The sequence below is a fragment of the Capra hircus genome, chromosome 11, assembly GCF_001704415.2.
Source record: "Capra hircus breed San Clemente chromosome 11, ASM170441v1, whole genome shotgun sequence".
Classification (NCBI taxonomy): Eukaryota; Metazoa; Chordata; class Mammalia; order Artiodactyla; family Bovidae; genus Capra; species Capra hircus.
In genome coordinates, this window is record NC_030818.1 from 14,551,983 (window position 1) to 14,783,502 (window position 231,520).

Consider the following 231,520-nt stretch of genomic DNA (forward strand, 5'->3'; position numbering starts at 1 on the left):
CAGAATAGCTCCCTCGCTTCAATCTATTGAAAGTCAGCCCTTGACGTAAGGGTTTGTAAAAAAGGAAGAGATCTTTTTTTTTTAACTTTTTTTTAAGAGGAAAAGAATTATTTTCTAAGAAACTTTTTTTTTAACAAAATTTTTAAAGAAGAAAGAAAATAAACAAAATTCAGATAAATTCTCTGACATTCCAGTGGTTAAGACTCCATGCTTCCACTGCAAGCGGCACAGGTTTGATTTCTGACCAAGGAACTAAGATCCCGAAGGTCATATGGAATGAAAAAACCGCAAAACCCAAAATTCAGAATAGTGTCTTCCTCTGGAGGGAAGAAAAGAGATTGAGATTAGGGAGGGGAATCACAGAACGCTTCAAAGAACAGGTTACATTAGTTTTTCTTAAAATAGAAGCTGTTTATTTTTTCTTTAAATAATACATATGTTATACAGTCTTTTCTCTGTTCCCCAATACCAAAAGGCAGGGATGCTCAAGTCTATTACATAAAATGACATAGTATTTGTATATTAATATAATATACTCACATTCTCGTGTTGTTGAAAGAGGGTGTTTGCTATGACCAGTGCGTTCTCTTGGCAAAACTGTTAGACTTTGTCTTGCTTCATGTTGTACTCCAAGGCCAAACTTGCCTGTTACTCCAGGTATCTCTTGACTTCCTACTCTTGCATGCCAGCCTCATATGATGAAAAGGACACCTTTTTTTTTTTTGGTGTTAGTGCTAGAAGGTCTTGTAGTTCTTCACAGAACCACTCAACTTTAGCTTCTTCAGCATTAGTGGTTGGGGGCATAGACTTGGATTACTGTGATACTGAATGGTTTGTCTTGGAAATGAACCAAGATCATTCTGTCATTATTTAGATTGCAATGAAGTGTTGCATTTTGGACTTTTTTGTTGACTATGATTGCTACTCCATTTCTTCCAAGGGATTCTTGCCCACAATAGTAGATATAATGGTCATTTGAATTAAATTCACCCAATCCTGTCCATTTTGGTTCACTGATTCCTAAAATGTCAGTGTTCACTCTTGCCATCTCCTGTTTGACCACTTCCAATTTACCTTGATTCATGGACCTAACATTCCAGGTTCCTATGCAGGAATTGATGCTTTTGAACTGTGGTGCTGGAGAAGACTCTCGAAAGTCCCTTGGATAGCACGGAGATCAAACCAGTCAATCCTAAAGGAAATCAACCCTGAATATTCACTGCAATGACTGATGTTGAAGGTGAAGCTCCAATACTTTGGCCACCTGATGTGAAGAGCTGACTCATTGGAAAAGACCCTGATGCTAGAAAAGACTGAAGGAAGGAGGAGAAGGGGAGGACAGAGGATGAGATGGTTGGATGGCATCACCAATTCAATGGACATGAGTTTGAGCAAGCTCCAGGAGATGGTGGAGGACAGGGAAGCCTGGCGATCTGCAGTCCATGGGGTTGCAAAGAGTCAGACACGACTGAACTACAGAACAACAACTCACATTCTACCATATACTTGAAATAATCTCTAGGTCACTTACAACACCTAATACAATGTAATTACTATGCAAATAGTGGCAGGCCACGTGGCAAATTCAAATTTTGCTTTCTGGAACTTTCTGGGTTTTCAAATATTTTCTACCTGCTATTGGTTGAATTTGGATGCAGAACAATGGATATATCATATATTACATGATAAATGTATAAATCAATTTTCACACAACAGAATCATACCACAGGTTCAAAAGAGAGACTTCACGAATTGAATTAATCACATGTGAAAGAGAGAGGGCATTTCAGAATGAGGAACTGGCAGAGGCACAGAGGCAGGAAAAGGGGTGGAGAGTAGTAAGAGGGAAACAGGGAGTAGGTCATTTTTGTAATAGCCTATATTTGTAAGAGTGTAGCGGTACACAACCCCACTCCAGTACTCCTGCCTGGAAAATCCCATGGACAGAGGAGCCTGGTGGGCTGCTGTCTATGGGGTCGCTGAGGGTCCTCCACGACTAAGCGACTTCACTTTCACTTTTCACTTTCACGCATTGGAGAAGGAAATGGCAACCCACTCCAGCGTTCTTGCCTGGAGAATCCCAGGGACGGGGGAGCCTAGTGGGCTGCCGTCTATGGGGTCACACAGAGTCAGACACGACTGAAGTGACTTAGCAGCAGCAGCAGCAGTGGTGCACAAAAGTTAGGTAAAGATGTGGCCAGAATGTGGAGTTTCTTGGAAGCATTTGTAAACCTTACACTGTAAAAGATGAAGTCTTTATATCAATCAGGATTCCTTAGTTTGGGGCAACAAGAAACAATTGGGGCTAACCCAAGTAAAAAGAGAAAGAGAAGAGACCAAAAATAAAAGCGTGATAGATGGAGAGAGCAAAAAAGAGATGGGGGAAGAAGAGAGGGAGTGTGAGAAAGAGAAGAGAAAAACAGAGAAACAGTTTCAATAGTTTTGAGATAGGTTATCACGTAAGTGACCAGCCCAGGAACCTGGTAGTTCTGAGTATCTGAATGATATGAACTGATAGAGCAGCTCTTTAGAGCACTTGGTTCTTAACTTACCTCCTATCTCAGTGTGTCTTCATGCAAGATTCCAGTTTCTAGGACAGTATGGGTAACCTGGGGCTTCCCTAGTGTTTTCCCTCTGTGACCTGGGAGGCGAGGTTCTGTGCTTGCAGCTCAGGATAATACTGGCAGCAGAGGTAGTTCTCCAAAGGAAAGGACGTTGAGCAGATTTTGAAAAACAGAAAAAAAAAAAAAGTCCAGTCTGGATTCCTGAGGAAGTATGGAATGACTACCATGCAAAACCTAAAAATTCCCTTATTGAAATTAATTCTTCAGATTAGACATCAAGTTAAATTCAGTACAGTCGCTCAGTCGTGTCTGATTTTTTGAGACCCCATGGACTGCAGTCGGGCCTCCCTGTCCATCACCAACTCCTGGAGCTCACTCAGAATCATGTCCATTGAGTCTGTGATGCCATCCAACCATCTCATCCTCTGTCGTTCCCTTCTCCTCCCGCCTTCCATCTTTCCCAGCACCAGGGTCTTTTCAAATGAGTTAGTTTTTGCACCAGGTGGCCAAAGTATTGGAGTTTCAGCTTCAGCATCAGTCATTCCAATTAACATTCAGGACTGATTTCCTTTAGGATGAACTGGTTGGCTCTCCTTACTGTCCAAAAGACTCTCAAGAGTCTTCAATACCACAGCTCAAAAGCATCAATTCTTCGGCGTTCAGCTTCTTTATAAGTCCAACTCTCATATCCATACATGATTACTGGAAAACCATAGCTCTGACTAGAGGGACCTTTGTTGGCAAAGTAATGTCTCTCTTTTTAATATGCTGTCTGAAAGTGAAAGCGAAATCGCTCAGTTGTGTCCGACTCTTTGCGACCCCATGGACTGTAGCCTACTAGGCTCCTCCGTCCATAGGATTTTCCAGGCAAGAGTACTGGAATGGGTTGCCATTTCCGTCTCCAGGGGATCTTCCCGACCCAGGGATCGAACCCGGGTCTCCCGCATTGTAGGCAGACGTTTTTTACCGTCTGAGCCACCAGGGAAGCCCAATATGCTATGTTGGTCATAAATACGTACCAACTTAATTAAACCTCTCGAATCGATTATTTCATCCCAATGAACTAACATTTTCGTTTTCAGTGACCTGACGTTTTTGAGCGTCCTACAACCTCTATCTTCTTAGATAATATTTATTAGATTGGACCCATTACTTTTGCGGTGAAACTGAGATCAACCATTCCTTGTGGAAGACTGGCAGAAAATGCTGGAAGAAATATAAGAAAACGATGACACCGCAAGTCCTGCAAACTAGCCGAGGGACCCCAAGCTGCAGCGGTCCCTTTCTTGAGTTGACTGTCTAGGTGCCCTGATACCGAGCTACCAGGGTCAGCGAAATCGATTGAGCTACGGGTCCCTAAGGGCTAAGTAGGCCGAACTGCATACTGGAAAACGTAGTTCCGCGAGCGAAGGGACGGAATGGCGAGCGGCGCACACGCGCACAAGGAGCTCAGGGCAACAAAGACGGCGACGTGCGCGCACGCGCCGGAGAAAGAGTCGGGAGGGCTGCGCTTGCGCTCCCGGCCGCCGCTGTGAGCTACCGAGCGGCCAAGAGGACAGAGAGAGGGAGGGGCAGGAGCCACCGACCGCAGGAGGAGAAGGGGTTGTGCTCCTGGACGGGCGAGGAGAAAGGGGCGGGGCCGGCGAGCAGCGCGCGGAGGTGCACAGCTCCAGGGACCGGGGGCGCGCGGAGGTCTGTGGCCCTTGCCGTCCCAGTGGCCGCCGCCGTCGCTTGGCCGCCGTCGGTCTGCGGGAGGCGGGTTATGGCGGCGGCGGCAGTGGGAGCTGTGAATGAATTCTCCGGGTGGACGAGGGAAGAAGAAAGGCTCCGGCGGCCCCAGCAGCCCGGTGCCTCCCAGGCCTCCGCCCCCCTGCCTGGCCCGCTCCCGTCCCGCCCCCAAGCCGGCCCCTTCGCCCCAATCGCCGCATAAGCGGAACCTGTACTACTTCTCCTACCCGCTGTTCGTAGGCTTCGCGCTGCTGCGCCTGGTCGCCTTCCACCTGGGGCTCCTCTTCGTGTGGCTCTGCCAGCGCTTCTCCCGCGCCCTCATGGCCGCCAAGAGGAGCTCCGGGGCCGCGCCGGCCTCGGCGTCGCCCCCGGCACCGGTGCCAGGCGGGGAGGCCGAGCGCGTCCGAGCGTTCCACAAACAGGCCTTCGAGTACATCTCCGTCGCCCTGCGCATCGATGAGGACGAGAAAGGTAAATGGGGAGCTGGGGGAGGGGGCGGCGGCGCCGGGAAGAAAGCGGTGCGGTCGCCGAGGGAGGGCAACACCTGCGTCCCTTTGCTGACGGAGCCAGCGGGCACCCCCGAAACTGACCTGCCCTGCGAGACCGCTTCCTCGGGGTTAGACCCTCATCCTTTATGAGTCTCAGCTGAAAAAGCTCTCCCCTTTCAGGCGCGCTAGCCGCTGACTTTGTTTCGGATACTAGCCGACACCTACATTTCTGTATGACCCGAGTCCCTGTGAGACTCTTAGGCGTGCTTGCTGACAGTGACAGTTGTCCTAGAGTGACCACACACATCCTTTCGAGCGCTGTGAACAGTGAGTGGCTTGCTCTGAGCCAGGTTTCCAAAAGGTTTTGATATCGAAGAAGCTGTTCCTTGTTACAGGGTTTTAGTGAAAGCAGAGTACTGTAGTGTCAGAAAAAGAGAACAAACGGTGACTTAATTTTGAAAGGAACAGCTGCATATAGATTACAGCTGAATTTGCACTATTTTTTAAGTTTCATGACAGTTATTTTTGTCAGTATAATGACTTCTAAGTATTTTCGATAAAATTCTGTTTTAGTATAAAACTTTTGCCCATGGTTGATTTGATCTCATCTAAATGAATATTCCAAGTATTCCATTCAAAGTTTCTAAATTGAAATATTGAGTGAATAGGTTAGTTTATACATACTGTTTTACAGTAAAATGTAAAGATTTCTGTTTCTGGATGAAAGCAAGGGTACCACGTTCTTCAGATTTCTTTTAAACTAACATTATTTTTTTAGTCTTTTTATATGCCAGGCACTATTTTCTTGGCTTTGCATATGTAATCTGTTTAATCATCACAATTACCCCCTGAGGTGAAGATACTGTTGGGCTTCCCTGATAGCTCAGCTGGTAAAGAATCCGCCTGCAATGCGGGAGACCTGGGTTCGATCCCTGGGTTGGGAAGATCCCCTGGAGAAGGGAAAGGCTACCCACTCCAGTATTCTGGCTGGAGAATCCCATGGACTGTATAGTCTACAGGGTCGCAGAGAGAGAGTTGGACATGACTGAGCGACTTTCACTCACTCGATGAAAAATTTTTATGGAAGATGGTAAATGAAATTATAACATTTTGAAAATCCCTCCTTTGATCTCTAACGCCAGTTTGCGGAGATCTTTTCCCTCTAACTACTCATTTGCATTGTTCATTAGTATAAAAAAAAGCAATCTGCCGTTCACTGGTAGTGTCTCCACTACTAACTCCACAAACTGTTCTAGGTTTTCAGTTTGGTTGAAATCTGTTTCCTTTGTGGGGCCTTGGACGCGGAGTAGGATATAAGGAAGGAGGCAGGTATTCATGGGCTTGGAGTAAAAGGACAGAGAGGAGGCTTCAAAAAGTTGAAGAGAGGAGGCACATTTAAGAAAAGAATACTGTGTGGTTTTGGAGGGAAATTTTTTATTAATTACTTTATTTACCACCTTTAAGGAAGATCCAGGATCACCTGAGGAGGATGAAGAAGCATATACTATTATCCCTTTCTAGAGAAGCACTGTTTTATTGTACTATTTTATTATAATAGAGTCCTCTGAAGTTTACTAATCTAGGTTAAAAGTTGAAAAGAGGAATATATTTGAGGGTAGATCATTTGTTGTATTTGAAAAGGGAATGCCAGTACACGCAAGGAAATTTTGTTAACACTGGGTGATGGGAGTTGGGTGGTAGCAAGAGAGATCAACAAAAACTTAGGCTTAAAAAAAAGGTCCTAGATTCTTAAAATTAAAGAGAAATCAGTTCCATGTGAGGGGTAAGTGATGGAAGTGGAATGCAGACCTTGGATTTCATGCTGGTGATTTATCTTTGGGTATCACATATAGGCCTCTATTTTATTAAAGTCCTCTTAAAATATTTACGTATAAATATTTTCAGCAATCTATGTATCACATATTTCACTCTTTTTCAGCAGATAATGTTTCTATTCAACGGTTTTGCTTTATTTATACTTTAGTTTCTAAAGTGGACATCAGAATAGGCAATGATATCTCTCTAGTTTGAGTTCTACAACTGCTGCATTATATTCCAAAGGAAATTGGTTCAAACCGAAGTAAATTAGTTATATTCATTTTCCTTTAAAAATGAAGTAAAACTGAGTTTACATTGTTGTGGTTCTCTTTTATCTCAGATTCTCCCTTGAGTATATTGAAAGTTTTTATGTTTTAACCTTAATTCAGTAGATGCAGGAGTTCATGTTTGAGGTCTGTTTGCCTCTCCAGCATCCTTGAGAATACAGAACTTAATTCCAGGAGAATTTCATTCTCTCTCTTTCCTCCTGCATCAAAATACATATGAACAAATAGAAATGAATTGAATAGATAGTCTTCACAAGTTTCCTAACTCTGTGGTTAGCCCCTGAATCATTAAGGAGCTAGTAATGTCCTGCATTTCCTTTCCCTTGATAATTTGACTTAATTTATAAATATACTGAAAGCTACTTTATTCCAGCAGGTGAAGTGGGCTATTTCAGACTGTCATGATGTTAGGTAATTGACACATTTGGTGCCTTCAAATAATAAAGGCCAAATTAAATCTTATTTTAACAAAGTAATATGTAAATGTTGTTCATGTGGTGACTATTTTGAATTTTATTTTTTTATGGCATACTTAACTGTGATGCTGAACTTTCATAAAGGCCTAGATTATCTAAAACCATGCTATTTTTGAATAGAAAAGAATAGCACAGCAAATTCTATTCACCTAATAAAAGATTATGTGAAGTTTGTTCATTAGAGCATTTATTGAATACCAGTTAATTTGCTCAGCTCTGCATTCTAGATGTTAACTTGAGAGAAAATTACTTTGAGATATGTTAAGATGTTTCTTATGTGATTAATAAATGTGTGAATTCTTAAAAAAATGTGTGTATTCTTTCATATGTATCCTTCATTTTTTCCCAAGGAGTTAAATGATTTGTGGATGTTTTATTTATTGTTGAACATCTGTGGAAAACTGATAACCTATGATATCAGCTGTATATCTGGAGAAATTGGAATTTAAAGACTAGGATGCACAGTAGCAGAATTAGGAACAGAGTTTAGGTGAACAGATTCATAATTTCATACTTTTATTTTATACTAAGCAGGTTCTCTATTGTGTAATTCCAAGGGCCCCTTGGAATACTTGGGGGAGAAAAGGAGGTTGTAATAGTGGTTCTTTGGATTAACCAGAACATGAACTAACATGCTTTGCATGGCTCCTACAGGCAGACAGGTAGACAAGCCTGGAATCTCCTGAGTAATAACCGTGGTACAGATTCTCTAGGTGTGGTTCAGTTACCTCAAATACGTAGGACTTGACAGATAACAAGGGCCCAGTGTGTTGTATGAGAGAGAGAGAGAGTCAGTTTCTCAACATAAGATAGGGCTGCATGCAGCATCTGTCATCAAGGATAGAAATTATCTAAATAAAATCCTTTTCTGTTTAAAATTTCTAGTCAGTTTATATTTAAAAGTTTTTTTTTTAACTACTGTATAATTTTATAATTTCATGTAACCCAACACACACAAAATACTTGCTTATCCACATCTATTTTCAGAAGGTGAAGCTAGAGAGTAGAAATCAGAAGTATCAGATCTGGAGATCTGGTATATTTTCTTTTACTCCTAAAATCTATGAGACATCAGTTTGAAAGGATTGATTTCAGGCAATTTTTTTGAGCCTCATTTCTGCTTTAAATGATTAGAACAAGGAAAGAATTATTCTGATGGCTTGACATTCTGATAATATACTTTTCCCAGAGAATAACATTACTTTTTATTAAATATACAGTAAACATTTCATATTTCTCTGCAAGAATATGGAGTGACATTTGCACTAAAGCCCAAAAGGCAGCCATTCTTAGGAACTTCCTCCCTTGTTCTGTTTTTAGGGTTTTTGTGGGGTTTTTTAATAGTTTATAACCTTCCTAATGTAAAATACAGTTAACCCTGTAAAACTCACCTGGTAACTAGATTCCTAAGATTATTGTACTCATCCTGATGACAGTTGTCAGTAAACAAGTATTAAATTATCAAAGAAGGATCTTTCCTAACCCTTCCTGCCGTTTTTCTGCTAGCTTCTTCTCTGTGCTCTACCCAATAATAGTTGGATTTTTCTCTCTGGCAAAGTATAGATTCTCTGTTTTTCTACTAATTTTCCTCTCTCTTGACCTATATAATAGTAGTGAAGGTATTAATAAGCTGACCTAGCTTTTTTTTTTTTTTGCTCTTGCTTTGTGAATTAACAACTGCTCACGCTCGATACCCTGTAGAATAAAACATCTTTGAGCACACTCAAACTCAGCAGTTTGTTCTGGTAAATAAGGAAAGAAAAATGTCAAAAGCGAGGTTTTCTTGGGACTAATAAATGTTTTACAGCTATATGGGTATAGCATAGACAGATTATGCTTATTCACATCTTTCTGCTCTTTTGCAGATATTTTACGCTGAAGTGGAGATGTTTTGTGCTTAACTGTTGTTGTTCTTAAGTGAGTTTTGCCAGTGCCTTTCAGTGAACTATCACTGGAACACACACCTGTGGCTTAAAAAGTGGGATGTATTACTTACTGTAGCCAAGAGAACACACACCATGGGGAACCATCCCTTATCTCAGGAAAAGGCAACTAGAAAGAATGTACAGAATTTGGGCTTGTACTCAGTGATTTTTTTGAGGAGGAGTTATGGAAGCAAGGTTTAGCTCTGGATTGGATGCTTTCAGGAATTGTGGATAATTCTGTAATTAAGTTTCTTAAATCTGATACAGAAGGGGAGACTAGAGTGAGGATGAAGCTATGGTTGGTTGAGAGGCACTCGTTAGCCCAAAGAGAAGGATGTTTGGTGTTTCATGGCTTGGGCAGTGTTCATGTTTTGTGTGTGTTTATAGACATGATTGAAGCGTAGTCTTGTTTTTATCTTCATTCATCATGATTACAGAGTGGGCCTGTCTGATGTTCTATGAAATTGTTTATATTCAGTATAACACCAAGGCACAGTTGTGATGTCAAATCATTTCCTTGTTACACTAAGGCTTAGTTGATGGTACTAGCTCCTGGATGTCAGGGGCTGCTTTTCATTGTCTCAGTTTTGAGGGTCTAATTTCATCCTTTTTAAACTGCAGTGCCTCTTACCCAAATTGACATTTGAATTCTGACTGTACAGGATCCTGGGCAAGTTACTTCCTACTACACTGAGATAATGTTTGTGAAATACTCCACTCCGTACTTGTGCATAGTAGATCCTCAGAAAATAGGAACTACTGTTATTAATTCTACAGTTCTTTTAAGGTTACAGCCTCTAGAGGTTATGCTTGAACATTGTTAAACCTTGATATCTAGTTCTTATTATCTTCCTTTTAGGAAACAGCAGTCTAAATATGATTTGGGGAAGAAGGAGAATTATCTAAAGAGTGATATAAAAATATATTTGTTAATTGTGACTCTTAGTTCAAAAAAAAACCAATGGAAGTCTCTTCTTGGCCTCACTTAGTATCCTAGCTTTTTATTACAGAAGAGATGAAATGAATTTTTTGTTCTCACGTACGCACTCGTAGATGAATACCGGCCTCTTTAGGCATTTTTGGTGATGCTGGATCTTGACGCTGCGTGGGCTTTTCTCTAAGTGTGGTCCGGGGGCTGCGTGGGCTTTTCTCACCGCGGTGACCTCTCTTGTTGCAGAGCACAGGCTCTAGGGAGCTCGGGCTTCAGTAGTTGGAGTGCGTGGGCTCCGTATTTGTGTCTCCCAGGCTCTAAAGCACAGGCTCAATAGTTGTGGTACAGAGGTTTAGTTGCCCCAAGGCATGTGGGATCTTACGGGATCAAGGATCGAACATGTGTCTCTTGCATTGACAGATAGAATTTTTTTTTTTTCCCCACCACTGAACCACCTGGGAAGCCCAGAATGCAAGCTCTTGATAGAGAATTTGGGAAATACTGATAATGCACAAAAGTTAAAATTATCCACCATCCATCCATAGTAAATACAAAAGATTTTTAAAGAAAATAAGTTGAAATTCTTAAGGTTGAAGAAAATGTCCAAAACTGTAATGATTTCTCTACATGGGGTTGAAAACCTTTCCAGTTAAATGGGGAAAAAAATAAATCATTTCAGAAATAAACCTTGATGTTTGAACATGAAAGCAGATACGGCCTTTTTGCTGAATTAAAACAATAGAAAGGATCCTTTCTGTGATAGTGAACTATGAGAGAATGAACCTGGGAGCTGCAGTCTGATGCTTCATGGCCTCTATAGTTCACTGTGGATTAGCACACATTAAAATCTACTGTAAGGTCTTTAAAGATTCCTGTTACTTTCAAATGTGACACTTGCAGGTTGCTAGCAGAAAATTGTGTAGGAAAATGGATATACTTATTTCCTGGAGTTGTTTGTGGAATGTTGCTTAAGAAGGACTAAATAGATGAGTAAAAACGATGGGCTTTAAGAGCAAAAATACAACTGTGCATACAGCTCTGCAGTAGGATTTATATTTATCAACAGATTTATTAAATATGCCAAAAGTAATTTTTACATATCTCTTTTATTAAAATATTATCCCATGCCCTGTTTCATTTTATTTTTGCCACAGCTTGGAGTTAAGTAAAAGAAGTGTTATCTTGTTTTTAGGTAAGGAAACTAAAGCTCAGAGAAATTGCCTGACTTTCCCAAAGTCAGAGAGCTCTTAAATGATGGAGCAAGGACTTAAATCTCTTATCTTCTAACTCATATAGTTGCAAACTGACATCCTGTCTACCCAAGCTGCTCTTGTTTTGATCTTCTCAGTGGCAGTCTGGGTACTACTAACATGTGAAGAAAAAGATGCAATAGATAATACACAAATTAGTCCAGTATTCTTATCTTTATTTAAAGATGGATATCATCAGTATTTTTGTTGCTTATACAGTAACACACATCAAAAATTAAAATAATGCACAAATATAGAAAGTGAAAATCTTCTGTAATCTTATCCTTAGATGATTACTGATAAGTTTCCTGACTTTGTCTAGTTACATAAACATAAATATTTATTCATTAGGAGAAACTGAATCATGTTGCATAGAAACTCATCTGTAACCTTTTTCACTTAATGTGTGGGAACTCTCCGTTTCAAAATACTTAGCCTTCCTCTTGTATATTTTTCAGTTTTAAGTACACTTCTAATAAGTATACGCGAAGTACACACTTTGTGTGTTGCTTAATGAATTATTAAGGTGAACATAGCAGTTTGAAACCTCACCAGGTCAAAAAATAGAATATTGCTCTGGAAGCCTGCCTTTCTCATCCTCTCTTCTGCTTACCACCTTTCCACACCCTGCACAAAGGTATCTTCAGTTCCTATCTTCTTACGCCATAAATCAGCTTTATAAATGAGATCATACAGTTGGCGTTCTTTTTGTGTATGGCTGCTTTTGCTCAACATTATGCTTGTCAGGGTGCTTCCCTGGTGGCTCAGATGGTTAAGAATCTGCCTGCAGTGCAGGAGACCTGGGTCCGATCCCTGGGTCGGGAAGATATCCTGGAGAAGGGCATGTCAACCCACTCCAATATTCTTGCCTGGAGAATTCTGTGGACAGAAGAGCCTGGTGAGCTACAATCCATGGGGTTGCAAAGAGTCAGACACTACTAAGTGATTTTCACTTCACTTCATGCTTGTCAGATTAATCTTTGAGGTTACTTTTGGCAGTAGTTGTTCATTTTCATTGCTGTATACAAGGGGTCAGCAAACTGCCTATAATGGGTCATTTAGTAATTTTTTGTGTGTGTGGTAAAGCATAGATAACAAAACTTGCCATTTTAGTGATCTAAAGTGTGGGAATCAGTGGCATTAAATACATTCACAGGGGACTCTCTGGCAGTCCAGTGGTTAAGACTCCATGCTTCCACTACAGGACGCATGGTTCGATCCCTGGTCAAGGAACTAAGATCCTGCATGGCACATGGCCAAAAAAAAGAAAAATACATTCGCGGTATTGTGCAACCATTCCTACTATCCATTTCTAGAGCGTTACATCCTCCCAAACCAGAACTCAGTACCCACTGAACAAGAACTCCTCCTCTCCCCTTCTGTACTCTTCCCTCATCCCAGTCCCTGATAGCCTCTGTTCCGCCAGTTCTGGGTACCTCATATAAGTGGAATCATAGAGTATCTGTCCTTTTGTGTCTGACACTTCACTTGGCATTTCAGCGTCTATAAGCAATGCTGAGGCATGTAACAGATTTCATTCCTTTTTTAGTCTGAATAATACTCCATTCTATGTGTATGCCATGTTTTGTTTATCCTGTCATCTGCTACTGGCTATTTGGGTTGTTTCTATCTATTGTTGATAATGCTGCTCTAGGGACTTCCCTGGTGGTCTAGTGGCTGAAATTCCGTGCTTCCAGTGCAGGCGGCGTGGGTTTGATCACTGGTCTGGGAATTAAGATCTTGCATGCTGTAAGGCGTAGCTAAAAATAATAATAATAATATTATAAATATTGGTATACAAGTTTCTGAGCCCCTCTTTCAGTGCGTTTGAGTAGCCACGTAGTAGACTTGTGGGATCATATGCTAATTGTCATGTCTAATTTTTTGAGGGACTGCCAAATTGCTTTCCACAGCAGCCTTGCATTTTTACATTCCTGACACCAGTGCACAAGGGTTTCTAATTTCTCCACATTGGTTAGTTTCAAGGTTTGTTTACTTTGTAAAGTAATGGCCATGATAATTAATGAGAAGTGGTATCACATCATAGTTTTGATTTGCATTTCCATAATGACTTAGGATGTTGAGCATCTTTTCATGTGCTTATTGTCCATTTGCATATCTTCTTGGAAAAAAATGTCTATTAAAGTTCTTAGCCCATTTTTGCGTTCATTTATAAGGATTTATTTATGACTTCACTGGGTCTTTGTTGCTGCACAGGGGCATTTTCTAGTTGCAGCAAGTCAGGAGCTACGCTCTAGTTGTGGGCGGGTGGGCTTCTCCCTGCGGTGGTTTCTCTTGTTGCTGAGCATGGGCTCCAGGTGCTCGGACCTTAGTAGTTGTAGTCCGTGGGCTCAGTTCTTGTGACTCCGGTCTCTGGAACACAGGCATAGTTGTGGTGCATGGGCTTAGCTGTCCCTCAGTGTGTAGGATCTTTCCAGAGCAGGGATTGAACCTGTGTCCCCTGCCTTGGGAGGAGGATTCTTGACCACCGAACCACCGGGGAAGCCCTCATTTGTTTTTTTGTTGTTATTGAACCATTGTTAAAGTGATCTTTCACAACTATTCAACACTCATATATAGGGATGTGATCCAGTAAAGCTTTATATAGAAAAACAGGAAGCTGACTGTATTTGACCCTTGGGCCCCTGCTGTCCGTAGATTATGTAGTTCCTAGATTATGAGCCATACTGTGTATGTAGTTCAGATTATTGGCTAATAGTTTCAGCTACAACTGCAACCATTGATTGGAAGCTTCTGCCATCCCTTTCTTCTCTTGATTTGATGTAGTCTTGTTGGTTGAGTTAGAATGTTATTGGGGCCCATATAGGAGAGAGGGAAATGTATAAGGGAAACCAAGAACTGCTGAAGCATCCTGAAGGCCTTTTGCGTGCTGGAGATCATTGTAAGTTTTGATTTTTCTGCCATGATGTAGTCAAAAGGGGGAATTTCCTGGCGGTCCCTTGGATAGGACTTGGTGCTTTCACTGCTGGGACCCAAGTTCAGTCACTGGCTGGGGAACTAAAATCCTACAAGCTGTGTGACGTATCCAAAATGAAAAATACATATAAAAAATTTAGTCAATAGGGTGGTCATCGAAGGTTATAGGCTATAGGTTCCCCTAACTTAAGGGATTTAAGTGATTTGAATGTTGGTGTCAGTCCATATGCAAGCTAGCCTTTTTCAGTGATGCAAGGGCCCAATCAAAATTTAGGAATCTTTGCCACTAATTCTCCTGGGCATGCCCTAGAATTCATTTTTTGTCAACTTAGTTCCATGAGTCTGGTCACATTCGCCTTCAGAATTGATGATGGGCTTCCCTGGTAGCTCAGCTAGTAACGAATCTGCCTTCTTGGGCTTTTCTGGTGACTTAGATGGTAAAGAATCTGCCTGCAATGCAGGAGACTTGAGTTCGGTCCCTGGGTTGGGACAATCCCCTGGAGAAGGGAAAAGCTACCCACTCCAGTAGTCTTGCCTGGAGAATTCCCTGGACAGAGGAGCCCAGCAGGCTACAGTCAATGGGGTCTGAAAGAGTTGGATACGACTGAGTGAGTTTCACTTCACTTACAGCAGAGAAGTGCCCCAGATGGTAGACTCACCTCTTTGGCCTTTCTCTTTTTCATATTTTGGTAATTTTCAAAATAACCATCCTAATGGGTCTGAAATGATCTCTCCTTCCAAATTTTGGTAATTTTGACTCTTTTGAAAACTCTCTGATCCCTTCAAATGGATGTTTTAAAAATATTTTTCTAGTTTTTCTCTTCTGATCTTATTCTTGTAAGCAAAATTTTAGCTCTCGTATTATTATCCAACTCAAAATAAATGTTCTTATATCTAAATGTTAGAGTATTGCACTTTTAATTATTGAGGTATAATTTACCTACCATAAAGTTTACCTTTTTTTTAGGGATCTGTATAGTTCAGTGAGTTTTGACAAACAGTTGTGTAAACTATCGCTACAGTCAGTATATGGAATGTTTTGTCACCCCAGAAGCCCCCTTGGGTCTCTTTCTAGTTGACCCCTATGCACCCCCTTTGCCACTGGCAGTCAACAGTCTGGTCTGTCCCTATAGTTTTGTCATGTAAACGGCATCATACAGTGTGTAGCCTCTCGTGTCAGGCTCTTTTCACTTAGCATGTTTTTGAGATGCATCTCTGTTCCTACATGCATCAGTATTTTGTTCTTTTTTATTGCTGAGTAGTATTCTGTGTATGGATGTACCCTAATTTATTAACCTGTTCACGAAATGGTGGACATCTGGGTTGTTTCCAGTTTTTAGCTTTTATGAATAAAGTTGGTGAACATTCATGCACAGGTCTTTGATGTTTTAATTTGTTAGGGCAAATATGTAGAAGAAGAGCTAGATCATGTGGTAAGAATATGTTAATGTTGTGAGAATGACCAGACTCTTCCAAAATGGCCGTATGAGTTTATAGTCACCCCTGCAAATATATGAGAAATTCATTATATTTTGTAATTTTTTCCATTCAAAATTAAAATCATGTAGTTTTAATTTGTAGTTCCCTAATAGCTAATGATGTTGAACATTATTTCTTGTGCTCTCTTCTTTGGTAAAGTGTATGTTTTTATCTTTTGCACACTATTTCTTAATGACTTTTTAAAATATCATTGTAAAAGCTCTGTATATATTCTGGTTACAAGACCTTTATTAAACGGGTTGTTTGCAGATATTTTCTCCCTGTCAGTTTGTGGCTTGTCTTTATATTGTCAGTTCCGTCTTTTGAAGGGCAGGAGCTTTTAATTTTTATGAAGTCTGGTTTATCAGTTTTTCTTGTTAAGGTTTGTGATTGGCCTAAAGCCAAGATCACAAAGAATTTTGCCTGTTTCCTTTTATAAATTTTGTATTTTTAGGTTTTACATTTAGTTTTATAACCCATTTTAAGTTAATTTTTGTATGTCATGTGAAGTTATTTTGCTTATAGATACCTGTTTTTCCAGTGTTGTGTTTTTAAAAAGCTCTTCTTTCTCCTTTGAATTACCTTGTCATCTTTGTCAAAGTCAGATCAATAATGTCTGTATGGGTCTATTTCTGTATTTCTGTTCCATTGATTTAGACATCTCTCCTTTCTTCAGTGGTCTGGTACTTTTAGATAAGAGATAATCTATGCATTTTCATTTTCTACTATCATACTGACATCCGAGATTCAAATAAGGCAGTAAATCAACTTCCTATTACCAAAGAATATTAGGTAATTGAGTAATTATTGAGCATGTGAGTTTATTTGTACAGAATCAATCATTTCACTTGCCTCCATGTAATGTGGTAAAATTTCTTAAAAGATTTTGTTCAGATGTTGCCAGTGAGACAGTCATACACTGTTAATAGGAGTATAAATTGGCACAAGCACTTTCAAAAACTGTTTTGTTGATTTCCGGTTAATAGAGAATATGTGATGAACCTATGACTCATCAATTCTACTTCTTAAGCGTATATATATACTGTAGAGAAACGGACATATATATATATAAAGGGACAGGTACAAGACTGAGTGAAATTGCTCAGTCGTGTCCGACTCTGCTATCCCATGGACTGTAGCCCACCAAGCTTCTCCATCCATGGGATTCTCCAGGCAAGAATACTGGAGTGGGTTGCCACTTCCTTCTCCAGGGGTTCTGCCCAACCCAGGGATCGAACCCAGGCCTCCCACATTGCAGGCGGAAGGTTTAACCTCTGAGCCAGACTGTAACATTATTTGAAATATTGGAAAACTGGAAACCCACGTATCTTTTCATAGGAAATAGTTAAACTATAGGGTAGGATACTATACAGAAGTCAAAATGAATGAACTGGATCTCTGTATAGCTACTTAGGTCTCAGAAACAATGTATATGTTTAAAATAAAGTGATACAAATAGGAACAATAGAAAAAAATGTACAAATAGGATAGGCACTCAGTTCTTACTACTGATTCTGGGAAGGAAAGGAGCATGGAAATGGGAAGAGGAGCAACAAAGGCAACTTCTGATGTATCTGTTAAATTGTACTTTATTTTTAAAATTCTAAGGCAAATGTGACATTATTATCAATATTCCCACCACTCAGAATGCAAACGCTATTTTACTGATTTTTGTAATTTGCTTCTTTTTTAAATTATAAAACCAAAAATGTAAACAGATTTCTTTTAACAAGAAACTGGAAAATAAGCATCTACATAGCTTGAATTGACTGAAATGCTTAATAATTTCTTCGTGTGTCATTATCAAGTACTTACCGAGCACTTATTCTGGATCAGACACTGCAAAATATTAATGGTACCATAGTAAGAAAGAAAGTACCCTAAGGGGCCAAATCTGGTTAGTGATTTATTTGAGAGGGCGTGGAGGAAGGTGGTCAGAGGTACACACTGATAAGGGGACAGCATTTCTTAATTTGAAAAAATTTTAATTTATTTATGGCTGTACTGGGTCTTCATTCTTGAGCAGGCTTTCCTCTAGTTGCAGTGAGTGGGGGCCACCCGCTCGTTGCGCCTGGGCTTCAGTATTTGCAGCACTTCGGCTCAGTTGTTGGGGTTGCTGAGCTCTGGAACACAGGGTCAGTAGATGTGGCGCACAGGCTTAGTGGCTCCACAGCATGTGGGATTTTCCTAGGTCAGGGATCAAACCCGTGTCTCCTGAACTGGCAGGTGGATTCCCTACCACTGAGCCAGCAGAGAAGCCCAACAGCATTTCTTAGTTATTGTGTGTGATGTTTATAATAAGACTTCATCTATTCTTTGTTATCAAGAGAGTCATGATATTTTATTGATTTTGACATTTCAAATCATATTGAAGAATAGCATGGGAATTTTTAATTAAATAGGGACATGAGTTGAGAAAAACGAAAAGCAGTTCTTATGGATGATTTCCACCTTTGCTTTACTGTATCTCTGTATTAGCCACTTATGAGGCGTTGCAGATTCTAAGGACCAAGAAATTAATTTTCAAAACCAATGAAATTTGAATATACTTATTGCCACTTTAAAGAAATATTCTACACATATTTTGATCATGCTGAATTTTTAGGTCCTTTCAGAGCTTAATTTTGAATCAAGAATAAATGTTATGTTTCAGAGAAAATAGAAATGTGTTACTAAATGGCCACATGTGCGACCTTTTATGCCAGTTCTCATGGTACTGTCATTTGTTAAATAAAAACTAACTCTTGAAAGGATCACCCAGCAATGAACATGTTACATCATATTTGAATACAATTAGGTTAAACAGTGCTTATTTTTTCTCATTATTATTGAAATCATGTTTAAAACTATTTATCCAAAGTAAAATCTTGAGAAGTCAAGTTTATTTCTCTAACACACTGTTACAGTGGTTTTAAGCATTGATACCATGAGATGATAAACAACAAAAGACTCTCTGCTCTGAAATTGAGAAACATTGAGGTATGTATTCCTCTCTTGCAGAGCCACTTATTCATTAGAATGCTAAAGTACTAAGAAGTCAGAGTAACAGTTTTCAAGCTTACTTGATCACAACCTGCCCCCCCTTTTTTCAACTGTGTATCTCCTAAAAACAGCATGCTTTGGAAAATGTTTAGTGTATTCTTAGGTTAGGCTTCGCTGGTGGCTCAGACAGTAAAGAATCTGTCTGCAGTCCAGGAGACCAAGATCTTCCATGGGTCAGGAAGATCCCCTGGAGAAGGAAATGGCAAATCACTTCAGTATTCTTGCCTGGAGAATCCCGTGGACAGAGGAGGCTGGCAGGCTACATAGTCCATAGGGTCACATAGAGTCAGATCCGGCTAAAGCAACTTAGCGCATGCACACACACACACACACACACACACACACACACACACACATGATTTACACAAATTATTATTTTTATTTTAAAGTAGGACAAAAGGACCAAGCTGTGGAATGGTATAAGAAGGGTATTGAAGAACTAGAAAAAGGAATAGCTGTCGTTGTTACAGGACAAGGTAAGGTTGTGTTTACATTTATTTAGTGGCATCCCAAATTATATTCACATGATTGCCCTGATTTCAGATATGTTTATCTAAATAAAAGTATTTAACAGATTTTCAAATGTTACTGTTACTCTTTCTAGACTTACAGTTGATGCTTTATTACCTGTGCTAAAAATGAAGTTATGACCAAATAGGCTTAAACTTGATTACCTATAGCAGTAAGATAAAAAATGGTATATTACTTGTGTCCTCCTTGGAACCACGATTCATGATATTTTAACCCTATTTGTAGCCCTGGCTTTGAAACCTCATCCTTTCCTCGCTGTCAAGGCAGGGAAGGAGTAGTTAATCCACAGATCCCCCTTCTGCACTGTGGGTAATGCTTGACTGCATGTTAGGATATGAGCTGTAATGTTGTTTTGTTTTGTTTTGTTTTGTTTTGTTTTGTTTTACACATGACCTTTTAAAATCAAAGTAGTTATTTTTCATCTTTTTTGTCACATCAAATTAAAAACCAGAGTCTAATATTATCGTTAAATATATAGACAATTTTTGCACATACTTTGCACAAATTTTGTACTGAAGCATCATTTTATGTGCTTCATACTCACCATCTCTGTTAATTTCACCACAGCCCTACACCCTGAAGCTGCTACTGTTATCCTTATTTTTCAGATTAAAACCCTTAAGTGGGAAGAAGTTAAGTAACTTGCCTGAGGTCTCATAGGCATGAAGAGGTAGAGTCAGGATTTGAACTCAGGCAGTCTGGCTTCAAAACCTGAATTCTTAAATACCGTATGTGAATATGTGTGATATGTGACACTATTAAATGAGTAACGTACTTCGGCTATCACAGCTCTGATAAATTCAAAAGCAGAAATTATAATACATGGGCTAAGAATCTTAGCCTTAGGGATCAATCCACCCAGTAGATATTTTATCTGGCTGACTGATTCTATAATTTTATCAGCTAATCTCCAATAACTACAATGTATCCAATATTTACCATGATTTTTTCTGTCTCCTTTTTATTTTGACTATTTCTCTAGCTGGTCTCCTATATAAACAAGAGCAGGGAGGTTGGGTCTTGGAGACTTTCATGAGTTTATGAGCATCACTTTATAAATTATGTACAAAATATATTTGCTGATTTTTGTTAAATGTATAGAAGAAGAGATCAAAATGAGTTAGTTATGAGAAAAATATTTCATTGAATTCAAGATGCCTTTGATTGTACCACTAAGAGAAAAAAATGTCAATTAAACTATTAACACATTCTCTTCTTAACACATAGAATTTGAATTTTAACCTTATTCAGTTTGCTGTCTTGATCTTATTTAGATATAGCTGTAATAGAAATATTAATATTTATGACCAAATTTTTGTATGCAGAGGCAGTGACAAGCTATGTTGTGACTGCAGTCTGGCTAATAGCGGTAGTAGGTTGGCACTGGTGTTAAAACACTTCCCGACTTCAGAGATTTTTAAATGTAGGGGAAAAAATACGTCTCATAAGCCATGAAATCCATGAAATACCACCCTAGGTCTGATATTATCATAAGGAACTATAACTGATTTTTTTTAAGATATTATTTGAAAATGATATTTTCTTAATTTCTTTACAAAGACCATGACTTCTCTTGAGATGAGCTGTTGTGATAACTTATCTTGAAGCAGTGTTAGTAGGTAAATGTAGATGTTTTAATTATTTTTTTCTGCTTTTTCTTTCAGGTGAACAGTGTGAAAGAGCTAGACGCCTTCAGGCTAAAATGATGACTAATTTAGTGATGGCCAAGGACCGTTTACAACTATTAGGTATCAATTAATGAATTGTATAACTGCAATGAGATACATTTGAAATCTGTGTTTAGTGAAATCCTAAATGTAGTTAGAAATAAATCAGTGATCACACTGGATCAATGGTCACACAAGAACACACTTGAAAATATGTTCTAGTCTTTTCTTTAACTCATGAAAATTTTAAAATACAGAAACGAGCATATTGAACTAATTATCTATCATTCAGCTTTGGTAATTATCAGTTTATCATTGGCCTTGATTCAAGATTGGCAAACTATAGCCTATGGACTCAGTTCAGTACACTGCCTGTTTTTATAAGTTGACACAAAGCTGCTCTCATTTCTTTGTATATTATCTGATTGCTTTTGTGCTTCAGTGACAGAATTGAGGTGTTGATACAGAGATCATGTAGCTTGCAAAGCCTCTTAATATATAACTTTTGAAAATATTTTAATATTTACTCTCTTGCTCTTTACAACAAATGTTTGCAAACCCCAGTTTATATCCCTGCCCACTTTCCCCAGCTTCATATTACTATTTTGAAACTATTTCTTGATATCTTTTTATTTCAATCTCAAAAGATAAAGATGCTTTAAAAATAAAATTCCCAAAGTGAGAAGAATATACCTTCTTATGTTTCCCTTCTTTCCCTTCTTCCCTTATTTCCTGTATATCATTTTTATTTTTCACTTTGCTTTGTACTTGGAACCTTCAAAAAGAAAACTCATTTCCTTATAGGTAATGAAGGTAATGATTCCTCCTTCTGAGGAAGCTGTGTTAAATGGGGTCATGAACATGACCACCAGAGGGAAAAACTGCCAAAATACCATATCACACCTAAAAAAATAAATAGTTCTTTTAATACAAACATAAAACTAATAGCCAAAAAAGGTCAGTTTCTAGATTTAATATATAATGTGCAGTCAGTATCTCATAATTTAATAACTGCTACTATTTTTTTATAATTGTGTGAATCCGGATCTCAAGAAGATCTATGTTATGTCTTTTTTTAATATACATATCTGTTTTTTCTTTTTCTTGTGATTTATTTGTTTATGAACCAAATCTTTGCCACATAGTTTTCCTATAGTCTCTATTTTGTTGCATGTATATCCATGTTATCTTTTCATATATTCTTGTCCTCCCTGTAAATTGATATTTGAATATAGAGCCTTAATTGGATTGAACGTAGATTTTTATTTCTTAATGATAAGACTGCTTGATAGGTGGTTTTGTGTTTATCCATCAGTAGTTCTTTAATGATGTTAGTAGCAGTTGATGACTTGTGCCCAGGGACATTGTAATTGTCATTCTTTCTATGTTTATCAGTTGAAAAAGGACTATAATGAGAAACTTCTCTTTTTCTATTTGATGGTATAGGCTTTAAAAATACGTTACGGTAAATCACCCTTCAAACAAAATGGAACTAAAACCCACCCTTCTTGGGTGGTTGGTTCTACCATAGCTTGAAGTGATACAGGTAGTATAGAAACTTGGCAAACAGGCAGACTTTATTTGTTGCTCTGCAACTTTGATAAGTTACTTAGCATGTCTCAGTCTTTTTTATTTCATTTGTAACATGAGGCTGATAGATAATTATTATCTCAGCATATTTGTGACCAATGTATTGTTGAGTAAGCAAGTACTCAGAAATGCTGATTTTTGTTCATCTCCTTGCCTGTGTGTAATCACCAGCCCTGCTTTTGAGTAATATATATACATTTGTATTTTATTCATTCAGTCATTCATCCGTTCATTCTTACATGGTCTGTTGAGTTTATAAATCCCCGCCCCCCCCCATTGTTGAAAAAGAAGCCCTTACTGTTTTCAGATAGCTAATAAGACAGTGTTCCCCTGGCCCCTCTGGCTGACAGGGTTCACCTTCTTAAGTGAGGGTCACTGTGTTATAGTACAGCAAGGGTTGTTGTAGTAAAATAATTGCCTAGTTGTTCTAATTGGTCCTTGCTATGTGTTTCAGCTGTAACACCTTGTAGTATATATACAGAGTATCAATATATGTGATGGAGATTGTTTGATTATGGAACATTTTATAACTTGTTTTAAATTGAACAATAGCTGGTTTTTAATCTTTTATTGTAAGTTGTGATATGGTAAAACATTAGAAGCAGCTCATCAGTTTGTAGACTTGTCTTTAAATGCAGCTTTGTAATTTCTTATTTGTGTTATTAGAAAAATGGATAAAAAGGATATATGATAGTAATACAATGAAGCTAGGTATTAATAGAATTAATATTTGGATGCTGCTGTTGTCTGTTATCAAAAATACGATTTGTCCATTCATGAAAGACATTAGTTTAAAAAAGAGAGGATGGAATAAAAGACATCATCAACATGTTCCTGTCTTCTGAGAATGCAGAATTTCTGGGAGTTATATACAAAAGACACTAAAGAAGTAGTGTGCAAAAGTGCACAGTAGAGTGTATTTGAGTATCATGTGCTATTTAAAAAATGGAGCCTTTCAGAGGTGGGATGGCTGACAGGCATCCAATTAGGATGAAGAATGATATTGGGAGTTCCCCACACAGGGTTTGAGAGGATATATCTTCTCTGATAGAGGTGGGGAAGAGTTCCTGTGTATAATATATCTTTAATTTAGTCAAAGTGAACCTTAGAGCAAAGGTTAAGTGTAAAATCTGCTATAAATAGAAAGGTAATTCTGGCACTGACTTCTTGGTATACTTGGCAGTTGCTCTTCTAAAAAAATTTAGCTTTATTCAGTGTCCAGTTTAAATCCTTACTCTGTACCAGATACAGCACCAAGGGATATAAACTGAATTTATTTCTTAACTTGGGAAATATTTATTGGGTGGTTACCATATTGTAAGCATTTAGGATATAGACAAGGATCCCTGTGTCAGAGAATTTATATTCTAGCAGGAGGAATAATGACAGTAGGCAATAGACATATAGAATAAACAAGTTATACCATGTGTTGCTGCTGCTGCTGCTGCTAAGTCGCTTTAGTTGTGTCCGGCTCTGTGCGACCCCATAGACGGCAGCCCACCAGGCTCTGCCGTCCCTGGGATTCTCCAGGCAAGAACGCTAGAGTGGGTTGCCATTTCCTCCTCCAATCCATGAAAGTGAAAAGTGAAAGTGAAGTCGCACAGTTGTGTCCGACTCATAGCGACCCCATGGACTGCAGCCTACCAGGCTCCTCTGTCCATGGGATTTTCCAGGCAAGAGTACTGGAGTGGAGTGCCATTGATGGTGATAAATACATGGAGAAAAGAAAGCATAAAATACAGCACAAGGGTTTAGGAGTAGATGAGAGGTGGTCTGAATTTTTAGCTTTAAATAGGATGGTCAGGGTATGCCTCTTTGAGAAGCTGACATCAGTTAGTCTTACAAGTGTCTGGGAGAAGAATGTCTGTGGAGAAGTAAGAGCTGATGCAAAGCCTTAAGAAAACACATCTGACATGTTTGAGTTTCCCTGGTGACTCAGACGGTAAAGAACCCACCTGCAATGCAGGAGACCTGGGTTCAATCTCTGGGTAGGAAAGACCCTCTTGAGAAGGAAATGGAAATGCAACCCACTCCAGTATTATTGCCTGGAGAATCCTCATGGACAGAGGAGCCTAGCTGGCTACAGTCCATGGGGTGGCAAAGAGCTGGACACGACTGAGCACACAGCAAAGAGACCAGTGCGCCAGAGCAAGGAGAATGTAGTAGAGATTGGAGAGCCGATGGGGCATGTGGGGAGGGGAGGGTCTTGACAACAGGCAGGGTTTTAGAGGGCACTCTGAAGATCTGAGCTTTTACCACGCGTGAAGTGGGGTGCAGTTAGAAGGATTTTTAGGAAAGGAATAACATCATCTGACCTCTGTATAAAAAGGATCCCTGGTTGTGATGTTGCAAGAGTATGAGTGAGACAACTATTATGGTAAGCTAGGGGGAAAATGGAGTCTTGGACTAGGGTAATACCAGGAGTAACCATCAGGTGAATTAATATTATATTTGAAGGTTGAGCAAACAGATTTACTGATAGATTGGATAAAATATTCTGTTTAAGGCTCTTGATATAATGGAGGAGGCATAAATAGATAAATCATCACTGCAGGATGGAGATATGTATGTATTTTGTGGAGATGGGAAAACACATGTCTGAGAAGTCTTCCTGGAAGAAGTAAAATCTGAAGTGGGGATTTAAAAAGATACATAAGTTATTAATATTTGGGAGTAAGGATATTCCAGGAGGAACTAACAGCATGAACATAGACTGAGGGACAAGGAAAACCATGGTGCTGATGGAGATGTGAATTTGGGATTGCTCAGGCATGAAAAGTGTAGGCAGATTGTGGCAGACCTCCCTGGTCATATCAAGGAGCTTCAGTGCTGATCTGTGGGCAGCAGGAAGCCGCTAAAGGGTTTTAAATCCACGAGTTATGTGGTAAGATTTCCCTTCTAAGTAGATCACTCAGATGATTGTGTGGGGGTTGCCCATGAGGGGATCAACAAGCAAGATGACTTGTTTTATGTTAAATCATTGGTTAATCTATGACCTTTAGTCATTCTAAAAGGAAGCATTAAACTAAGTTTACTTTCTTAAAAAAAAAAAAAGTGAACTGGAGCAGATCCGCATTAGCTGTGTCCTGCTATTGTATATGTGTATGTTTTCACACATATAAATGTAAACCCTACAAACAAGTTCTGTGGTTTTTCATTCTTAGTTATCAGAACTAAGGATTTGTTTCTGTTTTTTTGGCTATATAATGAATGTTTACGTGACCTTTTTGTTAACATTGAAGAGAATGTTGAAGAGAGTGTTAATTGATAAATAAGATATTTACAAATCAGTTTTTTCTAATTTATGTCTTTTACCAACACAAATGGTTTCTTTCTCAGTATGGTGATTTGATGAGTATTATCTTTGAGAAAAATCAGATGACCTATCTGTTAACTAACAATAATAAAAGGGCTCCAAGGTATATTGTATCAGCCAGTTCTAGGATACAAAAGCTTTGTGCTTTGTGCAGAGAGGGTAGCTGCTATTTAACCTGTCCCAAAGGCATGTGTGTTTGTACCATAAACCAAGCAGGGCGCCTGCTTGTCTGACCTTAGAAATGAAAGTTTAAGAGAGTCAGTATATATGTGTTACGTTTCATTGACTTCTTAGTACTGGAGATAAGAATCAGTAATGAGAGACTTCCCTGGCAGTCCAGTGGCTAAGACTCTGTGCTCCCAATGAGGAGGGCCTGGGTTCAATCCCTGGTCAGGGAACTGGATCCCACATGCCTCAACTAAGAGTTCACATGCTGCAGCTAAGATCATGCAGAGCCAAACAAATAAATAAAAATAAATCATTTTAAAAAAGAATCAGTAATGATAACTTGGAGTATTTCAATAAAATAGACATGGTCAAAATTTAGCCCTCATATAAATGAAGCCCAGGTAGGTCCATTATGTATTACTTTATTTAATCCTTGAAACCCTTGTGAAACTAATGCTGAAGCAAGTTCATACTAGTAAATGAGTGAGTGGTGGAGCACGGTGTTCATCAGTTAGCAATAGGGGGTGACTTGACTAGGGAAAGACTGCAGCAATGATGTAGGGTGGCAAGAAAGTTCAAACTGCTACACTTTGGGGCTTCAGGTCCTAGACATAAAAGACCCAGATCTTGAGAGGATCACATTGTAATTTGAACTGGAGGGGAAGGGTAGGGTTGATATAATCCTTTAAAATCTTTGATTAATTTAAAAATAGATTCTATATGCACATGCCAAAAATTTTGAGAAGTTGGAAAAGCATCCACCCCGTACTATGTCCCAGCCACTCATTTCCGCTCCCCAGAGGCAGCTGGTATTTACCAGTTTCTCTGGGTCTTTTTTAGAGAGAATTTTTATATATACAAACATACATGTGTGTTTAAATAAGTGGTTGGGTACTGTACACACAGTTCTGCAGCTTGCTTATTCCTTTCTGCTTTGTTGCATTTCTTTTTTGCTGATGAGATGTCCTTTTGTTTTTTTTTTAATCTTTCCAGATCCTAGCCAACTCAGAGCCCACGTTCTCTGTAAAGTCTTCTTAATATTCTCTTTCTAACTCTATCCTGTTATCCCTGTACAATGATTTGGATGTATTGGATATCCAGGAAATGTTTACTGGTGATAGTAGTGTTATAGAATTGCCTCAGGTTACCAAACCTGAATAATGCATATTTTGAATATAGTCATTCACTTGTTTATTTTTGTTGCTATTTTAATGTCTGAGTTTTTACTAATTAGTTATGTTGTTAAAGATAATTTTATATAAATGCAAAATCCTTCGCTATATAACTTTTTAACACCTTGAATCATTTTTAATTTTCACATAAACATTTTTTATTATGTTGTTTTCTGTTTGTTTATTTTTTTTCTTTTTTACATCCCCCTCTGTTGCATAGAGAAGCTGCAACCAAGTTTGCAATTTTCCAAGTCACAAACGGACGTCTATAATGACAGTACTAACTTGACATGCCGTAATGGACATCTCCAGTCAGGTGGGTTTAGGTTAACTAACATGTCAAATAGTAAAGCTTGCATGCAAAGTAGAGTCCTGCTTAACCTGATAACGTTGATTTGATTTTACAGTGATAGATTTGATTGGTTTTTGTTCACACAGGGCTGTGTAGAAAATACAGCATCCTTGTTGTTCATGATATGTAAACATGTAACAAATAGGTGTAGCCATTCTCAGCATGTTATATTTTCATATTTTACAACCTCCAAGTTTTGAGATGATAAAATGTGAAGGTTCATTTTCCTAAATTATTAAGATGTTCTTTTGTTTCTATTTTATTTTGAGCTTTGGTGTTTTTTCCTATCGGTACCTGTACCAGGTTTTTATAAAGCAGTGTTTTTTGAGACAGTAATTTTAATTTTTTGATCATATATCAGTTTTCAGTGCATACACATTTCACTTATACAACAAGTGAGTATTTAGTCATAACCCCTGTTGGAAAAATTTGAGGCTGAGTTCACACAGTGAAGAGAAACATTAGAATACTGTTATTCACTATGGGTTAAATTTGTTTCCCATAAGCTTTGAACATCACATAAGCTCCTACAGAAAATTAGATGTTTTTTTGTCTTGTTTTGTTTGGGTGGAAGGAATCTTCATTTCGTAGGTTCCCTGACATCATGTCTAGTTTTATTGGTAACTTTTTCAGAATTAGTTTTGTGTCCAGTGCTTAAATTTTATTGAAGTAAATATTACTTTGTTCAAATTGTAACAGAAAACTCGTAATATAGACCATAAAAAAACTGCTCTCTTTACTCATATGTAATAAAAAAAAGTTTAAAGATTTCTTGTATTTTAAATTTTTATTTAAATCAATTATATATAACTGATTTACATGGTTATATTAGGTCCAGGTGTACAGCATAGTGATTCAGTTATACATATATCCTCTCTTTTTTAGATCCTTTTTCCATATAGGCCATTACAGAATATTGAATAGAGTTCGCTATGCTGTACATTAAGTTCTTATTAGTTATGTACTTTATACATAGCAGCATGTGTATGTCAATCCCAATCTCTATTTGTCCCTCCCCACCCTTACCCCCTGGTGATGATGTTTGTTTTCTACATCTATAACTCAATTTCCATTTTTCCTCCCCTCAAGTTGATGTCTGATTTTTTTCTTGCTCTCTAGCTTCCCATTACAGGTTCTTGCTCTTCTCTGTGCTTTTTAACTAAAAGACCTGCTTTACTATTTCTTTTAATGAAGTTTTGTAGATTGTAAACTCTCAGCGTAGTGTCTGAAAACACCCTCGTCCTTACTTGGCTGGTCACCGGAATATAGAATAGATGAGAATTAACATTGTTTTTTCCTTCAGCATTTTGAGCCCACTCAGTTGCCTGCTGACCTTTGTTATTTTTATGAGAAGTCTGCTATCATCCTCACAGTTCCTTATAAAAATTTTTATCCATTTATAATCTTAGGACTGTATATTTTCTGTTTGTAGAAATTCTTCTCCAGTCTCTCTTTTCCCGTTTGAAATGAGTGATAAATACTTACCACCCTAGACGGATCTTGCTTTTATTCACGCTTTGACTTTTAATTCTTGTCATTCTCTTTTTCTGGATTGATTTCCTGGTTTTTCCTATAGGGTCTTTATCCTTTAGCTCCTTAAACAAATGGTGCAGAACATCGCATTTATTTATTGGAAAAGAACCCTTGTTTATTTTACTGTACTTAAAAAATTTTTTTTATTTTTTTCACCACACCATGTGGCATATGGGATCTTAGTTTCCCAATCAAGGATTAAACCCATGCCCCCTACACTGGAAGCAAGTTCCCTTCTTTGGCGTTTCCTTAAGCTACATTAAGGGATATTATGACAGAGCAACGATGAGGCTTTTGTCTTTAAGCTAGTCTTTTCTCTAGGCCTCTCTAATTTGCTGACTGATTTAACAGTGAACATTGCTATTAATAAACTTTGATGTTTGTTATACAGTATATGAAAATATTTAGAAGCAGTGAGATTTGAACATTTAAAGTGTATAATTTATGTAGAAGAGCAGAGTAGGTAGGTCATGTGACCTTTTAGACTTATTAGAAAATATCTTATACTTGTCCATTTATATGTGCGTGCATGCGTGCCCAGTCATGTCTGACCCTTTGCCACCCTTGGACTGTAGCTTGCTAGGGTCCTTTGACCATAGGATTCTCTAGGCAGAAATACTGAATGAGTAGTCTTCCTGACCCAGGGATCGAACCCACATCTCCTGTGTCTCCTTGCATTGGCAGGTGGAGTCTTTACCACTGAGCCACCTGGTAACATAGACATAGCATGAAATACTTGGCATATTAACCGCATCTTTATACTCTTTAAATTAAAATTGCCTTTTAAAACTCTTCTGGTGGCATGGATTGGATTTTCACACTGTTTTATAGTCTGAAAAGTTTAGAATGATGTGCTATTTGTCCCCCCCGACCCCCATACAGCCTACCCCTAGTGCCTTTACTACATTTTGTTTCTTTAATTTTTGGCAGCTTTTAAATAAAACAAAACAAAAAAGAAAAAAATTTTGGCAGCTCTGTTTTCTTGGTACCTTTTTTGTATCCTCCTCCTGCCCCGACAAATAGTTATTTCTTTTTATGACAAATACGTGTTTCTTAAAAGAAAATTACACACCAGGAAAAGGGAAAGGCTAAACACTCATAATCTTGTCCACACCCAGTAACAATTGTTATGAATACTTTAGTATATATTCTGACTGAAGTCTTATTTTGAGATACTGCTGAAATAAAAATAGTATTATTAGCTTTCAAATTTGTACTGGTCTTTATATTAACTTTTATAATGTTTAGCCACAGTTTTCTGACCATGATGACTTTATTTTTTCCTTGATAGAAAGTGGAGCTGTTCCAAAAAGAAAAGATCCGTTAACACATGCTAGTAATTCACTGCCTCGTTCAAAAACAGTTATGAAAACTGGACCCACAGGTCTTTCAGGCCACCATAGAGCACCTAGTTGCAGTGGTTTATCCATGGTTTCTGGTGTGAGACAAGGACCTGGTTCTGCAGCTGCCGCTCATAAGGTATTTTGAGACAGTAACTTCAGTTGCTATGCTGTTGCAAACAAAATTTTGAACATGACAATGCTTACTTAAATTTATAAGTACTTTGTAATACCTTAAGAGAATTGATAAGTTTCCACAAAGTTGAATGATTTCTTTTCCTTTTTTTGAATTTAGATTTATAAAAATCTAAGTAGGGACTTCCCTGGTGGTCCAGTGGCTAAAACTCTGCACTGCCAAGCCTGGGGACTTAGGTTCAATCCCTGATCAGGGATCTAGATCCTGCATGCTGCAGCTAAAAGAAACTACATGCTGCAGTGAAAACCCAGTACTGCCAAATAGTAAATAAATACAATTTTTTTTAATAAAAAGAATAAAAAATAAAATCTAAGTAGCAGAGGCAACTTGCTACTAAAAAGCAAATCTTTTTTTTTTCTCTATTATCTTTGAAGGAAATCTTGCTAACTAGGTGTTTTTAACAGTAAGTTTCTTTATCCAGTGTGTTTTATGTATTCTTTATCCAGTCTGTTTCTAATTTTATTTTATTTCTTTATTTGGCTATGCCATGAAGTGTGGCTTACCATTATCAGTTCCCAAACCAGGAACTGAACCCAGGCCTTCAGCAGTGAAAGCAGGGAGTTCCAAGCACTAGGCCGCCAGGAAATTCCCTATAGGTCATTTTAAATTCCTTCTTTGTATAATTGTGTAAATGTACATAAATGTTTTGTAACATTAAACATACATACAGTTTTGTTACAATTCTAACAAGGATCAAAATTATGTGAATGTGTTGTCATAGAGCCTTTTTATTTCATAGTAAGTAAATCTCTCTGGATAAAATCTTCTATAAACCCACTTCATGCCAAATGTAGTTCTATAGAGAATGCCATTTTATCTTAGAGTAAGTATACAGTTTGGGGATTTTTATATGTATTTTTTGCTACTTTTATTCTTTTAATTCTGTGAACATTAAAGTTAACTCACATGTGAAAATTGAAACCATTATGTTGTGTTTTCACATCAAAATTTTGTGTCCTTCCAAGAGTACACCAAAAACAAATAGAACAAATAAACCTTCTACCCCTACAACTGCTGCTCGTAAAAAGAAAGACCTGAAGAATTTTAGGAATGTGGACAGCAACCTTGCTAACCTTATAATGAATGAAATTGTGGACAAGTAAGTATTGTCATCTAAAGCATTTTATGGAGTTTAAACATGTTTTATTGGCAAAATATATCATTAGTAAAATGGATAATAAATACCTTGTCTAATTTACATATTTAATTTTTATGATGGTTTTCAATTACTGTAAATGAGAAAGCCATTGCTTTACTAATTTAACTATAGTTTCCCTCTTAGTTAATGTAAAAATGGCTACATTACATAGAGCTTAGACTTAATATTATAATAACTGAAGAATATTTATGTGTGTAGTTAACTGAAATTCTGTTTCTTAGCGGAACAGCTGTTAAATTTGATGATATAGCTGGTCAAGAGCTGGCAAAACAAGCATTGCAAGAAATTGTTATTCTTCCTTCTCTGAGACCTGAGGTAAGGACTTTATATTGTCATTTTCTTATAGTATCATCCATTACTGAATCCATAGTATCAGTAAATAAATGAGCTACACTAGAATGATTAATTCATTTAACAGTAGGTTTGATTTTTTTTTTTTTTAAGGAAAAATCATTAGCAGTTGATGTTGACTGTATTGGAGAGGAGATTGACTATAATGGTAACTAATTCCCAATCCGTTTGTAATTAAGTTTATAGGAAAAATAGGTAACAGGCAATAATTTTATATTAAGGTAAGAGATTTAAAATTAAAAGACAGAAATCATACTGGAGAAAAGAGAAATTAAGATAAAGTTATTTAGAAGAATTATTTTGAAGATACTAAGTGATCAAAGTAAATGAAGAGCTGATAAGTGATGAATAGGAGCCTAACCTTCCATCCCATAATTTTTTAACTCAATGAAGAAGTTAGGTAATCTTGCAATTGATAATAAATATTTAATTTTCCATATTTGGTATTGTTTTCGGTTTTCACAATTCACAGATTTCATATTTGATGCTATTCTGAAAAAATTGCAAAAAATAAACCTGAGGATCCAATCTGGGTCAGCTGTTTCTCTTCCTTCTGAGCTTTCAAGTCTTTGTGGACTCGTTTACAAAACCTAGTGAACATAGATGTTATATGGCACGTTATTGTGAATACACTCTTAAACGAACGTGTAAAGGTTGTGTGGCCCTATTTTTCTGTAGTCTTTGTCATTTTCATACTGTTTGTAACTCGTGAGTACCAACTATACTGACATTTATTATTTGTTGATTGTATTTTCTTTTACCTCTTGCTCATTCTAAGAAGCAGTGTGCAGGAAATCACTGGTTTAATATACTAATTGAATATTCTTAATAATAAAATAATAAAGGTGGAAAGTATTTGTCTTTATAGTAGCCAAATTTGTCCCTTGTACCACCTCAGGCCACACTTTGAGGAAACCTGTGATGGTTTGTATTTTAGGCTAACGTTCCCCCCTGGGGCTATATATAAGCGTAGTAAATGCACCAGACTGAGTATTGACCCAAAAAATGCCTGTTGAAAGGATTCATGCAACCATAGACCTGAACAGGATCTTAGCAGTCATTTAGTCCATTTGTTGCCAAAGAAACTAGTCCTAAGACTTAAATTTCTTTCTCTACATTTTAATTAAGTGGTAGATCAGTCTCAAGTATGGCCTTTATTATAAATGATGTGCTTCTTAGGGTACAAAAATATATCTAAAATTGTAAAGGTAGTAAGGAAATATCTGGACTGTGTTAGAAGTCATTCAGCTTCTGCTCTATGCATAACTTTAAGGAGCACATCTAAAATGGAGAGTAAGGTCAAACAGCATATGAATTTACATTTAGGAATATTTCCATGGTAGGGCCATACTAATTGAAAAAACTGGAATTTTTGAATAACCTAGGCTTGGGCGGGGCAGAAGCCTTAGTAAATATACTAAATTGGAGCTTAAGGAGGAATGGCATCTGAGGTAGAGCCAGATCTCAGGATTTGGACCATTTGTCTATCTCTGCATCTGCCAATTTGAACATTTTTATAATTCCTATTAAGATTCCCGAGAAAGAGAATATGATTACCCTAGCTCATCTTTTCACAGTAGACTGTAAAATGGGTCATGTGTCAGAGCTTATTTCATAAAGCACCTTTATTGTGCAACAGGTCAGCTTTATTCTTAATTCTCCACAGTGGGGAGCTTGCATGGATCACAATGGGGACATTGTTAGGCTAGATTGGAAAGCTGGGTATGACAGGCATCAGGATGAATTCATTCATTTTTTTTACAGTGCTAGAATTTTTATTTCATCTTAAAAACACGGAATCCTAATTTTGTTTTTGTTCAGTCACTCAGTCATGTCGGACTCTTTTCAATGCCATGGACTACAGCACGCCAGGCTTCCCTGTCCTTTACTACCTTCCAGAGTTTGTTCAAACTTATATCCGTTGAGTTGGTGATGCTGTCCAACCATCTCGTCCTCTGTCATCCCCTACTCTCCCTGCCTTCAATCTTTCCCAGCATCAGGGTCTTTTCCAGTGAGTCACTTCTTCACATCTGGTGGCCAAAGTGCTGGAGCTTCAGCATCAGTCCTTCCCATGAATATTTAGGATTGATTTCCTTTAGGATGAACTGGTTTGATCTGCTTGCAGTCCAAGGGACCCTCAAGAGTCTTCTCCAACAAAACAGTTCAAAAACATCAATTTGTTGGTGCTCAGCCTTATTTATGGTCCAGCTCTCACATCCATATACTGGAAAAACCATAGCTTTGACTGTACAGACTACTGTTGGCAAAGTAGTGTCTCTGCTTTTTAATATGCTGTCTAGGTTTGTCATAGCATTTCTTCCAAGGAGCAAGTGTCTTTTAATTTCATGGCTGTAGTCACCATCTACAGTGATTTTGGAGCCCAAGAAAATAAAGTCTGTTACTGTTTCCATTGTTTCCCCATCTATTTGCCATGAAGTGATGGGACCCGATGCCATGATCTTAGTTTTTGAATGTTGAGTTTGAAGCCAGCTTTTTCACTGTCCTCTTCCACCTTCATCAAGAGGCTCTCCAGTTCCTCTTCTCTTTCTGCTGTTAGGGTGGTGTCTTCTGCATATCTGAGGTTATTGATATTTCTCCCAGCAATCTTGATTTTGACTTGTGCTTCACCTAGCCCGGCATTTTGTATGATGTACTCTGCATGTAAGTTAAATAAGCAGGGTAACAGTATACAGCCTTGACATACTCCTTCCCCAATTTTGAACCAGTCCATTGTTCATTCCAGTTCTAACTGTTGCTTCTTGACCTGCATACAGATTTCTCAGGAGGTAGGTTAAGGTGGTTTGGTATTCCCATCTCATTAAGAATCTTCCATAATTTTTTGTGATCCACACAGTCAAAGGTTTTAGCATAGTCACTGAAGCAGAAGTAGATGTTTTTCTGGAATAGCCTAGCTTTTTCTATGATCTAATGGACGCTGGCCATTAGATCTCTGGTTCCTCTGCATTTTCTAAATCCAGCCTATATATCTGGAAGATCTCAGTTCACGTACTGTTGAAACCTAGCTTGAAGGATTTTTGAGCGTTACCTTGCTATCATATGAAGTGAGTGCAATAGTGCAGTACTTTGAGCATTCTTTGGCATTGCCCTTTGGAATTGGAATGAACACTGACCTTTTCCAGTCCTGTGGCCACTGCTGAATTTTCCATATTTGCTGGCCTATTGAATGCAGTACTTTAACAGCATCATCTTTTAGGATTTGAAATAACTCAACTGGAATTCTAACACCTCAACTAACTTTGTTCTTAGTGATGCTTCCTAAGGTCCACTTGACTCACGATGTAACTACATTCAGATAGATATATCTTTCCTTTTCTTCTTTTCCTTTCACTTCTTTTCTCAGCTAGTTGTAAGACCTTCTCAACAACAGTAATTAAGTTACTGAACACTAAAAGTGGCTTGAATGAGATAAATAATATTAAAAACACATTCTTGAGTTAATTTATTCTCAGAATTACTTAAAGCAAATACTTTAACCTTTGTTCATTCAAGATGGTTTTCAGTAGTTAAATGTATAAGCAAACTATGGTATATCCATAATAATGAAATATTATTCAGCACTAAAAAGAAATGAGCTATCAAGCCATGAAAATACATAGAGGAACATTAAGTACATATTGCTAAGTCAAAGAAGACAATCTTAAAAGTCTTATACTGTATGATTTCAACTAGAGTAACTATGGAAACAGTAAAAAGATCAGTGGTTGCCAAGCATTCATGGGTAGGACAGGAAGGTTAAATAGATGGTGGAAAAGGCAGTTTTTACAGTAGTGACACTGTTTCATTACCATGAAACTAATGGTAAATATTTGACACAAATAGTGGACCTTAATGTAAACTATGAACTTATGTTAATAATAATGTATCAGTATTCATCAGCTGTATTAAATGTACCATACCAATGCAAGATGTTAATAATAGGGGAGATGGGGGAGGTGAGGAGTTACATGGAAACTCTGTTCTTTCCATTAAATTTTCTGTAAACCTGAACCCACTCAAATAAAATTTTGTGTCTAAGTTGAATATCAGTTACTTCATATGGTTCAACTTAAAATACATACACTTTCACTGTTGAGTAAAATGTTATCAGTTGAGTGCCGTGCCTGGTGTCCTTGAGTTTGGCAGCTGTGGTTTGATGTCTCTAGAGAAGGAAACCTCTGCCTCCTTTTGTTGTGGAAGAGCAGTACACGCTGCATGCTCTTGGTCAGGGCAGGAGCGTGGTTTCCGTTGTTCCTCACACAGACTTTCCATCAGTCCCCCTGTTTTTGGCCAGCTGCCTCACTAGTGCTTTCTCCCATACCTGATTCCTCCAATTCCAGGCTTTTCCAGGGTTTTTTGTTCATGTCAGCTTGCTCCTGGTATCTAGGTATCCCTTCACAAGCAGGCGCTTGGTTTTAGCTCCCTCAACTCCATTAAATAATTTACCACACTTTATCAATTCACCATCTACAAAAATTTGTGTCCTCTGTTGTTTCCTTTTGTATTTTTTTTGTTTTGTTTTGAAGATTTCTTTTTTTTATTCATTTACTGTTATTTTGGTGAGATTTCTAAAAGTGGAGAAACATTCTTTGTTGAAGATGTCTTGTTTAATCAGCCTGCTTTCAGTTTTTTCAATGTACTTTTAAAATGTTTTTAATTTTTATTTTGGCTGTACTGGGTCTTCACTGCTGCACAAGGGGGCTTTCTGTAGTTGTAGTGAGCGGGGACTACTTTCTAGCTGTGCACGGGCATCGCAGTGTGGTGGCTTCTCTTTTGGGGAGCACGGGCCCTAGGGCACACAGGGTTCAGCGGTTGCAGCTTGCAGGCTCAGTAGTTGTGGTTCACGGGCAGTTGGCTCACAGCCTGTGGTGTCTTCCCAGGCCTGGGTCTGAACCTGCGTCCCCTGCATTGACAGGCGATTCTTAACCACCGGTCCACCAGGGAAGCTCAGTTGCTTTCAATTTGATCAATAAGAATTTGGGTTTATTTCACTTTGTTTTCTTCTGTTTGGGGTAATTATAGTAACTTATTGATTATATGTTCTGTTTAGAGCTCTGGGCAGCTCTCTTTTGGAGGATGCTACTGATAACAAATAATACTCAAAATGTCTGGAAAAAGTGTCTCCAGAATCACAGTTGTGAACTAAAGTATGTATTTTTAAGTTGTTCACAGGGCTTAGGGCTCCTGCCAGAGGATTGTTACTCTTTGGTCCACCTGGAAATGGGAAAACAATGCTGGTAAGAATTCCTTTTAAATTGGCAAGTTCTATTGAGATATTAAGGGTATAATGTGAATAAAAGAAACATTTCATTGTCAGAGTCTGTCGTTTATGATTTGCCTTTTGTTGTTATATACTTTCTCCCTTCCCCTACCTCCCCTCCCCTCCCCCCACACTGCACACCTTGTGGGATCTTAGTTTTCAGATCAGGGATTGAATCCAGGGTCATGGCAGGGAAAGCACTGAGTACTAACCACTGGACCACTGGGGAACTCCCAGGTTTTAAGCTAGTTTTTAATGATGAAGATAGGTGAAAAACCATGTATGTTATCTCCAGTATTAGTTTGATGCTGGGAACAGTATAATTTTCATTGTTTTCCCAAGTTAAATATTAAAATTTTGCCCTAGAAGAGCTTACCTTACTATATTGAGTATCTTCCTAATCTCTGTTTTTGTTTTTGTTTTTTTTTACTATTTTAGCAAGTTTATTTAAATAAAATAATCAGCCTGATAACAGATTTCTCCCTTTCTTTTTTTCTAATTGAGGCATAACTGACATACAGCAGATTGTTTTTTTTCTATATCGTTTTGCCAGAAGTTTTTGCTAGGATCTGAATACCTCTTTTCCTGAATGACTCTGCTACAGGGAAAACTAAATAGAGAAAGAGTAACTTTTTCCTTCAGCTGTTTCTCTTTCTCTAACCAGTTATCTTCTATAGCTGGGAAGAGAATAACACACCCTTTTTTTGTTTTTCCAACCTGTCCCTTTGACATCTCTCTTAGAGAGAAAGAGAGTGAGAAGAAGCACAGCTCCTCCTGCACCTTTTTCTCATTGCTGAGAAGGAAATACATTGATTGCTATTTGTTGGAAATTGTGTCATACCTTATGTTTTTAGGAAATGTTTTATAGAAATTAAGTTGATCACATGTAGTTATCTTTTTAAAGCAATTGAACTAACATATTTACCCTTCTGATTTTTAAAGGCTAAAGCAGTAGCTGCAGAATCTAATGCAACCTTCTTTAACATAAGTGCTGCAAGTTTAACTTCAAAATATGTGAGTGTTCTTTTTCCAGTATTGTCATGCTTTAAGTTACTGTCTAAATGTTACTGTGTTAAGAATAAATAGCAATAACATTACACAGAGATGTTTTTCTATGAGTTTTATATCTATTACTTACATATTCTTTAAATATCTTATTTTTTTACTCTTCAAAGTAGAAAGTTATGTACATTTGTTAGGCTCATTTAAAAGTGAAATTTTTCTGTGAGATTTGTTAGGGTTGTGTATTAAAGTAGCACAGACTAGCTGGCTTGAACAATAGAAATTTGGAGGCTAGAAGTACAAGATCAGTTACTGGCAGATGTCTCAGTTTTGTAAAGTAATTAAAAGTAACTATACAGTGATACTTTTCCTGGTTAAGTTTTGCTTCCTGTGTGAAATTCTACAAGTAAAACTGTTGTAACAGAAGGCTACCTATATTAGCCTACAACAGAGAACACTGTCAGGTAGGGATGCCAACCTAACTTACATACAGAACTGGCCTTAAGAAAGTATCACTTGAGGTTCTATTTCCTTTATAAAGTGTTTTTTTTTTTAATGTATTTGCTTATTTTTGGCTAGGCTGGGTCTTCATTTCCGCATGCAGGCTTTCTCTAGTTGTGGCGAGCAGGGACTACTCTCCTGTTGCGATGCACAGGCTTCTTATTGTGGTGGCTTCTCTTGTTGCGGAGCACAGGCTCAGGAGTTGTGTCCCTCAGGCTTAGTTGTTCCCGCAGCATGTGGAATCTTCCCAGATCAGGGTTTGAACCCAGGTTCCCTGCATTCACAGGTGGACTCAACCACTGGATCACCAGGGAAATCTTGCAGGGTTGATGTCATAAGAGGTCATCTCTCGCCGTTCCTTCTGGCTCTGAGAATACTTGTTTTGCAGATTCTAAATCTGAGGCTTTTCCTTTTTAATTTAATTTTCAATAAAAAGAATAGATGCCACCTAGAGTACAAAGTAGAAATGGCAACCCACTCCAGTATTCTTGCCTGGAAAATACCATGGACGGAGGAGCCCAGTAGGCTACAGTCCATGGGGTCACAAAAGTCCAACACGACTGAGCAACTTCACTTCACTGCAAACCTCATGACCCTTTCAAAGCATAGATGCTTTGGTGCACAGAATGGCTTTAGTATAGTGTTCAAGCCCCTGATAATGTCTTAAGGAGTGTTCATAGACCACCTGGACCACCTAGAAATGCTTTGACATTTATTGACAGTGATATTGTGAGAATGGATTTTCAAGATGTTTTTAGTAGAGCAAGTTTTGTTTAGGAGAGCACGTTCCAACTTCTGTGCTTCTGTAAACACACCCTGCAGCCTACGGCTTACGGAATATTGCTGCATCCCTCTGTCCTCTGGTGTTCCCTCTTCTCAGTAGTTACATCCCAATCTCAAGTCTTAGAAATGCATAGTGAAACAAGACAGAGAGATATTTTGTTTTGTTTTTTAAAGTACTCACCAGATTCTCTTAATAAATAAGCAGTCTATTTACTGGTGTTATAAGGAACAATCAATAACCCCCAAACCCCCTCACCCCTATTCTTTAAACCAAATCTTTGGTTGCTGCAAAGAAGGGAAGTTAAATTCCTAGGTACTAGATTTTCAGTAGTGACATTAAAAAAGCTGGAAGGAGCAATCTTGCGTTTTGTGGGTTTAACAGTGTCCAATGCCTTGTTTTAGGTGGGAGAAGGAGAGAAATTGGTGAGAGCTCTTTTTGCTGTGGCTCGAGAACTTCAACCTTCCATAATTTTTATAGGTAAGAACATGTCTTCCAATAGCTTAGTTGAACATTTGTAAAGTTCCCTTCTTCCAAATGTGAGGGAATGATAGGAAAGATTATTCAGAAGTAAAAAGTTTTTTAAAATTTTTATTGAAGTATAGTTGCAGAAGTAAAAAGTTTTTAAAAAGCACAAGATTAAAGACTGTCCAACAAATTGAGTAGGATACATTATATTAATAACCTAAATAATAAACTAGGTTAATCTCAGATAACTCACGTAGCTTGGCTTTTAATTAAAGTTTCATCCTTGTATTTCCTCTAGATGAAGTTGATAGTCTTTTGTGTGAAAGAAGAGAAGGAGAACATGATGCTAGCAGACGTCTAAAAACTGAATTTCTAATAGAATTTGATGGTGTACGTATTGATTATGATATTTTTATGTGGTAGCATTTTAGTGTATGTATTTTCCAATTGAATGGCCCAAATTAGAAATAGATATCTTTATTGTGTTTTTCTTTGTTATCACTTTAAAAATATTGAAAATAATTTTGACTTATAGGTACAGTCTGCTGGAGATGACCGAGTGCTTGTAATGGGTGCAACTAACAGGCCACAAGAGCTTGATGAAGCTGTTCTCAGGTAGGGAAATTTATGTGGAAATGCGCACATCACAGATGGATTTACTCCTTTATTCATCTCACGTATTACTTGTCTCTTTCGTTCTCAGTGTAAAGACTGAATTCATTGTGTTCCTCTCTATATCCATCCTCTGGCCTCTTGTTAGTAAACAAAACTTTTGAGGACAGGACCAGCATGATATCAGGAAAACTATTTTTAACTTTATGGTTTTAGGCAAATTGCTTATTTCTTCTGGGTTGAATTAAAGTCTTAAAACTCCAAAACTGATTTTTACCCTGCTAACACAGTTCATGTTTGAGCAAATTTGTTCCCTTTCTACTGGGAGGACAGTTTGACTCAACTGTCCAAATTATAAAATTCTTGGATCTCCCATTCTTTTCCTGAGGAATTTGTAACATTGCCTGTTGTTTCTAGGACTGGATGTTGCAGTGTGAAAGTCTGAAGCCAGCCTGCTTTTATTCACATTTATTGGTTAACCCAGTAGGGTTAGTGTCTAATCTCCTTTCTACTACTACTGTTACTTTTGTGACCTTTGTTTTTGTGATGGTTTTTGTTTTCTTTTTTATTGCTTTCCTGTTCTTTGCAGTCCCATTTTTCATCTTCTGTTGTCTTACTTCTTTGAACCTTTCTATCTCATTGAGCTCTTATTTCATAGGAGCCTTTTTTTTTTTCATTAAATTATTTTCTTGGAAAGATATTGGTCACAGTTTTAACTTGCTTTATGGCAAAATCCTCTTGTGCATGTTCTTCATTTTATCTATTTTATGCTTATTGTATTCTTTCCCATCTTTTTTTGGTACTTTCTTTAAAATCAGTCCTATGCCTTTGTCTGTTTTGCCTATTTTATTTGAATAAGGGGAGTTTTCTTGGAGAACCTAATTTTGAAAGGATGTTGTAGAAGAGCTAGAAAAGTAAGATAGCAAGGCAAATATCTTGAATTGTCCTATATACCCTGGACTGGTGGGCAGTCTCACTGACTCACAGCAAAACCCCACCTGGTAAAGAAGTGTACGTGTATGTAAATGAGAGATTGGGTCGATTTAGTCTTCTTCAACTGGAAAAGATTGGCCATTGCAAGACAGCTTGTCCTCTTGCCAGACTGATATCTCCTTACAAAGATGTTGTGTCTCTGAGTTTCTTTGTTCAGTCTCATCTTCCTTGTCATTCCTTTGCTACTGACTAGGGTCACATGATCTGCAGAGCCAGTCTTCACATGCTTGTTTAAATGTGGGGAGGTTAGTTTTATTGCCCCTCAGAGTGTTCTCTGTTTTCTCTGGAAAACTGCTCTGACAGCTGTGTCTGGAATTTGCATTGGCAGGTCCTGTCTGTATTCACCTTTGTCGGTATAATTTTCACTGCCCTAGGCAGGCCTTCTTCATACATTTTAGTTCTATAAGCATTACCTGGTTTGCTAACAATGGAGTTTACATTTCTGTTTCTGTTGTTCGTGTTGGTTTTAGCTGTTTTCAGTTTCAAGGCAATAGCAGGGATTCTTCAACTCCTTATATCAGATATTTTGTTTTAAAGTGTTAACTACTGTTAAAAAAATACAGATACATAAATGGTTAATTTAATTCTGACAATACTAAGGATTTTTGAACATTAACTGGAATTTTCTTAAATTGTATTGGAGTACAGTTGATTTACAGTGTTCTGTTAGATTCAGGTGTACAGCAGAGTGAGCCAGTTATACACATACATATATCCACCCTTTTTTAGATTCTTTTCCCATATAGGTCATTACAGAGTATTGGGTAGTCTTCCCTGTTGGTATATACAGTAGATCCTTATTAGTTATCTCTTCTATATATTTAACTAGAATGTTTTAAAAGAGTGACTTTTTACATTGATGACTACTAAAATGTATTCAAATGCCTTGAGCACTATACTTAAAGCTTTGTTTTTGTTATTTGCTGTTTAAATTCAAAACTGTATTTCTGAGATTGCTTGAATCCTTTTTTTAGGCGTTTTACCAAACGGGTTTATGTGTCTTTGCCAAATGAGGAGGTATGTATCTATGTTTGAACTTTTTAATTTTAGGCAGAAACAAGACCTACCATTTAAGATTACTAAGTCTTCTAGTATATGGTACAGCTGCATTGGAAAGTTTGGCAGTTTCTTAAAAAGATGAACTTACTGTAAGACTCCACGGGCTTCCCAGGTGGCGCAGTGCTAAAGAATCTGCCTGCCAGTACAAGAGACGCAGAAGACGCGGTTCAATCTCTGGGTCGGGAAGATCCCCTGGAGGAGGAAATGGCAACCCACTCCAGTATTCTTGCCTGGAGAATCCCATGGACGGAGGAGCCTGGCAGGCTACAGTCCATAGGGTTGCAAAGAGTCGGACACGACTTAGCAACTGAGCATGCATGTAAGACTCCAAAATTTCATTCATAAGATTCTACTAGAGAAATGAAAACATGTATCTATAAAGACACGTACAAGAATTTTTACAACAGCATTATAAATAATAACCAAGAACTGCAAAAAAATCTAGTCATCAATTGGTGAATAGATAAATGTGCTCATTCCTTTTATTGCTAAATGGTACCATACCATTCCATATATGGTACTTTTACATACCGTAATATGGATGGACCTCAAAAACATTTTTTTAAGTGAGGGATGCCAGATGCAAAAGATTGCCTATTATATGATTCCATTTATATGAAGTGTCTAAAAAAAGGCTATTTCTAGAAACATAAAGTAGATAGTGGTTAGCTAAGGCTTTGGGTGGAAGTCAGAATTAATTGCAAACAGACACAGGTGAGCTTTTTGGAGTGATAGAAATGTTCTAAAATCGGATTATGGTGATGGTTGCCCAACTCTAATCTTATTAAAAGTCACTGAATTATACACTTAAAGTGGGTGAGAGTCCATGTTATATGAACCCATACCTTTAAATTGCGGTTGTCTACCTCAGACCCTTAACATCCTTGGTGGTAGCAGCAGCTATTTACTTAGTGCTTTATTTGGATTAGTTTTAACTCTTTTAGAAACTTTCAAAAAATTGTCGTTTTAATAGATAAGAGTGAGGCGGTAAGAGGTAGAGTGTTTTGTGTAAAATCATAGAGCTCCTAAATGAGAGTTAGGATTTGAACCTAACTCCTGGATATTTTATTAAGCTAACTCTTTGGACTGATATTTCTTTAATATTTCTTTTCAGACACGACTACTTTTATTAAAAAATCTATTATGTAAACAAGGAAGCCCATTGACCCAAAAAGAACTAGCTCAACTTGCTAGGTGAGTGATTTGATTTCATCTATCCTGCAGCTTTTCTTTATTTTTAAGAAGTCTTTTTCTGTTTTGTTTAAAGTAAGCCCATGTCTGAAACAAGTAATTTATCTGAATACTTGTTTTATTCTCTACTTCTTTTATCTTTTCACTTACCTCATTTTCTTATGTATGATACTTAAATTTCAGTTTCTAAATCCTCTGGAAGACATGACCTATTAGCTATTTGTTGATGATGGTACTATATTTTTTTAATAAACTTAAGTTCTATTAAAATAATTTTTCAGATGTAAAACATTGCATATTTGCCCACACCAACAGGTATTTTCACTTAAACTTGTTCTTTTGTATTACACATAATTTTTTTTAAACTTTGACATCTTCAAGTTTTTTTTTAATAAGTGGTGTATTAAGTAGAAACTGAATATAGGAGATGCACTCATGCATTTTTAGTCATTGGAAAAAACTCAAAAAGTAATTTAAAATATTCAACAAGAATGTGAATAGCTAGTATTGTTAGTAAAAACTCTTGAGTTGCCAGATACCTGTGAAAAAAGAACAAATTCATTCTTTGTTATTCCAGTAAAAAATCTGCTAATAATGTTTCTGCAGTTATTTAACAGAGTACATGAAAAGTAAATATTTTTTTCCTGTTCTGTTTTCCTCTTCCTCTTGACTTCCCTAGTTCTTCCCTAATCTTTTGGCTGCCCAGGAGTTCCCACTGTGGCGTCCCATTCAGGTGTACCTCTTTTTGCCCATGTCTTCTACCCCAGACCCTTCCTTCACCCTGTCTGTCCTATAGGGTGTCCTACAGATGAAGAAATCTTCCTTGATTGCCCCTCATTCCATCAAGGCAGTTCTTGGTCTAGATAGAGACTCATTAATCTATAGAGAAGTAATTGCAGTTATGCGTCAGTTGGCCAGCAATGGTTTATAGATGTAACCTTTCCAGGGCACATATTTACAACTTAATGGAGTCTCCTGGAGATGCAGTATACCTTAATCTAAAGGAATGGTTCTACTTCCTGTTGCCATACACAAAGATAAACTCAAAATGGATTAAAGACCTAAATGTAAGACCAGAAACTATAAAACTCTGAGAGGAAACATAGGCAGAACACTTGGCGACATAATAAATTAAAACAAGATCCTCTATGACCCAACTCCTAGAGTAATGGAAATAAAAGCAAAAATAAACAAGTGGGACCTAATTAAATTTAAAAGCTTTTGCACTGCAAGGGAAACTATAAACATGGTGAAAAGAAAAGCCTCAAAATGGGAGAAAATAATAGCAAATGAAACAACTGAAAAAGGATTAGTTTCCAAAATATATAAGAAGCTCATATAACTCAATACCAGAAAAACAAACAACCCAATCAAAAAGTGGGAAAAAGACCCTTAACAGATATTTCTCCAAAGAAGACATACAGATGGCTAACAAACCCATGAAAAAATGCTCAACATTGCTCATTATTAGAGAAATGCAAATCAAAACCATGATGAGACACCAGCTGACACCAGTCCGAATGGCCCTCATCAAAAAGTCTATAAGCAGTAAATGCTGGAGAGGGTGTGGAGAAAAGGGAACCCTCTTGCACTGTTGGTGGGAATGTAAATTGATACAGCCACTGTGGAAGATGGAATGGTGATTCCTTAAAAAGCTAGGCATAAAAGCACCATATGACCCAGCAATCCCACTCCTAGGCATATACCCTGAGGAAACCAAAATTGAGAAAGACACATATACTCCAATGTTCATTTCAGCACTATTTACAATAGCTAGAACATGGAAGCAACCTAGATGTCCATCAACAGATGAATGGATAAAGAATCTGTGGTACATATGTACAATGGAATATTACTCAGCCATGAAAAGGGATGCATTTAGGTCAGTTCTAATGAAGTGGATGAACCTAGAGCCTACTATACAGAGTGAAGTAAATCAGAGAAATATAAATATCACATACTAACACATATATATGGAATCTAGAAGGATGGTACTGATGAGTTTATTTATAAGGCAGCAGTGGAGAAACAGACATAGAGAACAGACTTATGGACATGGGGTCGGGGAGGAAGAAGAGGGTGAGATGTATGGAAAGAGTAACATGGAAGCTTACAGTACTATATGTGGAAATAGATAGCCAATTGGAATTTGCTGTATGACTCAGGGAACTCAAACAGGGGCTCTGTGACAATCTAGAGGGGTGGGATGGGGAGGGAGGTGGGAGGGAGGTTCAAGAGGGAGGGGACATATGTATACCTATGGCCGATTCATGTTGACATTTGGCAGAGAATAAAATTCTGTAAAGCAATTATCTTTCAATTAAATTAATTAAAAAATAAAAAGGGAATGTTTCTAATGGTAAAGACTTGAGGCATTATAAGGAACCAGTAAGTTGCTTTGTTTTTAGTGAGTGGGCCTTCCTGTGCCCTTAAAAATCAAATCACAGAGCTGTCTGCTTGATGACAAAGGCCAACTAGGGTTTTACCCTCTTATTATGTGGCGATTTTAAATCTGGAAAGGTAAAAATAACTTGTTCTTTCTTCCTTCTCATTCTCAGAATGACAGATGGATACTCAGGCAGTGATCTCACAGCTTTGGCTAAGGACGCAGCACTGGGTCCTATCCGAGGTAGGAATTCCAGAGCTTGAAACATTTAGAACTCTTTATTACACCATTCAGAAGTTTAAGAAGTCATTATTGAGAGGTCTTTTTTATTGTTGGAAAGCAGTAAAGCTGAATCAGTGGAAAACTTGATTAAAACTTGATACAGAGTTTTTAGACTTAAAGTTAAGTAACCTTTCTGAGAAAAGCTTTAGGTTCATTGGCCACATATGCTCTGTAGCATAGCTGCTGCTGCTGCTGTTGCTACTGCTTCTGCTGTTTCTTCTTCCTCTTCCTGCTTTTCCATTCTCCTCCTCCCTCCTCTTCTTCCTTCTCCTCATCTTCCTCCTTCCTCCCCCTCCCCACTTTTTTTCCCCACAACACAGGAAATGTGAAACCATTCTTAGCTCACAGACCATATAAAGACAGTCCATGGATCATTGTACCATGAACCTTGTTCTAGACAGCAGATTTTGCAACTTGATAGTAGGTTAGCAGCAAAAAAAAACCCTCCGGAATAACAGAGCTTTTTTAAGCAAGTGAAAAAGAATAATAAAGGGAAAATGTTCTTATTTATTTTATGGTTCTTTTCTGTATTCTAATATCGCTTGAAATTGATGTGTGTAAGGAAACTTATATAAATAGATGTTTTTACTTTTATCATTATATGTTATCTTTTGGAAAATTGCAGCAAAGTATATCATTCATTCCTTTGTTTTGATTCAGGGTAATTTGTTGATTCTGAAATACCGCATCCGTCATTTTTAGGTTATGTTAAACTCCGGGTGATAGTCACTTTAGAGTAGATGTTGTCAGCTACTTTTCCATAGGCAACATGGGAAGTGGATGGGTGATGCTCCCAGGTTTGCACTCAGATTACTGGCTATGATGGCAAAATAGAACATGGAACATGCAACTTCAGAATATATCTATCACAGTCAGACTACTGGTTAAGAACTGCTGCTTTAGAGAGTAATAAATATAACCTTGAGAATATATTTTGAAACTCTGGGTAAAGCATTTTAGTCAAGCTTTCATTTTGCTGGAGGCATAACATCTTGTTCAGATACTGAACTCAGAAACATTAGCTAATGTATAAATCATTTGTATTTTGGGGGATATGTTAGCTATTATTCTGAAAAAAAAAAGTTGCTGGCTTAAAACAACTAATGACTTTTGTAAAAAAGTTGCATTATTTTAAGTTTAGTTTCACATTTATAGATCCTATTGTTCTTGAGCAATATATGAAGAAACCGATGCCTTCCTAAGAAAGAATATTAGTGTAAGCATTTATAAATTGTATATGCTCTTATTATTAATCTATTTTTCTCTTCATATAATAATTTATATTGAACATATACTTTTAGATTTTGAACTTTGTTTATTTAAACTTGGAAGTCTTTTTCTTCCCTAAGTGCTTCATTTTTATATTTTACAGAACTGAAACCAGAACAAGTGAAGAATATGTCTGCCAGTGAGGTAAACTGTTTTATAATTACCTTTCTTTTGTCTGGTCCTGTAGATTGTAAAACATATATTTTGTCTGGATTTTTCCAGTTTGATTAGAAACCAGAAAAAATTACTTTTGCTTCATTTCAAAATACGGAAGACTCAAATGACGATCTCCTTTGGTGTCATTTGGTAATGCACAAAATATATTATACATAATCATCAAATCATTTTCTGTCAAATCATTATATAAATACTAAACAAACTTATAGGCAACTTGAGAATTTTATACATTGTAAAGATGACTTGTAACAGGTTAACCCCTTGATGTTCTATTCTGTTAGTTTTTCAGTAATGTTTGTTTTCTTTCTTATAAAAGCAATACAGTTTCCATTGTAACATAATTTGTTACATCTTAAAAATATGGTAGGTCCCTTTAAGAAATGCTGAAGCATTACTTTTGAAAAAAATTGCCTGCAAAATGTAGAATTAGATATGCAGAATGATCATAACTATGTATTCAGACATTTTAAATCAGATTTAAATTATGTAACTTATCTCTCAGAGCTCAGATAGCACCTGAGACATTACTAACCAAAGAGACTTCATTCTTGGCATAGAATAGAGAACAGAACTCCACTGGAGTTCGAGTATGAACGCCAAAAAAGAAAAAAACCAACAAAAACCCCCAGAAACATGGGCTGGAGGATGGCAAGGGGTTTGCACATTGCAGAGAGTCCTGTCCAAGTATTAATAGTGAAATCTTAATGTAGAGAATGAGTGTACTTGAATTTGAGTACATTTTGGCAGTCCTCTTTCTTCATGCTTCCAAGTAAATTTGAGGTTATTATCTTCAGGCATCTTGTGCATAGTGGTTAACCAGCTACATTACTAAGAAAGCCTTCACACTTCTTGCAGCCACAACTTTTCCATTTCAACAGTCTAGTTTACCTGGAGTATGAATGAAACTTTTTAGGAATAAAGAATTCCACATATCATATACTTGTGTTTAGCTACGATTACCTTTAAAATTCACGTTTAAAGTATAGTTTCATGTTCCTCTTATCTGACTCATTATTTTGATTCCATATATTTCTAATTTTAAAAATATGTATTAGTACTAAGTGTCTTGAGGGCTTTTATACTTATGTATAAATTATTAACAATAGCCCATCTATATATTATTTTTTAAATGTTCTTTTAGCATAAACCTAATATGTGCTTTTCTATCCAAAGAGTAAGCACTGTGCATGAATTCTTTCTTTCCCACACACCACTCTCCCTACCTTGGACTCAGGACAGGTGAACTTGGTATTTCATGTACATACCCTGTCCCCCCTAGATTAAAATTGAAGAAAGGTCTGTTGTGTGACACTTTAGGCCTCTGTCTTTGTCCCGCGAACAGACCATACAGAATGAAGGTGCTAATCAAGCCCATAAGTAATGAACTAAAACCATCAGCTGACAAATAATTTTTAGTAAGAAGTTGTCTACTAATTCCTAATCAACTTCTACAAAATTCACTGAACCCCATGTCTGCAAGTATTCCTCACTCTGTCTCAAGTGCCTCGGCCCTGGCATTTTCTGTGAATAAGGAATGGCTACCCACTCCAGTATTCTTGCCTGGAGAATTCCATAGACAGAGGAGCCTGGCAGGCCCCAGTCCCTAGGGTCGCAAAGAGTCAGACATGACTGAGCAACTAACACTTGTACTTTTGCACTTTCAACCATTCAGAAGGCCACTAAAAAACCTATAAATGGATGCTTGGATACACCTTCATTAGTACCTTATACTGATTTTATGAAAGCAAGTGGGTGGCTACTTAGGGAATAGGAAAAATTCTTAGGAATCTGTTTATAATTATTTCATGAGAAAAGAAACCTGTTTTCTGTTGATAGTGGATTTATTAACCTTTATGTTTTACCCATCCTGAGAATTATACATACAACTAAACTTTAACATTTTTCTTCTTCATTGAACAAACTCAGCTTAAACATAGTTCCTGTTTTACTTGAAGAGTAAATTGAGTCTATTTTTTTTTAGTAACTCTTTTAGAGTCATGATTTTAAAACAAGGCAGTTCTGTGGCAATAGGTGTCTATTGCCATGTAACAAAACTTGCCACAAAATTTAGCAGCTTAAATGGCATGTGTTTATTATCTCACGTTTTCACAGAGAAAGGAATATGGGCACAGTTTAGCTCAATCCTCCACTTCAAACTCTCTGAGGGCTGCAGTCAAGGCATTGGTCTAGGGTTTCTTACAAAGCTGTAATCAGGATGTTGTCTGGGGCTATAGTCATTATAAGGCTCAAACTAGAAAGATCTGCTTCCAGGCTCATGTGTTTTTTTTGTGTTTTGTTTTTTGCCAGATTAATTTCCTCTTGTGTTGTTGGCCGGAAAGCCTCAGTTTTCTCTGTTTATTGGCTGGAAGCCACCTTCTGTTCCTTGTCACATAGGCCTCTCCAACATAGTAGTTTGCTTCATCAAAGCCAGTGAGCCAGGAAGAGAACAGAGAGTGCCAGCAGGATGGAAGTCATAGTCTTGATAACCTAATCATGGAAGTCACATCTTATCACTTTTGCTGTAGTCTGTGCTTAGGTCCAGTCTATACTCAGGGGAAGGGATTACACAAGGGCATATATAACAAGAGATGGAATCATTAGGAGACACAGCAGGAGATACCTGTCACATCTGTAAATCAGTTTAATTTTATGTTTAATGGGTCACACTTGGCCAGCAAAATCTGCTTTTATATTAAGATGAGCCCTCTCAACTCTGCTATAGAACTCTGAAAAACATTGTTGCTTTCTGGGAGCAAGGCACACCTTGAAATTGCATATCCCAAGACTAGAATCAGCAACTTTAAGAACCTGGGTTCATTTTAATGGAGAATAATTTAAAGACTGTGTGTCAAACGCATACTACTTTGTTTTTATTAGTTTGAGTGTTAAGTTAGCCTACTCCAATGACAGCTTAAAAATGCAAATTTTTAAAAATATCATGAATTCATTCTAACAGTACATTTATTTCAGTATTACAGTGTAATATATCTACTTGAATTATATCTTGTATTTTAAAAATATGTAAGCCATTTCATTATTTTAAACTAAAATTTTCTGTTTATTTGGCTGTGTTGGGTCTTCATTGTGGCACATGGGTCTTCCTTGCAACCTGTGAGATCTTCCATCGTGGTGCACAGACTCTCTAGTTGTGGTGTGTGGGCTCAGTAGTTGTGGCACATGGGCTCCAGACTACACGGGCTTTAGTAGTTGCTCTGCAGCATATGGGATCTTAGTTCCCTAACCAGGGATCAAATCTGTGTCCCCTGCATTAAAGGCAGGTTCTTAACCTCGGGACCACCAGAGAAGTCCCTAAATTTTAGATAGTACTAAAACTTAAAACAACTGAATTAGAAAAAAATAACACGATGGTACCTTTTTGTGATCATTCCAGTAATAATGTGTGTCCAGTTACATTATTAAAGTTTTTGCTCCTACTGTATACTTTTATGCAATATATTTTTAACCTAATGGTCTTAATATTAATAATTTGGTAACACCTTTTAGCTATTAGTCCTCGTTTATGAGTTGATGTTTATAAAGCACTGAAAGTCTGGCAATAGTAAATACTGCATTTAAAAAGTGAAAGTGTTAGTCACTTAGTCGTGGTCGACTCTTTGCAACCCCATGGACTGCAGCTCATCAGGCTCCTCTGTCCATGAACTTCTACTGTATAAGTGTCCATTAAATAACTGACCTGAGTCTCCTGCAATGCAGGCAGATTCTTTACCATCTGAGCCACCAGGGAAGCCCTAATTTAAAAATACATAAATAATAATGGCAACCTTTTATAGAGATCAAGGAAATCCATTTTATTTTCTTACTGATTTTCTTAATCTATGCAATGTTGATATTAGCGAGGATATGAAGTAGTTAGATTGGGTTTTATAAGAGTAATAAAAAGAATATACTCAATCTAGATGTCTATCAACAGATGAGGATAAAGAATTTGTATACATATATACAATGGAATATTACTCAGCCATTAAAAAAAACGAATTTGAGTCAGTTCTAGTGAGGTAGAGGAAACTAGAGCCTGTTTTACAGAGTTAAGTAAGTCAGAAAGAGAATAACAAATACCATGTAAAATGCATACATATGAAACCTAGAAAAATGGTACTGATGAACCTATTTGTAGGGCAGTAATAGAGACATAGACATAGAGAACAGACTTGTGTACCACAGCAGGGGAAGGAGAGGATGGGACAAATTGAGAGTAGCATTGAGACATATTCATTACCATATGTAAATAGTAGCCAGTGGGAATGTGCTGTATGATGCAAGGAGCTCGACTTGGTACTAGAGGGCTGGGAGGTGGGAAGGAGGTTCAAGAGGAGGGGACATATGTATACCTATGGCTGATTCATGTTGATGTATGGCAGAAACTAACAACATTGCAAAGCAGTTATCCTCCAATTAAAAATAAATTTTAGGACTTCCCAGGTGGCGCAGTGGATAAGAATCCACCTGCCAGTGCAGAGGACATGGGTTTGATCCCTGGCCCAGGAAGATTCCACATGCTGAGGAGCAACTAAGCCCATGTGTCACAACTACTGAAATCTGCATGCTCTAGAGCCTGCAAGAGTAGCCCTCACTGTCTGTAAATAGAGAAAGCTCTCACGCACCAATGAAGACCCAGCACAGCCATAAATAAATCAAATTTAAAATGTAAATTTAAAAAAATACAGATAAGTATCAGTTGAAATTTTGTCTCCAGTTCTTCTTATTTGGAAGCAAAATATACATGTAAATCTGTGATAATTTTTAATTGACCACTTTGTGCCAGATTCCATTTTGTCTTTTAAAAATGCTTAGGTAAAAATTAGGTATTTATTAACTCATTTTTGTTTTATTCTATATTCTCAAAACCAATTAAAAATCTGAGAAAATAAGACCAAATTAAATATATTACAAACAATAATAATAAAATTTTAGACATAGGCATCCTCCATGTTGTATTAAGAGCAATATTTCCTTCAGAGTCCCGCGTGCATCTTGTAAACTCCTTTTCCCTTTCTGAGAAACATGAATTTAGCCAGAGTATGCTTGTGGTGAGTGAGACTTGAGAATGTAAAATTTCATGAAACTGTGCAGAAAAAAAATTGGAAGGAGATAACCCAAACAGTGGTTGTATATCTGAGTAGTGGGATTGTATTTATTTTTTCTGATTGCAAATATTTTGTCTAGCTTTCTGCAATGATTGTGTTTTGTTTTTATAGTGGGAAAATACTGGGATTTAAAATGTTAATACCTAAGAAGCCAAACACATGAAATGAAAGTATATTATTTGGTAGGATTTCTTAGATAGGAAACGTACCTAATATATACTAATATGTAAAATAAGATGATTGGCATGATTTTCTAAGAATACATCTATATATATTTTAACATTAATAAACAAAGCATTTTTAGCCACCATTGTATATGTGATAATCATTTGTATTGTGTGCTTTTTTTTAAATCTAGATGAGAAATATTCGATTATCTGACTTCACCGAATCCTTAAAAAAGATAAAACGCAGTGTGAGCCCTCAAACGTTAGAAGCATACATACGTTGGAACAAGGACTTTGGAGATACCACTGTGTAAGCCTGCAGAATATTTACTTTTCAAGAGAAAAACATACCATCTTCGATGAATAGTTTTATCAGCTACGGAAAGTCAGCCTAAGTTTACAGGACTTTTCAGAGTCTTACAATTACTTGTGCATCCCAGAAGATGAACCATAAAATAAATTTAAATAAAATATACAATGCAAATGGAATATTTTTGTTTAAGGCCTTCTTGGCTTAATGGTCACGGATATCCCAATGGGCACTGTAAGTCAGAACACAACAAAAACTGAATCTGGTCGTCTTTACCAACATAATCGTAATGTAAATAGTAATTTGTATATTATGTTGCAGATGAAAGTATTCCAGAGACGGTGAATGGTAGAAGACACAGAGCCTTTGGTGGTTTGTCTTCTGACATCTTTTCTTAAAATAGTCATTTTTCCTGTTTTCATTTCCTGCTGTTGTCTTTACTATGAGTGATTGGAATGCCAAACACTCTGTTTCTTTTTTTTTCTTTTTACAAATTGTGTGCCAAATGAAACTTTTTCCTATGTAACAGTAGTAGGAAAAAGAATTTTGAAGGTTTTTTTCTTCTTCATACATCTACAGACATTAAAAATGTTTTCTTTTCACTTTTTATTTTTTCTATTACCTTTCTACCAAACAATTTGGAGAGCAATACAATAGCAACAAAACAAATCTAGTGAAAGGAGAAGGAGAAATTTTGAAGTTTTCAGATGCTCTGTCATACAACATGTAGACCAGTCCTCCTGTGATGGGTAGTATTTTTTTTCTAATATGTTTGTCAGAAATCTATTGTAGACTGTTAACTTATTCCTAATGGAATTTATTTTCTGCTAGAATTAGCCTAATATTTAAGAAAGCCAATTTTAACCACTATGAAAGTGGTTCCTGTGCAAGAGAAGGGAAATACTGGGAGCGAAGGCATTTCTAATTTATTGCTTATTACTTTCTTACTGTTTACAGGATAATTACAAGCCAGTGGCTCTACCATGTTTTATTAATCCCTCCAGTGAAACTTTAAAAAATTACTGAATTTTTATATTGCATACATTTTATAGGTTTCTTGTGCTCACTTTGTTAACTAAAAAGTTTTAGTCTGTTAATCTGCCTTTTGTTCCCCAAAAATGTACAGTAATTTCATTACTTGTTTGTATGTGTGGGTTTTTGTTACAAAAATGTCCTTGTAGGAAGTAGAGACTCATATCAAGGCCTTCTAAATATTGTAATAAAGGCAAATGGATATTTGCCATTAGTTTACTGGTTAAAAGTTTGTTTACAGAAATCGTCTTTGGTGCTTTTATGTAAAATGTCATGGGTGGAAAGAATAATTTTATAGTAGTAACAAATATTTTTTTTTTTTTAGGAAAAATATCTCTGGTTTTGAGAAAATATATTAAAGTTAACTTGTCCCCACTAGATAAGAATTTTATAATGAAGACATACATTCTTCTTAACTTTACTCTTTCTTATCTTTAAGATTTATCTAAATGTAGAAGATGTATGATTATATGCTGTTTGTAGTTATAACTTAAATCATGTCTCCTCTAATCATAGAACTCCCTGGATAATAAAAATGAGGGTTGAGATAAATAGAAAAAAAAAATTTTAAGCCAAAACCATGATATTTTAGGTCATGAGTAGTATCTTTTTAAGGTCTCAAACATTATAGCATCCATTATAAAATACTGATAATGAAAGATGATGAAAATATACACGATAAGTATGATGAACATCCCAAATTAAAACATTTTCAATAAAGCTCATAAAATTTCATTTTTAAATTTTCATTTGGAAAAAGATTATTGATAACTGGTAAGTTGTATTAAAAGTCCATGGGCTTTAAACTTACAACTTTTAAACTACAAACTCCTCTAAAACTGTCATAATACTATATACATTAATTGTAGCTCATTTATTGGGAAAAGTTTGAGATAACAGACTTCACATGTTACATAACAAATTAATATTATCATAAACATTGAGTCAGAATTATACTACTGTATGCACATCCATGTGTGGAAGTTAATTTCCTGATCAAGTCTGAAATTGAACTTAGTACTAGAGAACAATTTTCTTTGACTTACATGACCTAAGTTTTATTTTAAGCTGTGTTTCTCTCATAGAATGGCCATAAAAGTAGAGTAATTATATGGTAGGACGTGTAAGGTTTTGGTTTGATCTTTTTCAATAAAGATAGAAGTTGCTGAGGATTTCTGAAATAATATTAGATTGTGACCTTGTAGATTTTGCATTGAGCTCTGTGTCATAGTATTCAGTAAAAGGTAATGTTTAAACCTTAGTGTGCTCTTCATGTTACTATGGCAGAGTTTTGTAAACTAAATTAAAACTTACTGATGTACTGGACTTTGAGCCAATGGAAAGAAACAGTACTATCTTTCCAGATATCTTAAGGGTAAAAGCTTATTCTAAGACAGTCTGCCAAATGAGGTTATTAGGTTTCTGACTTGCAAATATGCTTCGTGCTTGGAAAGAATTGGAAGAAAAGTTAGAACTCTAATTTAATATACAGCCGTCTTTGTTTATAGTGTACACTTCATTATATTTTGTACAAAAACTAATTCTTTTGGTAGAATGAGCCATTTACAGTTTGTTTTTGGACTTTGAGTCAAAGGATTTACCTTCAAATACTTGTCTCAGTTTTACTCTGGTCTTTTGTACTTTTCTTCAGAAGAAATGAATTAAAAGACTCAGCTGCATAAGTGGGTTTTTATCCTAATGGATTGGAAATAAATTATAAACTTTATTTTGCCTTTAATTTATTTGAAACTTTTTGAGATTTCAGAGGTTGTAGTCTGGTATTGAAGGAGTAGCTTGTATTGAACTGACTCTTGCCAATAACAATTACAAACTCTGAATAAAATATAAAAAGCTGTGATCAGAAGACTAGAGAGCAGTCAAAAATGGGCAAAAACAGCACAAAATCATACTAGAAGAGATCCACATTAACTAGGTTTCACCATGAGAGCAACTTGCAGCATCTGCACTATGCTTGGAAATAAATTCAAGGAGAATGTGACAGTCTTAATGAGCTGAGGAGTCATTTAGTGCTCCTAGAACAGTGTGAAGTTGGGAGGGAAATTTTGAAAAGGAGAGATCTAAGTCCCAAAATCTGCCTGCAAATTCTTTTCAAATGTTTGTTGGTTTCTGAAATTATACCTGTGCAGTGTGACAGTCAGAAGAATCCAGGAAGAAGCAATCGTTGAAATCCAGAGTAGTTGTAGCAGTTGCTGGACGAATAAAGTTTGAAATTCAAATTCCAGTAAGGAGTCTAGTAAACACTCTGGTTTTCCATTGACACCCGAAAAGGGCCATGGCTTAGGAGGAAGGACAGCATCCTAGAATGAGGGCTGTACTTTAGAACTCTGGGCACAGCTGGAAGAAACTCACTGAAACAAAGCTTAAAATCAGGCTTTCACAACATCAGGGTTATCCATTAGTACTTTAACAGCTAGCCAGAATAAAACATTGTTAAAACAGAATCCAGAGCCTTTACAACATATTCATTCACAAAGCCCAGCAAAAATAATAAGCATATAAAGAAAAATTATGTGATCCATAATCAACAGAAAATCTATAGAAGCAGAAACACAGATGACTATTTTGGAATTAACAAAATTATTTAACAGCTTTAAAATACATTAAAAATTTTACAAGGGAAAATGATGGATTAATGGATTAGGATTCTTAGCAGAAAAATAGAAACTGAAAACCAAATAGAAAGTGTGTGATTATAAATTATGGAATGAATGACATTGTCTGAAATTTGAAAAATCACTGGGTGGGCTTAACAGTAACCTGGGTGCATCAGAGATAAAACAGGAAGGCAGTTAATATAATTATCAAAGTGAAGCACAGAGAAATAAAGAAACAGATTTCAGACCTGTGGGACAGAATCAGTCTAATGTACATGTACTTTGAGGTCCAAAAGGAGAGGACAGGGAGAGAATGGGGCAACAGAAATATTTGAAGCAGTAATGCCTGGAATTTCCCAAAATTGTTGGAGGACATCAACTTACAGGTCCAAGAAGTTCAGTGAACTCCAAACAGAATAAATGTGACAAAGATCACATCTGAGTACCTCCTTTGCAAAATACACGCACATGCACAAAACGAAATCAATTAAAATAAATATCAAAAGCAGCCAGCAAAGGGAAATGACATTACACTTGAATAAAGCAAAAATGGTGGGTAATTTTATTTGAAACAGTGGAATCCAGGAAATGGAGTGACATTTTAAAAGTGTAAAAATTATACAATACTATGTAAAAAAAAAAAGGTGAACAATGGACCTACTGTGTAGCATAGGAAACTATATTCAATATCTTACAATAACATATCATCAAAAAAAATCTGAAAGAGAATATATAACTGAAATCACTTGACTATACACCTGAAACATATGTTGTTCAGTCGATTAATGGTGTCTGATTCATTGCGACCCCATGGACTGCAGCACAATAGGCTTCCCTGTACTTCACCATCTCCCAGAGTTTGCTCAAACTCATGTCCATTGAGTTGATGGTGCCATCCAACCATCTTATCAACAACACTGGAACTCAACTATACATCAATTTAAAAAATAAGTGCAAGAATAAAAGTTAACCTAAAATTTTGTTTACTTAGAATGTTCAAAATACATAAAACTCATTCCAGTTGTACAAAAAGTAAGAGAATTTGTTCTTAACAGGCTGACATAGGAAATTCTTTAGCCTGTTTTTAAAAATAGTTATTTTATTTATTTGGCTGCTCCAGGTCCTGGTTGTGGCACTTGGGATCTTTGATCTTCATTGTGGCATGCGATCTAGTTCCCTGACCAGGGGTCAAACCTGGGCCCCGTGAATTGGAGCTCAGCGTTTTAACCACTGGACCACCAGGGGAAGTATCTAAAACATTCTTTGGGCTGATGAAAAGGAATCCTCCAAAGGAATCCACATCTCCAGGAAGGATTTAAGGACTTTGGAAATGATATTGTTGTTCAGTCATGCAGTCTTGTCCCACTGTTTGTCACCCCAGGGACTGCAGCATGCCAGGCTTCCCTGTCCATCACCATCTCCCAGAACTTGCTCAAACTCATGTCCATTGAGTCAGTGATGCCATCCACCCATCTCGACCTCTGTCATCCCCTTCCTCCTGCCTTCAGTCTTTCCAGCATCAGGGTCTTTTCCAATGAGTCATTTCTTCCCAAAGTGGCCAAAGTATTGGAGCTTCAGCTTCAGCGTCAGTCCTGCCCATGAATATTTACAGTTGATTTCCTTTAGGATGGACTGGTTGGATCTCCTCGCAGTCTAAGGGACTCTCAAGAGTCTTCTCCAACACCACAGTTCAAAAGCATCAATGCTTCGGTGCTCAGCCTTCTTTATGGTCCAACTCTCATCCATACGTTGCTACTGGAAAAACCTATTTTTGACTATACAGACCTTTGTTGGCAAAGTGATGTCTCTGCTTTTTAATATGCTTTTTAATATGATGTCATAGCTTTTCTTCCAAGGAGCAAGTGTCTTTTAATTTCATGGCTGCAGTCACCATCTGCAGTGATCTAGGGACCACAGAAAATAGTCTGTCACTGTTTCCATTGTTTCCCCATCTATTTGCCATGAACTGATGGGACCAGATGCCATGATCTTAGTTTTTTGAATGTTGTTTTAAGCCAGCTTTTTTACTCTCCTCTTTCACCTTCAGCAAGAGGCTCTTTAGTTCTTCACTTTCTGCCATAAGGGTGAAGTCATCTGCATAGCTGAGGTTATTGATATTTCTCCTGGAAATCTTGATTCCAGCCTGTGCTTCATCCAGCCTGGCATTTCTTATGATGTACTCTGCATATAAGTTAAATAGGCAGGGTGACGATATACAGCCTTAATGTACTCCTTTCCCAGTTTGGAACCAGCCCGTTGTTCCATGTCCAGTTCTAACTGTTGCTTCTTCACCTGTATGCAGATTTCTCAGGAGGCAGGTAAGGTGGTCTGGTATTCCCATCTCTAAGAATTTTCCAGTTTGTTGTGATCCACACAGTCAAAGGCTTTAGCATGGTCATTGAAACAAGTGGATGTTTTTCTGGAATTTGCATGCTCTTTCTATGATCCAATGGCTGTTAGCAATTTAATCTCTGGCTCCTCTGCCTCTTCTAAATCCAGTTTGAACATCCAGAAGTTCTTGGTTCCTGTACATTGAAGCCTCACTTAGAGAATTTTGAGCATTACTTTGCTAGCATGTGAAATGAGTGAAATTGTGTGGTAGTTTGAACACTCTTTGGCATTGCCTTTCTTTGGGATTGAAATGAAAACTGACCTTTTCCAGTCTTGTGGCCGCTGCTGAGTTTTCCAAATTTGCTGGCATATTGAGTGCAGCACTTTCACAGCATCATCTTTTAGGATTTGAAATAGCTCAGCTAGAATTCTATCACCTCCGCTAGCTTGTTCATAGTGATGCTTCCTAAGGCCCACTTGACTTCACACTTCAGGATGTTTGGTTCTAGGTGAGTGATCACACCACTGTGGTTATCTGGGTCATCTCTCGTATAGTTCTGTGTATTCTTGCCACCTCTTCTTAATATCTTCTGCTTCTGGTAGGCTCATACCATTTCTGTCCTTTATTGTGCCCATCTTTGCATGAAATGTTCCCTTGCTATGTCTAGTATTCTTGAAGAGATCTTCTTTCCCATTCTATTGTTTTTCTCTATTTCTTCACATTGATCACTTAGGAAGGCTTTCTCATCTCTCTATGCTATTCTTTGGAACTCTGCATTCAGATGGATATATCTTTCCTATCCTCCTTTGCCTTTTGCTTCTCTTCTTTTCTCAGCTATTTGTAAGGCCTCCGCAGACAACCATTTTGTGTTTTTGCATTTCTTTTTCTTGGGGATGGTTTTGATCACCGCCTCCTATACAATGGGGTTTCCCTTGTGGCTCAGCTGGTAAAGAGTCTGCCTTCTATGCAGGAGACCTGGGTTTGATCCCTGGGTTGGAAAGATCCTCTGAAGAAGGGAAAGGCTACCCACTCCAGTATTCTGGCCTGGAAAATTTATGGACTCTATCATGTGGTCACAAAGAGTTGGACCCGATTAAGCGACTTTCACTTTCACTCCCGTGGAGTAAGACGACCCTCCATCCATAGTTCACGCACTCTATCAGCTCTAATCCCTTGAATCTGTTTGTCACTTCCACTGTATAATCTTAATGGGTTTGATTTAGGTCATACCTGGAAATGATATAACTGTCAGTAAATACAAAAGGTAATTTTTCTTGTATGTGTCTAAATACCTATCAGTTTTTTTTAAGTTTACAGTATAGTATTTATAATATATGTAGAAGTAAAGTAGATAACAGTAATAGCACAAACGATGGGAGAGAACAGTAGATGGAATTATGTTGAAATAAGTTTATTGTAGATAAAGTTGTACAGTTGTAGTATTAAGGCAGACTGATGATGGTGCATCTCTTCCCAGCAAAGGGAACAAGGGTATGGCACAAAGTCTAGAGGAAACCAAAGACTGGCTGTGAAGAGTCCTCTCCCAGTGGAGTTACACAGGATGTGCTTAATTCCTCCAGCATTGTTATGACATCTGTGAAAAGAATGTGGTCCACTGGAGAAAGGAATGGCAAACCACTTCAGCATTCTTGCCTTGAGAACCCCATGAACAGTATGAAAAGGTAAAATGATAGGATACTGAAAGAGGTACTCCCCAGGTCAGTAGGCGCCCAGTATGCTACTGGAGGTCAGTGGAAAAATAAATCCGGAAAGAGTGAAGGGATGGAGCTAAAGCAAAAACAGTACCCAGCTGTGGATGTGACTGGTGATAGAAGCAAGGTCCGATGCTGTAAAGAGCAATATTGCATAGGAACCTGGAATGTCAGGTCTATGAATCAGGGCAAATTGGAAGTGGCCAGACAGGAGATGGCAAGAGTGAATGTCGACATTCTAGGAATCAGCGAACTAAAATGGACTGGAATGGGTGAATTTAACTCAGATGACCATTATATCTACTACTACGGGCGGGAATCCCTCAGAAGACATGGAGTAGCCATCATGGTCAACAAACAAGTCCGAAATGCAGTACTTGGATGCAATCTCAAAAATGACAGAATGATCTCTGTTCGTTTCCAAGTCAAACCATTCAGTATCACAGTAATCCAAGTCTATGCCCCAACCAGTAACGCTGAAGAAGCTGAAGTTGAACAGTTCTATGAAGACCTACAAGACCTTTTAGAACTAACAACCAAAAAAGATGTCCTTTTCATTATAGGGGACTGGAATGCAAAAGTAGGAAGTCAAGAAACACCTGGGGTAACAGGCAAATTTGGCCTTGGAATGAGGAATGAAGCAGGGCAAAGACTAAGAGTTTTGCCAAGATAAAGCACTTGTCATAGCAAACACCCTCTTCCAACAACAACACAAGAGAAGACTCTACACATAGACATCACCAAGATGGTCAACACCGAAATCAGATTGATTATATTCTTTGCAGCCAAAGATGGAGAAGCTCTATACAGGAAGCAAAAACAAGACCAGGAGCTGACTGTGGCTCAGATCATGAACTCCTTATTGCCAAATTCAGATTTAAATTGAAGAAAGCAGGGAAAACCACTAGACCATTTAGGTATGACCTAAATCAAATCCCTTATGATTATGCAGTGAAAGTGAGAAATAGATTTAAGGGCCTAGATCTGATAGATAGAGTGACTGATGAACTATGGAATGAGGTTCATGACATTGTACAGGAGACAGGGATCAAGACCATCCCCATGGAAAAGAAATGCAAAAAAGCAAAATGGCTGTCTGGGGAAGCCTTACAAATAGCTGTGAAAAGAAGAGAAGCGAAAAGCAAAGGAGAAAAGGAAAGATATAAGCATCTGAACACAGAGTTCCAAAGAATAGCAAGAAGAGATAAGAAAGCCTTCTTCAGCGATCAGTGCAAAGAAATCGAGGAAAACAGAATGGGAAAGACTAGAGATCTCTTCAAGAAAATCAGAGATATCAAGGGAACATTTCATGCAAGGATGGGCTCGATAAAGGACAGAAATGGTATCGACCTAACAGAAGCAGAAGATATTAAGAAGAGATGGCAAGAATACACAGAAGAACTGTACAAAAAGGATCTTTATGACCCAGATAATAACAATGGTGTGATCACTCATCTAGAACCAGACATCTTGGAAAGTGAAGTCAAGTGGGCCTTAGAAAGCATCACTACAAACAAAGCTAGTGGAGGTGATGGAATTCCAGTAGAGCTATTTCAAATCCTGAAAGATGATGCTGTGAAAGTGCTGCACTCAATATGCCAGCAAATTTGGAAAACTCAGCAGTGGCCACAAGACTGGAAAAGGTCAGTTTTTATTCCAATCCTAAAGAAAGGCAATGCCAAAGAATGCTCAAACTACCGCACAATTGCACTCATCTCACACGCTAGTAAAGTAATACTCAAAATTCTCCAGCCAGGCTTCAGCAATATGTGAACCGTGAACTTCGTGATGTTCAAGCAGGTTTTAGAAAAGGCAGAGGAACCAGAGATCAAATTGCCAACATCTGCTGGATCATCAAAAAAGCAAGAGAGTTCCAGAAAAACATCTATTTCTGCTTTATTGACTATGCCAAAGCCTTTGACTGTGTGGATCACAATAAGCTGTGGAAAATTCTTAAAGAGGATGGGAATACCAGACCACCTGACCTGCCTTGAGAAATCTGTATGCAGGCCAGGAATCAACAGTTAGAACTGGACATGGAACAACAGACTGGTTCCAAATTGGAAAAGGAGTCCATCAAGGCGGTATATTGTCACCCTGCTTATTTAACTTCGATGCAGAGTACATCATGAGAAACGCTGGACTGGAAGAAACACAAGCTGGAATCAAGATTTCCAGGAGAAAAATCAATAACCTCAGATACGCAGATGACACCACCCTTATGGCAGAAAGTGAAGAGGAACTCAAAAGCCTCTTGATGAAAGTAAAAGAGGAGAGTGAAAAAGTTGGCTTAAAGCTCAACATTCAGAAAACGAAGATCATGGCATCTGGTCCCATCACTCCATGGGAAATAGATGGGGAAATAGTGGAAACAGTGTCAGACTTTATTTTTGGGGGGCTCCCAAATCACTGCAGATGGTGACTGCAGCCATGAAATTAAAAGACGCTTACTCCTCGGAAGGAAAGCTATGACCAACCTAGACAGCATATTAAAAAGCAGAGACATTACTTTGCCGACTAAGGTCCGTCTAGTCAAGGCTATGGTTTTTCCAGTAGTCATGTATGGATGTGAGAGTTGGACTGTGACAAAGGCTGAGCGCCAAAGAATTGATGCTTTTGAACTGTGGTGTTGGAGAAGACTCTTGAGAGTCCCTTGGATTGCAAGGAGATCAACCCTGGGATTTCTTTGGAAGGAATAATGCTAAAGCTGAAACTCCAGTACTTTGGCCACCTCATGCAAAGAGTTGACTCATTGGAAAAGACTCTGATGCTGGGAGGGATTGGGGGCAGGAGAAGAAGGGGACGGCAGAGGATGAGATGGCTGGATGGCATCACTGACTCAATGGACGTGAGTCTGAGTGAACTCCGGGAGTTGGTGATGGACAGGGAGGCCTTGTGTGCTGCGATTCATGGGATCACAAAGAGTCAGACATGACTGAGCAACTGAACTGAACCGTTAAGCACAGTGAACCATTATCAGTTAGGGAATAGTGGGAACCCTCCCCCAAATCCAAGTTCCCAGATGCCAACTAAAGGCCAAACTGGCAAGGCCTTTCAAAGGATAGCAATCCCAGCCCTGCTATTTTAGTTCTTTTCTGCACCGTGGTTCAGGGCAGGCTTTGCAATGAGGAAAAGCAACATATGTGGGATGTCATAAACCAAGTGGGATGAGGAGGGTGTCTACAATAATGGACACTTAGTCTGAGGAAGTTATTTTATGGGTGGGAGCAATCTGGAATGAGGAATAAATTCTCAAGAATAGAGAGGTGTATATATTGAGGGACGGTGTCAGCACAGATGACAAACTGCTTCCATACAGGAGACTTGATCAAACAAGTCAATGCACATTACCCCTATTGCAACCCTGTTTCTCACTGTTTCAGAGAGAAGTTATGAATACAAAAGAATGAAACTTATATGGTTGGGTTGGAATTGGATTTAAGAATATGAATTCATAATTTAAGACATATAAAAGTAGATGAAGAAATGTAGATGTAAATATGTGTCTGTGTGTGTACACATATTCTCTAGTTCTTTGCATTGAGAAAGCCTTGGAGTAATTACACCCCAAAAGCAATGAGCACACATATCATTCCTGTCTTCTAAATTCTTCACTGTCTTAGTCTGTTCAGCCTGCCATATTTTTAGGTGGCTGCCGTTTTTGTGTTTTCTTTGGTACATGGCATGTGGGATCTTAATGCCCCTGAGCAGGGATCAAACCTGCACCCCCTTCAGAGATAGCATGGAGTCTTAACAACTAGACTGCCAGGAAAGTCCCTTTGTTTCCTTCTTTGTGCTTGCTTTTAGTTTAGTTTGCTCTTCTTTTTCTAGTTTCTTAAAGGAGAAGGTTAGGTTGTTGAGGTTTTTCTTATTTTTTCAATATAGGCATTTACAGCTATAAATTTCCCCCCCAAGGACTGCCTCTGCTGCGTCCAGTAAGTCTCAGTATATTGTTTTAATTTTCATTCATCTCAATGTATTTTCTAAGTTCTCTTGTGATTTCTTCTTTGTCCCATTGACTAAGAATATGCTTCTTTTAATTTCCACCAGATGGAAATTGGATGGTGTATTTTAGACGTGTTAGGTCTACTAGGTATATACAGTTGTTCAAGTCTTCAGTTTCACTGTGATCTTTTGTGTAGTTGTTTCCTAGGATTTTATACCAATTACTCAATTCCCTGTATTAGAGTCTTCTTTTCTCCTTCTTAAAATAGCTTGACAAATTTCTTTTTACTACCTCTAAGCCATGTTACACTCATCAATAAGGAATTAGTTAACTATACTGATACCCAGGTAGCACAGTGACAAAGAGTCCACCTGCCAATGCAGGAGACATGGGTTTGATCTCTGGGTCGCGAATATCCCCTGGAGGAGGAAATGGCAAACCTGCTCCAGTATTCTTGCCGGGAAAATTCCACGGAGAGAGGAGCCTGGTGGGCTAGTCATGGGTTTGCAGGGTCAAACTTGACAGTGACTGTGCACATCCACAGACGTGCACAACACATACACACAATTGATATTCAGGCACATGCCTATGACTGAATTCTCTAAGGCACTAAAACTATAGAAAAATTAAGACATGAGAAAAAGTCACAGTACGTCCTTACATGAAGTAGGCAAACTATAAAGAATACGTACTGTCTGATTTCAGTTTTGTTAAAATTCAAAAGACTGGAAAGAAACTTCAAGAATCAAAAACGATTTGCTCAGTGTAAGTGAAGCAATAATGTTCTAATTTGCCTTCTCCGTGGTAATCTTATCCAAGAGTAGCAAGTACAGGATAGCTGGTAAGGCTTTAAAACTAGGTTGTACAGAATTCCAGCTCCACCCCTGACTAGTTGTTTGACCCTGACACACAATTTTCCAAGCAGGAGCTAACAATGGTACCTGTATCAAAGGGATTCTGGGCTGTGCTTAGCGTTCAGTCTTGTTGGACTCTGTGACCCCATGGACTGTAGCCTGCCAGACTCCTCCATCTATGGGGATTCTCCAGGAAAGAATACTGAGTGGGTTGCCATGTCCTCCTCCAGGGGAATCTTCCCAAACCCGGAATCGAACCCAGGTCTCCCGCATTGCGGCAGATTCTTTACCATCTGAGCCACCAGGGGAGCCCCTTTTCCAGCGAAACTTGCCGACCCAGGAATCGAACAGGGCTCTCCAGTATTTGCAGACGGTTTGTTTACCAACTGAGCTACTCAGTTCAGTTCAGCTCAGTCACTAAGTTGTGTCCGACTCTTTGCGACCCCATGAATTGCAGCAGGCCAGGCCTCCCTGTCCATCACCAACTCCCGGAGTTCACTCAAACTCACCGTCCATCGAGTCAGTGATGCCATCCAGCCACCTCATCCTCTGCCGTCCCCTTTTCCTCCTGCCCCCAATCCCTCCCAGCATCAGGGTCTTTCCCAATGAGTCAACTCTTTGCATGAGGTGGCCAAAGTACTGGAGTTTCAGCTTTAGCATGGGAAGCCAGAAAGCATAATATAAGGATTAAATGAGCTAATACACTTTAAGTCCTTGGTGCCTACTACATAAGTGCTTTAATAAATGTTAGCCATTATCTTCCAACTACAATCCATTCTGCATACTAGAGCCAAAATGTAGCAGGTCACTCCGTTGTAAAAACTGTCCCCTGGCTTCCTGTCTCCCTCGGGGAGAGGCTGGGGGAGGGGGAGGGGGGAGGGGGGAGGGACGGGAGTAGGGGAAGCAAGCTCTTTAACCCTGATTAGAAATTTCTGCTTGATCTGACCCCTATTTACCACTTCGATATTCTCTTCATTTCTTCCCCTCAAGGACAACGCTCCAGACACACTACCTTCTTTCAGATCTTAAAACACACTTACTTGAGTTTTGCACTACTTATTCTGCCTACAAAAATCTTCACAAAAAGACTTGTCATTTGACAGTCAAATTAAATCTTCTTAGAGCTTTCTGTGACTACCTCTTTAAATCAGCGACTGTTACTCCCTGTTGCTGCTGCTGCGGCTGCTAAGTCGCTTAGTCGTGTCCGACTCTGTGCGACCCCATAGACGGCAGCCCACCAGGCTCCCTCGTCCCTGGGATTCTCCAGGCAAGAACACTGGAGTGGGTTGCCATTTCCTTCTCCAATGCATGAAAGTGAAAAGTAAAAGTGAAGTCGCTCAGTCGTGTTCGACTCTTAGCGACTCCATGGACTGAAGCCTACCAGGCTCCTCCGTCCATGGGATTTTCCAGGCAAGAGTACTGGAGTGGGGTGCCATTGCCTTCTCCGCAGTTACTCTCTACTATTACCCATTTTCTAAATGGCACTACTTACCAATATAGTTAAAGAATCTCTTCCTCTCTGTTTTGCCTCTTCTTACTAGTGTCTGGAGAAGGAAATGGAAACTCACTCCAGTAATTCTTGCCTGGAAAATTAGATGGACATACAGTCCATGGGGGTCGCAAGAATTAGACACCATTTAGCTACTGAACCACGACCACAAGAGTAGCCTTTTCATGAGAGAGGTACCTGATATACACGTGTTCCATATTCAATTTTTGCTGAATGAATTATACTTCAGTGTGTTTTATTTTCCTTTTTAAAGTAAAATCAATCCTATGAAATTTAAGTATTATTTTAGGAATTACCACATAATACTGTCAGTCGGCCTGAGCAGCAGCTACTATGGCAAACTAGGTATGTCTCTGGGTAAGTTTCTCTCACTTGAAAAATGGGAATGTTACCTATTTCATAAGGTATTGAAAAAATAAAAAATCACAACGTAGCTCAAACCGCTTCAGGACTCAAAGAAATTCTTCTAGTTACAAACAAACAAATTGCTCCTAAACCTAAAGACCTCAGCTGGCAAATCTGCAACCAGACCTCCGCCAGCTTGGAAGAGTCGCTCTAGCCGCCGCCTTCGCCTCTATGGAACGCAGGGGCAGCCGGGAAGTGGGGCGCCGGACCAGGAGGCCAGTGCACGCACTTCCGCCCCGCGCGTCGCTCGCAACCAATCGGCCTCTAATGTCCACGCCCCTTCCGCTCCAGGGAACTACCAGCTCCCAGAGCGTCTTCCGGTGGGAGCTGTGCCGCTCCTTATCATGGTGAGTTGGCCAGGGGAATGAGGGTTTCTTTTGTGATTCTTATTCTCTCTGGTTCCGAAGCGGGCTAAAAATGCTTCAGCTGCCCAGAGGAGGGGTCGTCAGAATTATGCTCGAGGTCCCCGGAAGGAGCCTCTAGCGTCGGAGAGAGTGCCCTCAGAGCTCTGATGCCCCCTCGCTCCCTCACCCGGTTCCTCTGCCTCTCGGGACCCCGGCATCGCTCCAGACCGACTTTTTTGGCTCTGATGAGGACTCCTCCCTGCCGTAATACCCTTGATATAGAAATAGAAGTCTTTGCTGGTGTCAGTAACCACAACGCCGACAAAAGATCTGAAAACAAGTCCACAGCAGCAACGACCGTATTAGTGATGCTTACAGCAGTGATGATAACGTTGCATTAATGAACAGCATGATTAATAGGCTATTGAATCTGACGCCCCACTCAACAAATTGGTTTTACTGAGTGCAGATAGCCGGATACAGCACAACTTTCAGAAGGCCAAAGATTGGCGAAAGTCAAGGTGTCGGTCGTTCCTCTTATTGCAATTTTTTTGGTGCGTTTGTAGATCCCAGTATACCTTAGGGCTTTAGGAATGTGGTGTTTAAATTTTGTTAGACAAGTTAGTTATTTTATTCTTTCATAAATCAAGTATATAGCTCTCTGAATTTTATCTAAGGGTAAGCAGTGGATTGTGATCTCAATGTCAAAAGAGTTACACACCATTTTATCAGAAAAATTTATGGATTTCTTACTGATAGCCTGTATCGTGTTTCTGTGTCTAAGCATTGTCATTCCGTTTTTTCCTTGAGTGGATATGGTGGAAAAAATGTCTTATTTATCTACTTACATATTTTCTAAATTTCTTGTGAGCTTTCCTTTAAACATGTAGAAAGTAGGTAAAAGTTTGCTCTTGGATGACCAAATAGCCTCTGTGTTCAACATCAGAACATTCACCACTGTGTAGCAGAGTTAAGTTTTTAAAACTTGACCATAACAGTCCCTTGCTTAAAATTCTTCCTTTTTTTTTCTTTAGCCCACAAGCTAAAGACCTGTTTAGTATGGCAAGCAAAGACATCTGTAGTCTATCTTACCTTTGCAGGTTTTTTTCACCCATACATACATATATCCATATTCCAGCTACCAGGAACAGCTTGCGGATTGTGCTCTAAGAATTAGACCTTTGCACTGAATTAATATGTGCTGTTCTATCTGCCAGAATTGTTCTCCATCCCTTCCGTGTCTTTTAGTCTCTTTCCTGAGCCTTTCTGTCATGTTCAAGGTCCTATTAAGTGCCTCCTTTAGGCTCCTGTGAGGCTGCTTTTTACCAGTAACATCTGTAGCCCTTACCAGACTGTGTTACGATTGTGTATTTGCTTGCTTGTCTTTCTCACTTCCTAGGCTATAAGCTCTTTAAGAGCACAACCTATGTATTCACTGTCATATTCCCAGAGTCTTTTGTACAGTGCCTGGCCCAGAGGAAGTTTTCAATAAATATTGTTTCAGAGAATGATGAATAAGTAACCTTGGCAGTAAACTTTTATATTTGAAACATTAGTAATAAGGGAAATACTAGCATTTAAGTTTTATTTTTAAAATTGCCCATTATTTATTTTAATAACATGTACTATGTGCAAAGCATAGTGCTGTCTTAGAGAATGTTGGGAAAATATAGCCCTTGTCATTGGTGAAGTTACTGAAAATGAACTTACCATGCAAGATGACAGTATGAAGGCTAGCCTGTGGTGAATTACAAAGCAAATGGCATTAAAAAAAAAAAAACCCTGCCATTTAAATAACCTTATGTGGCTTCTTGTAGGAAGTGAACCAGTGAACTGAGTACTTTGTCCCTTTATTCTAGTCTCTTAGTCTACTGTTCATTACTCTAGCCTGGGTGAGGAAACAGAGAGGTCAGATAACTTGCTAAGTGCTACAGGGCTATTAGTGCCTGGGTTAGACCAGTCTGACCCTGTCACTCTAGAATTATCAATATGATCATGAGACGAGTACACCAGTACAGTGGAAATTGAGGAGAGCAATTTCCTCAATAGTGGAAATTGAGCAAGAGAGAAAATGGAAAGAAACAGGCTAACTCACTGAACACATTGAGTTCCAGGTTGTAAAATTTGGTGTTTATTTTGATAACAGTGGAGAGCCAATATAATTTTAGAAAGAGTGACATTAAGATTAGGGTATTTGTAGTTGTTCCTTCACTATCAGAATGGCATCAGAAATGGACATCTGCCTTTTGAAAAGTGAAAGTGAAGTCGCTCAGTCGTGTCCAACTCTTTGTGATCCAGTGAACTGTAGCCTACCAGGCTCCTCCCTTTATGGGATTCTCCAGGCAAGAGTACTGGAGTGGGTTGCCATTTCCTTCTCCAGGGGATCTTCCAACTCAGGGATCGAACCCAGGTCTTCTGCATTCCAGGCAGACGCTTTAACCTCTGAGCCACCAGGGAAGCTTGATTGTCTTAACCTGAAACTTAAAGTAACTGAAATAATTTTAAATGAGCTAGAAGTTAGAAGGTATTCAAGGATACCAGTAGTAAGCAGAATTTATCTTTAGGACCAAAATATCCCACTCATAATTCTTTAAGAATAAAGTATGTTTGTTAACATTAACATTTATTAACATCTCGGATAAAAACAGCATATTGTTCCTTTTCAACTGAATTGATTTAGCAGAGCCTTAGGTTATTCACATACACTGATCTTTATTTGGGTATCAAAATTGGTAATACCTTTTTCTTGATGCTTTATTTTTACATTTTAAAGTATATTTTTAACTTTTTATTGTGTAAACTTTCAAACATGCAGAAAAGTAGAGAGAATATCATAAAGTCCCCATATAGCCGTAACTTGGCTTCCACAGTTAGCAACATTTTGCTGTTTTTGTTACACCACATTTCTAGCACTCAGCCTATTTTCTGCCTTCACTGAGTCTCAACACAACTAATGACAGACATGTCAAACTTAAAGAAATGGACTATATCATTTTATAGCTACTGAGATGTTTCTAAATGCTACCTGTAGGCAAATCATACTTCTGCTTGGAATGGATCTGAAACTTTACATTTTTTTATCTGTTAACTCCCATTTCCTCTGCTGTCTGTGAAAAGTCAGTCTTTGAGTCAAATTGGCCAACTTTAATGAGATAGAAATGCCGTGTGGTGTAGTGATTGTGGCCTTTGCCATCTAGGAAAATGTTTTGTTAAAGTTGAAATCCAAATATTTAAGTGCACAGCACTTAGTAGTCAAGTTATTGTGTATGACCCATTGAAAATTGTGAAGGATATTTTTTCTATGGAAACAATTTCTTTACCTTTGTGATAACAAAGATCTTCAGTTTATTTTTCTTGGGTTTTCTTTCTTATACATGAGTTTCTTCAAATGTTCTATTGTTTTATATTTGAAAACTTAGAAGGAGAAGTATAGTAAGGACCCATCTTTGCCTTTTTCCAAATACCATTTATTGAATAAGCCATACTTTCTCCTACTGATGTTGGATACTGCCTTAATTTCAGGCTAATTTCCTATATGTGGTTGAGCTTTCCTTTATGTGAAGGCTTTCTTACACTGTTTCCTGAACTTGAGTGGCAAGCCCCTCTGTGGTCAGCACTGCCATGTTCCTTCTCTGCTAGTACCGTACTGCATACTAGCAGGGACCCTGGGAGCTAGCTAGATGTCACATACTTTGAATGCCTAAGAGAGAAACTCAGAGGTCTGACTGTAATAATAGTTGCCAAACTTTTCATATATAAAGCTTTAATTAGGTAAATGGTATAATTTCTTGGAAATTAGAGCTACTTGGAAACTGCTTTTCCAGTTCAAAATTGCTTAGGCAATCTATTTTAAAGCAGAGGTTTTGGTCCTGAGCTAAAACTCCTAGGTTTGAATTCCTGCTCAGATGTTACTAGCATTGTGTACTTAGTTTACTAAAAATTATTTCTACCACATAGGTTATTGTGAATCTTATATAGATAAATACATGTAAGGTGTCTAGAATAATTGCTTGGCATGTATCAAGCATTCAAGAAATGTTAGTTGTGATTTACTATATCACAGGAAGCTTAGGTACTTAAATGCTGATTTGTATATTTTTTGTTTACTTTAAAGGGGACAATTCATCTCTTTAGAAAACCACAGAGATCTCTTTTTGGCAAGTTATTACAGGAATTTAGACTTGTAGCAGCTGATCGAAGGGTAAGTTATTTTTATTTCTTAATCCTAATTTTATTGTATCAACAATATTATAAAGTTGAAAAAGGTAATTTTTAAGACAAATATAAATCACTCTCAATTCATCACAGTGTTTTCATTTTTTTTGTTGGATAAGTAATTTGCTAATGTAAAATCACAGCACTTTAGTATACAGTTGTTATGCCTGGGAGGAAACTCGACTTTGATTAGTTTTTTTTCTGATTGTAAAGAGTTTTGAAGAAAAATTGTTTGGTGATTGCCTTATGTTGTTAGTTTTTTAACAAATTAAGTGGATGTGGTTTGAACCCATGTTTTCTCATTTTGAATGTAAGGTAGAAAACAAGTTTTCTCATTAAGGTAAACTTTGAGACTATAAATAAACAATCGGTACCCATTTTGGTCACCAATGCAGACTTTCTAGTTATTCTGTTTTCATTGTTCTCATTACTGTCTCATTTATACTGTAAGTTCCATGAGGGTAGTGACTCTGTGTCTCTTGCTCACATTTTTAATAAAAGTATAAAATAAAGTTTTAAATAATGCTAGCTTTATGTAGCATAATAAGCAGAAGTAATAATATTGACCATGTCTTGTGATACTAAAGACTTCTTTTCTTTGTTTTTTACCCTTTTATCTTCTGTTTATAAAACCTTGGGATATAATCGGAAGCCAGTAATCCTAGTATTTGGAAATATTCTCACCTCGAGATGTTAAACTTCAAGAGCCAAGGGTAGAGAACTAACTCACCTACTTATGTATCTAGTCCATTTAGTATGCTGTCTTGAGAACAGATAGTTATGATGTTGATGGAAAACAACTCTATTGCAGAAGTAAGCAGGAAGTTCTTTAAGCATACTTCAGTGCAGCACAGTATCCCTCAGAATAGGTAGTAGGCGCAAAACTGATACAGGAGCACCTGGATTATACAGATAACCTCTATCATAATTTAAATCTGAAGAGATCCACCTGGCTCATTGCTGTTCATTACTTCTCCTGTCTTAGCTCTCAGTGATTTCATATTTCATGTGAAAGATCCTTACCCCTCAGTTCCTCACCACAGATCTTGTCCTGTGTCCGTCTCAACTGCCCACTCCTATGATCATACCATGCTGCTGCTGCTGCTGCTCAGCTGCTAAGTCATGTCTGACACTTTTGTGACCCTGTGAAGCCCACTGTATGTCTATGTCCAAGAGATTTCCCAGGCAAAAATATTGGAGTGGATTGCCATTTCCTTCTCCAGGGAATCTTCCTGACTCAGGGATCGAACCTGCAAGTCCTTCTTGGCAGGCAGATTCTTTACCACTGAGCCACCAAGAAAGCCCGCTCATGCATATGCTTTATCATTCACAATAACTGTCCTCCCATTGTCTCAGTTATAAGCATTTTACTCATCAGTCACTGTCTCTTGTCTTTCCAGTTCCCTTCTCTTACCGGGACCTCCAATTCATTGACTCTGCTGTGTTTTCACTGTTTTTTACGTCTCTTATTGTCAATTGCTTGCCTATCAATTTAGATTCTCTGGTCCATCATTTTCATTTTCTTGCACATGCCTTCAACCCCTCTGTTCCCATCTTCTGTCTATCATACTTTATTGGCAAATCCTCAACTTTATTAAGTCTTACTCTACTCTACCTCATGCAAGCAACTGAGTGTAGCCTTAAACACAAAACTGTACTGACTGGTCTTACCTTGTTTTTTGTTGTTGTTTTAAAATTTTTTTGGCCACACCATGCCACAGGTGGGATCTTAGTTCCCCAACCAGAGATTGAACCTGTGCCCCCTTCAGTGGAAGCACAGTCTTAGCCACTGGTCCACAAGGGAAGCCCCTGGTCTCACTTTAAATTCATGATCAAGTATGCCATTAGCGCTGCCCACACTGTATCTTCCTAGTTTATTCAATTTCCCACGTTCTTAAGTGACAGTTTGATCCCATTTTCTTTCATTTCTATCCTCAAACTCCCCAAACCTTGTTCATCCTCACTCTAACCTGTTGCATCTTGCTTCCTGTTTCTCTGAAGGAAAAGAAGCAATCAGGAGAAAACTTCTGCTTCCTGTCATTAGCACATCTGCCAACACTCGGCCTTCCCTCCCATTTCTTTGAATCAACTGTCTGATCTGCTCCATAAGGCCAGTCCCTCCGTTGTTGCCTTACTCAGAGCCACTGTTCCTAGAACCATTCCGTCTTCTCTTGCATTGTTATTCCTTCTTTAATCTTTCTCCTTCTCACATCATAATTACATGCCATAAATACCACTCTCAGCTGCTGCTTCCTTTCTCTGCTTGCTTTTGAAGCAAAACTGTTTAGAATTGTCTTTACTCTCTTTGTTCAGTTTCTCTTCTCCCTGTTTCTGTTAAGCAAAACCAGTGTAACTCTAGTCCCCACTTATCCCCAGAAACTGCTTTTACAAGTACCTGATAACCTCTGTGTTGCCAAAAGAAATGGTCATCCTCATTTCCCATCTTATTTGGCCTTCAGTGGCATTTGAATTAGTCTTCCTCCTTAAAGCATTTTATTCACTTGGACTCTGAACTGCCACCCTTGGTTTTCTTCCTAGTTACTTCTTGAAAGTGTGAAAGTATTAGTCCCTCAGTCATGTCCGACTCTTCGTGACCCATGGACGGTAGCCTGCCAGGCTCCTCTATCCATGGGATTCTCTAAGCAAGAATACTGGAGTGGGTTGCTGTGCTCTCCTCCAGGGGATCTTCCTGACCCAGGGTTCGAACCCGCGTCTCTTATGTCTGCTGCATTGGCAGGCGGGTTCTTTACCACCAGTGCCCCCTGTGGGGGCCCACTTACGCCTTAGTCTTTATTTTTCAGCCTCCTTTGTTACTCCCCTCCCATCTTTCTGACTTCCGAGTTTGGGGTGCCCAGGACTTAGAGAACTCTGGCCTCTCTTGTTTGCCTCATTCCATCTTGGTGACACTTTCACTACCATATACCGGTGACCCCGTATTTATATCTCACCCTCTACCTTCTTCCCTGCCTCCAATTCCTATATATAATGGCCTTCTCAACATTTTCACCCAAATATCTAATAGCCATCTCAAATTTAGTAAGATCAAACCTGAACTTTGATTTTCTGTCACTTCTTCACTACATGGCTCAGGCCAGAAACCTTGGAGTCACCTTTACGCCTCTCCTTCCTTCACTGCTCACAGCTGTTTTATAAGTAATTGCCAGCTCTGTCCCCATAATACCCAGAATCTGACTCTTCTAACACCCACCTTCCAAGCTACCATCATTCCCCACATGGTTTATTGCAAGCACATTCTAAATGGTCTTCCTACTTTCATCCTTGCCCCTGTGCAGTATATTCTAGGTTGAGAAGCTGAATGAGCTTTTTAAAATGAAAGCTAAGTCACTGTTCCATCTCATCTGGAATACATCCCAGTTCTTTTCCTAGCATACATGACACTACTTAATGTAGCCCCAGACTTCCTCTTACCTCTCCTGTCTAGCTGTCCTCAGCCCCTCTTTTATCTCAAAGTATTTGCACTGTGGTTCCCATTTTCTCTCCGAGATGTCTGGATGCTTAGCATCTTCGCCTCTTTCAGATTTCTGGTCACATGTCACCTTATCAGAGTTCTTTTCTGACCACCCCATCTAGATTAGCAGCTCTTTAATATCTTCCATTACTGTGTTCTTAACTATGCTTAATTTTTTTCTTCCTAGCACTTATCACCACCTGACTTTATATATTTGCTTCTTGTCTGTCACCCCACCTGGATTATAAGGTCCATGTTTCATTCACTGCTGTATCTCCAGTGCCTCAAATAGTATCTGTTACAAAGTAGATACTCAAATTTTGATTAACGGCTTGATTCGACAGTAGAACGGCATGTATTACATGCTTTATCTGCCTCTTCTGACTGTTACTGAATCCCTGTCCTGACTAGGCCCCGTGTCCTGTCATGTCCTCATTAAGCATACAGTCCCTCGTCCTGTTAACCTGTCATATCAGTTCTCAACTTTCTAACATGCCCATGTCACCTGCCCTTCTGGTTTTGCTCCTCCTTGAGGAGGAAGTTCGAGAATGGTGTCTCCCCTAAATTCATGCTGGTAATTGTTGTTCTTCTTTTTGATGATTCAGTAACGTATTCACCATAACAGCTATTCTGAAGATTTTTTCTGTATTTAAGTTTCCAGTTCTACTTTACCATATGCCTTAGTTTTAGGAAATGGCCTTGTTTCTTCCTTAGATTTACAGCCTGTTACCTCTGTGCTCCATCACTGTCACTTCTTTCTTCCTTGTGATTTCTGTCTCTTGAGTTACCTTCTTATCCTTCTCACTTCTGGTGGTCTTCTTCCTTTCTAGACCTACAGCTTTCATCTGTATTCTAAAACCATCCTATCCCATACCTTTCCCATACCTTAATTGACCTTAGCAATTATATATTTAAACTTAACATTTCCAAATAACAACCTTTCCACTATTTCATCTATACTTTGAAACAAGTGTTGGTCTCCCTATGTAGGGATTGGAGCAGAACAAAGTAAAAACCACTTCACTTGATCTCGTCTTCCTTTATTTTTAGAATGCTATTCTTCCTTCCTCTGACTAGATCCTAGCTGTTTCAAGGTGTGTCTCAAATCCTCCCTTGTCTGTGAACTTCTGAACTGTGGTAATCTCTTTTTTTTAGCAGTCCTGTTTCTTACGACTTATTTGGTAAATAACCAAGCATTGTTCTGTTTTTGGTGGGTGGATGGGCGGGGTAACTTTTTTGATGTAATTGCAAGCTTACAGAAAAGTTTTAAGATTGGTATAAGGAATTCCCTTATACCCTTTATTCAGATTCATCAGTTGCTTTATATTTTGCCCCATTTGTTTTATCACTGTCTCCATATACATGTTTATAGAGTCAAAATTATATTCAAATGTCATCATATTTTCTCAACTATTTGAGAATTTATATATCAGAATTTATTTTCTCTTGAATAATTCCCCGTCTCGAATATTTTTAGGTTTATATATTACAATAACTGAGTTGATGAATTTTGGGGGAAGTTTTAGAAACTGTAACCCTTCAGTTTTTTAAAACAGGTTGTCCTTTTTCCTTTGAATATTAGAGTATGAATCATAAAACTTGAGTGGACCCAAAGAAGTTTATCAGTGTTGTACAAATAAGAATGATTTTCCTTTTTACAGTCCTGGAAGATACTGCTCTTTGGTGCAATAAACCTAACATGTACTGGCTTCCTGCTAATGTGGTGCAGTTCCACTAACAGTATAGGTATGTCACTGTTCTTATTTTTATATTTAATTATTAATTTCACTTTTATTGTTCTCATTTTAAATAAAGGTATGTCTTCCTTAACATGGAATATATTATTCTGAAATATAACTGGAAGATTTAAATGGGGGAATCTATTCCAAAAGGACCTTGTTATATTCTGTTTTGGCTGTGTCACTTGGCATGTGGGATATTAATTCCCCAGCCAGGGAGTGGTCCCCTGCTCCCTGCAGTGGCAGTGTGGAGTCTTAACCACTGCCAGGGAAGTTCCTCACAAGTACCTTGTAAACTATACAATTTGGTTCAATTGCTAGGCATTATTTAAAATGAGCTTTTTCCAAAAATTTAAATCTATTTGAAAAACGAAGGTTTCTTTTTATTTTTTAATTGAGATATAGTTGATTTATGTTATTAGTTTCAGGTGTACAACATAGTGAGTCAGTATTTTTATAGATTATACTCCATTCAGAATTACTATAGGGACTTCCCTTGGTGAGGAAGCTATATATTAATACATTTGTTTGTTTTATTTTTTTAGATTTCATATATAAGTGATACCATATAGTATTTGTCTTTCTCTGACTTATTTCCCCAACCAGAATATACTCTAGGGTTTATCCATGTTGCTGCAAACGGCAGAATTCATTCTTTTTTATGGATGAGTAATATTCCTTCCTACATGTGTGTCTGTTGGGGACATTTGGGTTGCTTCCATGTCTTGGCTACTGTAAATAGTGCTGCTGTGAACATTGGGTGCATGTATCTTTTTGTGTGGTATTTTTAGTGTGATAGATTAGTTCTTCAGTTTATGTAGTTTATAAATAAGATTTTGAGGTTTATTGAGTTTTCCTTAAAAAGTAAAACCTCTTAATATCTTTCTTGTGTTTTTAAAAACCTCTTTTATTTTTATGTGCCATTATTTGTTGTATTTACTAACCATGGATTCAGTAACATTTTAATGAGTCTTTCTGTTGTTTTTCAGCTTTAACTGCCTATACTTACCTGACCATTTTTGATCTTTTTAGGTAAGTTTTAAAAACTCTCCTTAATGTTTTGAAGCTTATATATAATTTTTCAATCAACTATACTTCATTTTAAAAAAAAGAAAGAGACGTCCAGAAAACTTCCCTGTTGTTTTACTCCTGGCCTTAATTTGTGGTTACATGGGTGGTTTTTTTTTCTATTTGTTAAAATGTACCTAGGTGCTTTATGCACATTTCTGTATAAATGTCCTATTTTGAATAAAATAGTAAAAATAAAAGAAGAATTTATTTATTGCACTGAATGTATGAAATTTTCTTTAATTAAAGGAAAGTAATCTGTGAAATAAGTAAAATTATCAGCATGGATCATGTATACAAATAAAAACAATTAAGATATGCTGGAAAAAGATATCCCATTTACACAGCAACAGAAAAATACCCAGACATTAGGTCAGTTGCCTACCTAGAGATGAGTCAGCTGAAGGTTCCTGCTAGGGAGCAGGAACATGTAAGAGCATACCAGTTCCCACTGGAACTGTGTAGATGGGAAAAGAAACGATGGGCATTAATAACTGCAAAGCATGTATGTGATTGTGAGATTGAGAGACAACCTTCGGCTCCTGCTTTTGGGGACCTTTCTTATTTCCAGTGTGTGTGTGTGCTTAGTCACTCAGTGGTGTCCGACTGTTTGAGACCCCATGGACTGTAGCCCGCCAGGCTCCTCTGTCCATGGGGATTCTCCAGGCAAGAATACTGGAGTGGGTTACCATTCCCTCCTCCAGAGGATCTTCCCAACCCAGAGATAAAACCCAGGTCTCCCGCATTGTAGGCGGATTCTTTACCATCTGAGCCACCAGGGAAGCCCCATGTTTCCAATAAAGATTGCAAAGTGCTTGGACAATGATGTCTCCAATATCTGTGCTATAGGTGTGTTATAAGGATGTCTTTTCATCAGTCGCAACTAAATCTTCTTGATGGATCTAAAACAAATAGTTGTTACTGGGTTTTACACTGTAGTAAATTGTTTTAGAGTGAATCTCCGCTATACTTGGAAGGCAACCATAACTTTACCTCATCTAGGATATTGTCAAGGTGTCATTAATATTTAGTTTAACTTTTAACATAGATTAAATAAAGTTTATCAAAGTTGAAATGTTTATGCCTAAATCAAGTTAATATTCTGATTATTACTGTGTTATTTTTTGCAGATTCAGTTATGGAAACTATTTAGGGTGGATAACTTACTGAGTAGAGAAAATATGAGTTTAAAGTATTCTGTTTAACTGTCTTAATGGTATTATCATAACTTCTGTTTCTCCCCATGTTAAAACTCACATCTTAGGGTGTTTATTGTGATTAGATTATAAATTATTAGAATAATTTGTTATTAGCCTGTGAACACTGTTAACTTTTAGCAACTTAGGTATTCTGAAAGCTAAATTTCTTTATGTCCTCTAGCTCTTGTTCTAATGCTGAATTTATTTGCCTTTTTACTTAGTTTGATAACTTGTTTAATAAGTTATTGGGTGATGATGAGGAAACCTAGCCCTGCCTATTCATTTGGGTAAGTTCAGTTTGCTTTATTTTCTGCTAACTTATTGCTATTAAAATTAGTAGTTAAACTACTGATGAGCTAGCTTGAATATTTCTAGAAAATAAGTATTGCCTGTTTAGTGTGATAGTGATAAATAGTAAAAGTAGATTTTAAAAAGCATCTTCTAAGAGGATTCTAGATAGGAAACATAGATGATTAAATTTAAATCATATTAAAGTAAAATGTTCACATTAGGTTCTTTGCTATTTTACAAAGCAAATCTTAACATAAAATGTTCATTTTAAGGTCTTTGATACTTTGGTAATTTCTTATTTCAGTTAGAGAAGGTACAAAGGATTTTCGTGTATGTATCTTCTAGATGTTAAAGTAAGTGGGATACGTTTTAACATTGATGCAGTGGTAGAGGTGTATTTTTATCATGAGACTAGATTTGTGACAGCAACACACTGACAAAGATTTTGAGATTTCTGTGTCTATAGTTGAGAAATTGCTGAAAGCTGGAAAATAATCTTTTATATCAGAGGATTTTTTTTTATATTTATTCATTTATTTAGCTGTGCCAAGTCTTAGTTGCAGTATGTGGGATCTAGTTTCCTGACCAGGGATCGAACTCAGGGCACCTCCATTGGGGGTGTGGAGTCTTACCCACTGAACCACCAGGGAAGTCCCCGATTTTTTTATTATATTAGGAAAAGAAATGAATTCCTTTCAGATTCAAGGAAAGAACTAGAAAGAAAAATTTAACCTTGGTGGAGAAACTTCTTGAACCAAACTAAACTTTCTTTTCCATACTATTCATCAGGATTATATTCTTTCGAACAAAATCTGGTTTTATTTACTTAAGTAATAGGACAGAGTGAACATGAAACTTTATGCAAAATGAAAATATTTATGTGTCACTGAAATTTGATAGAGTTGGACTGTTACTATGATAACCATTTGTAGAGAATAGATATCTGTATATGGAAATCTCAACTCTTGAGTCAGGCTTTTGGTGGTGACAGAAGTCCAACTCAAACTAATTTGGCGGGAAAATGATAATGTACTTTTTCAAAGTGCGGGAAGACTGAGGTAAGCTGGCACAGGGACACTCAGGACATTGTCTTTCTCTTACCTCAGTGGCCTGCTTTTCTCTGCATGTCAGGTTTGGTTTCTCAGACCATTTTTCTCCACTCTTCTGGAATGATAACTTCTAGCAAAACTTGGAACCTTCTCACCTTCCTCCTAGAGAGGAAAGGACTCTTCCCCAGCTCTAGTTCCGAAAATCATGAGAAGGAGCTGTTGGTTTTTCCGCCTTGGTATAGATGTTAGTCTTCTTAGTTCAGCTCCTGTGGCCAGGATACAAGGTTTAATAAAGACATGACAGCTCCCATTTTGGTCTCATTGCTTAGAGAATAGAAAATGAGAAAGCAATTAAATATAATTACAGTCAGTCACATGGCTTGAAGTATCATCTGTATCTGATAATTCCAAAATTCAGTTCTGCAGCACTGAGATTTATCTCATGTCAGTGTTCCCTTCATGCCAGCTTCACATGGATGCATAATTGATGTCTTAAATTCAAGCTAAATTTCCTGTTTTGTTTTCTTTCCCCAAAATCTGTTCCTCTGTAGTTTTTCCCATCTTAGTAAATACACAGCCACTTAGTTGCTCAGGCAAAATCCTCGATTATTCTCTCATCACCCACATTTATCCATCAGGAGGTTATGTCAGGATAACTTACAAACACATCCAGAATCTGCCTCCACCCCCATTTCTATCTCCGGTACTACCGTCCTAACCAAGCTGCCTTCGTTTCTTGCCTTCATCAACATCCTGCGTCCTGGTCCTAACTAGTCTGCATACTTCGCTTTTACTGTCGCTTGTAGTCCATTCTCTGTGTAGCAACCAGTGTTTGTTTCTTTAAGCCTAAGTCATGCTATCATTCTACTCCTTAAAACCATCCAGTTGTTTCCTATCACACTGAGAATAAAATCCTGACTCCTTCCCCTTGTTTATAAAGGCTTTGTATGACTTACACCCAGCCTACTTGTTTTCAAGTCACCACTGTCATGCACTCTGTCTTTGTGTCTATAATTTGAATATAACTTAATTCTTGCTTTAGGATCTTTATACAGACTGTTCTCTCTCCTTGAGATGCTCTTCACCTGATTCTTGCAAGATAAGCCCAGTTTTGTTATTCCAGTCTTAACATTACCAAGTGCTAGTATCATTAAGTAGCTGGGCCCAATCTAAAATGAATTCTAAAGTGGATCACCCAGTTAGTCTCTTGTCACATCAGCCTGGACTTCCCTGGTGGCTCAGACAGTAAAGATTCTGCCTGCAATGCAGGACACCCAGGTTCAGTCCCTAGGTTGGGAAGATCCCCTAGCAAAGGGAATGGCAACCCACTCCCAGTCTTCTTGCCTGGAGAATTCCATGGACAGAGGAGCCTGGCAGGCTGCAACCCAGTCCATGGGGCTGCAAACAGTTGGACACGACTGAGCGACTAACATTACACATCATACTACTGTAATTCTCTGTATAGAACTTATCAGTTATTTTTTTGTCTCCCCCTTTAAAATATAGATTTCTTGGTAGCATGGACTGTTATCTTATTCCTTTCTTATATCCTTGTACAGTTTGATGAATTTTAGCAGATAAATATACTTGTATAACTACTATCTGGATCATTATATAAATCATTATGAGTTCCCCCAAAGCCTCCATTAATGACTTAAGGTTGAGTCAGAGTCAAACGCCGACAAAAGTAACCAGTATTCCGATTGCTGTCATTGCAGATTATTGTTGCCAGTTTTCAAATCATATAAATGGGATTGTAATATGTATCATCATATAGCAGTAATTCATTCTTGTTCTTTGCTCTAATATTCCAATATGCCAACATACATTTATATGTTCAACTATTGAAAGAAATTTAGGTAATTTTTAGCTTTTTGTTATTATGAAACTACATATGGTCATTTTGTACTTTTCTTTTGGTATACACGTATGCTCATTTATGTTGGGCATATGTCTTTGAGTGAAATTACTGTCATAGAACTTGCATATATTTGTCATTAGAAGATAGGATAATACCAAGCAGTTTTCCAGAGTGGTTTTGCATTTCTACTGGCAGTATACATTTCTACTGGCAGTATATCTGAGTTCTAGTTGCTTCATGTCCTTACCAACTGTTGGCATTGCCTTTTTTTTAGAAGCCATTCTAGGAAGTGCAGTGGTATCTCATTGTAGGTTTAAGTTATTTTCTTTATGAGTATTTGAACACTTTTTCTTATGTTTATTAGCCATTCAGATTACCTCTTTTCTGAAATCCTTGTTAAAGTGTTTTATCCATTTTTATATTGGGTTGCTTATTTTTTCTTATTGATCCATAGGAGTTCTTTCATTCTCTTAAAGCTATCTTCTGATGCATGGAAAGTTTTTAATTTCAATGATAAAATTCAGTTTATCTGTCTTTTCCTTTACAGTTAGTACTTTCTGTGTACTTGTCAAGAAATCTTGGCCCAAGATCATAAGATACTCTGCCCTGTCATTAGAAGTTTTACAATTTGACCTTTTACATATAGGCTTAATAATCAAACTAGAATTTGGTTTTTGTATATGGTTTGAAGTAGAGGTCAAGGCACATTGGTTTCTATATAGCTATTCAATTTGATAAAATATTAATTGAATCAAGTTTCTTCTTTTTCATTGCTTTTATGTGCTACTTTTTCATTAATCAAGTAACTGTGTATGTGTTGGTCTGTTTCTGGATTCTCCTTTCTCTTCAAGGTGTGTTGGTCTGTCTTTGCATCAGTTCTGTACTGTGTTAATTACTGTAGTTTGAAATCTTGCAGTGGAACACTGTAGTGGAAATCTTCCTACTTTGTTCTTTAGCCCTTTGCTTTCCTTCACCTTTTGCATTCCCATATGCACTTTAGTATCAGCTTATCAGTATCTACAGATAATGTTGCTGTATTTACATACTGTTTTCTTCATACCCTTCTATAACCCACTTTTCTTCATTTACTTCCTTTCATGTCAGTAAATACATTTGTTATATTTTTAGTAATACATAATGGTCTTTTGTTGATTCCAACATTTTTCCTTATCAATAGCAATGTGATGTATGTCCTTAATTATTTTATTATTTCCTGAATTTTGTACCTCCTGGAATTAAACCAGCTGATTTGAGGAGAAAAAAGTAATGTGATGAACATCCTTAATTATTTATTATCTTTTCTGAACATAATTATTTCCTTGAGAAATTTTAGTATATGTACATACTACAACCAAGATAAATAAGACCTCCAGGGATAATAAGACATATTCAATCAACTGCAATTATATGTAGATATGACAGGCAGTATCAGTTCAGTTCAGTCACTCAGTCGTGTCCGACTCTTTGCGACCCCATGAACCGCAGCACGCCAGGCCTCCCTGTCCATCACCAACTCCCGGAGTCCACCCAAACCCATGTCCATCAAGTCGGTGATGGCATCCAGCCATCTCATTCTCTGTCATCCCGTTCTCCTCCTCCCCTCAATCTTTCCCAGCATCAGGGTCTTTTCAAATGAGTCAGCTTTTCACATCAGGTGGCCAAAGTATTGGAGTTTCAGCTTCAACATCAGTCCTTCCAGTGAACACCCAGGACTGATCTCCTTCAGAATGGACTGGTTGGATCTCCTTGCAGCCCAAGGGACTCTCAAGAGTCTTCAACATCACAGTTCAAAAGCATCAGTTCTTTGGTGCTCAGCTTTCTTTATAGTCCAACTCTCACATCCATACTTGACCACTGGAAAAACCATAGCCTTGACTAGACGGACCTTTGTTGACAAAGTAATGTCTCTGCTTTTGAATATGTTATCTAGGTTGGTCATAATTTTCCTTCCAAGGAGTAAGCATCTTTTAATTTCATGGCTGCAATCACCATCTGCAGTGATTTTGGAGCCCCCCAAAATAAAGTCAGCCACTGTTTCCCTTGTTTCCCCATCTATTTGCCATGAAGTGATGGGACCGGATGCCATCGTGACCTTAGTTTTCTGAATGTTGAGCCAACTTTTTCTCTCTCTTCTCTATAGTAGTGGTTAAAGTCATGGACACTAGAGCCAGGGTGTCTGAGTTTGTCAATCTGACCCCTCCACTTGCCAGCTATAGGACTCTAAACAGTTACTCTTCCTCTTGTGCTTCAGGTTCCTTATCTCTTACTTATTTATTTTTTTAAAGAGGGATAGAATAACCCTCATAAGGATTTAGATGAGGTAATGTGTTAAGTACTTTGACTGGTGTCTAACATAAAATGGGTCAATTAAGTGTTAGCTGTTATTATGATAATGAACATTTCTAAAGAATAAAAGCCATAGAGAATATATGTTGTATAAATAGGTACTCTTTCTAAAATCTTAGATATTCACTGTTTATTATCATTCTAGAAACTAGACTTTTTTAAACAGTGTTTGGCTTATAGTAGTTACACTTGTAGTGAGTGAGTGAATGTGTTATAGAGATGCTAGTTTGTGAATTGAAAAAATTATGCTAATTTAATTGATTTTCCAATTTCAGATTTGAAAGATTAGAAGTCCTGGCTGTGTTTGCCTCCACAGTCTTGGCACAGTTGGGAGCTCTCTTTATTTTAAAAGAAAGGTACATTTGTATATGATGTTTCTGTCACTGCAGATTCTACCTATGCTACCTTTGGAAATATGAAAGAATCCAGTGAGACATTCTGGTTTAAAAGGGTATACAAATTAATATGAGCAATGCTGGAGATTTGATAGTATAATTTCTTCATGTTTCAGACTTTTCTCCCTCTTTATACCCTTCTTTTATTACCTTTGATACTACTAAATCCAGTCATAAGTGATGGGAATAAAAGGAAGGGATTCAGTCAGACATGTTTTAATGCTTAGTATAAACCCAAAAGCAGGTTTGTTAGACAAAGATTGGACATTGCACCTTGAGGATAATTTGTGGGTCTGTTTGTCTCATCACTACTAGTAATCAACAGGTCATATTTAAAAGTTTTGTGAATTTATTAGATTAATTATGTATTTAATAAAGTTTTTTAACTTAATTCTTTAATACATTAACATTATTTCTTTCTTTTAGCGCAGAACGCTTTTTGGAGCAGCCCGAGATACACACGTAAGATTCTACTTTTGCCATATAATATACTATTAAGTTTGATTCCCAGTGATTAATTGATATATTATGAAATAGTGATTACTTCGGCCCATACTAGAGTTCAGAGTGTGGTAATATATATTTCACAAGCAAAATCCCCAAATCCCAAGATGCCTTCTTTTCACCCTTAACTGTTCCCAAGCCCCTACGTTTTTATACTGAACAGAACAGCCTCTCTACTGTGATGTCAGGTCCCTCAGTATTTCCAAACCCAGGTGAACATGCTAAACCAGCCTTGTCTTGTCTTCTATAATTTGGATCCCCAAATTTTTTAGTAGCATCTCTAGAAGAGATGGAAATGTTATTAGCTGTAACATAGTTGTTAACTGTGTGGATCTATTCTGATCAGTTTCATTCAGGACAGTTTGACTTAGCCAGCAGACTATAAACCAAATATCTGTAGCATTTCTGAAGATTTATAACAGCAGTTACCTGTAAGAAGACACTGTTAATGCTAAGGGTCTTTTTTGGAGGGGTGGGGATCCCATGTAAGATAGAGCAATCACATGCAGAACATGGGTCATGGAGCTAGAAACCGAGTTCAAATTCTGACTGTAAATATTGAAGCAGACCACTCTGCTCCTTCATCTCCTAGTCTCGCTACATGCTGAAATTACATATTAATATTACCAAGAAAAAAATAACAGTGTTATTCTTTTTAGGGGAAGATTATTAGTTGGTACTTTTGTGGCTCTTTCCTTCAACCTGTTCACAATGCTTTCAATTCGGAATAAACCTTTTGCTTATGTTTCTGAAGGTATGTTTTTGTTTACCACTAATAAAAATCCAATTAATTTTTCAAAGCAACAAGTCTTTTGTTTGTTTCATTGATTCATAAATCAACGAGAAAGTGTATCCTGAGGAAAAGAAAGGACTACCTCCCCCTAAAGTTCTAAAATCTTCAGAAAATTATGAAGCAGAAAATTAAGAAAAAGAATCTAACTTTTTAAGCTTTAAAATAACATATTCCTTAAACACAAGCAGAACTGACAAATTACATGAGATAAAAAATGATATTTACCAGATAACATGAATGAAATTTTAAGTGTATAAACTACCTAAGAACGCATTTTAGAAGCCTCAGCGTACATAGACTAGTTGATGTGCTCATTGCAAATAATTATATTTTGTTAATTAACTTCATTCCCAGGAACTCTCTGGGGCAATAATGGGTGGGCATATATTTGAAAGTAGCCAGATTTTGGTCCTTTTGATACATTCTTTTACTTTCAAGTCTTTAAAAATTCAGATAGAATTTTTCATTTTAGTGGTCTAAATTACTGACATTTTTCACTAATTTCAGTATTTTGGAATCCTACTCCCCAAAACCAGGTTAACCACTGTTGGATGGCTGGAGGAGTTTTACCTCACTTTACACTGAGGTAAAAACAAAAGCGGGCTGTGTACACACACCTACACTTTGAAGAAGAAATAGGGGAAGGTCTTTTTAAGTCTCACTGACTTGAATACCAAGATAACCAGGGGAAGAAAGCTTTCTGAAATACCCATTCAAGCTTAAACAACTTCCTAAGTGTCATGAAGTATGAGTTGTATTTGTATGAATTAGAGTTTAAGAATTACTGCATAAACTAGAAAATTAAATAATGATATTTATGATCATCAGAATTATTTTGAAAAAACTTTATTAAAATACTGTTATGCTCATTCTTGATATTTTAAGAAGGTACAAAGATTTACAAACTGTGTTTCCTTGAAGAGCAAAAAAATACAAGAAGGAAATAGTACTGGTAATCTCATGAGCCAGAGATAACATCTGTTAACATTTCTGTTTTGTTCCTTTTTTTTCTCTGTGCACATATGTATATTTTTTTACATACTTAGAATTGTATCAGTTAAAAATTTTATGTTTGGCTTTTTTAACTTTACGTCTTGAATATTGCCTGTTATTAAATAATGTTTGAAAAATAATTTTTGAATGCTTGGATAACATTTTGTCATGAATATTTTTAAAAATTAGTCTATTGTACATATTCAACTTTTCCTTTCAACTGTAACCACCTTTTTTCTATCAGATTTCTTGTATGCATTTCTAATCTTCTCAGAGAAAAAATTATAAATGGGTTAAAGATACAGTATGTTTTTTAAGTGTTTGATATATATTGCCAAGTTTATTTCCAGAAAAATCATCTAGTTTGTATTTATATTAGCTGGAAATGAAAGTTCGCAGAAATATCAAGATTTACAACATGAGTTGAAATTTGAGTGAAAAATAATATTAAAGCACTTTCTGCCAGGCACTGTGCTCAATACTCTACACAGAACCCATTTAATTCTTCCTATAACCGTATAAGGTAGATCATTTTATTCTCCCCACTTTACAGTGAGGCACTGAGAGATTAAGTCACTTGCCTCAGGCCTCAGTCAAGGGGAGGGTTGAGGTTGAAGCCAAATATTCTGGCATCAGAGTCTGCTTTAACTGCTGTTCTAGGCCACTTTTTATATGGCTTGCCAATCTTTTCTACATCATGGTGCACATAAATGAGAATTTCTGTAGCACCCTGGAGTAAGCGTAAGAGTATGCTTGCACCTGGAGGCTACATGTCCAGGGTCAGTCACTGACTGCCACCTGCATGTAGCCAGATACCTGGGCTCTCTGAAAGCTAAGAGAATTAGTAATTGGTGGACCTGCAACTCATTCTCAACACACTGGTTAGGAAGCTTTGCTTTGCAGTATAATAAGCCTTTAAAACGTCAAATTAATAGTAACGATGACATATGTAAGTTCATTGATTCCATCAGGTCAGCTATGTGCTGTAGATGAAACTACTTTTCATTTAGTATCCTAAAGGCATAAAAAAGAAAAAAGTTCTAGGTATAATGTATCCCTTTGTAGTGTTACATAGTAATCATGAAATTTATTTTTTAAATTTAAGAATCAAGTATTTCAGTATAATTATTTCTGGTAATTTTAATAATTTAAGTATTTTCTTTTTAAAGCTGCTAGTACAAGTTGGCTTCAAGAGCATGTTGCAGATCTTAGTAGAAGGTAAGATGTTTGGGGTTTCATAAAATACATATTGTTAAAGGAATGCACAGGAAACATATCTATTATGGGAACTTAACATTATTCATTGCTGAGGTTACTATATAAATCTCACAGATCAGATTCTTCTTTTCCCTTCACTTTTTCTTATTTTTTAATTGATGATACAAAAAAGAACTTTACAAGTGAGAGATTTGTTCTCAAATCCTCCTTGTTAAACAATTTATGATACTAAAATATAAGTCATCTTTTATATAGTTTTCATTATTATTACATAAGTTTTGCTAATGAGTACTCTTTTTGTTTGTTTTTTCATAGCTTGTGTGGAATTATTCCAGGACTTAGCAGTATCTTCCTTCCCCGAATGAATCCATTTGTTTTGATTGATCTTGCTGGAGCATTTGCTCTTTGTATTACGTATATGCTAATTGAAATTAAGTAAGTATTTTTTATTGCTCTCAAGTAGATTTCCATTCCTGGGGCCTGATTTTTAAGGGCATTAGGATGCATGCAGATTAAGTTTATAGCATGTTTATGACCTGTGCAACTTTGATCAAGTCTTGTCCTCAAGTGTCTTCATCTGAAAAAATTAAGGGGGTTGGATTCAATAAGAAATCTTGACTACAGTCTATAATGCAGATGGAAAAACTATTTAAATTCCCTTCTGCTGGCCAGATGAGTGAAACAGAAGAGGAGAGTAAGAGACACATAAATCACAGCTGCTGCTGCTGCTAAGTTGCTTCAGTCGTGTCCGACTCTGTGTGACCCCATAGACGGCAGCCCACCAGGTTCTGCCGTCCCTGGGATTCTCCAGCCAAGAACACTGGAGTGGGTTGCCATTTCCTTCTCCAGTGCATGAAAGTGAAAAGTGAAAGTGAAGCCACAGCTGCTGTTGCTGAATGAGGAAAGAGGAGTAGATGTGAACCCATTTTTTTTTTTAAAAGCAAGCCTATTAAGAAATAGTCTTTAGCAAGCTTAAGTTTAATGTTATGACATTATTCTTTGACTCCCTACCCTTTTGTCGACTCTCCTAGGACATCACATACCATTGTTTGTATTTTCTACCTTTGTGTGATTCCTTCGCTTTATTTCTAGCCCAGATCTCTATATCTCAGAGCCTATCTTCTGTTCGTGTCCACCTTGACTGAACCTGTTTTCCCCATCCGCTAAACTGCTTTTTTTTTGTATTTCCTGTGAGAGTGAATGCTACTACCATCTATTCCATTGCATTCTACTTTTTTTGTTGTTCGTTTTAATCTTATTTATGTGTGGCTGCACTGGGTCTTTATTGCTTCATAGGCTTTTTTCTGGTTGTGGTGAGTGGGGGCTAGTTGTGGTGCTCAGGCTGCTCACAGCATTCGCATCTCTTGTTGTGGAGCATGGGCTCTAGGGTGCACAGGCTTCAGTAGTTGTGGCACATAGGCTCAGTAGTTGTGGTGCATGGTCTTAGTTCTGTGGCATGTGGGATCTTCCTGAATCAGGGATCAAACCCATGTCTCCTGCGTTGGCAGGCAGATTCTTTACCCCTGAGCCACCAGGGAAGCCCTGCTTTCCACTTTTACTGCTGCTGCTGCTAAGTCACTTCAGTCGTGTCCGACTCTGCAAGCGCATAGACAGCAGCCCACCAGGCTCCTCCATCCATGGGATTTTCCAGTACTCCAGCAAGAGTACTGGAGTGGGGTGCCATTGCCTTCTCCGTCACACATCTTTAGTTACCTGCTATTTTGCTACTGAAGTGATTATTAAAAGTTGCAAATCTAGACATACTATTTTCCTGTTTCAAAATCCTCTCCTTTGTATACTTAACAAAATTAAAAGTTGTTAGTATGGTGAAGCCTCTATCAACCTTACTAGTCATCCATCTGCCTATACGTACCTGTTCATAGCTTCTTCACTGCATTAGGATTTTCATGCCCTTGCACATGCTGCTTTTGCTGTCTACAGTATCTTGCCCCCATCATCTTGGCCATCTTTGAAGGCTCAGCTCAGAAGTCACGTTTTTTATTTAGCCTTTCTGGATTATCCTACCCCTGTAGGCTCACTACTCACTCCTTTGTGCAGCCATGATACTCTGTAGGACTTCTCCTTTGTACTCAAAGTCATTTCTTATATTTTTCACATGGGTGTTTCCTGTCCTTTCAAAGGCAGGAACTGTGTCTTTACTTGTGTTTCTATTCCCAGCTTATAGGAAAAAGTGAAAAAGAGTACATGATTAGTTTGTAACCTTTGGCATTTTTGGTCTCTGTTGTTAATAGAGCTGTGAACTACTGATGAGCTATTGTACTTCAGTCACGGTGTTTACAAATTCTTAAAAATCTCATCTTATGAAATTCCTGGGGAATTTGAAATTTTTTAATACTAATTATTGGAAAGTTTATGTTTACAGCAAGTTGATAGAATCACAGATGAATTCCATTGGTCTTTATCAGAAATTACTAGTTAAAGGTTTTTATTTGTTGCAGTAAATACATATATATGACATAATTACAGTTGACAAGTAGATTAAAAGTACATTGTGGGGAAATATATTTTTTTCTTCATCATCTCTCTTCACACAAATTAACATAATTATTAGTTCTTTTCCCTTAAACTTTGGCAAGAAAGGATTCCAAAAACTTTCTTTTTTCCTTTGAGATGCTCTCATGGCAGTAGTAGCCAGCTGTGGTAAAATAGTCCTGTTGCTTGAGATAATTAAAGTTTGGTGGATTAAATTGTAAGAAGCCTAGTGAAGGATTTAAATTTAACATTTAAACATTTAATCTTAATTTAACATTTAAGATTTAGAATTGTTTTTTCTTTTTAGTAATTATTTTGCTGTAGACACTGCATCAGCCATTGCCATTGCTCTGATGACGTTTGGCACTATGTATCCCATGAGCGTGTACAGTGGGAAAGTATTACTCCAGGTAATGGTCATCTTTCAGTATGCATGCTTAAAATTAGCTATGTTCTTTTACCAGGTTATAAAAATAAACGTGTTCTTCTGCCAGATTATGAAATTTTTAGCTACTGGAGGGTCCTATTGGAAATGAAGCCAAGCAATAACCTCTGAAATTTGTATAGTAAGAACCAGATGAAATTATGTTGGTGTACAAAATAGGCACAAATGAGTCTTCATATATTTACATATAAGACAAAAACATAAATGAGAAACTTTGCCTCTAATAATATTTCAAGTAAAAACAATATTAGTTAAAATCTCTTTAGATACTTATTTTCCCCTAATAAATGTATTTTGGCTATTAATATAATCCAGTTATGATTGTTTTCTTATTTCCTATCCTTGAATTAGTGAGACTTCTAAATTTCAAACTTAAAAACGAGAAATTACTCCTTATTGAAACAATAGGAACACCTGTAGACAGCACCTGACTAGAAAGATGGTTTCCCAGGACTAGATGAATATATAAGCACTGCTTCTCATTGTGTCTCTCCCACACTTCTTTTCTAAAACATATGGGTTGTATCTCCCTCTCCAGAAGCAACAATAACAATAAGGTATTAGTGTACTAGTGCTGTGTCTTATACAAAATTTTACTTTCTTAAAGATTTTTTTGTTGATTTGTTGGTTCTTTAAGGCTTATTTGGTTACAGAAATAGCAGCTTCTTTGCAAGATAAGAAATAAGCGTGGGTGGATTCCTGATGTTGCTTTATTAGTGAGTCAGTTGAAACCTCTCTTTCCTAAACCATGTGAAGGCACATGTGAAACAAAGCCAAGGCTGGTATAAAATGCATGTGTTTTTTTTTCACTGTCAGGACCAGTGTTGCAGAATTTTTTATCTCTCTAGATTCATGTTCTATTTTATTTTTTTTTCCCCTAGACAACACCACCCCATGTTATCGGTCAGTTGGACAAACTTATCAGAGAGGTAAGATGGAATAATAAAATCATTTTAATTTATAATTAGAGAATACAAAGAGTGGGTACAGATAATTTCAGGCTCTTTCTAGAATTTTAGGGAAGTTTTTGTAACATAGTGACAAAAATAGAAAAATTTGACCACTTGCTCAGTCTGGAAGCCAAATTCACTTGAAATAAATGTAGACGGTAATTGTCTAAAGACCACACTATTTGTTATAAAGAGCTGTGAATTATATGATTCTGTACTCAAACCTGGGCTTCCCAGGTGACCCAGTGGTAAAGAATCCAACTGCCAATGCAGGAGACACAGGAGATGCAGGTTTGATCCCTGGGTCGGGAAGCTCCTCTGGAGGAGGAAATGGCAACCCACTCTATTCTTGCTGGGGAAATTCCATTGACAGAGGAGGCTATAGTCCATGGGGTTGCAAAGAGTTGGACAAGACTGAGCACGCACACACACAAACATTCAAACTTAGGATTTTAATTAAGTCAGAGGCACTTTGACATGGTGATTGCTTCACCACATAGTAGGTTTTGATTTTGTATTATTTTAAAATTCCACCTGTTAACTAATTAAGGAATAAGATAATCAAATTATTTGAATGTTGAGAGTAATTAAGACTATTGATTGTCACTATCACAGAGGCCACTTTGATCAGTGTAGCTGACCACTTGTCTCAGCTACTAGGTCTATGCCACTGTACCAATGGGCTATACACTGTCCTTGGAATTTCCTTTTGGCTCAAATCCAGATGATATCCTGTGTTGTACAGAAATGTGTTGAAAGAGAATCCAGAGGAAGAAATCATTGAGAAGACAAAAATTCTGATACCTCAAGTACTGGATATAAACATATACTATACTAATAAGATAAAAAGAACTACACACTGTTGGAACAAGGTGTGGGTGAGGGAAGTAAAGACCTAATTCTAAAGAGACTGGTGCAGATAAGAAACTGGGGGAAAAAAAAAAAAAACAGACCCTGGCTCAGTATGGAACAAGAAGAAATGATATCTTGAGTGAATGGTCTGGCACTTGGCTAATGAGTGTCTTCAGGCAGGGTCTGATCATGTCATTCCTAGGTGTGGAGCAAGTCCATAATTTGACTGAGTTGTGTTGGATATGTCAAATACACAAACGCTATTTCTGTGTTTTTGATTAGGTATCTACCTTGGATGGAGTTTTGGAAGTCCGAAATGAGCATTTTTGGACCCTAGGTTTTGGCTCATTGGTATGCTTTCTATGTATTACCTTAGTTATATTTTAAAACATAGTTTATAATTTTTAGGCTCTTTACCAGCTCCCTCATGGCTCAGCTGGTAAAGAATCTGCCTGCAATGTGGGAGACCTGGGTTTGATCCCTGGGTTGGGAAAATCCCCTAGAGAAGGGAAAGGCTACCCACTCCGGTATTCTGGCCTGGAGAATTCCATGGACTATATATATTACTTTAGTTATAATTTAAAACATAGTTTATAATTTTTAAAACTGAGAAAAGTGTTTCTTTAAAATTTTTATGGATCCTTTGATTCCCATTTCTGTTCAATAAAGTAAAATATGTAGATAGATTCAGTAACCTAATTGAGAGTAATTAAGGGATGTTTTTCTTCATTTTTTTCCTTTCAAACTAAATGATCTTAATACTGGCCTGTTCAAAAGAGAAAAATCCATAGTCAGACATTCCTAAATATGAAAATGTTGCAAAAGTAAAATGTGCTTTTATTTTCTTTTTATAACAGTTCTGATTTTGGAGATTTTTGCTGAATATGTTAATGAGCTATAATAATAGCTGTTTCAGCATAAAATTCTATCTTTTCTAATCCAGTTTCGACCTTATTACCAAAGAGATTTTGTTAAGGCATGATTTTATTCCTATGTCAGGAATGATGAAGAAAATACAGGAAAGTACCCAGAAAAAAAAATTGAAACAACCATAATCCTATCATGTGAAGAAAACTGCTATTGATTTTTTGGTTTAATACTTACATACTTAAACTCTTTAGAAAATGAGGTCATGCTGTTTTATAATTTGTTGTTTTCACTTAATATATCATAAACAGTTCTCCATGTTATTAAATATTATTCTTCTACAGTACCAGTTTTTTAAAAAAAATAGGATTTGACTTTTGTAACATAGATTTTAGAGGCAGATTAGGGTTGGTCCAACAGCTCAGTGATATCACTGCTTTGCAGTCTTTAGTTCAGACTTACACTCTTTTAATGGAAAAATGGCTACTTCATCTCTCCCTTCCCCTTCTCTTCCTCTCTCACTCATTATTTTGGATATCTAAAACTCATTCTCTAGTAAATTCTTCAGAAAAAGGCCCTTGCAAATAATATTCCCTAAATTTTTGCATGTTGAAAACAGTTGTGAACATTATTGAAAATCATTTGGCTGGATATAACATCCTGAGCAGATATTTTATTTTCTTGAGTTTCTTACCTCTGGCATAAGACATTATTGTAATAAACCCTGATAACTCATAGTCTTATTTTTTCCCGTTGATATGTGATTTGATCTTTTTACCTCTATGCCTAAAATATTTTTTCAGTCCAGTAATTTTACTAGAATCTGTCCTGGTGTTGATGGTCAGTTATTTCAGGGATGCAGTATACCTTTCTATAATGTTATTTCAAAAACAGTTCTTTAAAATTTTCAGGAAAGTTTTCTTTAATTAAAGTTCTTAATAGTCTCTTCTCTTGCTTTGATTTTCTTCTTCGGAAATGCCTATTATAAGCATGGTGGAGCTTTACCTTTCTTTCATATTTGTTGTTTTCTTTCAGTTACTTAGTGTCTCAATTTCCTTTGATTTTTAAAACTTCTCTTTTTATCTTTTTTTTTTTCATAATATACCTGTATGTTTATTGCCTTTCTAGCTTAATCTTTGTTTCAGAAATTCGGGGAGTGGGCATGCTTCGCGACTTGCCCTATCTTAGTTCGCTGACCAGAGATTGAACCCAGGCCCACAGCAGTCAGAGGACCAAGTCTTAACCACTAGACAGCTAGGGAAGTCCCTGAAAAAAATTTTTTTTCATGTATTTCTAATTGCCACTCCATTTCTAGGTTTTCTATTTTGGTTTATATTCTACTTAATCAATTCAAAAATTGATTTGAAAAAGAAAGTCAGTTCTCATCAGTTTTGTAGGTAAATCTTTCCAATCTTTTATAATCTATTCTGTATTCTTTTTTCTTATAATAACTATGTGTGGGATTTGGATTCAGTTCTTTTCTTTTGCTCCTTTTTATGTGAAATTCGTTTTCCTGAATTTTAAAATAAAAAATGGTTTAAGGTAGTGTGTCTAAATTCATGGTTCTAGAGTTCCCTCTTCTGATGAGTCTGTGAAGTGAAAGTTTTTTCCCTCTTGGTTCTGTTCCTCTCCCAATTGTATCTGAACCTTCTTTATCCTCTGTTTCTACTCTGCTGCTCAATTTAGATTCTCTTCCCAGCTGTTTCTTCTTAATGTGGGGCTTTGTGCTAGAAGGGAGCTTTTGAGAGCTCACAGGGTCGTACTACTCCAGTTCTTCATATCTTATTGCAGACACAGTGCATTCACCCGGCATTGAAATGTGCGAAACACCTTCCAGTTCCCAGCTGCCTTTCTCAAATTCACTGTCCTAGATTTCCATGAAGAGCTAGTTACTTACTGTGAGGTTTTTAGGTCAATCAGATGCCCTGTTGTATCCTCTACAGATGCTGATACCTTATAGGTCTTACAGTTTGTATTTGGGTTTTTTAGGGTGTTGTGTTATCCCTTTTTTTTTTTTTTTTGGTAGGTGTTGTCCATAGGTTTTTGAATTTGCTGTCTTAGTTTCTGTTTTTATGGGGATATTTGGGGCATTTCAAAAAATGCTACCAATGTTTCTTTCAAGAATCCCAGCATAATTCATAATGACTGCAGAATTTTACAATATATGAATACACCATATTTTATTTAATCAATCCTCTAATATATAAATTTTTTTTTCTTAGCTGTGCTATGCAGCATGCAAGATCAAGGCCATTTTTTAATTGGGGATGGGAGGTTTTGATGTTGAGTTGAATGAGTTCTTTTATGTCTTCATCAGACATATTATTTGCAAATATCTTCTCCCATTCAGTAAGTTGCCTCTGATGGTTTCCTTCACTGCAAAAGCTTTTTAGTTTGATGAGGTCCCATTTGCTTATTTTTGCTTCAATGGCCCTTGCCTGAGGAGACAGATCAAAAAAATATTGCAAAGGCTGATGTCAAGGAGCTTATTACTGCTTGTGTTTTCTTAAGTTTACTCGTGTACATGGTATGAGAAAATGTTCTAGTTTTGTTCTTTTGCATGTAGCTATCCAGTTTTCCCAGCACCACTTGTTGAAGGAACTGTCTCTTCCCCTTTGTATTTTCTGCCTCCTTCATTATAGACTAATTGACCATATGTGTGTGGATTTATTTTTGGGTTCTCTGTTCTGTTCCATTGATCTGTGTGTCTGGTTTGTGCCAGTACGGTGCTATTTTGATTACTATAATAGTATATTATACTACAGATATGTTGGGGGGATGTGTGATTTCCTCGGTTCTGTCTCGCTGCAGCAAAAATTTGAAGCAGTGGACCAGTGTTACAGCTCGGTTACAGCTCAGTTTTATTTGGTAAACAAAGGAAAATACATCCTCGAGGAGGGAGGATGGGCCAACCCAAAAAAAGAGAGGGGCTCAGTTTTGGCTCCTTTTTTATCTTCTTTCTCCTCCCCCTGAACCTGCCCTATGTAAATTGGGCTAGCCAGGAGGGCTGTTTGTTTCACCTGAGGTCCTCACTCTGGTCCTTGGACCTTCCTTTGTTCTAAGTTTGTGGGCTTTTTCCTTTCTTTGTCTTTTAGGCACCACTATTTTGGACTCCTTTTTCCTATTCTAGCTACCTAACATTCCCCCCTCAAGAGATGAGAGGCCCAATTCTTTGGAAATAGAGGCGTCAAGGTCTATGTTACACTTCCTGCTGAGCTGGGACAGTGAGGGGCACTGGGCCTCCCCCTCTTGCTAATCTCAAGCCTCAGAGTCCTTATAGCAGTATCCATCTAAGGGTGAGTGATATTTTCCACGGTCGGGTGTAGTTTCATATATCCTTGTTGAACTGGCACCGCATGTTGTAGCTTATTGACCTGGGCAGAGATAAAATGGGTTAGACAATTGATAATACACGGAGCAATCATAAGCAGCATCAATATGGTGATAACAGGGATTAGTTGGAGCATTAGCCAACTCCAAATTCCCCCTCGCTAGGAGAAGGATCCCCCAAAGAGAGATTGGAGCCACCCCAAGAACTCTCTAGCTCATTCTTTGAGATCCTGTAGGAGATGTTTTTTTGAGGACTGTGTTTTTCTTGAGGACTGTGAGACTTTCTTTAACTTAGCTGGAGGTATTTACCCAGAAATGATATGTCTCATTCAAGGTGGCTCAAGTCCCTCCTTGTTCAGGGATCAGGAGATCTCCTGCCTGTTTTGGAGTACAACCTCTGCCAAGCTATGTTGGCTCTTTAGAGCTATCTTGAGAAATCTTATCCCCAGAAACTAGATTTTGGGGGTGTTCATTAGAATGACACTCATTTGTGGTTCTGAATAGGTATCTGAGCTCCCAGGGGCTCACAGGTATATTGAGTGTCCTCTTCTGTTTTCTTCCATGGCTTGACTCATGAGTAGTGAATCCAGGAGTTGTGTCCAGGTACCTTGACCGCTGTGGGCGTAGAAAGTATTACAGGGTAGGGACCTTTCCATGTGGGCTGGAGTTGTGCCTTTGGGGACCCATCTTTCTAGACTTTAATTACAACTTGAGTCCCTGGAACATTTAGTGGTAACTCTTTAGAATATTTTGGGTCCTGGTTGACACCCCACAAAGCGTATATCTTGTTGGAACTGCCTGATGGCCATGGTATAAGATGAGAGGGTTTGAGTCTCTGGATCTAGGAAGAGGTCACTGACATAAACAAAAGGTCTCCCACATAGCATCTCATAAGGACTAAGACCAGCCTCTTCCTTAGGGGCCATGCGGGTGCGGAGGAGAGCTATCGATAAAGCCTCCTTCCATCCCAGGGAGGTCTTCTGGGTTATCTTTTTTATCGCTGATTTTAAGAATTGGTTGGCTCTTTCTACTTTTCTTTAAGACTGAGGCCTCCAGGCACAATAGAGATAATAAGTAATGCCTAATGTTTTAGAGACCCTTTGGGTGACCTTAGAAATAAATGATGTCCCATTGTCACTTTGTAATGACCTGGGCGGGCCAAATCTCAGAATGATTTCATGGAGCAGTTTTTTTGCCACCTCCTCAACCTTCAATCCAACCTGTTACTGTATCTTATCATGACTAGTAGATATTTATACCCTTGAGAAACTGGCATCTGGGTGAAGTCCATCTGCCAGCCCTTTCCTGGGTAGGTCCCATGCTGTTGGACAGGCTGGGCCAGTTGGAGTCTTCAAGCTCCTTGGGGGTTATTTAATTGGCAAGTGGGACAAGAAGAGACCATTTGCCTTACAGTTGTTTGGAGGCCTATTCCTCTGAAGGACCTTTCTAGTAATCTTTGGAGGGCCTTCTCCCCTAAATGAGTGGTGGCATGTAAGGAGTTAACCAGCTTCCATTGGAGGTTCCCTGGCAAAAAAAGAAGTCCCTCCTTTTGGAACCACCCCATATGATCTTCTTGAAAGCCCTCATTCTTAGCTTAAATAGTCTTACCTTCAGTATATGAAGGAGTTTCTGGCAAATTATGGAACTAGGGTGGCAACCCCTATTAGGTCATTGTTCTGTAACGCTGCTCTCTTAGCTGCCTGACCAGCTGCTTGGTTCCCTCGTGCCACTTCTGTGCTCCCTTTTTGGGGTCCTTTAGAGTGGGAGACTGAAACCTCAGTGGGCAGATGGACTGCCTCCAAGAGCCTAAGGATTTGATCACCATATTTGATTGGGAACCCTAGGATGATCAAGTGGCCTCTTTCTTTCCAAACAGCAGCATGTGCATGTAACACCAGGAAGGCATACTTGGAATCTGTAAATGGCTACTCTTTTTCCTTTTCCCAGCTCTAAGCTCAGGTCAGGTGTATGAGCTCAGCTAATTGGACTGAAGTACCTGGTAGCAAAGGTTTTTCCTCTGTGGTCTCAAAATTGGAGACTACTGCATATCCAGCTCTTCTTTTTCCATCCAAGACAAAGCTGCTTCCATCAGTGTACCAGATTTCCTCAGGATTGGTCAGAGGATCTTCTGACAGTACCTCTCAGGGTTTTGTCCAGTGGTCCAAGGTTTCCAGGCAAAAGTGAAAGGGGAGAGAGTCCTTAGGGGTAGGCAGGAGGGTAGCTGAGTTAAGAATCCCACAAGGGGATGTAGTCAGACCTGGATTTTCCATCAGCACTACTTGATTTCTGAGGATCCTTTGATCAGACATCCATAAATGGCCTCTCCCATTCAGGAGTTATTTCATTTGGTGGCTGGTAAAAATAGTTTTCCCCCAGAAGAGAGTTTTAAAGCATCTTCTATCAGGACTGCAATAGCTGCAAGATTTCGAAGGCAGGAAGGCCAGCCTTGGGCAGTTTGTTCAAGCCTCTTGGATAACCAAGCTATAGGCTGGGGCTCAGGTCCCAGCCTTTCAGTTAACCCTCCCAAGGCTCTTCCTTCCTTTTTGTGTAATCTGAACTCCCAGGTAAGTGACCTTTGTCTCAGTCATCTGTGCCTTAGCCCAGGAGACTTTATATCCCCTGTCTACCAAAAAGTTTAGATCCTGAATTGCATGTTGGGCATTTTTCTCATCTGGAAAGCAGATTAGTAGGTCATCTACATATTGTAATATTTTCCCATTAGGTCCCAGGTCCAGATCTAGGGCATCCCAGCTAAGAGCCTGCCCAGACAGGTAGGGGCTGTCTTTGAACCCCTGAGGTAATACTGTCCAAGTCATCTGTTGGTGTTTTTCTCCTGGAGATTCCCACTCAAAGGTAAAAAGATACTAGGATTCTTTAGGCAGTGGTCTGCAAAAGAATTCATCCTTGAGATCCAAGACTGGAAACCACTTGGCACTGGGCGGGATTTCTCCCCAGATTACATCGGGATTGGGTACTGTGGGATGGAGGGGGACTATAGCTTCATTTATGATCTGGAGATCTTAAACTATTTACCAGGTCCCATCTTTTTTCTTTATAGGGAGGACTGGGGTGTTACATGGCAAATTGGTGGGGACCAATAGCCCACAGGCAAGGAATTTATTTATTTTAGAGGCTGTAGTTCTTCTCGAGCTTTTCTTCTGAGAGGGTATTGTTTCTGGTTTGGAAACCGAGTGGGATCTTGGAGGACAGTGATGACCAGTTCAGCTTGGTGGGCTCATACAGGAGTCCCCTGGTTCCACACCTGGTGGTTAATTTTGTCCTCCCATAGTTTTTGGTCTCTCCCTGTTGGAGGGGGTGTAACAGGTTCCTCAGTAGTAACCAGGAGCTGTAGGGCTTTAGGGGCTGAAAAGCTTCCCATCACAAGGGTGGTCCCATTCAGTGAGTATATCTCTTCCCAATAAGGGGTTAGGACACAGGGACTACCAGAAACTGGTGGGAAGATATTTGTCCACCCCAGCAACAAAGAAGTGCTTGGGTGAATCTTTTTGTAACTGTTTTTCCTGTAGCACCCAGAATGGTACAGGTTTGGGAGTAGAAGGCTACAGAGTAGGAGGTCAGGACAGAGTAGGTAGCCCCTGTGTCAACCAAGAAATTCTTGGACCTACCTGCCAATCCAGTTGCACCCTTGGCTCCAGCCCTGTGATCGTTATCTGTGACAGGCGGGCTGGCTGGAGGGCGCCGCTTCAGTCCTGTTGAACTATCAGTCCTGTTGAGGGAAGGCTTGGCACTTGACCTTGAGGCTCTTGGGTCCCAAGGGCAGTGTGTCACCCAGTGTCCGGATTGGTGGCATTTGTAGCAAGCCATTTTAGGAGACTTGTCAGGATTTGGACACTCTTTGGCCCAGTGTCCCACCTGACTACAGACTAGGCATTTGCCTCATGCCTTGTCCTTTAAGGACTCAGAGTTTGCCATAGGGCTTCCCTGGAGGGCAGCCAGAATCTGGGCATGCCTTGTCTCTGGGCCTTGGCCTCGCTCTCCTGTTGTTCTCTGTTATAAAAGGTATTAGTGGCTAGAGTCTGGTGGCTGGAGTCTGGACCATCCCATCTAAAGAGGCAGCAGGGTCCTGCTGCTGTAGCTGTTGTAACTTTATCCTGATGTCTGATCCACACTGGGACAGGAATTTGTCCTTTAAAATCACCTGTCCCTCTTAAGAGTGTAAGTCCAGATTGGTAAGTGGGGTTCTTGTTGGGCTCCTGAGTTATTGCTGACCCCTGGGCATAGCTGATTACTTTTTTCTGGGCCGCTTTTAGTCCTGCCTTTACACAGATCAGAAAATGATCCTTTTCCCAGATGTGCTCAGGGTCGTTATAATTCCAATTAGGATCTGAAGAGGGAACCACAGTGTCCCCCACTGGGTGTTATCGCTTGACATGTGAAGCCCCATAGCATACCTTCAGGCTTCCTAAAGACCCTAGTGTACTCAGGGTCAGATGAAGTTTGACTAAATATGACCGTGATGTCCTTCCATGTCAAGTCAAAGGCCAAGGTAATGTGATACATTCCAATATATCTATCTATTTGCTGGGTCATCTGTATAGCTTCCCAGGTCTTGTTTGATCTGTCTTAGTTTTAAGAGGGAGAAGGGCTTATGGACCTGCACTGGTCTGAATTCTCCAGTTTCAACTAAGGGACATACTCGAGTTGGCTTTTGTGGAGGGGGTGCTCCCAGATATGGAGGCATATTTGGATAGAAGGAAGGATCACCAGGCAACTTGGGAGCCATGGGAGGTGAGCCTTCACAGGGGGCTTCCTTCTTTTGGTTGTCTGCCTAACACCATTTGCCTGGTAGGTTCACTTTTAGGCCATACAACAAACTCATACTTAACCCAGAGTTCCTTCATATCTCTTGGAAGAAAATTTGGACATAGGGAATCTCTGTCCATTTCCCTTATCTTTTGCAGAATAAGTCTAGCTGCAGGATGGTGTTGTAATTTAAACTGCCATCCTCAGACCAGTGTTCCTTACCCCCAGAGGGTACCATGGCCCTCAGTGGCACAAAAGAATTTTAAGCGACTTCTTAGAGTTTGAGGATTGGAATAGATTCCAGTTATCAAGAATGCATCTCAAGGGTGTCTGTCAGGAAGTGGATTGGTTGTTTTCCATCTGAAAGACAGTGATGACAGAGAGGAAGAGAAAAAAAAAAAACTAATAGGCCTCCTTCTATTTTTATGGGTGGACTTCCTTAGGGGTGAGTCTCTGAAGCCTGTCCTACTCAGTATTGTTGCAACCTGAGAGCTGGGTGTCCCCAGGTCAGGGTGCAGATCCCCTGCAGGCTGAGTCATGACAGCCTCCTGGAGATCAAATTCCTGGGCAGGTTGAGGCAGATTGGCCTCCCAAGAATTGGGTCCCTGGGCATTGGTCAAGGCATGTCAACCTCCTGGGATCTCTGAACTGATGGATCCCCAAGCAGGTTGAGGCATGACAACCTCCCAAGGACCAAATCCCTAGGCAGGTCGAGGTAGGTCAACCGTTGGGCATCCCCAAGGTCTCCAGCGTGACCAGTGCTGGGTAGGATTAAGGGGTTGTAATCTTAACTCATTGCTGGTTTGTCCACTGCAGATGGGAATAGATATCATGATGTAAAGCAATCCAAGCCTGTGCCCTGAGACTGGAAACCTGGTGAAACAGCCATCAGCCTTATCCTCTTATTGCTCTGAGGGAATGTAAGTCACTGATTTCTTCCCTTAGTCCTCCATAAGAGCAGTTTAGGGTATTTCCAATGGTAAACATTTCATTGTCATAGACCCACTTTAGGTAATAACAGAAGTAATGACAAAGGAGTGAGTTACCTTGGTCTGTTAAGGGCATTCAGTTCAGTTCATATCTGAGGTTAGTTCAGTCGTGTCCAACTCTTTGCAACCCCATGAGCTGCAGCACGCCAGGCCTCCCTACGATCACCAACTCCTGGAGTCCATGCAAACCCATGTCCATTGAGTCAGTGATGCCATCGAACCATTTCATTCTTGTCGTCCCCTTCTCCTCCTGCCCTCAATCTTTCCCAGCATCAGGGTCTTTTCAAATGAGTCAGCTCTTCACATCAGGTGGCCAAAGTATTGGAGTTTCAGCTTTAACATCAGTCCTTTCAGTGAACACCCAGGACTGATCTCCTTTAGAATGGACTGGTTGGATCTCCTTGCAGTCCAAGGGAATCTACTCTAAAGAGTCATCTCCAACACCACAGTTCAAAAGCATTAGTTCTTCAGTGCTCAGCTTTCTTCACAGTCCAACTCTCACATCCATACGTGAACACTGGAAAAACCATAGCCTTGACTAGACGGACTTTTGTTGACAAAGTAGTGACTCTGCTTTTGAATATGCTGTCTAGGTTGGTCATGACTTTCCTTCCAAGGAGTAAGCGTCTTTTAATTTCATGGCTGCAGTCACCATCTGCAGTGATTTTGGAGCCCAGAAAAGTAAAGTCAGCCACTGTTTCCACTGTTTCCCCATTTATTTGCTATGAAGTGATGGCACCGGATGCCATGATCTTCGTTTTCTGAATGTTGAGCTTTAAGCCAATTTTTTCACTCTCCTCTTTCACTTTGATCAGGAGGCTCTTTAGTTCTTCTTTGCTTTCTGCCATAAGGGTGGTGTCATCTGCATATCTGAGGTTATTAATATTTCTCCTGGCAATCTTGATTCTAGCTTGTGCTTCCTCCAGCCCAGCCTTTCTCATGATGTGCTCTGCATATAAGTTAAATAAGCAGGGCGACAATATACAGCCTTGATGTACTCTTTTTCCTATTTGGAACCAGTCTGTTGTTACATGTCCAGTTCTAACTGTTGCTTCCTGATCTGCATACAGGTTTCTCAAGAGGCAGGTCAGGTGATCTGGTATTCCCATCTCTTTAAGAATTTTCCACAGTTTATTGTGATCCACACAAAGGCTTTGTCGTAGTCAATAAAGCAGAAATAGATGATTTTCTGGAACTCTCTTGCTTTTTCGATGATCCAGCGGATGTTGGCCATTTGATCTCTGGTTCCTCTGCCTTTTCTAAATCCAGCTTGAACATCTGGACGTTCACGGTTCACGTGTTGCTGAAGCCTGGCTTGGAGAATTTTGAACATTACTTTCCTAGCGTGTGAGATAAGTGCAGTTGTGCGGTAGTTTGAGCATTCTTTGGCATTGCCTTTCTTTGGGATTGGAATGAAAACTGACCTTTTCCAGTCCTGTGGCCACTGCTGAGCTTTCCAAATTTGTTGACATATTGAGTGCAACACTTTCACAGCACCATCTTTCAGGATTTGAAATAGCTCAACTGGAATTCCATCACCTCTACTAGCTTTGTTCATAGTGATGCTTCCTAAGGCCCACTTGACTTCACATTCCAGGATATCTGGCTCTAGATGAGTGATCACACCATCTTGATTATCTGGGTCGTGCAGATCTTTTTTGTACAGTTCTTCTGTGTATTCTTGCCACCTCTTCTTAATATCTTCTGCTTCTGTTAGAAGCAGAAGATATTAATGGTCCATACCATTTCTGTCTGGACCGGAAATGGTCCATACCATTTCTGTCCTTTATCAGAGCATCTTGATATAAAATGTTCCCTTGGTATCTCTAATTTTCTTGAAGAGATCTCTAGTCTTTCCCATTCTGTTATTTTCCTCTAATTCTTTGCATTGATTGCTGAGGAAGGCTCCCTTATCTCTTCTTGATATTCTTTGGAACTCTGCATTCAAATGGGTGTCTTTCCTTTTCTCCTTTGCTTTTTGCTTCTCTTCTTTTCGTAGTTATTTGTAAGGCCTCCTCAGATAGCCATTTTCCTTTTTTGCATTTCTTTTTCTTGGGCATGGTCTTGATTCCTGTCTCCTATACAGTGTCACAAACCTCTGTCCATTGTTCATCAAGAGTATTTTAATATAAGTGGGGTCGAGTTACGTTGCCTATAAGGGTGCAGAGTCCTGGCTGTAGGAGTTAGTAAGTAGTTTAAGAACAAATTGATGAGGCAATAGACTAGATTTTTCGTAAAAGTAGAGTGTAGATTTGGTCTGGGGCTATGTTTGTAACTTAGGACAAGGGTGATAAGGATTTGGGCCAAATGGCCTGCAGGGCTAACTCCGAAAGTGGCAAACATTGTCCCTGGAAGCCCAATTGCCCTTGAAGGGATACCACCAACAGATGGACTTCTAGCAGGCACTGTGTGCCTATCACCTGCCCTAGCAGGTTCACTGAGAGCTGCTGTTGTTGCACATTTTGTAGAAAACATGGAAGATGAAGGCCTGACTATCTAGAGGGATTGGATATTATATAGTATTTCACTCCCAAAGGCCAGCTATTTTCTGGTTGTCCCAGAAGATAGTAGAGGCAACATTGTAGGCGCAGACAGGGCTCAGGAAAAGAGCATGAAACAGGATTAAAGGGGGCAGGGTACAACTTTTGAGAGAATGACGTAGCCCAAGAGCATAACATAAACCGATTAAAATTAAATGGGTCCAAGACAAGTCAAATTTAACTTGATTCTCAATCTGCAAGCTTGATGACACACCCAGAGGCACCAGGACAGTTTCAAGGCACTATCAAAAGACCAAGGAGTGGGTGGTTCTCCAGTTGTTAGAATGATCCTCCCTCTTCACCATAAGAAATCACACACTCTGGACTGTGCATCTCTCTGCATCTGAACAAATCTATCTCTTACCTGTTGCTGTGTCTCTCACTGAATTTTTTGCAATGAAACATCAAGACCCTGAGCTTCATTAGGTCCTGAAACCAGGCACCCTGGGTTTTGGCTGTGCTTAAGTCCCAGTTGTATATGACTGAGTGACTAATATAGCACAGAATCCCTGCCATGTGGGTTTTGAATCCCAATCTTAGGTAAACAGTTTCAAACACGACTTTCAGAAATGGAAAGATGATGACCTGCCCAGTACTTCGTAAGCAGTGGCATAGATAGAGAGAGGTGCTGAAGGACAGGAAGAAAAAGCAGTGCGAAAAACATCCCGAGGAATCCCCTTCATAACCGGCTGGAAAATCTGCTAAATACCTGACCTGTGTTCACAGTTTTCATTGGCCTGATCCTTGGCACAAAAAAGGTTAAGGACAGAAGAATCCCCCACCCACTTAGGCAACAGCTACTAAGGTGCAACAGATAGTAGAGCCTTCGGGACACACTGGGGACTAGCCCCTACCAGAGTCCCTCAGTTGCACCCACTGCCATTCAGGGCATTTTGGGAAACAAGAAATTAGAGATTGTAAAGGAATTTAGATTTTGTTAGCCATGTGTCCTTCCAGCCATCGGAGCAAAGACCCCCTCCCTTAATCGGAGGTCCTCTGAAATCAGACTGAGCTGCATGAGCTTTCTGTCAAGTTTGTCTTTGCTGTCCTGGGTTCCAGCACGCTAGGCTTCTTGTCACTGCCACTGCACTGGGTTTTCTTCATGTTCAGCTTCCATCATGTGAGTTTTCACCAAGTTGGGCTTCTGCTGTGCTTGGCCTCCACCTTGCGGGGGCCGAGCCAAGATTGTTTCAGCCAAGTTAAATCCAAGTCGCAGAGCCAGATATGTTGGAGGAGTGTATAATTTCCTCGATTCTGTCTCACCACAGCAAAAATTTGAAGTGGCGGACCAGTGTTTCAGCTCAGTTACAGCTCAGTTTAAATGGGAGACCAGTGTTACAGCTTGGTTACAGCTCAGTTTTATTTGGCAAGCAAAGGAAAACACATCCTTGAGGTGTGAGGGTGGGCTAACCCAAAAGAAGAGAGGAGCTCAATTTTGGCTCCTCTTATGTTTTTTTCTCCTCCTCCTGAGCCTGCCCTGTATAAATTGGGCTAGCCAGGAGGGCTGTTTGTTTCACCTGAGGTTCTCACTCCTGACCCTGGACCTTCCTTTGTTCTATTTTTGCGGGCTTTTTCCTTTCTTTGTTTTTTGGCCACCGCTATTTTGGACTCCTTTTTCCTATTCTAGCTACCTAACAGTTTGAAGTTAGGGGGCATAATACCTTTGTTCTTTCTCAAGATTGCTTTGGCTATTTGGCATCTTCCGTGGTTCCACATGAAATATGGGATTATTTGTTTTAGTTCTGTGAAAAATGTCATAGCTGAATGTGCTTTGGGTAATGTGGACATTTTAGCAATATTAATTCATCCAGTCCATGAACACAAGCTATCTTTCCATTTATTAGTATCATCTTTAGTTTCTTTGATCAGTTTTGTAGTTTCAGGGTATGTGTCTTTTACCTTCTTGGTTAAATTTACTCCTAGATATCTTACTCTTTTTGATTCAATTCTAAATACGATTTTCTTGATTTTTCTTTTTGATGGTTCATTTTAGTATATAGACATGCAACAGATTTCTCTGTATTTCATATCATGAAACTTTGAATTCATTTATTAGTTCTAATAATTTTTTGTGTACTCTTTAGGATTTTATATATATATTATCATGTCTTCTGCAAACAGTAATGATTTTACTTCTTCTCTTCCATTTTGGATGCCTCTTCTTATTCTCCTCTGATTGCTGTGGCTAGAACTTACAGTACTATGTTAAATACAAGTGGCAAGAGTGGACATCCTCGTCTTGTTCCTGATCCTAAAGGAAAAGCTTTTAGCTTTTCATCATTGAGTATGATGTTAGTTGTGTGTTTGTCATGCATGTGTACATACTCAGTCACTCAGTCATGTCAGACTCTTTACAGCCCTGAGAACTATGGCTCACCAGGCTCCTCTGTTCATGGAATTTCCCAGGCAAAAATATTGGAGTGAGTGGCCGTTTCCTTCTACAGGGGATCTTGTGGACCATATCTCCTGTGTCTCCTGCAGTGGCAGGTGGATTCTTTACCATTGAACCACCTGGGAAGCCCGCATGTTTGTCATAAATGGCCTTTATTGTGTTGGTGTATGTTCCCTCTGTACCAACTCTGTCAAGAGTTTTTATCATGAATGGATGTTGAATTTTATCAAGTGCTTTTTCTGCATCTATTGAGATGATCATATGATACCATTCTTGATATTTTTGTTTGTTTTAATCAAAATATCATTATTGTATCTACTATTTTATTATCTTTTGAAAACAAGATGTATAATGACCATTTTATCAAGTTAGTATACATACTTCTGACCATCATTCTAATGCCTGCGCTCTCTATCCTCCTGGTAACCTAGGCTAGAAACCTTGAGATTGTGTTTTGATAAGTTCATCTCCCTCATTCATTGTTATATCCAGTTGAAAATCGAAGTCTCCCACTTCTAACCCCTGGAATATCATGAAATCTGTAGTCCCACTATATCTGTCCTATCTTGGCCTCTCCATTCCTAACCTAGACTGTTTTAGTCAGTTCCTAAATAATTAGCAGTTATCCATAACTGTAATTTTTCTGAACTCTGATTATCTTACTTCTGTTGGATTGCTGCAACTAAAACTCCTTATTCATGATTTTTAGAACCCCACAGCTAGCCTTTCTTTTTAACTTTACTACCTAAACTTGCTTTCTTCTTTACATTCTTCCTTTCCTTATTTGCTTCCTCTTTTCCTCCTCCTTTTCTTCCTGTCTTTTCTCTTTCATTCTTTTTCTGCCTCCTGAAATACTGTGCTTCTTTTATATAGTAATGTTGCTTATTCTTGCCCAAACATGCCGTGTTTTCACATGCTATTGCCCCAGCTTAGAATGCCTATCTCTACCTTTTGAGATTTCATTTAATCCCCAGCCCTAGATCAGATGCCATCTTCTTTTAACGTCTTCCTCAACTGGAATTAATAGCTACCTTCTCTGCCCTTTCAGTGCATTTTTCCATATACTTCGTTTGTGTTCTGCCTTCTGTTGCTATATACCTGCCATTCTTCTACATGGATTTCTTTCTTTTTTTAATATTTTAATGTTATATTTTATTTAGAGTCATAAATCATTTTATTAACTCTTTACATCAACAATTACTACTAAAGTAGTTTTTAAGGAATATCAATAAAATGTTTCTTTCTAATGGAATTTTCAGTAGTATAATTGTAAGCAGTCTTTTTCTTATGATTTTGTCCCTTTTAGGCTGGATCAGTTCACGTGAGAATTCGACGAGATGCCAATGAACAAATGGTTCTTGCTCATGTGACCAACAGGCTGTACACACTTGTATCTACTCTGACTGTTCAGATTTTCAAGGATGATTGGATCAGGCCTGCCTTACTGTCTGGGCCTGTTGCAGCCAATGTCCTAAACTTTACAGATCATCACGTAATCCCAATGCCTCCTCTGAAGGGTACTGATGATTCAAACCCTGTCACATCAACTCCAACTAAACCTAGTAGTCCACCTCCAGAATTTTCATTTAACACCCCTGGAAAAAATGTGAGCCCAGTTATTCTTCTAAATACGCAAACAAGACCTTATGGTTTAGGTCTTAATCATGGACACGCACCTTATAGCAGCGTGCTTAATCAAGGACTTGGAGTTCCAGGCATTGGAGCAACCCAAGGATTCAGGACTGGTTTTACAAATATCCCAAGTAGATATGGAACTAACAGTAGAATTGGACAACCAAGACCATGATGTACTATAATTTAATTTATTTTTATGAGGAATATTGACTCCTTGAGTTTCAGTTGATTTAGTAATCCACTTTGCATCGACTGTTCAATCATTTACTCTAAATGTTAGAGAGTAGTAGGCTTGTTCACATTTCATGAAACCAATGAAACTATATTTTTGTAAAACATATTTGGGGCAGTGAGAACCTTTTAAATGTTATAGACTTTAAATAGGCTTCCTTTAGAAAGCGTGTTCTCTAAATTTGAATTTTGCCATCTTTGGTTTTGTAGTTGATTGCAGTGTGATATAGCATTACCTTTATAAGAGAACCACTTGATGGAGTAGATTTGTCACATTATTAAAAATATAATGCTTTCTGCAGTGAAATTTATAAACATGCTTCTTGAGTACACATTTTAGGAAAGGGGAAAAATGTCTATTCTAAAAGTAAAAGTCTCTTTTATAGATTTTCCAAACTTAATTGCTACATTTTTCTTTGAGGTCCTCCTGTGGTATGCAAAGTAAAGGCAAACATTTTTATCAGAAATTTTGAAACATATTTTACTATCTGGCACAGTTAAAAATTTTTAATTATCAGTTTTTTAATAGTTTTTCTCATTAAAAAACTTCAATACATTTGTAAGTGACCCATCAATCTCACAATGTCTTATTTTGGTTAAATAAACATCTTATCCTTAAGTGATAAGCAGTGAAGGAATTCCAGTTTTCAGTCTTACATTTAATTAAATACTGACATAATGATAGATTTTTATCCTTTTTGTAACCTTTTTATTGGTTGACTTTAACTTTTCATTTTATTAACAAAATATAACATATATTACCAAAATATGTGGAATTCCATACAATGTAGTACTTTTTGATCCTTTTTTCAAAGTTGCATGAACAATTTGAATTTAAATTATATAATTTTGCCAAAACCTAGTGCACCTTAGGTTTATAGAATGTAGTATTGGTTAGATCTGCAGTAGGCAGTTTCTAACTTATTTTGTTCTGCTTTATTGAAAATAGTGAATTGTTAACATTTATAAGTATGAGAATCATGTAGATTATTTTATTTTTAAATTATTTTCCAAATACAAATGTTAAGGACTTCCCAACATGGCCAGTATTACTTATAAAAAGTATAACAAGCAACAGTCACAAATTACCTATGACTTTTTTTTTCTTGTTTTATCATGCATTTTATACTTAGGTTTTAAAAATGGGTTTTGAGAATGGATTCAGCTTTTCTAGAATCCAGTACTCCTGGAGATTTGTGACATTTCCAGCCATCAGCAACTATCTAGAGAAGTGTTTGTTTTTGTTTTTTAAATTTGCAACTTTCTTCAGTCAACTCATCCTCTTTTAAATATAAGCAACCCTCCCAAATTCCTGTTTCTTTACAGTGGAGTAATAAACATCTACGAAGCCATCTCTGTCAAGTAGAATTGTAGTCACACTGTGAGAATAAGTGACCATGTCCCAAGTAACTTTTGCTTGATGAGGAGTTGATCATTGTCTTTGACATTTGCAGCCCTGTTCAGCCATTTGACCTGCTGAAGAAATAGAGCCCAAGCCACCTTGACTGCTGGGGAAAATGAAACGTAAATGTGATAAGGCAACCTGTTCCTTGACATTTGTCTTTCGTCCTCCAACTATTTCTATACCTATTATTGGTCTACTATTACAGGGTGATTTTTCCTCCATTGATCTCATCTAAATGTGAATTTGGGTCATGTGTGAAATCTGAAGAACTGCCTTGTACTGAATGATGATTAAGAGGTATGTGCTGCCACGCTATGCATGTCTTCTCCGTCTCCAGGGGATTTTTAAAGTGCCCGGGTACTAAACACAGTTCTGTGCAAGGTTAAATGGCTGTTTCCTCAACACTCATTCAGAGGTTACATCTGTTCTGTTGTCCTTCCAAAGGTGCTTTGATACCCGACTACACTACTTGAGAAGTTGCATATGGGTTCTTGAAGGGTTGGCTCTACTTGCCGAAATTTGATAATGCCAACTGCTGCAGTTGGCATTGCTCCAGACATTATTATATAAAGAAGTCTTATTTGCCAACCTTCAGATAGGTTCTGGATATGAAAATAAGAAATTTGGCCAGCATAAGCCTAGATTTAGTAGCCTAACTGCTAAATCTTGCCACGGAGTTACATGAAGCTAGACCAAGAAGCAAGTTTGAGTTAAAAACTTGACCCATGGTTTGTGATTAAGAGCAAGTTCCACGGAGTGTGATTAATTTTGTTTGAGAAATTACTGTTTTATAATGGAGGAAAACATTGGGCTGTAAGACAAGAGATTTGGATTCCAGTCCTGATACTGCCACGTTTGAGTAGTTTTATAACCATGGGTAAGTCATTTAACTCCTCTGAGATTTCTCTCTGTAAAGTTAGGGTGGGAAATGAAGTAGTTGATCTGTAAACTGTCAGCTCTAAAACTGTATTACTAAATCTGCAGAAAATATATCCACTTGTGAAATAGAATATTGTACCCAGAATTTCTTTTTAGTGACTACCTCAACATACAGGCCAAATGTTACCTACGCCAACACCCAAGCCATTAATTTGAGGTGCCATGAGAGCAGAGAGTAAACTACAGGCTGACATTTGGGTTTTGTGTATTTCAGAGTTGCCTTGACTTAAATCTGTTTAGCTTAAACAGATTTTTCTTAGACTTCTTTCTTTGTGAGGAAGGATTATTTTGGGAGGTGTTGGGGAAAAGATTAGGACAGGGTACTCTTACCTTTCACAGGGTACTAAAGAATGGGGTCCATTTTTTCTTCTTTAATCTCTGAAGTCACAGATGGAATAGCATACATGTATCAGCAACTGGTTTAGCTACTCATTCAAGCATCTGATTGAGCTACTCATAAACTGCCAATTTTTTGCTTAACCAAAGATTGCTGATTATGGGGCAGGGGAGCCTGATCTGCTTTTTATACAAGAAAATACTTTTACATTCCAAATTGTTTGAATTAAACTATTTGAATAAAGAACATACGTGGACTTTTCTTTCTGCTTTTAAATAATTTTGGCCTGTTTGTTTCAATAGCTATTTATTGGTAACTTTATCTCATATTCATCAAATGCTTGTCAGGAGTTTAGTATATGCCATGCACTGTACTAACTAAATGTGCATATAGTATATAAATTTTGGTGACCTGCTGTTCTTGAGACTGGAGAGAATACAAGGATAAACAGGAATCCCCTTCAAGTAGCTGGTAGAAGTGACCAGACACCAGACCTATTTATCAGTTCAGTTCAGTCGCTCAGTCAAGTCCGACTCTTTGTGACCCCATGGACTGCAGCACGCCATGTCTCCCTGTCCATCACCAACTCCCAGAGTTTACTCAAACTCGTGTCCATTGAGTCAGTGATGCCATCCGCCCATCTTATCCTCTGTCTTCTCCTGCCTTCAATCTTTTCCAGCATCAGGGTCTTTTCAAATGAGTCAGCTCTTCACATCAGGTGGCCAAAATATTGGAGTTTCAGCTTCAGCATCAATCCTTCCAATGAATATTCAGGACTGATTTCCTTTAGGATGGACTGGTTGGATCTCCTTGCATCCAAGGGTCTCTCAAGACTCTTCTCCAACACCACAGTTCAAAGGCATCAATTCTTCAGCGCTCAGCTTTCTTTATAGTCCAACTCTCACATCCGTACATGACCACTGGAAAAACCATGGCTTTGACTAGACGGACCTTTGTTGGCAAAATAGTATCTCTGCTTTTTAATATGCTGTCTAGGTTTGTCATAACTTTGCAAGGAGTAAGCGTCTTTTAATTTCATGGCTGCAGTCACCATCTGTACTGATTCTGGACCCCCCAAAATAGTCTCTCACTGTTTCCATTGTTTCCCCATCTATTTGCCATGAAATGATGGGACCTGATGCCATGGTCTTAATTTTCTGAATGTTGAGTTTTAAGCCAACTTTTTCACTCTCCTCTTTCATCAAGAGGCTCTTTAGTTCTTCTTTGCTTTCTGCCATAAGTGTGGTGTCATCTGCGTATCTGAGGTTATTGATATTTCTCCTGGCAATCTTGCTTCCAGCTTGTGCTTCATCCAGTCCAACATTTCTCATGATGTACTCTTACTCTGCATATAAGTTAAATAAGCAGGGTGACAAAATACAGCCTTGACGTACTGGAAGCAATACGTTTACTGATTTAGAACCAGTCTGTTGTTCCATGTCCAGTTGTTCTAACTGTTGCTTCTTGACCTGCATACAGATTTCTCAGGAAGCAGGTAAGGTGGTCTGGTATTCCCATCTCTTCAAGAATTTTCCACAGTTGTGAGCCACACAATCAAAAGCTTTGGCATAGTATGCAGAAGTAGACGTTTTTCTGGACCTCTCTTACTTTTTTATGATCCAATGGATGTTGGCAATTTGATCTCTGGTTCCTCTGCCTTTTCTAATTACAGCTTGATTATCTGCAAGTTCATGGTTCACATACTGTTGAAGCCTGGCTTTGAGAAATTTGAGCATTACTTTGCTAGTGTGTGAAATGAGTGCAGTTGTGCTGTAGTTTGAGCATTCTTTGGCATTGCCTTTCTTTGGGGTTGGAATGAAAACTGACCTTTTCCAGTCCTGTGGCCACTGCTGAGATTTCCAAATTTGCTGGCATATTGAGTGCAGCACTTTCACAGCATCATCTTTTAGGAGTTGAAATAGCTCAACTGGAATTCCATTACCTCCACTAGCTTTGTTCATTGTGATGTTTCCTAAGACCCACTTGACTTTGTGTTCCAGGATGTCTGGCTCTAGGTGATCACCCCATCATGATTATCTGGGTTGTGAAGATCTTTTTGTACAGTTCTGTGTATTCTTGCCACGTCTTCTTAATATCTTCTGCTTCTATTAGGTCCATACCATTTCTGTCCTTTATTGTGCCCATCTTTGTATGAAGTGTTCCCTTGGTATCTCTAGTTTTCTTGAGTTATCTAGTCTTTCCCATTCTGTTGTTTTCCTCTGTTTCTTTGCATTGATCACTGAGGAAGGTTTTCTTATCTCTCCTTGCTATTATTCTTTGGGACTCTCCATTCAAATAGGTATATCTTTCCTTTTCTCCTTTGCCTTTAGCTTCTCTTCTTTTCTCAGCTATTTGTAAGACCTCCTCAGATAACCATTTTGCCTTTTTGCACTTCTTTTTCTTGGTCTTGATCACTGCCTCCTGTACCGTGTCACCAACCTCCATCCATAGTTTTTCAGGCACTCAGTCTATCAGATATAATCCCTTGAATCTAGTTGTCACTCCCACTGTATAATCGTAAGGAATTTGATTTAGGTCATACCTGAATGGTCTAGTGGTTTTCCCTACTTTCTTCAATATAAGTCTGAATTTGACAATAAGGAGTTCATGAATTGAGCCACGGTCAGCTCCCGGTCTTGTTTTTGCTGATTGTATAGAGCTTCTCCATCTTTGGCTGCAAAGAATATAATCAGTCTGATTTCTGTGTTGACCATCTGGTGATGTCCATGTGTAGAGTCTTGTGTTGTTGGAAGAGGGTGTTTGCTATGAGCAGTGCGTTCTCTTCACAAAACTCTATTAGCCTTTGCCCTGCTTCATTCCGTACTCCAAGGCCAAATTTGCCTGTTACTCTAGGTGTTTTTTGACTTCCTACTTTTGCATTCCAGTCCCCTATAATGGAACGGACATCTTTTTGGGTGTTAGTTCTAGAATGTCTTGTAGGTCTCCATAGAACTGTTCAGCTTCAGCTTCTTCAGCATTACTGGTCGGAGCATAGACTTGCATTACTGTGATATGGAATGGTTTGCCTTGGGAATGAACAGATCATTCTGTCATTTTTGAGATTGCATCCAAGTACTACATTTCAGACTCTTGACTGTGATGGCTACTCCATTTCTTCTAAGGGATTCTTGCCCACAGTAGTAGATAAAATGGTCATCTGTGTTAAATTCACCTGTTTATACATGTCATCAAGTTAAACTCCCTCCCACTTCCTCCTCTTTGGCCTCATTTTCCTAGCATCCTCCTCTTTTCTGTCTCCTTTTTATTTGAGTGATGAAATTAAGAAAGTTGATTTCCATGGAAGAGGCCAGCTAAGAAGGCGATGATGCCCCACATCATCCTTATATCCGTAAAAGAAGAAAACGTTTAGAAAGGGTGAGTTAGGCAGACACTGTTGAGAAGGATAATTTTTAGATATATAGTGGATTGCTGTTTACTTTCAGACTCTTGAAGTATATGAGCAAAGTTAGCATATTTTTATTAGCCAGGCCTTTATTGCAATCATGCAATTTAAAGAAACAATGCAAACATCTCAGTAACTTACAATGGTAAGCATACATTTCTTATAAGTATGCAGGGCACCTGGGGCAGTTTTTTTGAGCAAAGATTTTTAAATCACCAGGCTGAAAGTAATGGAGTCCCCAGAGCATTCAGAGGCTTAGGGTACCCTTTATTTAAGCAATTACTAGTTGAAAAGCACCTTTAAGAACACTGACATCATCGTCATCAAGTTGCCACCCAACAAGCTGAACCTCTTGCAGAAAAGTTAGTTTGGATAACACATGGCTAAGTTTCCTGACTAATGATGCATCAGGTAAGAGTGCTTTCGTACTGAAGTCAAAAAACACCAGTTGCTTAAGATTCTCAAATCCACTCATGAAGGCAAGCCATCCATCACTGCTTACACAATTTCCTGCCAAATCCAACTGCTGGAAGTTTTCCAGAGGATTCTCTTCAAAAAATACACCTGAATAAAAACAGAAATAAATCTATTAACTGGAAAAATGGTTTGGTTTTGTTTTAAGAGAAATGGCTATATTTGGACCAGTGCTTCACTTAAGAAAGAAATTCTCCGTGTAGTTAGAAAAGTGATTATAAACCTGGTTCATTATATTTACAAATTATATTTTTCCTAAAGTGTAAGGGAATCTGATAAATAGGAATTATAACAAATCAAGATAAATGACTTACATACTTTTTCTCTTTTCCTGACTTTTCCAAGTAATGGAAGATTGTGTAAAAATTGAGATGTGGGAGATAAAATTGAAATATTCAGCACCTGTTTTGAAAACTGGAGTCAGACTTTGGCAACATTAGGTCATTTCCTCTTCTGGAGAAGCATACACTACCTAATGATTGTTTCTTTGGGTGTGAAATGTTCCAAACTAAACTTGAGTAAGTAAACTCCTTCAGTATCTCAAGATAAAGAGTTTTAGGGTTGTTATTTTTAACCCTCTTTAAACTCTTCAGGAATTTCCTTATAGAATGGGGCACTCTAAAGTTCCTCCTCCAGGGACTGCCCTTACGGCACCATCCTTATGGCAGAAAGCAAAGAAGAACTAAAGAGCCTCTTGAAAGTGAAAGAGGAGAGTGAAAAAATTGGCTTAAAACTCAACATTCAGAAAATTAAGACCATGGCATCAGGTCCCATCATTTCATGGCAAATAGATGGGGAAACAATAGAAACAGTGAGAGACTATTTTGGGGGGTCCAAAATCTACAGATGGTGATTGCAGCCATGAAATTAAAAGACGCTTACTCCTTGCAAAGTTATGACAAACCTAGACAGCATATTAAAAAGCAGAGATACTATTTTGCCAACAAAGGTCCGTCTAGTCAAAGCCATGGTTTTTCAGTAGTCATGCATGGATGTGAGAGTTAGGACTATAAAGAAAGCTGAGTGCCGAAGAATTGATGCCTTTGAACTGTGATGTTGGAGAAGACTCTTGAGAGTCCCTTGGACTGCAAGGAGATCCAGCCAGTCTATCTTAAAGGAAATCAGTCCTGAATATTCATTGGAAGGACTGATGCTGAAGCTGAAACTCCAATACTTTGGCCACCTGATGGGAAGAATTGACTCATTTGATAAGACCCTGATGCTGGGAAAGATGGAAGGTGGGAGGAGAAGGAGATGACAGGATGAGATGGTTGGATGGCATCACTGACTCAATGGACATGAGTAAACTCCAGGAGTTGGTAATGGAGAGGGAGACCTGGCATGCTGCATTCCATGGGGTTGCAAAGAGTCGGACAGAACTGAGTGACTGAACTGAACAGGGCTGCCCTGGTGGCTCAGTGGATCAGAATCCACCTGCCAATGCAGGAGACAGGGTTTCAATCCCTGGTCCAGGCAGATCCCACATGGCTGGCAGCAGCTAAGCCCTTACGCCACCATTGTTAAGCCTGTGTTCAAGAGCCTGCCAGCTACAAATACTGAGTCCATGCACCCTATAGTCTGCTCTGCAACAAGAGAAGCCACTGCAAGAAGAAGCATGCTTACTGCAACTAGAGAATAGACCCCGCTCTTCACAATTGGAGAAAAGCCTGTGTAGCAACAAAGACCTCGCACAACCATAAATAAATAAATGTTTAAATTTTCTTTTTTAAAGTACTCCTACAATGGAAAGGTAAATATCCTGGCCATTACCATGAAGTCAAAGGTAACACCCTAAGAAACAGAGGAGTAAAGAACATGTAGGTTTCTGTCTGAAAGACTGCACAGAGCAAAGCCACTCCACCTGCCTGGACTGCACAGTCCTGAGTGTTATAGGAGAGGGGAATATAGCTCTGCTATGTAAGCCAAGGTGTGGCTGGGTCTCCTTAGACCAGCTTAGCCTGTGCCCACCCTCAATCATACATAGGGCCTCATTCCTCCTTTCTTCCTCCTTCCCATAATGAGCCCTTCTTTCTTCCTCATAGGTTTCTCCCTTCTCTTCTTAAACCTCTTTCTCAAGTCCTTTCTGTCTCTGCCTCGTTCCCAGGTTCTTCCCAGCAAAGTATGTGTTCAGTCAAAATACTGGTTGCCATGTCTGCATATAAAGTTCCTTCCCCCACAAAAAAGCAACTTCATTTCTCCTCAATTACCAGAACAGATTGCAGCACCTGAAAGGAACTTTAAGGAAGAAGAATTTCAAGCCCATCCCACCCTCAAAGGGTAAGCTATTTATACAGGCTACTTGCCAGGCTTAAAGAATGGTATCAGTTAGAGAGATTTGGGGATAATAACCAGAATGTGCACAAGCACACGCACCAAGAACAAGCAGTGTAATCCACAAGGGTACACATTTTGTTCACTCGATCTGGTGTTTTTGTCGTCATGAGGAGCAGACTACTGAGAGAAGAGGAATCAGTGACATTTAGCTCTGTAGGCTGTATGTGGCTTGTGGAGAATGCAAGTGGCTTGATCCTAATTCCAGGCAGAATCTCAGATTCTCTGGATAGGATTCTGATCCTTGAAGGGTTCCTACAACTTAAACAAAGCTCTAGTGTGGCAGAGACCACCCTGTAGTCCCCCTGAGCCAGAGCTCTTCCCACTTACTCATTCAACAAAAAGTTTTGAGTGCCTACCATGTACCCTGGATAGTGCTGGGTGCTGCTGCTGCTAAGTCACGTCAGTCGTGTCTGACTCTGCTACCCCATAGAAGGCAGCCCACCAGGCTCCCTCTGTCCCTGGGATTCTCCAGGCAAGAACACTGGGGTGGGTTGCCATTTCCTTCTCCAATGCGTGAAAGTGAAGTTGCTCAGTGCTGGGGATAACATAAAAGGACATATGGGCTCTGTCTCCTTGGGCTTACATGTAGTGTGAAAACATACATAACGAAGTAACTAGATGGAAGATAGGTGCTGTGGTGCGTCCAGGTGCCTTGGGAACACACAAAGGCAATAGATCTTTTAGCCCCACTTCATTTGCAGAAGAGTGGCAACTGGGCTTATATACTCCAGGAGAAAGAAGGATCCTTCTCAGGGAAAATTGAATTGCCTCCAAGGAAAGGCCCTACACAGGAAAAGCTATTTTTCTTTCCTGACCACCCAGGGTAAACCTAAGCCCCTCCGTCAGGTGCAGGGAGCTTCCTACCAACTTGTGCCTCACTCTAAAATGTGAAGAGAAGAGTTCAGGAATACCAGACAGTTGAGAACAGCCTCCAACAAGGAACTAAAGACAGACAAAAAGTCGAACAAAAAGCTCCCAAGAAATGAGGCAACATAGGGAACAGGAAAAACAGACTTCATAAATTTAGTTTTTTTCAGAGACCCCCAAAAGCTACTGTGTCTAACAATAAGATGCTATTTTAAAAAAATTACAAGTAGAAAGCAAAACAGAGCACTTGGAAAATTCTGAGGATCCATGTGGCAGAATGATTTGGCCCAGAACTTAGCACTGAGCTAGAACATAAGTATAGTCAGTGGTGGTGGGTTTTTTTTTTGAGGAAAAAAATTGGATAATGGAGTTCAGATGTGATGCCTGTCTTTTTGAGAACATGCTAGATTGTGAGTTTAGCCTCAAACATATAAATCAAACTATGTCATCTAAAAAAGTAAGTGAGAACAGGTGCAGTAGATCCCTGAGCTCACAATGATTCCTATTCAATAGTCCCAGACTGCTGATCAGGGAGAAACAAAATCTCGGGGGTCAGAATTTAAACATGACAATTAAAGCTTTAAGATGAAGTGTACTCTCTAAGGAAGAGCGGAGAACCTAGGACCAGGTTCTAAGGAAGATCGGGAGCATTTAACATCTGTATGGAGGAACTGCCATGGAAAAGGAGGCTGAGAAGTAACCGAGGCAGCATGGAAGTCAAGAGAACATTTTGAAAAGGAGAGAGTACTCAGTGTCAACTTTTGCATAGGTAAGTCAAACACTTTGGGGAAATATCCATTGAGTCATATGCAAGTGTGTAGCGTCAGCTGGAATAAGAAGGAAGCAGAGGATGGTCAGATAGTGGAGATGTGTTGAGGGTACATAAATTTTTGCCTTGAAGGGAAGGAGGGAGAGGATGATAGTCGTAGGGGGAAGATAGAAGTCAGGAAGAGTTCTGTATAAAATGAGAGAGATTTGAGTACCTTTAAGAATTGATAGGAAAGAGTAAAGTGAAAGTGAAGTCGCTCAGTCGTGTCCAACTCTTTGCAACCCCATGGACTGTAGCCTACCAGGCTCCTCCATCCATGGGATTCTCCAGGCAAGAATACTGGAGTGGGTTGCCTTTTCCTTCTCCAGGGGATCTTCCCGACGCAGGGATCAAACCCAGGTCTCCTGCACTGCAGGCAGACGCTTTAAACTCTGAGCCACCAGGAAAGAGTAAAGAAGGGCATAATTGTTGAAATGATCTTGAACAGGGATGAGGGCAGGGATGGGATCTCAATCAAGGCTAGAGCAAAGAGACTGCCCTTAAAAGGGGATAGACCCACTATAATGTAATAAGAAAAGGGTGGGGGGAGGAAATCACATTCATTGTGAAATAGAGAAAGACATGGATTACGGAGAATAAAGTTTATATTTGTTTATATAGAGAAAGCTGCATACAGAGGCACAGCAAGATTGTCAGGAAATGTTGACAGGTTGTGTTTATTGTTTATTCAGAATTGGATAGATCACTAATTTCACCTACTCACTCATGAATCTATCACTTAATCTGAGAATAGAACATGGATAAAAACTTGGATCTATTATGTGGTATCCTCCTGTTGTACACATCTGTCCCCACTGACCCACGGAAACTGCTCTTCTGATTTAGAGTTTGTCATTCTTTTGTATTTTTAAAAATACAGTTTTGACAAGTACTGTGTAAATACAGTTGCTTAGGATATACCTTTAGGGTCTTCTATATATATAGTATACATACCATAAAATTCAACCTTTTAAAGTATAACTATAATGGGTTTTGGGCTTCCCCACAGGCTCAGCAGTAAAGAATCCACCTGCAACGCAGGAGATGCGGGCAGGAGACTCGGGTTCAGTTCCTGGGTTGTGATGACCCCCTGGAAAAAGGAAATGGCAAGCCATTCCAGTCTTATTGCTTGAAAAATCCCAATCCATGGGATTGGGGTCTCAAAAGAGACATGACTGGGCAACTAAACAGCAACAACATAGTGGGTTTTAGTATATCCACAAAGTGGTACACCATTATCTAATTCCAGGACATCTTCATCACCCCCAAAACTGAACTCCACAGCATTAGCAGTCATTCTCACCCCACCCCCCAACACTGGCAACCATTAATCCACTTTTCGTCACTATGGATTTGCCCATTTTGGACATTTCATGTAAATGTAATCATACTATATATGGTCTTCTGTGACTGGCTTCTTTCACTTAGTGTGGTATTTTCAAGGTTCATCCATGTTACAGTGTGTTCTAACACTTCATTCCTTTTAACAGCTGAATAACACTCTATTTTGTAGATACATCACATTGTGTGTATCCATTTAGCAGTGATGGACACTTGGGTTGTTTCCACTTTGGGATTATAAAATACGCGATGAACATTGTTATGCATGCTTTTGTATGGACACATATTTATGCATGCTTTTGTATGGACACATATTTTCATTTCTCTTGGATTCCTCAGGGTGGAATTGGTAACTCTATGTTTAACCTTTTGAAGAGGTGCCAGAATGTTTTCCTAAGTAAGAAACAGTCCAACCACCAGCATAGGAGGGCTCCACTTTTTCTATGTCCTTGTCAACACTTTTTATTACCTGTCCGTTTTTTATTTAACCATCCTAGTGGATGGTAAGAGGCATTTCACTGTGGCTTTGGTTTTCATTTCCCTGATGGCTAATGATACTGAGCATTTTTTCTGATGTTTATTAGCCATTTATATATCTTCTTTGGAGAAATGCCTATTTAGATTCTTTGTCTTCTCTAAACTCTATCAAGTTGTCTTTTTATCAATGAGTTGTAGGAGTTCTTTATGTATTCTAGATAGTAGTCCTTTATCAGATATGTGATATGAATAAAGCCACTACAAACATTCATGTGCCTAGGTCTCCACATTGGTTAATGAAATTATTTATGTTGCTCTGCTTTTTCTTGATCAATTTTGCTTAATTTTTAATCTCTATTCGTTACTCTTTAAAAAACTGTTTTAAGCTTTACCAATCTTTCTTTAAACTTATTTTTGTCTTCTATTTCATTGATTTATATTCTTATGTTTATTATCTTGAGTTTACTCTTTTCTGGCTTCTTAAATTAGAAGCAATAATTTTCAGCCTTTCTTCTCTTCTAATATAAGTATTTAAGACTACAAGCATTTTACCAAGCCCTGCTCTTGCTGCATGCTATATTTCTATATATAATGCTTTCTTACCATTTTCTCTAAGTATTTTCATTGAAATTTGTCACTATAAACCTGAAGTGTACCTATCTGCCAAATTGTGTGATTTTTCCCAGTGGTCTGAGTGTAGGTACAGAACAAGTGGAAAATTGAGGACAATCCAGGCTTTCAGTTTTGCCAGCAAATACACCCTAACCACTGTATCTAATTTCACACCTCACCTCCACTCTCATTTTCTCCCTGCATCTCATTAAGTAGTCGTTATTTAGAAATTCCATCTCTCATTACACTTTCTTCATTTCACTTTTGCATCTATCACACACACAGGTCATCACTAAATGTCTTTGCCTAAATTGACTTGTCATACTGTGGGCCACAAGGGTTTCAGCTATTTTGACAAGAACGTTTGCAGGATGAAGGATGGAATTTAGACTAGGTGGGAAGAAAAGTCAAAATAAACAGGAGAAATTTATTAGGAAAGTGGTAGTGGGCTCAATGGACTGGATGTCCAAATGAAATGAACTGGTGATGAGTCACTACGTAACTAACATGGAAACTTAGAAGGCTGTTTGAGAATGAATCGTCTGAATTTAATATCTTGTAGAACAGCTTTAGGTGGAGTTATCATAATCTGATAATTCCATCCTCACAGATGGGTGAAGGATAATAGAAGGGAAGGACCAAAGAGGAGGTTCCTGAGTGTTGCCTGAGTAGTTTCACATAAGAAGTGAAGTCTTCTCAGTTGATGACCAAAATTAGAGGGTGAGGAATTCTGTAAGACAGTTGTCAAAGGCTTCAGTGCATAAGAAAAGATGACAGTAAATTCAGAATTCGTAGCAATAAGGACAAGCCATAGTTCAGTTAAATGGCCTAAGCCACATGGAAGTAGGGATCCTTCATGAGGTTGGAGGAGTGGACTGGAAGGACAGTGAAAATCAAGGAGAAATTGACCTTGCCTTTTGGACCCTGAGAGGCATAAAGATCAAGAGAATAAAAGTGATTGATTAAGAGAGCTGTAGGGGAGAGCCAGGTTTCAGTTAGGACCAGGAGGTATCTAAAACCGCTGGTAAAGAGGTACTTTTCTGAAAATACACCTTATGTCTCCAGCACATCTTATCTACCACATATTTCAATAAACACTTCCTATGACATATTTCCTCCCTGCTTCTTCCTATGGAGCCTATATTTCATTAGAGTCCCCATCTCTTATTACTAGCCTGAATTTTATTATCCCATCTCAAGACATATTGTGTCTCATCCATCACATATACCATCACTTAATAGGGATGGGAATCCCAAAGCCAGCTCTAAGCCAGGAGAAGTACTATGGACCAGAGTCAAGAAACTTATGCTAGAGGTTTGAAGAGTTGGTTGGTTCAGATATCATAAAGAGTTTATGAAATCATACAAATGTATTTCAGAATTTGGGTATGATTTTATATGTATAAGAAAATAGCATTTACTATAATGAGTTTTCTAAGAACCCAAGCTAGCCTATATCTCATGGCAAATAGTGGAGGTGCTATAAGTTCTTTTATACAACATAGGTATTTAGTGTGGGATATACACTCAACACCAAGTCTAATGGCCTGAGCCCTGTTCTCTAAGATCTCACAGTTAAGTGGGACAGATAGATATATGAATACATTCTCTAAGTTCAAATGGTAAGTGCTCTAACAAAAATAAATGGCTATCTGTGTGTAATAATGAAAACCACAGGTTTTTAAAACCTGAATTGAATATAAGTACATTGGAAGACTGACATGCATATTAAAGCTGAACATATGAAAAGTGAAAGTCAGTTGCATCCAACACTTTGTGACCCCATGAACTGTAGCCCACCAGGTTCCTCTGTCCATGATACTCTCCAGGCAAGAATACTGGAGTAGGTAGCCATTTTCTTCTCCAGGGGATCTTCCCAACCCAGGGATCAAACCCGGGTCTCCTACATTGTAAGCAGACTCTACCATTTGAACCACCAGCAAAGCCCAAAGCTTAAAATATGCTTTACCTGTAAACCAAACCCACTCCTATGTAGACACCCAGCAGAAATGTGCCCATATGTTCACCAAAAGATGTACACAAGGATGTTCATAGCAGCACTATTTATAGTATTCAAAAGATCAAATTACTCAAATATTAACAGTAGAATGGAAAAAACCAGTTGAAGTATGTTCACACAATAGATTTTACAGCAATGAGAATGAATGAATCTTGCCTACACATAATAATATGGATGAATTTAACACACATGATATTGAACCAAAGAAAACTCAAAAGAATATACAGTGTATGATTCCATTTATGTAAAATTAAAAAGCAGCCAAGACTAATCTATGATGTTAGATAGAAGTCAGGAAGCTGGGAGAAGGGAGCTACAAAACTGAGAATCTTTTGTTTCTTTCTTTTTTTTTTTAATCTTCCACGTCTTGATCTGGGTACTAGTTACATGGGTATATGAACCTTATGAAAATTCATTGTACTATCTACTTAGGATTTGTACACTTTCTGTGCGTATGTTACACATCAATTAAAAAACAAAACTAAAATGAACCCTGATTTTGGCTTCTTCTGCCTTTTAACATGATTCATATTATGGAGGAAATAAATCTATTCTTCTCTCTGCTGTTAATAGAGCCCAGCAGTAGAGGGGAAGAATGTGAAGCCTGTTATTCATAGAGCACATTAGTGTGGCTATGTGAAGGAAGGGCTTCCCTGGTGGCTCAGTGGTAAGGAATCCTCCTGTCAATGCAGGAGACCCGGGTTCAATCCCTGGGTCAGGAAGATCCCCTGGAGAAGAAACTAGCAACCCTCTCCAGTATTCTTGCCTGGGAAATCCCATGGACAGAGGAGCCTGGCAGGCTATAGTCCATGGTGTGGTAAAAGACTGGACGCGACTTAGCGACTGAACAACAGTGTGAAGGAAGGTCCTGAACTGAGTTTGGTATTAGGGGGCTAGAGGTGATTGAGTTACTCTTCATAACAACATAGAAGGATTTTTTTTTTTGGGGGGGATTGTAAGAGATGGTGATGAAATAGGACAGGGCAGTTGACAGGCAACTGGAGCCTGAATTGGCAGAAATGGTCTTGCATCTATTTGAGAAAGGGGAAGAGCCAATATTAAACTTCAGTGCTATTCAGAGCTATCATGTAAGCCCACATTTACAAATACTTAGAAGCATTCAGTGAATCTGCTACATCTGTAATTATACTGGGACCTTCTTGTAGATGTTAAGGATAAGTGGATTCTCCCCATCTGAGTAACTTGGAGAATAGGGAAAGGGGTAAGTTGACACAGATCCAGAGTCACACAAAGACAGAAATGCAGAGCCAGGAGGGACCACAGGAACAGAAGCCCTGGAACTAGCTTATGGATTAGAGCAGTTTTTAAAATCATTTTTAAAATTGAAGTATAGTTAATTTTTCTCTTGTGTTGTTGGAAGAGGGTGTTTGCTCTGACCAGTGCGTTTTCTTGGCAAAACTCTATTAGTCTTTGCCCTGCTTCATTTATTGACTATGCCAAAGCCTTTGACTGTGTGGATCACAATGAACTGTGGAAAATTCTTCAAGAGATGGGAATACCAGACCACCTGACCTGCCTATTGAAAAATCTGTATGCAGGTCAGGAAGCAACAGTTAGAACTGGATATGGAACAACAGACTGGTTCCAAATAGGAAAAGGAGTAGGTCAAGGCTGTATATTGTCACCCTGCTTATTTCACTTATATGCAGAGTACATCATGAGAAACGCTGGACTGGAAGAAACACAAGCTGGAATCAAGATTGCCAGGAGAAATATCAATCACCTCAGATATGCAGATGACACCACCCTTATGGCAGAAAGTGCGGAGGAACTCAAAAGCCTCTTGATGAAAGTGAAAGTGGAGAGTGAAAAAGTTGGCTTAAAGCTCAACATTCAGAAAATGAAGATCATGGCATCTGGTCCCATCACTTCATGGGAAATAGATGGGGAAACAGTGGAAACAGTGGCAGACTTTATTTTTCTGGGCTCCAAAATCACTGCAGATGGTGACTGCAGCCATGAAATTAAAAGATGCTTACTCCTTGGAAGAAAAGTTATGACCAACCTAGATAGCATATTCAAAAGCAGAGACATTACTTTGCCGACTAAGGTCTGTCTAGTCAAGGCTATGGTTTTTCCAGTGGTCATGTATGGATGTGAGAGTTGGACTGTGAAGAAGGCTGAGCACTGAAGAACTGATGCTTTTGAACTGTGGTGTTGGAGAAGACTCTTGAGAGTCCCTTGGACTGCAAGGAGATCCAACCAGTCCATTCTGAAGGAGATCAGCCCTGGGATTTCTTTGGAAGGAATGATGCTAAAGCTGAAGCTCCAGTACTTTGGCCACCTCATGCGAAGACTTGACTCATTGGAAAAGACTCTGATGCTGGGAGGGATTGGGGGCAGGAGGAGAAGGGGACGACAGAGGATGAGATGGCTGGATGGCATCACTGACTCGAAGGGCGTGAGTCTGGGTGAACTCCAGGAGTTGGTGATGAACAGGGAGGCCTGGCGTACTGCAATTCATGGAGTCGCAAAGAGTCGGACACGACTGAGCGACTGAACTGAACTGAACTGATAGTTAATTTATAATATGTTAGTTTCAGGTGTACACCAAAGTGATTTAGTTCTGTATATATATTTTTCCTGTTCAGATTCTTTTCCATTATAGGTTATTGTAAGATATTGAAAGTTCCCTGTGTTGTACAGTAGGTCCTGATGCCCCTCTATTTTATATATAGTAGTGTGCATATGTGAATCCAAAACTTCCAATTTAATTCTCCACCTGCCCCCAATCCTGCTGTTTTCTTTGGTAACCATAAGATTTTTTTTATGTCCAAGAGTCTGTAAATAAGTATTTGCATCATTTTATAGATTCCACTTATAAGTGATGTCATATAATATTTCCTTGTCTGACTTCCTTCACTTCACATGATCATTTCTAGGTCCATCCCTGTTTCTACAAATGGCATTTCATGCTTTTTTATGGCTAATATTCCATTGCATAGATGTACCACTTTTTTTTTTTTTAGTGATTTTAAGAAGATTTTAAAGTATATGTAAATACTATAAAAATGTGTGTGTATGTGTGCATTGGATAACAAGATAAAATATACTTTTAAAATGTGGGTCATAGGCAAAAAAATTTGAAAGACTCTGGACAAGAGGCTTAAAACAACCATCTAGGTTACTCTTAGGGGTGCAGAAGAGAGAGCATAAGGAGACTATTTCACCAAGAGTAGCTAGTGGGAAGCTGCTAGTAGCACAGGAAACTGACCCTAGTGCTCTCTAACAACCTAGAGGGGTGAGATGGAGTAGGAAGGAGGCTCAAGAAGGAAGGGACATATGTATACCTATGGCTGATTTATGTTGATATATGGCAGAAACCAACACAACATTATAAGGCAATTATTGTCCAATTAAAAATAAATAATTTTTCTTAAAAAAGGAGACTATTTCACCAAAAAAGAGATACATCAGCTAGGTCTTAAAGGACTGTAGAGGAGGTGAAGGACTTCCTAGATGGAATGCATGTACAAAGGCATTTTGGAGGACTAGCAAGAGGTTCATGAGGATGCAGCCTCACATAGGTGGGGAGGCATGCAGAAGATGAAGGTGGAGAGGAATGTGGATTGGGGCTCTATTGTGAAGGATCTTATACATCAAAAGTGAGCAGCCTGAAGAAGTTCTGTTTTGAAGGAAGATGACCCTAGCATCTGGTTCCCCTTGGAGCTGCCAGAAAATAATGATCACAGTACCATTTATTGAGCATATACAACGAGTCAGTATTGAACTTCTTACTATTCATTAGCTCAATTATGGATTAGTATAATAACCTCTCATATGGTAGGCATCGTAATTATCCCCATTTGACAGATGAGCAAACTGAGGTTCAGCAGCTTGAAGTTGCTGCAGACCATACATCTATCAAGTGGAAGGGATGGGTAGGTCTGTCTGACTCTAAAACTAATTCACTTAACCACTTCATAATGATGGAGCCTCTAGAGGGGACTGACAGACAGCAGTCTCTTCACCTGGCTAGAGACCAAAGGCAGAGAATGCTTGGCTCTCACTCTTCGGCTAGTGCCTCACATCCAAGCAGACTGCTTTTTATATCTCTAGCTGCATGCGTGTGCACACTTAGTTGTGTCTGACTCTTTGCGATCTCAAGGACTGTAGCCCACCAGGCTCCTCTGTCCATGGGATTTTCCAGGCAAGAATCTGGAGTGGGTTGCCATTTCATACTCCAGGGGGTCTTCCCGATCCAGGGATCAAACCTGAGTGTCCTTTATTGGCAGGCAGATTCTTTGCCACTGAGCCACCTGGGAAGCCCTTATACCTTTGGGAGGTGGAGGAAACGGCTGGAGAGGAGTCACGCCAGCACCTGCACGCTCTCGCTCCTTTCATCAACTCTTCTGTCTCTAGCCCTCTCCCTGCTTTGGTCTGACAACTTTCTTATGTCTCTGCTTCTTTTTTAAAAAAAATTTTTTGGCCTTGCTGCATGGCATGAGGTATCTTATTTCCCTGACCAGGAATGGAACTGGCGGCCCCTGCAGAGGAAGTGCAGAGTCCTAACCACTGGACTGCCAAGGAGGTTCCATGTCTCTGTTTTTAAAACAGGGATAATAGTTATGTTTTATTAGGTATATAATGGTAATTCCACAAATTCTTTTTAAAAACACTTTGAGAATAAATTAGTTCTCATTTTGTCATTTTTTCACTTGCATCTTGGGGTACATCATTACAGGTAAATTCCCAAGAGTCGGCTGTCTTCTGTTATATTTATATCTCTCATTTACATATGGACGCTGTTAGGCACTAGGCTATTAAAGTGAAATGGCAAATTACTCCCTTAGCTTAGTTCTTAACAAACCCACCACAGCATCTCCTCCTCTGGTCTCAGTAGTCAGCCTCAGAAGTGGGCAAGTTAAGCAACTACCTACTTACAGATTTGAAAGATGATAAAGAGTCTCTATGTAAAAATGCCTTCCCTCACCTGTAATTCTAATTCTACACACTTCCCAACAGCCTCCTTGAAAAGACATATCCTTTCCAACTTGCTTTAGTTATGAGGTTACCTGAGAAGGATTATTTATTAGCTAATTAGCCTGTCACAGAAACCCCGCCTGCTTCCAATATCACCCAGAATAGCAGAAGGTCCTGAAAGAATGACACCCAGGATGATATGATTTGATGGTGAAGGGAGCAGGTAGAGGAGATAGAAGTGGAGTTAGAAATTAAAGAGAAGGAGAGGACTTCCCTGGTGGCCCAGGGGTTAAGAATCTGCCTACCAATGCAGAGCACACAGTTCAGTCCCTGATCCAGGAAGATCCCACATGCTGCAGAGCAACTAAGCCTGCAAGCTGCAACTACTGAAGCGTCTGTGCCCTAGACCCTGTGTCCCACAACAAGAGAAGCCACCACGATCAGAAACCCAGGCACTGCACCCAAGAGCAGCCCCAAAGTCCAAGCACAGCAGCAGAGACCCAGTGCAAGCAAAAATAAATAAAAGAATTAAGGGAAGGAAAGACCCAGAATCTCAGCACCACTAAGAATTGCAGACCCTTTGGGCAGCCTAAGGAATTAAAGACATACACATCTCTAAGAGAAATTTTTAAAAGAGGGAGTTAGTCTTTAATGAGTACAGAGTTTCAGCCAGGGAAAATGAAAAAGTTCTAGAGATGGATGGTGATGGTGGTTGCTTAAGAACGTGAATTCCACAAAACTGTAGATTTTAAAATGGTTAAAATGGTAAGTTTTATGATGTGTATCATACAAATACTTTCTAGACAATCTGGGAGGGAGATGAAGGCAGTCAAGGCTGTTTTTACCAATTCTTTGCCTTAGGTAATATAGTAGTCAGCCTTCAAGTTGGCTCCAATGATCCTCACCTCCTAGTGTCCTCTCTTTTGTGTTGTCCCCTCCCACACTGGGATGGGCTGACATGAGTAACCATAGGACACAGCAGAGATGACCCCAGAATGATCTTCCCAGGCTAGGTCATAAAGGATATTGCAACATCTAACTGATTTCTCTTTTGGATCTCTTACTCTGGAGAGAGTGAGCTGCCATGTTCTGAGGACATGCAAGCAGTGTAAGGAGAGGTCCAGGGATGAGAAACTAGTGCCCCATCCAACAGCCAGCACGAACCTGCCAACCCAGTGAGGAGCCACCTTGGAAGCAGGTTTCCAGCAGCCCCAGTCAAATCTGTACTGCAATCCCATGACACAAAGCCAGAACCACCCAGCGAAGCTGCTTCCAAATTCCTGACCCACAGGAATGTGAGGTAATGTTTATAGTTGTTTGTTCTATAGTTTGTGTAAGCCACAGATTTTGGAGTCATCTTACACAGACATGATAATACAGAGAGCGTGGGGACACTTCAACTGCCTGAGGCTGTTGTCTTCAGTCATCTATTTATCTTTTTTTGTTCCTGGGTTATTTTGCAACTTCTTAAATGTATTCCATGACCCCATTTACATTAAAATTGCACTTGGGCTTCCCTGATGGCTCAGATGGTAAAGAATCTGCCTGCAATGCAGGAGACATAAGAGATGCGGGTTCAGTCCTTGGGTTGGAAAGATCCCCTGGAGAAAGCAATGGCTATCCACTCTGGTATTCTCACCTAGAGAATTCCACGGACAGAGAAGACTGGGGTTCCAGCCCATGGGGTCACAAAGAATTGGACACGACTGAACGACTAACATATTCTTTCTTTCTTTTCCTTACTTGTTTTGAATACCCAACAAGTGGCTTAAACATATTTCCCAAGATTGGAGGGGCCTTGCTGAATTTCAGATAGTTAAGGCCAGGAAGAGCAATTCCTAACATAATACACCTTATCAGATAATGTGAATGTTTTTCCTTTAAGCACTTCAGGTGAAATGCTTGAAGACAGGTCAGTTGTCTTCAATCATTTTACTCTTTAACATATGTGAACACTCTTTCAATATGTTTGTATAAAAAAGAGGAGTCAAATAAATAAGCAAATCAGATGCTAGCTAACTAACTAAATAGAACAAGCCAACTGAAGACCTTTGTGAGGGCTAACTTCCTTTCTCTTAGCGCTGTATGTATACCTACCTAGAATTCTAATCTCTGCATCTGTGAGTCTCCAGTTTTTCAGCCCAAGCTTGACGAGCTGTGGGACCTTCTTCAGTTGCTCCAACAGTCTGGCCTGACTGACTCGTACATCACCACACCAGGGCAGCATCAGAACGGTTAGCTGTTCTAAGATGTGCAGCCTGTCAACTTGAAGAACCAGGGAGCAGTTTCAGAAATTGGATCCATCTCAGAATTGATAAAGGATGAGGGGATGTGAGAGAAGAAATGACTATTATCTCTGAAGCCTGCTCAGTGCGCAATAAGAATCTACTTGTTTTTTGGTTAATATTTTTATGGGAAGTGTTCAAAAATAAACAAAAATATATAAAACTATATGTACTAATATGCCAACTTTCAACAAAAACCAAATCATGGATAATCTTGCTTCATTGTCATCAAATTCCTTCCCTTCTATATTATTTTGAAACAAATCTCAGACAGTAGGTACCAGGTTGTTTTATTTTAACATAATCACAGAATTGTTATCACAGCTTAAAAATCTTATCACTAACTTCTTAAGAAAATTTGCCTTGAATGTCACTCTCAGACACTAGCTCCCTGGAAGGAGGCAAGCAAGTGGGAATCTCAGGTGCAATGATATGGGAAAACTAATAACTCAAAAACCATTGGCCCGTATTCTTCAAGAGTAGTTTAAATAAGGGCTACATTGACTTATGTAATGACCTTCATTTCACTGAGGTCCATCTAGTAAGGCATATGTGGATAAAAGAAACTGCTTTTCTGACCTTTTGAGTATTTGGTTTTGGCTAAATTGTCATTCTTACTTAGTTGCCGAAGAGCTTCTTTTCCATCCTTTTCCAGATGATTTTCAGATAAATCAAGAATGCTCAGTTTGGCCAAGTTATGAAGATTCTGAGCTGGAAAAAAGAAATTTCAATCCAAAACAAGACTTTCAGGGAACTGTAAGTGCATTTTAAAATATCCTTAGAAGAATTCTGAGTCCTTGTTTTCTTTGTTGGTAGCATACAAAACATTATTTCACTTGATTAATATAATTATTCCAAAAAAGTCTCTGGAAAGATTTAACCCCCAGTTGCCACAGCTATGATTGATGCACATGTATTTCCTGGTCCTAAGTTCTGACTAAAAACTTAAATTCACCATAAGCCTAATGCAGCCTGGAAGATAGTTTTTATGTTATTTTAGTAAAGTCACTCTGCTTTTCTAGGCTTCACCAGCTTCATATTTAGAATGAGGAAGTTGAAATGGATAAACTCTTGAGGTTGCTTACAATTCTAAATACCCTATCGTGCAGGAGAAACAAAGGAATAAAAACCAGATAAGATGAGCTGTTCTTTGTGTACTCAGTTTAGATAATTTTGTTAATGTCATAGTTGTGATGCTAATAATAAAAACTTAGAAATTAAAAAAAGACAGATGAAAAAACAGAAAACAAATAGCAAAATGGCAGCTGGAAATCTATTCATATAAATAATTATATTAACTGGATTAAACATTCCAATTAAAGACAAAGATGAATAAAACTAGATTTTCTTTTTTAAAGCAAGATCCAACTCCATGCTATCTATAAGGGATGTATTTTAATAACAAAAATACAAATATATTGAGGTTAAAATTTTGGGAAACTATATTACATGTAAACATTAATCATAAATGCCATTGGTAGGCAGTTACAATAAAAGGAGTCCAAAATGGCAGTGACTAAAAGACAAAGAAAGGGGAAAGCCCGTGAAAAAGGAACAAAGGAAAATTTTGAGGACTGGAGTGAGAATCTCAGGTAGAGCAAACACGCCCCCTTCCTGGCTAGCCCTAGTTTGCATATGGCAGGCTCAGAGGGTAGGAGACAAAACCGTAAAAAAGAGGGAGTCAAGCCAGGTGGGGCCTCTCCATTGGGGTCAGCCCGCCTTCACACCTCGAGGGTGTACTATCCTTTGTTTGCTGAATAAAACTCTGAGCTGTAACCCTGGTCCACCGTTTCAAATCTTTGTTGCAGCAAGACAGAACAGACGAAATTACACTCTCCTGACACTATCATTCTAGTGAAGAACTGCTTAATTCTTTTCTTCATTTTCAGATATTTATCATGGTTGTTTAGTTGAAGTTTTTCCTATCAAGACTGATTGGAAATATCCCCTTTAGAAATTAGTCAGTTTTTTAATGAATACATACTCTTGTTATAATATTAGCTATTATTGTTTTTAATCAATCATATGAACCCTTTTCTTAGAGTAAAGCATTTTCTGTGATTTGGTTTCAAATACAAAGTGTGGGACTTCCCTGGTGGCTCAGTGGTAAAGAATCTGCCTGCCCATGCAAGAAACATGGATTCCATCCCTGGTCCAGGTTGAGTCCACATGCCACAGAACTACTAAGCCTGTGCACCACAGCTACTGAGCCTGTGCTAGGGCCTTGGAGCTACAACTACTGAAGCCTGTGTTCCCTGGAGCCTGTGCTCCTCAACAAGAGAAGCACTTATAAATAATTTTTTTAAACCTGCAGAGCTCCTCTTAAAAGGGGTACAGCTGGTATTTTCAGTTTTAAACCTGTCTCTCCCCAGGGCAAGTGAAGAAGTAAAGGAGTGTGCTCATCATTCTTATGCTTCTCATTGTTTGTCTGGCCTTTTTTAATCCCTAGGTATCTCTAACTTTTGGTTTACACTGGCGTATACATAATTTTCTTAGGAAAGTTTACAGATTCTTAGCGGTTGTTTATTCTGTTTTTTAAAGGGCTAGACCATCTTTCCTCCAAAATCCTAAATTGAAAAAAAACATCTAAATTGACCATATCTAGTTTATCCAGAAATATGCAAAAGTTTCTCCATACTTGGTATATATACCCTTTAGGAACTCAAGACTCAGCTCTTATATTGATGCATATTACCTCCATCTTAACAAGGCAATAGGTAAGAATTAGGACAGAGAACATTTAAGAAAATCCCTCTCTCTCTGCTTCTCAATCACTTATTTATCCATTCAATCAAAATTTTATTAAGCAGTTATTATATAACAGAATGTGCCAAGTTTCAATCACTCATTTCTTTTTTTCTTCCTCTTTACCCTCTCTTGGGCTTCCCTGATGGCTCAGCTGATAAAGAATTCACCCGCAGTATGGGAGACCTGGGTTCGATCCCTGGGTTGGGAAGATCCCCTGGAGAAGGGAACAGCTACCCACTCCAGTATTCTGGCCTGGAGAATTCCATGGACTATATAGTTCACGGGGTCTCAAAGAGTCGGACACAACTGAGTGACTTTCACTTTCACTTACCCTGTCTTAAAATGACATCTTCAATTATCTCAAAATTCTCTACTATTATTCATCCATAATAAATTTTCATTCCAATCACAGAGAAGATCATAAAAATAGGTTAGATATTACCTAGAAGTCTTTATTATCTTTTCCAATTTCTCTAAAGACTAAATTTCCATTTGAGAGATTTAGCATGCCCTACTATAAACATATCGCATGTTTTCTTTTACTGTTTTCCTTCAGTTAATGTAGGCAGCAGTTACCTAGGGTTTTCACAGCATTTCCTGACAGGCAGCAGGAGACTAATTGAATTTCTTTAAGGTCACAGGGTTCAGCTGATAGAGTCTTGACTATGTAATCCATTCCTTCCCCTATATCAGACAAGTGGGTCAAACGAAGTAAGCACATCTTTTTCAGATTTGTCAGACCTTCAGCTGCAAACCAATGGAAAAGAAATGCATTAGGACACCAAGTACATAAAGGCCTTCTTGCCTTGTATAAACACAGTCAGTGTCAGAGTCTTAACTGTTCTTATTATTAAACTTATATTAATAAAAATATTAGAGAAAACAAAAATCTGACCTAGTTTTAAAGCATCGTCCTCATTCATCTTAATGTTATCCAGTATGAGCTTCGTAAGATTCTTCAAATTACCTAAACTGTCAGTCAGACCACCTGCCAAAAGAAAAGGGATTGGTGTTCAGCTGTCATTTACTAGATTTCCAGGACCAATCAAAAGAATTTTGTTCTACCATCGGCAAGAAATGTTCATGAAATTGAAACACAAATATATAATTTTTGGTCAGAGATGGAAGCATGTCTTCCCAATATAATGGAATTACACTGGAAAGGTAATTGGGAAATCTCCAAACAGGTGGAAATTAAACAACACACTTCTATACAAGCATCAAATAAGTCTCAAGGAAAATTGGATAATATTTTGAAAAAATATTTAAAAAAACTAAAATATATCAAAATCACAGGTTAACAGTTGCTTAAAGGGAGGTTTAGAGCATTGAATACTTATATTGGAAATAAGGAAAACTTTCCAATCAGAAACCTAAGCTTACTTAAGAAACTAGACAGAGAAGAGCAACATAAACCCAATAGAAGAAGAAGCAATGCAATAATAAAGGGCAGAAATCGATAAAAAATTGCAAACCGATAAACAATAGGGGAAAATCAATGGAAATTAAAAGCTGTATCCATGAAAAGACCAATAAATTTGATAAATTTCTAGCAAGACTGATAAATAAAAAATGAAGAAAAACAAATTACGAATATCAGAAATGAAAAGGAAGATAACAATACAGAAATCACAGATGTTAAAAGAATAGAGAAAAATATGCATAAATTTGACAACACAGATGTGTGTGTTTTAGTCACTCAGTTGTGTTTTAGTCACTCAGTTGTGTCTGAGTCTTGTGACCTCATGGACTGTAGCCCATCAGGCTCTTCCGTCCATAGGATTTTTACAGATAAAACTACACAATTTCTTTTTTTTAATTACTTAATTTAATTGGAGGATAATTTCTTTACAATATTGAGGTGATTATTGTCATACATCAATATGAATCACCCATGGGTGCACATGTGTCTCCCTGTCCTGAACCTGCCTCTTACCTCCTTCCCCACCTCATCCCAGAGCACCGACTTTGAGTACCCTGCTTCATACATCAAACTTGCACTAAAACTACACAATTTCTTGAAAGCCCCAAGCTACTAAAATTTATCCAACATTACATAAATAACCTGAATAGTCCTATGTAACTAAGGACATTGAATTTATAGTTTAAAATTTTCTCAAAAAAGAAAGCTTCAAGCACAGATAATTTAACTTGCAAATTCTACCAAACATTCAAAGAAGAAATAACATCAATTCTACACAATAACTATCAGGAAACAGAAACACAGGCAACACTTTCCAACTCATTTTATGAAGCAGCAAATATGGAAAACTCAGCAGTGGCCACAGGACTGGAAAAGGTCAGTTTTCATTCCAATCCCAAAGAAAGGCAATGCCAAAGAATGCTCAAACTACCACACAATTGCACTCATCTCACATGCTAGTAAAGTAATGCTCAAAATTCTCCAAGCCAGGCTTCAGCAATACATGAACCATGAACTTCCAGATGTTCAAGCTGGTTTTAGAAAAGGCAGAGGAACCCAAGTTCAAATTGCCAACATCCGCTGGATCATGGAAAAAGCAAGAGAGTTCCAGAAAAACATCTATTTCTGCTTTCTTGACTATGCCAAAGCCTTTGACTGTGTGGATCACAATGAACTGTGGAAAATTCTTCAAGAGATGGGAATACCAGACCACCTGACCTGCCTCTTGAGAAATCTGTATGCAGGTCAGGAAGCAACAGTTAGAACTGGACATGGAACAACAGACTGGTTCCAAATAGGAAAAGGAGTATGTCAAGGCTGTATATTGTCACTCTGCTTATTTAACTTATATGCAGAGTACATCATGAGAAACGCTGGACTGGAAGAAACACAAGCTGGAATCAAGATTGCCAGGAGAAATATCAATCACCTCAGATATGCAGATGACGCCACCCTTATGGCAGAAAGTGCAGAGGAACTCAAAAGCCTCTTGATGAAAGTGAAAGAGGAGAGTGAAAAAGTTGGCTTAAAGCTCAACATTCAGAAAATGAAGATCATGGCATCTGGTCCCATCACTTCATGGGAAATAGATGGGGAAACAGTGGAAACAGTGTCAGACTTTATTTTCGGGGGCTCCAAAATCACTGCAGATGGTGATTGCAGCCATGAAATTGAAAGACACTTACTCCTTGGAAGAAAAGTCATGACCAACCTAGATAGCATATTCAAAAGCAGAGACATTACTTTGCCGACTAAGGTCCATCTAGTCAAGTCTATGGTTTTTCCAGTGGTCATGTATGGATGTGAGAGTTGGACTGTGAAGAAGGCTGAGCACTGAAGAATTGATGCTTTTGAACTGTGGTGTTGGAGAAGACTCTTGAGAGTCCCTTGGACTGCAAGGAGATCCAACCAGTCCATTCTGAAGGAGATCAGCCCTGGGATTTCTTTGGAAGGAATGATGCTAAAGCTGAAACTCCAGTACTTTGGCCACCTCATGCAAAAACCTGACTCACTGGAAAAGACTCTGATGCTGGGAGGGATTGGGGGCAGGAGGAGAAGGGGACGACAGAGGATGAGATGGCTGGATGGCATCACTGACTCGATGGACGTGAGTCTGAGTGAACTTCGGGAGATGGTGATGGACAAGGAGGCCTGGCGTGCTGCAATTCATGGAGTCGCAAAGAGTCGGACACGACTGAGCGAATGAAATGAGCTGAACTGAACCATTAACCAATGTGAAACTCAGACAAAGAAAATAAAACAAAAGAAAACTTTGAAGCAGTATCACTCATGAACATAGAAGCCAAAATTCTCAACAAAATATTACCAAGGAGTTCAGTCATGCATAAAAAGAATATTATACTACCACCACGTGAGCTTCATACAGGAATGCAGGATTGTTTTGATATTTGAAAATCAATCCATTCACTATATTAACAGTCTAGAGAAGAAAAATGAAGTGATCATATAAATTGACACAGCAAAAATATTTGTTATGATTTAATAACTATATAATGAGAAAAACTTTCAGCCACCTAGGAATAGAAGGAAATGTCCTCAACCTGACAAAAGGCATCTTAAAAAAAAAAAAGGCAATTAATGAATGTCATACTTAATAGTGAAAGTCTGAATGCTTTCTCCCTAAGATTAGAAACAAGGGAGCATGTTCACTCTCATCTCTTCTGTTCAACACTGTGTACAGTAAGTCATATTGATGCAATAAGGCAAGACAATGAAATAAAAAGTATACAAATTGGAATGGAAGAAATAAAAATATTCTTTTTGGAGGGGACATGAAATAAGTTTATCATAGATACAGAGTACAATATCAACACACACAAAAATCAATTGTGTTTCTGCTGCAGGGTAGGGGGCACTGTGGCAGTGCGAGCATGGGAACTTTGAAGGAGCTCCTCATTATCTTCATTACCTCCAGCATAGTTTGGTCTCAGGTCAAACAACAGGGAGGAAACACAGCCCTGCCCATCAACAGAAAATTGGATTAAAGATTTACTGAGCATGGTCCCGTCTACCATGACAAAACCCAGTTTCCCCCACAGTCAGTCTCTCCCATCAGAAAACTTCCATAAGCCTCTTTTCCTCATCTGTCAGAAAGCAGACAGAATGAAAACCAAAATCACAGAAAACTAATCAAACTGATCCCACGGACCACTACTACTGCTACTGCTAAGTTGCTTCAGTCGTGTCCAACTCTGTGTGACCCCACAGACGGCAGCCCACCAGGCTCCCCCGTACCTGGGATTCTCCAGGCAAAAACACTGGAGTGGGTTGCCATTTTCTTCTCCAATGCATGAAAGTGAAAAGTGAAAGTGAAGTCGCTCAGTCGTGTCCAACCCTCAGCGACCCTATGGACTGCAGCCTTCCAGGCTCCTCCATCCATGGGATTTTCCAGGGAAGAGTACTGGAGTGGATTGCCATTGCCTTCTCCGATTGTCTAACTCAATGAAACTATGAGCCATGCTGTACAGGGCCAACCAATATGGATGGGTCATTGTGGAGAGTTCTGACAAAACATGGTCCACTGGAGAAGGGAATGGCAAGCCACTTCAGTACTCTTACCTTGAGAACCCCATGAACAGCATGAAAAGGCAAAAAGATAGGACACTGAAAGATGAACTCCACAGGTCAGTAGGTACCCAATATGCTACTGGAGGAGTGGAGAAATAACTCCAGAAGAATGAAGAGACAAAGCCAAAGCAAAAACAACGCCTAGTAGTGGATGTGACTGTGATGGAAGTAAAGTCCAATACTGTAAAAAGCAATATTGCATAGGAACCTAGAATGTTAAGTCCATGAATCAGGGTAAATTGGAAGTGTCAAACAGGAGATGGCAAGAGTGAACATCGACATTTTACGAATCAGTGAACTGAAATGGACTGGAATGGGCAAATTTAATTCAGATGACCATTATATCTACAACTGTGGGCAAGAATCCCTTAGAAGAAGTGGAGTAGCCCTCATAGACAACAAGAGTCTAAAATGCAGTTCTTGGGTGCAGTCTCAAAAATGACAGAATGATTTCTGTTCATTTCCAAAGCAAGCCATTCAATATCACAGTGATCCAAGTCTATGTTTCAACCAGTAATGCTGAAGAAGCTGAAGCTGTGGTTCTATGAAGACCTGCAAGACCTTCTAGAACTAACACCCAAAAAGATGTCCTTTTCATTTTAGGGAACTGGAATGCAAAAGTAGGAAGTCAAGAGATACCTGAAATAACAGGCAAATTTGGCCTTGGAGTACAAAATGAAGCCAGGCAAAGGCTAACAGAGTTTTGCAAAGAGAATGCACTGGTCATAGCAATCACCTTCTTCTAACAACACAAGAGAAGACTCTACACATGGACATCACCAGATGGTTAATACCAAAATCAGATTGATTATATTCTTTGCAGCCAAAGATGGAGAAGCTCTATACAGTCAGCAGAAATGAGACTGGGAACTGACTGTGGCTCAGATCATGAACTCCTTATTGCCAAATTCAGACTGAAATTGAAGAAAGTAGGGAAAACCGCTAGACCATTCAGGTATGACCTCAATCAAATCCCTTATGATTATACAATGGAAGTAACAAATAGATTCAAGGGATTATATCTGATAGAGTGCCTGAAGAACTATGGATAGAGGTTCATGGCATTGTACAGGAGGCAGTGATCAAGACCATCCCCAAGAAAAAGAAATTAAAAAAGGCAAAATGGTTGTCTGCGGAGGCCTTATAAATAGCTGAGAAAAGAAGAGAAGCTAAAGGCAAAGTAGAAAAAGGAAAGAGATACCCATTTGAATGGAGAGTTTCAAGGAATAGTAAGGAGAGATAAGACAGCCATCCTTAGTGATCAGTGCAAAGAAACAGAGGAAAACAACTGAATGGGAAAGAGTAGAGATCTCTTTAAGAAAATTAGAGATACCAAGGAGACCATTTCATGCAAAGATGGGCACGATAAAGGACAGAAATGGTATGGACCTAACAGAAGCAGAAGATATTAAGAAGCAGTGGCAACATTACATAGAAGATCTATACAAAAAAAGATCTTCATGACCCAGATAATCACAATGGTGTAATCACTCACCTAGAGCCAGACATCCTGGAATGCAAAGTCAAGTGGGCCTTAGGAAGTATCACTAGGAACAAAGCTAGTAGAGGTGATGAAATTCCAGTGGAGCTATTTCAAATCCTAAAAGATGATGATGTGAAAGTGCTGCACTCAACATGCTAGCAAATTTGGAAAACTCAGCAGTGGCCACAGGACTGGAAAAGGTCAGTTTAAAGGCAATGCCAAAGAATGCTCAAACTACCACACAATTGTCATCATCTCACACGCTTGGCAAAGTAATGCTCAAAATTCACCAAGCCAGGCTTCAGCAGAATGTGAACCGTGAACTTCCAGATGTTCAAGCAGATTTAGAAAAGGCAGAGGAACCAGAGATCAAACCACCAACATCCATTGGATCATCGAAAAAGCAAGAGAGTTCCTGAAAAACATCTACTTCTGTTTTATTAACTATGTCAAAGCCTTTAGCTGTGTGAATCACAACAAACTGAAAAATTCTGAGAAAGATGGGAACACCAGGCCACCTTACCTGCCTCCTGAGAAATCTGTATGCAGATCAAGAAGCAATAGTTGGAACTGGACATGGAACAACAGACTGGTTCCAAACTGGGAAAGGAGTATGTCAAGGCTGTATACTGTCACCCTGTTTATTTAACCTATATGCAGAGTACCTCATGCACAGTGCTGGACTGGATGAAGCACAAGCTGGAATCAAGGTGCCAGGAGAAATAACCTCAGATATGCAGATGACACCAGTCTTATGGCAGAAAGCGAAGAACTAAAGAGCCTCTTAATGAAAGTGAAAGAGGAGAGTGAAAGTGTTGGCTTAAAACTCAACATTCAGAAAACTAAGATCATGGCATTCAGTCCCATCACTTCATGGCAAATGGATGGGGAAACAGTGGAAACAGTGACAGACTGTATTTTTGGGGGGTCCAAAATCACTGCCGATGGTGACTGTAGCCATGAAATTAAAATATGCTTTCTCCTTGGAAGAAAAGCTATGACCAACCTAGACAGCATATTAAAAAGCAGAGACATTACTTTGCCAACAAGGGTCCATCTAGTCAAAGCTATGGTTTTTCCAGTAGTCATGTATGGATTTGAGAGTTGGACTATAAAGAAAGCTGAGTGCTGAAGAATTGATGCTTTTGAACTGTGGTGTTGGATAAGCCTCTTGAAAGTCCCTTGGACTGCAAGGAGATCAAACCAGTCTGTCCTAAAGGAAATTAGTCCTGAATATTCATTGGAAGGACTGATGCTGAGACAGAAGCTTCCATACCTTGGCCACCTGATGTGAAGAACTGACTCATTTGAAAAGACCCTGATGCTGGAAAAGATTGAAAGTAGGAGGAGAAGGGGATGATAGAAGATGAGATGGTTGAATGGCATCACTGACTCAATGGACATGAGTTTGAGCAGGCTCTGGGAGTTGGTGTTGGACAGGGAAGCCTGGGGTACTACAGTCCATGGGGTTACAAATAGTTGAACACGACTGAGTGACTGAACTGAACTGAATTTCTGTAGTAGCAATAAATAATTGGTAACCAGATTTTTTTTTAAATATTAAATATTTATTTATATTTGGCTTCACCTGGTCTTAGTTGCAGCACAAGGGATCTTGATCTTCATTGCAGCCTGCAGACTCCTAGTTGTGGCACTTGGGATCTAGTTCCATGACCTGGAACTAGACCTGGAACTTGGCCCAACTGCATTGGGAGCAAGGAGTCTTAGCCACTGGACCACCAGGGAAATCCCATTAACCAGATTTTTTAAAATACCATGTACAATAGCTCCAAAAGAATGTAAAAGTATAAATCTAATAAAACATATACAGGATCAACATGATGAAAAATTCAAAATAGTGAAAAAAAATTAAGAAAAATCTAAATAAATGGAAAGAGAAACCATGGTCATAGGTTGAAATATTCAACATAAAAATTATGTTAATAGTGAATAGTGAAATCGCTCAGTCTTGTCTGACTCTTTGCGACCCCATGGACTGTCTTCTCCGTCCATGGGATTCTCCAGGCAAGAATACTGGAATGGGTTACCATTTCCTTCTCCAGGGGATCTTCCTGACCCAGGGATCAAACCCAGGTCTCCCACATTGGAGGCAGACGCTTTAACCTCTGAGCCACCAGGGAAGACCCTTCTCTCTAAATTAGTCTATGTGTGTATGTGCCAAGTGACTTCAGTCATATCTGACTCTTCATGAAGCTATGGACTGTAGCCCTCCAAGCTCCTCTGTCCATGGAATTCTCCAGGTAAGAAGGCTAAAGTGGGCTCCATGCCTTCCTCCAGGGGGTCTTCTGGACCCAAGGATCGAACCAGTGTCTCACATCTCCTGCATTGATAGGCATGTTCTTTACTACTTGCCCCACTAATTTGGGAGAACCCCAAATTAGTCTATGCTGCTGCTGCTAAATGCTTCAGTCATGTCAGACTCTGTGTGACCCCAGAGATGGCAGCCCACCAGGCTCTGCCATCCCCAGGATTCTCCAGGCTGGAGTGGCTTGCCTTTTCCTTCTCCAACGCATGAAAGTGAAAAGTGAAAGTAAAGTCGCTCAGTCATGTCCGACTGCCATTGCCTTCTCCGAAATTAGTCTATAGATCAATGTAATTCCAACCAAGATCTCAGGGAGAATTTTTGGCAATATAAATGTGATTCTTCGGAATTCACTGCAAGTCTAGTGGTTAGAACTCTATGTTTTCACTACCGAGGGCTCAGATTCAGTCCCTGGTTGAGGAACTAAGATCCCACAGGCTATGAGCCCTAGCCAAAAAAAAAGTGATTCTAAAATTTATATGGAAGAACAAAGGAACTAGAATATTTTGTAATTTTTTAGAAAAAGGAAAAGTAATTTGGAGAAATAATACTACACAATTTTATGACTTACTATAAAGCAAAAGTTATTAAGACAGTGGAGTATTGACAAGAAATAGGCATGGGTATTGGCAAATGAAAGATCAATGGAAAATAGTATTCAGAATTACACCCATACAACTATAGCCAAATAATTTGGGCAAGGATAAAAAGGTTATTCAAACATGAAAGAATTGTCATTTCAATAAACAGAATAATTGGATATCCATAGGGAAGAAAAATGAACTTTGATCTCAACTTAACACTTTACACAAATATTAACTCAGAGTGCGTCACAGATCTAAACGTAAAACGTAAAATTTCAAAAGAAAATATGGAAAAAATCATGTTGATTTTTTGCAAAGAGTTCTTAGACATGACACTGAAAGAGTGATTCACAAAGAGAAAAAGTGGACGGCAATAAAACTTTTGTCCTATGAAAGACACTGTTAAAGAATGAAAAGACTACAGATTGGGAGAAAATATTTTCAAATCACTTATCTGACAAAAGACTTGTATCCAGAATGTATTAAAAAAACACTTAAAACTCAACACTAAGAAAACAAATTAACCCAATTAAGAATGGGGAAAAACTTGAACAGACATTTCACTAAGTTGGCAAATAAGTACATGAAAAATTTTCAACTTTTATCAGCCAACTCTGATGAGATAACATGATGCATAGAGTTCTAGTTTCTCCATATCCTCACCAGCACTTGGTATTGTTGTTTCCTTTATTATTATTATTATTATAAAATGAAAAAAAAAGAGACAAATAGGAAGAATACTAAGTGCTAGTGAGAATGCAGAACAACTGAAATTCTCATGTATTGCTACTGAGAATGTAAAAGGCACACGGTGGAAGATAGCTGGGAAGTTTCTTCAAAAGTTAAACAAGCACTTGTCACATGGTTCAGCAGTTCCAGCACTAAATATTTATCCCCAAGTGAATTGAAAACTTATTTTTACATAAAAGTTTGCATAATAATGTTTATAGTAGCTTTACTTATCATTACCCAAGCTGAAAATAACCTACATGCCCTTCAGTAGTGACTAGATCCTAGCTGTAAGAAAAAATAAATGCTGATTATAAACTCAAATGTCAGAGAGGGTGAGAGAGATGATGTTATTACAAGAAGTAGAACAGGTGACCTCTGTGTCTTACTGAAGATTATGTGTCTTGTCCAAAGAGCATAGGGTCAGATCATGAAGCTCTAGCCAGCTGTTACCAAGTGCAGTTGTCAAGTCTGTAATTTTCAAGAGCAATGAGACCTGTATTTTCATATGACATCTCCCAACTTCAAAATGGTGACAGCTCCTTCAAGGAAAAGAATCATTGTGAGGGGAGAGGGAAAGGAAGGAGACTTTTCATTATAGATTGTTTTATAATTTGGACCATGTGAATACCTTACTCAAAAAATAAATTTAAGATATTAAGAACAAAATATTGGCCAACAGGAAAAAAACAATTTTTAATAATATGTAGATCAAATTCAGCCTGTAAGTGACCAGTTTGCCAAATTGGCACAAAAGAATTGCCATCAAGAGGAGACGGTAAGCCTGCTAGCACAGAAGGTAGTTTAATAGTCTGAGTAACTATCCAGAACCTGATAGAAGGGATTCTTGCATTGAGTAGCAGGTTGGAAAGCTTATCCCCTACATGGTGACAAGTGAGGCAGAACCAAAAGGGAAATCATTTGCGGATGAAAACCAATCTCAGATTACAGTCCCATAAAGCAAGGCTCCTGTCGACCCATAACTACACAGAACTCAGCAGCCCCTGCTCTGGTTAACAGGAGGGATCTAGACAGATGCGGCTGGTCTACACAGGTGACCCTCACCCTTAGTGTTATTTTGAATTTGGTGAAAACTCCCCTTTACTCCAGAAAGATTTACCCCATATGTATTGTGTCTGTTGTCTCTAATTTCTTCATGTTAGACAAAACCTGTTCCCCAAATTTTCTTTCAGAATGAATGATGCTTGAGGTAGAGGTGGGACTGGGTGTGTGCTGCAATGTCCTAGTTAAGAGTCTAGTGACATGACTGGCCAGCAGCTTCTGCAGGCGATCAATTAATGGGTGGTTTTCCTCCCAGACTTCAAAGAAGGACAGGTGCTACTTGGTAGGAAAGCAGTGAGTGTTGGGTTGAGACAGAGATGCTGACAAGATGGAGGGTTCACAGAAAACAAGCTTAACCTACTGTACACATACACATGCACACACACACCTACATACACACACACTCACACACCACCATACACACTACCACATAGCTATGCAGTCAGACTATAGGGCTTCAGTTCTGGGAATCCACCCTAGGGCCTCCCAACATGACAGCCTTCCCCCAGCAAGGAACTCTCTCCCAAGCCCTCCCACTTCCCTTCTAGGTCCTAACTCCTGGTAGAAACTATTGGAAAATTTCAGGCAAAACAAATGATAGCTAATATTTCTGCAGTAAATAACCAGGTTGGATTATAGATTAAACTGCTGGTGTTCACAATACCTGGCAACCGTTGAATCTGTAGGTCATGAACACCCAAGGTCTGCAGGTTTGTCACAGATGTGATATGCTGCTCATCTTCGAGGGTGAGGGGACTGGCTTCCACTATGAGGGAATGAATTTTCGTACAGGTGCTGAGGACTGAACTGAGGCTTCCAGCCATTCCGACACATCTCTTAATGTGCAACCTGAGGCTTGTAGCTGAACTGAATATTTTCTCCAGATATTTGACATCTTTCTTACTCAACTTGCAGAAATCCCGGAGTGTGACTTCCAAGGTCTTAAACTCCTGCTTCCCGTTGAAGAACAAAGACACAGCCCTGCTGGGAATGTAGGTTCCTGAGAACTCTTGATCCTGGGTCCTGCCTATGTCTTCTGTGGTCTTGTCCCACGAAGCCACAGTCCCCCCATAGAAGTCCAGTTTAACGAAGTCCAGAGCACTTGCACAGTTAGGCAAGTCTTCAAAGAAGTCAAATAAGTAGTCAGGGATATTCTCTGAGTTGATATATAAGCTTTTACCGCGAAAGAAAGCTTCAAATTCATTGCTCAGGCTAGACGTGGATATACTCTCATGGAATAAATTGATTCCACACTCTGTAAAGGAATTGATGTTTATGGCTTTCTGAATTTCTTGCACAGTGGTGCTTTTCATATTTTGCATAGATTCCTGCCTCCAGAGAGGCCTCTTGGTGACGGAAAGTCCCAAGAGACTGCCATGTTCATACACTGATGACAAGTGTCTCAGAACAGTCCGGGTGGCTTCAGCAGATGAGCCGCACGTGTACAGAAGCAAGTTGCTGTACTTGGATGTAATGTCTGAAATGGAAACCATTTTCTGCAGGTGACCATTCCCCTTGGTCACCTCTGCTGGTTCTCCAGATGTCAGTAAACTGCTGAGTCTGCGTCCTGCTGTGTACTCCTGGAATGACTGATGAAAGAATTTATACTTTGGCTTGAACCGTTGCGCTGTGTATTTACAGAGGAGTCCTGTTGTCAGCAGGACATCCTCGTTCACATCGGACAAGTCATCTGGTTCGAAATCAAACCTGCGGGAGAACACACCCTCCAGAGCTAGGTCTCCACAGTGGTCCAAGCTCTGAGTGACTTCACTAGGAGCCAGCCCTTTACGTTTGTGCCTGTTTTTATTTATTAGCAGATCATAGAAGGCACAGAACAGCGTGGTTTGTGTGTGAGAGTGGAACTCACTTTTCCCCATCTGAATTGCACAAGTGATGACCACAAAGAGAGGGGTCTTCATTAGATTCCTCAGGCACCTGGATTTCTGAATTTGGAGCAACAAGCCTTCAGCGAACTCCTTTCTCAGCACCTCCTGAATGAGAGCCTGGGCACTGCTCTCAGTCATATCCCCCACCTCGGCAATCAGTGCCCCAAACTGCCGGATGTGCCTCAGGCTCTCCGTGGTGGTGGTGACGATAACCATATTCTTGAAGCGGTGGTTTTCCTTTATCAAGGCTTCAATTTCTGGGCAGTTCTGGGCCTTGAATTCATTGTAGCCATCAAGGAGAAAAAGAACCCTCTGCCGTAACTTCAGCAGCGTGGCCATGAAAGTCTGCTTACTGATCACATCAGGTATATCCAGGAGTTGGTCAGACAGGGTTTTGAAGAGTCCACCCTGGGCCCTGCTCAGACGAAGAAAGAAGACTAATTTGAACTTGGCGAGAGCCTGGCACTCTCCAGAGGCCCAGAGCATGGCGATTCGCTGCAGCAGAGTGGACTTCCCTTTGCCTGATTCCCCTTCAATGATGCAGGGGCTCTGAAGAGTGTCCAGCAGGCCACTCAGGGTCAGCTGTTCCAGGCGGTGATGGTGTTGGTCCTTCTTCCATAGCACCGGTTCTGTGAAGGTGCTTTTCAAATTAAACATGATGTCAATATCTTCACCCAGGGGATAGAAGTTGAGAAAAGATGGGCTCTCATAGAAGTACTTTAATTCCTGAGCCAAATCATCTAAGTCGTCTTCTGACATCTGATGAAAAAGACCTGTTAGAGAAGAGGTGAGTTAAAAAGGACCCAGTTCTGTGTGTGCCCAGAACTTAGCGTTCAGGAGGAGGAAGGAGGGGGTGGTGCTGAGAATCTGACTTTAATTTCCTTCCCCAGTTCTAGAATGGCAGAAAGGGTTCCAGATATTTACTCCTGCTTTTCTGTGTTGGCCTTTACCCCCATTCCCCTTCTGTTTCTTCATTTCCAACACCAAACTTTGTAGCAGCTGATTGGAAAGGAGAGGAGCCAGTGTTTGGTATAAGGAATGTACATGAGACTAGTGGGGAAATGGCTTAGAATGATGGTCTGGGGTGACACTCAGCAAATCAAGAGTTAACCTTGATTAATATTTCATGAAAAGCAGAATCATGCTTCTTTAGTCAGTCAGGCTCTCTTTAGAGTGGAGCTTGGATCAGAGTAGGTAGTCACGGGGCCACTTGTCCAAAGACGGTCCTCGTCAGATTGAGGAATGTTGAAAACTGCACTGACTTCTCTCTTTTAGGGGTGTGGGCACTTGGCATGACGGATCTTAGTTCCCTGACCAGGGACTGAACCTGTGCCCCCTGCAGTGCAGTGTGGAGTCTTAACCACTGAACTGCCAGGTGAGTCCCTGCTTTGACTACTTAAGTACCTTCATTATCCAATTTGATTCTGAAGTCAGACTATGCTAAATCATTTGTTCCCTGACCTCGGAGTTTCTTATTTGGCTTCACCATCAAGTAATCTAGTGGGAGTGTTTTTCTTTTTCCTGAGAGTGTCTGAGCTTTTCCTGAATGTGACCAAAGCTCACAGCCCAGGAATATGAAAAGGGAGGAGAGCAGAGGCTCTGTCATGAGGATTATGGATCTTCTTCATGGTTTATTCTCTTTGTAGAACATATAAAAGCAAACTGATACTTACTTAGTCCATGCAATTCCTGAAACAGAGGATAGTTCCGCTTTTCAAGGGATTTAAGAAAGAGGTTACAGGCTTCTGAACCCTTCTTCAAAATCATGTGAATGATCCCTCTTGCAGCGTCCTGCTCAAACCTCTCGCCAAGAATGACACTTACTTCTTCGTAATTCATGACATTCCATACAAATAGCTCATCCAAAATTTGCTTTATCACAGTCATTCCCATCCTTTGAATGAGAACTTGACTGTTCTCCTTTATGAAGTTCACTGAGAAAGTGAGGGGAAATATACATATTTATTCATTTGTACAAAATATATATACTAGCATCATGTTGCCAGAGCATTAGGTTCATTCGTCCCCCACCACCACCTCCTTTGGACCTATCTTGAATTATGGGAATACCGAATGCTTGAATTCCAGGCCTTCAAGCAGAGCTCTGTAAAGCCCTTCATTCCTAACATCAGAGTCCTTGGTGAACAAGATGTTTTATTCTCTGATAACAAAGTAAAGTGAGTAATCTTGTCCTCGCTGTACAAGAGTAAGGTCAGAGGAGCAAGATGTTGGGCTTTCAAACAAGGAGACTGGCATACAATCTGCCAGTTGCTACCATCTGTGTAACCTTGAAAAAGTGAAAGTGTTAGTTGCTCAGTCAAGTCTGACTCTTTGTGACCTCATGGACAGTAGCCCTCCAGGCTCCTCTGTTCATGGAATTCTCCAGGCAAGAATACTGGAGTGGGTTGCCATTTCCTTCTCCAGGGAATCTTCCCAACCCAGGGATCAAACCCAGGTTTCCTGCATTGGCAGACAGATTCTTTACCATCTGAGCCAACAGGGAAGCCTTGCCAAGTTGCTAAGCCTCTCTGAGCCTGTTTCAGTGCTGCACTGCCAACCATTGAAAACACTGCCTCTCTGAGGGAAAAGGCCCAAATTCAGAGCACATACCAATGTGCACATTATATTTCCACTGTGGCCAATTTCAAGCTAACAATGTATGTCAGCTGGCGAGCATAAAGCATAAACATCCATCAATCAGGCCTCATAAAACAGTAAGAACCAGCTCCAGTATACCATTGGTTCCTTATCTGTACAATGGAGTTGAGAAGTTACTTATGAAGTTGTAGTGAGAATTCACATGTAGTATTTCATAGAAAGTAATAGCTCAATAAATGTTAGCTACTATTGTTAGCCATTATTCTGTTGCCACCACTCAAAGGAGTAGCACATTTTATCTGAGGTGAAATTTGGTGTTTTCTGAAGAGTATCACTGCCAAACTCTCATCTCCCATGGTGAGGTTCCCTGGAAAAGCTGTCTCATGTCTGACTTGCCAAGATCTAACTCTCCCAGGCAGTCTCTGCCAGCTCTGAGAAATGTCTCTCTGGTGTCGTACTCATAGACGTTTGTCTGCATTACTTTTCTCCCGGGCTAGGCTGCTCCTGCTTTTCAAATCTTTCTTGACAAATCCAAGTGGATATCTGCTCCCAAAGACCCCAGGGCCTCTCTGATCTGAACTGCATCATCAGGTGCTCAGACCTCCAGAGTCCCATCCAAGGTCCCCCTTGTCTCTGTAGCTGATCCCTGCTGCTAACCTCAGCTGGAATGTCACCACGTTTTCTGAGATGGTACACATGTTCTCTATTCGTACTGTCTAGCAGTGGAGCCATTAGTCATATGTGGCTACTGAGCAGTTGAAGTGTGGCTTGTGTGACAGTGTGACTGAATTTTAAATTTGATTTAATTTTTGTTTATTTAAATTCACATCTTAAATAGACACACATGGCTACTTGCTGCTAACTACATTGGACAGCATACTCTAGACATGGTCATCAAGGTGGAAAGAGTTACGTTTTGGTTGCCACTTAGATCTACACAATGTTCGCACAGGTGATGGCAGGGGACCAATATTTTAAAACCATCACTCTTTGTGGCTTATCTGTGGTTCTGCCATTTATCCCAGGACACCATATTTATAACTGAATTCTCCAAATCACAGAAGAATATATGATGGGAATTCCATATATAACTGATTGAAGGAAGGCATAAATTGATTTTTCTATTCAATACCACCCATATATGAAAGCATACTATGTAATCAGGCAGATTTGATTTCTAGTATACTTACTTTTTCTGAATAAAAACTTCCCAGCTTTTTGTATCTAAAAGACAATATTATTTCCAAACGGAGAAATCAAATATGACTCCAATATTATCCTCTTCTTTCTGTAAAATGGCTCCTCATTCTGTAAAACTAACAAGACAGAAGCTCTCAGGAAGCAACCATTGTCACTTTCCCTTTTTTTTTCCACACCAAGAAGAACACAGATTACGTAATGTTTGACATCTGTTTTGTTTATTTACTGAAGTTTTTGAGACCTTTCTGTACCAGTTAAATATTAAACTGCTTCATTTTTTTAAAGATTTTTGATGTGGACCATTTTTGTAGTCTTCACTGAGTTTGTTACAACACTGTTCCTGTTTTATGTTTTGGTTCTCTGGCCAGGAGGCATATGGGGTCTTGGCTCCCTGACCAGGGATTGAGCCCACACTCCCTGCACTGGAAGGCAAGGTCTTAACCACTGGACCACCAGGGGCGTCCCCAAACTGCCTCATTTTAAAAATCAATCTCATTGACGTATACTTCACACACAATAAAATACAAGGAACTTTCACAAATGTACACACCGAAGTTAATTTTACCCCAGTCAAGATTTAGAAAATTCCCATCAGTGCAGAAAGTTCCCTTGTGCCTCTTTATAGTCCCCATCAAAGCAACCACTGATCTGATTTCTTTAACTATAAATTGCTTTTGCGTGTTCTAGCACGTGTGTGTGTGTGTGTGTAGTGGGAATTCCTAATAATGTACTTTCACAGCCTTGAGAAATTTCACAGAAACAGCACCTGGAAAAACAGCATATGTTAAGAAACTGTGTTAATGATTATCTTTCATGTTTTTCTTAGAATAATCGCCTGTTACAAACCCCAAGACCAGACCCAGAAGGGAGTATGACTGGGATCGTGAAAGCATGGACCTTGGACACCGGGTCAGCGTCAGGCATGAACGCCGCCTACACACTTGCTAATTGTTCCCAAGACTAGCTGAGAAGGGGGTGAAGCAAGGAGATCTGGACTATGTCAGTGTAGTGTCGTGAGAAAGATAAGATCAAAGAAAGTCTTGTAGTCTGCAATTAGGAATAAAACCTGGACTCAGAGTGGACTCTGCACCTCAGTCCAGTAGAGGCTGCAGGTCCCTTGACCCATTGCACCAGATTTTGTGTCTGTCTTCCTTCTCATCGCTTGCTGCTGGACCATTAGGGCAACATGTGTGCTCAGTTGTGTCCAACTCTTTGCGACCCTATGGACTGTAGCCCACCGATATCCTCTGTCTGTAGGATTTTCCAGGCAAGAATACTAGAATGGGTGGCCATTTCCTCCTCCAGGGGATCTTCCCAACCCAAGGTTGGAACCCATGTCTCCTGAGTCTCCTGCATGGGCAGGCAGATTCTTTTACCACTGAACCACCTGGGAACCCCCTGCCTGTTCTAGAAGTTCATGTAAATGGACAAATGTAGTGTTACTCTTGTGTCTGGCTCCTTTCACTTACTATGGTGCTGTTAAATTTTGCCTTATTGTTTGCAGGTGTTGATAGTTCAGTCCTTTTTAAATTGCTGAGCTGTATTTCACTGTTGGAAAAGATCCATTTACCCATTAGTTCTGTTGATAGATATTTGGTTTGTTTCCAGTTTTTGGCTGTCATGAATGAAGCTTCTATGAACATTCATGGACAAGTATTTTTATAAACATATGTTTCTACTTCCATAAAATATGGAAAATAAAAAATATGATTAGTACAATGGTTTGCCTTTTATTCTTCTGCATCTTTTGAAGAGCAAAACATTTTTATTTTTATGAAGCCCAACTTACTAATTATTTCTTTTCTGATTCATGCTTTTTGTGTCCTATCAACAAAACCACTCTCATCCTGAGCTACAAAGATTTTCACCTACTTTCTTCTAGAGGTTTTGTAAGTTTAGATTTTATTTGGGTCCTATTCATTTCTTTGTCTGCTTATTTTTGGCTGCACTGGGTCTTCACTGTTGCTCCTAGGCTTTGCCTTGTTTTAGCAAGTGGAGGCTTTTCTCTAGCTGTGATCCATGGGCCTCTTGGAGCAGTGGCCTCTCTTACTGTGGCACATGGGCTCCAGAGCTTGTGGGCTCAGCCGCTGTGGTGCCTGGGCTTTGTTGCTCCACAGCATGTATGATTTTATTTCCTGGACCGGGGATTGAACCTGTGTCCCCTACACTGGCAGACAGACTCTTAACTGCTAGGCCACCAGGGAAATCCCCATTGATCCATTGTGAGATAATTTTCTTGGTTATGATGTGAGATAAGGAGTTGAGTTTCACTTTTTTTCCATAGGTATATACAATGTTTCCATCATGATTGGTTGAGAAGAATATCTTTTACCCATTGAATTTGTGAATCTATTTTTGAGCTCTATTCTGTTCCACTTATTTATGTCTGTCCTTGTGCCAATATCACACTTTCTTGATTACTGTATCCTTATAGTAAGTCTTGAAATCAGGTAGTGTAAATTCTTCAATTTTTTTCTTTTTGAGAATTGTTTGCATTCCCATATTTATTTTATTTTGTTTTATTTTTACCGTGACAAGTTAGGGCAGTTTATTACATAGCAAAAGCAATCAGAACAGAGAAACAGGAAATGATGGCGAACAATAATAGTGATGCACCTTCTAAATCACCTAAGTCCTAGAATCAAACCTCCTGTTTTCCAAGTTGCAGATGCTACAGGGTGTCACAGTTCAACCCTTCTGCCTACACTTAGAGTTCTCTCTCTTCAGAGCCTGGTTTATTTCAGTTCTCTGCTGTTTCCTGTGTAACTTCTAGATCAAGAAAGTGTGAATAAGCTTTATATAAACACTTAAAATTTATTTCCTGGAAGTTCACCAGACCAGACTTGTGAATCCTCCCTAGTCTGCATAGTAGAAAACAAGTTATATAATTTCTATTTCTCAGGGCAGAAAGGGCTATGCAAGACACAGAACACTGGGACTGATGCCTGAAACCTTGGAATCATATTTTATTTATTTTTAAATATTGTAATTTTATTGGAGTATAGTTCATTTTCAATGTTAGTTTCAGGTCTACAGCTAAGTGATTCAGTTATACATATACACATATTCATTCTTTTTTAGATTCTTTTCTCATACAGGTTATCATAGAATATTGAGTAGACTCTCCTGTGCTATGCGGTAGGTCCTTGTTGGTTATCTACCTTACATATAGTAGTGCGTGAATGTTTGGGACTTCCCTGGTTCAGACAGTAAAGAATCGGCCTGAGACCTGGGTTTGATCCCTGGGTTGGGAAGATCACTGGTGTGTATGTTCATCTCAAGCTCCTGATTTGTCCCTCCCTGCTAAGGCAATGGCACCCCACTCTAGTACTCTTGCTTGGAAAATCCTGTGGATGGAGGAGCCTGGTGGGCTACAGTCCATAGGGTCGCTAAAGAGTCGGACACGACTGAGCGAATTCACTTTCACTTTTCACTTTCATGCATTGGAGAAAGAAATGGCAACCCACTCCAGTGTTCTTGCCTGGCGAATCCCAGGGACGGGGGAGCCTGGTGGGCTGCTGTCTATGGGGTCACACAGAGTCGGACATGACTGGACGACTTAGCAGCAGCAGCAGCTATCCCGACATTTCCCTTTTGGTAACCATAAGTTTGTTGTCATTATCTGTAAGTCTGTTTCTGTTTTGTAAATAAGTTCATTTGTATCTCTTTTTAAAAAATTAGATTCCACATATGGGTGGTATCTTATGATATTTGTCTTTCTCTGTCTAACTTATTTCACTTACTCTGATAATCTCTAGATCCACTCATATTGCTTCCAATGACATCATTTCGTTCTTCTTTATGGCTGAATAATATTCTAGGTTTAAGCAAACTAAATGTCCATCAGCAGAGGAATAGATGGAGAAGTTGTATATATATAAAATGGAATATTACTCAGACATAAAAAAGAATGAAATTATGCTATTTGCAGCAACATGGACGGATTTAGAGATTACCTTGTCCCAAGGAAAGGAAGGAAGCTACTGTCATAAGCTACAGTATTGCTGAAATTTGAGGACATGGTGTTAACCGAAATAAATTAGTCATAAAAAATGAATACTATGTGCTTTAACTCACATGAAATGTCTAGAGTAGCCAAAACATTCATAGAAACAGGAAGTAGAATGGTGGTCACTAGGAGATGTTGGGAGGGTGGAAATGGGGCATTCTTGCTTAATGGAGACAATTTCAATTTTTCAATATGCAAAAGTTCTGGAGATTCTACCACAGTGTGAATATACATAACTGCTACTGAACTGTACACTTAAAAGTGGCCAAGATAGGGCAGCTCCCTGACAGTCTAGTGGTCAAGACTCTGCTTCCACTGCAGAGGCATTGGTTCCAGGAACTAAGACCCTGCAATCCATATGGCGTGGCCAAAAAATAAATAAAATAAAACCCAGTGTCTATTTTTTAAAAATGGTTAGGATGGTAGATATCATGTTACATGTATTTTACCACATTAAATTAAAAAAAATTGTCACTGAGTTTCCTTTTTGCCATTACTATCATTAATCCTGTCATATGACTATTATTAAAAATTAAATTATATAAAGGAGGGAGGTATCTGAAATGATTAGTTTAAATGTCAAATATGTGAAGAACACCCAGCTAAGATACAAATTGTCATGCTTGTAGGGCCAAACTTTTCATCACTGGACAAATAAATGAGATTAAAATGGAACTTCTTAGATGACTAATGTGTGGGACACCAAAGACCTGGACCCCAGTGCATCTGTGTGAGCTGCCAAGCATCTGAGGCTTTCAGAGACAAGAGAAGCAAGAAAAGCTGTCAAAGGATGAGAGAGTCTCCTTGAAGACAACTTTTCAAACTGCTGAACTCATTAGCAGGTCATGATATCAACTGAGGGCAGGCAGACAGATTGAAAACCACAATCACAGAAAACTAACCAATCTAATCACATGGACCACAGCCTTGTCTAACTCAATAAAACTATGAGCCATGCCATGTAGGATCACCCAAGAAGGATGGGTCATGGTGGAGAGTTCTGACAAAACACGGTCCACTGGAGAAGGGAATGGCAACCACTTCAGTATTCTTGCCTTAAGAACCCCATGAACAGTATGCAAAGGCAAAAAGATAGGACACAGAAAGATGAATTCACCAGGTTGGTAGGTGCCCAACATGCTACTGGAGATCAGTGGAGAAATAACTCCAGAAAGAATGAAGAGATGGAGCCAAAGCAAAAACAACACCCAGTTGTCGATGTGACTGGTGATGGAAGCAAGGTCCAAACTGTAAAGAGCAATATTGCACAGGAACCTGGAATGTTAGGTCCATGAATCAAGGCAAATTGGAAATGGTCAAACAGGAGATGGCAAGAGTGAACATCGACATTTTAGGAATCAGTGAACTTAAATGGACGGGAATGGGTGAATTTAACTCAGATGACCATTATATTTACTACTGTGGGCAGGAATCCCTTAGAAGAAATGGAGTAGCCATCATGGTCAACAAAAGAGTCCGAAATGCAGTACTGGGATGCAGTCTCAAAAATGAGAGAATGATCTCTGTTCGTTCCCAAGGCAAACCATTCAGTATCATGGTAATCCAGTTGATGCCCTGATCAGTAATGCTGAAGAAGCTGAAGTTGAAGAAGCTGAAGTTGAAAGGTTCTATGAAGACCTACAAGACCTTCTAGAACTAACACCCAAAAAAAGGTGTCCTTTTCATTATAGGGGACTGGAATGCAAAAGTAGGAAGTCAAGAAACACCTGGAGTAACAGGCAAATTTGGCCTTGGTGTACAGAATGAAGCAGGACAAAGGCAAATAGAATACTGCCAAGAGACTGCACTGATCAGAGCAAACACCCTCTTCCAACAGCACAAGAGAAGACTCTACACATGGACATCACCAGATGGTCAACACTGAAATCAGATTGATTATATTCTTTGCAGCCAGAGATGGAGAAGCTCTATACAGTCAGCAGAAATGAGACTGGGAGCTGACTGTGGCTCAGATCATGAACTCCTTATTTTCAAATTCAGACTTAAATTGAAGAAAGTAGGGAAAACCACTAGACCATTCAGGTATGACCTCAACCAAATCACTTATGATTATATGGTGGAAGTGAGAAATAGATTTAAGGGACTACATCTGATAGAGTGCCTGATGAACTATGGATGGAAGTTTGTGACATTGTTCAGGAGACAGGGATCAACCCATAACCAAGAAAAAGAAATGCAAAAAGGCAAAATGGTTGTCTGAGGAGACCTTACAAATAGCTGTGAAAAGCAAAAAGCAAAGGAGAAAAAAAGCAAAGGAGAAAAGGAAAAAAGCAAAGGAGAAAAGGAAAAAAGCAAAGGAGAAAAGGAAAGATATACCTATTTGAATGGAAAGTTCCAAAGAATAGCAAAGAGATAAGAAAGCCTTCCTCAGTGATCAATTCAAAGAAATAGAGGAAAAGAACAGAATGGGAAAGACTAGAGATCTCTTCAAGAAAATTAGAGATACCAAGGGAACATTTCATGCAAAGATGGGCTCAATAAAGGACAGAAATGGTATGAACCTAACAGAAGCAGAAGATATTAAGAAGAGGTGGCAAGAATACACAGAAGAACTATACAAAAAAGGTCTTCATGACCCAGATAATCATGATGGTGGGATCACTCACCTAGAGCCAGACATCTTGGAATGTGAAGTCAAGTGGGCCTTAGGAAGCATCACTAGGAGAAAAGCTAGTGGAGGTGATGGAATTGCAGTTGAACTATTTCAAATCCTTAAAGATGATGCTGTGAAAGTGCTGCACTCAGTATGCCAGCAAATTTGGAAATCTCAGCAGTGGCCACAGGACTGGAAAAGGTCAGTTTTCATTCCAATCCCAAAGAAAGGCACTGCCAAAGAATGCTCAAACTACTGCACAATTGCACTCATCTCACATGCTAGCAAAGAAATGCTCAAAATTCTCCAAGCCAGGCTTTAGCAATATGTGAACCATGAACTTCCAGATGTTCAAGCTGGTTTTAGAAAAGGCAGAGGAACCAGAGATCAAACTGCCACATCCACTGGATCATCGAAAAAGCAAGAGAGTTCCAGAAAAACATCTATTTCTGCTTTATTTACTATGTCTAAGCCTTTGACTGTACGGATCACAACAAACTGTGGAAAATTATTAAAGAGATGGTAATATCAGACCACCTGACCTGCCTCTTGAGAAACCTGTATGCAGGTCAGGAAGCAACAATTAGAACTGAACATGGAACAACAGACTGGTTCCAAATAGGAAAAGGAGTACGTCAAGGCTGTATATTGTCACCCTGCTTATTTAACTTATATGCAGAGTGCATCATGAGAAACGTGGGGCTGGAGGAAGCACAAGCTGGAATCAAGATTGCCAGGAGAAATATCAATCACCTCAGATGTGCAGATGAACCCACCCTTATGGCAGAAAGCAAAGAAGAACTAAAAAAGGCCTCTTGATGAAAGTGAAAGAGGAGAGTGAAAAAGTTGGCTTAAAACTCAACTAAGAAAGTTAGAAAACTAAGATCATGGCATCCGGTCCCATCACTTCATGGCAAATAGATGGGGAAACAGTGGATACAGTAGGAGACTTTATATTCTTGGGCTCCAAAATCACTACAGATGGTGACTGCAGCCATGAAATTAAAAGATGCTTGCTCCTTGAAAATTTATGACCAACCTAGACAGCATATTAAAAAGCAGAGCCATTACTTTGCCAACAAAAGTCCATCTAGTCAAGGCTATGGTTTTTCCAGTAGTCATGTATGGATGTGAGAGTTGGACTGTGAAGAAGGCTGAGCGCCAAAGAACTGCTGCTTTTGAACTATGGTGTTGGAGAAGACTTGAGAGTCCCTTGGACTGCAAGGAGATCCAACCAGTCCATCCTAAAAGAAATTAGTCCTGAATATTCATTGGAAGGACTGATGTTGAACCTGAAACTCCAACACTTTGGCCACCTAATGTGAAGAGCTGACTCATTTGAAAAGCCCCCGATGCTTGGAAAGATTGAAGGTGGGAGGATAAGGGGAAGACAGAGGATGAGATGGTTGGATGGCATCACCGACTCAATGGACATGGGTTTGGGCAGACTCCGGGAGTTGGTGATGGATAGGGAGGCCTGGCATGCTGGGGTTCATGGGGTCACAAAGAGTCGGACACTACTGAGTGACTGTACTGAACTGATATCAACTGAAGTGTATTACGATTAATATAATTTAAAAAGTGAAATAAAATTTAAACTATCAGAATGCTGTAACTATTCCGTATTTTTTCATCAAAGTTTTGTTTCAGTTATTTATATATCCTGGCACTGGGTAGTGATGTCTTACTTATTGTAAACTGAAGTCAATAAGAGTTTGAAGGTCAGTAGGGCTTCCATCAGAGAAGGCAATGGCAACCCACTTCAGTACTCTTGCCTGGAAAATCCCATGGATGGAGGAACCTGGTAGGCTGCAGTCCATGGGGTCGCAAAGAGTCAGACAAGACTGAGCGAATTCACTTTCACTTTTCACTTTCACGCACTGGAGCAGGAAATGGCAATCCATTCCAGTGTTCTTGCCTGGAGAATCCCAGGGATGGCGGAGCCTGGTGGGCTGCCATCTATGGGGTTGCACAGAATCAGACATGACTGAAGCGACTTAGCAGCAGCAGCAGCAGCAGGGCTTTCATGGAGGAATATTTAATTCTGCCTGGAGGGGGTAAGTTTTGAATATTCTTAAATGAAACCAAAGTTACCAGGCTACAAAGGGGAAAGGCTATTTCTAGGCAGAGGAAACTGCACAGGGTAAGAACTATGGGGAAAAGAGCCTGAAAACAAGGACTGGGACAACTCCTGAGTGTGAGCAAGGGCCTACTTTGTATTTTGATGCCTGGATTGAGGTGAATTCCAGCTCTAGCACCAACAGGCTGGGAATCCTCAATCAAGGGATAGTGACTGGTACACAGAAAGGATAACAGCTGCTATAGTTTCTTCCTTCCCTTCCTACACGGGCCTTGATAGGTCAGACTTCCGTTGAATGGGTCAGAGTTTAAGTGAGAACAGAAAAAAGAGGAAGAAGATAGAGGAAGGAGCCAAAAAGTTCTTTATATTCACATATAAACAGAATAAACTAGACCCAAAGTTAGCCATATAGTCACCTTGTCCGCAAAAGTGATTAAAACTTTACGTGGATCATCAGGCAGGAATCTCAGCTGATTTTAAAGATGTTAAAAATTCATATTCAGTTTGGATACTGGAGAGTCTTCCTACCCACAGAGAAGTCTGTGACTAGATTAGAAAACCTAGTCAGACTATTGACCTGTTACTTATTTCTCTCAAGAATGAATGCTGCCTATAGTCCAAAGCTCAGGTCATCCACTCTGTTACCTACTGGCATAAAGAATAAGACTGCGACCAGCTGGCTCCCTTGGGCCCTGACTATGGCTCTGAACCCCCAGCCCTCAACCTGAAGCAAAATGTCCAGAGAATAAGTGAATTACATAGAAGAAGTCCTTTTTCCTATATTTGTGCTTTGGAAAATAATATTTAGACTAATTCTAAAAATAGATATTTTCTTCAGAATGGTTACATGAGTTCCTTAGAGAACTGAGTTTCATCAGGACCCATAAAACTCATGTCTATGGAGCATTCTACAGTCTATGGATAAAATTAGAAAACAGCTGTTAGGACTTCCCTGGTGGTACAGTGAATTGAAAACTGCCTGCTAATACAGGAGACATGGGTTCGATCCCTGATCCAGGAAGATTCCACATGCCGTAGAGCAGCTAAGCCACAACTACTGAGCCTGTGCTCCAGAGCCTGGGAGCCGCAGCTCCGGAGCCAGTGTGCTTCAGCTGCTGAAGCCTGAGAGCCGTAGAGCCTGCGCTCTGCAGCAAGAGCAGCCGTAGCAATGAGAAGCTAGCAGAGCACAGCCGGAGAGTAGCCCCCATGCACCGCAAACAGGGAAAAGCCCAGGCAGCCACGAAGACCCAGCACAGTCATAAACAAATCAAGAAGATTAAACAGAAAAGCAGCTGGGACAGAGATGATCAGTGGGTATTATCTTTCTCCCTTTCGAGTAAAAAGGCTGTAGTCTAGAATGTACTTAGATCTCCATTAGACTCCAGCAATCTCATAGATTATTGTCACTGTTAATGTTACAGGCTTAATTGTGTTCACCCCATTCCCTGAAATCCATATGTTGAAGCTCTAATCTTCCTGGTGTCCTTATAAGAAGAGTAGATTTGGACACACAAAGAGAGACCTGAGATATGCGTGCCCCAAGGAGAGATCATGGGAGGACACAGGGAGAAGGAAGCCATCTGCAAGTTAAGAGAGCAGCCTTAGAAGCCAGACCTGCCAACATTCTGTCTACCTTGGACTTCCGGCCTCCAGGATTGTGAGAAAATAACTTTCTGTTTAAGTCACCCGGTCTGTGGTATTTGGTTATGGCAGCCAGAGCAGGCTAACACAATTAGTATTATGGAAGGTCACTGAACTGTTAAGGGAACAGTGGCAGAAAATGGGGTCCTATCCCATCTTTAGACAATCATTGCATAATCTGCAGCAAGTCACTTGATGTCTCTCTGCATTTTCCACCTCTCTCCTCCAGTGTCGTAAGGATTGACTGAGATAAAGTCTGTAAAGACCCTATCAATAACAGGGGTCCTCTAAGCATCCTTCACTTCTCTGTCTGGATTGCAGCCTTCGCCTAATTCAGGGGAGTTCATGGACTGAGCAGTGCCCCCACGGCTTTTCAGCTCTGAACTTTTGCAACTCTAACAGAAATCTCATGACCCAAAGTATTTTCAAAGTCCTTCCCCTCACTTTGTCTCACAGTAAACACAAACGCACCCCTCTGACTTAACGTTAGTTTAAACCTCAGTTTTGAAAAACTGGATGAAATCCCAGCAGACCAGACTCATGACTCCTAAAGTCTCCCGGCTTGCAAATCCAACCAGTCATGCAACATTGCCCTCTTTAGAGTTAAGGCTTCATACCCACCAAAAACAAATTTTAAATGAATGTAAATCCAAATGTCAATATTTGGTTCCAAAACCCACTTAATACCCCATTCTCTGTCCCCACAGTACCTGGCTGAGCATCCGGTTGCCCTCTTCTTGATGGATCAAAAGACACTTATAAAATAAAAGTTTCTCATCGTGTGGCTAAAAATGAAAATAAAATTTCTTTTTGTTTGCTTTCTGTTTCATCACAAAATCCAGTATTCTTGTAGGTCTGAAGTGTCTCCATTTCCGGCAGGGGATTGTAAGAGAAGGGCAAATACTGACAAGTTCCTCTTTTTCTTCAAAGCATAATAAGGATGGTTTGGACACAGTATGAACTTTCAGTTCAAAAAGAGAAGATGAGCGTAAGTACAAGTGAAATGAGTGTAAAAGATGCAAAGCTGGAAATTCACATCAGGAAAGGAATTACTCATTTTTTCCCTGTTTATTCACAAAATGTGAGTCCTGTTGCTGTTAGTTTATTATTCTACAGCTTAAAATGAAAACAATGTGCTTTGAACATTTAATGTACATTAGTTTTTATTGTTAACCAAGACAGAAAGCAAGAGAAATGAAATGAGCTGATTTAGTTAATTAAAGTTTATTGCTACCACAGCCAAAGTCATCCTTATCATCTATATCTTGGGTCCCAGAGTGCATGTGTGCTAAGTCGCTTCAGTTGTGTCCAACTCTGTGTGACCCCCATGGACTGCAGCCTGCCAGGCTCCTCTGTCCATAGGATTCTCCAGGCAAGAATACTGGAGTGGGTTTCTATGCCCACCTCCACGGGATCTTCCTGACCCAGGGATCGAGCCCGTGTCTCTTATGTCTCCTGCATTGGCAGGTGGCTTCTTTACCACCAGCGCCACCTGAGAAACCCTCGGATTCCAGGGGACTTTAGCAAATGCATACTCTTTGTCACCAGAGTCCTGAGCAAGATTAACACAGAGCAAATGGACCACCACTGTTGATCCACCCCATGATGGTATTCAGGGCATCCTCCTGACTTTGAAGAGCCACTGGCTCCCACTTGTACATACACATTTAGAGCTTGTAACCACAAGCTCCAGGAAGCAGGTTTACCCCAGGCTTCAGGAATGGGGAAACTTCCCCAGCAGTTGTCTTCAGAATGCCGTTCTTGCATACTGTCTCCCCTACCTTGGCGCAATCAGGAACTTTTTATGTTACAAAACTTATTTCAAAAAGAGCTTTCTGACATTAACTTATCTGATATAGAGGGATATTGAAGTTTTACCCTAAATAAATTCAACATTCTTGATTTTCTATGGGATTAACAACAGTGTTTCCCAACGTGTGAGAAGGGTTTCTCTGAAGTGAGACCAGGGGCTGTGCTATCAGCCTGGATTTTTGAACTTTTAATGAAATCCATATGTAAATGTATGTTCACAGAGAACAACTATAAAGATAAGCACCAACAATATTAACAGTACTTATCTCTCAGGGATAATTTTAAATTTCCTTCTTTTATCCATATATTCTGATTTTCTTTAACAGACACCTATTACTTTTATAACAACAAATGATGTAAAACAGAATAGAAAGAGGGAATGTGGAAATGTGATTGTAGTGGGCCATCCAAATATTAATGTATCAAGTCTTAATTCCTGGAATCTGTAAATGTTGTATCTTTGTAGGTATGGTTAAGACTCCTGAGATGGGGGGATAACCCAGGATTATCTGCGTAAGCATTAAATGCAATAAAAAAAAGTGTCCACATAAAAGAGAGGCAGAAGGAGATTCAAAACAGATAGAAAAGGAAAAGACAGTGTGACTATGGAGACAGCGATTGGACCGGCTGTGAGCCAAGGAATGCTGGCAGCCACCTGAAGCTGCTGCTGCTGCTGCTGCTAAGTCGCTTCAGTCGTGTCCGACTCTGTGCGACCCCATAGACAGCACTCCACCAGGCTCCCCCGTCCCTGGGATTCTCCAGGCAAGAACACTGGAGTGGGTTGCCATTGCCTTCTCCAATGCATGAAAGTGAAAAATGAAAGTGAAGTCGCTCAGTCGTGTCTGACTCTTAGTGACCTCATGGACTGCTGCCTTCCAGGCTCCTCCATCCATGGGATTTTCCAGGCAAGAGTACTGGAGTGGGGGGCCATCGCCTTCTCTGACCTGAAGCTAGAGGAGGCAAAAAAATGAATTTTCCTCTAGAGCCTCTGGAAGGAGTGTGGTCCTGCTGACAACTTGGTATCAGCCCAGCGATGCCGATTTGGGACATCTGGCCTCCAGAGTGTGAGAGAGTAAATTTCTGTTGTTTTGAGCCACCTAGCATGTGGTATTTTGTTACAGCAGCTATAGGAGACTCATGCTGTAGTGTATCATGATAAAATGAGCAAAATGAGCAAAACCACCTTCATTCAAGCACATCCTCCATATGGCCTCATCACTTTCCTTTGCAAACAGATTTGCAGTCAGGTGTTTTCAATATATTTAGAATGGATGCTCTGTTGTGCTCACTCAGTAGTGTTCGACTCTTTGTAACTCCAGGGACTGTAGCATGCCAGCCTCCTCTGTCCATGGAATTTTCCAGGCAAGGATACTGGAGTGGGTTGCCATTTCCTATTCCAGGGGATCTTCCCAGCCCAGAGATCAAACCCTCATCTCTTGCGTCTCCTACACTGGCAGGTAAATTATTTGCCATTGTGCCACCTGGGAAGCTCAGTTTTAGAATGGATAATATACTAGAAATTTTGACATCCTGAATAAGTTCCAAGAGCTATGTCCCTTCCCCTTTTACTTTTCTTCCCAGTCTCTTCCCAACCTTTACTCTTCTGGGGAGTGTGGCAAAATGGAAATGCCCAGGGATCTGGAGCTAAGACCTAATTTCAAGTGTGGGTTTCATCTTGCTTCTTAGCAGTAAAATGGTGGCTAGCCAGCTTGCTTCAGGATTTTTTGAACATCATCTGAGCTACTGTACCTGAAAATACCACCTGTGTGCTATTCTGTGACTTTAAACATTTATAGATACTCATGCCTTTTACTCTCAATATAATGGAAAAGGAAAAGAAAAGTCACAATACTTTTCTCCCTGGGGGCCTGCAACTCATAATTCTAATTGTTCTAGAATTTTGCTTGTCTTCTTGCCCAGAAAGTCAGTGTGAGGGGAAGTTACTGGGCCAATTCATGTTTGGTAACTTCCTTGTATGCCTTGAAAAGGAGAATCAAAACTTCTGGACTAACTCCTTTAGGAAGTAGGGGTACATTGTGTCTATTATTCTCTGTTTTATATATATACATAAAATATTTTTAAAAAATCTATAATTCCCCATCCTTACTCCTTACAATTGGCCTAATAATTCAGATACACTAATATAAGACAGGCTTTAGTGAGAGATGGAGAAGGAAATGGCAACCCACTCCAGTGTTCTTGCCTGGAGAATCCCAGGGACGGGGGAGCCTGGTGGGCTGTCGTCTATGGGGTCGCACAGAGTCGGACACGACTGAAGCGACTTAGCAGTTAGTGAGAGAAACTAAATGAGGAAGGACAGATTGTTGATTTTCAAGGCAGCTGAAATCCTCTCCTAAAATTAACATTTGAAATAGCTGGAGATATTTGGCAAGAAGAAAAAAATACCTTAAGGAGGTATGATAGTTGTGTTCAGATGCCCGCAGGCAGGCATGGCATCAGGACGTGGCCTAGGGAAGAGGGAGCAGGTCTCAGATGTTTATAACAAATAAGTGCTGTTAACAAGGAATCAGAATCTTATTCAAAATGCCAAGAAGCCCAAAGATACTTCTTTAGGGTAATGTACTTCTTTAGGGTAATTGGTGATTACCTTTTACTCTCCTTGAATTTTAAAATACCCTTCCCAAATTATGAAATCCATATTCCTAAATCCTTCCCTGGTGGCTCAGCTGGTAAAGAATCTGCCTGCAATGCTGGAGACCTGGGTTTGATCCCTGGGTTGGGAAGATCCCATGGAGGAGGGAAAGGTTACCCACTCCAGTGTTCTGACCTGGAGAATTCCATGGACTGTATATGGGGCCACAAAGAGTCAGACATGACTGAGTGACATTCACTTTCACAAAGCAGAAGCCAGAAACCCTTTTTTCTTTAAAAAAAAAAAAAATATATATATATATATGAAATAGTTTTTTCTTTCTTTGAATATTCTCCCTATTCTATGTATGTATTTATTTATGGCTGTGCTGGGTCTTCGCTGCTGCACGCAGGTCTTCTCTAGTTGCAGTGAGCGGGGCTTCTCACTGCAGCGGCTTCTCTTGATGAACACGGGCTCTAGAACGCAAGCCCAGTAGCTGCGGCACACGGGCTTAGTTGCTCTGTGGCCTGTGGGATTTTCCCAGACCGGGGATTGAACTCATGTCTCCTGCATTGGCAGGCAGACTCCCAAACCCTGGACCACCAGGGAAGTCCTTAAAAATGTATTTATTTATCTTAATTAGAGGATAATTACTGTACAACATTGTGATGGTTTTTGCCATAGATAATAAGAATTGACATTACGGTGTACATATGTCCCCTCCCTCTTGGACCCCCTTCCCACCTCCCTCACCTTCCCACCCCTCTAGGCTGTTATGGAGCAGCGGCTTTGGGTTCCTTGAGTCATACATCAAACTCCCACTGGCTATCTCTTTTACATATGGTAATGTATATGTTTCAATGCTATCCTCTCAACTCATCCCACCCTCACCTTCCCACACTGTCTCCAAATGTCTGCAGAAATCCTTGTTCACAGCGTTCCTTGAAGTCAGCGAGTACATACCTACCCTCAGGGTTCTGCTGATGGGAAGCCAACAAAAGACTACAGTTGGAGCGCCAAGGGGTTACAGTGTCAAAGCCATCCTGGTGAAACAGCATAGAGACATCCCTCTTGTGAACGCAGTGGCACAGTTGCTCCAGCTCTGTCCTGCAGAGCCTGAGTCCAGAGGTAGAGACAGTAGGGTTTCCAGGCGAACCAGCACTGAAATTACCTGTTCTTGCCTACACAGCCTCCCAGGCCTGGTTCTCTGCACCCTCCTAAAGATTCTGTTAGTCATCTGATATCTTCAAGAAATTCCTTTTCTGCTTAAACTCGCTGCAGTGGGTTCTGTTGTATTTGTCATGTAAAGCACTGTCTTGGCAACTACTTGGCATCAGTTCTCTAGGAGGTTAGCATCTGCTTTATGTGGGAAGTTGAGTTAGTTCTGATCTCTATCTAATTTATGATTCTGTGAGTTAGAGTGGTAAGGGTACAGGAAGCAGGACATCTGGGTAAATACACATGATCAGTGTCCCATAAACAATTTGCAATTACTTTTCCACTACAGGTGACTTAAAAATTGAAGCGAGAGTGTACAGAAGACAGTTGGGCCAAGGCTTAATTGATAGCCCACCCTTAGTCATAGAATAATTTCTTTAGGTAAAGCACAGCCCTAACCACTCAGCCCATTTTTACAATGGAAATATTTTGAAACGAGTCTATGATGACTCTACCTTCCTTTGTTTGATTTAGTGATGAATCTCACAGTTAACAAATTCAGGTGTGAACATATGCAAACTTTGTTTCTGTATAAATCAAGCTGCTGCTCTGATACAGCCTCCATTTCAGTTGGTGGTAGACTTCTAATCTATTCATTTTGAGATAAGCTTCTCCAGTTCAATGAACCCTCAATCTATCCAGATCTATAATTTAGTCATATTCCAACTTAAAACTCCTGTTGGTATTTTTTCCTCTCTCTCTCCTTCCTGGGCGTTATTCTAAGTTCTGCCTCCAACAGCAGTAAAGAGGATCAGAGTCCTCTCCTCCACTCATTTCCTCTGATGGGGCATGCTGCTGGTGCGCTCACCTTGAGTATGGTGCTTGGCTTTTGGGTGTTTAAGTTCCATTTCCTGATGTGCATTCTGTCTGGTTGCCTGATGCCAGGAGACTGCTAAAGTGTGGTTCTTTCCTCCTATTGCTCCAAGTCAGCAGTTTACATCTCAGCCTTTGAATGCATGTTTTCCACCCCTGCCTGATACACTGGCTCTCTCGCTGCTTCTCTCATTTCCTCATGGAAGGCTGGGAACTTCAGACTTCCTGAATGCTATAGGAAAGCCTCCAGAAGCTGGATGGGAGGGGCTTTCCCCCTCCCAACCACAGATGCTCTAGATTTCTGGGTCAATGGACTCAGGACCGCTGAGAAAGTTCTTGAGAGGAAAAAATGAGCAGGGTTAACTGGTTAGTGTCTAAAATAATTCATCCATCAGACTTTATTGAGGGTGGTCCTAGATTAGGCTATTTATGTTTGAAAAGTGAACATACTGTTTTCTGTTTTCAAAAAACTGATTCTGCAAAAGCATTTTTGTATGTAATTAATGAGATTATTACCTTTGGTTCAACGAAGAAAATACAGCAAGCACTGAATGAGATATATTTTTTACTGTTTGAAAGTAAACTTTTATCCTTATAAAATATTTTTAAATTAAAAAATAATACATATTAATTTCAGAAAATTTGGAAAACATAGAAAAGCTTAATATAGAAAAATGCAGACCTCACTCACAATAATAATCACTTAACACTTTGAGATGTTATCCTTTCAGTTATATTTTCTTATATCTTTGTATCTATATAATATTAGGACCATATGCAAATTGGGATCATGGTAGATTGTTTTACAAACAAATTGTTTTCACTTCATAAAGAATTTTGAGGTTTTCCTCCATATCATGAAATAACTCAAGATGATTCAGTGTATCATTTTATTAAATGAATGTCCCACAATTTCCTTACCCATTCTCTGGGACATTTAAATTGTGTCCAGTTTTTAATCTTTAATAAATGTCCTCAATGTGCACATTTTTTAAAATAAATTCTTTTTTCTTTTTTGGATGCACTGCATGGCTTGTGGGATCTTAGTTCCCCAACCAGGGATTGAACCCAGACCCTAGCAATGAAAGTGCCAAGTTCTAATCACTGATCCTCCAGGGAATTCCCAGAACAAATTCTGAAAAACAGAAATTTGGTGTCAAAGAAAATACACTTTTTAAAGATTTTAAAATAAAATTTGTCAAGAGAAAAATCAGATAGCTCAAATTAATGAGTTTTAGCACTTCACTATGTATGGGGAGATTCAAGAGTCTGGGTGCAATAAAATACTTATGATATGAATGTATGATATATATGATGTATCATATGAATGAATATGAATGATACATTATACATTCATGCCTATGAATGTATGATATACAATTTGTCAATTTGTTTTTTAGAAAAGATATATCTATGTAACTATTGAGAGATGAACCATTCAAAACCCATAACATTGGGCACTGCATTATCATTCACTTAATCTTTGCTAATCTGATTAATATAAAATGGTACCTTTGCTGTGTGTATTGTACAAAAAATCCGGGGAATATTTCTAAGTGAAGATTCCAGAAAATCTAGGATTCCTAAAAATACGCATTCTTCTAGTCTTTCATTAGAAAGCAATATTTCAGAATAATAAATCTGGCCTTTTCATTCTTAAAAAAATATATATATATATAATGGTACCTCACTATTACTTGACTATGCTTTTCTTTACATTATTAGTCGAGTTCTTTTCATTTTTGCTGACAATTCTGAGTCCTTATTTTATGAATTGTCTGTTCAAGTCCTTTGCCTCTTTCTTTATGTTTTTTATTGAAGTACAGTTGATTTACAGCATTGAATTGGTCCCATGAACAGAGGAGCCTGGTAGGCTGCAGTCCATGGGGTCGCTAAGAGTTGGACACGACTGAGCGTCTTCACTTTCACTTTTCACTTTTCGCTTTCGTGCATTGGAGAAGAAAGTGGCAACCCACTCCAGTGTTCTTGCCTGGAGAATCCCAGGGACAGGGGAGCCTGGTGGGCTGCCGTCTATGGGATTGCACAGAGTCAGACACGACTGAAGCGACTTAGCAGCAGTAGCAGCAGCAGCATTGGTTTTAGGTGTACAGCAAGATGATTTATTTATACATATATGTATATGATTATTTTTCACTATAGGTTATTATGAGATGTTGAATAGAGTTCCCTGTGCAATATAGCCTCTTTTTTACAAATCAACTATATTGATTTACAGTTTACATACATGAAATTGTGCCCATTTAAAGTTGTTCAGCTGATGAGTTTTGATAAACACCACTATGAACATAACAGAGAACATTTTTATCACTAAAATTTACCTCAAGCCTCTTTGTAGCTTTGATCCCAGACAATCACCAATCTGCTTTTTGTCACTATAGATCATAATTTCTCTTATTTAGAATTTCATATGAATGGAATCATAAAGCATATACATTTTTGTGCCTGTTTTCAATCACTGAGCATAAGGCTTTGGTATTCATCCATATCCTTATGCGTATCCGTAGATCATTCCTTCTTATGCTGAGTACTACCCCATTGTATGGCTATATCACAGTTTATCCATTTATCTACTAATCTATTGATGGACATTTGGGTTGCTTCCAGTTTTAGGTTGTTATGAGTAAATCTGCTATGGAATACAATCAAATGTTACTGAGCCATAAAAAGGAAAGCATTTGAGTCAGTTCTAATGAGGTGGATGAACCTACAGCCTATTATACAGTGAAGTAAGTCAGAAAAAGAAAGAAAAATATCATATACTTACCCATATATATAGAATCTAGAAAGGTGGTACCGATGAATTCATTTGCAAGGCAGCAGTGGAGAAACAGACATAGAGAACAGACTTATGGACACGGGAGGCGGAGGAGGGAGGAGAGGATGAGATGTATGGAGAGAGTAACATGGAAACTTATATTACCATATGTAAAATAGATGCCAACGGGAATTTGCTGTATGGCTCAGGAAGCTCAAACAGGGGCTCTGTATTAACGTAGAGGGGTTGGATGGGGAGGGAGATGGGAGGGAGGTTCACCCATGGCTGATTCATGTTGATGTTTGACAGAAAACAACAAGTTCTGTAAAGCAATTATCCTTCAAAAAATAAATTAATTTAGAAAATCTGCTATGAACATTTCCTAGAAATCTTTGCATAGACATAGGTGTTCTTTAGGTAAGTACTTAAAATTCATGGATCCCATGTTAACTATATGTTTTCAACTTTGTTAGTAACTGCTGAAGTTTGGTTTTGTGTATGAGAGTTCCACATACACATCCTCTCCAGTGCTTAGTATTATCAGTCTTTTTCTTTCTAAAAAAATATGTACTTTTCTTTGGCTGTGTGGTTATTAGTTGTGGCACACAGAATCTTCACAGCAGCGCGCAGGCTTCTCTAAATTCGACGCACGCTCTCTAGGGCATGCGGGCTTTGTTGCCTTGCAGTGTGTAGGATCTTGTTAATAGTTCCCCAGCCAGGGATTGAACCTGTGTCTCCTGCATTGGCAGGCAAATTCTTAACCGCTGGACCACCAGGGAAGTCCCATATCAGTCTTTTTCCATGTAGCTGTCTAATGAGCCTGCAGTAGCATCTCATTGTGGTTATAGATTACATTTCCATTGTGATTAACAATGTTGGGTACTTTTAATATGCTTATTGATCAAAAGAATATCTTCTTTGGTAAAACATCTGTTCAAATCTTTTGTCCATGTTTTCAATGATGAGCTGTAACAATTTTATAATTATTCTAGAGGCAAATCATTTGTCAGATATATGGATTGTGAATATTTTCTCCCAGTTTGTGGTGTGTTTTTTCATTGACTTAACAAAATCTTCAACCTTTTTAACTTTTTATGAAGTTCAATTCACCATTTGTTTCTTTCATGTTTTGTGTTTTTCTGCCACATTTAAGTTTGTTACCACAAGATGGCAAAGATCCCATCTGCAATCTCAATTTTCCTTTGCCACATGACATAATGTGTTCACAGGCTGTGGGTATTAGAATGTGGACATCTTTGTTGTTGGTGGTTGTTTGGGCGCTAAGTCATGTCTGATTCTTTGAGGGGGCATTATTCTGTCTACCGCATATGTCCTTTATCAGAGTGAGGAGCTACCCTTTTGTTCCTAGTTTGCTGAATATTTTTTACCATGACACATATTGAGTGTTTACTAAGTGCCAACCACTCCGCTAATTGTTTTATACGGGTTATGTCATTTACCCCTCACCTATGACATGGTTATCGTCCTCAGTTTACAGAGGAGTAACTTCCCCAGTGTCATATAACCAACAAGTGGCAGAATAAGACTTAAACAGAAATATATTAAAACTGAAGTTCAGTCTTTTAGTAACTGCTAAAAATAAACCGGGCTTCCCTGGTGGCTCAGATGGTAAAGAATCCACCCACAATGCAGGAGACCTGGGTTTGATCCCTTGTCAGGAAGATACCCTAGAGAAGGAAATGGCAACCTACTCTACTAGTATTCTTGCCCGGAGAATTTCATGGATAGAGGAGCCTGGCGGGCTGCAGTCTGTGGGGCTGCAAAAGAGTTGAACATGATTGAGCAACTAACACCACACACAAATAAACTACAGATTGGATATTAGTCATTTTCTGCACAAGGTCACTCACTTATCTTTTTACACTGCTTTTATTGAGCTATAATTCAAATACTTCGCACTTTGCTTATTTAAAGTGTACAATTCAGTAGCTTTTAGTAACTCTTAATGTTGTATACCCATTTATGCAACACACATACAGTCAATTTTAGAGCATTTTCATTACACCAAAAGGAAAACCTGTGCTCTTTAGCTGTTATCCCTAACCCCTATACCCTCTAGCCTTGGCCCTACTTTCTGTCTCTAGAGACTTCCTTATTCTGGATATTTCATATAAATGGAATCATAATACGCACTCTTTTGTGACTGGTTTCTTTCTCTTAGTATTTTCAAGATTCATCTATGCTGTAGTGTTAACTCATTACTTTTTATTACCAAATAATATTCCGTTGTATGGATATACCAGTTCATCCATTCATCAACTGATAAACATTTAGACTATTTCCACTTTTGGCTATTATGCATAATGATGCTATAAATGTTTGTGAACCAGTTTTTGTGTGGACATAAGTTTCCATTTCTCTTGGGTATATACCTAGGAGTAAAACTGCTAAATCATACAGTACATCTATGTTTAACCATTTGAGAAATTGACAGACTGTTTTCCAAAGTAGTGGCACTATTTTCTTTAAATAATGAGAGTGGTGTTACGATGGTTCTAATTCCTCTACATCTTCGTCAACACTTGCTATTGTCTTTTTTGTTATAGCCATCCTATGGATGAAAAGTGGTATCTAAATTGGTTTTTTCATTCATTTACACTTTCATTTATTCGCCCTCTTAAAAAATAAATGAACAAGGACCTCCCTGGTGCTGGTTCAGTGGCTAAGATTTGATCTCTCAATGCAGGGGGCCTGAGTTCAATCCCTGGTCAGGGAACAAGGTCCCACAAGCCACAACTAAGAGTTCATATGCCACAACAAAGACCAGACAAATAAATAAATTATTTAAATGAGCAGATAAATAGCATAATGACATATTTGTGATAAGTTCTAGAAATACCCAGGGTACTATCATTGGGACTAATATGGCAGTCAAGGAATCTAGGAAGGTGATATTTAAGCTGAGTTCTCAAGAATGGATGGAACCAGCCCTGAAAATGCCAAGGAAGAACTTTCCGGAGAGAGAAGAGCAAGCACGGAGAATTGGAAAAAGTCCAGGGTGATTGACTGCAAGTGGGAGAGTACAGAGATGAGACTAGTGAGGTATGCAGGAGAAGGTAAAAGAGCTTGGATTGTATCCTAAATACATTGGGAATCCATGAAAAGGTTCTACATTGAGAGAGGCATGATGGTGTTCTTGTTTTAAAAGATCACTTTAGCTGCTGCATTGTAAAACCAGTTAAGACGTGTTCACAGATTTCCATGTGAGAGATAACAGTAACTTGAATAAGAGTGGCAGTAGTGAAGATGAACAGAATTTCTTCCAAGCTCTATTTGAGATGTAGAACAAGCAAGACCGGATGGGACCTGAGGGGTGAGTGAAAGGGAGGAGTCAATAATGACATTCAAGTTTCTGGCTTTTTATCTTTACCAATATAAAAATGAGTTAACAGTGGTACGTACTGGCTCCAAACATGCTTAAATGAATCTTGAAAACTTTCAATTCATTTTTTCTGGATTATTGTCCATTCAAGTGGATAAACATATGCTTCCTAGGTTATAAATATAATGACAATTGACTGAGGTCTGATGGCTCAGACGGTAAAGCATCTGCCTACAATGCAGGAAACCTGGGTTCAACCCACTCTAGTACTTTTGCCTGGAAAATCCAATGGACGGAGGATCCTGGTAGGCTACAGTCCATGGGGTCGCAAAGAGTCAGACATGACTGAGCAAGTTCACTGCACTTTGGATTTATTTGCCTTTATGCTACAGTTTGTTGTATTACATTCTTCTCTCCCTGGTATTAGTTCAAAATAGAAAACATTCCCTTCCATTCACATCTAAAGTGTCTCTTCGACCCACTCTTTAGATTCTAATTTCCAAACAACCTGAAGTATCATAATTTAATTGAAATCATTAGGATGATAGTTTCAGGACTTCCTTGGTGGTCCAGTGCTTAAGACTCCACACTTACACTGCAGAGGGCAAAGGTTTAATCCTTGGTTAGACCTAAAATCCCTCATGCTGTGTGGTGTGGTCAAAAAAAGAAAGATAATTGAAACCAAAAAATGCTATATCCAGCAAATTGGCATGTTTTAAAAAATAATTATGTCCAGTATTAATAACAAGGATGAGGGTAGGGAAAGTCTTATACTGTGTTAATGGAGGTATAATTTGTTACTATCTCTTGGAAGACAGTTTAAAATTTGGATTTTAAAACCTCAGACATTCATACTCTTTGATCTGAGTTATTCTTTTTAAAAATATAGCCTAAGGAAACACTCATAAATATGTATTAATACAGAAGTACAGCTATAAGTTTGTCTATCATGGTGCTGTTTTATCATTATGAAAATTTGGAAAGAAAGTCAATGAATACAGAGAGTTTACAAATTATAATATATCCAGTAAATGAATAAAAGTCAACATTAAAATGTTATAGAAAAAACATGGGGACATCAGAAAATGTTAATGTTATGGAATACAATATATACTTATATATAAATACTTCAAAAGTATTGTAAGAGTTTAAGACATTAATAGTGGTTACCTCTATAGGTAATATAACAGGATGATTTTTCTTTGCAATTTTCTCCAATAAGCATGTAATAATTTTAAGATAAGACAAAGAGTGATAAACTAAAAGACAAAACAAAAAAATTCGTGTTTCCCACTCAAGTTTGAGTTAATTTCAATAAACATCACAACTAAAGTTTTTTAGTCTGAAGGCTAGCCTCTTAAACAATATTTAAAACATGAAAGTCAAATAAGCAAATTAAATATAGCATGTGTACCACTTCTGAAGGTCAACAAACCCATTATTTAAAGAAACAAAACAGGACACGAATTCCTGAAACAGGAATCATAGCCCACAAATATCCTGACCTCAGCTGCCCAAAGTCTGGACTGGAGAAACAAATGTCTATAATTTATTAGGATTATATCCTCATTGACAAAATGATTACTGAGTGTGTTGCAGCACCTGGGTAATGACATCAAAATCTGCTCTCTTAAATTTTGTTGTAACAACTGGAAACTGATTGCTAAGGTGCCAAATTCAGTTGACAACCAGAGCTGTGTGGAAAAAAAAAAAGGCAAAAAAAAAAAAAAAAGAACAAAAACAAAGAAATCCTTAAACATCAAAGGAAGAGTAATGAACTCTGAGGAGTAGCAAAATACAAAGCGATTTCAGAACACTGTGGCTGAGACTCTGGAGTTAGATGACGTCTGTTCATATCTTAGTCCTGCCACTTAGTATTTCTGTGATTTTTGACAAGTGATAAACTCTTTTCTGCCTCATAGTCGTTATCCATCAGTTGGGTAAAATAACAGTATTTACGTAAGGAGGATGTCATGAGGATTAAATGATTTAATATAACGCTTTACCATAATGCTCAGCACTTAGTAATGAAACCATTAGCTGTAAGTCTCATGCAAATGTTATCCATTATGGTTATCCATCCAATTGGAATTTCAGGAGAGGAGACAGAGAATAGAGTAGAAACAATATTGGAAAAGATGATCACTAAAAATGTCAAGAACTGAAGCAAGACACAATGTTGAGGTTCAAGTTATGCAATAAGTTTTAAGTAATATAAACAAAAAAATGCATACCATACTCATTTCAATATCCATTCTCTGCATTTAGAAAGGCAAAGGCATATTAAAAGCAACCAGAGAAGACAGAGGAAACATCTTCAAAGAAATGAAGCTGTTTTCTCAATAGCAACCAGAAAACAAAAGACAGGGGGATATCTTTTGAGAAATATGTGCTAAGAAATAATAACTGTTGACCCATAATGGTGTTACCTGGAGGAGGAAATAGCAATCCACGCCAGTATTCTTGCCTGGAGAATCCCATGGGCAGACTACATGGGACTACAGTCTGTGGAGTCAGACATGACTGAAGAGTTGGAAACAACTGAAGCGGCACACACACGCACACACACAATGATGTTCCCAATACAAACATTTTTTTAAATAGAAGGAAAATAAAGACATCTGTATATAAAAACACATATTATTCCACCACTATATCTTCAATAAAGGAAATCTTAAAGGATGCACTTCAGGCAGAACAAAGTAGAAAGTCAGGGGTGAAAGAACTAATGGTGATTAAAGAAAATTAAATTGGGGGGAAGGAATCTAAATAAACACTGACAATATAAAACATAATATCAATTTTGGGGAGTAACAAAGTAGCATGAAGCAGAACCAAAATCTATAACAAAAGTAGTTTCCAAATTGTTTCAGTCAGTTCAGTCACTCAGTCATGTCCAACTCTTTGCAACCCCATGGACTGCAGCATGCCAGGCCTCACTGTCCATCACCAACTCCCCGAGTCCACCCAAATCCATGTCCATTGAGTCAGTGATGCCATCCAACCATCTCATCCTCTGTCATCCCCTTCTCCTCCTGCCCTCAATGTTTCCCAGCATCAGGGTCTTTTCAAATGAGTCAGCTCTTCGCATCAGGTGGCCAAAGTGTTGGAGTTTCAGCTTCAGCATCAGTCCTTCCAATGAAAATTCAGGACTGATCTCCTTTAGCATGGACTGAGAGGATCTCTTTGAGTCCAAGGGACTCGCAAGAGTCTGACAGAACGTGGTCCACTGGAGAAGGAAGGGCAAACCACTTCAGTATTCTTGCCTTGAGAACCCCATGAAGAGTATGAAAAGGCAAAAAGGACACTGAAAGAGGAACTCCCCAGGTCGGTAGATGCCCAATATGCTACTGGAGATCAGTGGAGAAATAACTCCAGAAAGAATGAGGGGATGGAGCCAAAGCAAAAACAACACCCAGTTGTGGATGGGACTGGTGATAGAAGCAAGATTCGATGCTGTAAAGAGCAATATTGCATAGGAACCTGGAATGTTAGGTCCATGAATCAAGGCAAATTGGAAGTGGTCACATAGGAGATGGCAAGAGTGAACGTCGACATTCTAGGAATTAGCGAACTAAGATGGACTGGAATGGGTGAATTTAACTCAGATGACCATTATATCTACTACTGTGGGCAGGAATCCCTTAGAAGAAATGGAGTAGCCATCATGGTCAACAAAAGAGTCTGAAATGCAGTACATGGATGCAATCTCAAAAATGACAGAATGATCTCTGTTCAATTCCAAGGGAAACCGTTCAATATCACGGTAATCCAAGTCTATGCCCCAACCAGTAACACTGAAGAAGCTGAAGTTGAACAGTTCTATGAAGAACTACAAGACCTTCTAGAACTAACACCTAAGTTGTTTGGGGCTTATCAAAGTTATTGTGGTCTAGAGTTTTTGTATTAGCTTGAGAGGGTAATAATATTGGTTAACTTTAGACTGTGATAAGTTAAGTTTGAGTTCTTTACTGTCTGAGCCACCAGGGAAGCCTGATAAGTTAAGTACACGTGTTAAAAGTGCATTGCATGTGTATTTTGGAAACTAATCCTTTGTTGATTGTTTGATTTGCTATTTTGGGGTGGGTTAGGGAGGGAGATGAGAGGGAGGTTTAAGAGGGAGGGGATATATGTATACCTATGGCTGATTCATGTTGAGGTTTGACAGAAAACAACAAAATTCTGTAAAGCCATTATCCTTCAATTAAAAAATAAACAATTTTTAAAAAAAGATTTAAAGAAGTGCATTGCAACTGATAAGAAAATATAAATAGAGAGTATAACCTCTAAACTAGTAAAATGAAAAAATACAATGAGAGAAAATAATCAAAATAAAGAAAGAAGAGAGGCCAAACACAGTTAAATTTAATAGGCAAACAAATAGCACAAAACAAGATAGAAAAAATAATAAAAGCAATGCACAGTAACTACAATGAATGTAGATGGACTCAATGCTCAAGTTTAAAAGCTAAGGTTGTTAGCTAGGGAAAAAGTTGTTAGCTAGGAAAAAGTTACTCTAGGGAAAAAGTGCTATTTACAAAAAGATATATCTAGACCTTAAGGATACAGAAAAGTTAAAAGGATGGGCACAAAATTATGGCAAAGTGGACTAAAGAGTTCAGCACTGTCACCCCAACAACAACACAGTTTAGTTGGAGAAAATTATTTGAAAAACCAATTATTTAAAGTCTCCAGAAATTGTCCTCAAGGTACATAACAAATGGAGAAACATTCATTTAAGAAAAATCTATTTAATCTTGGTAAGAATGAGAGTGGGGATTCCATGCTGAGAGGGGCACGTTGTGAAGACCCTAGGCTCAGAGCACAGCCAGCTAATCAGCGAAGGACTGCCATGACACAGCCCATCTTCGTAGACTGAGAGAGGTGGCTGTTTTTTCAAATGCACACTTTTTAACATATTTATGTATTCATCGCTGAGTTTTGGTTGCTGTGCACAGGCTTTCTCAAGTCACAGAGAGCAGGGGCTATTCTCTAGTTGTGATGCACCGGTTTCTCACTACAGCAGCTTCTCTCATTGCAGAGCATGGGCTCTAGGATGCTAGGGTTTCAGACACTATGGCACACAGGCTCAGTGGCTGTGGTGCACAGGCTTAGCTGCCCTGAGGCACGTGGAGTCCTCCCAGGCCAGGGATTGAATCTGTGTTCCCCGCACCAGCCGTGGATTCCTACCCACTGCACCACCAGGAATCCCTTGTGGATTCTTAATCTTTAATATGTCTCAGTATTTCTTCTTCCCTATTCCCAATCTGCAACCTTAGTCCAAGACATTATATTTCTGCTAAAGTCTAATACAAGTCTCTGCTCCCCAAATCAAAACATCCACTACTGTGGATATCTTAGTAATTATTCTAACAAGAATATCTAATATGTCACTCCTTTGCTCTAATTCCTTTAAGGGCTCCTCCAACACTTTCATAAAACATTTTTTAGCATGCAATATTGTTCATTATTTCTTCTTTACCTATTTATGCAGTCACATCTGTAGCCATCCTCTCTCATGTAACCTAAGCTCCAAGCAAAGTAAATGACTTCTAGTTTCCAGATCTTTGGAATGTGGTGACCCAGGCTGCCAGCCCCACATACCTCTTTGGTCAAAAATTTTTATACATCCTTTAAGTACCAAGTTAATTGTTACCGCCTGTGAGAAATTTTTCAGTATTTCCTTTTACACTTTATGCTTCCCAGTGTTCTACTGCTGACCTATCGTTTATCTCTCTCAAACTCTGTCCTCATTATACCCTCAAAACTTCTCTCAAAAATTGGACACCACATTAATGTGACTTGGATAGAGTGCCTGAAGAACAATGGAGAGAGATTTGTAACATTGTACAGGAGGCAGTGAGCAAAACCACCCCAACGAAAAAGAAAGGCAGAAAGGCAAAATGGCTTATCAAAGGAGGTCTTACAAATGGCTGAGAAAAGAAGAGGAGTGAAAAGCAAAGGAAAGAGAGAAAGATATACCCAACTGAATAAAGAGTTCCAGAGATTCGAAAGGAGAGATAAGAAGCCCTTCTTTAAAAAACAGTGCAAACAAATAGGGGGAAACAACAAGATCTGTAGTCTTCTACAGATCCCCTCAAGAAAATTGGAGATGCTAAGGAAACATTTCTTACAAAGATGAGCACAATAAAGGACAGAACAGCAAGGATCTAACAGACGCAGAAGAGACTAAGAAGGGCTGGCAAGAATACACAGAAGAACTGTACAAGAAAGATCTTCATGACCCAGATCATGATGGTGTGATCACTCACCTAGGGCCAGACATCCTGGAGTGTGAAATTCAAGTGGGCCTCAGGAAGCATTACTACAAACGAGACTAGTGGAGGTGATGAAATTCCAGCTGAGCTATTTCAAATCCTAAAAGATGATGCTGTTAAAGTGCTGCACTCAAATGCCATCAAATTTGGAAAATTCAGCAATGGCACAGGACTGGAAAAGGTTAGTTTTCATTCTAACCACAAAGAGAGGCAATGACAAAGAGCGTTCAAGCTACAATTGCACTCATTTCACATGCTAACAAGCTAATGCTCAAAATCCTTCAAGCTTGGCTTCTTTAGTACGTGAGCCAAGAACTTTCAGATGTACAAGCTGGATTTAGAAAAAGCAGGAGAACCAGAGATTAAATTGCCAACATCTGTTCAGTTCAGTTCAGTCACTCAGTCGTGTCCGACTCTTTGCAACCCCATGAATCGCAGCGCACCAGGCCTCCCTGTCCATCACCAACTCCCAGAAATGAGTTCAATCAGACTCACATCCATCTAGTCCATGATGCCATCCAGCCATCTCATCCTCGGTCGTCCCCTTCTTCTCCTGCCCCCAATCCCTCCCAGAATCAGAGTCTTTTCCAATGAGTCAACTCTTTGCATGAGGTGGCCAAAGTACTGGAGCTTCAGCTTTAGCATCATTCCTTCCAAAGAAATCCCAGGGTTGATCTCCTCAGAATGGACTGGTTGGATCTCCTTGCAGTCCAAGGGACTCTCAAGAGTCTTCTCTAACACCACAGTTCAAAAGCATCAGTTCTTCGGTGCTCAACCTTCTTCACAGTCCAACTTTCACATCTATATATGACCACAGGAAAAACCATAGCCTTGACTAGACGGACCTTAGTCGGCAAAGTAATGTCTCTGCTTTTGAATATACTATCTAGGTTGGTCATAACTTTTCTTCCAAGGAGTAAGCGTCTTTTAATTTCATGGTTGCAGTCACCATTGGCAATGATTTTGGAGCCCCCAAAAATAAAATCTGACACTGTTTCCCCATCTATTTCCCATGAAGTGATGGGACCGGATGCCATGATCTTTCTTTTCTAAATGTTGAGCTTTAAGCCAACTTTTTCACTCTCCTCTTTCACTTTCATCAAGAGGCTTTTGAGTTCCTCTTCACTTTCTGCCATAAGGGTGGTGTCATCTGCATATCTGAGGTGATTGATATTTCTCCTGGCAATCTTGATTCCAGCTTGTGTTTCTTCCAGTCCAGCGTTTCTCATGATGTACTCTGCATATAAGTTAAATAAGCAGGGTGACAGTATACAGCCTTGACATACTCCTTTTCCTATTTGGAACCAGTCTGTTGTTCCATGTCCAGTTCTAACTGTTGCTTCCTGACCTGCATACAGATTTCTCAAGAGGCAGGTTAGGTGGTCTGGTATTCCCATCTCTTCAAGAATTTTCCACAGTTTATTGTGATCCACACAGTCAAAGGCTTTGGCATAGTCAATAAAGCAGAAATAGATGTTTTTCTGGAACTCTCTTGCTTTTTCCATGATCCAGCGGATGTTGGCAATTTGATCTCGGGTTCCTCTGCCTTTTCTAAAACCAGCTTGAACATCAGGGAGTTCACGGTTCACGTATTGCTGAAGCCTGGCTTGGAGAATTTTGAGCATTACTTCACTAGCATGTGAGATGAGTGCAATTGTGCGGTAGTTTGAGCATTCTTTGGCATTGCCTTTCTTTGGGATTGGAATGAAAACTGACCTTTTCCAGTCCTGTGGCCACTGCTGAGTTTCCCAAATTTGCTGGCATATTGAGTGCAGCACTTTCACAGCGTCATCTTTCAGGATTTTAAACAGCTCAATTGGAATTCCATCACCTCCACTAGCTTTGTTCGTAGTGATGCTTTCTAAGGCCCACTTGACTTCACATTCCAGGATGTCTGGCTCTAGATTAGTGATCACATCATCATGATTATCTGGGTCATGAAGATCTTTTTTGTACAGTTCTTCCGTGTATTCTTGCCACCTCTTCTTAATATCTTCTGCTTCTGTTAGGTCCATACCATTTCTGTCCTTTATTGAGCCCATCTTTGCATGAAATGTTCCCTTGGTATCTCTAATTTTCTTGAAGAGATCTCTAGTCTTTCCCATTCTGTTCTTTTCCTCTATTTCTTTGCAATGATCGCTGAAAAAGGCTTTCTTGTCGCTTCTTGCTATTCTTTGGAACTCTGCATTCAGATGCTTATATCTTTCCTTTTCTCCTTGGCTTTTCACCTCTCTTCTTTTCACAGCTATTTGTAAGGCCTCCCCAGACAGCCATTTTGCTGTTTCGCATTTCTTTTCCATGGGGATGGTCTTGATCCCTGTCTCCTGTACAATGTCACGAACCTCATTTCATAGTTCATCAGGCACTCTGTCTATCAGATCTAGTCCCTTAAATCTATTTCTCACTTCCACTGTATAATCATAAGGGATTTGATTTAGGTCATACCTGAATGGTCTAGTGGTCTTCCCTATTTTCTTCAATTTGAGTCCGAATTTGGTAATAAGGACTTCATGATCTAAGCCACAGTCAGCTCCTGGTCTTGTTTTTGTTGACTGTATAGAGCTTCTCCATCTTTGGCTGCATAAAATATAATCAATCTGATTTCGGTGTTAACCATCTGGTGATGTCCAACATCTGTTGGATCATACAAAAAGCAGGAGAATTCCAGAAAAACATCTACTACTACTTCATTGGCTATGCTAAAGTCTTTGACTGTGTGGATCACAACAAAATGTGGAAAATTCATAAGAGATGGGAATACCAGACGACCTGACCTGCCTCCTGAGATACCTGTATGCAGGTCAAGAAGCAACAGTTAAAACCAGACATGGAACAATGAACTGGTTCAAAATTGGGAATAGAGTACGTCACAGCTGTATATTATTACCCCGCTTATTTAACTTATATATGCAGGATACATCATGCAAAATGCCAGTCTGGATGACTCACAAGCTAGAATCAAGATTGCCAGGAGAAATATCAGCAACCTCAGATATGCAGATGACACCACCCTTATGGCAGAAAGTGAAGAGGAACTAAAGATCCTCTTGACAAAGGTGAAAGAGGAAAGTGAAAAAGCTGGTTTAAAATTCAACATTCAAAAAACAAACATCATGGCATCTGGTTCCATCACTTCATGGCAAATAGATGAGGAAAAAGAAGCAGATTTTATTTTCTTCAGTTCAGTTCAGTCACTTAGTCATGTGTGACTCTTTGTGACCCCATGAACTGCAGCATACCGGGCTTCCCTGTCCATCACCAACTCCTAGAGCTTGCTCAAACTCATATCCATCAAGTTGGTGATGCCATTCAACCATCTCATCCTCTATCGTCCCCATCTCCTGCTGCCTTCAATCTTTCTATCAGGGTCTTTTCTAATGAGTCAGATTCTTCACATTAGGTGGCCAAAGTATTGGAGTTTTTTTGGGTTCCAAAATTACTGTAGACAGTGACTGCAGCCACAAAATTAAAAGACACTTGCTCCTTGGAAGAAAAGCTATGACAAACCTAGACAGTATATTAAAAAGCAGAGACATCACTTTGCTGACAAAGGTCTATACAGTCAAAGCTATGTTTTTTCCAGAAGTCATGTACGGATGTGAGAATTGGATCGTAAAGAAGGCTGAGCACCAAAGAATTGATGCTTTTGAACTGTGGTGCTGCAGAACTCTTGAGTGTCCCTTGGACAGCAAGATCAAACCAGTCATGCCTAAAAGAAGTCAACCCTGACTATTCATTGGAAGGACTGATGCTTAAGCTCCAATACCTAGCCACCTGATGGGAAAAGTGGACTCATTGGAAAAGACCCTGATGCTGGGAAAGATTGAAGGCAAAAAGTGAAAGGGGTGGCAGAGAATGAGATGGTTAGACAGCATCATGGACTCAGTGGACATGAATTTGAGCAAACGCTGGGAGAGAGTGAAGAACGGGGGCGCCTGGCCATGCTGCAATTGATGGGGTTTTAAGAGTTGGGCATGACTTAGCAACTGAACAAGTTTATCAGCAGACAAGACCTTGTGAAAACAGCACTGGACTAGAATTCAGAAGATTTAGGTGCTCTTGTGATTGTCTCCTTCCTTACCTTTCCAGGCTTCAATTGCCTCACTCACTGAGCAATGTGGTAGACCAGAGCCCTAATGTTTGAGTGGAAATTTACAACTTTTTTTTTTTAAGTATCCAATCCAGCCCTTCATTTTACAGATGAGAAAAGTTAAGTCTTAAGGACCATATACAATTTAAGTCAAGATACTGGGGGAGAATGGATACATGTATGTGTATGGCTGAATCCCTTTGTTGTTCTCCTGAAACTACCACAACACTGTTAATTGGCTATACCCCAATACAAAATTAAAACGTTAAAAAAAGAGAGGGACATAAAATTAATATCTAAAGGAAAGGGAATCTAGGGATATTCCAGGGCTGATCTGTAAAAACACTCCCAAATCTCAAAATTTTTACTCCGCCCATTTAACAGAAGTAGAGAATATAAAGAAAAGCCGAAAGGCAGGAGACTTGACGAAACAAATGAAAAAAGTGAAACGCCAGAGTTTTCCATGAATTACAAATGAACTTCCTGTCCCGGGTAAACTTCCGCAATCAACAAGAGGGAGAGCCAATCAGAACCTTTCTCCTGGAGCCAATGGAAGAGCAGATTACAAAGAGCCAATCACATCGGCGCTGTCACTGTTATGGTCCTGTCAGGGCGCCGGCGTCGTGGTTCCTGGGCGGTCGCCGCCGAGGACACTTCGGTGGGGACCTTTGGGGATAGCTTCGTGGCTAGCTGCGTTCGTCTCTGGCCTTGCTCCCAGCCTGCATCTCCCGGTTCGCGGGTCCCACCGTAGGGCGCGGGTGCGGGTCGGCCGCGCGGCGGCCTTGGGGCCTGGGCCCAGCCGCAGCCTCCTCCTCCGCCGCGGGCTCGAAGGGGCCACGAGATGCAGCCGCCGGGCCCGCCCCCGGCGTATACCCCCACTAACGGGGACTTCACCTTTGTCTCCTCAGCAGACGCGGAAGGTGAGACTGGGCCCCCGAAGGGCCCGTCACCCCGGGGGACGCCGGGCGGACACGGCAGGGTCTTTCTGATGCCGAGGTGATTGTGGCCTGGTGGGTACGGACGGGAAGCTGACCTACGGGTGACTCGAGCCTGTGCGTTTGCCGGGCCTTCCGAGAGGGCCGAGTGGCCGAGGGTGGGGCGTGGGGAGCTTTCCAAGTGACTCGGTCGGCTTTTGGCTTTCCCCGCACCATCTGGTGTCAGGTTTATTTGGCGGACTCCCCCACCTCGAGTGCACCCACGGGACCCAAAATTTTGTTTCTAAAATGACTTGCTGTAACTCAGAAACGGTTAGCTTGGCCGGGACCGCTGTCAGAGAATGAGAATGAGGAAGGAGGGCTTGTTGCTCTGTTGTTTAGCAGTGCATATCTGTTGCGTAGATGAGGCGCTGCAAGTGCTAACCTCCTTCGAGTTCGTGGCTTTTATGGAATCTAGTATTTTGCCTACGTCCGTAGTTTTCCTATTTCATGGTATTTGACAATGTTCAGAGAAGTAAACCCAGATGTGTTTGAAACTTCTTGTAATCCAGCCTAGAGTTCCCAGTAGGTTCTCTAGATTTTCGCCAGATACTGTTTTGAGGAAGCTAGAGAGATTTTTCTACAGTAGGGGAGAATTTGTTTTCCTCCTTTTCTGTGTACTTTACTAAACTCTTTGTAACAGAAATCTTTCTCTGCTCCTTTCGTTAGACTTTGTTAACCAGTAATTTTCCAGTGACGAGACTTACCTGTTCAATATGAAAAAAATAAATTTTTCTTAATTGTAGAAACTTCATCGACGAGAAGGACATAGTGTGTTTCCTGAGAAGACTAGTTTTGTAATATTTAATTAATACAACTTGCTTTTCCTTTTTCTGTTTTGCTTTGCTCGTTTTTGTTTTATGAGTGTTATCTTTTTTAAAGTACTGTAATTTCGGCTATAATTTAAAATGTAAAACAAATTTTATCATAGAGAACATAGCTGATACATTTAAATGTAATACCGAAATTTGGTGAAATATGGCCACCCAAAATAGTTTAATTTGTTACCTCTACATTTGGTAGCCTAGTGCTTGGGGAGAAATAAGTGATCTTAATTTGCCAGGCTTTAAGGAAAAAATTATGTCATTTAGTATCACAGCCTGCTTGTTCAAACTCATGTATCTGTGTTTATAGTTTTCATATCCTTCCTTCCCCCAGGAATTACCTTTCTTAAATACACTGAAGAAATCTGATAATAATATAGCAAACTAATCCATTGACTCCATACATAAAACCAAGAAACCTGGAATAAGTAAAATCAATAAGGTTTATTCAAACTTGTCCACATATCCTCCGAGATTGTATAGACTCCCTGTATATCTAGGGAAACATAGGCAAAGATAGATATGTGTATAAAATTCTCATGTGTATAACCTTATACAGTTGGAATATGCAGACTATTTTAAGCAAACGACTTGTTTGATCTTTCTAAGAATCTTGCTGAGCTTTATTATTCCTGAGTTTTAGTGAACCTGAGGCTTAGAAAAGTTCAATAACCTCCACATGAAGGATCTGGAATTAAGAGCTAGTGTTCTGTCTCCTCAGATTTCTTTACACTAAATCATAATGCAGCTTTCAGGTATTTTTGTCAAGTGGACATTGTATATAAAGTATATAATCCTGGATTTCCGTTGTGTCGTTACCAATTACTGTCCATGTGATATTGGGCAAATTACTCTCTCTCTTAACCTCAGCTTTCATATACTTGAAATGAGAATGATGGTAGCCAAGTGCTCAAACGTTTTGCAGATGCAAAGCAGTTAGTACATCTGGCAGAGTGAAATGCTCAGTACTTGTTAGCGATGTTGTTGCTGCTTTGTGTTTCATTATCAGCTGGCCCCACAATTATTTTCTGTTGTTCTCTAACATAAACATTCACGCTGTGACGCCAAGTCTCTTCTCTGGTTCCTAAGCATGCCATGTAAATTCTTGCTTTTCTGTTTTTATGTTTTTTGTCTAAACACGAATGTTTTCAGCTTATAGATGTTTTCATGTATACTGTCCTAGATTCTGCTCAGGTCTCTTAATACTTATCATTACTAACTGTACATGTTCTTTGTTCTAAAATGTGCTTTGATGTTTGTATCCATATATGTGTGTATCCTGGTCCTCATGCTTAGAATGAGGTTTCTCTTCCTTATACCAGGATGAAATCAAATATTCCTTCCTTGCTGAAACTTTGCTTAGCTGTTGCTCAGAAACTTCCCTAATCTTTTCTGTATCCAGTACTTAGCACAGAACCCAGAATATAAACATCACAACACAATTGTTGGTTGAAGGAATAAATGATTTCTGCTTTCTTTTGTCTCATATGACATTGACATTTTTGTCTACAAAACTTAGCACATCTGGATGGTATAGCTAAGAACTTACTGGATTTAGAACCGGAAGACGTCAGTTAAAGTTCTGACTCTGACAGTAGCTCTGTGATATTGGCAAAATTACATAGCTCCTGTAAACTTACATTAAGTAAAATGAAAAGCACACTTATAAGAATACTGTGAAAACTGCTTAAGGTAATGTGTATAAAAGGAGGGTCCATAAGTACAAGTTATAAGAGCATAGGCTATGTATGGCCAGTAAATGAATAAGTAAGTGAATAATGAAATCCAGACTGAATATTCAAGTCTGTGGTGTAAACCTACATCCAAAAGCAGTAATGAAATGCGTGTGTATAAATGCAAGAATGTAGAGGAGCCTGGCAGGTCCATAGGGTCACAAAAGAGTCAGAAGTGCTTAGCGACTGAACAGCAACAATGATACTGTTATACGTATGTAAAATATTATATAGAAGTCTTTAACGCAACCCTTTGACTTTATTTTTTATCACACAAATCAATGATTCTTTGCCTGTTACATTTCCACAGATCAGCAACATTGGCATTGCTGGGTGCTAGTAATGCAGAATAATCTGCTTAATTGTAATATACATTTTGAGAAGATCATCCTTCAGTGATTCATGTAGCACATTAAAGCTTGAGAAGCTCTGATTTAGAATATTATGAAAGATCAGTCAGGAGAGGAAGACATTTTTTATAGCTGAAAGATCAGGGACAATTTAAGAGGGGTAATATTTTGCCAAATTTTGAAAGATAAGTAATGTTTTTTTATGTAGAATGAAGGGAGTATGTCCATATGCGAGGGACTGCATATGAAGAAGTCCCTAACACCAAAAAAATGGCTTAATAAGAAAGGGATTTTCAAAAATTCATCGTATATAATAAATACTATAAAAAGGAGGTTGAAAGGTAGAAGTGGTTAAGTGCAGGAAGGGATCAGGAGGTCTTCAGCGAAAGATGAGGTACAGTTTAAAGGAAAAGTTCTTCAGGTAGAGAAGAGGGAAGAACATTCTTTAAAAGCTGTAATGTTGTTCAGTCACCAGGTCGTGTCTGACTCTTTGAGACCTTGCTGCAGCACACCAGGCTTCCCTGTCTTTCACTATCCCCTGGAGTTTGCTCAGATTCATGTCCATTGAGTTGGTGATGCCATCCGACCATCTTATCCTCTGTTGCCCCCTTCTCCTCCTGCCCTCAGTCTTTCCCAGCCTCAGGGTCTTTTTCAGTGAGTAGGCTCTTTGTGTCCGGTGGCCAAAGTATTGAAGCTTCAGCTTCAGCATCAGTCCTTCAAGTGAAAATTCGGGGTTGATTTCCTTCAGGCTTGACTGGTTTGATCTCCCTGCTGTCTAAGGGACTTTCAAGAGTCTTCTCCAACACCACAGTTCAAAAGCATCAGTTCTTTGGCACTCAGCCTTCTTAATGATCCATCTCTCACATCCGTACATGACTTCTGGAGAAACCATTGCTTTGATTATATAGACCTTTGTCAGCAAAGTGATGTCTCTGCTTTTTAATACGCTAAGTTTGTCATAGCTTTTCCCCACAGAGCAAGTGTCTTTTAATTTCATGGTTACATTCACCGTCCAAAGTGATTGTGGAGCCCAAGAAAATAAAGTCTCTCACTGTTTCTGTTTTTTCCCCATCTATTAGCCATGAAGTGATGGGACCAGATGCCATGATCTTGGTTTTTTTGAATGTTGAATTTTAATCCAGCCTTTTTACTATCCTCTTTCACTTTGATCGAGGGTCTTTAATTCCTCTTCCCTTTCTGCCAGTAGGATGGTGTCATCTGCATATCTGAGCTTATTGATATTTCTCCCAGCAGTCTTGATCCAGGCTTGTGATTCATCCAACCTGGCGTTTCAAATGATGCACTCTACATATAAGTTAAATAAGCAAGGCGACAGTATATAGCCTTGACATACTCCTTTCCCAATTTTGAACCAGTTTGTTGTTCCATGTCCAGTTCTAACTGTTGCTTCTTGACTTGTATACAGGTTTCTCAGGAGGCAGATAAGATGGTCTGGTATTCCCATCTCTAAGAATTTTCCAGTTTGTTGTGATCCACACAAAGGCTTTATCGTAGTTAATGAAGCAGAAGTAGATTTTTTCTGGAATTCCCTTGCTTTTTGTATGATCCAATGGATGTTGGCAGTTTGATCTCTGGTTTCTTTGCCTTTTCTAAATGCAGCTTGTACATCTGGAATTTCTCAGTTCATGTACTGCTGAAGCCTAGCTTGAACGATTTGGAGTATAACCTTACTAGCATGCGAAATGAGCACAATTATCTGGTAGTTTGTACATTATTTGACAGTGCCCTTCTTTGGGATTGGAATGAAAACTGACCTTTTCCAGTCCTGTGCCATTGCTGAATTTTCCAAATTTACTGGCATATTGAGTGCGGCACTTTAACAGTGTCATCTTTTAGGGTTTTTAAATAGCTTAGCTGGAATTCTGTCCCTTCCACTAGCCTTGTTTGTAGTAATGCTACCTAAGGGCCACTTGACTTCTGACTCCTGGATATCAGGCTCTAAGTGAGTGACCACACCATCATATTATCTGGGTCATTAAGACCTTTTTGTATAATTTTTCTGTGTGTTCTTGTCACTTCTTTTTAATCTCTTCTGCTTCTGTTAGGTCGTTACCGTTTCTGTCCTTTATCATGCTCATCCCTGCATGAAATGTTTCCTTGGTGTATCCAGTTTTCTTGAAGAGATCTGTAGTCTTTCCTATTCTGTTGTTTTCCTCTATTTCTTTGCATTGTTCATTTAAGGAGGCCTTTTTATCTCTCCTTGCTGTTCTCTGGAACTCCGCATTCAGTTGGGTATATCTTTCCATTTGTCCCTTGCTTTTTGCTTCTCTTCTTTCCTCAGCTGTGTGTAAAGCCTCCTCAGACAACCGCTTTGCCTTCTTGGCTTTGTTTTTCTTTGGGATGGTTTTGGTCACTGCCTCCTGTACAGTGTAACGCACCTCTGTCCATAGTTCTTCAGACACTGTCTCTCAAATCTCATCCCTTGAATCTATTAATCACCACTGTATAATCATAAGGGATTTGATTTAGGTCATACCTGATTGGCGGAAATAGCACCCCACTCCAGTACCCTTGCCTGGAAAATCCGATGGATGGAGAAGCCTGGTAGGCTGCAGTCCATGGGGTCACAAAGAGTTGGACATGACTGAGCGACTTCACTTTCACTTTAATTGGCCTAGTGGTCTTCCCTGCTTTCTTCAATTTAAGCCTGGGCCTTTTTTTTTTTTTCCTTTCAGTTTTAACCTCTTCATTGATCACAGCCTTGTGATTATTGCAAAGGCAGTAATTGGCTGAGGCAGGCCCTGTATATTGCTTCCCAGGTGTCTCAGTGGTAAAAAAAAATCTGCCTGCCAATGAAGGAGATGCCAAGGGTTTGATCCCTGGGCTGAGACAATACCCTGGAGTAGGAAATGGCAGCCCACTCCAGGATTCTTGCCTGGAAAATTCCATGGACAGAGAAGGCTGACAGGCTACAGCCCATTGGGCTGCAAAGAATCAGACATGACTGAGTGCAAGAGTCCGTGTATTTTATACCTCCCGATCTTCACAGACCTGAAACAACGCTGATTTATAGCTTGAGCTCCTTGGAGTTAGAAGCTGTGTTTTACTGTCTACCAGTATCATACCCACTGCCTAGCACAGCGCCTGGTTCATAGCAGGAACTTAATAAATGTTTGATGACTACATTATACTTTTTGATTAAGATAAGGCTGTTGTGCTACTAGAAGCCAACACAAATTGGACAGAAGTCCAGCACGTGGTTGGAAAGGGGTTGAACGAGACAGCTTAGCAAGAGAGATGGTCTAACCCACCAGTAACCATTTTTCTGCCCTCATGTTTTGCTACCCCTAAATATCTTTGTATTTATATCAAAACATCCATCTTTCTTCCAAATCTTAAAGGAAAAGTTTCTTCTTTTTCTAGGATAAGCCTCTGTATGCTTTTATTCCCATATCTTATTGCTTATTTTGGAGCTTTTCTTGCTCTTTGTTTTTCTCTGTAGCATTTTTAAAAATTTGTATTTCTACTCTTGTTTCTTCCATCTCTGTCATGACTCACAGGTCCCCTCCTAATTGACAGTATTTTTCATTAACTCGACGACTACTGCTTTTCATTGCTTTCACAGCTAAACTATCTCTGTTACTTCCTATTTCCTCAGCATCCAGTAGTCCTTACCACTTTGCTGGATCTGTACTTGTTTCCTATCATCTACAGGTGGATCCTCAGCAGTGTTTCCCAAACGGGAAAGGTAATTCCCAGAGTCTTTAAAACTGGGCCTTTCATTAGCCTTGGTTGTCCATGCCTTTGTCTCTGCCCTTTGTTTTCCTTGGAATGATAGCTTTTTTAATTTTATTTTTTACTGAAGTGTGATTTGTTTTACGGTGCTCTGCCAGTCTCTCCTGCACAGCACAGTGACTCAGACACATGTGGACATTCTTTTTTAAGTATTCTTTTCCATGATGGTTTAGCACAGAAGACTGAATATAGTTCCCTGTGCTATATATAGGACCTTGTTGCTGATCCATCCTATATATAATAGTTTATATATGCTGATCCCAAACTCCCTGTCCTTGCCTCTCTCACTGCTGCCTTCTTGGCAACTGAAAGCCTCTTCTCTCTGTCTGTGAGTCAGTTTCTGTTTTGTAGATAGCTTCATTTGTGCCATGTTTCAGATTCCACATGTGAGTGATAATGTATGGTGTTTGTCTTTCTCTTTCTGACTGACGTCATTTAGTATGATAATCTCTAGTTGTACCCATGTTGCTGCAGATGGCATTACTGCGGGCTTTTTTATGGTTGTGCGGTATTCCATCTTATATGCATACCACTTCTCGATCCACGCCTCTGCTGACAGACGTTCCGGTCGTTACTGTGTTTTGGCTATTGTAAATAGTGCTGCCATGAACATAGGGGTGTGTGAATCTTCTTCAGTTATAGTTTTGTCCGGTATGTGCCCAGGAATGAGATCGCTGGATCATAGAGTAATTCTGTTTTTAGTTTTCTGAGGAAGCTTCACATAGTAGCTGCACCAGGTTACATTCCTACAAGCAGTATAGGAGGGTAACCTTATCTCCAAACCCTCCCCAACATTTGTTATTTGTGGACTTTTAATGATGGCCATTCTGACCAGCGTGAGGTGGTATGTCATTGTAGTTCTGATTTGTATTTCTCTAATAATTAGTGATGTTGAGCATCTTTTCATGTGCCTGCTGGCCATCTGCATGTCTTCTTTGGAGAAATGTCAATTAAGGTCTTCTGCCCATTTTTCAGTTGGGTTGTTTGTTTTTTTGTTGTTGAGTTGTGTGAGCTGTTTGTATGTTTTGGAGATTAAGCCCTGGAAATATTTTCTCCCATCTTTGGAATGATTTCTTATTCCCTCTCTGCTCATCCACTTACCTCATGCCAGATTCAGGGTCTGCTTCCACATGGCCCTCCTGACCCCCTCTTTGATAACTTAGGCCTCTTTACTCCTCTGGCACCTATGACCTGTTGGCAATAGGCCTTGTCTTTTACCTAGGGAAGAGTGTGTTTTACAGTACTAGTAGGATTTTGTATCATTTTCAACACTCTAAAAAGAAACCCTGTACTCATTTTCAGTTACTCCTTTCCCTCCCTGTGTTCCAGTCCCTGGTAACCACTAATCTACTTTCTTTTTTTTTTCTCCTAATGTACTTTCTGACTCTAGAGATTTGCCTATTGTTGATATTTCATGTAACTAGAATAATACAATATGTGACCTTTGTGTCTTTTTTTTTTTCCACTCAGCTTAATGCTTTCAAGCTTTGTTCATGTTACAGTATGTGTAACTCATTCCTTTTCTGGCTGAATAGTAGTCCATTGTTTGGGTATATGGTCAATTGGGTTTTAAACTCTTTGAAGTATCTTACTTCTTTATATCACTCTCAGGGCTTATAGAAATAAGTAAGCCATAAATATTTATCGGTGGATTACTTAACCAGTGTTGAAAATGAGGCAAGTACTGAAGAGAAAATGAGTTAATGTTTGTGATATAGTTCCTCTTGCCAAAGTCCAGAAACTTGTCTCCAGTCTCTCTTTCACCTTCTCATAGTCAGTTGATCATCCAGTTATTGCAGAATAGCTCCATTGCCTTAGTTCAAGTCCTTTCCGTTTCTCTTCTCTGTTCTTTACTGACAATACTTCCTCTTCAACCTCTCCCCCCTTAAATCAGTCCTCCATAGTCTAGCTAAGATTATGTTTATTGTTGTTGTTTAGTCGCTAAGTCATGTGTGACTCTGTTCAACCCCGTGGACTATAGCCTGCCAGACTCCTCTGTTCATGGAATTTCCCAGACAAGAATACTGGAATAAGTTGCCATTTCCTGCTTCAAGGACTGTGTTTACAGAGTGCAAATATAATTTTGTATATCTGCTTTATTAAAACCCTCTAATGTCTCCTCCTTAAAAAATTTTTTTTCGTGCCTGTGCTGGGTTTTTGTTGCTGCAGGGGCTTTAGTTGCAGTGAGCGGGGACTACTCTCTGGTTATGGTGCATGGGCGTCTTGGCGCAGTGGCTTCTCTTGGTGGGGCGTGGGCTCAAGGGCGCACAAGCTTCGGTAATTGCAGCAAGTGGGCTCAGTAGTTGTGGCACACAGGCTGAGTTGCTCCACAGCACGTGGGATCTTCTTGGACCAGAGATCAAACCCATTTCCTGCTTTGGCAGGCAGATTCTTTACCACTGAGCCACCAGGAAAGCCCTAATGTCTTTTCTTAATATAGCTTCTATTGTTTTTTATTTAATACATTCCAGTTCATTAGATACATGGTTTATTTTTCATGTTATTGCAGGTTACAGTGTTACCAAAATACACTGCAGAATGACAAAAGTCTTCTTTAACTTTCAGTTTTGAAACTGAGCTTGCAACTTCAACATTCTTATTACTTTCTTTCAAGATCTGTGCTGCTGTGTGCCCTCCCATTAATTAATTCATCCAACCTGCACACGTTTGTTGGCTGCCTACTATGGACCAGGCTCTGTAACAGGTATTGGAGTTAACGTGTTCAAAACAAAAGGACAAGAAACACACTTAGCTTCTCCCATCAGAGAACTTAGAGACATTAACCAAATAATCACACAAATATATTATTATAAACAATAAGTGCTGTGGAGGAAAAGCCAAGGGGACTATGAAAGGAATGTTATCTAGTCAGGAAAATCATGGAAAATTTCCTAAATAAGTATACCATAAAATTGAAGAATGGGTGGCATTTAATTATCTGAAGTTGGAGGAAACAACCAGATACAGAGTCCCTAAGGTTAAAGGGATCTTGGTTCATTCAGAAAACTGAGCGGCTTAATATGCCTGGAACATAGGGTCACGGTGGGGCGGGAGACAGAAAATTGTTCTGAAGAAGTGGATAGGGCATGTGGAGATTATTAGATTTAGCTGAAAAAGCAATGGGAGGCCACCAGAGGATTTTAGAGAGTGAAAGATTTGCATTCAAGAAAGGTCATCCTGACTGTAGGTGAGAATGGATTGAAAGAAGAATAATTAGGGAAAGCAGTTAGCAGACCATTATAGTCATGCAGGCAGGAGATGATAGTTTGCACTAGATTGGTGCTGGTGGTAGAAATGGAGAAAAGTGGGCAGGTTCAAAAAATATTTAGAGATAAAAGTGATAGAATTTAGTGGTGGTTGAATGGTGCAGGAAGCATGTAAATGAAGGAAACTGTCAAAGATAATCAGACTTCTTTCTGGGTTGCAATGCTGGATAGGATAGTGGTATTATTCACTGAAATAAGAAGCTAGAGGAAGACCTTATCCAGAATTCACTTTTGGAATATTGAGTTTTAGATGCTTTTGAAATAGCTACAGTGTGAAGCTGACATGTTAAGCTGACAGTTGATTAAAGTCTAAAGAAGAGAACTGGGCTCAGTATATTGCCTTTTGAGCTCAACCTCCTCAACGTTTCTACCCCGTTATGGTCTGAATAGTTGTGTCCCCCAAAATTCATGTGTTTAAATTCTAATGCCCAGTGATGAAGTTAGGAAGTGGAGCCTTTGGGAGGTACTGAGATCATGAGGATAGAGCTCTCATGAATGAGATTTGTGCTCTTGTAAAAAAGATTCTAGAGCTCCCTACCCACTTCTGCCATGTGGATGCACAAGGAGAAGTCAGCCAGCTAGAAGAGATTCCTTACTGAACATGCTGACACCTTGTTTAGCCTTCCAACCTCCAGGATTGTGAGAAACAAGTTTCTATTGTTTACAAGCCACAGTCTATGGTATTTCATTATAGCAGCCTAAACAGACTAAGACCCTCCTATATAAAACAGTACAGCCCTTAGGACATGATTGTGATCAGTAATTTGCAGACATATGATGCAGTGATTTTTGTATTAATATGCTCTTTTTGAGTAAACAGCAATTTTCTGTTAATCTGTTAAGGTAACTATTTAGCCTACTTTGTGTGATATTCCCCCTCTCCAGAAAAGATACCATCTCTAATACAATTTAGTAGTGTTGATAGAGGAATCTTTAGTTTTACCTTTTAAAAAATTTCCTACTTTCCTATTTTTAAAAACATTATATCCATGTAGGTATTATCACAAATATCCTTTATACAGTATGCTCATGAAACACAGTATATGATATATAATGGGTGCAAGAATTAGCTTTCCTTTCCTGTTTGAAAATGACTCAACCTTTCTTGGGGAGGGAAAAAGGTAGTTATGCAAGATTTACCTTTTTAAAAAATTCACGTTTATTTTCATAAATTTTAAATTTGTAAGGTCCTAGACAAGTCTATGGAGAAGGCGATGGCACCCCACTCCAGTACTCTTGCCTGGAAACTCCCATGGATGGAGGCGCCTGGTAGGCTGCAGTCCGTGGGGTGGCAAAGAGTCGGACACGACTGAGTGACTTCCCTTTGACTTTTCACTTTCATGCATTGGAGCAGGAAATGGCAGCCCACTCCAGCGTTCTTGCCTGGAGAATCCCAGGGATGGGGGAGCCTGGTGGGCTGCCGTCTCTGGGGTCGCACAGAGTCGGACACGACTGAAGTGACTTAGCAGCAGCAGCAGACAAATCTAAAACGCGGTAAAATTGCATAGAACTGTACGCACGTACAGGGCTTCCCTGGTGGCTCAGCGGTAAAGACCCTGCCTGCCAGTGCTGGTGACGTGGGTTTGATCCCTGGGTCGGGAATATCCCCTGGAGAAGAAAGTGGCCACCCACTCTAGATTCTTGCTTGGGAAATCCCATGGACAAAGGAGCCTGGTGGTGAAAGTCTGACTTGCAAAAAAGTTGGATGTGACTTATCAACTAAACAGCAACAACAAATACATATAGAAACACAAATAAGTGCTCTTTAAACTGGTAAAATCTGAATAAGTTGTATTGACTGCCTCAGTGTCAGTGTCCTGGTTTTGATAGTGATGTAATGGTGCCATTGGGGGAAAACAGGGTGACGGGCACATCAGACCTTACTTCCTGTGGAGCTGTGATTATTCCAGAGTAGGAGTTAAAAGACGCATAAAGCAAATGAAATACATTTCTGTTAGCTAATTGATTTATCTAACGGAAACGTGGTACAGTGGAGAAGGGAATGAATGGCAAACCACGTCAGCATTTTTGCCTTGAGAACCCCATGAGCAGTATGAAAAGGCTGATAGGACACTGGAAGATGAGCCCCCCAGGTTAGTAGGTGCCCAGTATGCTCCTGGAGAAGAGTGGAGAAATGGCTCTAGAGGGAATAAAAGGTCTGAGCCAAAGCAGAAGCAACGCCCAGTTTTGGATGTGTTTGGTGGTGAAAGTAAAGTCTGATGCTATAAAGAACAGTATTGCATAGGAACCCCGAGTGTTAGGTTCATAAATGAATTGGCCGAACAGGAGATGGTAAGCATGAATATTGACATTTTAGGAATCAGTGAACTAAAATGGACTGGAATGGGTGAGTTTAATTCAGATGACCATTATGTCTACTACTATGGGCAAGAATCCCTTAGAAGAAATGGAGTAGCCCTCATAGTCAACAAAGAGAGTCTGAAATGCAGTACTTGGGTACAGTCTTTTTCTGGGGGTCACAAAGAGTTGGATACAGCTGAGTGACTGAACAGCAACAGCTGGTTTGCCAACATGAGATTTAATTTTTCTAAAGGTAGGTTCAGGAGATTTAATTTCTTTTAATTAATATTATGTGCAATATGAAAATTAACTAGTAGTATCAAACAGTAAGAGCTTCCCTGATGGCTCAGACAGTAAAGCACCTGCCTGCGATGTGCGAGACCCAGGTTCAATCCCTGGGTGGGGAAGATTCCCTCGAGAAGGAAATGGCAACCCACTCCAGTACTCTTGCCTCAAATAGTAAAGCTACTAAAATTGTAAACCAAAATGATATGAATGAAAATATTACCTAGGACATAATTTTATACAAGGCTTAAAAATTTTTTCATATGGAGTAATATAATCAAGCTCCAGTATAGGTCTATTGTTGTTGTTGTTTCTAAGTTGTGCCCAACTGTTTGCCACCCCATGGCCTGTAGCCTGCCAGCCTTTCTGTCTGTGGGATTTCCAAGGCAGGAGTAATGGAGTGGTTCCCATTTCCTTCTCCAGGGCATCTTCCTAACCAGGGATTGAACCTTTCTCCTGCATTACAGGCGGATTCTTTAGCACTGAGCTACTTGGGAAGTCTGCTGCTGCTGCTGATAAGTCGCTTCAGTCGTGTCCGACTCTGTGCGACCCTATAGACGGGCAGGCCACTAGGCTCCTCTATCCCTGGGATTCTCCAGGCAAAAATACTGGAGTGGGCTGCCATTGCTATTATAAAACCATTATGTACTTGCTTGGTTTCTTGAGCTCTTTCATTGAACTATATGTGCATTAAAATGTTTTTATAACTAAAATGGAACAGTGGAATTTATCCCTTAAGTGTGAAACATGTGCTTGTTTTATTTTGCTGCACAGATAGTCCATTCTGGTTTAGATTTAAGCTCACATGGATTTCATTTCATTTTCATTCAAATAAAATGGAGTAATTTTTTTGTCCTTGATCTTGTTGCTTGTTAAGTAAAAAAATGCTTATTCATGTATATAAGAAGTTGGCAAGTACCAACAAAATATTCATGTTCATTGCAGTTTACTCTTCTTTCATAAAATTAGAACTTTCATAGGGGCAGATCAGCAGTAAATTTCACCCTGAATATACCATCATACTACACCGACCAGATTCTTCAAAGTAAAGTTCTCAGGCTGAGTAGAAGGTTCAGAGAAAGGATTCCTCAACCCAACTTGAATTGAATTGAAAAGGAGGGAGAAGTACCATTAAGTTTTGTTCTGCCATTTTTCCAGGTGGCTTTCAATAAAATTTGAAATGTATTGATATTCTTCTTCACTCTGAGCCCAGACAAGCAAAGGAAACATTTTTGAGATTTCTTTCAAAGATTATTTCCTCTTAAATCCACTTATATTTATTATTATCCTTGTTGTTTTTTTACTTAGAAAATGACAAGAATGTTGTAGTGTAGTAAGAGAGAATTTGGGCTTCCCAGGTGGCTCACTGGTAAAGAATCTGCCTTCCAAGCAAGTTTGATCCCTGGGCTGGGAATATCCTCTGGAGAAGGAAATGGCACCCATTCCAGTATTCTTGGGTGGGAAATCCCATGGACAGAGGAGCCTGATGGTCTACAGTCCATGGGGTTGCAAAGAGTCAGGCATGACTTAGGGACTAAATAACAACAAAGAAAGAATTAATTTAAAATGAGTGCATTATAATTCTGATAGATGTGCTCAGTCATTCAGTGGAGTCCAACTCTTTGCAGCCTCATAGGCTGTAGTCCGTCAGGCTCCTATGCCCATGGAATTTTCCAGACAAGAATACTGGAGTGGGGTGCCATTGCCCACTTCAGGGGGTCTTCCCGAACCCGTGTCCCTGTGTATCCTGCATTGGCAGGCAGATTCTTTACCACTAGCACCACCTGGGAAGCCCTGTAATTCTGGATACCTATGCTGGAGTTGATCAAGCTAGCTTCTTTCTATTCTGGTTTAATGCAAGACAGCTGTGCTCCTGGAGCGATTGGGAATATTTCTCATTGTTTTCTGATGTATTTTATGTGCTAGCTTGCTCATGTTTTAGGATAACTACTGAGTTTTTTATTTTTAACTTTTCTGTTGCTTTTTTTGTACTCACATCTACTTGTATCTTGGGAGAACTGAGGGATGTGTCAAACTGCTGTTTCTAGCATTGTCCCGTATGTGTCCATGATGTTTTTCTACATTGCCTAGAATGGAAAACACTACCAAATTGTAAGCTAAAGGTGCCTTTTTGAGGCTCTGCATCCATGCTATGAAAAACTACTAAGCATATACAGTTGTTTCTCACAGCACTCCTTAGCTCTAGGATTTATATAGCTTTTTTTTTTTTGGTTTAGAAAAGGACTTTAAGTGGGGTCTTTCCAAGAGGCCAGGAAACAGTTGTTAAGGTCCTTTCCTGTCTCATAATTCCAAAACCTTTCATGTCACTGTTGTACTAATGACTTCCTGATCTAAATCATCTTCTTGTTAAAGCAAAAAAAAAACCCAAAACACTCTTTGTACCTGTTGGAAGTAGAATTTTAGTTAAATTTCAACTCTTTCATCTTCATCTCAGAGTAAGATGAAGCAGAAAGTAATTTTGAGAGAGTATTTTAATCAAAAGATTCTATGGCAGCATCTACAGAGACTATGTTTTAAGCCTAAGCAGGGAAGGACAGTGCATTCAAAAGTACTTGGATTTTATCTCTAGCTGAATAAACTCCCATTTAAAAGCTTCTTAGAGTCATATAGTGTTAAACATGGAAAGAACTTTGAATAGGAAACTGGAGACCAGGAGCATTAATAATTTGCTGTATTAATTAGTAGCTAAGTTAGAACTTAGCTTCAGAATACAAACTTTATTATGATTAATTGCAGGAGTTGTCAGAACCAGACAATTGCAGGAATTGTCAGAACCAGAAATATGAATGCATAAAATATATGTAGATGTACAGAATATGTGTTAATCACCTTTTTATGTAATCTTTAAGTCTTTTGGTCAACAGTAGGCTGTTAGTAGTTAAGTTTTGGGGGAGTCAAAATTATACATGTATCTTTGACGGAAGGTGGCACCCATGATCCCCACACTGTTCCCATAATTGAGCCCCTCAGTGATTAAAGTTTTAAGTCAGATTTTTAAAATAGCATTTTTCAAAAGCTAACGTAGAAAATTTAGGGTGATGTGCAAAATTAAGCTCTTCTTTTTACTGTATATGGTCTCCAGGGAAGGAGAGTCTGTGTTGAGTGTTCTGGCTTGTTATTGCCAAAATTGTTTTTTGATGGACCACTCCAGTCTTGTGACTAGGTAGCAGCATTGATGATTGTTTACTAGTGCATGATGTTTGGTCCTACAAATGTCTTTTTCAGTTAGTTCCTTTATGACCCCAGGCAAGTCCTTCCCTATTCCCATTTTTTTTTTTTTTTTGACCAGAACATGTGATACATGTACTGCTGTGATTATCTGTAACCTCTGAGGCACTGGTACGGACTGTGAATGGATTTATTTTGTTATGTGGATAAACAGGATCTCTTGACTGCTTTTTAGAATTTACCCAAATTGCCAAAACTAAAGATAAAGGATGTAATTATATAAAGAAAAAAAGTTAGCTGAAATATCAGGGAACTCTTACTACTTAGATTTATCCAGAACTAAGCATTAATATATAAAGCACTTAGCATAGATAGTTGATGATTTAAAAAAAAAGAATATTAATAAGTGCATGAAAAAGTAGGAGAAATTATCTGTGGTTTTCCTTTAGCAAATAATAATATCTGTTGGTTTACATATATAAATATGCAGTGCCTTTAAAAAGAATGTATGTAGTCACTTTGTTCTGAAGCACATAATGTACATAATGATGGAAGTTCAAAATGATATCCTGTTGGGAATTCCCTGGTAGTCCAGTGATTAGGACTTGATGCTTTTGCTTCCAGAGTCAGGGTTCAATCTCTGGTAGGGGAACTAAGATCCTACAAGCCTTGAGGTGTGGCCAAAACCAAACCAACCAATGTACCAAACAACAACAAAAAAAGAAAATGATATCCTGTAATATATTTATTTTTCTAAATCTTCCATTTAAAATTTAAAGTTACCATTAACAAGTCTAGATTCTGGTACAAGGTTAGCTAATTAGATGTGAAATCTTTCATATGTCTTCACTACTCTGATTTTCATTTTTTGTAAAAATAAAAGTGAAGGTATCTATTGGTGAAAAAATAAATTGAACTGAGTAACTTTTAAAGATTTTATTGGTTTATTCAGTGATTCATGAATTGGGCAGCATCCCATTTAGCAGATAGAAGGGAGCTTTGAGGGGCTGTACAAAATGAAAGACTTTAAGCAGAAGGAAGCAGGGAAAGGAAGTTGTATTAGCTGGAAGTGGGTTAGTTATGGCAAAGTCACTTTCCTTTAGGAGATTGCAGGGTCTTTCAGGCAGATTACCTCACTCACGATGACCAGGTGATTTCTGACTCCCTAGTTTTAAGATTCTGTTTCTGGGAGAAGCCAAAACTGTAATTAATTTTTGCTTTGATGACACGGGACTTAGCATAAGTGACTCCCATTTTGTGTTTGTTGTCTTGTTTTTAATACTAGCAACTATAAAATATGAAAATTATATGCACTAGCAGGTGTTCATACTTAGAGATCTTCAAATGACAATTTTTAGTTGAATATTTGCTTATGTTGGTTAAGATCTACACATTTTACCTTGATTTAGAGTTTTGTCATCTTTTCTCTTAAGATCTCAGTGGTTCAATAGCACCCCCAGATGTCAAGTTAAACCTTGGTGGAGATTTTATCAAAGAATCTACAGCCACAACATTTCTGAGACAAAGAGGATATGGCTGGCTTTTGGAAGTTGAAGATGATGACCCTGAAGATAACAAGCCACTCCTGTATGTAAAAATAATATATATTTTTTGGATTTTAGAGCTGGTCTGTGAAATGATTATATTCTTTCATATTATTTAAGACCGGTATGGAAAACCTTAACCTTTTTGGTCAAAAGTTTTAGCTATTTTCAGTTTTGCTAGTACATTTGACCTTTGAACTACTGAGGTTTGAACTGTGTAGGTCTACTTATACATGGATTATTTTCAGCACTTGTACTGGAAAATTTTTTTGAGATTTGCAGTAGTGCAAAAAAAACTCGCAGGTGAACTGTGTAGCCTAGAAATATCATGAATGCATAAAATATAGATGTGTAGAATATGTGTTAATCAACTTTTTATGTAATTGCTAAGTCTTCTGGTCAACAGTAGGCTATTAGCAGTTAAGTTTTGGGGGAGTCACAATTATACATGTATCTTTGATGGAGGGTGGCACCCATAATCCCCACACTGTTCAAGGTCACCTGTAATTAGTAAAACTGGAATAATGAATAATATTTTTAACTCATTGAAAGTTACGTTTAAGACAAATTAAGAATTCCCAAAAGATTACCTCTCCAAACTCTCTCCCATATAGCAATTCTCAAGCTACCCCTGGGAGGACTACAGGGATAGTTTCACCTTCTTCATAGTACTTGAAGATTTTTAAGCGATTATGTATCCCTTGAGCTCCCACGTGACGCTAGTAGTAAAGAACTCCCCTGCCAATTGCAGGAGATGTAAGAGACATTCAATCCCTAGGTTGGGAAGATCCCCTGGAGGAGGGCATGGCAACTCACTCTAGTTTTCTTGCCATGGATGGAGGAGCCTCGCGGCCTATAGTCCATAGGGTCGCAGAGTCAGACACGACTGAAGCAACTTAGCACATGTAAAGAATCAATAGCATGCATATGTATCACTTAGGGGGGAAAAGTGAAGAATTTAACAGTTTGGAAAGAAGAACCTGCTGCTGCTGCTAAGTTGCTTCAGTCGTGTCTGACTCTGTGCTACCCCACAGACGGCAGCTCGCCAGGCTCCTCTATCCCTGGGGTTCTCCAGGCAAGAATACTGGAGTGGGTTGCCATTTACCTCTCCAATGCATGCATGCATGCTAAGTTGCTTCAGTTGTGTCCGACTCTGTGCGACCCATTGGACAGCAGCCCACCAGGCTCCTCTGCCCACGGGATTCTCTTGACAAGAATACTGGAGTGGGTTGCTATTTCCTTCTCCCCTAAGAACAACCTATAGCATTGTAAAATCAAGGCATTACCAGGTTATTCTCTGTAGTAATTATTGGTAGATCAAGTACTAAGAACATTCTGTTTCTTAATGTTAATATACTGAATTTCATCAAATCTAAGATGTTATAGATTATAAGATGCAGTTATTTTACATTTATTAATAAAAGAGAAAAAGTGGCTAAGACAGCATAAAGCTAGAACATTAAAGGGCTATCTTATCTCCTTATTGTAAGGATAAAGGAGAAATGATCAACCATGCAAAAAGAGAAACCAAGGAAGTTTGCTTGTCTGTTTGGCACTGGGTGAAGTGTTGGAAGAAAAAGTTCCTATGAGAATATAGACTTGCAGACTATGGTTCCAAAAATTCTCAAGAGAAGAATTTTATTTAAAGTCTCAAATTGGTAGTGCCTGGAGGAGACTGGCAAAAGGAAAAGCAGATCTTGGAAGCACTTGGCCTCACGCCAGACTGACAACAATTGTTAAGACAGCAGCTATTGTGAGATGTATCCCAACTTTAGAGATGTTGAAAATGTACATCTTGGAAATGTACTTCAAATGCAAATGTTTTGTTGACCTGTGGAGACTACTGTTATATTTAAACTTTTCTTAAATTCTTCTACAACTGGCTCAATATTCAAAAGTATGTGCCTTCTAAGAATTCTCATTTTAAAATTATAGGGAAGAATTGGATATTGATCTAAAGGATATTTACTACAAAATTCGGTGTGTTTTGATGCCAATGCCATCACTTGGTTTTAATAGACAAGTGGTGAGAGACAATCCTGACTTCTGGGGTCCTCTGGCTGTTGTGCTTTTCTTTTCCATGATATCATTATATGGACAGTTTAGGGTAAGTACATCTTCCTTTACACAAATTCTAAATAGTTTAGAGTTTTAAAATTTAAAATAACAAATATTAACTGTAGTACTTCATTCTGTTTGAAAAATGCTATAGCTTTACCCATTATTTCTCACTTTTCCATCCCTACAACTGTTCTTAAATAAGTGGGAGGTTCCTTGGATTAATGGCTTGCAAACTGTTCTACATCATCATTCACATGAAAAGTATTAGTATTTATATGGCAAATGGGTAAGTGGTTGGGACTGTTCCCAGCTGCCCATGCCCTTTCTGGTTTTCCATAAGAATAAATAATTGAAAAAAACAATACTCATGTTTTTACCTTTTATTCATTTTTAGTTCTGTTTTTTAAAATAAACTTTTTAATGATGACAGGAATTCCATCAGTATTCGTTTTTACCATGTCCCACTCTGAGGCCTTATCTGTATCATCAAAACGCAGTATATACACATCACTCCCTCATCTTCAGTTTAAGGCTTTAGGGGAGTAAAAAATAATTCTTTATCACAGAGTGATTTGGAAATAAATTAGTTTCCTTGTGTTCTATAATACATTTCTGTTAAGTTTAGTGACTTAATGCAGATTTATTCTTTGACAGTTCTCAAAGTCAGAAATCCAAGCTGAGTGTTAAAGGGCTAGAATCAAAATGTCCGCAGGGCTGGTTCCTCTGGAGGCTCCAGGACAGTCTGTTGCTTACCTCTTTCCAAGTCAGAGGCTGCAGCGTTGCTTGACTTCTGGTTGCATCACTGCAGTCTCCATTGTCACATTGTCTTCACTGCTGTAGTCAGATATCCTTCTGCCTCCTTTCCTAAAGGACATTTGTGATTAACTTTGTGCTTACTTGATAATTCAGAGTATTCTCTCCATAGCAGAATCCTTAATGTTATGGAACACTAGTCCTATTAATATTTACCTTGGATCAATTTATATCAAGTATTATGTTGCAGACAAGCACCATTGAAGAAGTTGAATGGAGGTTCTGGTCTCTTGCCTACCACCAACCCTTCATGCAGAGCATCTCTAAGTGAATTTTAGCTATATAATCTTTCATTTGAATGCAGGGTTCTAAGGCTAAAAACAGAAAATTCTTACCTCCATAGAATGTTTCTTAACTTGAATTTGTTTAAGATTTTCTCATGCTGGATTGAGGTAATACATTTCTGGCAGGAATATCAAAGAAGTGACATTGTGCCCTTCTCTACATACTATTAGGTATTACATGATACTGATATGTCTTATTCCTAGTGCTATTATTGTTGATCACTTGGTAAGGCAAGGGGGTGGTATCTGCCCAATTCCTCCACTGTAAAGTTGCTATTTTTCCCTTTTTAATATAATAAATGTCTTGTGGAGATACTTTGTGACTAGGCAAGCACTCTATTTCTCATCAAATTTTAGCCCACTAATTTTAGCTTCTATTGATGGCTCTTCTTTCAGTAATTATTGCTATATTGTTTACTGAATATGATTTTCCTCCTTTCTTCCACATGGATTTATTAGTATTCTCTTTGGAACAGCTATTCTTTCTTTGTCATTACTTACTTATCTTTGTTAGTATAGACAGATACTTACTTTACTTTGTGGACTGTCAGTTCAATTCAGTTCAGTTCAGTCGCTCAGTCGTGTGTCCGACTCTTTGCGACCCCATGAATTGCAGCACACCAGGCCTCCTTGTCCATCACCAACTCCCAGAGTTCACTCAGATTCACCATCCATCGAGTCGGTGATGCCATCCAGCCATCTCATCCATGTCATCTCCTTGCTCCTCCTGCCCCCAATCCCTCCCAGCATCAGAGTCTTTTCCAGTGAGTCAACTCTTTGCATGAGGTGGCCAAAGTACTGGAGTTTCAGCTTTAGCATCATTCCTTCCAAAGAGCACCCAGGACTGATCTCCTTCAGAATGGATTGGTTGGATCTCCTTGCAGTCCAAGGGACTCTCAAGAGTCTTCTCCAACACCACAGTTCAAACGCATCAATTCTTCGGCGCTCAGCCTTCTTCACAGTCCAACTCTCATATTCATACATGACCACTGGAAAAACCATAGGCTTGACTAGATGGACCTTTATTGGCAAAGTAATGTCTCTGCTTTTAAATATGCTATCTAGGTTGGTCATAACTTTCCTTCCAAGGAGTAAGCGTCCTTTAATTTCATGGCTGCAGTCACCATCTGCAGTGATTTTGGAGCCCCCCTAAATAAAGTCAGCCACTGTTTTCACTGTTTCCCCATCTATTTGCCATGAAGTGATGGGACCAGACGCCATGATCTTAGTTTTCTAAATGTTGAGCTTTAAGCCAACTTTTTCACTCTCCTCTTTCACTTTCATCAAGAGGCATTTTTTAGTTCCTCTTCACTTTATGCCATAGGGGTGGTGTCATCTGCATATCTGAGATTATTGATATTTCTCCCGGCAATCTTGATTCCAGCTTGTGCTTCATCCAGCCCAGCGTTTCTCATGATGTACTCTGCATATAAGTTAAATAAACAGGATGACAATATACAGCCTTGCTGCTGCTGCTGCTGCTAAGTCGCTTCAGTTGTGTCCGACCCTGTGCGACCCCATACAGCCTTGACGTACTCCTTTCTTTTCCTATTTGGACCCAGTCTGTTGTTCCATGTCTAGTTCTAACTGTTGCTTCCTGACCTGCGTATAGGTTTCTCAAGAGGCAGGTCAGGTGGTCTGGTATTCCCGTCTCTTTCAGAATTTTCCACAGTTTACTGTGATCCATACAGTCAAAGGTTTGGCATAGTCAGTAAAGCAGAAATAAATGTTTTTCTGGAACTCTCTTGCTTTTTCAGTGATGCAGCAGATGTTGGCAATTTGATCTCTGGTTCCTCTGCCTTTTCTAAAACCAGCTTGAACATCTGGAAGTTCACGGTTCACGTATTGCTGAAGCCTGGCTTGGAGAATTTTGAGCATTACTTTCCTAACGTTATATAAGTGCAATTGTGTGGTAGTTTGAGCATTCTTTGGGATTGCCTTTCTTTGGGATTGGAATGAAAACTGACCATTTCCAGTCCTGTGGCCATTGCTGAGTTTTCCAAATTTGCTGACATATTGAGTGCAGCACTTTCATAGCATCATCTTTCAGGATTTGAAATAGCTCAACTGGAATTCCATCACCTCCACTAGCTTTGTTCGTAGTGATGCTTTCTAAGGCCCACTTGACTTCACATTCCAGGATGTCTGGCTCACCATCGTGATTATCTGGGTCGTGAAACTCTTTTTTGTACAGTTCTTCTGAGTATTCTTGCCGCCTCTTCTTAATATCTTCTACTTCTGTTAGGTCCATACCATTTCTGTCCTTTATCAAGCCCATCCTTGTATGAAATGTTCCCTTGGTATCTCTTTTCTTGACGAGATCTCTAGTCTTTCCCATTCTGTTGTTTTCCTCTAATTCTTTGCATTGATCACTGAGGAAGGCTTTCTTATCTCTCCTTGGTATTCTTTGGAACTCTGCATTCAGATGCTTATATCTTTCCTTTTCTCCTTTGCTTTTCACCTCTTCTTTTCACAGCTATTTGTAAGGCCTCCCCAGACAGCCATTTTGCTTTTTTGCATTTCTTTTCCATGGGGATGGTCTTGATCCCTGTCTCTACAGTGTCATGAACCTCTATCCATAGTTCGTCAGGTACTCTAGGTACAACCTAAATCAAATCCCTTATGATTATGGACTACAATCCAGTATAATCATATATTTTATTGCTTAGATTGTTGCAGTTTTAGCTACTGGAAGCTCCTTCAGGTTAGCTTTGATATCCTTTTGACATATTCCCGTCCTTTTTTGAGTGCTTCCTTTCTTCTTGACTCCACAGTGGATTCTGGACTCATCTTTCATTTTCCCTGTCCCAGCCCTGGAATCAGTCATTTCCCTAGGGAATCCTAGTTCCTTTTATAGGGGAATATTTAGAAACCAGTAAGTGTCTGGGTTTCCCAGATGGCATTAGTGGTAAAGAATCCACCTGCCAGTGCAGGAGATGTAAGAGACGTGGGTTTGGTCCCTGTGTTGGGAAGATCCCCTGGAAAAGGAAATGGCAACTCATGTCTGGAAAATCCAGTGGGCGGTAGCGCCTGATGGGCTACAAGTCCATGGGGTCGCAAAGAATCTGACACGACTAAGGACAGACATCATGCACCATAACTGGGCAGTTAGTCTTCTTACGTTGCTACTGGGTATCTTTATTTCTAGACCCCCTCAAGCAGATAGAACTTGGACATATATGCATGTATCATTATTATGTCAAGTCTCAAGAGTTAAAATTGTCTGAAGTATTGTCCAAATTCTATTACTTGGATAAATGTGTAATTAATGTAAATTTTAGAGACCTCCTGAGATTAGTAACTTGTTTCACAGATAAATTTACCATGTAGAATGCTGTAAAGCAGGAGTCGAGAGTCAACTCTTTGCTCTCTTTTTGCAGTCATCTTTTATCATAGATCTTAAAATACTGAGGTTTACTTAAGTAACTGATCATTGCCAAATTTTCAGTTTGGATGTAAAATTATATACTATATTCTTATTAGGTTTTGGGAAGATACCTGGGAACCTAAACTTCCTATGACCTAAAGTCAGTGATACCAAAATACCTTATATGGTAGAGAATTGAGCTCATGGGAAATTTTCAGCTTATTTGGTAACACTGATATTAATTACATGAATTTTTTTCTCTTAAGGTGGTCTCATGGATTATAACCATTTGGATATTTGGTTCACTAACGATTTTCTTACTGGCTAGAGTTCTTGGTGGAGAAGTAAGTAGTTAATTTTGAAAATAGTCTTTGTTTTCTATGGTAAGCTTTATTTTTGATATTGCAGATACTATTAGTAACTATGTTCATTATAATTGTTTGTTGCCCCAGAACTGCTTTTAATTTATGCTGCTTCTTTCAAGGTGACCTATATATTAGTATTATGTATACTGTAAATGTTATGAGAAAGAGGAAAGAAAAAATCCTATCATTTATAAATAACTTAGAGCTTTATAGGGAAGCATACAATTTATTCTCTATTTAGTCCTCAGACTTTTGATCTCAGGTCCATAGAGCTTATTGCCAAATTCAGACTTAAACTGAAGAAGGTAGAGAAAACCACTAGACCATTCAGGTATGCCCTAAATCAAATCCCTTACGATTATATGGTGGAAGTGAGAAATAGATTTAAGGGGCTAGATCTGATAGACAGAGTGCCTGATGAACTATGACGGAGTTTCGTGACATTGTTCAGGAAACAGGGATCAAGACCTTTCCCAAGAAAAAGAAATGCAAAAAACCAAAATGGCTGTCTGAGGAAGTCCTACAAATAGCTGTGAAAAGAAGAGAAGCAAAAAGGAAATATATACCCATTTGAATGCAGAGTTCCAAAGAATAGCAAGGAGAGATAAGAAAGCCTTAGTGATCAATGGAAAGAAGTAGAGGAAAATAATAGAATGGAAAAGACTAGATCTCTTCAAGAAAATTAGATATCCCAAGAGAAAATTTCATACAAAGATGAGGTCAATAAATGACAGAAATGGTATGGACCTAACAGAAGCGGAAGATTGTGAGAAGGGGTGGCAAGAATACACAGAAGAACTGTACGAAGAGGATCTTCATGACCCAGATAATCATGATGGTGTGATCACTCACCTAGAGCCAGACATCCTGGAATGTGAGGTCAAATGGGCCTTAGGAAGCATCACTAGGAGCAAAGCTAGTGGAGGTGATGGAATTCCAGTTGAGCTATTTCAAATCCTGAAAGATGATGCTGTGAAAGTGCTGCACTCAATATGCCAGCAAATTTGGAAACTCAGCAGTGGCCACAGGACTGGAAAAGGTCAGTTTTCACTCCAATCCCAAATAAAAGCAGTGCTGAAGAATGCTCACACTACTGCATAATTGCACTCATCTCACACGCTAGTGGGCTGCCGTCTATGGGGTCGCACAGAGTCAGACATGACTGAAGCAACTTAGCAGCAGCAGCAGCAGCACACGCTAGGAAAGTAATGCTCAAAATTCTCTAAGCCAGGCTTCAACAGTACTTGAACCATGAACTTCTAGATGTTCAAGCTGGTTTTAGAAAAGGCAGAGGAACCAGAGATCAAATTGCCAACATCCGCTGGACCATCGAAAAAGCCTGAGAGTTCCAGAAGAACATCTATTTCTGCTTTATTGACTATGCCAAAGCCTTTGACTGTGTGGATCACAACAAACTGCGGAAAATTCTGAAAGAGATGGGAATACCAGACCTCTTAAGAAACCTGTATGCAGGTCAGGAAGCAACAGTTAGAACTGGACATGGAACAACAGACTGGGTCCAAATAGGAAAAGGAATACATCAAGGCTGTATGTTGTCACCCTGCTTATTTAACTTATATGCAGAGTACATTATGAGATGCTAGGCTGCATGAAACACAAGCTGGAATCAAGATTGCTGGGAGAAATATCAATCACCTCAGATATGCAGATGACACCACCCTTATGGCAGAAAGTAAAGAAGAACTAAAGAGCCTCTTGATGAAAGTAAAAGAGGAGGGAGAAAATAATAGCAAATGAAGCAACTGACAAACAACTAATCTCAAAAATATACAAGCAACTTATGCAGCTCAATTCCAGAAAAATAAACGACCCAATCAAAAAATGGGCCAAAGAACTAAATAGACATTTCTCCAAAGAAGACATACGGATGGCTAACAAACACATGAAAAGATGCTCAACATCACTCATTATTAGAGAAATGCAAATCAAAACCACAATGAGGTACTACTTCACACCAGTCAGAATGGCTGCGATCCAAAAATCTGCAAGCAATAAATGCTGGAGAGGGTGTGGAGAAAAGGGAACCCTCCTACACTGTTAGTGGGAATGCAAACTAGTACAGCCACTATGGAGAACAGTGTGGAGATTCCTTAAAAAATTGCAAATAGAACTACCTTATGACCCAGCAATCCCACTGCTGGGCATACACAACGAGGAAACCAGAATTGAAAGAGACACATGTACCCCAATGTTCATCGCAGCACTGTTTATAATAGCCAGGACATGGAAACAACCTAGATGTCCATCAGCAGATGAATGGATAAGAAAGCTGTGGTACATATACACAATGGAGTATTACTCAGCCGTTAAAAAGAATTCATTTGAATCAGTTCTGATGAGATGGATGAAACTGGAGCCAATTATACAGAGTGAAGTAAGCCAGAAAGAAAAACACCAATACAGTATACTAACACATATATATGGAATTTAGGAAGATGGCAATGACGACCCTGTATGCAAGACAGGAAAAAAGACACAGATGTGTATAACGGACTTTTGGACTCAGAGGGAGAGGGAGAGGGTGGGATGATTTGGGAGAATGGGAATTCTAACATGTATAATATCATGTAAGAATTGAATCGCCAGTCCGTGTCTGACGTAGGGTGCAGCATGCTTGGGGCTGGTGCATGGGGATGACCCAGAGAGATGTTGTGGGGAGGGAGGTGGGAGGGGGATTCATGTTTGGGAACGCATGTAAGAATTAAAGATTTTAAAATTTTAAAAATAAAAAAATTTAGGGAGGTGGGAGGGGGGTTCATGTTTGGGAACGCATGTAAGAATTAAAGATTTTAAAATTTAAAAAAAATAAAAAATTAAAAAAAGAATTCTAAAAAAAAAAAAAAAAGAAAGACTCTGGGATAAAGCACAGACAACACTGAAAAGTGGCCAGGGGCCAATTAAAATCAGCTCATCATTGTCTCTGTTTTCTCCTGATGTCCTCGTTAGTTTGGACAGTATTACTAATACCCTGCTTCAACCCAGTCGCTTAAATAATCGGGGTTGTAAAAAAAATAAATAAATAAAAAATAAAAAATAAAAAAATTTAAAAAATTAAAGAAAGTAAAGGAGGAGAGTGATAAAGTTGGCTTAAAGCTCGACATTCAGAAAACTAAGATCATGGCATCCGGTCCCATTACTTCATGACAAATAGATGGGGAAACAGTGGCACTTTCTTGTTTTGGGCTCCAAAATAACTACTGCAGATGGTGATTGCAGCCATGAAATTAAAGGACTCTTACTCCTTGAAAGGAAAGTTTTGACCAACCTAGACAGCATATTAAAAAGCAGAGCCGTTACTTTGCCCACAAAGGTCTGTCTAGTCAAGGCTATGGTTTTTCCAGTAGTCATGTATGGATGTGAGAGTTGTACTGTAAAGAAAGCTGACTGCCAAAGAATTGATGCTTTTGAACTGTGGAGTTGGAGAAGACTCTTGAGGGTCCCCTGGACTGCAAGGAGACCCAACCAGTCCATCCTAAAGGAGATCAGTCCTGAATATTCATTGGAAGGACTGATGTTGAAGCTGAAACTCTGGTACTTTGGCCACCTGATACAAAGAGCTGACTCATTTGAAAAGACCCTGATGCTCTGAAAGATTGAAGGCCAGAGGAGAAGGGGATGACAGGGGATGAGATGGTTGGATGGCATCACCAACTCAGTGGACATGAATTTGGGTAAGCTCTGAGAGTTGGTGATGGACAGGGAGGCCTTGCATGCTGCAGTCTGTGGGGTCTCAAAGAGTCGGACACGACTAAGCAACTGAACTGAACTGAACCATAGACCTTAATGTAGGTTGTGTTTACCAGTATTTATCATGGGGACTTCCCTGGTGGTCTAGTTGTTAAGATGCCACACTTCCACTGCAGGGGGCGTGAGTTCAGTCCCTGGCCAGGGAATAAACATGCCTCATTTTGTGACCAAAAGTTAAAGCAAACAAAATTATCATGTTAGAAATGAAAAATAAAAAAATTTTAATGTGTGTTTATTCATTTAAAACTAAAAGCAAATCAAATATATTTTAACATAAATAATGCATTTTAAAGAAGACTTTTTAAAAACAAATTGAGGAAAAGGCATTGTTATACATTCTTGCAAGTAGCTTTAATATCTGGGTTAGTGGAATCTGGATCCTGATATCTGCTTTCTGCATTCAATTGTTATAGGATATATTGCTTTGGATAAAGTATATATAAAAAATACATCCTCATACAGGTATATAATTTGAAAAGGAAGGATATTTTAACACATTTTTTTGGATGATTGTGGTTTTTCTATTCTGATACTACATTAACACTCAAGAGATAATATAATAGATTTTTTTTTGTCTCGTTAATATTTATAATTTGCCAAAAATCAGACATGTTGTCTGACCTATACCATCACTTTTTTCAATTAATTAATTTTAATTGAAGGATAATTACTTTACAGTATTGTGATAGTTTTTGCCATACATCAACATGAATCAGCCACAGTTCTACATGTGTCCCTCCCATCCTAAACACACCCCCCCACCTCCCTCCCTACCCTGTTCCTCTGGGTATTCCCAGAGCACCAGCTTTGGGTGCCCTCAACAGGAAATAGTTTCTTAAAGTTTTCTTGTGAGGAATCTCAAACCATATTAGTGAACTTTTTATATTCTGTTTCATTGAAATTCATTTTGAATGGATCTTTTTACCCATGCACGGTCATCTAGAAAACACTCGTTCACTGAGGTTTGCAGAACTTCCAAATGTTGACACGTTTTATTCTACGATATCAGAAAACCACATTCATTAATATCACCTATCTCAACAGAAAATGTCAACATTACAGTGTTGGATGTAAGTTTACCAAAATTATACTTTTTGCTTGAGAGAGCATTTAGTAATTTGAAAGAAATACTGTGAGTTGTTTTTCTTGAAGCAACAGGCTCATTTCATTCATTTTCAGTCATGTTGCCTATCAGTACCTAACTGTGAATACTTAATAGTTTTCCATTTGTTCTTTCACATAAGAATGGTGTTCCATGGATAAAGCATCTAATTCAACTCTTCACTTAAGCAGTTGTACACGTGCTTTCCTTGGGATAACCATTGAATCAAGGTGGAAGAAATGCTTTCTGTGTACTTTGCATTTTATTACACAGAATATTAAAAGTCATATTCAAAGGTTGAGGCTTAATAAAATCAGTCATTTTAACTGCTTCATTAAGGACGTTTTTAAGTGAAACAGGAGGGTTTTTTTCTTTCTTTTCTGTGTATGGTAGTAAAGAACATAGTTACTGTTAATACAATTCATACCACCTTGGCATAATAAAGCAGCTTGATGTTTTACCCATTGCTTTTGTTCTATTAGTATCAATGTCAACCTAATTTAAAAAGGCAAATAATGTTTTATCACTATTATAAAAAATAGTTTTGATGTCCAGTCTTTTAGAAGAGTCTCCTGGATCCCCAGAATACCATGGGCCACACCTTGAGAATCACTGCCCCATTAACTTAGAGTTTATGAATTACTGTATACCTAGGAATTGTAGCACTCTGGAATTCAGCTCTTTGTGGAGAGAGTAAAGCAGAAGGGATGTCAGGCACAGTTATCATACGGGTGCTGACTTATATTAGGCTAACTGTATGAACACTGACTCCAGTACTCTTGCCTGGAAAATCCAATGGACGGAGGAGCCTGGTAGGCTGCAGTCCATGGGATCGCAAAGTGTCGGATACGACTGAGCGACTTCACTTTCACTTTTCACTTTTCATGCATTGGAGAAGGAAATGGCAACCCACTCCAGTGTTCTTGCCTGGAGAATCCCAGGGATGGGGGAGCCTGGTGGGCTGCCATCTATGGGGTCGCACAGTCAGACACGACTGAAGCGACTTAGCAACAGCAGCAGCATGAACAATGAATGCTAAATGTCGAACTCTTGAGCCTTTTTTTCACACTTCGGGGGATGGTCTCCAAATCTGATTCTTAGCTCTTGTTCTTCTACTTTCCAGTTTCCAAAATTAAGTTGCTGTTGTTCCAACTTCTCGCCTCTTGTTTATGCCTCTTACAAAAAGGAGTTTCTTTTTTTCTTCCCTTTTAGTGGAGTTTCGAGAAGGAATGGTATTAGATATATATTCAGTTCACCATCTTAATCTACAACTCTTGAATAAGTTTAGAGTAACATTTGTGTAACTTTTTTACTTTGCTTATGTAAATTTAAAATAATTTTAACAGGGACTTAAAATGACATTTGTTTGTGTATTATTTCTTATATTCTAGATAAAATCTCATACAATTTTTATATGAAGACAGGTATCACTAATTGTTTTGGTAATTTAAGATTGTTGTTGATTCAGACAGGGACTCTGTATTAACCTAGAGGGGTGGAATGGGGAGGAAGATGGGAGGGAAGTTCAGGATGGAGGGGACATATGTATACCTATGGCTGATTCATGTTGAAGTTTGACAAAAAACAACAAAATTCTGTAAAGCAATTATCCTTCAACTAAAAAGTAAATAAATTGGAGAAAAAAAAAAAAAGACTTTTTGAGGAAGTTAAAAGATCTAGATCTTAGATCTTATTTGAACTCTAACCAGCTAGCTGTGTCTTTCCTGAACAAAGACCTGAGAATCAGTTTCTTCATAATGGGGATAGTATTACTACTACTACATGATACTTTTATGATTTTCTTAATTCTCATGCTTATGTAAATACAACAAAGTATATATGATGTTTAATAGTGGTTAAAATAAGTAACTTGATTTCTATGATATTTATTTAAAATTTTGAAAATTCACAGGTTGCGTATGGCCAAGTTCTTGGAGTTATAGGATATTCATTACTTCCTCTCATTGTAATAGCCCCTATACTTTTGGTGGTTGGATCATTTGAAGTCGTGTCTACACTTATAAAAGTAAGTAATGTGTGTTATAAAAAGTAGTTTACTGTTTTCCAGTCAGGATGGTCTACAGTTGCCCCTGCATATCCATGGGAGATTGCTTCAAGGATTGCCCCCACCACCACCACCACAGACACAAAAATCGTCAGATGTTCAAGTCCCCAGTATAAAATTATGTAGTATTTACATATTACCTATGCAAATCCTTCCATCTACTTTAAATCATCTCTAGATTACTTATGATACCTAATACAATAAAAATTGTTGTCTGTAGTCCAGCATACTCAGGTTTGGCTTTTTGAAACTTTCTGGAATTTTTTTTTCCCCCAAATATTTTCAGTCCACAGTTGGTTTAATCTGTAGATGCAGAACCCACAGGTAATAAGAGCTGACTGTACTAGCTTTATGGTTAAAGAATCTTGTAATATATAACTGTTTATATCAAGCAGTTAGTAGTATTTTGAAACAGTAACCTTACTCACTGATTTTACCAAATACTTTCCCCTTTTAATTGCCAGGAATTATAATGTATATCTAGGGTGGAATAAAGAACAAAGAGCAAATCAGGCCTCAGGATATTACACTCAAAATTTTTAATTTAATGTTAAAAATTTCTTTTCTGTGCTTATAAGATGAATTTATATTTATTTGAAATTCCATTGGATATTTATTTAATAATTGTTACTCCTATTTGAATAGTAAATTACTGGTCAAGTAAGATATACGTAGTTCTAATAAACTGATTTTTCTATGTTGCAGAGATCAGGACTTCTTTATGCTGTGTTAAACTTATTAACAGTGTACCCACTTTAAACATATAGTGTTAATATTAAACACTTAATGAATAATGATAAAGCAAATGTTGGCATTTATTAATTTTGAACCACTTTGGAAAAAATAAATGAGTATTTTCACACATGTATGTGTATTACACAGTGAATGTAATCTTTTTTCTTTATGGAAAATAGAACTTCCTAAGACCACTACTCTCAATACTAGAACTACCATTATGTAGTCTCCATATTAGAGTATTTAAATACTAAGAGTATTTAAGTAGACTCACTTAAGTAGAGTTACTTTATGACTTTTGGTTTCACTTAAAGTTTATTACTAATTCCAGTGTAAAAGAAATTATTCCTTTTAGAATTGAGTAACTCCAGGCTAACACTGACATATAAGCCTTGGATATTGAGAAGAGTCGGATTTTAGAACTGAATTCTAAATTCCTGAATTCAAATCCTGGTTTTGCCTCTTGCTGTCTGCCTTGGGGAGCTATCTTTTCTTACTCTCCTCTTAGAGTAAACTTAGCAACTACTTTTTCGGATTTGTTATGAAGATTTTGAAGAATAAATAATGACTAGTATAGTGCTTGACATACAGTAGGCACTCAAACAGTAGCTGTTATTATTATAAATATTAAATGAATATTTTGAGAACATCTTTGTATGTTTCAACTGTTGGAACACTCTAGAAACCAAGAAACACTTTCATTCCTCTAACCCTAATTTTTTAAAAAATATCATTATTAGTGCTTAGGTTGAAAGTCTTGCAGTGCAGAAGCTAGCCCCACCCATGCTGGCATTTAATTATTTAGTCTTAGTGAACATACCACTTTACTGAGTCATTCAGGATCACTGTCTGTGTGTTGTTTTACTTGGGTTAAAGACTGTTTGAATGCTTCTGAGACTATTCCCAAAACTGCTAAAACTGTGTCCTCTGGTTATTTTTAGTCGTTGAGTTCAACTGAAAATTGGTCTTTAATATTCTTTATACAACAAGTGAATGTGTTATTATAAAATAGAAGAGTCTTTTATAAAATCATTAAAATTTTAGGATAAAAATTTTGTGAACTTTAGATATTTCTTTGCCACATTTCTTTCCCTAATCACTTTAATCTTTGTGTAGCGATCTGTTTTGCATGTTTCTTGTTTTAGTCCAGAGTCTGTTGAGAAATAATGAAATAATAATGAAAGAATGAAATAAACAAATCATGAGAACTCTTATCCTTTAACTGTAGCATTGGAAAGCAGTTTACAAGCACTAATTTTTTAACATTAAATCTCTGTAATTTTACCAATCTTAACCATTTATTCACAACAAACATTTAATCATCATGTACAAATGGAATTTGATTATAATTTTATTTATTTCTCTATACTTTTTTGTAAGATTAAAATATCTTATATTTTTTGTCTGCATTTAGTTTTAAAAGTGCAGTAGAAAATTGGATCATCTCAAATAATTTTCAGTCAATCTTCCAGTATTTATTTTTTACCTCTGTACCAGTCGTTCTCAACTGATGGCAGTTTTGCCCCCCAGGGACATTTGGCACTATCTGGAGACATTTTTGCATGTCACAGATGGGGGAGGTGGGGTGGCACTAGTATAGAGTGGCTAGAAGCCAGGGGTACTGCCAAACATCCTACAGTGCGCAGCACAACTTCCCACAACAATCATCCAGCCAGAAATTTGATTAGTGCTAGGTTGAGAAACCCTTCTCTGTGGCAAGTGTTTCTATCATAATTTCCCTGATTTCTATCCTTGAAGTTATTCTCTCATTTTATTTTATAAAATGCCTTCAGTGACTACACTAAGAAGTAGTGTAGTATTTAAGTATTACATAAATTTCTAGTGGATGTAATTTAAAATTAAGTAGGTGCATAGTCAGAATACTCTAAACCAAAATGTTACATTTTTCCTCCTTCCCTTGTAACACTGTATTTCTACCTAGTCCTGGGAAAATGACTCGATACTTACAAGATTGTGTGAAATTTTCACTTAATCTGTTTTTCTACCTCTTGGAAAAAAAGAATATATTCTACAGAATCAGTTAGTTTTCTTAGGAAACAAATATCTTTCAGCATCTCATCCCAGTAATAGTTTTTCCAAAAGTTGCCTTGTCTTAAATCATCCAGGACAGTTGTTAAAATGACTTATAATTAGACCCTTCTTCTGTTAGAGATTCTGATTCAGTAGAACTAGAATGAATCCCAGGAAGCTAATCATCCCAGGTGATTCTTATAATTAGACAAGTTTGATAATGTAAAACCTAAGTCATTTCCAGATGTCAAGAAACAGCAAGGATGAATATTCTTAATAAGGTTTCAACATTCTCAATAAATTTTGCTGTTTCTCTCATTGGTTGCCAGAGTTGTTTTAAAAAAAAAAAAACTGCAAATGTTATTTTTACTCTATGATACTTAAAATGTTAATTGACTTGCTAATATGCTGCCTTTTGTCTTTTTTTTTTTTTTTTTTTTTTAAGCTCTTTGGTGTGTTTTGGGCTGCCTACAGTGCTGCTTCATTGTTAGTGGGTGAAGAATTCAAGACCAAAAAGCCTCTCCTGATTTATCCAATCTTTTTATTATACATTTATTTTTTGTCCTTATATACTGGGGTGTGATCTAAATCATACATAAGTAGAAAAAGACAATGTTACATTTCTGTGTAGGCTGGAAATTCTTGCTTGAGGATATTAAAAAAACCCTGTTGACGGTAAAATTTTACATGTTCAGATGTAAAGGCAGTTTCAGGTCTTTTTAAAACAGTTTTTTTTTGTATTTAATTAAGCAATTGGAGTTATCTGAATATTTTTGGTCAGAATTCTGAATTCTGTTTGATTCTTCATATTCCAGTGAATAAAATATAAAAGCATTGTGTTTTTAAGATTGTGTCAATATTCACCTAAAAATCTGTGCCAAAAGCACCTGGAATGGTAATTATATTTCGCTTGAAGGGTAAATATAATAACATTCTGATCATCTAAAAGTGCAATTTTTTCCTTTAAAGAGTTTTCTCCTGCATTGCAGATCCTGTAGATATATATTTATATTTATACATATATATTTATGAAGTAATTCTTATTCACAAAATATATTTCTGAATAGCCTAAAAATTAAGATATTTTAAATCCGATGCTTACACTTTCTTTAATTTGGCCTTTAATGTTTTTATTTATGAAATTAAATTTGCTCTTAAATTATATATAATTTTTAAAGTCTCGTACATGCTTCTGGCAATATGTCCTTGTTAAGAATTCTTTTTTTTTTTTTTTTACTTTTTTATTGCAAGATATTTGCTTTACAATATTGTGCTGGTTTCTGCCATACATCAGAATTCTCAATAATAACAACTAAAACTAATTATAACAATTGCTGATGTAGATTCGGTTTGTTTGAGTGTGCTATTTTTTACAAACCACTTTTGAATGTCTAAATATCTGATTCAAAGTTTCTGCTTATGGCATTTGATGATGGATATGGCATTTATTAAAACTGTCAGTATGTAGAAAAACAATATTATTTATAGCATCAATAAATATTTTTAAGTAGCACTTCTAAGCCGTAAAATTTGCTGAAAAGAGACCTTTAGAGTCTTGTGGTCCCGAGCAATGTTATATGAAGTAGAAAAAAATAAAATGCTTCCCAGCTGTGTGTTTTGTTTTATAACACCTTGTCTTGTATTACCTGATATTTTAACAAGTATCAGGTACTCTTTAACAAACATACAATATTTGGTGAGAGATACTAAGAAATTCCAGCTAGTTTGTAAAGTAGGTGAAATATTTGATATCCATAAAATACCAAATGCCTAAGAACTATTAGCAAATTATTATATTGTCCTTTCTGGTCTCAACTGGAAGAATTAACTGCTGTCTTCAATATGATAATGTGGCCACCTCTTGAGCACTCTAATGTGTCAGGAAATATCCAGCAACTCTGAAAAAAGCCTACAAGTTAACAAGATATCAAGCCCATCTCTCATTCTTTTCTCCTCTCCCCCTAAAATAGAAAAAAAAACAAAAACAAAAAAACTTTAAGCTGCAGAAGTGAGAAGTATAGAGCTATCTTTGGGCCAGAATAACGTGGGAAAATTACATGATGCTGATAATTTAAACAAGCTTAGGAAAACAGACTAGAAGCAACAGAGGGATAAAACTTCTAAAACTTAGAATAATTTGGAATAGTAAGGAAGGATCTATAGCTACAGAAGCAGTAACTACAAAGTAAATGTGTATCATACTGTAGGGGTTTCTGAGAGCAATACTTTGTTTTGGTTGAATATTAATATTTGATGTTCATAGCACTGACCCTGGAATCTTCTCCTAAAAGCTTGGGGGTCCGTACCAGGCAGTAGAATTTTACTAAGCAGTAAGTCAAGTGATTTTAGGACCAACTCCATCCAAAGGTGGTTTAAATTTATTTTTAAGCTATCATTTTTTTAAGATGTGAATGAAAAGTTCACTTGTATGAGTCTTGTTTATTATTGATATAAGATGAAATACTTATGTTCCAAAAAAGTATTTAAAAATAATAGTGTTTAATCTTGGGACTACTCTAGTTTAAGGTATATATAAAAACAATTAATAATGTTTCATAATGTTTCAAGCTCAGCCACTGTCTTCATGGGCTAATGAGCAAAGCACTTAGAAAGGATTGTCAGTTTGAAACATAATTTGTAAATGTGTACAAGATACAGTACTGTTACAGCTGATAATGGTAAGTTGACCATAATGTCCTCTGCTTGAATTTATATATAAAAATATTTTATGTCATATTGATTTAAAATAATGATTTCCAATCTAATTATTAGTTCATTAGTATTTTTAAAACAGAATTACCCAGATGATCTCTCCTAGTTTTACGTGTGTATAAGTGTTTAAAGTGTTTCCAGTCGTAGTAATCCTGATGAATGTTAATCCTCAAAAAAAAAAAGAATTAGAGACATTTATTTCTGTTTTAAATTGATGATAAATCAAAATCTATATATAATTTTGTTTATATTAAAATACAGTCTAGGAAGATTTATAAAGTTTTATGAACCATTACTAAACTTGCTAATTTCTAAGGTCTGTAAGGCAATTTTATATATAATCTATTTCCAAAAATTCCCTAAATATTAATGTGTTTCTAAATTAGTGAACATTTACATTGACTTAAAATGTGAGATAGATATTTTTGTTTATATATTGTTTAAAATTTAGTTAATTTAAAAAATTCTGATGTAATAAACATTGAATAATCCTTCTACAAACTAATAAAAATAATATTTTTCAAATTCAACAAACTGAATATTTTAAGATGATTGTTACTTATCTTTTACCTTTTCAGTAGTACGTATTTTAGCTAGTGTTAAGTTTTAGGAAATTGTGACACATTTGATAATTTTTGTTAAAATGTCTTACTTCCACAAAGTTTTGTTCTATATATATAATATACAAGTGGGGTTTCTTGTTTTGTTCTTTGCTGCAAAGGAGAACACCACACATCATGGCGAACTGTAGTGTCTCAGAGTGTTTAAAAGGCCCTATTACAGGATTTAGACTTGAGTTAATACAATTCATGGCAGTCAGAAATAAGTCTTAATAGAGCTAAAAATCATCCTCAGATTCTCTCTTCTCTGATATTTTAGTCACATAAAATAAGTTACTATCCTCTTTCATAAAAAGTTTCTTTAATTGAACCCTTGTGTTACATCTTGGGCTTTACCTAGTACCACGTGGTAATTTCCCTTTAGAAACAGAATTACAAGTGTTCTGTTCCTGTTTTGTATAATCTGACAGTAGTTTGTGTGTTTGAGAATCTGCTGTCACTTTTTAAATAAATTCTAAAATATGATTTTTGACATTACTCAATATTAGACATTCTTATATCTTTTCACTAGAAATCATTATAGTTCTGAAGAAAGTTCTGTTTGTGAAATACATTTTCTTTATAACAGACTTTCAATATACTTTATGACAGTTTTAGGTTCTGCTATGTCTTAGTGGGTATAGTTGTCTAAAGAGAAATGGTTAAGAGAATATTCCCTGTGCAAAGTGTATATTATTAAACATAAAGCTTAGGGTTAGGTTGGAGCTTCCCTGTTGGTAAAGAATCTGTCTGTAGTGCCAGAGACTCGTGTCCGATCCCTGGGTTGGGAAGATCCCCTGGAGGAGGGAATGGCTACCCATCCATTATTCTTGCTTGGAGTATTTGTGGACCATGGAGCCTAGCAGGCTGCTGTCCATGGACTTGCAAAGAGTCAGACACTTTACAGGGTTAGGTTGCTCACTTGAATTCTCTCGATATGCTGATGTTACTACACCTTGGAGGTTAATTTAGGTAAAGAATGTTGGAATGATTAAGATGGCATTAGTAAAATAACTCCCTGTTTTACATTCTGTATTGGTGATTACCCTGGTTTCAACTTTTCTGACTTTCAGCAAGATATCTATAAGTTTTTACTTTGAAGGTGTTTAGTTTACAACTTGCAAATTTTTGGAAAAAATTCTTTAAACATCCTTTCTGAACAGTTCAGTGATATACTAATACTGTCACTGAGATTTAAGTTAGATATTAATATGAAAAATGTTTAAATGAAATATTTTGAATTTAACTTGTAATTAGAGTATATAAAGATTATTAATGCTTATGGGGCAGGGAAAGTATGCTCTCCTACCTGTAATAAGCTTGTTAAATTAATACTTGGAATATAAGTAAATTTGATTTATCAAGAATGGAGGCACTAGTTTTTCTATAATACTTGCCACTGAGAAATTTTTATTAAAAACCAAGCAAGTGAAAACAGCTTACCAAAGTATTTAGACAGGATCAAATGAAATTACAATGAGTGACTGATTATGGGAGAAATTTGTCATCTGGTAATAAAGAGGAAAAGCTGGTATAAAAGATTGCTGCTCTTCATAAATGCTCAGTGATAAATGATTGAAATTGTACATTTTTCTCGATTTTATAATGACTTTCTACTTTTGTGAAAATTAATCAGTTGCTGTATAAATATCACTTATATTGTGTGCAGCATTTGATAATGAAACAACCCATATGTTTTGTAATCCTTATGCTAAATTACACTCTGATAACTGTAGCGTCGCCCTAGAAAACAGTGAAAATATTTTTGTTGTTGATGATGGGCCTACATGCTAAGTGCTTCATACTCAATTTTTTTGCTAAATGAGACCTAGGAAACTTTTGCCTAATATAGATTTATTTTCAAAGAATGGTACTGGTTGTAGCTTCAGGAATGAAGCATTCAGAAGAACTGGCATTTGAATTGGATACCATGAATGTGAGAAGAGAACAGATATCCATCAAGTGTTTATTGACCCCTTTCTATGTGCCAGGTTCTGCCCTAGGTTTAGGAATAAATGCACATGTGTGATCTCTGATGCACAACAGAGACCACACATGGCACCCTAATGAGCCAGTATTTTTGAGAGATAAAACAATTAGTTTAACATTGTAAAAACAGTTGCAACAAATGAAAGAGGGGCTTGTGGTAATAAGACAGTATATGACAGAGGAATTAGACAAGAAAAGCCTTCCGGAGGCAATGATGTTTAAGCTGAAATCCTCGGGTAAGTAAAAGTTAACTAAGCAAAGAAGGAAGGGAACACTATTACAGGTAGAGGGAATAGCAGGTGAGTAGAAGGAAATGAAAACTCATTTGGCGGAAGTTAGTACTCGTCAGAGCTTTTGATTAGATGTAATGGTGCTTTTAATACCAAGGCCAAGGTCTGTAGTCCTACTCTTGATATATCCCCAACAGAAATGCATGTACATATGCCACAAAAACAGGAGCATAGTAATATGATTCGTAATAGCAAAAAATTGGACATAGCATGTCCATCAACATAAAATAGGTACAAGTATACAGTGGGATTTTATGCAATGAAAATAGTTAGTGCCATGTGCAGGAAAGTGACCACCAAAATGTTTTAATGCTTTACCCTTATTGAGGAGGGAGAAGAGTTGTATTTGGAAAAAATCTTAAGGAGGACTTAATAATTAAGCTCTATGGTTTATATGCTTTTCTGTATGTGTGTTACAGGGCATCCTTAATTTTTGTAATTGTTTTAACATAGTTAAATTGCCACTTCACATTTTACTCTTTTTCATGTATTATGCCATAACTATCTTCATGTTCTACAGACTTCATAACCATACTTCAGAGGAATCTTCCCTGAATCTTGTGACTCTCCAGCTGTATGCCCCAGTTAGATCTTTATTACATCATTGCTTATTTCATTTGTAGTACTGCTACTTGGCAAGTGTCTAGATTTCTTTTTTTCAAGTGTTCCACTATTATGTAAGCTCCACTGGGGCAGGGACATTTTCTGACATGTTTGTTAGTGTATTCCCAGTACTTTGTTGAATGAATACAGCAGCCTGGTCATTGAATCCCAAATTCAGATTTGGATCCAGTGAATTTCAAAACCAACAGCTTAATTATTAGTTTTTCATAGATTATTAAAGTTAGGGAAAGCTTTAGAGATCATCTACTGAGTGTAATCATACCTCATTGTACAGATGAGGAAACCAAAGTCTAAGGAAGGGTTGTCAAACAACCTTGACCAACAGAATTGGAATAAGAGTTTATGTCTTCAAACCATCCGTCTGCTGCTTTTTCCATTACACTGTGGAACACCAGTGTTGCCAGATAGAGGGCAACATAGATGGTTGCCTTCTGTTGCAGTCTGTCATATAGATAATTGAAACATCTTTCTTTTTCCTTTTTGATCTTTTTCCATTTCATTAAAAAAAATCTACCATTAGTGTTAGGTTTACAAGTACTACACATTAATATTAAATAGTGAAGGTTCAAAGGGCTGTTGTGAGGATTAAGTGAGCAAGTTAATATAAAGCATATAAAAGTGTCCCATATTCAATAAAAGCTATTAAACTGAATTTATTTAGATCAATGAAACGAAGGTTTCTAGAAATATGCTCAATTATATACAGAAAGTATGAGATAAAGGTCGCATGCCAAATTGGTGTACATGAGATAATGCATCAGATAGAAATGTATTTGTTTGCAAGAAACAGCCCTATAATCAGTATGGTCATACTGGATAATTGTACCCTATGATCCTTCAGTAAACAAAGAGTTTCTTTTTCTCACATAAGCAATCCAAGGGTGTATACTCTAGGACTAACAGCAACTTAATGTCGCCAGGAACTCAGGTTCCTTTTATCTTTGTACTCTGCTATTTTTTTGGTTGGTGGCTTTCATCCATGTTGTCTCAAGATAGGTGTTTCACCTCTAGGTAGTACATCTAGATTCCAATCAGGAAGAAAGGGAAGGTTAAGAGGCCAAATGGAGCATGTCAGTCAAAGTTGCCTTTAAAAATCTCTCTGGAAGCCACATTTGGTGACTTCGTCTTATATCTCAGCAGAGAACAGAAACACTTGGCCACCCCTTACTGTAAGAGAGTCTGATAAAGTATTTTAAGCTGGGCATGTTTACTGCCCTAAACAAAGTCACGTCTGTTAGTAAGGAAGAACGGTACCAGGTAGGTAACTAGCAGTGTCTAACAAAAACATTATAGGCCACTTTAAAAAATGCAAGGATGGTTCTACTTCTTAGGCTGGAGTATGTAAGTTACAGATACATCAAGTATTTTTTTAAATAGGCAGGAGAAAAATTGACTTTTCATACGCTATTTGAGAAGATAAGGCTTTCAAACATGACGTAAAACACAAAACCTAAAAAAAATTCAACTTGACTACCTAGCATTTAAAACAATTTTATAGGAAAAAGATAAACTACTATTTGGAGGAAAATATTTTTAAGACTTACGTGTACAGAGGGCTAATTTCCTTAATATAAAAATAACATTTGGAAATTAGTAACTTTGAGTGAGCAAAGGACATACATGGGCAATCATAGTATATAATGTATAATAGTAAAAGAATTTATAAATTGATAGTTTAAAATGGACAAGGAATATAAATGAGCAACTCAAGAGGGGAGAAATTATAAAGACCAACATATATATGTACAGGTGCACAAATTCATTCATGGTTAAATACAGTTTAAACAACATTGGCCTCCGTTTGCCAAAACTTGAGATGATTGGTAATATTTGGTGTTAGTTGGTTGGGATTATGAGGAGATGTGATATTTAGCTGATAGACACCAGCATGGCTGTCTCAGTTAAAATACTGAAATTTATACCAGTGGTAGATGATTTTACTCTAACTGCAGTAGCACTGAAATTAATAGATATAAGTCCATTAGTTCTTTTTTGACAGCCGTTGATAATGGACCTTTTGTTGTAATGACATCTGAGAAACATTTGGAACATCTGTTAACTTGAACTGTGTTATGGTAAATAATGTTCCTGCCTTGTTCATTACCTGTGAATCATTCCATGTTCTAACAGTGGCTGTTGTGGTTTTCCTGTTTAGCGTATTATGATTATTAGGTGAAAAGTAAATACAGTGTTTTAATATTTTAAAATAGAAGAACTTGTAACAAAATAGTAACGGACACTCTAAAACTATTTGATGCTATCTTCTGTTAATGTGGAACATACGCATAGCTTCTGACCCAGCATTTTCATATGTTCACCAACTTGTGGATTCAGCACTATGCAGTGGAGCTTGCTGCAGTGATGAAAGTGCTCTATTCTATGCTATCCATACAGTAGCTGCTAGCCATGTAGCTATTGACCATTTGAAACATGCTTAGTGCAACTGAGGAGCTGACTTAGAGAGCTGCATTTGGCTAGTACCTACCATATTGGTCTAAGCAATGAGTGTCCACAGCAGTGTCATTACTAATATGCAAACTTGGAAACAACCTGGATTTACAAATTATGGTGTTGTCACACAGTAGAATACAATAATATTGAAAGATGTATAACCATGTATGAGGTTATGGATTATCTCAAAGAGCTAATGTTTAACAAAAGAAACCAGGCACAAAAGAATACATACTTTGTGATTCTGTTTATATGAAGTACAAAAACAGGATGTTGGTTACTCTTAAGTGGGAAGGAAATAACTGAAAGAAGGTATGGGAATTGAGGCTTTTGGGATGCTGGTATGTCCTATGATCTATTTCTTTATTTGGGTGCTAATTGTGTGTGTGTGCAGTTTATGAAAATTTATCAAACTATACATATGTAACATTTATACCTTTCTGTGAAGTTATTGTGTTTGAGTTTACAGTTGTGAATTGGAGGGAGAAAAAACACCCAGAGTGAGTGTTAGCAAAATGTTGATAAGCTTCTTAACATTCCTTTTAAATGCTGTAAGTGTTCATATTCTGAAACTGTGGAAGAACATGATAATGAACTATAGCTTGAAATGTTTCTTAAAAACGTCCTGAAACATCTTTTGATATTGCCTAAGAATTAAGATAACATAAATGATTTTCATTTCTGAAATGAAAACATGATTTATTGTAAGTGATGTTCTAAAATTTTTATCTAAGAGTTTCAATTGCTCAAATAAAAAATGTTTTTAAATACCCTTCAAATTGTTAACATCATCTGCTATGTTGTTAAGTACTGCCGCTGCTGCTAAGTTGCTTCAGTTGGGTCCAACTATGTGTGACCCCACAGCCAGCAGCCCACCAGGCTACCCTGTCCCTGGGATTCTCCAGGCAAGAACACTGGAGTAGGTTGCCATTTCCTTCTCCAATAAAACATTATTAATAAAACATAATTAATGTAGACTTGTTGGAATTTAGATTTATGGTCTCACTTGTAAAACATATCTGACAAAAACAGAAGAAAAAAAATTCAGTCATTACTGCACAGCTTCAGTTGTTACACATGAAAGTGTCTTCATAATTTACTTAGGCAAAATATCATAACTTAAAATGCTGTGGACCTAAAGGTATTATCTGGGGGGAGATACCAAAATTTATTACAGATGTTCAAGGAAAATAATTCCAATAACTATATAGAAACTTTACTGGGTTTTGAACAGCCAGTACTGTGGAAAGCTTGGGGAAAAAATCTGGAAATTCAGCCAAAGTTTTAGATTTCCAGATGTTTTAATTTGGCCCAAAGACACTAAAATATCTCCAAATGATATTATAAGTATGTAAATAAATGAATCACTTTTAAGTATTTCCCCAGTGAAATGTAATTTTGTGATAAATGTGTGATAGCAAATGTAAAATTTTTCTGAGAAATACCCGAAGAGCTTAGAATTTGTGATAAATTGTGATAATAAGAATTGGAATTATATTCTGGTTTCAGTAGCAACCTGTAGTGCTAGAACTACAAAAGTAATTTGGAAATTTTATCAAGCCTTGTATATTTTCTTCATTAGAGATTTTGATACCAGAACAAACATTTAGAATATGAAAATATTTTTAGAAAGTTGTCCTTACTAGAATTATTTAGTGAAGCTATCA

General features: G+C 38.7%; 4 protein-coding genes across 7 annotated transcripts; 3 read left to right on the top strand and 1 right to left on the bottom strand.

Moving 5' to 3' along the window:
* On the top strand, nt 4,035–56,618 carry SPAST (spastin). Of its 3 annotated transcripts, XM_018055090.1 has the most exons (18): nt 4,072–4,256; nt 4,533–4,763; nt 19,315–19,401; nt 21,121–21,204; nt 27,590–27,685; nt 30,546–30,733; nt 31,756–31,889; nt 32,171–32,264; nt 37,460–37,534; nt 38,500–38,571; nt 40,246–40,321; nt 40,608–40,699; nt 40,845–40,924; nt 42,889–42,931; nt 44,088–44,167; nt 46,723–46,793; nt 48,205–48,245; nt 53,742–56,618. In XM_018055090.1, exons 2-18 carry the CDS (start codon nt 4,613–4,615, stop codon nt 53,862–53,864), a joined length of 1,587 nt encoding a protein of 528 aa, XP_017910579.1. In that variant the 5' UTR covers nt 4,072–4,256; nt 4,533–4,612; the 3' UTR covers nt 53,865–56,618. The 3 variants fall into 3 exon arrangements, with proteins under 3 accessions (XP_013822976.2, XP_017910578.1, XP_017910579.1); XM_013967522.2 differs by having other exon boundaries at nt 4,035–4,763; XM_018055089.1 differs by having other exon boundaries at nt 4,035–4,763; nt 19,318–19,401.
* On the top strand, nt 68,557–114,181 carry SLC30A6 (solute carrier family 30 member 6). Of its 2 annotated transcripts, none has more exons than XM_005686395.3 (14): nt 68,557–68,613; nt 72,725–72,811; nt 77,956–78,040; nt 79,023–79,065; nt 80,522–80,587; nt 86,123–86,203; nt 86,669–86,704; nt 87,406–87,500; nt 89,702–89,750; nt 90,066–90,185; nt 92,551–92,653; nt 93,570–93,617; nt 94,773–94,841; nt 110,679–114,181. In XM_005686395.3, the coding sequence occupies exons 1-14, from the start codon at nt 68,611–68,613 to the stop codon at nt 111,177–111,179; spliced, it is 1,386 nt and encodes a 461-aa protein (XP_005686452.1). In that variant the 5' UTR covers nt 68,557–68,610; the 3' UTR covers nt 111,180–114,181. The 2 variants fall into 2 exon arrangements, with proteins under 2 accessions (XP_005686452.1, XP_005686454.1); XM_005686397.3 differs by lacking the exon at nt 68,557–68,613 and adding an exon at nt 68,623–69,131.
* NLRC4 (NLR family CARD domain containing 4) lies at nt 117,575–164,320 on the bottom strand. The gene is made up of 9 exons (XM_005686398.2): nt 164,163–164,320; nt 153,099–153,224; nt 150,984–151,244; nt 148,089–150,083; nt 137,128–137,220; nt 136,809–136,979; nt 134,103–134,195; nt 133,297–133,464; nt 117,575–117,886 (listed from the first exon to the last, which is right to left on the bottom strand). Coding segments are annotated over exons 2-9 (3,075 nt in total). The 5' UTR covers nt 153,100–153,224; nt 164,163–164,320; the 3' UTR covers nt 117,575–117,593.
* Nucleotides 186,964–230,540, top strand: YIPF4 (Yip1 domain family member 4). The gene is made up of 6 exons (XM_013967524.2): nt 186,964–187,295; nt 204,487–204,640; nt 206,533–206,704; nt 211,389–211,466; nt 218,270–218,383; nt 221,634–230,540. The coding sequence occupies exons 1-6, from the start codon at nt 187,217–187,219 to the stop codon at nt 221,769–221,771; spliced, it is 735 nt and encodes a 244-aa protein (XP_013822978.1). The 5' UTR covers nt 186,964–187,216; the 3' UTR covers nt 221,772–230,540.

Excerpts from the sequence above, each read along its gene's own strand:
- YIPF4 (XM_013967524.2), top strand. The coding sequence starts at position 187,217 with ATGCAGCCGCCGGGCCCGCCCCCGGCGTATACCCCCACTAACGGGGAC. Across the intron at positions 206,705-211,388 it reads CATTATATGGACAGTTTAGG|GTGGTCTCATGGATTATAAC; the intron begins GTAAGTACATCT and ends TTTTCTCTTAAG. Across the intron at positions 211,467-218,269 it reads CTAGAGTTCTTGGTGGAGAA|GTTGCGTATGGCCAAGTTCT; the intron begins GTAAGTAGTTAA and ends GAAAATTCACAG.
- SLC30A6 (XM_005686395.3), top strand. Across the intron at positions 72,812-77,955 it reads TTGTAGCAGCTGATCGAAGG|TCCTGGAAGATACTGCTCTT; the intron begins GTAAGTTATTTT and ends TCCTTTTTACAG. Across the intron at positions 78,041-79,022 it reads CAGTTCCACTAACAGTATAG|CTTTAACTGCCTATACTTAC; the intron begins GTATGTCACTGT and ends GTTGTTTTTCAG.
- SPAST (XM_013967522.2), top strand. The coding sequence starts at position 4,355 with ATGAATTCTCCGGGTGGACGAGGGAAGAAGAAAGGCTCCGGCGGCCCC. Across the intron at positions 4,764-19,314 it reads CATCGATGAGGACGAGAAAG|TAGGACAAAAGGACCAAGCT; the intron begins GTAAATGGGGAG and ends TTTATTTTAAAG. Across the intron at positions 42,932-44,087 it reads TGTCTTTGCCAAATGAGGAG|ACACGACTACTTTTATTAAA; the intron begins GTATGTATCTAT and ends ATTTCTTTTCAG.
- NLRC4 (XM_005686398.2), bottom strand. Across the intron at positions 136,980-137,127 it reads GGACGATGCTTTAAAACTAG|CTGAAGGTCTGACAAATCTG; the intron begins GTCAGATTTTTG and ends ATTGGTTTGCAG. Across the intron at positions 133,465-134,102 it reads AGAAGCTCTTCGGCAACTAA|TTGACAGGCTGCACATCTTA; the intron begins GTAAGAATGACA and ends TGGTTCTTCAAG.